The sequence below is a fragment of the Neoarius graeffei genome, chromosome 9, assembly GCF_027579695.1.
Source record: "Neoarius graeffei isolate fNeoGra1 chromosome 9, fNeoGra1.pri, whole genome shotgun sequence".
Lineage (NCBI taxonomy): Eukaryota > Metazoa > Chordata > Actinopteri > Siluriformes > Ariidae > Neoarius > Neoarius graeffei.
This window is the reverse complement of record NC_083577.1, coordinates 54,237,970-54,460,991: the sequence shown is the minus strand read 5'-3', so window position 1 is coordinate 54,460,991 and position 223,022 is coordinate 54,237,970. Positions and strand designations below refer to the sequence as shown.

The 223,022-nt window shown below is 41.7% G+C and overlaps 3 protein-coding genes across 10 annotated transcripts; 2 read left to right on the top strand and 1 right to left on the bottom strand.

The window, feature by feature from the left end:
- The first annotated feature begins 29,883 nt into the window (after positions 1 to 29,883).
- Positions 29,884 to 66,941, top strand: med14 (mediator complex subunit 14). Of its 2 annotated transcripts, XM_060929803.1 has the most exons (30): positions 29,884 to 30,273; positions 33,307 to 33,333; positions 33,513 to 33,618; positions 34,243 to 34,416; positions 36,226 to 36,355; positions 36,485 to 36,613; positions 36,701 to 36,808; positions 37,506 to 37,638; positions 37,714 to 37,864; positions 38,001 to 38,112; positions 38,761 to 38,886; positions 44,083 to 44,161; positions 44,258 to 44,417; positions 44,504 to 44,698; positions 46,951 to 47,085; positions 49,334 to 49,410; positions 49,614 to 49,774; positions 49,939 to 50,085; positions 50,311 to 50,402; positions 50,510 to 50,662; positions 51,056 to 51,325; positions 52,783 to 53,017; positions 53,407 to 53,532; positions 57,410 to 57,586; positions 57,808 to 58,046; positions 58,401 to 58,580; positions 61,677 to 61,784; positions 61,880 to 62,005; positions 62,199 to 62,388; positions 66,188 to 66,941. In XM_060929803.1, the coding sequence occupies exons 1-30, from the start codon at positions 30,104 to 30,106 to the stop codon at positions 66,259 to 66,261; spliced, it is 4,290 nt and encodes a 1,429-aa protein (XP_060785786.1). In that variant the 5' UTR covers positions 29,884 to 30,103; the 3' UTR covers positions 66,262 to 66,941. The 2 variants fall into 2 exon arrangements, with proteins under 2 accessions (XP_060785786.1, XP_060785787.1); XM_060929804.1 differs by lacking the exon at positions 53,407 to 53,532.
- Positions 66,942 to 71,606: 4,665 nt separating this feature from the next.
- On the top strand, positions 71,607 to 126,112 carry si:ch211-269e2.1 (cohesin subunit SA-2). Of its 3 annotated transcripts, none has more exons than XM_060929802.1 (32): positions 71,607 to 71,688; positions 77,819 to 77,914; positions 81,599 to 81,683; positions 84,726 to 84,890; positions 85,073 to 85,169; positions 87,635 to 87,711; positions 87,814 to 87,885; positions 88,009 to 88,213; positions 88,373 to 88,524; positions 88,707 to 88,780; positions 88,875 to 88,998; positions 90,856 to 90,954; positions 94,305 to 94,384; positions 94,497 to 94,604; positions 95,173 to 95,290; positions 99,337 to 99,454; positions 99,568 to 99,671; positions 101,968 to 102,060; positions 102,150 to 102,236; positions 104,610 to 104,810; positions 104,998 to 105,074; positions 110,243 to 110,330; positions 110,416 to 110,496; positions 111,825 to 111,917; positions 112,788 to 112,965; positions 115,231 to 115,370; positions 116,858 to 116,959; positions 119,597 to 119,751; positions 122,219 to 122,347; positions 124,522 to 124,724; positions 124,830 to 124,887; positions 125,046 to 126,112. In XM_060929802.1, the coding sequence occupies exons 2-32, from the start codon at positions 77,874 to 77,876 to the stop codon at positions 125,173 to 125,175; spliced, it is 3,534 nt and encodes a 1,177-aa protein (XP_060785785.1). In that variant the 5' UTR covers positions 71,607 to 71,688; positions 77,819 to 77,873; the 3' UTR covers positions 125,176 to 126,112. The 3 variants fall into 3 exon arrangements, with proteins under 3 accessions (XP_060785785.1, XP_060785783.1, XP_060785784.1); XM_060929800.1 differs by having other exon boundaries at positions 116,858 to 116,986; XM_060929801.1 differs by having other exon boundaries at positions 71,612 to 71,688; positions 77,800 to 77,914; positions 116,858 to 116,986.
- A 1,134-nt stretch (positions 126,113 to 127,246) lies between these two features.
- ppp2r3b (protein phosphatase 2, regulatory subunit B'', beta) lies at positions 127,247 to 173,129 on the bottom strand. Of its 5 annotated transcripts, none has more exons than XM_060929795.1 (15): positions 173,054 to 173,102; positions 159,370 to 159,567; positions 158,141 to 158,514; positions 136,218 to 136,403; positions 135,593 to 135,696; positions 135,109 to 135,211; positions 133,709 to 133,783; positions 133,503 to 133,589; positions 133,261 to 133,417; positions 132,873 to 132,921; positions 131,752 to 131,841; positions 131,363 to 131,538; positions 130,674 to 130,792; positions 130,484 to 130,587; positions 127,247 to 128,217 (listed from the first exon to the last, which is right to left on the bottom strand). In XM_060929795.1, exons 3-15 carry the CDS (start codon positions 158,468 to 158,470, stop codon positions 128,076 to 128,078), a joined length of 1,722 nt encoding a protein of 573 aa, XP_060785778.1. In that variant the 5' UTR covers positions 158,471 to 158,514; positions 159,370 to 159,567; positions 173,054 to 173,102; the 3' UTR covers positions 127,247 to 128,075. The 5 variants fall into 5 exon arrangements, with proteins under 5 accessions (XP_060785778.1, XP_060785777.1, XP_060785782.1 ...); XM_060929798.1 differs by lacking the exon at positions 159,370 to 159,567 and adding an exon at positions 130,018 to 130,063 and having other exon boundaries at positions 128,160 to 128,217; positions 173,054 to 173,129; XM_060929794.1 differs by lacking the exon at positions 159,370 to 159,567 and having other exon boundaries at positions 173,054 to 173,129.
- Positions 173,130 to 223,022: the final 49,893 nt, after the last annotated feature.

Genomic DNA, 223,022 nt, shown 5'->3' with positions numbered 1-223,022 from the left:
TTGCATATCCATCAAAACGTGTTATATGAAAAAAAGGAAAAAAAAAAACCGACTTTACATAACCCATAAACCATCAGCACCACAAACCATCCATCTATTATCCATAACCACTTATCCTGTCCTACAGGCTCGCGGGCAAGCTGGAGCCTATCCCAGCTGACTACTGGCGAGAGGCGGGGTACACCCTGGACAAGTCGCCAGGTCATCACAGGGCTGACACATCTGCCCCTTTTCCACCAAAGCAGTTCCAGGGCTGGTTCGGGGCCAGTGCTTAGTTTGGAACCGGGTTTTCTGTTTCCACTGACAAAGAACTGGCTCTGGGGCCAGAAAAACCGGTTCCAGGCTAGCACCAACTCTCTGCTGGGCCAGAGGAAAGAACCGCTTACGTCGGGGGGGGGGGGGGCGCGGAGTTGTTAAGACCAACAACAATAACAAGACCGCGAAAGATCGCCATTTTTAAGCGACGAGAAGCAGCAGCTGTACAAACGCGAAGTCATCCATTATTATTATTATTGTTGTTGTTGTTGCTGCTGCTTCTTCCGTGTTGTTTTTGCTTCGATATTCGCACCAAGGTTTATGCAAACGTAGCGACGTAACTGACGTATACAGCGACGTAATGACGTGGCTTCCCTTAGCACCGCGAGCTATGGAAAAGCAAACTGGTTCTCAGCTGGCTCGCAAGTTGAACGAGTTGTGAACCAGCACCAGCCCTGGAACTGATTTGGTGGAAAAGGGGTATAGAGACAAACAATTCACACTCACTTTAGAAGAAGAAGAAACCTTTATTTGTCACATGCACACTTCAAGCACAGTGAGATTCATCCTCTGCATTTAACCCATCTGAAGCAGTGGGCAGCCATACTACAGCGCCCGGGGAGCAGTCAGGGGTTAGGTACCTTGCTCAAGGGCACTTCAGCCCAATGCCGCCCCACGTGAACCTAACCGCATGTCTTTGGACTGTGGGAGAAACTGTCAGAGCACCCGGAGGAAACTCATGCAGACATGGGGAGAACATGCAAACTCCACACAGAAAGGCCCTCGCCGGCTGCTAGGCTTGAACCCAGAACCTTCTTGCTGTGAGGCGACAGTTCTAACCACTACACCACCGTGCCGCCCGTTAGAGCCACCATTTAGAACCACCAATTAGCCTAACCTGCATGTCTTTGGGTGAAACCGAAGCACCTGGAGGAAACCCACGCAGAGAACATGCAAACTCCACACAGAAAGGCCCTCGTCGGCCCTCGAACCCAGACCCTTCTTGCTGTGAGGCGAAAGTGCTAACCACTACACTACCGTGACACCCACCACAAACCATCCATCCATCCATCCATTATCCGTAGCCGCTTATCCTGTTCTACAGGGTCGCAGGCAAGCCGGAGCCTATCCCAGCTGACTACGAGCAAAAGGCAGGGTACACACTGGACAAGTCGCCAGGTCATCACAGGGCTGACACATAGACACAGACAACCATTCACACTCACATTCACACCAACGGTCAATTTAGAGCCACCAATTAGCCTAACCTGCATGTCTTTGGACTGTGGGGGAAACCGGAGCACCCGGAGGAAACCCACGCAGACACGGGGAGAACATGCAAACTCCACACAGAAAAGCCCTCGTCAGCCACTGGACTCGAACCCAGACCCTTCTTGCTGTGAGGCGACAGTGCTAACCACTACACTACCGTGACACCCACCACAAACCATCCATCCATCCATTATCTGTAGCCGCTTATCCTGTTCTACAGGGTCGCAGGCAAGCTGGAGCCTATCCCAGCTGACTACAGGCGAAAGGCAGGATACACACTGGACAAGTCGCCAGGTCATTACAGGGCTGACACATAGACACAGACAACCATTCACACTCACATTCACACCTACGGTCATTTTAGAGTCACCAGTTAACCTAACCTGCATGTCTTTGGACTGTGGGGGAAACCGGAACACCCGGAGGAAACCCACGCGGACACGGGGAGAACATGCAAACTCCACACAGAAAGGCCCTCGCCGGCCACGGGGCTCGAACCCAGACCCTTCTTGCTGTGAGGCGACAGTGCTAACCACTACACTACCGTGACACCCACCACAAACCAACTCTTTGCATATTAAAATTTCTATCAAGAATCAGACTAAAAGAAGCAGTGGTATTGAGTAATTAAGAGACAGAAATGAGAGTTAAAAATGAAAAACAAAGAAGTGCATGGTTGGGACCGGAGCCCTACAGAGAGAGTCGCATCAAAGGGGGCCTAAAATGTGATCGTAAGCCTAAGCTGAACACCTGTAATCTCTGATCCCTCAGACTGCACTGCATCAAGAACCCTCATTCATCTATAGTTGTTATAACTACATGGGCTCAGGATTACTTTGGCAAACCTTTGTCAATACGGAGTTACATCCACAAATGCCAGTTCACACTTTACTGTGCAAAAAGGAAGCTTTATGTTAACTGTGTCCAGAAGCACCATCAACTTCTCTGGGCTCAGAGGCATCTGGGATGGAACATCACACAGTTGAAACATGTATTGTGGTCAGATGAATCAGTATTCCAGGCCTTTTTTTGGTAAGAAATGGATACCATGTGCTCTGGACCAAATAGGAAAAGAACCATCCATGCTGTTACCAGCAACAAGTCCAAGAGCCAGGGTCTGTCCAGCGTTCCCCCTGGGTTCTGAAAAATATTCTCCACTTTTTTCCTTGAAAAATCAAGTCAAAGAAGTATTCTTCACTTTTTTCTTCACTTAGTCTGTATTTTTTTCTTAGTTACTGACATATCAAAGTGAACTTAATACAGGTTTATACCAACCAAACTGCCAAAGTTCATATATTTGTACAGATATAGGCCTCTCCATTATATATTTACCCCTTTCACATATCCCACAATCCACTGCGTGGTTGGGAACATCCGGTGGCTAGACCCAGGCTGCTGATAATGGTACAAAAACATTGGGCTATATAATCAGTTCCGATGTTCAAATATCAGATGTCCACATATTATTATGTTAAAATATCAGATGTTCAAATATTATTACAGGTTTACATGGTCTCTCAGATTTTTTCAAGATTAATACTGCTCGAAATGACTGCACATTTACAATTTGTCATCAGTGTAAATGTACACTGTTAATGTTGTTGGCCAGAGTTATAGTGCTGAGTAGTTGAAACGTGTATTTAGTGTAAACAATGCAGAGAGTGAAAGTGAAAGGGCTGTAAGGGCAATAATATAAGAATGACCGATTAAAAGCTTCTGCACTGACGAAAAATACCATGGAACCAGTAACTAGACATATAAAAGCAATCTAATAACATCACATTTCAGATTGCATCCGATATTTGAACATCGAAACTGATTATATAGCCCAATATTGGTTTTTGTACTGTTATCAGCAGCCTGAGCCTGGCCACCAGAAGTTCTCAACTGCGCAGTGGATTATGGGATATGTGAAAGGGACGACTCCAGCCTCATCTCATCTCATTATCTCTAGCTGCTTTATCCTGTTCTAGAGGGTCGCAGGCAAGCTGGAGCCTATCCCAGCTGACTACGGGCAAAAGGCAGGGTACACCCTGGACAAGTCGCCAGGTCATCACAGGGCTGACACAGACAATCATTCACACCTACGGTCAATTTAGAGTCACCAGTTAACCTAACCTGCATGTCTTTGGGGGAAACCAGAGCACCCGGAGGAAACCCATGCGGACAACATGCAAACTCCACACAGAAAGGCCCTCGCCAGCCACGGGGCTCAAACCTGGACATTCTTGCTGTGAGGCAACAGCGCTAACCACTACACCACCGTGCCGCCCCGACTCCAGCCTCTAATAAGAAAAACTTGATTTTGGGCAGCCTATGCACCATCAAGCTAAAATAAACCTCTTTAGTTTGAGCTTACTTCAGGTTATCAGGGGCGGATCCAGGAAAATGGGAAGGGGGGGTGTCAACTCAGTAAGGCCGGGGGTCCAGGGACCACCAGAGGCCCCTGGAAACTCTGCAATTTTTAAATGCCCGGAGATGCATTTTGAGCTGTCAGAGACATGTTGTTCAGTTCATTTAATCTCTTAAAGAAAATTACCATATCAAAAATGTTTTAAAACTAGGAACTTTCCAAACCATTTTATTAGTCACTGAAAATGATATTGTCAGATTTGCAGGTATATGCGTAGAACATAATTACAACTGATATATGATAATATTTATATAAGTTGCATTGTCGTATAATGCATTACCACATGACACGCTACAGTGTAGTACACTGACCATAAAACACCTTATATCAATAAATTATTACTATTTTAGCAACTGCAATCTGAGCTCCTGCTCAGGACATTCAATGTACATATAAGACAGTGAATATACCCAGGTAAACCGAGGGAATGTCAGAGGTGGACAAAGTACCCAACTTCATTACTTAAGTCATAGTACAGATCCCACTGGTCAAATGTTACTCCGATACAAGTGAAAGTTCTCCAGTCAAATTTTTACTTAAGTTAAAGTACTAAAGTATTTGCTTTTAAAAATACTTAAGTATTTAAAGTACATTTTCTGTCAACGCATTGTTGTATTATTGCCACAATGCTTACAAAACCTAATGCCTCTGAAACAACTGACTGGATTTACAAAATGAATGCGTGCTGTGCCATCATAGTGGTTTAATGTTAAGCTAGCTAGTCAGTGACGAGCCACCTGACATGCTAGCAAACTCTTTTCAGACTCAAAATCATATTGAGTAGCTAATGCTACTAGAAAAGAAAGATTTCTACATTGTTTATTTGGCAAGATTATGCTAAAACATTTCTGAAAGGACTTCAGATAAGTTAATGTCATTCATGCTAGCGTAACTCCGTTTTTACATGCTAACTAACGGTGTCCAATGCCGCTTTTCCACTACAAACGCGGCTGAGTCGAGCTGAGCCGTGCCGTGCTGAGTCGGGCTGAGTGGGGCTGTTGGAGTTGCATTTCGACTACAACCGCGCTGAACCGTGCTGGCTGGAAGTGGGTGGACACATTGGGTGGAGTTAGCGAAAGTGGGTGGACGTCACGTGATGTCGTTAAACAGCGCAAACAGTGACATCAGTGATCTTTTAAGCGGTAGTCTCACGACCCGGATAGTAAACAATAAACATGGAGGACATGGAGTCGTTAGTGTTGCTGGTCTTGGTGCTGTGGCTTGTTGTCACCGACAACGCCAACAGATACTGGCAAGAGCGTATAGATGAGGCGAGGCGCATAAGGCTTCATAATTCTCGTAATTCGTAATTCTTCTTCTTCTTCCGGGTTTACGGTGTTTACAGATCCCAGCGTGCTCGCGGGGCGTGTGTGGGCATGTGAGGACACTCCTCCTCACCAATCAGTGCACAGGGGAGTGTCTGCTCACGCCCCCAGCCTCACTCGGCTCGCTTTGGCTCGCTTCAGCCCCACTCCAAAACGGTGCGAGTTTTAGGGGCTAAGCAGGGCTGAAGCGAGCTGAGTTGTGCTGTTCTTTGGTAGTCGAAACGCGAGCCGTGTCGGGCTGAAGTGAGCTGAAGCGAGCTGAAGTGAGCTGAAAAAGGGTAGTGGAAAAGGGCCACAAGTTAACTAGCTATGTGTAAACGTTAGCTGTCGACAAGGCTACGGCAACTTGGCGGAAAATTCCATAGAAAGTCATTTGACTAACCAGACTGCATAGCTATTGCAATATTATCGCTAGCTCTAAAAGCACAGACAACTTCATTGCAAGCTTTCTCTTTGGAATAAAACATTTATATCCCTCAATATACTTCTGCAGGTTGGACGGCGAGTTTTTGTAGGCTGTGATGTGGTTCTTTTTAGGCAAACAAAGCAAACGTTTAAAATAAAATGAATCTTTAATCCATACAGAAAACTGAAACATGGGTTCATGGGCCACGAGTGCATGCATTCCCCAGAAGAACCTTCCATTCTGCCATCAACTGATTGTGTTAAATAATACTGCTGAGAAATCACTGAACTTGATTTTATACAGTCTATGGACGTGACGTAACCCTAGTGATTACTGATCGGCTGTCTCAGTGTCACCTGTGAAAAAAAAAATCACGTTTTAGAAAAGAAAAACATCCACTTTCAAAGCCGCTTCATAGTAACGAGTAACGAGGACCTTGATAGAAATGTAGTGGAGTGAAAAGTACGATATTTGTCTTTCAAATGTAGTGAAGTTAAAGTCATAAGTTTCCAAAAAAATAATAAAGTACAGATACTCAAAAAGTGTACTTTGTTACTGTCCACCTCTGGGTAATGTAAGGGGCCGCATAAGACAGAGCTTACAGTTTTTTTCAATTGCTTACACACAAAACCTTTATATATTGCACTATTTCTAAACTCTGTCACTCAAACTTCACAACTCCACCTCAAATCAGCAAAACCATAAACTAATTCTCAGCCTTGACACAGTTTTCAATTTAGCTATTCACTTTCTGCAAATCAATACACACAATTCTCTACCTAACGCACGAAAATCTAACAGGAAGTAACTTGATTTCCTATTTCAAACACAACCAATCAGGGACGTTGTGGCTCAGGTGGATAAGGCGCCATACCATAAATCCAGAGACCCGGGTCCTATTCCGGCCTGAGGTCATTTCCCAATCCCTCCCCGTCTCCCGCTCATTTCCTGTCTCTACACTGTCCTATCCGATAAAGGTGAAAAAAGCCCCCCAAAAAAATCTTTAAAACACAACCAATCAAAATGCCACACTTATTCATCAGTGCCTCAGACTATGTCCTCATATGTGCAAACAATAATTGCTTTAATGAACACCAACCAATCACTGCCTGTCATAGGCCTATACAGTTATTTTCAACTGCTTACACACATTTTCAAAGCTCTGTGTCTTTTTCTCAAAACTTTACACACAAATCCAACTATTGCTCACACGAAATGCAAAAAGCGCCCTATCTCCTGCGAAATGAAACACAGTATTCAGAATATTCTAAACACACCTCAGAAGCAAGCATTTGTCTCACATCATAAACACATTTCCCATAGTATCACATACGTGTGTATATCATTTACACACTGTTGCTCTAAATCTAAAGCTCTTTTGTTTTTATGGGTTTTTTTATATATTGCCATACAAGAATGAAAATACAGTATTATGCAAATAGAAGTCAACACAAGCAATATTGGAACCAAAAATATAAAATTTTCTGAATAAATCGGTTGCTGTTGTGAATGCAGTATTGTACAGCATATAAGAAAAAAAGAAAGCAAAGTACACCAACCACCACATATACATATACAGCAACCAAAAAATAGACATGTATGAAAAAGTGTGTGTGTTTGTGTGTTTGCTGATGGGGAGAGCAAGTTGGGTATGTATTTAGGATCAATCTCTCCTCTGGGCTGGGTCTGGCCACAATATTTCATCAACATCGCATGCTATATTTTCTCTTGCCAAACATCGAGGAAAGAATCGTCTTGTGTGGCGTATCCAACCTTGGATTGAAGCAGCATCAGTGTCACCACATGCTTCCTCCATTGCCTGGAGAAGTGTAAGATGGGCATAGGGACGATGATCATACACTTTCTAACGCCATGTTGAGAAGAATTCTTCGATTGGGTTAAGAAATGGTGAATATGGAGGCAGGTTGACAACAGAAAAATGGGGATGGCTGACAAACCAATTTTGGACCAGCTGGGAGCGATGAAAACTGACATTATCCCATATAACCACAAATCTTGCCTGTTCTGGATTCTCTTCCTTTGGAGCAAGAATACCATGAATTTTGTCCAGAAATGTTAGGATATGACCAGTGTTATAGGGGCCAAGTGTTGCATGGTGGTGCAGGACACCATTCTGCGTTATGGCGGCACACATGGTGACATTTCCTCCACGTTGGCCTGGGACATTGACAATTGCCCTCTGTCCAATGATGTTTCTCCCCCTCCATCTTGACTTTGTGAGGTTGAATCCCACCTCATCCACATAAATGTATTCATGGAGGATGGGGTGGGCATCCATCTCCAAAATTCTCTGTATTGGACAAAATAATAGATTAGGATACGCAGAATACAATAGTCTGTCTCAGCAGGTGAAAGTCTGATGTACTGGCAGTGCTATGTACATACCTCCACATAGTCACGCCGCAGGTTCTTGACTCTGTCACAGTTCCTTTCAAATGGGACCCTGTACAGCTGCTTCATCCGTAACTGATTCCTCTGGAGGACCCGATGTATCGTAGATAGACTAACAGCATCAATATTGTTGAATATGGTGATGTCTTCCAAAATATGATTTTGAATCTCACAGATTCTAATGGCATTATTTGCCAAAACCATATTCACAATTGCGGTCTCCTGCTCTTGTGAAAATATACAACCTCGTCCTCCATGATGCTGTTGTCATTCCACTCTAGAAAATTCAGAAATACAGTAGTACTGTAAGAGTGCTGTATAAAGTCAAGGTTGTACTGCCCTGTGACCATTCATACAGTGTAGTGCAGTAAAATGGATGCTTGGAGCTACAATAGTATACAGTACATGTATTTTACAGCTATGCAGGAATGGCTATTACATGTACATTACAGTACTGGTGATTGTTGCATACCTGTTCTCATTTCGAAAAGTTCGAATTATGGCTGCCACTGTAAATCGACTCAAGTTGGGCTGGACTCTGAGTCCAGCCTCTCTCATGGTCAACCCATGATTGATCAAGTGATCAATCAGAGTAGCCCTAATCTCATCAGAGACTATTCTTCTTGGTTCTTCGTCCCTTCCTCCTTCAACTCGTCCTCGTCCTCTTCCTCTTCCTGCTCCCCTTCCAAAGTGTCCTCCACGAACCCGAACTCCTCGTCGTCCTCTGTGCCTTCCTCTGACTCCCCTGGCTCTCTCTGCATTGTTGTTATCCATTGTTCAAGACTGATAACTTGACCTTTACCCTGTTTATAGGCCTATGACAGGCAGTGATTGGTTGGTGTTCATTAAAGCAATTATTGTTTGCACATATGAGGACATAGTCTGAGGCACTGATGAATAAGTGTGGCATTTTGACTGGTTGTGTTTGAAATAGGAAATCAAGTTACTTCCTGTTAGACTTTCATGCGTTAGGTAGAGAATTGTGTGTATTGATTTGCAGAAAGTGAATAGCTAATTGAAAACTGTGTCAAGGCTGAGAATTAGTTTATGGTTTTGCTGATTTGAGGTGGAGTTGTGAAGTTTGAGTGACAGAGTTTAGAAATAGTGTAATATATAAAGGTTTTGTGTGTAAGCAATTGAAAAAAACTGTAACCCGATCGAATAATTCTTCTCAACATGGCGTTGGAAAGTGTATGATCATCGTCCCTATGCCCGCCTTACACTTCTCCAGGCAATGGAGGAAGCATGTAGTGACATTGATGCTGCTTCAATCCAAGGTTGGATACGCCACACAAGACGATTCTTTCCTCGATGTTTGGCAAGAGAAAATATAGCATGCGATGTTGATGAAATATTGTGGCCAGACCCAGCCCGGAGGAGATATTGATCCTAAATACATACCCAACTTGCTCTCCCCATCAGCAAACACACAAATACACACACTTTTTCATACATGTCTATTTTTTGGTTGCCGTATATGTATATGTGGTGGTTGGTGTACTTTGCTTTCTTATTTTCTTATATGCTGTACAATACTGCATTCACAACAGCAACCGATTTATTCAGAAAATTTAATATTTTTGGTTTCAATATTGCTTGTGTTGACTTCTATTTGCATAATACTGTATTTTCATTCTTGTATGGCAATATATTAAAAAAAAACCATAAAAACAAAAGAGCTTTAGATTTAGAGCAACAGTGTGTAAATGATATACACACGTATGTGATACTATGGGAAATGTGTTTATGACGTGAGACAAATGCTTGCTTCTGAGGTGTGTTTAGAATATTCTGAATACTGTGTTTCATTTCGCAGGAGATAGGGCGCTTTTTGCATTTCGTGTGAGCAATAGTTGGATTTGTGTGTAAAGTTTTGAGAAAAAGACACAGAGCTTTGAAAATGTGTGTAAGCAGTTGAAAATAACTGAGATAACTATAAACAAAGACAACAAGAATTGCATGTCTATAATACAAAGTCAGTAACTGCAATCTGAGCTCCTGATCTCTATCTAATAGACTGAGATAATGATACAATGGTTGTGTGAGTTGCATATGAACAAGTCCTATAATAAGTCTTAGTTCCCAAGACTCAGGGGATTTCAAGCAGATTTTCTTCAGAGCCATTGCAAAAACCAACATCTGTCACAGACCTATCCAGCTGCAGTTGTGAGGTTCAGCCCCCAAACGCAGTAAGCCTGCTGCAGCGTCTTATCATTTTGATTTGTGAACATGCACAGCAAATTCCCCAGTGTTGAATTAACACTTTCAGCAGTGGCGACTGGTGAAAAAAATTCTTGGTGGGGCCGGTGTGCCAATAGATTTCCCTGCCTAGTCCAGTATGAGCATTCAAATGAACAGTCAGAAAATGACAACAATTCCACAATAATAATTTAATTTCCTTCTCAAAATCAGCAGTTTTACAGATAAAGTAAATTAACAATTTACAGCTTTATTAGGCTCCATTTATGCTTTGGAAAGGAACGGTATCAAATACAATACTCAAGTTCTTGAGAGAAGTTTACAGCAAGGGTATGAGTTCAGCTGAATCTATACAAATCAACAGTGTGTGTGTGTGTGTGTGTGTGTGTGTGTGTGTGTGTGTGTGTGTGTGTGTGTATGAGTGAGTGAGAGAGAGGGAGGGGGAAAGGTTTCTAAGGTGAGTGTGGGACTGAGTGATTGTATGAAAAGAGAGAGAGAGAGAGAGAGAGAGAGAGAGAGAGGTGGTGGTGTGTGTGTGTGTGTGTGTGTGTGTGTGTGTTTCTAAGGTGAGCGTAAGATTTCTGTGTGAGAGAGTGACTATGAAATGAGGTGTGTGTGAGAGAGAGAGAGTGAGTGAGTGTGTGATTGTATGAAAAGTGATTGTATGAAAAGAGAGAGAGAGAGAGAGAGAGAGAGAGGTGGTGGTGGTGTGTGTGTGTGTGTGTGTGTGTGTGTGTGTGTGTGTGTGTGTGTGTGATTCTAAGGTGAGCGTAAGATTTCTGTGTGAGAGAGTGACTATGAAATGAGGTGTGTGTGTGTGTGTGTGTGTGTGTGTGTGTGTGTGTGTGTGTGTGTGTGTGTGTATGAGTGAGTGAGTGAGTGAGTGAGAGAGAGGGAGAGGGGGAAGGTTTCTAAGGTGAGTGTGGGACTGAGTGATTGTATGAAAAGAGAGAGAGAGAGAGAGAGAGAGAGGTGGTGTGTGTGTGTGTGCGTGTATGTGTGTGATTCTAAGGTGAGCGTAAGATTTCTGTGAGAGAGTGACTATGAAATGAGGTGTGTGTGTGTGTGTGTGTGTGTGTGTGTGTGTGTGTGTGTGAGTGTGTGTGTGTGTGAATGAGTGAGTGAGAGAGAGAGAGATAGTGAGTGTGTGTGTGAATGGGTGAATGAGAGAGAGGGGGGGAAGGTTTCTAAGGTGAATGTGGGACTGAGTGATTGTATGAAGAGAGAGAGAGAGAGAGAGAGAGAGAGGTGGTGTGTGTGTGTGTGATTCTAAGGTGAGCGTAAGATTTCTGTGTGAGAGAGTGACTATGAAATGAGGTGTGTGCGCGTGTGTTTTGAGCTAGGTGTATTTCTGTGAAACGAGAGAGAGAGGGGGAGTGAAACAGTGTTGATACTCTTGTTGTGAATACAAACTATGACAAGAAAGATGTCTGATTATTGCCCAATATGAACCAAAAGTCTAGTTCTGAACATCACCTCTAACCAGAGAGACAGAGAGAGACAGAGAGAGAGAGAGAGAGAGAGAGAGAGGTAGTGTGTGTGTGTGTGTGTGAGAGATGAGGGTAAGATTTCTGTGTGAGAGAGTGAAGGATTTGAAGTTACTGTCCAGTTCAGAACTGAGAGACAACACTAACCAAAACTAACAATAATAATAAAGAAAAGTTCTGATTCTGACCTGAGACCTCAAGTTTATCACCATAGCAACCAAACATTTCCCACATTTTCTGTAGCAGGGGCGACATTTCCAGCGCCTCAAAACCATTACATTCGGCGATGCTGATTGGCCAAATATTTATTATTTTTCCCTAGCAACCATACACGATTGGCTATTTCGCTGCACTTCTGGGGCGCTTTGTTGAGCACCCAAGAAGAGAAATGATCCGAGTCTGTCGGTGGAAATTCACTGCTGAATGAGAGTCAGTTGGTGGAAATGTTGTTTAAATAATTTAGATTGCATGTAGACACACACTATTAAGTAAAACTGACATTGATAATAAAATTTGTATATATATATATATATATATATATATATATATATATATATATATAATTTATTTTTCCCCTCCACATCTGGGAGGGCGGCGCCCGAGCGCCCCCTATGGGCCAGCCGCCACTGAGAGTTCATTTGTGTCCAATTGGACACATATAAACACAGTAGGGTGTTAAATCAACACTCTGGGTGTTAATTCAACACTGGGGATTTTGCTGTGTAGATGTAAAGTGTGTGCGCCATCCTTTTATGTTTATGGTATCGTTAACACACGTGTGTTAACGATACCATAAACATAAAAGGATGGCGAACACACTTTACATCTATAGTCTACAGTGCAGTCCGGGAATACAGCATGTTATTATGTCGATGCAGGAAGTTCCTGCGCCCTGTGAAAATCCATCAGCTCAATCCCACATAACGATTTGTTTGTCTATCTATCTACAGAGGACGGGAAGGAGCAGGAGCCTAGCCTGACAAAAAGGCAATACTGGACAATGTGCAATACCTCTCCTGCTGGACTTTTTTTCATATCTCATCTCATCTCATTATCTCTAGCCGCTTTATCCTTCTACAGGGTCGCAGGCAAGCTGGAGCCTATCCCAGCTGACTACGGGCGAAAGGCGGGGTACACCCTGGACAAGTCGCCAGGTCATCACAGGGCTGACACACGGACACAGACAACCATTCACACTCACATTCACACCTACAGTCAATTTAGAGTCACCAGTTAACCTAACCTGCATGTCTTTGGACTGTGGGGGAAACCGGAGCACCCGGAGGAAACCCACGCAGACACGGGGAGAACATGCAAACTCCACAGGGAAAGGCCCTCGCCGGCCACGGGGCTCAAACCCGGACCTTCTTGCTGTGAGGCGACAGCGCTAACCACTACACTACACTACACCACTACACCACCATGGGCTGGAAAATTATTGTTTTGAAATTGTATGACATCACAAATTTGTAAACTGTGCTAACCACTACACCACTGTGCCGCCATATTTGTACAGTGGTGCTTGAAAGTTTGTGAACCCTTTAGAATTTTCTATGTTTCTGCATAAATATGACCTAAAACATCATCAGATTTTCATATAAGTCCTAAAAGTAGATAAAGAGAACCCAGTTAAACAAATGAGACAAAAATATTATACTTGGTCATTTATTTATTGAGGAAAATGATCCAATATTACATATCAGTGAGTGGCAAAAGTATGTGAACCTCTAGGATTAGCAGTTAATTTGAAGGTGAAATTTAGAGTCAGGTGTTTTCAGTCAGTGAGATGACAATCAGGTGTGAGTGGGCACCCTGTTTTATTTAAAGAACAGGGATCTATCAAAGTCTGATCTTCACAACACATGTTTGTGGAAGTGTATCATGGCACGAGCAAAGGAGATTTCTGAGAACCTCAGAAAAAGCGTTGTTGATGCTCCTCAGGCTGGAAAAGGTTAAGGTTACAAAACCATCTCTAAAGAGTTTGGACTCCACCAATCCACAGTCAGACAGATTGTGTACAAATGGAGGAAATTCAAGACCATTGTTACCCTCCCCAGGAGTGGTCGACCAACAAAGATCACTCAAAGAGCAAGGCGTGTAATAGTTGGCAAGGTCACAAAGGACCCCAGGGTAACTTCTAAGCAACTGAAGGCCTCTCTTACATTGGCTAATGTTAATGTTCATGAGTCCACCATCAGGAGAACACTGAACAACAATGGTGTGCATGGCAGAGTTGCAAGGAGAAAGCCGCTGCTCTCCAAAAAGAACATTGCTGCTCATCTGCAGTTTGCAAAAGATCACGTGGACAAGCCAGAAGCCTGTTGGAAAAATGTTTTGTGGACGGATGAGACGAAAATAGAACTTTTTGGTTTAAATGATAAGCATTATGTTTGGAGAAAGGAAAACACTGCATTCCAGCAGAACCACCTTATCCCATCTGTGAAACATGGTGGTGGTAGTATTATGGTTTGGGCCTGTTTTACTGCATCTGGGCCAGGACAGCTTGCCATCATTGATGGAACAATGAATTCCGAATTATACCAGCGAATTCTAAAGGAAAATGTCAGGACATCTGTCCATGAACTGAATCTCAAGAGAAGGTGGGTCATGCAGCAAGACAACGACCCGAAGCACACAAGTCGTTCTACCAAAGAATGGTTAAAGAAGAATAAAGTTAATGTTTTAGAATGGCCAAGTCAAAGTCCTGACCTTAATCCAATCGAAATGTTGTGGAAGGACCTGAAGCGAGCAGTTCATGTGAGGAAACCCACCAACATCCCAGAGTTGAAGCTGTTCTGTACGGAGGAACGGGCTAAAATTCCTCCAAGCCGGTGTGCAGGACTGATCAACAGTTACCGCAAACGTTTAGCTGCAGTTATTGCTGCACAAGGGGGTCACACCAGATACTGAAAGCAAAGGTTCACATACTTTTGCCACTCACAGATATGTAATATTGGATCATTTTCCTCAATAAATAAATGACCAAGTATACCATTTTTGTCTCATTTGTTTAACTGGGTTCTCTTTATTTACTTTTAGGACTTGTGTGAAAATCTGATGATGTTTTAGGTCATATTTATGCAGAAATATAGATAATTCTAAAGGGTTCACAAACTTTCAAGCACCACTGTATATGTAAATACTTTATTTATCTAGAAGTTTTCTAAAGACTTTATCTAGAAGTTCTCTCTTTTTTCTATTCTATTCTCTGTTTATCCTGTAATCATGCTACTGAAATTTTAATTTCCCTGAGGGAACCCTCCCAAAGGGATCAATAAAGTTCTATCTAATCTAATCTAATCTAATCTAATCTAATCTAATCTAATCTAATCTAATCTAATCTAATCTAATCTAATCTAATTAAACCTTATTTATTAAATAAAAACGGCGGACATATCTCGGTATCTTCAATACTAAAACTTTTTTTTATTATTATTTATTTAGCTATTTATTTATTTATTGGACGGGGGATGGGCCCCGGGTTAGTCCCCCTTAAATAGGCGCCAGGGTTATTTTGGCATGGAATTATTCAAAAGAGGTATTAGGACTCCCCTTACCTTTTACTTCAAGACAAAACTTGATTTACAGTTGGACAGAGAGGAGAAGAGTTTCGGACCAACCAACAGTGAAGGAATCCGATTTTGCCGTCGATTTACGAACCGAACACGGAAGTAGACGCGTTAGCCGCGGGGACTCGACACGCCCCCCCCCCCCCCCCCCCCCCCCCCCCAAACATCAGTCGGTTGCCGGCTGACAGCGCTTTCACTTTGGTGGGTATCGATCTATCTACAGTGGTGCTTGAAAGTTTGTGAACCCTTTATAATTGTCTATATTTCTGCATAAATATGACCTAAAACGTCAGATTTTCACACAAGTCCTAAAAGTAGATAAAGAGAACCCAGTTAAACAAATGAGACAAAAATATTATACTTGGTCATTTATTTATTGAAGAAAATGATCCAATATTACATATCTGTGAGTGGCAAAAGTATGTGAACCTCTAGGATTAGCAGTTAATTTGAAGGTGAAATTAGAGTCAGGTGTTTTCAATCAATGGGATGACAATCAGGTGTGAGTGGGCACCCTGTTTTATTTAAAGAACAGGGATCTATCACAGTCTGATCTTCACAACACATGTTTGTGGAAGTGTATCATGGCACGAACAAAGGAGATTTCTGAGGACCTCAGAAAAAAACATTGTTGATGCTCATCAGGCTGGAAAAGGTCACAAAACCATCTCTAAAGAGTTTGGACTCCACCAATCCACAGTCAGACAGATTGTGTACAAATGGAGGAAATTCGAGACCATTGTTACCCTCCCCAGGAGTGGTCGACCAACAAAGATCACTCCAAGAGCAAGGCGTGTAATAGTCGACGAGGCCACAAAGGACCCCAGGGTAACTTCTAAGCAACTGAAGGTCTCTCTCACATTGGCTAATGTTAATGTTCATGAGTCCACCATCAGGAGAACACTGAACAACAATGGTGTGCATGGCAGGGTTGCAAGGAGAAAGCCACTGCTCTCCAAAAAGAACATTGAGGTTTATCTGCAGTTTGCTAAAGATCATGTGGACAAGCCAGAAGGCTATTGGAAAAATTTTTGGGGATGGATGAGACCAAAATAGAACTTTTTGGTTTAAATGAGAAGCGTTATGTTTGGAGAAAGGAAAGCACTGCATTCCAGCATAAGAACCTTATCCCATCTGTGAAACATGGTGGTGGTAGTATCACGGTTTGGGCCTGTTTTGCTGCATCTGGGCCAGGACGGCTTGCCATCATTGATGAAACAATGAATTCTGAATTATACCAGCAAATTCTAAAGGAAAATGTCAGGACATCTGTCCATGAACTGAATCTCAAGAGAAGGTGGGTTATGCAGCAAGACAACAACCCTAAGCACACAAGTCGTTCTACCAAAGAATGGTTAAAGAAGAATAAAGTTAATGTTTTGGAATGGCCATGTCAAAGTCCTGACCTTTATCCAATCGAAATGTTGTGAAAGGACCTGAAGCGAGCAGTTCATGTGAGGAAACCCACCAACATCCCAGAGTTGAAGCTGTTCTGTACGGAGGAATGGGCTAAAATTCCTCCAAGCCGGTGTGCAGGACTGATCAACAGTTACCGCAAACGTTTAGTTGCAGTTATTGCTGCACAAGGGGGTCACACCAGATACTGAAAGCAAAGGTTCACATACTTTTGCCACTCACAGATATGTAATATTGGATCATTTCCCTCAATAAATAAATGACCAAGTATAATATTTTTGTGTCATTTGTTTCACTGGGTTCTCTTTATCTACTTTTAGGACTTGTGTGAAAATCTGATGATGTTTTAGGTCATATTTATGCAGAAATATAGAAAAATTCTAAAGGGTCCACAAACTTTCAAGCACCACTCTATCTATCTATCTATCTATCTATCTATCTATCTATCTATCTATCTATCTATCTATCTATCTATCTATCTATCTATCTATCTACCTATCTATCTATCTATCTATCTATTTAAAACCGACCCCTGTATTACTGACACTGTCCCATGTGCTTCCCACCGTGGCTGTTTCGGCCCTTAAATCATCTTCAGTGCTTGAAGAAGCCCACCCAAAAAACTTAATCAGCTTAGACCGCACCATTGTTTGGGTCACGCAGAGATAATTACACCCCCACACCAGGCCGATGAAGATGCACTGCGATTGGTCTAAAGCTCGGTGCTCATTTGGTCATGATGTGTAGTCAATTTTTATTGGTCATAAGCACATGTTCATTGTTTACACTCTGGCTTTTGCTGGAAAGGGATTTCTAGAAAAGATGACTTATGATAATGATAAAGATGACATACATTCGTCACTGTGACGACTGCTAGTAATTTTCTCTTCATCACTGATGGATTCTCATTCTCATCTCATTATCTCTAGCTGCTTTATCCTTCTACAGGGTCGCAGGCAAGCTGGAGCCTATCCCAGCTGACTATGGGCGAAAGGCGGGGTACACCCTGGACAAGTCGCCAGGTCATCACAGGGCTGACACATAGACACAGACAACCATTCACACTCACATTCACACCTACGGTCAATTTAGAGTCACCAGTTAACCTAACCTGCATGTCTTTGGACTGTGGGGCAAACCGGAGCACCCGGAGGAAACCCACGCGGACACGGGGAGAACATGCAAACTCCGCACAGAAAGGCCCTCGCCGGCCACGGGGCTCGAACCCGGACCTTCTTGCTGTGAGGCGACAGCGCTAACCACTACACCACCGTGCCGCCACTGATGGATTATGTTCATCAATGACGAGCATGACCAGCGCTAGTGAGAACCCTGTCTGTCATGGTATGGGGTTGTATCAGAACCCTTGTCAAAGGTAACTTACACTTCTGTGATGGCAGCATTAATGCAAAAAAGTACATTGAGATTTTGGAACAACATTTGCTGCCTTCAAGACGACGTCTTTTCCAGGTATATTTCAGCAAAGCAATGTAAACCCACATGCTGCACACATTACAAAGACATAGCTGTGGAAGAAGAGGGTGCCTGTCCCTTCTGTCCCCAAGAGAGGATGTGTGATGACTTTTGAAATAAAAAATATGACAACGACGACCCCATATTGTTGCACACCTTAAGACCTCTTTGCAGGAAGAATGGCACGAAATAACATCTGAAAGAAGAAGAACAATTTTATTCATCACACGCTTGTGAAACTCCTCTCTGCATTTAACCCATCTGAAGCAGTGAACACACACATGCGAGCAATGAGCACACACACATACATACATACCCAGAGCAGTGGGCAACCATGCTAACAGTGCCCGGGGAGCAGTTGGGAGTTAGGTGCCTTGCTTAAGGGCACCTCAGCCCAAGGCCATCCCATATTAACCTAACCGCATATCTTTGAACTGTGGGGGAATGCAGACATGGGGAGAACATGCAAACTCCACACAGAAAGGTCCCTGCTGACCGCTGGGCTTGAACCAAGAACATCCTTGCTGTGAGGCAACCGTGCCAACCACTTACACCATCGTGCCGCCCTAAAGTGATGAAGAAAGGCTTCATCACTTGGTGTCTTCAGTCCCTAAACATTTTTAAGTGTTGTGAAAAGGAATGGCAATATTATAAAGTGGTAAATGCTTTACTGTTCCAACTTTTTGTGAAATGTGTTAAAACATCAAATAATGTGCTGCTGTGTTGTTTTGAGTGCAAAACAGATATTTACCAATTATTGCTTTCAGTTTTAATTTCAATTCAACATACCATCCCAACTTTTTCTGATTTGGGGTTGTATTTTGCATATGGAAAATGTAAAGTTTGCAAGTGGATAGGATTGTACCTCGCTTTCATCTCATCTCATTATCTCTAGCCGCTTTATCCTTCTACAGGGTCGCAGGCAAGCTGGAGCCTATCCCAGCTGACTACGGGCGAAAGGCGGGGTACACCCTGGACAAGTCGCCAGGTCATCACAGGGCTGACACATAGACACAGACAACCATTCACACTCACATTCACACCTACGCTCAATTTAGAGTCACCAGTTAACCTAACCTGCATGTCTTTGGACTGTGGGGGAAACCGGAGCACCCGGAGGAAACCCACGCGGACACGGGGAGAACATGTAAACTCCACACAGAAAGGCCCTCGCTGGCCCCGGGGCTCGAGTACCTCGCTTTGGATAAAATATAAATGTAAGTTATACACTACTGGCTGTAGAAATGGGCAGTAGATATGATGGTTCTTGGTCTGAGGGATTGGAGCTCATGGATGTTTGTGCCCTTGCCCTTTACACACATAAATTCTTCCAGATGTTTTAAATCGTTCAATGATATTATGCACTGTAGAGGGTGAAATAGCCAAATCTCTTCCTATCTTTCTTTGAGGAACATTTGTTTTTAAACAGTTCAATAATTTTCTTTCCCATGTGTTGACAAACTGGAAATCATCGGCCCATCTCTGCTCCTCAAAGACTAGGCCTTTCCTGGATACTGAATTTGTACCAAATCATGATTACAATCACCTGTTGACATCACCTGTTTCAAATCACATCGTTGTTTAATAGTTTTACCTCATTACGAGCCAAAAATTGCCCCGTCCAACTTTTTCTGGAATGTGTTGCAGGCCTGAAATGCAGTAATGGATGTATATTAAGAAATGAAATGAAGTTGACCAGACAAAACATGAAATATCTTGGGTTCATACTGTCTGCAAGGAAATACATCCATCCATTATCTGTAGCCGCTTTATCCTGTTCTACACGGTCGCAGGCAAGCTGGATCCTATCCCAGCTGACTATGGGCGAGAGGCGGGGTACACCCTGGACAAGTCGCCAGGTCATCGCAGGGCTGACACTTAGAGATAAACAACCACTCACATGCACATTCACACCTACGGTCAATTTCAAGCAACCAGTTAACCTAACTGCATATCTTTGGACTGTGGGGGAAACCGGAGCACCTGGAGGAAACCCACACAGACATGGGGAGAACATGCAAACTCCACACAGAAAGGCCCTCGTCGGCCATGGGGCTCGAACCTGGACCTTCTTGCTGTGAGGCTACAGTGCTAACCACGACACCACCATGCCGCTGCAAGGAAATACAAATCAAAGTAAATTTAGATATCACTGCTTTCTTTTTGTTTGCATTTTCCATACCGTCCCAACTTTTTCTGATTTGGGGTTGTATGTTAAAAGATTTAATTCATGTCTGTTGCATATAATTACCAACATAATTGTCATATTTAGCCTACACTGTAAAATATAATAAGTTGACTTTACTTAAAAAAAATATGCAAAGTCGTTGCCTCAAAAAAAGTCATTTATGTTGATTTAGATAAATTAGATTGGGTTAACTTATTTTTTGTGAGTTTGCAGTACTCAAATTAACTTAGATTAGTTTGATTACATTAACTTATTTATTTTGAGTTTGCAGTACTCACATAAACTTATATTAATTTGATTACATTAACTTATTTATTGTGAGTTTGCAGTACTCATCTTATATAATTTTGATTACATTAACTTGTACTGTAAACTTAAAATAAATAAGTTAATGTAATCAAAATTATATAAGATGAGTACTGCAAACTCACAATAAATAAGTTAATGTAATCAAATTAATATAAGTTTATGTGAGTACTGCAAACTCAAAATAAATAAGTTAATGTAATCAAACTAATCTAAGTTAATTTGAGTACTGCAAACTCACAAAAAATAAGCTAACCCAATCTAATTTATCTAAATCAACATAAATGACTTTTTTTGAGGCAACGACTTTGCATATTTTTTTTAAGTAAAGTCAACTTATTATATTTTACAGTGTACAGGACCCTGGATGACAATCAAACCGTCCTTCTTTGTTTGAAAGTTATTTCGGCCCATCATATTACCACAGCTTTTTAAATATTTTATTGGGTCTAGTTTTAAGTAGCTGGCAAACTGGAAATATCTGAACATAGTGTCATCCAGAATTATAGGCACTCGATATATAGAAAGAATAACACTTACTATAAGTGATGTTTTAAACTCAGTCATATAGGGCCATTGTATGGTTTAATTTATGAACATTTAAACCATGTTTTGTTTTGTTTTTTTATAACACTGGTTTCAAAATTATGAGCACTCTTACAAATAATATATTGTAACCCCTGCCCTGGAGAGAATAACAGCACAGAGTCCGTTTGTGTAATGTCCTGTAAGGTTGGTGTTGCTCAGAGATCTTTGTTTGCTCCTCCATGCAGAATCTTTGAAACTCTTTATATTTTTAGTTTTGTACATGTGAACTTCTTTCTTTGAACTCAGGCTCCAGGTTTTCAGTAGGGATTCAAACCTGGAGACTGAGATGATTATAGGCAAACACTGGTTTCGTGTTCTTTAACTATCTCCTTTAATAAGTCACTACAACACATCCTGGACTAGTGCATCTACTGATATTGCGGACAGACTACAAGTGCAATATTTAACATGTGCAAGACACTTAATCAGTGCAATAACTGTGTAATAATGTGCGCATGTGTGTGTTTTTTCTCTCTTATATTTTCTTTATTGTTTACAATATTTTACAGTACTTATTCTATTGTATTTACAGCTCTGGAAAAATTAAGAGACCACTACAAAATTATCAATTTCTTTGTTTTTTTTCTATTTATAGGTATCAAGTCAAGTCAAGTTTATTTGTATAGCACTTTTACCAATAAACATTGTCGCAAAGCAGCTTTACAGAATTTGAACGACTTAAAATATGAGCTAAATTTATCCCTAATCTATCCCCAATGAGCGAGCCTGTGGCAACGGTGGCAAGGAAACACTCCCTCAGATGACATGAGGAAGAAACCTCGAGAGGAACCAGACTCAAAAGGGAACCCATCCCCATCCGGGCAACAACAGACAATAAACCCCCAACCGGCGGAAACCCGAGCGCAAAACCATTCACAACAACCATAGTCCCAAAGTCAGCAAGTCAACTGCAGTCCTAAAGTCAGCAAGTCAACTGCAGTCCCCAGCCACAAAAGCACCACTGCAAGAGTCCAGAGCGTCCTCCAGGCGCGACCCCCAACTGTCCATATGGGGCCGCCCTCCACAGGAGCGATGCGATGAGACTCCAACCAGACACAGGGCACCAGGATGGATCAGGCAGGTCTGAGGAGCAGAAGAGGTCAGCATCTCGATCCCAGGACCGACATGTAACTCAGAGGGACAGATTTTTTTTTGGGGGGGGGGGGAGAAAACACAGGTTGTTAGGTATGCCCAATATCACCTGAATAAGTAGGAACAGTATAAATATTGCACTGAGTACAAGCAGGGACTCCGGCAACTAACTATGACAGCATAACTAAAAGGGGAGAGCCAGAAGGTAACACAGGCATGAGGGAGCCCCAGGACATAAAGCAGCCAGCCACTACACCGTCAACAAACTCGAGTGAGCAAGCGAGTGGGGACTGACAGCATCCATACATCCCAGTTTACCAAAACACTCTATGTCTGAGGACCCTCCAGATCTACACCTTTCCCTCATAAACACCATTAACAAAAGGCTTGACTAAACAGATATGTTTTCAGCCTAGACTTAAACACTGAGACTGTGTCTGATTCCCGAACACTACTTGGAAGGCTGTTCCATAACTGTGGGGCTTTGTAAGAAAAGGCTCTGCCCCCTGACGTAGCCTTCACTATACGAGGTACCAGCAGATAGCCTGCACCTTTTGATCTAAGTAGGCGTGGCGGGTCATAGAGGAGCAGAAGTTCACTCAGGTACTGTGGTGCGAGACCATTCAGTGCTTTAAAGGTCAATAGTAGTACTTTATAATCAATACAAAATTTTAGGTATGTGTTTGAGGAACATGAACATTTTTGTTTTATTCCATAAACTACTGAAAACATGTCCCCCAAATTCCACATAAAAATATTGTCAGAGCCTTTAATTGCAGAAAAATAAAACTGGCCAAAATAACAAAAAAGATGAAGTGTTTTCAGACCTTGAATGATGCATAGAAATCAAGATCATATTCAAGTTTAAACAACACAATACCAATATTTGAACTTAGGATGAGTTCAAAAGTCAATATTTGGTTGAATAACCCTGACATTTAATCACAGCTTTCATGTGTCTTGGCATGCTCTCCACCAGTCTTTCACATAGCTCTTGGGTGACTTTATGCCACTCCTGGCACAAAAATTCAATCAGCTCAGCTTTGTCTGATGGCTTGTGACCATCCAGCTTTCTCTTGATCACATCCTAGAAGTTTTCAGTGGGATTCAGGTCTGGAGATTGGGCTGGCCATGACAGGGTCTTGATCTTGTGGTCCTCCTTGCACACCTTGATTGTCCCAGCTGTGTGGCATGGAGCATTGTCCTGCTGGAAAACCCAATTTTCAGAGTTAGGGAACATTGTCAGAGCAGAAGGAAGCAACTTTTCTTCCAGGATAACCTTGTACATGGCTTGATTCATGTGTCCTTCACAAACATCCATCCATCCATCCATCCATCCATCCATCCATCCATCCATCCATCCATCCATCCATCCATCATCTGTAGCTGCTTATCCTGTCCTACAGGGTCACAGGCAAGCTGGAGCCTATCCCATGGGCGAGAGGTGGGGTACACCCAGGACAAGTCGCCAGATCATCGCAGGACTAACACATAGACACAGACAACCATTCACACTCACATTCACACCTATGGTCAATTTAGAGCCACCAGTTAATCTAACCTGCATGTCTTTGGACTGTGGGGGAAACCAGAGCACCCAGAGAAAACCCATGCAGACACGGGGAGAGCATGCAAACTCCACACAGGAAGGCCCTCGTCGGCCGCTGGGCTCGAACCCAGGAGAGCTTGCTGTGAGGCGACGGTGCTAACCACTACACCACCGTGCCACCCCCCCTTCACAAACATAATCTGCCCAATTCCAACCTTGCTGAAGCACTCCCAGATCATCACCGATCCTCCACCAATTTTCACAGTGGTGTGAGATATTGTGACTTGTAGGCCTCTCCAGTTCTCTGTCTAACCATTAGAGGACCAGGTGATGGGAAAAGCTGAAAATTGGAAAGTGAAGCTGACTGTACTCCAGTCCTCTACAGCCCAATCCTTTTGCACACTTCAACCTGGCTCTTCTTTGCTTCTCATTGATGAAGGGCTTTTTCTAGCTTTGCATGACTTCAACCCTGCCCAGAGGAGCCTCTTTCAAACCATCCTTGCCAAGCACATAACACCAGCTATCATTTGCCATTCTTTCTGTACGTCACTTGATGTTATCCTACGATTGTTGAGTGACATTCGAAGACGTTGACGATCATCCCGGGTCAGTGGAGAGTCGTTTTCACCCTCTGCCAGTCTGTTCCTTTATTATCCCCAATGTCTGCTGTTTGAACTTGTTCTTGTCTTGTCTTTGAAATTTTGAGGATGGAAGCAACCTGACGGTCACTACATCCCTCTGCCAGTAAAGCCAGAATTGAACCCTTATTTTTCTCACACAAAACTTTTCTTTTTAACTCTTTTGGCATGATGAATAGATATTTTTGTATTCCTATTAAATTTAAGGTACTGCTAGCACTGTTTTTGCCATCCACACTGGTCCTATTGCAAGAGGATAGTGATGACCACAGCAGTGGTTTTTATACTTTTCCTCATTAAATAAGATTTGGTTCAGGTGATTACCTAATCAGTACCTCATTAAGTAACATGAAGTATGTTTGTGTTGGAATTCAAGCACAGTCATTGGAATGAAACAGCTGCCATACCTAGAGATGCTGATTGAAGAAAAAATTGAAGTGGTCTCTTAAATTTTTTTTCCAGAACTGTATCTTCTGTGTCGATTCTTTGCCTTCTGACCCCAACTTCCTAACAAACTGGAATATGCAAAGAAAAGAATTTCGCTTTGCTGTAATGTACAGTACCACTCAAATGTTTGGACACACCTTCTAATTCAATGTTTTTTCTTTCTTTTTATGAATTAAAAGACACTTCATGTCTTACAGTAATGATGGATGTTGTTTCTCTTTACTTAGTTCGGCTGTTCTTGACATAATATGGATTACTACAGTTGTGGAATAGGGCTATTTACTGTATTTTTATTATTTACTATTTGACAATCTCAAATAAGAAGGCAAGAAAGTGCACTAAGCCCTGTGATGACCTGGCAACTTGTCCAGGTACAGTTGGTGTACTCCGCCTCTCGCCCACACTCAAAAAAAATAACTTGCAAATAACTTGCTCAGTGAACATAATAAAATTATGGAAAGTATTTCCACCCAAGTAAAATGCATTACCTTAGCCAGAAACAATTTTGTTGAGTGACCTAAATGTCAACCGTGACATGTTAGACTTAGGTTCATGTAACAAACACTGATGTTGGTTTTTTTGAGTGCATAGTTAGCTGGGATAGGCTCCAGCTTGCCTGTGACCCTGTACAGGATAAGTGGCTACAGATAATGGATGGATGGATGGAAATTGCACTAATTAACTTTTAACGAGACATACCTGTTAATTGAAAAGCATTCCACGCGACTACCTCATGAAGTTGGTTAAGATAATGCCCATAGTGTGCAAAGCATCATCAAGGTAAACGGTGGCTACTTTGAAGAATCTAAAATATGAAACTTTTTTCTTTACCACATAATTCCATATATGTTCCATATGTATTGTTCTACAATGGAGAAAATAATCAAAATACAGGAAAAACTATGAATGAGTAGGTGTGTCCAGCCTTTTGACTGGTACTGTACATGTGACAAATAGAGACTTTTCTTCTTCTTCTTCTTCTTCTTCTTCTTCTTCTTCTTCTGATTAAGAAGTATGTTTGGCTCATCTTCTTGTTGAAGGCTCTGTCAAATCTGAACCTCCTGGTAGAGGCAACCAGATTTTACGCTGAAATATCCTGATACAGTACTTCATAGAATTCATGATGTCATCGGTCTTCACAAGAGACCTGGACCACAAGCCACAGATTCATCACTGATTCACCACCTTACTTTACACTGGGGTCTTTCTTGCAATGCTTCCCAACAGTTCACTTACATGAAAAAGGCATCTAAGATTAGATTTGAACTTTGCCAACCACAAGAATCAACTGAACTGTGTAATTCTAAAACTATGTTTTTATTTCCCTTCCTTCACAGTCCTTCTCACTGTGTGGACAGAGTGCTCAGGGGTCTAATGCCTGACAAATCTGAAACAGTTTCAGACATGCAAATATTCTGTTTTTCTTAATAGAATATATTATTTTAAAATGTAAATAATTTCTCCTGTTGCTTGAATGGGAAATTTAAATTATTGTGTGTAATGTTAATTTCGTACCGCGAGTTGGCCTAGTGGTTAGCGTGTCCGCCTCTCGATCGGGACATCGCGAGTTCTACTTACTGTCGAGCCATACCAAAGACCATCGTAAAAATGGTACCGTCTGGCAAGGCATACTGCAATGATGCGAGTGGGGAGTCAAACAAATTCGCGTTTATCAGAGGACTAGCCCCCCACTGTAACCCTAGCTATGTAATAGGCGAGAGGCCGAGGGCTACGGAAATGGAGATTGGCGCCGCCCTATGCGGCACATGGCATGGGAAGGACTTTGAATGTTAATTTTATACAATTACTTTGCTCATTTTTAATTAAGCTTACCAACAGCGTGGTCAAGCGTGGGTTACTGTGGGTCAAGGATTTTAAACTCAGTACAGTAGAATTGTTCTTTCCAGGTAATCTTGAATTCTTTTAAATCATGTGCTCTGAAGAAGTTCAGTGAACAGCAACTGATCAGATACTAAGAAAATCAGTATTAAATACTATAAACGTGCAATATTCTGACAAATAAAATACATTACAGTGCAAGAAATAACATATTGCAAATGTATTACACAATATTACATTATAATTACAACTATATTACAAAGTGGTGTTTGCATGACAATATATCGAGGATATTACACGCTGACGCAAAGATATGAAGTTTATCTTCGAGTGGTGAATGTATATAGCATGAGTGAGTGAAGCGAACGAGTGAAATATTTTTCAGCATGAGAAGATAAATTTCATATTTTTGTGCCACTGTGCAATGTTCTTTATATTATATGGACACACACAAAACGCAAGTTAATCAAAAGAACTTTAATTTTGAACCAGTTTGCCATTTTGACAAGGCGCTTCTAGTCAGCGGGAAAACACTGGGAGTGACGTCATCTGAGTGAAATATCGGGAAATATGTCACTCAGATCCACCATGTATTATGTTTGAAAAGTACGAGTTTTTTTCAACACGAGAAGATAAACTTCATATCTTCAAGCCAACTTGTGATTTTCTTTTTATTATAGACACATTCACAAACAAAAAATACCCCAATTTATCAAAACAATTTATTGATTTCCTCACGAATGAAGATATTGGAAAATATGTCACTCAGTGTCCTGGATGTCGTTCATATGAAAAATATGAGTGGCGTATTTCCCAATAAAACACTCGTGTCTATATAATATATAAACTTTTTAAAATAATTAAAATATTTGTGAATCCAGGGCAGCACGGTGGTGTAATAGTTAGCACTGTCGCCTCACAGCAAGAAAGTTCTGGGTTCGAGCCCCGTGGCCGGCGAGGGCCTTTCTGTGTGGAGTTTGCATGTTCTCCCCGTGTCCGCATGGGTTTCCGGTCCGTGTATCATCCAATCATTCAAGTATTCCATTCCCCCACAGTCCAAAGACATGCAGGTTAGGTTAACTGGTGACTCTAAATTGACCGTAGGTGTGAATGTGAGTGTGAATGGTTGTCTGTCTCTACAGTATGTGTCAGCCCTGTGACTTGTCCAGGGTGTACCCCGCCTTTTGCCCGTAGTCAGCTGGGATAGGCTCCAGCTTGCCTGCGACCCTGTAGGACAGGTTAAAGCAGCTAGAGATAATGTATGTATGTATGTTTTATTGTCAAAACACGGGACTTCTTTGTGACGTCACGCCGAGGTATATTCCGTAATTGGAGTTCCGGGCTTTTAGATCAATTTCGATTGAAAACATCGTAAATATAACATTAATACAATGTGACGGGATATAATACCGGATAATCAAAGAATACATGACAGTGATACATGTGAGTACAAGATGTTAAGTATGAAACCCCTGAATATTTAGAAAATGTAATGTTATTGTAATGTACCGTCCTGTTCCGGTTCATGCATTCCATACCGGGTTATGGGAGACACCTGAATCCTGCTCTTTTGCATGACAATTCTATTTGTTTAAATTCTATTTGTCTATTTGTGCAATTTAGTGAAATGATATAACACATTAACAACTAAGTAAACCATCAGTTATTCCAGATTCATTGGTTAGTGAGGGGCTACTGTTTAATGGCACGGTGGTGTAGTGGTTAGCACTGTCGCTTCACAGCAAGAAGGTTCTGGGTTTGAGCCCAGTGGCCGATGAGGGCCTTTCTGTGTGGAGTTTGCATGTTCTCTCCATGTCTGCGTGGGTTTCCTCCGGGTGCTCCGGTTTCCCCCACAGTTCAAAGACATGCTGTCAGGTTAACGTGGGGCGGCCTTGGGCTGAAGTGCCCTTGAGCAAGGTACCTAACCCCCGACTGCTCCCCGGGCGCTGTAGTGTGGCTGCCCACTGCTCTGGGTGTGTTCGTGTGTTCACTGCTTCAGATGGGTTAAATGCAGAAGATGAATCTCACTGTGCTTGAAGTGTGCATGTGACAAATAAAGGTTTCTTCTTCTAACATCTGTCGAAACCTCAGCAGACTAAAAACAGGATCAACGCGAAAACAGTGTGATGGGAAATATAGCCGTTCAGTCAAATTTAGGTTAAATCTGATATGACTCCATAACTTTTCCATCCTTTCTTGTGCACCATACTGGTGTATTTATTTCGGATTAACCCTGAGTGTCAGGTCTGTACAGTGTGATGGTGATTTGTGAGATATCGGTGGAGGATTTAGTGGACTCTGTGACCCGGAACAAGACGTTTTAGTGATAATCAGAAAGAAACTGCTTGTAGATGATGGACTCCATCCATCCATTATCTGTAGCCGCTTATCCTGGCAAGCTGGAGCCTATCCCAGCTGACTACGGGTGAGAGGCGGGGTACACCCTGGACAAGTCGCCAGGTCATCACAGGGCTGACACAGAGACAAACAACCATTCACACTCACATTCACACCTACGGTCAATTTAGAGTCACCAGTTAACCTAACCTGCATGTCTTTGGACTGTGGAGGAAACCGGAGCACCCGGAGGAAACCCGCACAGACAACATACAAACTCCACACAGAAAGGCCCTCGCTGGTTGCCGGGCTCAAACCCAGAACCTTCTTGCTGGGAGGCGACAGTGCTGACCACTACACCACAAATGATGGACTCGTTTACTAGAAGTGAAGAGGTTAAAGAAGGTAGGGAAGAGCGGGATTTTTTTTTTTTGTAAAATAAAAGTCCCACAGCGACGTTATTAGGTGGATGTTTTATGATTTATCTGTTTTAATGTTAAAAAAATACATACATATATATATATGTGCAACATTTTAGACTTTACATTGTGGAATATTCTAAACTGGCTGAATCATGGGACATACAAATGCAATAAAACGATTATTTTCTTTTCTTCTAAATGTCTTTCTAGTGAACTCGTTATGGTGCGTGCAGTACAATGTCTGGCTTCACACAGCGGCTGCGCAGCGGTGATGGCGCTCGGGAGCCCTGGGGCTTTTTCACGGCGAATTCAGCAGCAGGTTTCCACTGATTTTTCCATGGGGTGAAGGGTGAAGGCGTGTTTTTCCACCCAGGAGCGTTAGAAAGAGTAAATCTGATCTTTTGCCATTGCGTGGTGCGCGTTTCGAGGCTGAGCAGCGCGGATCTCCTTCCAAACCCCGGCCGTGTAAAATGGCTCCGGTGCAGATCGGGACAGAGGGCCAGCTGGTGCCCGTCGGGGGGCCGAGCACAGCGCCGCAGCCTGCCCCCGGAGCTCCGGCCACTCAGGGAGTCCGTCTCAGCGTCCTCATCGAGTTCCTGCTTCAGCGGACATACCACGAAATAACGCTGCTGGCTGAACTGTGAGTCTGCCATCATTTTAGCGGCTGAAGAGCTACAATGTGTTGGACTTCCTCCGGTCTAGAGACACTGGGCTAGCTTCCGTTAGCTTAGCTTAGCTTAGCTTAGCTACCGAGCCTGGGAGCTTGAACACTAACAATTAAACTCTCCACATTGACCGTTTACTAAGCAAATTAAACCTGTTATGTAATCTGAATAACAATAAAATCTATACACGGTTGCTATATTGAGCTAAAAGTTACCTAATTTCCAGTGAATTATTTAGCTTCATAGGAGCTGTTAGCTTAGCTGCATCAGTGACGTCAGCAGAGACTGACACAGTCATAATGTCACATTAACGCCAAACAGCACTGATGCCTGGTTGGCATTTTTATCATTGTACAACTTATAACTTTGCTGATTGGAATAAAAAAAAAAAACTGCTCATAATCCCTCCCTAAATTCATACAGATACAGTGTATACACACACACACACACACACACACACGTGGATTCTCTGAGGTGACTGGCATAACACTATTTTGTGAGTACAAATCTAGGATATACTATAACTGACTGACTCATGCACTTTTTTTTATTTTTGATGTCGCAAGACATAATCAATGGTGGAACTATTTTTTTATTTCAGTTTCATTCAAAGGGTGGCATGGTGGTGTAGTGGTTAGCGCTGTCGCCTCACAGCAAGAAGGTCCTGGGTTCGAGCCCCGTGGCCGGCGAGGGCCTTTCTGTGCGGAGTTTGCATGTTCTCCCCGTGTCCGCGTGGGTTTCCTCCGGGTGCTCCGGTTTCCCCCACAGTCCAAAGACATGCAGGTTAGGTTAACTGGTGACTCTAATGGCCCTTTTCCACTACCCTTTTTCAGCTTGCTTCAGCTCACTTCAGCCCGACACGGCTCGCGTTTCGACTACCAAAAACCAGCACGACTCAGCTCGCTTCAGCCCTGCTTAGCCCCTAAAACTCGCACCGTTTTGGAGTAGGGCTGAAGCGAGCCAAACCGTGCCGAGTGAGGCTGGGGGCGTGAGCAGACACTCCCCTGTGCACTGATTGGTGAGGAGGAGTGTCCTCACATGCCCACACACGCCCCGCGAGCACGCTGGGATCTGTAAACACCGCAAACCCAGAAGAAGAATAATTACGAATTACGAGAATTTCTGAAGCCTTATGCGCCTCGCCTCATCTATACGCTCTTGCCAGTATCTGTCCGTGTTGTCGGTGACAACAAGCCACAGCACCAAGACCAGCAACACTAACGACTCCATGTCCTCCATGTTTATTGTTTACTATTCGGGTCGTGAGACTACCGCTTAAAAGCTCACTGATGTCACTGTTTGCGCTGCTTAACGACATCATGTGACGTCCACCCACTTTCGCTAACTCCACCCAATGTGTCCACCCACTTCCAGCCAGCACGGTTCAGCGCGGTTGTAGTCGAAATGCAACTCCAACAGCCCCGCTCAGCCCGACTCAGCACGGCACGGCTCAGCCCGACTCAGCCGCGTTTGTAGTGGAAAAGCGGCATTAATTGACCGTAGGTGTGAGTGTGAATGGTTGTCTGTGTCTATGTGTCAGCCCTGTGATGACCTGGCGACTTGTCCAGGGTGTACCCCGCCTTTCGCCCGTAGTCAGCTGGGATAGGCTCCAGCTTGCCTGCGACCCTGTAGAACAGGATAAAGCGGCTACAGATAATGAGAATGAGTTTCATTCAAAATCATATATGAGTGATTCCACGCTTATGGGTACTGAAATGGGGACATGAACTTATTTTTAAAAATTCACCTAAAACCATTTCTTTTTTTTTACCATCAGGTCACAAAACATGTAATCTTTAATGAATGATATGTTAAAAGATAACTTTAATTTTCTGAGATGTAATAAAAACATATTTATATGCCAAAGTTAGAACGTAACAAGTGTTGTGGACATATATATTCTCAATTTTAACAGTGTAGAATTACTTTTTGAAACATAGGAAGGTGATGTTTTAGCAAATATAATTAATAAACCTGTGTAGTAGAATAAACATACACATTCTTTCAATAAGATTAACATGGTATATAGCTAGATTGTAATTAATTTGTAACAGACGCGAGATGGACAATCGTAACAGAAGTAATGTAACAGACATCATTTTGGAACTCATAGGCTTGACTTTGGCATATAAATATGTTTTTATTACATCTCAGAAAATTAAAGTTATCTTTTAACATATCATTCATTAAAGATTACATGTTTTGTGACCTGATGGTAAAAAAAGAAATGGTTTTAGGTGAATAAGTTCATGTCCCCATTTCAGTACCCATAAGCATGGAATCACTCATATACAGAATCGTATTCATCATAACTGCTGTTTTTCAATACGCATGGTAACAGCTATGATACAACAAGGGAGACGGTGACTATAATGACAAAGAAAAATCTCATCTCATTATCTCTCGCCGCTTTATCCTGTTCTACAGGGTCGCAGGCAAGCTGGAGCCTATCCCAGCTGACTACGGGCGAAAGGCGGGGTACACCCTGGACAAGTCGCCAGGTCATCACAGGGCTGACACATAGACACAGACAACCATTCACACCTACGGTCAATTTAGAGTCACCAGTTAACCTAACCTGCATGTCTTTGGACTGTGGGGGAAACCGGAGGAAACCCACGCGGACACGGGGAGAACATGCAAACTCCACACAGAAAGGCCCTCGCCGGCCACGGGGCTCGAACCTGGACCTTCTTGCTGTGAGGCAACAGCGCTAACCACTACACCACCGTGCCGCCCCACAAAGAAAAATATAAAACAAAATAAGGTATAAAAGAAATAGAATAAAAAAAAAATCAGATTAATAATACAGATCGGATTCATATTGTATGGGTTCCACACTATAACAGAATACCCATGGCAGGGCTATGGTGGGACTATTTTATGTCACGTGAGCTATCCTTGGACAGGAATTTTTTGATGAAGGATATGGATTTAGATGTCTGATCTATGATTTATTTGTGTCATGCATTTGAAAGTCTTCATTATTTATTTGTTTCTTTTTCCAGACTCCCACGTAAAACTGACATGGAAAGGTGAGTCATTGCAGTTGAAAAGAAAAATAAAGTAACGTTTTTTTTTTTTTTGCAATCATGGCCATGCGTTCTTGTAACACAGATTTGTTGTTTTTATTGTGCTTTAAACCCGTCAAGCAAATGATTAAGTATATTTCATCCTAGTTATGTTGATGTCTTCCATGTCTCCTTTTGTTCAGGAAAATTGAAATTGTCCATTTTGCAAGCCGGACGCGGCAGCTCTTTGTACGGCTCCTTGCGCTTGTAAAGTGGGCCAGTAATGCTGGGAAAGTGGAAAGGTGTGCGGTACGTGTTTCAGACAATCCATTTCCCGTCTGTCTTCACAAGAAATAGTTTCTAGCCAGTTAGTGTTACTAAAGTAATACAAGTCAGACATCCAGAACATGTGGACTGACAGTTTAGTAGGTGAAGACTTTATGGTATTATCCTGACAGTACTAGTAGTTTTCACACTGTTAGTGATGGTAAGAATGGTATCACGACGCATGATACGAAAATGATCCTACAGACGGGTTAGTTATCTTTTTTTTTTTCTCTCTTTCAGTGTGCTGATTGCTTTTAAGAGCATAGTTTATGTGCATTACTGACGAAAGTCCTTCACCTTTATGATTGGTATTTTGTTTATTGCCCTGGACTCTGTGCAGTGAAAATCTTCCCACTTATAATTTTCTGTTAGAATCAGATCTACACTTACAGTTTCTCATATCAAGGAAAACACAGTCAGCATAATGTTTGTAAATAAAGGCTTGAAAGTTAAGAGTATTTAAGTATACTGGAACTTTTAATAGCTTGTGCAATAGCACTCCTTATTAACCCTCAGCATTTCTGCTGCAAAATTATTTCTGACCCTCTACTGCCGAGAGACTTGGGCCTTGCAGATTTGAATCCTCACTGATCTTTCTGTTTACAGATGATCTCTGCATTTTTGGACCAGCAAGCTTTCCTGTTTGTTGACACAGCGGACAGACTGGCCTCGTTAGCGCGGGATGCCTTGGTACATGCCCGCCTGCCCAGCTTTGCTATTCCTTTTGCCATAGATGTTCTGACTACGGGGTCATACCCACGTCTTCCCACGTGCATCCGAGTAAGTGTTCAACCACAGATCAGATCGACAGTCTGGTTTTTTTTATTTTTTATTTTTTTTAAATTTAAAGAAAGCTTCAGTGCTATGCTGCTTGCAAGAAAGATGATTTATTGTTGTAGTTTACATGTCGTGGTACTTGCTGTTAGGTACAGTGGGGCAAAAAAGTATTTAGTCAGCCACCAATTGTGCAAGTTCTCCCACTTAAAAAGATGAGAGAGGCCTGTAATTTTCATCATAGGTACACTTCAACTATGAGAGACAGAATGGGGGGAAAGAATCCAGGAAATCACATTGTAGGATTTTTAATGAATTAATCGGTAAATTCCTCGGTAAAATAAGTATTTGGTCACCTACAAACAAGCAAGATTTCTGGCTCTCACAGACCTGTAACTTCTTCTTTAAGAGGCTCCTCTGTCCTCCACTCGTTACCTGTATTAATGGCACCTGTTTGAACTCATTATCAGTATAAAAGACACCTGTCCACAACCTCAAACAGTCACACTCCAAACTCCACTATGGCCAAGACCAAAGAGCTGTCAAAGGACACCAGAAACAAAATTGTAGACCTGCACCAGGCTGGGAAGACTGAATCTGCAATAGGTAAGCAGCTTGGTGTGAAGAAATCAACTGTGGGAGCAATTATTAGAAAATGGAAGACATACAAGACCACTGATAATCTCCCTCGATCTGGGGCTCCACGCAAGATCTCACCCCGTGGGGTCAAAATGATCACAAGAACGGTGAGCAAAAACCCCAGAACCACACGGGGGGACCTAGTGAATGACCTGCAGAGAGCTGGGACCAAAGTAACAAAGGCTACCATCAGTAACACACTACGCCGCCAGGGACTCAAATTCTGCAGTGCCAGACGTGTCCCCCTGCTTAAGCCAGTACATGTCCAGGCCCGTCTGAAGTTTGCTAGAGAGCATTTGGATGATCCAGAAGAGGATTGGGAGAATGTCATATGGTCAGATGAAACCAAAATAGAACTTTTTGGTAAAAACTCAACTTGTCGTGTTTGGAGGAGAAAGAATGCTGAGTTGCATCCAAAGAACACCATACCTACTGTGAAGCATGGGGGTGGAAACATTATGCTTTAGGGCTGTTTTTCTGCAAAGGGACCAGGATGGCTGATCCGTGTAAAGGAAAGAATGAATGGGGCCATGTATCGTGAGATTTTGAGTGAAAACCTCCTTCCATCAGCAAGGGCATTGAAGATGAAACATGGCTGGGTCTTTCAGCATGACAGTGATCCCAAACACACCGCCCGGGCAACGAAGGCGTGGCTTCGTAAGAAGCATTTCAAGGTCCTGGAGTGACCTAGCCAGTCTCCAGATCTCAACCCCATAGAAAATCTTTGGAGGGAGTTGAAAGTCTGTGTTGCCCAGCGACAGCCCCAAAACATCACTGCTCTAGAGGAGATCTGCATGGAGGAATGGGCCAAAATACCAGCAACAGTGTGTGAAAACCTTGTGAAGACTTACAGAAAACATTTGACCTCTGTCATTGCCAACAAAGGGTATATAACAAAGTATTGAGATGAACTTTTGTTATTGACCAAATACTTATTTTCCACCATAATTTGCAAATAAATTCTTTAAAAATCAGACAATGTGATTTTCTGGATTTTTTTTTCTCATTTTGTCTCTCATAGTTGAAGTGTACCTATGATGAAAATTACAGGCCTCTCTCATCTTTTTAAGTGGGAGAACTTGCACAACTGGTGGCTGACTAAATACTTTTTTGCCCCACTGTATGTGTTTTTATTGTCAAGTATGATTGAGATGTTTGAAATTGTGTGCATTTCAGGACAAAATAATCCCTCCAGACCCTATCACCAAAGCAGAGAAGCAGTCGACACTGAATCAACTGAACCAAATCCTGCGCCATCGGCTCGTCACCACTGACTTGCCCCCTCAGCTGGCCAACCTGACTGTGGGTAAGTACCCAGCATCACACATCCTTTACGTCAACGTCGGCTCTTCTATTAAATTATTGAAAAAAAAATGTCTCATGATGTAAAATCTTCAAAGACCTTGTGCTCTTGTTTGCTGCTGTCTGTAATAAGCTAACGGCCGGGTGAAGTTCCGGGTGGAGGGGGAGTTTGAAGCCACGTTAACGGTGATGGGGGATGACCCAGAGATTCCGTGGAGGTTGCTGAAACTGGAGATCCTGGTTGAGGACAAGGAGACAGGCGGTGTGTGTATATACACATTTCTATAGAAGATAGAGCTCTTCTGTGTTCTCGAGCTGCTATTACTAAAGTATCCCATCTTTATCTCAGATGGTCGGGCTCTGGTGCACAGCATGCAGGTGAATTTCATCCACGAACTGGTACAGTCACGCCTATGCGCAGATGAAAAGCCGCTCCAGGACATGTACAACTGCCTCCGTATCCTTTCAGCATCTTTTTCTTTTTGGTGTCTCACTTGTACATTAGCTTAAGCACCCAGTCTCTTAAATCTCTTAAAAACTGCCATCATTGGCAAATTGCTGTGGTATAAATCAAGGGAATAAAACGCTTTGGGATGTGCTGGAAAATGTATGAAAACGATCAGCTTTATTATTATCACAATATAATCACTGTTATTAATTTGTCTATAACAGCAGGCCTCCTTGGGTGTTATTTATTACATTCCCAATTTGAAATCTAGAAATACATGTGAAAGTGTGTAGTCTAATCACTGATACTGCACAAACACATTCTCATCATGGGCACAAAGCCAGGTGAGGCTGAAGTTACTGTGAAAGGCTTTATATTGATAATCTGTAGCTACGCACAAAGCGCAGGCATTAACTGCATTCCAGGACGCACGTTTGCTGGCTGCTTTTTCTCCGTGCCCTTTTGACTTACTGCAGCTGTGCAGATGTTTAGTGATGGTTTTCAGAGCTAACGTCAATCTCTGAAACTTGTTTTTGTTAATGTGAATCTTCTAGAAAATCCTTTGTGGGTAATCTAGTTTCAAGCTGTGTTGCAGGGAAGCCACGTCGCACAGTCGTTATTCGAAGCATTAGATTTACGTGTTCAATTTTCCGCCGTATTATTCACCCATGGCAGTCATTGTTCAGTCCTTGACTGGGGCCATCAGATTCATTTTGCCTTTCCCTTCAGCTGGAGGTGCTGCACTCTCAGACTCTGATGCTGATCAGAGAGCGCTGGGGAGATTTAGTGCAGGTCGAGCGCTACCTTCCTGCCAAGTGCCTCACCCTGGCTGTCTGGAAGTAAGAAGTCTCACTCAATCAGTTCTGAAGGTTCACTGATCTGTAACAGTGGCTCATCATGCTCTGTTCTTCCAGCCAACAGGTGCTGGGTCGCAAAACGGGTACAGCATCAGTGCACAAAGTCAGCATCAAGATCGACGAAACAGATGGATCGAAGCCATTGCAGATTTCCCATGAGCCTCCACTGCCAGCCTGTAATTCCAAACTAATGGAAAGAGCCATGAAGGTGTGGGGGTTGTCTGGATTTAATTCTCTTAAGTGTGTGTGCGTGTGTTCCAGATTGTGAAGTGCACCAGTAGCCTGTAATACCTTTCCATTTTGGTCAATTATTGGTCTTTTTTTTTTTTCTTTCTTTCCTTCAGATTGAGCACCTCTCAGTGGAAAAGCTTTTGATTGACAGTGTTCATGCCCGCTCCCATCAGAAGCTGCAGGAACTCAAAGCCATACTGAAGAGCAGCAATCCCAGTGACAATTGTAAGAGTCTGTACTTTTTTCTTTCTCTGGAAACATCTTACTAAAGGTGATGATACACGGGGCAACTTTTTGGGCAATGTTGCCGAGCAGTGTTGCTGGCAACGGGCAACTAGGTGAGACACAGGGCAACTTTTCAGGGCAACTAACAATGGGCAACAACAGTTAGCAACGGCAGTTTACAGTTAGCTAAAAAAATCGATGTCTTAATTTTTGCTGTGACCATTTAATCAAGCTGTCTGTTGTTTTTTAGAGCTTTGGTGAGGTAAATTCCTCCATATAGAATATTAAAATAACAACTTACCGGCGTAAAAACAGATGAGGAGTCTCTCCATCTCTTCACTCCACTGACACTGAGCGGCCGCCATATTTGTTTGAAATTTCTGATCCGAACCTCACCGGAGGTCACATGACTCGATACTCGCGTTCTGATTGGCTTATCTCAAAAAGTTGCCAGAGATTATCAAAACCATTCAGAAAGAAACAATGTTGCCCAATCTCAATAGAAAAGAGTCAAAACGCAATTGCCCAGCAACATTGCTCAGCAACATTGCCCAAAAAGTTGCCCCGTGTATCATCACCATTAGTGTGTTCAATAAATTTACAGCAATGTATGAATGTGTAACCTGTGTGTGCGTGTTTTCACTGCAGCATTTATAGAGACCGCTCTTCCTACTCTCGTCATTCCTATTCTGGAGCCGTGTGGACGATCCGAGTGTCTTCACATATTTGTTGACTTGCACTCGGGCATGTTTCAGCCAATGCTGTATGGAATTGGTAAGCAAATGTTTTTAAACTCCTATCTCTGTATGGGTGGCACGGTGGTGTAGTGGTTAGCACTGTCACCTCACAGCAAGAAGGTTCTGCGTTCGAGCCCAGTGGCCGGCGGGGGCCTTTATTTCCTCCAGTTTCCTCTGGGTGCTCCGGTTTCCCCCACAGTCCAAAGACAGGGCTCGAAATTCGCGGTGGTCCGGTCGCCCGAGGCGACTTAATTTGTCATTTGGCGGGTAATTCCTGTCACTAGCCAGCCCGGCTGGCTAGTTGAAAATAAAAAATGTATATGAAGCGAAGATTCGGACTAGGGCTGTGCGATATATCGAATTGTTACAATGTCCAACCTTAACACAAATAAATCTAGGACATCATAACAAAAGAGTCAAACACTGTTGTAGGGGAAAAAGCTTTCTCATTTACTCAAGATGTTTAGAAGCAGAACATCAAGCACAAAAAACCCCTAAAACAAACCCAGGTGACTAAGGATAGAAAAATAGGAAAAAGATCAAAGAAAACCTACAACTGACTTGCTAGATGTTTACACTGCCCTTGCTCCCGTGCTCCCACTGCACAGGCGCAGTGACGCAAATCAAAATGTGAGTCTTCCGCTTTGTTCCTTACCTACACTTACTAGCTGACACTAGTAACGTGCAGAAATTAGTCACCAGGGACAACAGGTTTGACGAGATAACAAAACGAAAAGAAACACTAACAAATTCAACTATATGAATAATACTAAAGAAAAACATGCGGCGCGAGTGTGCTAGCACGTCTGCCCCTGGGAAGTCCAGGTGAGAGAGAGATAGACCGCCATCTTGGATGAGGGGCGGTATTTATACCAAACGACCAATCCCCGCAAATGCAGTCCACCTGTCAGCCATGCCCAAACTCCACCTACAGGCACGCAGACTAAAAGGGGGAAAAAAAACCAAACAAACCAACAACCCCGTAACACGAATATACTCGATATATCTCCGAAAATTCTGTGTGAGATACATATAATTATTATATCGTAACTATCGAGTATTTTATGGTCATCTGCCGACTTGCGTTTGTTTTGTGTTTGTTGCGTTTGTTTAAAACCTTTTTCGGTGGTTTGAGAGGCTGCCTAAGGGTAAAAAAACCCCAAAAACAATAACGTCACGCACTCGCCAACCCATCCCGGGCGACATCTCGGTGCTGAAAGGAACTTGCGGGAAGATTTCCTAGTTTCGGTTTACAGCCAGTGTTGCCAGATTGGGCGGTTTTGAATTCTACTTTGCGGGCAAAAAAATGGCTTGGGCTGGTTGACAAAAATCGGGCGGGTTTGACGTCAGTTCGGCGGGATTTTATCAGATGTTTATAAATATTTTGCACCAACGTTCTGTGTGAGAATGCAGCCAGATACACTTGTATAGCCTTCGAAGGACTTTGATGCAGCACTAATGTGTAACTGTAAGACTAATATGAATGTGTATAATGTAGTGCAGAAACTGAACTCATAAACTAGTAAATAAGAATGATGCAATCCATTCTCCATTTTCTCTTCTCATGTTACATTCAGCCATGCATCGTAGCCTAACTTTTTTTTTTTAAATTGAAGTATATAAAACGGGTACAATCTAACAAATCCACAAAAATCAGGACAACAGATGAAGAAAATACATGGATGTAGACAAAAATAAATTAAGCAGAATAACTAGGCCTATAAAATTAATAAAACAAACAGGATAAACAAAAAGATAAATAAATAAAAGACAAATAAAAAATAAATAACCTCAGCAATGCAGATGTTAGATATGCATCGTAGCCTAACATAGCCTACATAATATTCTGCGTGTGCGTCACCTACTGGTTCATGTAGGATTCAGAACACAGCAGATGATTGCAGAGTTATAATCTGATTGAGCCACACGGAGCCGAGCACCAGACACCAGATTCTTCACCTCCAGCACTGACGGGCTCATGTTGCCATTTAGAAGTTGTTTGCATTGTTGTTCGATTTACAAATAGTATCCTGGTCTTTAGCTGCATATTTTTACTTTACAAGATAGGCATCAAGTACATTTTACATTTTGGGTGGTTTTAAGTGCATTTTGGTGGGTTTTGAACATATTTTGGGCTGGAAAACGTCAGCAGTATCTGGCAACACTGTTTCCAGCGCTTAGTTCGTGCAATCGCTGGTGCTGCATAGGCTACCGTGTAAGCTCTGGCAATTTCAGCGACAAATTAAAAATGGAAGCGAACGAATTGGTTCCTAAAAGAACTAGTAAGGGGTCAGTCATCTGGTATTTTTTTTTTTTTGGATATTGCGAGGAGGACGTGGAACAGCAAATGCCAATTTGTAAAGTGTGCAAAAAAAACAGTATCAAAATACTCGGGTCTTGAAATAAATGCACATTAGTCATGAACAATGGTAACTACTCTGTTTTGTGTTATTTTTGACAGAAGTAAAATTCATACATGAACAAATTTTGGCGAGTTGATTTTCTGTTTGGCGAGTTACTTTGGAAGGGAACTAGTCCGGCTGGCTGGTGAAAAAATATATGAATTTCGAGCCCTGCAAAGACATGCAGGTTAGGCTAATTGGTGGCTCTAAATTGACCGTTGGTGTGAATGAGAGTGTGAATGGTTGTTTGTCTCTATGTATCGGCCCTGCGATGATCTGGCGACTTGTCCAGGGTGTACCCCGCCTCTTGCCCATAGTCAGCTGGGATAGGCTCCAGCTTGCCCATGACCCTGCACGGATAAGCGGCTACAGATAACGGATGGATGGATATCTCTGTATGTTTTAAATCTTAGTTCTCCATTTCTCATTTGATTTGCAAGCTATATTTATTATTTTCAAAGTTCTTCTTATCACCTATTATGAACTATCACTGTAATTTTTGACTGTGTCCTTTACATATCTGATAAAAAGGTTCGTAGCACTTTTTATCCCCTGCTGGCTGAAAGGCCCGAATAGGGCTGCGTACCAGTACTGTGTACCGGTACTGTACCGTGAAAATCGATTCGGTACAGGTCCAAAATACCGGATCATGAAGTACCGGTACTGTACCAATATAAATTTACATCAAGTATATGCTTATTTTGTGACTGAAGATGCGTAAATCCTACCACAAAGACGAAAATTTAGCACTGGAAAAGACATGAAATGCCGCGCTGAAACTTGAAATCGGAGCCGTCTTTGATTTGAGATCGTCTCGCCACAGTCTCACGAGACATTGCGAGAGCTTGGCTGATCCAGCGTTCTGATTGGTCAAAAAGACTCAAAAGCAGGTCAGCCATTTTTCCTTTGCTGGCATTGGCAGCCTTTGTTGCTTTGTGTAATTTTGCCGCGCAAGTTAAAGGCCGCGGACTGCGCGTAGTCTATAGTACTCTAGTGTAGTCACTTCTCGCTGTGAGACAACTTATGACTTTTTGTCCCAAGTTAACTAAGTGTGAGACTGAGAGGGTGACTGAGAAGTGAGGTAGGAAACCTAGTTATGTTCGGTTTTCTTTGAATAAAGATACTGACAAGTTGTCAACAGTTTATTAATGTTTGTCATTATTGAAGAAGTTCAGAAGAATTTGTCAAATTGTTCAGGTACAGGTACCTGTACCTAAACCTCTGTACCGGTACCTGTACCTGATATTATGTTTAGGTACGCAGCCCTAGGCCCGAAGGGGGATTATGTCGTGGCAATTTCCATCCGTCCATCCCGGGAAGGGTACTCACCTTCTGAAATCAACTCCTCTGACAATTTTTGGAGGAATTTCACGAAACTTGGCAGGATTCTTTATATGTTGTTAGTACGCATATATTGTAATTTCGTTAAATTCAGTCACATTTTTACCAGAGTTACAGCTCTTGATTAACAAAATTATACTTTGACAATTTCATGAGTGTGTTTTTCTTATGAAAACAACTCTCTCAATTTGTGGAGGAATTTCACCAAACTTGGCAAAAGGCATTGTTATATGACAATTATACACATATTGAAATTTCGTTTAATTTGGGCAAAATTGACCAGAGTTATGCCATTGATTATTAGCAAACTTGTACTTTGGCAATTTCGTCAAGGTGTACTTGCTTTCTGAAATCAGCTTCCCTCGAGTTTTATTATCCCCCATTGGCTGAAAGTCCCGAAGGGGGATTATGTCGTTGCGATGTCCGTCCATCCATCTGTCCCAGAAAGGGTACTCGCCTTCTGAAATAAAGTCCTCACAATTTTTGGAGGAATTTCACAAAACTTGACAGGATTCTTTGTTATATATTGGTAATACGCATATTGCAATTTCGTTAAATTCAGTTGCATTTTACCAGAGTTATGGCATAGTTGCCAGCGGTGGATATTGTACTCTCAGAGCACTCTTGTTTAAAGCAGATTTTGACATATTTCTAAACTACACCTAAGTAATGTGAACTGAAACCTATATCCTTTCAGGCTTATATGCTAATTATTGCTCCATATACAGTCTCATCTCATCTCATTATCTCTAGCCGCTTTATCCTTCTACAGGGTTGCAGGCAAGCTGGAGCCTATCCCAGCTGACTATGGGCGAAAGGCGGGGTACACCCTGGACAAGTCGCCAGGTCATCACAGGGCATAGACACAGACAACCATTCATACTCACATTCACACCTACGGTCAATTTAGAGTCACCAGTTAACCTAACCTGCATGTCTTTGGACTGTGGGGGAAACCGGAGCACCCGGAGGAAACCCACGCGGACACGGGGAGAACATGCAAACTCCGCACAGAAAGGCCCTCGCCGGCCCCAGGGCTCGAGCCCAGGACCTTCTTGCTGTGAGGCGACAGCGCTAACCACTACACCACTGTGCCACCCCCATATACAGTATGCATTACAAATAATTAGCAAAATTATTGGTGCCACTGTCATTTCGGGTATGTTGGATGTGTGGTACAGATGTAAATTTTCACCGAGTTTAATTAAAGACTCTCCACTAAACAGAAGTGATTGCACAGTTCTCTCTAAAGAAACCTCTGCATAGTGAACAGCAGGGGATGATCCTGGTAGACCGTCAGGCTTTTTGTCAATTCAGCAAAACGTCTACCTGCCTTAAAAAGGGCGGAGCAACAGAATTGAAATATTTGTTGAGACCCCTCACCCTGACCATGAGTGTAATATCCCTGTTGTTAAATATAAAATAAAAGTTTTGGCTATATGAACAGTATTCCATGAACTGCCAGTCACTAATGCGTTTTTGTTTTGCAGATCAGTCAATGTTGGATGACATTGAGAAAACTATCAATGATGACATGAAGCGCATTGTCACATGGTTACAGCAGCTGAAGTAATACATTTCTTTCTCTTAAAGGCAAATTGTTATTCTCTCATACGGAAGCTGATTGCAGATTGACGTTTAATCATTTATTTTTCTGTTGACTAGGTTCTGGCTGGGTGAGCAGCGGTGCAGACAGTCTGTGAAGCATCTACCCACAGTGAGCACAGATTCTCTCCACTTATCTAACGCCGCCTCTCATCCTGTGGGCAACCTTACAAAACACCGCCTGTTCATCAGACTCACCCGCCTCCCACAGTACTACATTGTAAGCCTCCTCTGTGGATTGTTTGTGAGGACAAATTCTTCTATTTTGTCTCATGGTCTAAAGCTCTGCTGCGCTTCTCTTCTCAGGTGGTGGAAATGTTTGACATCCCCAGCAACCCCACAGAGCTCCAGTATAAGTATTACTTCCTGTCAGTGAGTCAGCCAGAGGGGGAGGATGGGCTGCCGTGTGCTCTGCTGCTGCAGCAGTTTAAGCCCGACCTTGAGAAGCTGGTGCAGGACTTTTCATCTGGCCGCATGACCCGGTCTGGTACTAAGAGGAAGGTGGGAAACACTACTGAGTGTTGGTTACAGAATAAAGTTTTCTACCATTTATACAAGTTATAACTTGACGGTTAACAAAAACGAATATGGAGCAGTTCCAGCGTTATGGATGTGACACTTCAACTCAAAATGGCAACAAATGACCCAGTGCATGTTTTATTGTCTCCCAGTATTTAAACAGGTGTTGCATATTTTAAGGCTGTACCATACTGGAGAAGTGATAGAACAGGAACAATTCCCATAGTACATCTAGGGCATGCCAGAAAATGCCAATAAAAGATGCGTTATGGATGTGACAGAAAAAGTATCACTTTTCTTGGGTGACTGTACATTTTTATCAAACTCTGTGAAATTGTAAACCTAATGTCGAAATGGAGATATCCATTTGATAGAGGGGGCGGCACGGTGGTGTAGTGGTTAGCGTTGTTGCCTCACAGCAAGAAGGTCCGGTTTCGAGCCCCGTGGCCGGCGAGGGCCTTTCTGTGCGGAGTTTGCATGTTCTCCCCGTGTCCGCGTGGGTTTCCTCCGGGTGCTCCGGTTTCCCCCACAGTCCAAAGACATGCAGGTTAGGTTAACTGGTGACTCTAAATTGACCGTAGGTGTGAATGTGAGTGTGAATGGTTGTCTGTGTCTATGTGTCAGCCCTGTGATGACCTGGCGACTTGTCCAGGGTGTACCCCGCCTTTCGCCCGTAGTCAGCTGGGATAGGCTCCAGCTTGCCTGCGACCCTGTAGAACAGGATAAAGCGGCTAGAGATGATGAGATGAGATTTGATAGAGGGGTCCAAGGTGAATATTAAAAAATCTTTGTTTAAAATATTTTGTATTTCATGCAGAGTTTCGGAAGGAAAAGTCAGCGTTATGGATGTGACGCGTCTGAAATAGACATGGCATATGTTTAGAAAATCAGCAATTTAACCACCATAACCCTTTGAAAAACTCTAAATATCAGCTAAAACTATCAAAGTTCTTAAATAATATTTAGGATGGCTATTGTTTTGTGGATTTTAGCATACATTTCTGTGGCTTGTGGCAATAATATAGAATTGTACATGATCAAAGTTGATTTTAGCTTGGGGTTTACATTATAAGAAAGAAAGACTGACAGTGACGTATTAGGTTGGTTACAAATTGGTTCAACTTATTCACATCTGTAAAATACAGGCCTAGGTGATATCTCTGGGAGTGGTTTTGATGTATTACATGTTGCTTTATTTTTGCATGGTGAGGTTGACATTTACATGGAATTGCCCTAATGTGGCCAATGAGTCGCTTTTTAGGAAGTCCGAGAGACAGTGATCTTTCTCATTCTGATACCGCTCGAGCATCTCATCTCATCTCATCTCATTATCTCTAGCCGCTTTATCCTGTTCTACAGGGTCGCAGGCAAGCTGGAGCCTATCCCAGCTGACTACGGGCGAAAGGCGGGGTACACCCTGGACAAGTCGCCAGGTCATCACAGGGCTGACACATAGACACAGACAACCATTCACACTCACATTCACACCTACGGTCAATTTAGAGTCACCAGTTAACCTAACCTGCATGTCTTTGGACTGTGGGGGAAACCGGAGCACCCGGAGGAAACCCACGCGGAGAACATGCAAACTCCGCACAGAAAGGCCCTCGCCGGCCCCGGGGCTCGAACCCGGACCTTCTTGCTGTGAGGCGACAGCGCTAACCACTACACCACCGTGCCGCCCCCGCTCGAGCATAACCTGCTATAAATGGCTCATTATTCAGTTGCGCAGTGTATTTGTTTAGAATCATGGTGTTTTAGTATGTTTGTACAGAACATGAAAATAAATAAATATTCAGGTCTTAAATATTATTTAAGACGGAGTGTGACTCGTGAAATCTTAAAAATTTAATTGAACATTGAATTTACAGCCATATTGGACAACCAGAGTCACTTTTCTCCTGTGCACAATTTATCATTCCACGTTAAACAACAAAATGGACGATTTTTTTAAAAACTAAAAATCTGGAAGATGCACATAGTACATATTTCACCTTAAAATTTGTAAACGTTTATTTGTATGAGAGGCTTTTATTTCATATTAGTTACATTACTCTTGTAGCTGCAGTGCAGAATTAAGATCTTGGCTGACTGGCTTGCGGATTTGGGGTATGAGTGAAAAAATTGGGTAAATGTAGTTTTCTTTTCCCTCTCTTGTAATTTTTGGGAGGCATAAATAAATAAAAGTATTAAATTTCAAATCTGAAACATGTGAAATGGATGTTGTTCTGCAGTTGTCAGCGGAGCAGGGTGCTACTGAACCTAAAAAGCCCAAGCGCTCAGGGGAGATGTGCGCATTCAATAAAGAGCTGGCTCACCTGGTAGCCATGTGTGATACCAACATGCCTCTCATTGGCCTGCGCGCTGAGGTACAGTACAGATTTACATACGAGTTTAAGGCTCTTGTTGTTTTGTTTTTACATTACATGTATATGCAATCTAATATGTAGATGTGTTTTTTGGATTCTTAAAGTGCATATTCTGGACCAATTTCATGGTTTTTTTTTATATGAAAGTATGTTCCTTTACACACTCATCCAGAAGGGTGATTATGCACAAGGCCATCTGTCTACAGCAGAAAAAAATAAAATAACAAAACGCGTCTGGAAAAATCCCAAGGGAGTCTGGAGCCAGATTCGTGACGTCACCTGCGGAAGCGCCAGCAGGCTGCGCGAGCTTTGCACGGTTTCAGTGCACAGCCTGTGTAGACCAAGCGCTCCCATTTCTCTCTTTGTCCGGTCTTTTGGGAAACGATGAGTACTAATCCCATCAAGATTGGTGTTGCTACACCCTCCTACGATACATCTGTTAACCATTTTAATAATTACGCAATAACGTTGAAGAAATTTGCAGAAAACCACCAGGTTGTTTTCTCATAAACAAACCAGCGCTGACGTAGGATTCAGAGGGAGGCGTCCCGCACGCGACGTCACGAAAATCAGTGTTTGCCGGGAAATCCAAACGCCAAGTTTTTTTCAGAGGTGGACCAATTCGCCTCAAATGGCTTGATTTCAACTGAATTTTTCTGGTATTGCGCAAGGTAAAAAAAATAGCAGAGAATGCAGAATGTGACCGATATTTGACCAAAGTTTAATATAAAATAGGAGAATTACATTGATCTTGCTCCTGAATTTACCCGTGATATGCACTTTAAAGGTAGACTGCCTTTAAGATTTTTCAAGTGTAGGTCATAAAAAGAATTTTTCCTGACACCCTGTTATTTTTGTTTAGTGGACCGAAGGCTATTGAATTCAAATCGCAGACTTCCAATTTTATTAGTTTTTTTTTTTTTTTAAATAGAACAATTAATGAATTTAGGGCCACGTGGCCCTGAATTGTCCGCCATTTTTTTTCCTGCTTCACCATGACACGATTCAAGATACTACATCATGCATCACATGGTGGGCTTTCCCGTTCGCGCAAGGCATTGTGGGATACAAATTTGAAACAGGAGAGGAAAATGGAGGATGCAAATGAAACGTGAAAGACATACTACCCTTACTGTAGTCACTCACTGGGCTGCGACAGCCCGTGACTAGTTGGAGACACAACAATTGCGATAAAATATGCGAATTAGCGACAATTTTCACTTGGAATCACACGGAATTGATATTTGCATATTTTACCGTAATTGTTGTGTCTCCAACTAGTCGCAGGCTGTCGCAGCCCGGCTTTCCCTCGGCAGGCAGGGAAGTAGAGGAAGCCTCACGGAAACTGACTTGAGAAGAGTTTCGCAACGACTTTGCGACACGTTTGTGGCTATTTTGAGAGAAATTTTGTCGCACGATTTTTTTTTTTAAAGATTTTTTGGGGGGCTTTTTCACCTTCATTGGATAGGACAGTGTAGAGACAGGAAATGAGCGGGAGAGAGAGACAGGGAGGGATCGGGAAATGACCTCGGGTCGGAATCGGACCCGGGTCCCTGGATTTATGGTATGGCGCCTTATCCACCTGAGCCATGACGCCCCTGTTGCACAAATTTTTTTGAACATGTTCAAAATTTCAGCGACAAAGGAGTGACATTTTGCGACTCATGCGAGGAAATTGAGAAGCCCCGCGAATGTTTCAAGACGCTTTTGAAACTCTCTCGCGAATGACGTTCGCAATTTGTCGCAAGCTGTCGCAGCCCAGTGAGATACTGGCTTAACGGAACACGAGAAGAAAAGACATTATGTTGTGAAGGAAAGGAAACGCAAGACCAAACTAATAAATATCGGCGGTCAGCGAGCACCTTGGTGTGATCAGCTGTTCGTTTAGCGACAGAATGATGCAACTGTCAGTGCACGGTCAAGGTAAACCTGTAGATGGCAGTAATGCAACACTATGGATGCCGGCTGCCGTGAAATCCAGAAGAAGAAGGTGGTAAACTTGCGCATGTGCACACTGGACTTCCTCTGTCTGCTTGACTGCGCAAAGCGAGCAATTTCATGCGCATTATTTGCTCAGGAATGCCCTCAAATTAAATAACTTCCCAGCCACAGAATGGATTTTTTTTTTAAGATATTGCAGAAATAAATCTCACAATGACCAAATTTCAGAAGAAACTAAATTTCACCCAATTTTATGAAATCGAAAGTCCGTGTAGCTTTAATTAATCTTATTTGTCCTCATCCTCAGCTGTCTAATATGGAGATTCCTCATCAAGGGGTCCAGGTTGAAGGAGATGGATGTAGTCACGCTATTCGTCTTCTCAGGTGAGCCGCTCGTAAAAGGTTATATGCCACTATATGGTGTGCAGTTTCATGTAAATCATGTACAGGTTTCAGTTTCAGGCTACAGTGTGCTTGAAGCTACAAGTAATTTCAAGCTGCATGCGCTTAAAGACATTGTTATATGCCAGTCTTTTGTTTATATTTAGTTGGCTTAGTTATGTAGTCCTCTGTTCCTCACCTCTCAGGGTACCGCCTGCGAAAGGTGTGAGTGAGGAGACGAGGAAGGCTCTGGATCGCTCTCTGCTGGACTGCACCTTCAGATTGCAGGGCCGAAATAACCGCACATGGGTGGCAGAGCTGGTCTTTGCCAACTGCCCCCTCAGCAGCACCTCAAGTAAAGAACAGGGTGAGATTAAATTATTCCTTGCTGGCTTTTAGTAGAGCAGCACTGGACTTGGTGTAATGGGGACTAACGCATATTAGAAATAAACTTTTTATTGATCGCGTCACTCGAGATTGGACTGGTGTGTGCTTCGGCATTTATGAGTTTGGCTGTGTGTGTTCATGCAGCCTCGACACGACATGTTTACCTGACATATGAGAACCCGCTGTCGGAGCCGGTAGGAGGACGGAAGGTGGTGGAAATGTTCTTAAATGACTGGAACAGCATCAGCCAGCTGTATGAGTGTGTGCTGGATTTCTCACGTGCTTTACCTGGTGAGTAAAGTTCATCACAGTGCAACATGCACAAGCATTAATTTAACAACTAGGAGCAATTTACTATCTAAGGGCATAGTTTTGGAAGGTAGGAGGAAACCGGAGGACCCAGTGAAAACCATAGGGAGAACATGCAGAACTCTACACAGACTGAACTGGGGACCCTGCTGTGCCACCATGCAGTTCTCAGTAGAACTAAATTTGTCGAATTTTTCCCCCTCGCAGAAATTCCCTCCTACTTGAGCCTCTTCTCTGAAATACGGCTGTATAACTATCGGAAATTAGTGCTGTGTTATGGCAACACAAAAGGCAGCTCTGTAAGTATATTCGTAAACTGGATACTCACTTTTTTTTTATTAGTACGTGGCTAATGGATTTGGTATCGTCATTGCCTGTAATGCTCAATATGATGTAACTTCTGAAGGTAACAATCCAGTGGAACTCTGTAACCCAACGCTTCCACCTTGCTCTGGGCACGGTCGGGCCAAACTCAGGCTGCAGCAACTGCCACAACATCATCCTTCACCAGCTCCAGGAAATGTTCAACAAGACCCCCAGTGTGGTGCAGCTACTACAGGTCCATTTAGATTATTTTCTATGGACTTAAATGTTCTAAAACGGATGTTTTATTGCCGAATACCCTGCTGAGTTTAATTTCAGCAAACTTCATTCTGATATTTGAAATGCAACTACAGACCTGTTCAGTGATGGTTGAAATTAAAATAGAAATCTCCAGGAGTAGGGTCGGACTGGACAGCTGTGCGTTATACTTTTCACAGCACTCAGAAAAATAGATGGAACAAATCAGCTTAGAATATGTACTCTACAATACTTCCTGGCAGTGTGTAGCTAAATTGATTACAGCCATCCAGCTCTATCACTGGCGATATTCCAGCCAGTTTCCTGCACCTTAATAGAAATATCAAATGATGTATTAACTTTTTTTTTTCCTTTCTTTTTGCGCTCTCAGGTACTGTCAGACACGCAGGCCCCTTTGAATGCTATCAACAAACTGCCAACTGTGCCCATGCTGGGTCTGACCCAGAGGACCAACACAGCCTACCAGTGCTTCTCCATCCTACCGCAGTCCCCCACCCATATCCGTCTAGCCTTCCGTAACATGTACTGCATCGACATCTACTGCCGCAGTCGAGGCGTGGTGGCCATCCGTGATGGTGCCTACAGCCTCTTTGATAACACCAAGATCGTAGAAGGCTTCTATCCAGCTCCTGGACTAAAGGTATAAAGGCCTTGATTTTTAGCCATAATTATTTCTTTCTTTCCACCATCATAATACATAGGGCCAAATTACTCAATTCTGATTGGTCAATCGAGGAGGGCTTTTTTTTTTCCTTAACACGGGGCCGTGTTTCTGAAATGCCATTGGCTAGTTCGTTGCCTGGTTACGGTTACAAAAATTAGCAAATTTTGTCAACAAAATGGCTTTTGTAAAGAAGTTCCAATAAAATTTTGTAAACCACTTTCAAAATCCTCGTGTCGTGTCGCCGTGTCATGATGAAAGACGCTTTACACTACGTTCACACTGCAGGCTGAAGTGACTCAAATCCGATTTTTTCCGCCCATATGTGACCTGTATCCGATCTTTTATTGACAATATGAACGACACAGATCCGATTTTTTCAAATCCGACCCAGGCCGTTTGAATAATGTGGTCCTAATTCCGATTCCTATCCGATCTTTTCATATGCGACTTCAGTCTGAACCGCCAGGTCGCATTCATCCGACTTACACGTCATCAACAAGCCACAAACGTCACTATTCTGCGCTGAAGTAGGCGGCGGGTCTCTCAAAAAAAGTTACAACAACATGGCTTTGATGTTCCTTTGAACGGAGGTTGCAGTCACTACCCCGCAGAACGCCTGAGCCAAAACCCTTGCCCTCTTCCTTCTCAACCTCCTCCTTAACATCAGGCTATTGTGCATGTTCTGGCTCCGTCGCAACAACAACTGCATCATCGCCAGGTACTCCATGCTGGCTACTGTCATACACAGGAAACTTTAGGTTACTTCCGTAAACACTGGCCATGCTCACTGCGTGTGACGTCGTCGTATCCTGCAATGCGCATGCGGAACACTTTTAGGTCGCTTTTCGTTCATACTGAGGATCACATACAAGTCGCATATATTTGTTAATGTGAACGACCTCACAAAAAAATCGGATTTCACAAAAAAATCGGAATTGAGCATTAAGCCTTGCAGTGTGAACGTAGTGATAGAAACTGATTCAAACATGCAAGATAGTCTTGCGCCCTGATTGGTTCAGAAAACGTGAATGACAAATGTTGTGAACTTGAATGGCTTCCGAAGTATGAATTTGGCCCTGTATATTATAAACAAGTAATCGTATGGTTCCTCATAAAATTAAGGATCAATTTCACTCGTGATTTCAAAGTTTTGAATCCTTAATTTTACTTGGTCCCGTACGATTACCTATACTAAGTACTGTTTACATCGTCAGCAAAAGTCCTCTACTATGTAGTCAAATTTAGGGTGGTCTTGGACAAACAGCCTTAGAGCTCATGTCTGTGGACTGATGAGCGATGGCTAGACAATGAAATTCTCACATTTTTGCTTACTTAGAGATGTTGTAGGATAACCACAGTGATGATGAACAAACTAAACCTTACCACTTAAAGTTGCCTTGTAAATAATTCTTAAGTTTCATTTTCCACTGCAGACGTTCTTGAACATGTTTGTGGACAGCAACCAGGATGCACGGCGTCGTTCGGTCAACGAGGATGACAATCCTCCTTCTCCAGTGGGTGTGGATGTCATGGACACACTCATGCCACACATGCAACCCCAACAGCCAATCAGAGGCCAAGGGGTCTATCCACCCCTCACTTCTCCAAACAACCCCTACCATGGCAGCGTGGCCCCATCACCCTCAATGATGCCAACACATTCACCAGGTAAGCTGAGTGCCTGGAGCAGTATGTAGTTCTGCCACTTAATCCATGCCATACTCGCTTGGCATTTCATTGTGGTGATTAGGGCATAAAAAGAAACTAGTCCTTTGATTGTTTTGCCACTCACTGCAAGTGCCATACACCCAGCCAGCCTGTCACCTATGCAGATATGCGTTGTGGGTTTTTGGGTTCTGTATATTCACATCTTCACTGACCATGCACATGAAATTCTGGGTCAGAGCATGCCAACTGCCCCGTGCCTGTCCACTCATCTCAGTCATAGAGCTGTAGCTGCTGTCCTGCTTCAGCTTTAGCGTGTGTGTGTGTGTGGATTTGTGTGTGAGAGAGCGACAGTTGGAGAGACGGACTTCTCATCAGTTGACTGTGTGCAGGGAACATCCACGCAGCCAATTCCCCTAGTGGAGCTCTGCGGGCGCCCTCGCCCTTCGGGCCCACTCCGTCTCCCTCCTCTTTGGGCATTTCTATGGGCCAGACTTCCAACTTTGCCAGCCCACATGGTAAGTGTCAGAGGGACAGCACCCAAGAGCTTAATAATGGCTTCAGCTGGCCTTAGCTGTTCCCTCTACTAAGAAGCAGCCTTCAGCAGGCTCTATGAGATTAAGCTGTGTAGGCTCTGGCAGGGATTCTGGCAGGGATTACTGTGTGAACAATATTGGTGCAGGGACTAATTTTTTACTAACATTAACAGGTGTGGTTGAATGGTCACTGATTTGGGTGGTGGTTTGGCTGTTGATACTAATTTCTTATTTTTTCCAGTAAAATGCAGAAGTCCTGTATGCATGCATGTTATGGGATCAGGGCATAATAAGTGCTTACTACTAATAATAAATCTTACGAATGGTTAATTCACTTCCCTTTATTTTAATGAGTTTAAGTTTTTTTTTTTTTTGGTACGTATTTATAAGGGTGACTCAAATGAAAATCTCAAAAGTGTGACATTAATTAGCGTCCGGAAGAGAGAGAGAGATTCCCCAGAGGAAACCGGACGTTCGTTGGGGGCTGGAACGGTTTTATTGAATGAAAAGGAGGTTATGTAGAAAAATGGCACATTTTTGTGACACCTATTTGCAATAAATAATGCAAAATAGAAAAAAAAAACTGTGGGTGGTAGAAATGGGCAACTGGACTTGCTTGAAGATTCTTGAAAACGTTTCACCTCTCGTCCGAAAGGCTTCCTCAGTTCTGTCTGACTAATAGGGGCATTCGTTATAGGAATAACGTTGTAGGAATGTCTAAGGCTATATCCACACAACGGCAACGAGATGTTATTTAAAAATATATCGCGTTATTTAAAAATATAAAAATATACATTATAATGACCAAATACAATGAAAAGTATTTTTCTAGTCTCACCTGTGAAAGGTAATCCCATGTGATCTCGTTTGGACGGCAAACCTGTTGGTACAGTTAAACGCAGCTAATCTTTATTCTCCGCTTTGACCTATCCAATATGGCGGCGAGGATGACGTATGATTCTACGCGGAAGGCGGCGTCTTTAATGGTCCGGAATAAATTGAATGCTACACGTTGATGGATTAACTTGTTGTTTCTCACCTGTGAAAGGTAATCCCATGTGATCTCGTTTGGACGGTAAACCTGTTGGTACAGTTAAACGCAGCACATGAATCTTTATTCTCCGCTTTGACCTATCCAATATGGCAGCGAGGATGACGTATGATTCTACGCGGAAGGCGGCGTCTTTAATGGTCCGGAATAAATTGAATGCTACATGTTGATGGATTAATTTGCTCTTCTACGCCCTTTTTGAGGAATGTATTGTAGGATTTAAACCAACATCTGAAGAGGTGAGATCGCTCCTTTTTTTTCCCTATTTTTGCTGGCGGGATTGACTCTGCCCTAAGGGCAGAGTCTCTCTCTCTCTCTCTCTCACTTTGCACCATTACACAATAAATATTCACAGTGAAAATATTTTGTAAGCGCGTTTCATGAACCAAGTTATAGGATTTGTTGACAACTTGCATCGAGTTCGTTACACTTCTACCCGGCGTGAAGCACTCACAGTCATGTGGTTGTGACGTCATCGTAAACAAATCCATTCTACTCATCCAGACGACTTCGCAACGGCAACGTTGCCAGATCTTTCCACTCTGGAACCTGTTCTCAAAAAGATTGCGTTTTGGGCACCCAAAACGCCGGTGCCGTGTGGACGCCAGGCCGAAACGATAAGCAATTGTATCGGAGTCACCTGAATCCGTTGCCGTGTGGACAGGGCCTAACATTCCTACAACGTTAGAGGGAAAAGAGAAGGAGCAGAATCATATCAAGAAAGCACTTCAGAATTGCGGTTATCCCAACTGGGCTTTCCTAAAGAGCATAAAAAGGAACATAACTGACAAGGATGATAACGGGAACAAACGCAAGAACATTGTCATTCCCTACATTTCTGGTCTATCTGAGAAACTCAGGAGAATCTTCTACAAACACAACATTCCGGTACATTTCAGACCCAGTAACACCCTGAAGCAGAAACTGGTCCACCCTAAGGACAGAATACCCAGACACAAACAGGACAACGTAGTGTATGCAATTCAGTGCAGTGAGGATTGCACGGACTCGTATATTGGGGAAACAAAACAACCGCTATGCAGGCGCTTGGCTCAACACAGGAGAGCCAGCTCCTCAGGCCAGGACTCGGCTGTCTACGTTCATCTTAACAACAAAGGACACTCATTTCAGGATTGTAACGTACCCATTTTAGCCAGAGAGGATCGTTGGTATGAGCGAGGAGTTAAAGAAGCCATTTTTGTCAACCTGGAACGGCCATCACTGAACAGAGGTGGGGGTCTAAGACATCATTTATCAACCATCTACAAGGCAGTATTGGACGCTCTTCCCAGACGGCTGGGTGTACGCCAGGACCCAGCTGTTTTCGGTGACCCACAGGAGGACAGAGAGAGTCAGCTTGCCATTGATCACCCTAACGGGCAATCCTTTGATTACCCTAATGACTCGCCGTTCACACCCAGCCACCAGTGACCCACACCAACATGATGCCTCAATGACACCTTAGGCCAAGTTTACATTAGACCGTATCTGTCTCGTTTTCTTCGCGGATGCACTGTCCGTTTACATTAAACCGCCTGGAAACGCCGGGAAACAGGAATCCGCCAGGGTCCACGTGTTCAATCCAGATCGTGTCAGCTCCGGTGCTGTGTAAACATTGAGAATACGCGGATACGCTGTGCTGAGCTCTAGCTGGCGTCGTCATTGGACAACGTCACTGTGACATCCACCTTCCTGATTCGCTGGCGTTGGTCATGTGACGCGACTGCTGAAAAACGGCGCGGACTTCCGCCTTGTATCACCTTTCATTAAAGAGTATAAAAGTATGAAAATACTGCAAATACTGATGCAAATACTGCCCATTGTGTAGTTATGATTGTCTTTAGGCTTGCCATCCTTCCACTTGCAAGTGGTAAGTGATATGCGCTGGGATCACACACACAGCGGCTCAGTCCCGAATCACACCTTGTGCGCTTCACTCGCGTGCTCTGTGAGCTGCGCAGGGCCGGAGTGCGCACCCTCCAGAGGGCACTCGCTGTTCAGGGCGGAGTGATTTGGAGCGCAGGATGCCTGCGGAGTCGAGCGTATCCGTGTATTGGTGTTGCTGTGTGCACGCGAATCGTGTATTGGTGTTGCTGTGTGCACACTAATCGTTTTAAAAACGTTAATCTGATGATCCACTGATACGGTCTAATGTAAACATGGGCTTAGATGAGCTGGTCATCAGAATTCTGATTCTGATCCAGGAGAGGATAAATATCTGATACTCCCTATTAGTCAGACAGAACTGAGGAAGCCTTTCGGACGAGAGGTGAAACGTTTTCAAGAATCTTCAAGCAAGTCCAGTTGCCCATTTCTACCACCCACAGTTTACTATGACCTGGATGATTGAGAATCTTCACAGACAAAAAAAAAAAAAAAACCACGAATTAATTTTTCAATTGATTCACCCTCATAAAATGCTCTTTCTTTGAAAATCAATGTGTTAAAAAATTTTTTGTAAGAGACAGTTGTAAGACAATTTCATTAGATTCAAGGCTCAATGTAAATTTTATACTGAATCTAAAAGTTGTAACGTTTGAGTAAACGTTTATCTAAATCACTCGGGATTTTACAGTAATGTAAACATCAAATCGGACACTGTGTCATTATATATGATTTTAATACAAGTTTGATGGTAAATAACGTGATCACAGTTCTTATGTTGCATTACCTGCTTAACAGCTCCGAGTAGCTGGCTTTTTAACAAATTTGATGTTCTTTTATTTAATTAGTGATTTTGTTAAGTGACACTGAGAATAAAATAAATACTGGGAAGTGTGTTCAGGCTGTACTCTGATTGCACTGCAGGAGCTTTGGACCCCAGTTCCCCGTACCCCATGGTATCTCCCAGTCAGAGGACCGGCACATGGCCTGGCTCTCCCCAAGTGCCAGGCCCCTCCCCACGCATACATGGCATGTCGCCTGGTAACCCCTCTCTCCACTCACCCATTCCAGATGCCTCACACTCTCCTCGTGCTGGAACCAGTGAGTAAAAGCCCAAAATTCAGCTATGGCAAACCTGATACGTTCACTTCAAATGGCTGCTTTTTTTTTTTTTTTTTTTTTTTTTAAGCATAATGGAGAAAGTGCTACTTATTGAGTATTTTGTTAAAACTTTTGTGCTGGATATCACTTCTTCACAATGGCACTGGTACAAACTTTATCAGACCGGAGAATTGAATAGCATTGATTTCATGCATGGGCAGGTTCCCAAGTGATGCCGACCAGTATGCCTCCACCTCGTAAGCTACCTCAGCGCTCGTGGGCGGCCTCGATTCCCACCATCCTCACCCACAATGCCTTGCATGTGCTACTGCTGCCCTCTCCCACTATGTGCCTGGTGCCAGGGCTGGCTGGTAGTTACCTGTGTTCGCCACTTGAGCGCTTCCTGGGCTCGGTCATCATGAGGAGGCATCTGCAGAGAATCATCCAACTGGAACCCAATGTGAGTCCCTCTGCTTTACACTCTTGGCCTTCTGAGGATGGAAGAGAGGTGTAACCCTGAGATTAAATACCCTGTCTGATGATGGAGCAATTATCTGTATTCATACGTATATTCAATCCTCACTCCATATACTGGGCTGGGATTTATTAATTTTTTTAAATGTATGTAAAACAGGGAGTGCAATTATGTGATACAATAGTCTTTTCACGCAATAATAAGCTGATAATTATGATGATCATTCTTTTGAATATGTTACCAGGTTTAATCTGTGTCTGAGAAAAGTGTCTGTCTGTGCATGTTCCTATATTTGTACGCAGACAAACTCTAACCAGCATCTCTCCCTCCTTTCTATAGCTTACTATTGTGAACTCCAATGAGCCAGGAGTCATCATGTTTAAGACCGAAGTGCTGAAATGTCGGGTGGCTCTGAACCCAAAGAGCTACCAGACACTACAACTGAAAGTCACACCGGAGAACACTGGTCCCTGGTCACAAGAAGAACTGCAAGTTTTGGAGAAGTTCTTTGAGACCAGGGTAAGAGAAGAATCCTCCTCAGCCTTATTCCAGTGGATGTCCTCTGTAGATTAAACAATTAGCTTGACTATTTTAGTGCAAGTGACTGAAGAAATGTAATTAATCTAATGTGTCTGGAACTATTTCCTGTTCAGTCCGTTTCAGAGGACTAAATTAAAACTGTCTGTTCTGTGATTAACTTCATAAATTAAAAAAAAAAAATTCTTGGCTACGGGCTTCGGTCTTAGACTACGTTCAGACTGCACCCTGAAACGACCCATATCCGATTTTTTTTGCCCATATGCGACCTGTATCCGATTTGTTATTGACAATCTGAACGACACAGATCCGATTTTTTCACATGCGACCCAGGCCGCTTGGATATGTGGTCCTAATTCCGATGCATATCCGATATTTTCACATGCGACTGCAGTCTGACCGGACAGGTCGCATTCATGCGACCTACACATCATCAACAAGAGACAAACGTCACTATTCTGCGTTGGCTAATCCCGCCTCTTTGGTGGAAAACAACATTTGTACAGTTTTCAGAATTTAAATAGACTTTTATAGAATTGATCAAGCTAATGGTGGATTTGGTAGGGACCTGGATGTTGATCTGTTAGCCTGATTAAATAAAACAGTTTCTATAACTGATTTATAACTTAAACCATCCTGTATTACAAGATTATAAGATTGTTCTGGAAATTTCCAGTAATTTGACACCTTCGGTCTCATTAGTCTGCTGCCCACATTAGTCAGATTATTGTGAGAGTTCCGCCGCCGCCACAAAAACCACATCGCCAGGTCTCGCCTCATCTCCATCGCAAACTGCACTGGTGTTTATGCACCTTGAGCCAGCGCTGAGAGAAGTTGCAGAATTCAGCTGGCTATAAACAGTCTAAATAAATATTTATAAAAATGTAGAAAAAGTTTATTAATATGACAGAATAAATATGTGCAAATTATTAAGCCTGAATTAAGAGTTTGGTAATACAGCGGCCGTATCCCAAATGACTGCCTATTGAAGCTCGAGTGCACTATATAGAGTTTAAAAATCCATTACTTCCTAGTAACATGTAGTGCACTTACATAGAAATTAGAGAGACATTTAGGAGTCAACCCTCGTTACCAGGCTATACGTTTTCATTTCAGTTCAGAAACAAAAACACACACGAGACCTCACACTTTAACACTAACCAGATAATTAAACAAACAAACAAACAAAGAAATCATTAAACTTGGAGTGCGCTTTTTTTTTGTTTACGTATTACGTAGATGTGCTTATTACGTGTCAATTTGCGCATGCGGGACACTTTTGGGTTGTTTTCCGTTCATATTGGAGATCGCATACAAGTCTCATATAATTGGTAATGTGAACCAGTGGTTGCGTTAGACTTTTTCATTGTCCGTCATTTTGACGGACAGGGTCGTAAAAATTCCGTCATTGTCCATTATTATCTGTCATTTTATTTTAGCTTTTAAATGACAATGTATATAGGCTATAAATGCTATATATTTAATAACTTGTGTTTTCATGGACTCATTTTCATTTAAAAATTAATTCACAGAACAAGCTTGTATTATTTAATCATTTATTTATGTATTTATGATGCAAAAAGATGAACAGAGATTCTGACGTTCGGTCACTTGGGAACCCATTTTCCCTCCGCTAAAAACATTGCGGCTGTTGTGCCTTAATGGGCGTATGAACAATGTTATTTTACAACGTAGCAAGACAATTGCAGTTAAAATATGAACAGTCCACTACAACGATTTAAGTGACAATCTAATTTGACCTGTTTGCGTGAGCTCAAACCTTCCTTCTGGCCCGCATGGATTTAAATTGGGAGCTCGCTTGTGCATAATCAAAGTCGTCAATGGAGACTGCTGCCGAGGCAACTGTCATTAAATTTTGCGTCTTCGCCTCGGACAGACGACTTCTCATTGACGTTTTAATTTTATTCTGAAGGCTGAACCCGCACTCTGCTGCGACACTGGAGACTGGAATAACCAGCGCCACTTCAGCCAAAGTTCTGAAGTCGGGAAACATTTCTCCCAGGGAAGTGATCAGAAGCCGGCAAGAGCCTCGGCTCGGCGGAGCCTGGAACCTGACACGGAAGGTCTTAAATAAAACGAAGTTATGTTTAAATGTTAGTTTGTCTACCCGTGCTCTCATTAAAATGATAGTTTAGCAGATATTTGAGCAGTGATGTTCCTAAGCTTCCTAAGCTTGCTGGGGAAGAATACAATAAATCGACATTTGTTTCATTTTAAAAACAAGAAAACAACTAGCCTAAATGAGCGCTATTGCATTAAGACGTACAGGCAGGGAAACGACACAAACAACCCAATGCATCTTTTTTTAATAGCAAAAATGACGTGTCTTCTGCAGAGAAGGGAAACATTAATCCATCTCACTGTGCTAGTGGTTAGAAAAGTCAGAGCGTGGTCAGGAGCGCGATGGGGGGAACAGCCTTGTGCAGTGGCTACAGTGTATACATGAGTAGCCTATGCACTGAACATCAAGACTGCCGCAACGTCGGCTCAGATTGAAAGTGACGGCAGTGAAGACTATGTATACTGTATGTAAGAAAACTCTGCCACAACTTGCCAATCATTTCAATTGTGTTTTTCATTATGTTTTATTATTAGGCTATTATTGTTATTGGTAATGGTAACGGTAAACATCCGTCAAAATGACCGACGGCCTTCAGATTTTTCCGTCATAGCTAAAAAAAAAAATCCGTCAATGACGGACAGTTGTCGGTTAACGCGACCTACGATGTGAACGGCCTAACAAAAAAATCGGATTTCACAACAAATCGGATATGGGTCGTTTCAGGTTGCAGTCTGAGCGTAGTGTTAGAGTTCATGGACGGAGACAAAAAAAGCATGTGAGAAATCCAGCAATAGAGTTCAGCACAGTTTACGAATTTCTCTGCTCAGCATCTAACCAACATCTTAATCATGGAGTTTTATAAGGCGTTTTCTCCAAGGAAGTTCGCACTATGCTAAACTCTCTCTCTCTCTGTCTCTCTCTCTCTCTCTCTCTCAGCCAAAGCCATGTGGAAATAATTTTTTGTCCCATATAATATATACGTATATTTTTTTTAGGTTGCAGGTCCACCCTTTAAGTACAACACTCTAAATGCCTTTACAAAACTGCTAGGGGCTCCAACCAACATCCTCAGAGACTGTGTTCGAATTATGAAGCTTGAGCTGGTAAGCGTGTCTGTGTGTGAGAACCTGAGTGCACATGTCTGTGTGTATTTTGTGATTCTCATTAACCTTTTTAAATATTTTATTTACTTCTGCAGTTCCCTGACCAAGCAGCCCAACTAAAGTGGAACGTGCAGTTCTGTCTGACGATCCCACCCAGCGCTCCGCCCATCGCTCCTCCAGGAACCATCGCTGTAGTGCTCAAGACCAAAATGCTTTTCTTTGTAAGTATCGTCATGACTTGCTACTGAAGCTGTGAATATAGTTCATCTGTATGTTTTCCTAAAACCAAGAAATACTTAATCAGAATAAAATAATTGGGATGGGGTGGGGGACTTGAACTGCAAGTTAAAAAAGGAGGAACAGACATCCTACCAGTCACTGAATCTTCTGAATAACCAAGCTCTTGGTTCTCAGCTCCAGCTGACCCAGAGAGTGTCAGTGCCTCAGGAGCCCATCAGCATTATTGTGCCCATCGTGTACGACATGGCCACAGGGCTGACGCAGCAGGCGGACATCCCCCGACAGCCCAGCTCCTCTGGAGCCGCTGCCCTCATGGTTAGCACCATCCTCAGGAGGTTCAATGAGCACCACACAGCTCGACCAGGTATGCATTCAAGCTTTGGCAGTCATGTGACACATTTTGCTGTATATATTTCATTTAACCCTTAGGTTTGTGTCAAAGAGCGAACAAGTTGAACGATGATGCAAATTATGATAGTGATTATAAAGGTGTTCAGGTATATTCACGGCTTAAAGCGGATATGCAGAACCTTTATTTTTAAATAAATTTCTGAGTGGATAGTGTCTCCACCCTTGACTCTTGTGCACTGCATAAATGGGAATTAAATATATTTTTGAGAGTTAAAATCAACCGCAAAGTTGGCGTTCGAGCTGCCCCGCTGAGCCAGCCATGCCTGAGTGTGTGACGTCACAGCGGTAACTGGTTTTAAGGCCGAGGCCTTTTACAGCTATAGACCAAAGTCATATAAATAAAAATTTATGGTGTAAGTAAGAAATATCGTTACCGACTTGCTCAACTAAGACTGATTTGACTTCACTGATTGTGGGTTGACTCTCATTAAAACAGGATAGGCGTTATAACTTATGCAACATACATGTACATGCATGCATTTTCACTGATAAAACGTAAAAGGCGAATTAAATAATCAGATGAACTGAGACAATCACATTCTGAAGCAAAATAAATAATCTTATACCGGTAACTTAAACACAATACAAGTTACATGTATTAATCTAAGTGCAGGTAAACAGTGTGTGTGGTTTTTTTTTTTTTTTAATCCAAATGAGAGTTGGAGCTTACCCGTCTATGTTCTCGCTTCTTGAACAGGGATCCCAGACGTCCGCTATTTAGCGGAATTCCGCTATTTTTCTAGCCAAAGTGGTGTTTTTTTTTTTTTTTAAATCTCTTATATATCCGTTAAAAATGTTTGTTTAAGTAAAATGACCAGCAGAATATGTTCTGATTTGGTTTGCTTGTTTAGTGATGTTTTTGTCAGCTTCATTTGTTCTCGTTGACATTCGGGAACACTCGGAAGTTAAATTGATGTAAATACCACGAGACTGTACGTGATAGAACGAGAAAACAATATGGCTGCGCCCATTTGCTAGAAAATGTGTTTTAACTCCGTTCATGCTTTTGTTTCTAATGCGTTGAACTTAATTCAATATGCAGGGCTGTGAAATTTCCACGCCGCGGATTCTGTTGCGAAAAATATCATCTTCACAAAACGTCTATTTTTGCATTAAAAATCATTGGGGGGGGTCTAGTCGGTTTTAATCGCCTTGCACGAGACCGGCGGCTCAATACAGCCGGACTCGCGGAGTTTTATGCCAGCTGAGCGTGGAACACGTCTTGACTGCGAATGACAGAGCTAAAAATAGCTATTGCGTGACCTGGCACCGCGTACGTGAATTTTGTACTTACAGGGTGCAAGATCAGACATAGTTAAGATGCCATCAAAAAGGAAAGCTAAGGAGGTGTTTGAGAGAGATGCAAAGAGGGCTAGAAAAGAACACACAGACTGAAGGAAAAGATGAAAAAGAACAAGTTTGCAAAACTGAAAGAGATGGTGTTAAAGAAAAGAAAATTAAAAGACTTTCATTAGATGCTGTTTGACAGACTATGAACATTTTGTAAATAGCTTTAACAGAGGAATGCAAATACTATAGAGCTAATAACTAATAGCCTTACTGAAAGATGAATTGAAAGAAATAGCTGGGAGTGATGCAAAGAGGAATAGAAGGAGCCAGAAGTAAAAGAAAAGATGTAAATAATATATTAGATAAGAAACATTAGTTATTTTAAACTTTTGCTGTGTAGACAAGGGACATTGTGACAGATTCTTGGAAAAAGCCAGGACATAATACAAGAATTAAGTGTAATTTGGAAGACAACAGGTATCTCTCACTTAAATATTGAGCATGATTTTTCACAAAGTCATTTTGAAAGGCCTATCAAAGTTTTCTTTTATTAACATTTCTTTAAATTGTTATTTACACTTTTTTTTACTTTTATTTTGATTAAGAGATAAAATACATAGGCACTTATTAGATATTTCAAGGTATTTTACATGGATCTTTCATTTTAAAAGAGAAAACTGTTGATAGGTATTTTATATGGCAAAATGAAGACCAAGACTAGTCAAATATTTACTTGTTGAGATCAATTTTTTACTTGCAGGAAATGCTCAGAATACACCATATAACACCTAAAATGGCTTGGTGTCTGGGGCCCTGCGGGCCCCAGACCCCCGGCTTATGCTGGGGGGCTGTGCCCCCCAGACCCCCCCCCCCTTTTCCTCGGATTTCTTATTTACAATTTCACAGCCCTGAATATGTCGTGGAAAAAAGATATCGTCCATAAAAGAGATAGCGGAACAGTGTCTGGGTTAGAAGAAGTATATTCTTCAAAGCTACATTTTCATCTAATTTTTATAAATAACAAATTTTTTTTGCCACTTATGTCATTGATTACAAAATATGGCATCAAATAGATACAAATTATTGTTAAATTCTGTTGCTTTTCTATGTTAAATCTATGTAAAAAATGTGTTCTATAGCATCTTTAAATGTTAAAATCTCAACAGCTTCAGGGGGCTTGCAGCCCCCTTGACCCCTGCTGATAGTTTCTTACATTCCTCTATTTTTTTTCAATTACTGCTGGGATCCCTGCTTGAAGGCTGATCTTGTGGCCGATTGTTTTGAAACAACCTGACTTTCAGTTGTTCGTTCAGTTCTCCGTTCATTCACTTCTTCCACGTAAGGGTGAGATGGCAGCGATATCCAGCAGGGAAATCAGACGGCTGCTCCACTCATTCTCCATTTTCTCCATACTGAGTACTCCGCCGTTACTGCTCAGCTCAGGCAATTACTAAAACCCGGGACGGGATGGAACGTCACCGGTTTTAGCAACAACCGTGGGGAGGTCACTGCCTGAGCGATATGTCCTGTCCTGTTCCGTCCCGGGTTTTACCAACAACCCTTGGCTCACACTCTGGGAGAACTGGTGCAACTGAACTTACTTTCCTTTCAAAAAATAAAATACTTTTTCTTGTAGTTTTATTTAATTGTTGATACTGCACCCTCTTTCAATACGGGCTTATAGCCAACACTCCTCAACAGGTCAGAGGTCTCGTACGAGGCTTCAGTAAAATGAGCAGAGGAGAGACCGCTTCATAGCCGCCCAATGTGGCCATGAACTTCTCACAAAATGCGTCCAAATCGTTGCAGTTTGAGCATTCTTGGGCCATGAATGCAACATGAATCCACCTTCTGTCGTGTTGCTTGCACATCTACATGGCATGGTGATAAATTAACTCAAAATGGAGGATCGGAGTTGCTGTCCGCTCTGTGTTTTAGTATAGCGGAAATGGCGATAAGACTGATAGACTTCCTGCGGGGACGTCAAGGTCATTCACTCAGGCCGCTACCTATATGAATCACTTTAATCATAAAAATTACTATATTAGATTTACTGTTGAGGTCTCAAGGCATTTATAAACGAAAGTGAGGCCATGGTTCTGCGTATATGCTTTAAGTTCTCGAATAAACTGCTTACTTTTAAAATGTAAAAAAATTATATTTATGGAACTGGCACTATGTTCATGGTATTCATGAATAAAAATGGCAATGAATTTTGTGTTAAATGACTGGTTCTCTCAATATCTTTGGGAAATGGCTTTGTGTCTGTCAGCATCAGTGTTGGTTTTTATTACTTATAATTGGGATAAAGATATGCAGTATATATTGTTGTATAATATATAATACTGCTCAAGTATTGCTGAAGGATAACCTATTTTAATTACATAGCCTCCACAGTCCAGGATGTGTGCAGTTAATGCTTTATAAATATTTTAATAAAATGTGTACATGTTTCCTTTTAGGAGAATGTACAATATTTGCCTCTGTTCATGAACTCATGGCTAATCTGACGCTGAACCCTGGCTCCCGGCCCTAAGAGACATCAGTCCAGCTTCTCCAGACCAAACTGAGAACACACTGAGTATTGGCATGTTGGATGGAGATCCAGGCTTTCGCATACAACCACAGAAATTTTCTTCAGGTGTACAAAATTCTGTCAAAGGAAAAAATAATGATGCAAGGGAATATTCTTTGATTTTCCTTCATAGCAAGAGTATATGTAAATGAATGAAGGACAGTGCATCTGTGAATGTGCCATGCATACTTCTACAAATTCAGGACATGATCAAGGAAAGAGGACAATTTTTATTTTTGTTTGATGCACTTCTTAAATAAAGGTTTGAAATTAGAAAAAATAGGTTTGTTTACCCTCAACTGTAAATGCTTTTTATATTATTTTAACGTCTGCCTTTAAGAAAAATAAGCATTTTTGCAAAAAAATAAAAAGCTTAAATCATTTTTATGATGCAAGCTATCAATACTGTGTTAATAATGGGGCTGTATTCTTTATGATGACACTATTTAATGTTTGTTTGTTTTTTTTCTTGTTTTTTTACTGGCAAATCTTTGACTGCTCTCATGATAGCAGTTACTCTGAACACTGTATAGACTGTAACAAGCTTTCAGAAGGAGCCCTATTTTTTGATGACTGCATTTGAATCCGGATGGTAGCCTATACCTCTGTCTTTATTACTGTTTAATAAATATTTGAAAGTCTTATTTGTCATTATTCACCATCTTGCAGGCTGAACAAAATGGCTAAACATTTTAGGCTATTACACGATTGTGATAAATGCTTAGCATTGTGTATTAATACTAGTCTATACCAGGGCTTTGAACCAGAATTTTTTTCCTATTGGTTTGTTCCGAACAGAAACGGAATTTTAACGTTTCCGGTTTTGGGTTCCACCATTAAATAGACGTTCCCGAACCGGTTAGAACAAAAAAATTTCGTTCCTGGAATGGTTAATTACGTTCCCTGTCAGCTGTTTAACAAATGGCTATAAAATTATGTCTCTGTCTCATCCAGCTTAAGCCAAATGTAGGCTAATTCTATTACAACCTTCATTAAATAAGACAAGAAATAATTCAAAACAATTATTATTTCAAATGTTGGCGATTTGGATTCTCAGTATGTCTTCCCATCTACACAAACAGAAAAAGTGCCAAAAATGAAAGAGAATTCGTTTAGTGTGCTACCAAAGGCTAGTCAGGCCCTATGCATTGATAGGCTAACAGAGGTTAACGTCATTTAATGTTCGCGAGCCTCTCATTAACGTGGACAAATATATTGATATCGTGTTTGAAATTGACGTTTTTGAATAACGATAGACTGCAATATTGACCTCTTATTTAAGATGTGGAGACGTGATAGTAGTCCACCCTCCCGCTCTCTACATTCAGTCAGCGAACGTCACACAGGAAGTGAACCCCAGCGGGTCATAGAAACTTGCGCAGGAGAAGAATGACTTTTTTATTTGTAGGCTACGGAAACTTTGAGGAACGAAATAAAAACTGGTATTAACCGGTTACCATTATTTTTAATAAGCGTTTCTGTTCCGGAACATAAAAAATAAAGTTTCTGGTTTCGTTTCTGTTCCATGTGAAATAGAAAAAGTTCCCGGTTTTCGTTTTCGTTCCTTGAACCGGTTCAAAGCCCTGGTCTACACTAACCAAAGTGAATTTGAAAACAGCATTTTTATTTGGACTACAGTAGCCTTTCTGATTCCGAGAGGTTTCCTGTCCACCGTGTAACACAAAAATAATAGAAATAAGTTAATGCAACTAACAGAAAATGCTAGTTATGTACACCTGTTACTGTGAGAGAGATCATGAAATTGGTGACAAAAAGGGGCATCAACCTGCATTGTGCTGAGTTTATTTCACAAGTGGAAATGCAGGATGGTATTGAATGCATGGGAGAAACAACAGGACAAGCCAGAGAGTAGCTTTGATTGTGTGCAAGCTTGTGTAAGCTCTGTAGTGTGTAAATAGCCTCTACACAGGCTTGTACCCAATCAAAGCTACTCTGGATTGTCCTTTTGTTACTTCCGCCAAGAAGGTTATGTTTTCGGTAGTGTTGGTTTATCTGTTAGCAACATTACGGAAAAAGTTATGAACGGATTGCTCTGAAATTTTTTCCAGAGGTGTGACTGGGCACAAGTAGCAATCCATTAAATTTTGGTGGTGATCCGGATCACCTTCTGGATCCCGGATTTTTTTAAAGGATTCTTGGCGGAGGTCTGCGCTCTCCGAGTGCTTTTCTAGTTTCTCCAATGCTTTCAATACCATCCTGTATCCTTATACACAAGGAGAGAAAGAACTGCACTGTTGCTGAGTGGTCCAAAATCCTCTTTTCAGATGAAAGTAAATTTTGCATTTAATTTGGAAATCAAGGTCATAGAGTCCAGAGGGAGAATGGAGAGGCACAGAATCCAAGGTATTTGAAGTCCAGTGTGAAGTTTCCACAGTCTGTGAAGATTTGGGGTGCCATGTCATCTGCTCGTGTTGGTTCACTGTGTTTTATTAAGTCCACTCAGCAACAGTCCAATTCTTTCTCTCCTTAGCCCAGGTAAGACACTTCTGATGTTGTCTCTGGTTCAGGAGTGGCTTGATATTAGGAATGTGACAGTTGTAGCCCCTTTCCTGAAGACGTCTGTGTGTGATGGCTCCTGATGCATTGACACCAGCCTCAATCCACTCCTTGTGAAGTTCTCCCAAGTTCTTGAATCGATTTTTCTTGACGATCCTCTCAAGGCTGTGGTCATCCCTGTTGCTTGTGCACCTTCTCCAGCCAACCTTTTCAGCAATGACCTTCTGTGGCTTACCCTCCTTGTGAAGGGTGTGGATGACCATCTTCTGGACAACTGTCAAGTCAGCAGTCTTCCCCGTGATTGTGGTTGCGTGTACTGAACTAGACCGAGAGATACACGGTATTCATACTGTTTTACTCAAAATGAAATATTCTAATATTTTGAGATACAGAATTTATTTTCATGAGCTATAATCAAAAATAAAACAAAAAAGCCTTGAAATATTTCACTTTCCATGTAATGAATTATAAACTGTGAAAGTTTACCTTGTTGAATTAAATTGCGAAAAATGAACTTTTTCATGAAATTCCAATATTTTGAGATGCAAGACTAGTATATAGATAGATGTAATTAATTTAAAGAGCCCATATCATGTAAAACTCAAGTTCTAAATGTGCTCACTTATGCGGGATTCACGCATCTGGCAACCCTGCAGTGCTGCTAAATACAGTGATGCCACCACAGTCTCTGCTGTTTGTTTAATGTGATTTTCGTAAAGCCAGAATAAAAATGTCTTTTCAGAGCGATACGTTTGAGGTTGAAGGCCAATAGTACGTAGAAAATGTGTGGAAGGGATGAAGCTCAAGGAGGATGTGTGTGTCTGAGAAGAAGAAACCTTTATTTGTCACATGCACACTTCAAGCACAGTGAGATTCATCCTCTGCATTTAACCCATCTGAAGCAGTGAATACACACACGCACTCAGAGCAGTGGGCAGCCACACCAGAGCGCCCGGAGAGCAGTCAGGGGTTAGGTACCTTGCTCAAGGGCACTTCAGCCCAAGGCCACCCCACGTTAACCTAACTGCATGTCTTTGGACTGTGGGGGAAACCAGAGCACCCGGAGGAAACCCATGCAGACACGGGGAGAACATGCAAACTCCACACAGAAAGGCCTTCGCCGGCAGCTGGGCTTGAACCCAGAACCTTCTTGCTGTGAGGCAACAGTGCTAACCACTACACCACCTTGCCGCCCAGGGATCATAAAGAGGTTTTAAACCGAAAAATCCTGACAGAGCTGTGAAGATGACAGCTGTCAGTTTATCAGCGCTACCGGTACTTTGTCAACCATGTGGTTATGATAGCAGATTCAAAAGTGTGAGTGTGTGTGTTTGTGTGTGTGTGCTGATTTATCAGGAGAGCTCAGGTCAGCTGAGTAAATAAAAGCTGCAATAATTAATCATGGGTTTTTCCCTTTACTCACCTAATGATGTTAAAATGTAAGTATCCTTGTTACTTCTCTCTTCACTATGCCTGTGTGTTCAGTGGAAGTTTATAAGAAGAAGCCACTGAGGCCCATCCACCTGAGCCCAGAGGTTAAGGTTAAGGTTTTTTTTTTTTTTTGTCATTTCAACCATATACTGGGCGGCACGGTGGTGTAGTGGTTAGTGCTGTTGCCTCACAGCAAGAAGGTCCTGGGTTCGAGCCCCGTGGCCGGCGAGGGCCTTTCTGTGCGGAGTTTGCATGTTCTCCCCGTGTCCGCGTGGGTTTCCTCCGGGTGCTCCGGTTTCCCCCACAGTCCAAAGACATGCAGGTTAGGTTAACTGGTGACTCTAAATTGAGCGTAGGTGTGAATGTGAGTGTGAATGGTTGTCTGTGTCTATGTGTCAGCCCTGTGATGACCTGGCGACTTGTCCAGGGTGTACCCCGCCTTTCGCCCGTAGTCAGCTGCGATAGGCTCCAGCTTGCCTGCGACCCTGTAGAACAGGATAAAGCGGCTACAGATAATGAGATGAGATGATGAATAATCATTTTATGTTTTAAAAAAATACGCACGCTGAAATTCCTATGCTGTGAGAAGCCTAACACTGCATACTTATGGATAACTGCGGCCTTAGGACAAATAACCATACAATTTATTTCCAATTTTTAGTGAAAATATTTTTACATGTGATAGGGCCGTAGGGGAAGCTAAAGTTAAATAAACAGCTTAGTCACTTCTGAAACTTCAGAAATACTTCATCCACCTCAAAAACCTAATGCACTCACATCATAGCATAATAACAAATGCAAACTCACATCATAGCATAATAACAAATGCACTGCCCGAGTAAGTAATGGTATAAAACAGTGACAGCGACTCATGGTAGTTTGTGACAAAAAAAGCATGTAATTAATCACATGTGGTTATACTTCCAAGGATAAAAAGATATCTTTACATTTACAAAAAGAACATTCAAAGCTGATTATCCTGTCAAAGTCAATATATGTTAGCACAGAAGATTGAAATTTCATTAGACTAGGCTCCAATGTGCAGTTAAAATAAAACTAAACATACTCATATAAACATCTACAATTAAAGCACACACAACTTGTCATCAAAGTCAGTCCTTTGATTTCCTGTAAATCATAATGTGAGTGCTGTGCTGTGCTTGTGTAAGTCTTCATACCCCTTGTCTGTGGTAAGATGGCCGCCCTGTGCGGACGTTCTGGAATACGCGGTGAGGAATCTAGTCTTCTATGTAAATCTATGTCTATCAAAATCATAACAGATAATCATGGGAAGGTGGAGTGACTACGTAATGACGTACTTCCGCATAGCACGCAATGGCTTTGTTCGGGTAAAAGGCCACTAGGGGGCGCGCTGCAGCTGCGGTTCATTTTCTCTTGTCTTTATCAGGGATTGTCTGAGTCCAGTATCACCCAGCACTGGTAAGAGCGTTTCTCTGTACCACTTTATGTGTATGCAAGCAGTATAGACGTGATTTAAATCCTTAAGGGCTGTAAAGTGAAAGATTGACCCGTCTATCAGTCACATGTAGCAGCAGCAGCAGCAGGATGTGCCACAGTCAGTCACTGTGATATTTTACTGTTTGGTTCAATTAATGAACTAAAGGCGTCCAAGAAACGGTGCAGTCCATAAACTCTTCAGTTCCTGATTTCTGTGTGTGTAGTGAAGATCAGCGAGCTGCTTTATGGTCTTGGGGTTTATAGTGAACGCTAAAGGAAAGGGAAGGATAAGGTAGAAGCTTGGATTGAGTGACACTTACAGTGACCAATCAGGTGTTTGCTTTCTGTTTACTGACGTCTGACCATTGAGATGCGTTAGTTTGTTTGTTTTGTATTTTTTCTATTATCTGTTTTGTGTTTGCTAATGACAGGGATTACAAGTGTGCCAATATTCTCACATATTATTTACTTATCACACTACAGCCCCAGCAAACATTGGCCTACTATTTGGTTTCCTTATTATTATTATTATTATTATTATTATTATTATTATTATTATTATGGAATAAATTCATAATGTTTCCCCCTTTCGTTTATTTATGGGTTGTTTTACAATCAGGGTACGCAAGCTAAAAATCACACTGAACACTTATTATCTTCAATATCAAAAGGCTTGACTAAATAAACTTGGTTGTTTAGCTCTATTTACCATGCAAAAAAAAATTGGTGATAATGTTATTTTTGGTGAATGTATGGCAATGTGTGTCATATTTAGCAAAATTACTCGTGTCATTTAGAAAAAGTGCTTTTTTGACCACAGGTAGCTCCAAAAGGGATGCACTTAAATCATTCTTTATACCATAAAACACATATTTGGTTCCATATCATTGGAAACATAGTTAACGTTGAATGCCAGTAAGTTTTCAGACTATTTTGATCAAATTAGTATGTAATTGTGTCAAAAAAATGTCCTCTCCGAAACAGCTAATTTTTCAATATAAAATAACATATCATAAATGATTATTTTCATCCTAAAATGTGGTCAAGATATTGGGACATAAATATTAGAGACAACTAACACAAAGCTTACAGCCTTAGATTTAAAAGCACTATGGAAGTTGTGGATTCTGAATTGTCAAAAAAAAAAAGTCCTCTCCGAGAATCACTTCATTTGTTTCTCTCATCTTATAGCAGATTACACAAAACTACCATACACACATGTCAAAAAATTACCTGAAATCTGTTCTTTAACTCGTCCTTCACTTAAAAACTGGTACAAGAACCAGTTTGAATCTATCTGAATTTTGGACCCCTGTGACACAAACTTTGTACCCTGATTGTGAAACAACCCTTATTTAAAAGGACATTGCACATTAATCAACAGAACTGTAAATGTGCCAGTGTTAGCCAACAGGCTAATTTTCAACTGCAGCATGATGTTTATAAACCCATGTGACCAACTTTTGTCAAAGTCAGGTTGTTAAAAACAAACAGAACAGAAAAGTGTTTACACATCTGACAAACCATCAAGACACTCACTTACAAATTGAATCAGTCTTACAAATACAGCCACTAAGACAGTAGACAACAAAATAGACAGAGCAGAAGACAACATCATACATCATAACACAAACAATGCCCGATTTAACACCACCTTATAGACAGGACAAAAGACGTCGCTCACTATCATATCACTATCTGGCAACAGACAATATTTGATTGAAATCAGGGGAATGTTCTGGGAACGTTGTTGTATGTAGTTTCCAACATCAGTGCTGTTCCCATAGCCACTACTTTGTATTTGGCATCTTTTTATATATGTATATATAAATAAAACCGGCTTGTTTTATTCATTCATTCATTCATTCATTCATTCATTCATTACTGGCTTTACAGAATACACTATAATCCCATATAATGGAGAATATTTAGTGAGCCTCATTCTCTTTTGTTTGGTAAAACATTTAAAACTGGTGTATCTACTGTATTTCTATGTAAATGTTCATCTAAATGGTCTGTTTGTACATGGTTAATGATCTGCATGTTGGCTATTCAAAAAATAAAATGAGCAGATACGCAGAGCCTTTATTTTTAAATACATTTCTGAGTGGACAGTATCTCCATCCTTGACTCTTGTATGCTGCATAAATGGGAATTAAAAAAATTATATTTTTTGAGAGTTAAAATCAACCGCAAAGTTGGTATTCCAGCTGCCCCGCTGAGCCAGCCAGCCCTGAGTGCGTGACGTCACAGCGGTAACCGGTTTTAAGGCCGAGGCCTTTTACAGCTATAGACCAAAGTCATATAAATAAAAATTTATGGTGAAAGTAAGAAATACCGTTACAGACTTGCTCGACTAAGACTGATTTGACTTCACTGATTGTGGGTTGACTCTCATTAAAACAGGATAGGTGTTATAACTTATGCATCATACATGTACATGCATGCATTTTCACTGATAAAACGTAAAAGGCTCATTAAGTAATCAGATGAACTGAGACAATCACATTCTGAAGCAAATTAAATAATCTTATACCGGTAACTTAAACACACAGTACAAGTTACATGTATTAATCTAAATGCAGGTAAACAACGTGGTGTTTTTTTATCCAAATGGAGAGTCGGCGCTTACCCGTCTGTGTTCTCGCTTCTTGAAGGCTGATCTTGTGGCTGATTGTTTTGAAACAATCTGACTTTCAGTTGTTTGTTCAGTTCTCTGTTCATTCACTTCTTCCACGTAAGGGTGAGACAGCAGCAATATCCAGCAGAGAAATCAGATGGCTGCTCCACTCATTCTCCATTTTCTCCATACTGAGTACTCCGCCATTACTGCCCGGCTCAGGCAATTACTAAAACCTGGGACGGGATGGAACGTCACTGGTTTTAGCAACAACCGCGGGGAGGTCACTGCCTGATCGATATGTCACGTCCCGTTCTGTCCCGGGTTTTACCAACAACCCTCGGCTCACGCTCTGGGAAAACTGGTGCAACTAAACTCTTTTTAAAATAAATAAATACTTTCCTTTTCTTGTAGTTTTATTTAATTGTTGATACTGCACCCTCTTTCAATACGGGCTGATAGCCAACGCTCCTCAAGAGGTCAGAGGTCTTGTACGAGTCTTCAGTAAAATATGCAGAGCAGAGGAGAGACCGCTTCATAGCCACCCAATGTGCCCGTGAACTTCTCGCAAAACGCGTCCAAATTTTTGCAGTTTAAACATTCTTGGGCCATTAACGCAACATAAATCCAGCTTCTGTCGTGTTGCTGCACCTACGTGGCATGGCGATAAATTAGCTCAAAATGGAGGATCGAAGTTGCAGTCAGTTCTGTGTTTTAGTATAGTGGAAATGGCGATGAGACCGATAGACTTCCTGCGGGGACGTTACGGATGTCAAGGTTATCACTCAGACCGCTACCTATATACATCACTTTAATCGTAAAAATTACTAGATTAGATTTATTGTTAATGCTTAAAACTATTCCTGTGCCATTCTTGAGGTCTCAAGGCATTTATAAACAAAAGTGAGGCCATGGCTCTGCGTATCTACTTTAACCTTTGGCAAACTTTGAAAATTTCCCATAAGGGAATATTATGGTAATGTTCCTGGAATGTTAGTTTGTGGTTACAGAAAACCAGTACTGAAAAACATCCTATAGCGGACATTTCTTTTCAGTTGTCACATAACCATAAGTGAGAATATTGTGTTTTAAAGTTCCCAGAACGTTATATAATAGTTCACAAAATAACCAAAATTATATGAATGCTAGGAGAAACCTTTCCTGGAAAACCAAATGAGAAATGTTTCTGGAACCAAAAAAGTGTTTGTTACTGGGTTATTGTAGTGTAGTACAGTCCATTTACACAATTTACATTGTAATAATCTAATATTACACAGTTACATAATAGCCTATTATAATTAACAATTATTCGCCAAAGGCGAGGTGAATATCGGTGAATAATAACCCAGATGTTGGTGAATGGTGTTATTCACCAATATTCACTGAGCTTGAGGTGGATAACTGTTTTAGTATAAATACACAGGTGATTATTTAAAAAAATCATATTAAGAATAATTTATTTCAATCTTCAAAAACAACATGCAAACATAACGGCACAGAGTTGTGTCACTTATTTTGCCAACTCACATAAAATACTTTGTTTTGAAACAGATAAACTAAATCACAATTCCACTTTTACTTTTGAATAGTTTTAGACCAAACTTCATACAGTGGTGCTTGAAAGTTTGTGAACCCTTTAGAATTTTCTATATTTCTGCATTATATGACCTAAAACATCATCAGATTTTCACACAAGTCCTAAAAGTAGATAAAGAGAACCCAGTTAAACACATGAGACAAAAATATTATACTTGGTCATTTATTTATTGAGGAAAATGATCCAATATTACATATCTGTGAGTGGCAAAAGTATGTGAACCTCTAGGATTAGCAGTTAATTTGAAGGTGAAATTAGAGTCGGGTGTTTTCAATCAGTGGGATGACAATCAGGTGTGAGTGGGCACCCTGTTTTATTTAAAGAACAGGGATCTATCAAAGTCTGATCTTCACAACACGTGTTTGTGGAAGTGTATCATGGCACGAACAAAGGAGATTTCTGAGGAGCTCAGAAAAAGCGTTGTTGATGCTCATCAGGCTGGAAAAGGTTACAAAACCATCTGTAAAGAGTTTGGACTCCACCAATCCACAGACAGACAGATTGTGTACAAATGGAGGAAATTCAAGACCATTGTTACCCTCCCCAGGAGTGGTCGACCAACAAAGATGACTCCAAGAGCGAGGCGTGTAATAGTCGGCGAGGTCACAAAGGACCCCAGGTTAACTTCTAAGCAACTGAAGGTCTCTCTCACATTGGCTAATGTTCATGAGTCCACCATCAGGAGAACATTGAACAACAATGGTGTGCATGGCAGGGTTGCAAGGAGAAAGCCACTGCTCTCCAAAAAGAATATTGCTGCTCGTCTGCAGTTTGCTAAAGATCACGTAGAGAAACCAGAAGGCTATTGGAAAAATGTTTTGTGGACGGATGAGACCAAAATAGAACTTTTTGGTTTAAAATTACACGCGTTATGTTTGGAGAAAGGAAAACACTGCATTCCAGCATAAGAACCTTATCCCATCTGTGAAACATGGTGGTGGTGGTATCATGGTTTGGGCCTGTTTTGCTGCATCTGGGCCAGGACGGCTTGCCATCATTGATGGAACAATGAATTCTGAATCATACCAGCGAATTCTAAAGGAAAATGTCAGGACATCTGTCCATGAACTGAATCTCAAGAGAAGGTGGGTCATACAGCAAGACAACGACCCTAAGCACACAAGTCATTCTACCAAAGAATGGTTAAAGAAGAATAAAGTTAATGTTTTGGAATGGCCAAGTCAAAGTCCTGACCTTAATCCAATCGAAATGTTATGGAAGGAGCTGAAGTGAGCAGTTCATGTGAGGAAACCCACCAACATCCCAGAGTTGAAGCTGTTCTGTATGGAGGAATGGGCTAAAATTCCTCCAAGCCGGTGTGCAGGACTGATCAACAGTTACCAGAAACGTTTAGTTGCAGTTATTGCTGCACAAGGGGGTCACACCAGATACTGAAAGCTAAGGTTCACATACTTTTGCCACTCACAGATATGTAATATTGGATCATTTTCCTCAATAAATAAATGATCAAGTATAATATTTTGGTCTCATTTGTTTAACTGGGTTCTCTTTATCTACTTGTAGGACTTGTGTGAAAATCTGATGATGTTTTAGGTCATATTTATGCAGAAATATAGAAAATTCTAAAGGGTTCACAAACTTTCAAGCTCCACTGTAGCATCTTTAGTGCTTTAAGGAACAGCATTTTCTTTCATAATTTGTAATTCTTCCTCATTTATGGCGATGAAGCGATTGGCTGCCATTTTGCCAAGTCGCTCAAGGTGATTTGGTTGAGAAATTTGGACTATTTCTCAGTAATTAGCTCACAATTTTCTATAATCACCTGCATATTTATACAAATTTTTATTAGCATGTAGACACCACACGTATTAACACTGAAACGGAAATCATGTTATTTGATATAAATACTTTGTAGCTCTTGTATTGTTCTACAGTAGATCAAAAGATGTGTAAACAGGAAGCCAGTGCCACAAAATGATCTGAGAAGAGATGATAGCAGAACCGACATTACTCTCAAGAACAGTGCAAAAGTAAGACATAAACACTTGTATTAGAATTTATTTATTTTTTAACAATTAATTTTTATTTTATAGTTGAGTGCAAAAATTTGCATCCTTTTTGGGCTGTTGGGGGGGGGAAGTGAAAACATACATTAATGTACTTAATAGCACTTTACAATTATATTTTACAATGTATATGGGTCCATCTTAGAAACTGGTCTCTCATTTGGGACATTATGGTCAAAAAATAAATTTTCTAATTTTACTATTTTTTTTGCATGTACCCAACACTCAATGTTTCTTTTGTCATGTTTAATAAGAATAAAGATAGTATCTTGCTTTATCTGGCCTCCATTGTGGAAATTTTTTTGATTACAATTCAAATGCTTTTGTAAAATTGATTTACATACAACCCCGATTCCAAAAAAGTTGGGACAAAGTACAAATTGTAAATAAAAACGGAATGCAATGATGTGGAAGTTTCAAAATTCCATATTTTATTCAGAATAGAACATAGATGACATATCAAATGTTTAAACTGAGAAAATGTTTCATTTAAAGAGAAAAATTAGGTGATTTTTAAATTTCATGACAACAACACATCTCAAAGTTGGGACAAGGCCATGTTTACCACTGTGAGACATCCCCTTTTCTCTTTACAACAGTCTGTAAACGTCTGGGGACTGAGGAGACAAGTTGCTCAAGTTTAGGGATAGGAATGTTAACCCATTCTTGTCTAATGTAGGATTCTAGTTGCTCAACTGTCTTAGGTCTTTTTTTGTCGTATCTTCCGTTTTATGATGCGCCAAATGTTTTCTATGGGTGAAAGATCTGGACTGCAGGCTGGCCAGTTCAGTACCCGGACCCTTCTTCTACGCAGCCATGATGCTGTAATTGATGCAGTATGTGGTTTGGCATTGTCATGTTGGAAAATGCAAGGTCTTCCCTGAAAGAGACGTCGTCTGGATGGGAGCATATGCTGCTCTAGAACCTGGATATACCTTTCAGCATTGATGGTGTCTTTCCAGATGTGTAAGCTGCCCATGCCACACGCACTAATGCAACCCCATACCATCAGAGATGCAGGTTTCTGAACTGAGCGCTGATAACAACTCGGGTCATCCTTCTCCTCTTTAGTCCAAATGACACGGCATCCCTGATTTCCATAAAGACCTTCAAATTTTGATTCGTCTGACCACAGAACAGTTTTCCACTTTGCCACAGTCCATTTTAAATGAGCCTTGGCCCAGAGAAGACGTCTGCGCTTCTGGATCGTGTTTAGATACGGCTTCTTCTTTGAACTATAGAGTTTTAGCTGGCAACGGTGGATGGCACGGTGAATTGTGTTCACAGATAATGTTCTCTGGAAATATTCCTGAGCCCTTTTTGTGATTTCCAATACAGAAGCATGCCTGTATGTGATGCAGTGCCGTCTAAGGGCCCGAAGATCACGGGCACCCAGTATGGTTTTCCGGCCTTGACCCTTACGCAGAGATTCTTCCAGATTCTCTGAATCTTTTGATGATATTATGCACTGTAGATGATGATATGTTCAAACTCTTTGCAATTTTACACTGTCGAACTCCTTTCTGATATTGCTCCACTATTTGTCGGCGCAGAATTAGGGGGATTGGTGATCCTCTTCCCATCTTTACTTCTGAGAGCCGCTGCCACTCCAAGATGCTCTTTTTATACCCAGTCATGTTAATGACCTATTGCCAATTGACCTAATGAGTTGGAATTTGGTTCTCCAGCTGTTCCTTTTTTGTACCTTTAACTTTTCCAGCCTCTTATTGCCCCTGTCCCAATTTTTTTGAGATGTGTTGCTGTCATGAAATTTCAAATGAGCCAATATTTGGCATGAAATTTCAAAATGTCTCACTTTCGACATTTGATATGTTGTCTATGTTCTATTGTGAATACAATATCAGTTTTTGAGATTTGTAAATTATTGCATTCCGTTTTTATTTACAATTTGTACTTTGTCCCAACTTTTTTTGGAATCGGGGTTGCATAAAATAACTACATCATGAAGAATTAAAGCCCCTCCTTCACAGATGAGTGAAAAATTTTAATAAATTTCCTCTTTTGGATTGCTTGGGTTAAAAATGCCAAGTTATGATGACTGAATTGATTATTCACTTAAGTATGAATAATATGATACATTTTGGGTATTTGATATGGTGAAATAGGACACAATGGAAAAATCAAGAACACACCGGAAAGATGAGAATAACGGCCGTGGTAAAAGAACGGCGACTGTACCGGCTGATGGTCGTGCGGGTCTCTGCTGCGGCACGTGAGAAACGGGACATCACTACCGCCCCGGACGGGGTGGGGGCAAAATGACTGGCCGTAGATTCTATCAAAAGTTCGATCTAAATTGACCATGGTTGCAAAATATTGCCCAAAAATACGTAAACACTACGAAATATGAAAGTAAGATGAAAAAGAAAACTCACCTTTTCAGTGATAATGTCCGAACAGATCACTCGCGTAACAGAAAGAACTCAAATGGAAGCACGATCAACTTCTAACTGTTGCAGTGGAAAATTCCATTCTGTAGATGCAAATTGTTAATGTGTGTCCTTTCCTGCACACAAATGACAAGCTATGGTAAAAAATAGACCACGACTCATTTTATAGCTCAGAAATTCATACAGGACCAGCTACCATCGTAACATATTCTGTAAGAAACATATTCTATACCTAACTTTCAGCTTTCGTTTTAAAAAAACAAAATCGCAGATTTATAACTAAATTTTTATATGGCGTAGTGATTTGAAGTTACTACTTTTGGTGAGGTAGTGACCTTGACCCTGAGGCTTTCCATTTAGATCAAAACACACTATCGTATTGGTTTTGGGTCTGCGGAAAATGGAGTTACAACGGTGATCAAATATTTTGCATGATGTTTTATTACGGTTATGATTATTCTGTGAGCGCACCAATCCTTAGGTGTATAAAGGTACAACTTAAAATACAATTAGTGATAACTGTAGACTTTTCAGTGGACTACAACCTTTTTAAGGGAATGCGATGTAGTCAACCGTTTATCATGTCCCAGATTAAGCCGCCATTTTTCCACAAATTTGCAGAATTTTTGCCAAATTCTGAATAGAGTATTCACATCAAAGATTTAGTTTTATCTGTATTATTTCTTTCATCATTTTATTTCAAATTAATACCAACATCACCATTCAAAACCGTATAGTTTATTGATTGTGAGTATATTTAGTGGGATACCCCCACAGTACCCAGTTTCTGAGACAGACCCATAATTATAATTTATCATTAATTTATAATAAAATTAAAACAAGAAATGTGGTTATAGGAAGACAGCAATCTAAAACATAAACCAAAATCTACAGAAAAGTATTTTTTGGGAAAAAAAAAAGTTTTCTTTTTTGCCCTCATCTGTCTCTAACCCTTAATTCACATCTGGCATGTTATGACAGATGTAACAGCAATAATTTACATTACATTCAAAAAGGGAGATGCAAACTTTTGAACTGATTTTTCTTCACAGTAATGCATGTTTGAAGGCCAGCACACTAAATGCCTTGTTGGTTAAAAAAATCTTTGCCTTCTCCATTTTATCATAAGGGTACGCAAACATTTCACTCAACTGTACATAATAAATACATTGTAGTTAACTACTAGCTATGGTGTATTTTGTGAGTGATTAACCGTATGATGAATATATTTTTAAAGAGAGAACACTAGTGTTGAAGTCTCTTCCTGCACATCTGTGAATCATGCCTCTGGTGTAAGAAATGAAAACAGAAAGAAGAATGTGGTAAGACTTGATACTGTATTTCTAATCCGTCACCCAATTCTGCACGCACCCAGTTCATAGGAACACTATATATACAGTCCAGTAAAAGGTACTATATGTAAGAATTGGCCACCTGACGAATTCATACTCCCCCTCCGAGCAAATGGAGGTCACTAGAAAGTTGGAGTGTCCACCCCCATCTTAAGAAACAAAGAAATGCACTGTCCCTCTGCCTTTCCATCCTCCTTCCCCCAAATGCATCACTCCATCACCATTCTTATAGAATTATCACTCAGTGAATATAGCGTAAAGCTTTTTTTAGTCGATCCACTACTGAGTTCATACAGTGTTATAACTTTCCAGTCCTCAATTATAAAAAAGGTAACTACCAGGTTAACTAACAGCAGGGCAAGAATAAGCACAATTCGACTAAACTGCTGAAACTCTGAGAGCACCAAGATAACACTGCTATCTTATAATCTTCATACATAGTGTCAGCTTATAGTTTACCTTATAGCTTGCATAGCTGAGGTTTTAGCAAGAAAACAGCCACAGCAACTCGCACATCCATCAGTAGTACACAAGACCGCTACGGTTCACAACATGGCAGATATGTCATCTTTTTAAATCAATAATGCGACTGATCAACCCCACTGACTATAACTCAATAAAATAATCATATTGCTGAATGTCTTTGAAAGTTTTGTAGTCAAGTCAACTTTATTGTCAAATATGCTATACATGCTCGACATACAGCACAGATGAAGTATCAGTCCTCTCTGACCCACAGTGCAAACAGGCAATGCAATAAATAAAAATAAAATAATTGAAAAAAAAAAACCCCAAACATGGGCGGCACGGTGGTGTAGTGGTTAGCGCTGTCGCCTCACAGCAAGAAGGTCCTGGGTTCGAGCCCCATGGCCGGCGAGGGCCTTTCTGTGTGGAGTTTGCATGTTCTCCCCGTGTCCGCGTGGGTTTCCTCCGGGTGCTCCGGTTTCCCCCACAGTCCAAAGGCATGCAGGTTAGGCTAACTGGTGACTCTAAATTGACCGTAGGTGTGAATGTGAGTGTGAATGGTTGTCTGTGTCTATGTGTCAGCCCTGTGATGACCTGGCGACTTGTCCAGGGTGTACCCCGCCTTTCGCCCGTAGTCAGCTGGGATAGGCTCCAGCTTGCCTGCGACCCTGTAGAAGGATAAAGCGGCTAGAGATAATGAATGAATGAATGAATGAATGAACACTAGATAAGAACTACACACAGACTAAACACTCAGACAATATAAACAGTATAAACACTCTAGATATGAACTAGACGTAGACTAAACACTCATATCACACACACAATTTGTTTGGTTTAATAATTGAGCCAAAAATAGAAGTGCCACTTAACCTTTGTGAGTATGACTGTGCTCTCGCAGTTGCGGATTTGTGAATTAGCAGATCTTGCACCCTGCCATTGCAAAACTGTTCATGAGCTTCAAAGCATTTGTAACATTTAAAGTAATGCAGTGTTGCACTCAGTCCAAAATGTGATGGTTTACAATGTCGAGATAAGTGAGTGGAGGTAGTTGTTGAGGTCTCTAATCCAGTCTTTGGCTTCCATGACATATAAATCTGTTTTGTTCATGATGCTTAGTTTGGCCAAGTTTACTGTTGCTTGGCATTGTTATTCAATTTCTCCCAGTAGGGGTCCCGTTCCTGTCGCTTTTCCCTTCTCCATCAGATTTGAACTATTTAACCAAACAAAAGGTAAATGGGTAACAACTGTAGCAGGCACAGGCAAAAGAGCATCTATCCATCATCTGTAGCCGCTTATCCTATGCAGGGTTGCAGGCAAGCTGGAGCCTATCCCAGCTGACTACGGGCGAAAGGCGGGGTACACCCTGGACAAGCCACCAGGTCATCACAGGGCTGACACATAGACACAAACAACCATTCACACTCACATCTACGGTCAATTTAGAGCCACAAATTAGCCTAACCTGCATGTCTTTTGACTGTGGGGGAAACCGGAGCAAACCCATGCTGACATGGGGAGAATATGGAAACTTCACACAGAAAGGCCCTTATTGGCCACTGGGCTCGAACCCAGGACTTTTTTGCTGTGAGGCGACAGCGCTAACCACTACACCACCGTGCTGCTGTAACAGAGCATGCTCTTCCCAAAGTATCACAAGATGGTGCCCCATCCCAACATGCAACATTGGTTGACGTATAACTGGGGGGGGGGGCAATACTTTCAACATGATTGATGAGATTAGAATACGCCCTCGGGGCAGTGCTATTTCTTCTCCTCTAATTTTGAACTGAACGTAGACTGGATGCTACAGTGACTCACTCTCACCTCTTGGGGTACAAAGTGGGACTGTGAGACAGGATGGCCTGTCCTGTCTCGGAGTTAGCTGGTTAGCATGCTAACTTCAGTAGATATCCCTGCAACACAATACATAGACATCTTTGATCTCATCTCATCTCATTATCTCTAGCCGCTTTATCCTGTTCTACAGGGTCGCAGGCAAGCTGGAGCCTATCCCAGCTGACTACGGGCGAAAGGCGGGGTACACCCTGGACAAGTCGCCAGGTCAGCACAGGGCTGACACATAGACACAGACAACCATTCACACTCACATTCACACCTACGGTCAATTTAGAGTCACCAGTTAACCTAACCTGCATGTCTTTGGACTGCGGGGGAAACCGGAGCACCCGGAGGAAACCCATGTGGACACAGGGAGAACATGCAAACTCCACACAGAAAGGCCCTCGCCGGCCACGGGGCTCGAACCTGGACCTTCTTGCTGTGAGGCGACAGTGCTAACCACTACACCACCGTGCCGCCCTGACATCTTTGATATAACATCAAAACTGTTTAGTTCTTCAGATCCAGCTGATAATTTTAGTTCATTTTTTAATGTTTTAAACTAAAATTCTTATATATAGCACCTTTAAATAAACTGTACAGTATTTCACAGTTGTTTTCTACCCAAACACATTAATATTTTAAAGGTCTCGGCAAAAAGATGTGTGACTGTGTAGCATTTGTAATATGGGCTTTTTTGTGTAGAGAGGGAAGAGGAAAGCCCGAGATGGCTCAGAGAATGCTAAGCAGAAGCTCTCGAAGACCAACCATGGTACCTTGGGCAGAGCAGAGAATGAGCAACTCAAACATGGAGACATGGAAGCCTTCACCTTGTTTGAGGTGGTCACTATGGGCAGGAGCGCCATGCAGGTACATACTGATGACCTTTATTCAGGCATAAATGCTTGACAATTGGCTATACCAGTTCAAATTTAGGTTGCCCATTTATTTATTTATTTATTTATTTATTTATTTGTTATTGACTATTTTTGGTTGACGTTGTCTGGAGGCATATTTTGATTGTAGTACTTATGTTTGAATCTCATGCAAAGGCCGTGGTTGATGACTGGATTGAGGCTTATGTTATGGACAGAGAACCAGCCCTGCTGGACCTTATCAGCTTCTTCATTCAGTGTTCAGGGTGCAAAGGTAAGACATTCCTAGAGAGTTTACATGAACATTCCTGACATTTCCAGTCTTCAGTCATCGGGTTCCTAACTGTTCTCCACATTGTCTGATGGTCAGAGGTGTCGGCTCTGATAAGCTTAAACATACTGTGTACACAAAACACTTGGGTAAGGATGACGTAAATAATTATTTTGGTGATTTCAATTGCCGTAGTATCTCTGCAAGATTTTGGCCTTTTGTGCTCCGATGGCATTCGTTTTTGACGCAAGCTTGGCTGTGTCCCAAATCCCATATTAGCATACTAAATAGTATGGTAAACTAGTATGCCCTATATATTATAGGATATAGGTGTAATTTTGCCATATGTTATTTGGCACGCAAACAGACACAGAAGATGAATTTGAGTGACCAGATAGCGACACAGTCAGCTACACAGTCATTTCCCACCAGCAGTGGTGTGCACAGACATTTTGGGGGGCAAGTGCTCTGGGGGGGAAAAAAGAGCACTTTTTTGCGCATGTGGAACACCTTATTATAAAAGTCTGAGATTTAACCCTCCTCTTGTGTTCGGGTCGCCACTGACCCGTTTTAGTTTTTAAAGGTGTAAAACAACCACTTAATGTTAATTTATTACATCAAGGCTTTTTGACTTTGCGAGGAATCTCTAGTTGAACAAAATAGAAAAATAAATTTTTGTTTTCCTAAATCTGAAAATGGTCTAGCAAAAAATACAATACTTATGTGCAGTTGTTTCTGTATGCGACGGGCTACTTCACGACAAAATAATTACAGCTTGGGCTTAGAGGGCAAACAATACATTTTCACTCGATTCATGTGTTACCTGGCTGGTGGGGCAGGGGAAGAGCTGACTGACTGCCCGATGTGTTGTCTGCGCTACGACAAGGCCGTGGCTTCCAGGACGCTATGCTGCTGCAACCTCACATTGAATGCACTGCACGCTTGTTCACGTGACAGAGCAAGAGAGACAGAGGTCCGGTGTGTGTGCGGAGGGGGCACATATCGGGACATTGTTTTCACACACGCTTTTAATGCCGCGGCTTTTCTAAAAGATCATGTCGACATTGGCCTCAGTAAACTGTAAAAAAAAAAAAAAATTCAAAAGGGCACTTTTTTGGGCAGAGGGGCAGGTGCTTGAGCACCACCTCGTGTTTATCTGTGCACGCCACTGCCCACCAGAATCATCTTTTTAAACCAGAAGACAAGTGAGATTTTTTTTTTTTGTAACGTGTATTTTTGCATCCGTTCTGTAGCTAAATACAGTACTGTACAAAAGTCTTAGGCACCCTGTATTTTTTCATACAAACTTTGTTTTAGATTTCTGTTTTATGACTTCTACATTGAGTCAGTACAAAAACATTTTAGAGTTCCAAGCATTAGATTTGCAGGACAAAATTAAATGTTGCAGGGGAAAAAATTGTATCTTAACAGCATATTACATAAGACTACTACATAAGACCACTTTTCAGATTTAAACAAAAAAAACATAATGAAGGCTCTTGGGTTTTGGTGCAAAATTAAGAAGCAAGTGTGACACTCAAAGTGTTCAGAAGAACTGTGGCTGCTTCTGCAAGACGCTCAGTAAAACCTACAGCTCATTTCCTTATAAAACTGCACGAATTGTACTAATTAATTAATTAATTAATTAATTTTTTAGAGCAAAGGGTCGTCTCATCCCAAATACTGACTTTGTTTTATTTATTATGGCTTACTGCTGTGTATAGTAATTTTTTAAATGTTGTAATATTTCATTTCATTATTTTTAAAGACATTTTTGGTTTACAGCATTTTATTTATTTATTTATTTATTTTTACACGTGCCGAAGACTTTTGCACAGTATTGTCAGTAGCCACACATACAATATCGCACTAGCCAGACTCTGCTAGGGAAACCCTCTGATGAGTAGTGCCGTGAGGAGAGATACATTTGCTCTGTCAAAGTAGAGGGGAAAGCCTCTACCAGTATTATAATACCTGGGTTGGAAAATGCCATCTATCCATCCATTATCTCTAGCCGCTTATCCTGTTCTACAGGGTCGCAGGCGAGCTGGAGCCTATCCCAGCTGACTACGGGCAAGAGGCGAGGTACACCCTGGACAAGTCGCCAGGTCATCACAGGGCTGACACATAGACACAGGCAACCATTTACACTCACATTCACACCTACGGTCAATTTAGAGCCACCAATTAGCCTAACCTGCATGTCTTTGGACTGTGGGGGAAACCGGAGCACCCGGAGGAAACCCACGCGGACACGGGGAGAACATGCAAACTTCACACAGAAAGGCCCTCGTCAGCCGCTGGGCTCGAACCCAGGACCTTCTTGCTGTGAGGCAACAGTGCTAACCACTACACTACCGTGGGCTGGAAAATGATTGTTTTGAAATTGTATGACATCACAAATTTGTAAACTGTGCGTACCCTCAAGTTGGTGCCTATGCTGATGTTTTGAATGCTAATTTCTCTAGGGGTAGTAACTGCAGAGATGTTTCAGAGCAAGGAAGATTCTGATGTCATGAGCAAAATGGTGGAGGACCTGGATGAGGTGCGATGCGATTTCCAAAGCCTTGTATTATATGGGTTATATATGTATTATATACAGTATGTATGCACTTAGTGTTACAGCTCTTTGGATTCCCAATTACAGAGTTCAGGTTTGCAGTATAAAAGGTTTCTGGCATTTCCATGGATACTGACTGTCACATGGCCCATGGACATTGTGAGTGTAAACCTTACTTCGGAGACTATAGCATTTATTCACTTTTGTTTAGCACTATGTTATCAGCAAAATAGTTAATCGCTCTGACTTGTCCTCTCTTATCTTTTCCTTTCTCCTTTTCAGGACAATGGCGAATATCCTCTGATTATGTCTGGTCTGTACTGGAAAAAGTTCCGCTCTCACTTTTGTGAGTTTGTCTCAGTGCTAATATCACAGTGTCAATATAGCGTGATCTTTGACAACTACCTCCTGAATACACTCACCTCTCTGCTGACTGAGCTCTCAGCATCGCATATGCGTGCCTTCAGACACACGTGCACACTGGCAGGTAACCCTCGAAACACTGACTGAGCCTGTTTGAGTCTCTCTGACTCTTGTCGCATGTCCACCATCTATCTGCAAGGAGAAGCCAGAGGTGGAGCGGGATGTTCATGAGTTAAATTTTTGCTGTCTGATTTTGTCTCCCCATCCTCATGTGGTCCTGTAGCAGTAAAGTTGCTGAGTGCTCTAGTGAATGTGGCACTCAACCTCAGTGTTAGTTTGGAGAACAACCAGAAACTCTGTGAGGTTGAGCTGGCCAAGATGTCCAGCAAACGCGCTTCACCACGGCTGGACAAGATCCAGAAGAAGATTACTGAGGTGAGGCCATGACCCTCTGATCGCTCTATTATTTTCCCTTGTTTTCATGACTGGTTAATTCTTTTTGTTGGGTGGGTGGGTAAATGGCACACTATTCAATAGTATTTTTTAAAAGCTGTGAAATGAGGGAGACTGAACTTGAACTGAATGTTTCTGAAATTTGAACCTTTGTACTGTTTCAGCTAAAGGATAGAAAGCTTGAAATAGACGACATCATGGATGCTATTTTTAAAGGAGTTTTTCTTAAAAGATACAGGTAGTCTAATTATTTATTATTGCCTTCAGATCTTCTCTTTCCTTGCATACACCTGATGTTTAATGAAGGTGTTTTGCTTGTCCTATTTTGGCAGAGATGTGATACCTGAGATCAGGGCGATCTGTATAGAGGAACTGACTGTATGGATGAAGCTTTACAGTGCAGTGTTTCTTAATGACACCTGTCTGAAATATGTAGGATGGATGCTGCATGACAAGGTAAGTCTGTTAAAACTGAAATTGTTTCTATGTATAGAATGCTGACTGTCCATAGAGAGGCAGAGTTGGAGGACTTGGGGGAGGACTCACCCATAACTAGAGCTGAAGTCGTTGAGGTAGTTAAACTCCTTGGTGGCAGGGATCCAGGAGTGGATGAGATTCGTCCTGAGTTCCTGAAGGCTTTAGATGTTGTGGGGCTGTCTTGGTCATCATGCCTCTTCAACATCGCGTGGAGGTTAGGAACATTGCTTCTGGACTGGCAGAATGGGATGGTGGTTCCCATCTTTAAGAAGGGGGACTGGAGGGTGTGCTCCAAATTTAGGGAGATCACACTCCTCAGTCTCCCTGGGAAGGGTTGTGCCAGGGTGCTGGAAAGGAGGATTTGTCCGTTAGTCGAACCTTGGATTCAGGAGGAACAATGTGGTTTTCATCCTGGCCGTGGAACACTGGACCAACTCTTTACCCTTTCAAGCATACTGGAGGGTTCATGGGAGTTTTGCCCAACCAGTCCATATATGCCTTTTCCCAAGTCCACAAAGCACATGACTGTGTCTGTTGGGGAGTCTTGTGGGACGTACTCCAGAAGTGTGGGGTACCGAGCCCATTGATACAGGCCATTAGGTCCCTGTATGAATGAAGTGAGAGCTTGGTTTACATTGCCGGCAGTAAGTCAGACTTGTTCTCGGTGGGCATTGTACTCTGCCAGGGCTGCCCTTTTTCACCGATTCTGTTCATAATTTTTATGGACAGGATTTCTAGGCGCAGTCAGGGAGTGGAAGGTGTCCAGTTTGGGGGCATCAGGATTGCATCATTTGCTTTTTGCAGATGATGTGGACCTTTTGGCTTCATCAACCTGTGACCTCCAGCATGCCCTGGGACAGTTTGCAGACGAGTGTGAAGCGGTTGGGATGAGAATCAGCACCTCCAAACTAGAGGACATGGTTCTCAGCCAGAAAAGAGTGGAATGCCCTCTCCAGGTTGGGGGTAGGTCGTTGCCTCAAGTGGAAGAGTTTAAGTATCTTGGGGTCTTGTTCACAAGCAAGGGGAAAAAAGAAATGGGAGATTGACAGGTGGATTGGGGCAGCATCAACAGTCATGCGGACGCTCTATCGATCTGTTGTGGTGAAGAGAGAGCTGAGCCAAAAGGTGAAACTATCAGTTTACTGGTCAGTCTATCTTCCTACCCTCACCTATGGTCACGAGCTCTGGGTAATGACTGAAAAAACAAGATTGCGTACAAGTGGCAGACATGAGCTTCCTCCGCAGGATGTCTGGGCTCAGCCTTAGAGATAGGGTGAGGAGCTTGGACATTCAAGAGGGGCTCAAAGTACAGCTACTACTCTTTCACATCGAAAGGAGCCAGCTGTCTCTCAGAGGCCTCCTAGGGGAGGTATTTCGGGCATGTCCAACTGGGAAGAGAGTCTGGGGCAGACCCAGGACATGCTGTAGGGATTATATTTCTCAGCTGTCCTGAGAACTCCTTGACATCCCCCTGGAGGAGGTGGCTGGGGAGAAGGAGGTTTGGGCATCACTTCTAAGACTGCTGCCCCCATGACCCAGATTGGATAAGCAATAGAAAATGGATGGATAGATGAATGCTGACTGTGCTTTCCTTTGTGAACGGAGTGTAATTTTACATCTTTTAGACTGATTTAGCAAATTTACAGTGTTGTTATTCAGTGGATAAATACACAGTTGTACTGAATTAAATTCGGATTAAATAAAGACAGAGGCCTTAACGGCCACGTTAAAAAAACAACAACAACAACAACTCCTCATTACTGGCTTACATGCATTTGGACAGTCTTTTGGGGGACTGAGAGGTTTGTAAATTTACTAAATTTGTTATTTTCACAGCAACCTGATGTACGCTTGAAGTGTGTGTTGGGGCTGCAAGGACTTTATCAGGATGTTAATCTTAGTTCCAAAATGGACCTTTTCACCAGTCGATTTAAGGTACCATCTGTCATAGTTGGTTCTTTACTGTTTAGAGTTGTAAATAATAAAATATGTGGGAGGCATGTTGTAGGAAAACATTAATTGGGTTATTGTGTGTTGTAGCCTGACACTAAGCAGCAATGCAAAAAAAAAAAAGACATCTTGGCAAGTAAAAATATCTCTCATATAGTCGGATTTATCTACGATTTTCTACAACCCCGATTCCAAAAAAGTTGGGACAAAGTACAAATTGTAAATAAAAACGGAATGCAATAATGTACAAATCTCAAAAACTGATATTGCATTCACAATAGAACACAGACAACATATCAAATGTCGAAAGTGAGACATTTTGAAATTTCATGCCAAACATTGGCTCATTTGAAATTTCATGACAGCAACACATCTCAAAAAAGTTGGGACAGGGGCAATAAGAGGCTGGAAAAGTTAAAGGTACAAAAAAGGAACAGCTGGAGGACCAAATTGCAACTCATTAGGTCAATTGGCAATAGGTCATTAACATGACTGGGTATAAAAAGAGCATCTTGGAGTGGCAGCGGCTCTCAGAAGTAAAGATGGGAAGAGGATCACCAATCCCCCTAATTCTGCGCCGACAAATAGTGGAGCAATATCAGAAAGGAGTTCGACAGTGTAAAATTGCAAAGAGTTTGAACATATCATCATCTACAGTACATAATATCATCAAAAGATTCAGAGAATCTGGAAGAATCTCTGTACGTAAGGGTCAAGGCCGGAAAACCATACTGGGTGCCCGTGATCTTCGGGCCCTTAGACGGCACTGCATCACATACAGGCATGCTTCTGTATTGGAAATCACAAAATGGGCTCAGGAATATTTCCAGAGAACATTATCTGTGAACATAATTCACCGTGCCATCCGCCGTTGCCAGCTAAAACTCTATAGTTCAAAGAAGAAGCCGTATCTAAACATGATCCAGAAGTGCAGACGTCTTCTCTGGGCCAAGGCTCATTTAAAATGGACTGTGGCAAAGTGGAAAACTGTTCTGTGGTCAGACGAATCAAAATTTGAAGTTCTTTATGGAAATCAGGGATGCCATGTCATTCGGACTAAAGAGGAGAAGGACGACCCAAGTTGTTATCAGCGCTCAGTTCAGAAGCCTGCATCTCTGATGGTATGGGGTTGCATTAGTGCGTGTGGCATGGGCAGCTTACACATCTGGAAAGACACCATCAATGCTGAAAGGTATATCCAGGTTCTAGAGCAACATATGCTCCCATCCAGACGACGTCTCTTTCAGGGAAGACCTTGCATTTTCCAACATGACAATGCCAAACCACATACTGCATCAATTACAGCATCATGGCTGCGTAGAAGAAGGGTCTGGGTACTGAACTGGCCAGCCTGCAGTCCAGATCTTTCACTCATAGAAAACATTTGTTGCATCATAAAACGGAAGATACGACAGAAAAGACCTAAGACAGTTGAGCAACTAGAATCCTACATTAGACAAGAATAGGTTAACATTCCTATCCCTAAACTTGAGCAACTTGTCTCCTCAGTCCCCAGACGTTTACAGACTGTTGTAAAGAGAAAAGGGGATGTCTCACAGTGGTAAACATGGCCTTGTCCCAACTTTTTTGAGATGTGTTGTTGTCATGAAATTTAAAATCACCTAATTTTTCTCTTTAAATGATACATTTTCTCAGTTTAAACATTTGATATGTCATCTATGTTCTATTCTGAATGAAATATGGAATTTTGAAACTTCCACATCATTGCATTTCGTTTTTATTTACAATTTGTACTTTGTCCCAACTTTTTTGGAATTGGGGTTGTACTACATATATCTTCTAAGCTTTATTGCAGACACAGGTCCATATAACACATCATACAATATAAATAGTATAAAAAGAAAGTACAAAAAATGTGCAAATTACAAGATATACAGGCTATTGCACCAATACCACCTTAGCCTAGAAGTAAATCTATAGCAGCTTTTCATCGGGCTGACTAGGGCTTCAATTATGTGGTTCTCTGACTTGTCTAGGCGACACATAAAACTAAACATCAGCTGTCTTAAGAGTGCCTCACAAGTAGGCACTCTATTGGACAAACAACTGACTAGCACTATGCCACCTAGGGACACAAAGCAGCAACCTCACTGCATCATTGTACGGTATGCTACCTTGAGCCTCTGCATAGTCTTTTTCTTATAATTAGACCACAATTGGGCAGTATATAACGGTGTGATGTAAGTTCTGAACAGGGAACACTTCACAGAATCGGAACACATAGAAAACTTCCTAATAAGCATGTTAGCTTGAGAATAAATTTTACAACGCTGTCGATATAGGTCTTTGTCATCTGTCCAGTCATCAAATATGACATGACCTAGGTATTTAATTTCCTCACACACAGCAAGGGGACTATCTGCCAAATAAAAGGTGGGAAAAGTTAATTTCCTATCCCCAGCGCTTCTAACTATCATTATGTGGCTTTTCTTAGCGTTATACTTTGTCACATCTGCTGCAGCCCAGCACTATATGGACAAAGCAGGACCAAGTCATCTGCATATATAAGATGACTAACAATAATGTTGCCCACAAGGCAACCAGTTTTTAACCTATTTAACTGATTTGATAATTCATCCATATAGACATTAAATAAAATAGGAGACAAAATTCCTCCTTGCCACACACCATTACTGACACAAAATGGAGCAGATACCACGTTGTCCCATTTAACCTGAAATGTTTGATGGACATACCAAAACACTAAAATTCTCACTAAGAATTTAGGGACGCCTCTATCTAGCAATTTTATAAATAATTTTTCATAATTAATTCTATCAAATGCTTTTGATGCATCAATGAAACATTAAAATATAGATGAGTTCAGGCTTGTGTACTTAAATGCAATCTCTTTAAGAGCATAGATACACAGGTCAGTTCCATGGTTTCTTTTAAAACCAGACTAGTCAGAAGTAAGAACATGCATTTCTAGCTTTGTTAACAGTATTCTCTCCAGTACTTTAGACAAGATGCTGGCTAATGCAATATGTCGATAATTGTCAATGCTGTTAAGCTTACCCACCTTGTCTTTAAGCACAGGCACTAGTATTACAGACATAATGGAGTTGGGCAGGACCCCATGAACCAGACACCCAGTAAAGCACAAAGGGCAGAGCTTATAGCTTATATATGATTGCAATAAGCCAAATATAAGTGGCACAGTTCAGATTTCCTGAACTACTGTATATTTACCGTATGTGGATTTCATCATATCACGTGAGGTTGTTCTCAGAAAGAATAGATAGTGAAGGATAATGGTTAGAGAGGGCTGGCTGCTGGTTGTGAGGTTAACAGAGCTTTGTGTTTTTCCACAGGAGAGAATGATCTCCATGACTTTGGATAAGGACCACGAGGTAGCAGTGCAGGCAATGAGGCTGCTGATGGCCATTGCCCAGTGAGTTTTTCTTTCTCTATCATTTTACCCTCCTCCAGAACCCTTTTCGCTCAATCACATACTGGATGTCATAAAGCAGGCTAATGGTATAAAAGTGTTTTCACTGTGGCAGGTCCTGTGATGACGTGCTGAGCCAGGCTGACTACAAGCACATATTTCAGTTTGTATACTCTACTTATCGACCAATTGCAGCCATGGCAGGCGAATTTCTCTTTACTAAGTGAGTACCACTCAGTAATGTTTGTATACTGGAACACTTGGCTATAGAGAGGTCTGCAAGTAGAATACTGGAACTATGTAGAGCGCATTATATTAGGGTCATGCATCAATCATATATCTAACCATAACTAACCTTATTTACAGGATTATTTACAACATTAATTCTAAAGTACATAGTTTGTTAATGTCATAAGTAATTAAAGCTCATATTATGTATTGATGTTACAGCATTAATCAGTGTTTATTCCAAGCTTGAATAAAAATGTCAGCCAGATTAACGGTATTAAATATCTTAATGTTTGCAGTAATTAATTGGTAAAATTTACAGATGTGGCTGCATGATGGCTGCCAACATGTATACCTGGTGACTAATGCTGTTTTAATGTAGACAAATTAACCATTAGTTAATGAAAGTATATTTAGTTAATACTTAAGCAAGCGTTAATTAATACAAGCATTAACTTCGGTATTTCTTTGATGGTACTGTGTTTTTCTAAAATTGTTATATTAAAACACATTAGCGCTACATGTGACGACAGGTTATTGAGTATTTTAAGATATTCCCTCAGGTTACTCAGTAAACCTGCAGTGCCAGTGATGAGAGCAGGAACATCGGAGGAGGACAGACACAGAGAGCTCACCCTGGCCCAAGTCCGAGCCCTTATTCAGTTCTACACTGAGAACCAGGTAGTTGTGGTCATTAATTCCTTTTGGTATTTTTGTATATTGTTGCAAGTCTGAATCTCACCAAAGCACTGCTGTCTATGGATGAAATCCATCCATCCGTTATCTGTAGCCGCTTATCCTGTGCAGGGTCGCGGGCAAGCTGGAGCCTATCCCAGCTGACTATGGGTGAAAGGCGAGGTACACCTTGGACAAGTTGCCAGATCATCGCAGGGCTGACATATAGAGACCAACAACCATTCACACTTGCATTCACACCTACGGTGGTGCTTGAAATTTTGTGAACCCTTTAGAATTTTCTACAACCCCGATTCCAAAAAAGTTGGGACAAAGTACAAATTGTAAATAAAAACGGAATGCAATAATTTACAAATCTCAAAAACTGATATTGTATTCACAATAGAACATAGACAACATATCAAATGTCGAAAGTGAGACATTTTGAAATTTCATGCCAAATATTGGCTCATTTGAAATTTCATGACAGCAACACATCTCAAAAAAGTTGGGACAGGGGCAATAAGAGGCTGGAAAAGTTAAAGGTACAAAAAAGGAACAGCTGGAGGACCAAATTGCAACTCATTAGGTCAATTGGCAATAGGTCATTAACATGACTGGGTATAAAAAGAGCATCTTGGAGTGGCAGCGGCTCTCAGAAGTAAAGATGGGAAGAGGATCACCAATCCCCCTAATTCTGCGCCGACAAATAGTGGAGCAATATCAGAAAGGAGTTCGACAGTGTAAAATTGCAAAGAGTTTGAACATATCATCATCTACAGTGCATAATATCATCAAAAGATTCAGAGAATCTGGAAGAATCTCTGTGCGTAAGGGTCAAGGCCGGAAAACCATACTGGGTGCCTGTGATTTTCGGGCCCTTAGACGGCACTGCATCACATACAGGCATGCTTCTGTATTGGAAATCACAAAATGGGCTCAGGAATATTTCCAGAGAACATTATCTGTGAACACAATTCACCGTGCCAGCCGCTGTTGCCAGCTAAAACTATAGTTCAAAGAAGAAGCCGTATCTAAACATGATCCAGAAGCGCAGACGTCTTCTCTGGGCCAAGGCTCATTTAAAATGGACTGTGGCAAAGTGCAAAACTGTTCTGTGGTCAGACGAATCAAAATTTGAAGTTCTTTATGGAAATCAGGGACGCCGTGTCATTCGGACTAAAGAGAAGAAGGACGACCCAAGTTGTTATCAGCGCTCAGTTCAGAAGCCTGCATCTCTGATGGTATGGGGTTGCATTAGTGCGTGTGGCATGGGCAGCTTACACATCTGAAAAGACACCATCAATGCTGAAAGGTATATCCAGGTTCTAGAGCAACATATGCTCCCATCCAGATGACGTCTCTTTCAGGGAAGACCTTGCATTTTCCAACATGACAATGCCAAACCACATACTGCATCAATTACAGCATCATGGCTGCGTAGAAGAAGGGTCCGGGTACTGAACTGGCCAGCCTGCAGTCCAGATCTTTCACCCATAGAAAACATTTGTCGCATCATAAAACGGAAGATACGACAGAAAAGACCTAAGACAGTTGAGCAACTAGAATCCTACATTAGACAAGAATGGGTTAACATTCCTATCCCTAAACTTGAGCAACTTGTCTCCTCAGTCCCCAGACGTTTACAGAGTGTTGTAAAAAGAAAAGGGGATGTCTCACAGTGGTAAACATGGCCTTGTCCCAACTTTTTTGAGATGTGGTGTTGTCATGAAATTTAAAATCACCTAATTTTTCTTTTTAAATGATACATTTTCTCAGTTTAAACATTTGATATGTCATCTATGGTCTATTCTGAATAAAATATGGAATTTTGAAACTTCCACATCATTGCATTCCGTTTTTATTTACAATTTGTACTTTGTCTCAACTTTTTTGGAATCGGGGTTGTATATTTCTGCATAAATATGACCTGAAACAACATCAGATTTTCACACAAGTCCTAAAAGTAGATAAAGAGAGCCCAGTTAAACAAATGAGACAAAAATATTATACTTGGTCATTTATTTATTGAGGAAAATGATCCAATATTACATATCTGTGAGTGGCAAAAGTATGTGAACTGTTGCTTTCAGTATCTGGTGTGACCCCCTTGTGCAGCAATAACTGCTACTAAACGTTTCCGGTAACTGTTGATCAGTCCTGCACACCGGCTTGGAGGAATTTTAGCCCATTCCTCCATACAGAACAGCTTCAACTCTGGGATGCTGGTGGGTTTCCTCACATGAACTGCTCGCTTCAGAACTTTCCACAACATTTTGATTGGATTAAGGTCAGGACTTTGACTTGGCCATTCCAAAACATTAACTTTATTCTTCTTTAACCATTCTTTGGTAGAACGACTTGTGTGCTTAGGGTCATTGTCTTGCTGCATGACCCACCTTCTCTTGAGATTCAGTTCATGGACAGATGTCCTGACATTTTCCTTTAGAATTCACTGGTATAATTCAGAATTCGTTGTTCCATCAATGATGGCAAGCCGTCCTGGCCCAGATGCAGCAAAACAGGCCCAAACCGTGATACTACCACCACCATGTTTCACAGATGGGATAAGGTTCTTATGCTGGAATGCAGTGTTTTCCTTTCTCCAAACATAACGTGTCCAATTTTAAACCAAAAAGTTCTATTTTGGTCTCCTCCATCCACAAGACATTTTTCAAATAGCCTTCTGGCTTGTCCACATGATCTTTAGCAAACTGCAGACGAGCAGCAATGTTCTTTTTGGAGAGCAGTGGTTTTCTCCTTGCAACCCTGCCATGCACACCATTGTTGTTCAGTGTTCTCCTGATGGTGAACTCATTAACATTAGCCAATGTGAGAGAGACCTAAAGCTGCTTAGAAGTTACCCTGGGGTCCTTTGTGACCTTACTGACTATTACACGCCTTGCTCTTGGAGTGATCTTTGTTGGTCGACCACTCCTGGGGAGGGTAACAATGGTCTTGAATTTCCTCCATTTGTACACAATCTGTCTGACTGTGGATTGGTGGAGTCCAAACTCTTTAGAGATGGTTTTGTAGCCTTTTCCAGCCTGATGAGCATCAACAACGCTTTTTCTGAGCTCCTCAGAAATCTCCTTTGTTCGTGCCATGATTCACTCCCACAAACGTGTTGTGAAGGTCAGACTTTGATCGATCCCTGTTCTTTAAATAAAACAGGGTGCCCACTCACACCTGATTGTCATCCCATTGATTGAAAACACCTGACTCTAATTTCACCTTTTGCCACTCACAGATATGTAATATTGGATAATTTTCCTCAATAAATAAATGACCAAGTATAATATTTTTGCCTCATTTGTTTAACTTGGTTCTCTTTATCTACTTTTAGGACTTGTGTGAAAATCTGATGATGTTTTAGGTCATATTTATGCAGAAATATAGAAAATTATAAAGGGTTCACCAAGTTTCAAGCACCACTGTACGGTCAATTTAGAGCCATCAATTAGCCTAACCTGCATGTCTTTGGACTGTGGGGGAAACCGGAGCACCTGGAGGAAACCCATGCAGACATGGGGAGAACATACAAACTCCACACAGAAAGGCCCTTGTCGGCCACTGGGCTCGAACCCAGAACCTTCTTGCTGTTAGGCGACAGTGCTAACCACTACACCACCATGGATGAAATCCATAAGAGCTTAATTGAGTCTGCTCTCTAAGTGGAAAGGATGGCATTGACTTCCCTGCTCCCTTAGATTAGAGTGACATTGGAGGAACACTAGCCAATCATGGACATCTGTTGGCTCTTGTATACAGAACAGGGCGATTAGAGTCTCCTCTGAGTACATTTAGGTGGCATGTGATGCTACATAAGCAGCACCTCAAAACGGATAAGGTGACTTAAGGAAGCTTGGGTTAGCCCACACCTTCCTTAACATTCCCAGTCTGGTAGATGTCATGTGATAAGGAAGACTATAATAGGCAGGAATTGGCTATGATTTTTGGAAGAAATTTGGAGTGGAACCATTAACATGCTGCAAGTAAATCTGTCCCCCCCAATGTTTTAATATTATTCTGCCTCCTGTTGTGTGATGCAGCTACACCAGCATGTGCTGTATCTGGTGGACAGTCTGTGGGATAGTGGTAGTGCTCTGCTGAAGGACTGGGCTTTTTTCACCTCTCTACTCACGACTCCTCCATCCTCCTCGGAGCAAGGCTAGTACTTACCCTTGCAGTGTGTCCAACCAAAGTCACACTATTTTCCCTCTTTTTTTTTTTTTATCTTTATGTGTTTACTATTGTGTGAAATGTAAATGTCTGTTCCACAGCTTTGAGCAGTGCTGAGGAGGCTCTGGTGATTGAGATTCTTTTGGCATCAGTGAGGCAGGCTGCTGAGGGACCTCCACTAGCAGGGAGAAGCACGGGGAAGAAAGTTAGCTTCTGCTTTCCTTCATCTTCACTTAGCTCACTTTACTCATGTAGCTGTGAGGACATTTAACTTGGATAGGGGAAGCCATCTGAGATTCCTTTTTAAAGTCTTGTCATTACTGTGAGCTTATGAATATTACATTTTTGCATGCTTAGTGACAATGATGCTTTTATGGCCTTAAGAAAAGCTCCAGTTAAACATTAAATGTATACTTTTAATTTTACTTGCACTTTTTCATTTTACTACAAACTGTTTTTTCCTCATAGATGTCTGCTTTAGATGTTCACATTATCATTTTGGTAAATATGTTCCTGAAATGTGCTTCATGTGTACAGTGGATATAAAAAGTGTACAGACCCTGTTAAAATGATCGGTTTTTCTGATGTAAAAAAACGAGACCATGATAAGTAATTTCAAAACTTTTCCCACCTTTGTCACCTTTAACCTGTAGAATTCAATTGAAAAACAAATCTGTTAGGGGGAAAAACATCTCATCTCATTATCTCTAGCCGCTTTATCCTGTTCTACAGGGCCGCAGGCAAGCTGGAGCCTATCCCAACTGACTACGGGCGAAAGGCGGGGTACACCCTGGACAAGTCGCCAGGTCATCACAGGGCTGACACATAGACACAGACAACCATTCACACTCACATTCACACCTACGGTCAATTTAGAGTCACCAGTTAACCTAACCTGCATGTCTTTGGACTGTGGGGGAAACCGGAGCACCCGGAGGAAACCCACGCGGACACGGGGAGAACATGCAAACTCCACACAGAAAGGCCCTCGCCGGCCACGGGGCTCGAACCCAGGACCTTCTTGCTGTGAGGCGACAGCGCTAACCACTACACCACCGTGCCGCCGGGGAAAAACACAAAAAAAAATAAAAAAATGTACAATAAGCTGGTTGCATAAGTGTGCATACCCTTAAACTAATACTTTGTTGAAGCACCTTTTGGTTTAATCACATCATTCAGTCTTTTTGGGTCAGAGTCGATCAGCCTGCCACATCCAGACTTGGCAATATTTGCCCACTCTTCCTTGAAAAAGCGCTCTAAATCTGTCAGATTGCGAGGGCATCTCTTGTGCACAGCCCTCTTCAGGTCACCCCACAGATTTTCAATTGGATTTAGGTCTGGGCTCTGGCTGGGCCGTTCCAGAACTTTTTTGGGGTCATTGTCATGCTGAAAGATGAACTTCCTCTTCAGCTTTCTAGCAGAAACCTGAAGGTTTTGGGCCAAAATCAACTGGTATTTAGAACTGTTCATAATTCCCTCCACCTTGACTAAAGCCCCTGTTCCAGCTGAAGAAAAACAACCCCAAAACATGATGCTGCCACCACCATGCTTCACCGTGGGTATGGTGGTGTTCTGGTGATGTGCAGTGTTGTTTTTGCGCCAAACATACCTTTTGGAATCGTGTCCAAAAAGTTCAACCTTAGTTTCATCAGACCATAACACATTTTCCCACATGCTTTTGGGAGAGCTGATGTATTTTTTTGCAAAGTTTCGCCAGGCCTGGATGTTTTTCTTTGACCCTACCTCATAGTCCAGACATGTGGAGAATACAGGAGATTGTTGTCACATGTAGTACACAGCCAGTACTTGTCAGAAATTCCTGCAGCTCCTTCAGTGTCTCTGTAGGCCTCTTGGCAGCCTCCCTGACCAGTTTTCGTCTTGTCTTTTCATCAATTTTGGAGGGACGTCCAGTTCTCGGTAATGCCACTGTTGTCCCATATTTTCTCCACTTCTTGATGACAGTCTTCACTGTGCTCCATGGTATATCTCTAATGCCGTGGAAATGTTTTTGTCCCCTTCTCCTGACTGATACCTTTCAACAATGAGATCCCTTTGATGCTTTGTAAGCTCTCTGTGAGCCCTGGCTTTTGCTGGAGGAGGCAACTGAGTAAATGTCTGAACTTTATTTGGGGTTAATCAGAGTCATTTTAACCGATGGTAGGTGTGAACCCAAAAAGACTGAATGCTGTCATTAAATCAAAAGGTGCTTCAACAAAGTATTAGTTTAAGGGTGTGCACACTTATGCAACCAGCTTATTGTATGTTTTTGATTTTTTATGTTTCCCTCCCTAACAGATTTGTTTGTTTTTCAATTGAGTTGTACGGGTTATAGGTCACATTAAAGGTGGGAAAAGTTTTGAAATTATTTATCGTGGTCTCATTTTTTTTACAATAGAAAAACCTATCATTTTAACGGGGTGTGTATACTTTTTATATCCACTGTAAGTCTGCGAGTATGAAGCAGAGTGATTGTGACCAACAGCATTGTTGTTGTGCTTTAGGTGATCAGTACAAAAGAGAAGAGGTTACAGACAGAGGACTGTGCAAAACTTACAGAACACTTCTTAAAGGTGCTACCTGATCTGTTATCCAAGGTGAGAAAGGGGCTCAAGCATTTATTATACTTTCTTTCTGTATGCAGTAAATTGTGTTCTGATCATTTCATCTGCCTGTGTATTTTTAGTACTCAGAAGATGCTGAAAAACTTACCTCCTTCCTCAGAATACCTCAGTACTTTCAAATGGACACCTGTGGTGATGCATACACGGAGGTTAGTCATTTTTGTTATCCCCCGCTGGCCGAAAGGCCCAAAGGGGGATTATGTTGTAGCGATGTCTGTCTGTCCATCCATCCATCCATCCCGGAAAAGGTACTCACCTTCTGAAATCAACTCCTCTCACAATTTTTGGAAGAATTTCACAAAACTTGGCAGGATTCTTTGTTATATGCCGGTAATATGCATATTGCAATTTCGTTCAGTTCGGTTGCATTTTACCAAAGTTATGGCATAGTTACCAGCGGGGGATATTGAGCTCTCTTGTTAATATATACTCACCATCCACTTTATTAGGAACCCCTGTACACCTGCACATTCATATGCAGCTACCCAATCAGCCAATCATATGGCAGCAGCGCAGTGCATAAAATCATGCAGATACTGGCCAAGAGCTTCAGGCTTTGTTCATCTCGGACATCAGAGTGGGGAAACAAGGTGTAACAACATCAAATGATAAATTATACAGCCCCTTTCGATTTAATTTATGATTTTGATTTGATAGCTTTGCCATAGCAAGATCTATATATGTACATACATGTAGTGGCTGGGAAACCACTACAGCTTGCGCCAATTACAGTGGCCCCATTGTACCAAATCTGCATGTCTTGAACTGTGGGGGAAACCGGAGCACCTGGAAGAAACCAGACGCAGACATGGGGAGAACATGCAAACTCCACACAGAAAGGCCCCTGTAGGCCGCAAGGTTCGAACCTGGAACCTTCTTGCTGTGAGGCGACAGTGCTAACCACTACACCACCGTGCCGCCCAAACCAAGGACACTTTACAGAGTAATGAAGAAAAAAAAGCCTGCAGACTTTTCGTACACAGGATGTTTCTGAAATGATAGCAGCTCATCTGGTATCAACATCCACGTCATAGTCAAAGTCACAGAGATTAAATTTTTTCTACATTCTGATGATTGATGTGAACATTACCTGAAGCTTACCTGTATCTGCATGATTTTATGCATTATGCTGCTGCCACATGATTGGCTGATTTAGATAACTGCATGAATGTGCAGGTATACACTACAGGTGTCATCTCATCCCATTTCATTATCTCTAGCCGCTTTATCCTGTTCTACAGGGTCGCAGGCAAGCTGGAGCCTATCCCAGCTGACTACGGGCGAAAGGCGGGGTACACCCTGGACAAGTCGCCAGGTCATCACAGGGCTGACACATAGACACAGACAACCATTCACACTCACATTCACACCTACGGTCAATTTAGAGTCACCAGTTAACCTAACCTGCATGTCTTTGGACTGTGGGGGAAACCGGAGCACCCGGAGGAAACCCACGCGAACACGGGGAGAACATACAAACTCCACACAGAAAGGCCCTCGCCGGCCATGGGGCTCGAACCCAGGACCTTCTTGCTGTGAGGCGACAGAGCTAACCACTACACCACCGTGCCACCCCACTACAGGTGTTCCAATGCTTATTGTGATTTTATTTTGCCCCTTTTCTGTCTCTTGTCTGTAATGACTTCATTTGGTTGTGGTACTGTTTTGTTTTTCTGATAGTGCCGTTACTCTTTGAAACATCCTTGGGTTGGTGAAAGGTGATATATAAATTAAACTTGTTGTTGTTCCTTATAAAGTGGATGGGGAGTGTATTTTTGTAGGTACTACTTACATGTAAAAGGATTCATGAAGGATAATATTATTGGTCCAGTCTTAGCAGCAGCATATACGAAGGTCCTGTGTTGTACTGATCAAACATTTCACCAAGTACAAGTCTGTATGTTGTAGACTGTATGTATGTAATATGTAATATCATTCAGCGTGCATTTTGGCTATCAAGAAGACAGATCTATCTCATCTCATTATCTGTAGCCGCTTTATCCTGTTCTACAGGGTCGCAGGCAAGCTGGAGCCTATCCCAGCTGACTACGGGCGAAAGGCAGGGTACACCCTGGACAAGTCGCCAGGTCATCACAGGGCTGACACATAGACACAGACAACCATTCCCACTCACATTCACACCTACGCTCAATTTAGAGTCACCAGTTAACCTAACCTGCATGTCTTTGGACTGTGGGGGAAACCGGAGCACCCGGAGGAAACCCATGCGGACACGGGGAGAACATGCAAACTCCACACAGAAAGGCCCTCGCCGGCCACGGGGCTCGAACCCAGACCTTCTTGCTGTGAGGCGACAGCGCTAACCACTACACCACTGTACCGCCCAGACAGATCTATTAAAAACTAAAATTACTTATAACCGAAACTGTCTTTATACCTCGCTGTAAGGATGTAAATGTCAAACGCTAATCCCTGTTTCAGCACTCTCATAGAAAGTGTTTCATAAATATGATAGTGTGCCCCTGCTGGTCAGCATGTGTCACTGTTTTGTGTGGTTGTAGTCTGTGCAGGCACTGCTCACTGGGCTGGAGGCTGCAGTGGAATCGTACACAGAGGCAGCACTACTAGAAGCAGCTGTTCGGTCCTACCATAACCTCTGTGCAAATGATTCAAACTGGCAGCAGCTGGTAGCTTCTGCAATAGGCCAACTCATCCAGCGCTGGACACACACACTGGGCTCATGCTTAGGAGAGGCAGTCAGTGTGAGTATTGCACAGCACATGCGTAGTGTATAGCATATGACTGATTTTACGAAAGTCAGAATACTGTGCACTCAAATCTGCCCTGGTTTCTACATGACCTTGATGAATAAAGGCCATAGAGTGGTTCAGTATGACCCGTTAAGTGATGCAACAAGTCTAACTAAAGTGTCGCTCTTTTGATTTTTAGGATGGAACATTCACTGGAGATGGAGACAAAAAAGAAAAAATACTGTCCACTTTGAAAAAATTAACTGCTTTCAACAGGTAAGACTGAATGAATACAGGGTTAGTCAAAATTATGTTAACACTTAAATGGTAGAAGCCATTTATTCACAAAACATGCATCATATGTCCAAGATGATTTACAGGACGAGCTCAACCTGTTCGCCATCGTGTTCAACACACAAAAACCAGCAAGCAACAGTACCATTTAATCTGTCACCCATGGCATACGTCTATCTGCAGGAGAAAAATATCCATCCATCCATCCATCCATTATCTGTAGCCACTTTATCCTGTTCTACAGGGTCGCAGGCAAGCTGGAGCCTATCCCAGCTGACTACGGGAGAAAGGCGGGGTACACCCTGGACAAGTCGCCAGGTCATCACAGGGCTGACACATAGACACAGACAACCATTCACACTCACATTCACACCTACGGTCAATTTAGAGTCACCAGTTAACCTAACCTGCATGTCTTTGGACTGTGGGGGAAACCGGAGCACCCAGAGGAAACCACGTAGACAACATGCAAACTCCACACAGAAAGGCCCTCGCCAGCCGCTGGGCTCGAACCCAGGACCTTCTTGCTGTGAGGCGACAGTGCTAACTAACTAACCATTACGCCACCATGCCACCCAGGAGAAAAATAAACCGTTAGTATTAACATAATTTTGACTAACCCTGTATTTTTCAGCCTAATCTCTTTCCTGAGAAAATGACAGAAAGCCTGTTTACTCCAAACTCAATTGAAAATGAAGTGAACGAATAAAAACTTAACAGAACTCAACAAGTGCGCTTAACTTTCAGAAATTTGTGATGTATAATACAAATACAGAACCGTAGAAGGTGCTTTCCATTCCTCACTTTTCTATGCTGCTTATCCATTGCGGGTCATGGTTGAGCTGGAGCCAATCTCAGCTGACATTGAGCAAGAGGTGGGGTACACCCTGGATAGGACGCCAGTCTATCCTGGGGCTAACACACAGAGACAGACATACATTCACACTCACATTCACACTTCTAGGCAAGTTAGACTAGCCATTTGACCTAATCTGTATGTCTTTGTGCTGGTGGAGGTAACCAGTGTACCCAGAGGAAACCCACAATGGGATGAGGAGAACTTGCAAACTCCACACAGAGGTCCCAGTCGACTGGCAGGTTCTAACGCAGAAATTGCTTGCACAGCAGGTACTTATTAATAATAATGTCTTAGGATGAGGCAGACATGAGAGAATATCTTTATTTCTGGCTGGAGTTCTCATCATTTTGCTCCTATGGAGGATGGCCCCATATGAACAGCCTAAAGATACAGTTAGGTCCATAAATATTTGGACAGAGGCAACATTTTTCTAATTTTGGTTCTGTACATTACCACAATGAATTTTGAACAAAACAATTCAGATGCAGTTGAAGTTCAGACTTTCAGCTTTAATTCAGTGGGTTGAACAAAATGATTGCATAAAAATGTGAGGAACTAAAGCATTTTTTAAACACAATCCCTTCATTTCAGGGGCTCAAAAGTAATTGGACAAATTAAATAATTGTAAATAAAATGTTCATTTCTAATACTTGGTTGAAAACCCTTTGTTGGCAATGACTGCCTGAAGTCTTGAACTCATGGACATCACCAGACGCTGTGTTTCCTCCTTTTAAATGCTCTGCCAGGCCTTTACTGCAGCGGTTTTCAGGTGCTGTCTGTTTGTGGGCCTTTCTGTCTGAAGTTTAGTCTTTAACAAGTGAAATGCATGCTCAATTGGGTTGAGATCAGGTGACTGACTTGGCCATTCAAGAATATTCCACTTCTTTGCTTTTATAAACTCCTGGGTTGCTTTGGCTTTATGTTTTGGGTCATTGTCCATCTGTATTATGAAACGCTGACCAATCAGTTTGGCTGCATTTGAGCACACAGTATGTCTCTGAATACCTCAGAATTCATCCGGCTGCTTCTGTCCTGTGTCACATCATCAATAAACACTAGTGACCCAGTGCCACTGGCAGCCATGCATGCCCAAGCCATCACACTGCCTCTGCCATGTTTTACAGATGATGTAGTATGCTTTGGATCATGAGCTGTACCACGTCTTCACCGTACTTTTTTCTTTCCATCATTCTGGTAGAGGTTGATCTTGGTTTCATCTGTCCAAAGAATGTTCTTCCAGAACTGTGCTGGCTTTTTAGATGTTTTTTTTTTTTAGCAAAGTCCAATCTAGCCTTTTTATTCTTGAGGCTTATGAGTGGCTTGCACCGTGCAGTGAACCCTCTGTATTTACTTTCATGCAGTCTTCTCTTTATGGTAGATTTGGATATTGATACGCCTACTTCCTGGAGAGTGTTGTTCACTTGGTTGGCTGTTGTGAAGGGGTTTCTCTTCACCATGGAAATTATTCTGCGATCATCCACCACCTGTTGTCTTCTGTGGGCATCCAGGTCTTTTTGCATTGATGAGTTCACCAGTGCTTTCTTTCTTTCTTTCTCAGGATGTACCAAACTGTAGATTTTGCCACTCCTAATATTGTAGCAATTTCTCGGATGGGTTTTTTCTGTTTTCGCAGCTTAAGGATGGCTTGTTTCACCTGCATGGAGAGCTCCTTTGACCGCATGTTTTCTTCACAGCAAAATCTTCCAAATGCAAGCACCACACCTCAAATCAACTCCAGGCCTTTTATCTGCTCAATTGAGAATGACATAACGAAGGAATTTCCCACACCTGCCCATGAAATAGCCTTTGAGTCAATTGTCCAATTACTTTTGGTCCCTTTAAAAACAGGATGGCACATGTTAAGGAGCTGAAACTCCTAAACCCTTCATCCAATTTTAATGTGGATACCCTCAAATGAAAGCTGAAAGTCTGGACTTTTCCATGTCCATTATATAACTATAACTTCAATATGTTTCAGTAAACAGATAAAAAAAGAAAATTTGTGTCAGTGTCCAAATGTATATGGACCTAACTGTACACTTAGAAGATGGTTTTGGACAATTAATACAAACAGTTTGCTACAGTGGCTGAGGACTACAATTGCCATGATAACTTTAGGAGTGCAGTTGTCATGAACACTTTTGCACTTAAGTCTCCATCAATGAACAGTTGATAACTTAAACAAAACAGACTTCATTTGATTTTTGATTTGATTGATTGATCTTTATTGTCTCTATGCAGAGAAATTTGTCTTGGGCTTACAGGGCATTGGCATCACACATAGCACATATAACACAACAACATATAACATCATCACAGATAACAAATACCACCCCCCACCACACACACACTATCCACTCCCTACACACACCATAAAAGACCTCAGTCCAACAGTTATTGCACAATTCTCCTCCAAATGTTTAGTCAAATACCTTCACATAGGCAACAAGCAGCACTCATAAATACACGGCATATTGCACACTTTCCCTGCATCGCACAATCCCCTTCTAAAGATAATAAACTTATTGCACGTTTCTCTAAATATTGCACACCCCTCTAAATAATAAATAAATACCCCCACCATCCCCTTGCACAGTTGCCCAATTGACATGTGCACCTTTCTACCAATATTGCACATCCTGTTAAAATAAATAAATAAGTATGTTCATGTTAAAACTATAATGATTTTCCTGGTTACACAGTTGTTCTTTGTGACCTATATAGGACACCTATTATAGAAGTTAGTTATTTATAGTCACGCTATCTGTTATCACCCAAATGAGCATGGGTTCCCTTTTGAGTCTGGGTCCTCTCAAGGTTTCTTCCTCATGTCGTCTCAGGGAGTTTTTCCTTGCCACCGTCACCTCAGGCTTGCGCATTAGAGATACATTTTTAAAATTCATAGCTTTAAAATTTGTCAAGAATGTATATATTTCTGTAAAGTTGCTTTGTGACTGTCTTTTATTAAAAGTACTATACAAATAAATTTGAATTGAATATCTCTAAAGCTGCTTGTTTTCAACATTGGAGCATCCATCCATCCGTTATCTGTAGCCGCTTTATCCTGTTCTACAGGGTCACAGGCAAGCTGGAGCCAGCTGACTATGGGCGAAACGGGGTACACCCTGGACAAGTCGCCAGGTCATCACAGGGCTGACACAGAGACACAGACAACCATTCACACTCACATTCACACCTACGGTCAATTTAGAGTCACCAGTTAACCTAACCTGCATGTCTTTGGACTGTGGGGGAAACCGGAGCACCTGGAGGAAACCCACGCGGACACGGGGAGAACATGCAAACTCCGCACAGAAAGGCCCTCGTCAGCCGCTGGGCTTGAACCCAGGACCTTCTTGCTGTGAGGCAACACTGGAGCAATGCAGTAAAAAAAAAAAAAAGCAATTCTTCATCTCATCATCTCTAGCCGCTTTATCCTGTTCTACAGGGTCGCAGGCAAGCTGGAGCCTATCCCAGCTGACTACAGGCGAAAGGCGGGGTACACCCTGGACAAGTCGCCAGGTCATCACAGGGCTGACACATAGACACAGACAACCATTCACACTCACATTCACACCTACGGTCAATTTAGAGTCATCAGTTAACCTAACCTGCATGTCTTTGGGGGAAACCGGAGCACCCGGAGGAAACCCACGCGGACACAGGGAGAACATGCAAACTCCGCACAGAAAGGCCCTCGCCGGCCACGGGGCTTGAACCCGGACCTTCTTGCTGTGAGGCGACAGCGCTAACCACTACACCACCGTGCCGCCCAAAAGCAATTCTTATTTCTTCTAATTTTATTTTGAGCTATGTTGACTATGTTGGTAACATTCATTCATTTTCAGTAACTGCTTTATCCTGGTCAATGTTGTTGCATATTATATGTAGATTATGCTAGTATATGTTTTAGGTTATGTGTAACATATAACTAGAAATGTTTCCTTTTTTTAATCTCTGGAAGAATGAGTGATACTGATTTGGAGCTTAATTTGTAAGTACACCGAACTGAAGAATTCATGAAAGCTTTCAAGGAAAAAAAAATTGTATAAAAGTCTATTTGACTTCCTCAGTCAACTCATTACGAGTGAGTTTTGAGTAAACAGGTTTTCCAATTCTGTTCTTGTGCAATAATTAGCCACGCTGATGCAGTAGATAGAAATTAGGTCGAAAAAACAATGACGTGTTCTAATAAGGTTAGAGATTGTTTACTACATGTTGAACCTTAAACCTTTACACCATTTTTCTCTCATGTGGAGTCTGCCTCATACTTGGGATAATTGTGTTTCAGTGCTCAGGACCTGGGTAAATGGGACACATACGAGCTGGTCTCTAAGCTCCTTATAGTTGAGTTACAGAATGGAGGTGTGCCAGTAGAGGTAAGATCACTTATTACAACAGTATCTTACTGTGAGCAGGATGTTTCCAGTGAAAGCTCAACTTTCTTCTGTGTGCTGCTTTCAGATGATTACTGAGGCTCTGCGCTGTGTCTGCTGCTGCATCCTGTGGAACTTGAACAACTTTGGAGAAGGCGTGACCTCCAGGGTTGGTCCTCAGCTGCTCTGACATTCTTCTTTAAGCTCAATCATGCCATGCTGTGACTCTAGCACTCTGTGACTGATCTAGAGATGCGAATGCTAATATTTACACTCCGACAGAATTTGGAGTGATAAATTAACCAAGCCTTTCAGGTGTGTGTGACTTGGTGTCTATACAATTCCCATATGATCCATCACAAGCAAGATGTCCTTTAATTCTGCTACATTCCATTTGAAATATCAGCCGTGATGCCCTCAAAGGCCCTGGGTTGCGTCCACTGGTTTTTAATAACTGAGAGAAGCCTGCAATTGATCATGAAGCATTAGGAAAAAGAGTCGGTTCAGGTGATGGATTATAGGGGGCGTAATGGCTACCTTCTTGTGTGAAGGCTCCTCTGCTAATCTCTAATGTGACGGTGTTATTAAGCCCATGTTTCCATGCGGTGCACAAGGTAATCATATTTCCTGACCCCTAACCTTTCCACACAGAGATATTGATGGCCATTAAGAATGCTGTAGGTAAGAGAGCGACATTAAAATCCTTCACTTGGGGGGGTTGCACCCGAACGAGTGCTTTCAGTCTCCGACCTCCTCATCAATATCTGCCAGTGTGGGCTGTAATTTGAGACCCAGGCGGTGACTTTGGCCCAATCTGCAATTCTAATGTCAGTGGCATTTGACTTGGGAACGAGGGCAAATTTGAGTGAGAGAAGCTGGTGGGGGGGGGGGGAAACAAGATGAGTTCAGCAGAAAATTGGGATATTGTCCGATTAAAATGAGTCATTTGGCTGAAATGAGATTCAAACGGCAGTTCCTCCCTGGAGCCGGGCACACGTGTATAATTATGAAAGAATGGTTTACATGTGGGACCAGAAGCGCTGCTACGAACAATGCTTTCATCCATCCACATTCAGTGAGGGCTCTTCCATCAGCTTTTATTATTTAGCTTAATGGTGTTCTCATCATCTCTGTCCCCACCTCACACCAATGATGCATACTGTTCTCTTATGCCACAAAAAAGCAAAAATCTATACACATACAAAGCAAATTTTAGAGAATTCTCTCATAAATGCACGCTGCACAGTCTTGTTCTCTAACACACAAAATGCCTTTTCTTTTCCAGTCAATGGCATTTCTGTACCTCAAAAGATAAAAACAAAAAACATTAAACATAAAATATTGACCTGTTTCCACACATGCTGTTAAAATTTGAGGTCGACTGAACGAGAATTGGCAAAAGTTATTAGATTGTGAAATGATATCAAATTTTTTGAAACACCCTGTATAATGAATAACCTGGATTATGATTCCAAATATCTGTGTGTGTGTGTGTAGGAGTCAGCGCTGTATCAGAGGAGTCAGCTTCGCGCTTTTTGTGAAAAATGCCACCGATGTCTTTCACACACAGAGCAGGTGGTGAGAGAACAGGTACAGTCACCGTTCATCAGCTTATTCTTTTACCTGTCTGCTTACCTTTACTCCTGTGGGTCATACTTTTTAGATATGATATGTTAAATGTCTCATGCTACAGAGAGACGTATATGACATGTGGATACATTATTTATCTCATCTCATTATCTGTAGCCGCTTTATCCTGTTCTACAGGGTCGCAGGCGAGCTGGAGCCTATCCCAGCTGACTACGGGCGAAAGGCGGGGTACACCCTGGACAAGTCGCCAGGTCATCACAGGGCTGACACATAGACACAGACAACCATTCACACTCACATTCACACCTACGGTCAATTTAGAGTCACCAGTTAACCCAACCTGCATGTCTTTGGACTGTGGGGGAAACCGGAGCACCCGGAGGAAACCCACGCGGACACGGGGAGAACATGCAAACTCCACACAGAAAGGCCCTCGCCGGCCACGGGGCTCGAACCCGGACCTTCTTGCTGTGAGGCGACAGCGCTAACCACTACAACACTGTGCCGCCCTACATTATTTATAATAACATTAAAAACAATTCCTGTTGGATGAGCTTTTGCTCTTATTTTTAATGGATTATTCTTTATGCATGTCTCTGATATGCCAAGGATCTGTCAAAAGTGCCACAAAAGGGACGAACGCAAATAATACATGAAGCTGTGCTATAAATGAAGTTGTGTATAAAGATTGGGGATCTTAATAGTGTCTAGATTTGTAAAATAAAACTAACATCTTGTATTTGAAACTAATCCTAACCCTCTATTTTTAAATGAATCTTTTGCTGTTCTATTTGACAGCTGAATAGTTGATGTTCAGTACTTCTTGCTGTAAGTCCAACGTACGTTTCTGTGTCACTATTCCTCGTGTAGGCGTTCATGTGTTTGAGTGATGTCCTCGTAGCCCACAGTTACCAGCTGCAGATGTGGGATTCATCAGCAGGTGCTCCTTTGCTCTACACCCCTGAACCCAGACTGCAGAAAGCACTGCTTAGTTTCATCCTAGAGCATGTCTTCACCGGCCCCGAGCGACACAGCCACAGCAGCACTGGTAGCCCTGTCCTCCTTCTCTCCTTTCTATTTAACAACGCACATTCGTGAGACACAGTTAGGATTTACACTCTGAAAATAAATACAAGAAACTCTTACTGCTGTGTTTCCAGTAGATGGCAGTCTGCCTCCAAGCTACATTACACAGAGTACAGACTAGTGCTCACACCAGACCTGAGCATTGTACGGCCCCAGAGCCACATCTGGCCCTTTGTTTGTCCCTGAACAGCCTGCCTGAGGTCAACATGAAATTACAAATTAAACATAAATAAGTCTACTGAATGTCATGCACACCATACTATGCTGCAATGCTTTTATTTTGAAGGCTACTGTTTTTTTTCTTTCTTTTTTTAAAACTGTATGTACGTTCATGTGCGTGCGTATGCATCATCCTTGTTACTGTTTACGAGAGATGCGAGTTAGCCGCTAGCCCTCAAAAGTGTGGTAACTGGACAACAACCAAATAGAAATAACACACAGAACTTGTATAAAGTTGATTAAATGCTGCTCTTTGAAATACTGCAAAAAACATGCACATTTTCAATGTCTCATCTCATTATCTGTAGCCGCGTTATCCTGTTCTACAGGGTCGCAGGCAAGCTGGAGCCTATCCCAGCTGACTACGGGCGAAAGGCGGGGTACACCCTGGACAAGTCACCAGATCATCACAGGGCTGACACATAGACACCCATTCACACTCACATTCACACCTACGGTCAATTTAGAGTCACCAGTTAACCTAACCTGCATGTCTTTGGACTGTGGGGGAAACCGGAGCACCCGGAGGAAACCCACGCGGACACGGAGAGAACATGCAAACTCCGCACAGAAAGGCCCTCGCCGGCCACGGGGCTCAAACCCGGACCTTCTTGCTGTGAGGCGACAGCGCCAACCACTACACCACCATGCCGCCCATTTTCAATGTTAAAAATAAAATAAAATTATGATATATAACATTTGGCCTGCTCTACATTTTCATAGTCTAATCAAAAGCAGACAATTTACTGTTGTTTTAACAAAGTCAAGTTGAGCAGAATTAAGTTCAGCCTATTGATTCGGCCCTCCACGACGGTCCAAGTTTCTCATGTGGTCCTTTGAGAAAATTAATTGCCCAGCTCTGGCTTACACACATTCAGTCATTCTCACCTGGTTAAAGACAACCGATTGTTTAATTGGAACTGGCTCATGTACACTCAATACTAACCAAATCATTCAGTGCAAATTCATGGACCTGAATTAAGGATGATGCATTTTATATCTTATTAGAGGGGAAAAAAAGCTTGGAAGAAATTTTACATCCAGTAATTTATTTACTGATTTACACCTGATTTTTCACATGCATTTGAACATCCCATAACCTGCGTCAGGGCGTTAAATAAAGAGTGTGTAAATCATTAATGAATAGCTCAATGTGAGGGACTGTTATCAGTAAAGATGGTAAAGACCCATCTCTTATAATACAATAGAGTCCGAGGACATTACTGCAAACCAGTAGAGCATTGAAAAATGTATTCAGATATATTCACAAAACGACGAGATGTTTTGCGAAGGACATTCGAACGCTTCAAAATAATTCGTAGAAATGTCTTACAAGCTGTGCTTGACTTGACAGAGTAAGCCTTACTACTTTAATATGCGTATTAAGATTTCCTGAAGCAGATTAACCGCACTCCGACGCACTGCTGACTAGGAGAAGACCACATCTTCATGATGTGGTCTACAGGAGTGATAAATGACGAACGTAAATGGTCCGTCGATACATATGCATTATCCTGTAAATGTTATTCAGCGCTTATACTTAAGAACAGACCTATGCAGAAATACTGGCTGCAATACAGCATAGTGTTAAAAAGGCAGGTGATATTTTTTCTTTTTCGGAAATAACATTAATTGGTTATTTGATTACCAACCACACGAGACTTGAGCAAACTCGGTTGCTTCTATGAATATTTCAGAAAGATGTATCCTGACCTGACTGGAATTTTTAACCGCTTGAAAATACGATATGGGCTTTTGGATTGTAATGTAATCAAAAGCACTTTAGCAATTTGATCTTCATACATATCTTCTAAACTACAGTGATGATTCAGGACTGACCATGTTTAAGCCCGACACATGTTTTTCTTTGAAAAGATGCGTTTAATGCGCTCACCTCAGGAAATTGTTTCACTTGTAAGGTTTTGGGTGAGTAGCACGGTTACACTCACCGTTATCCCACCATCGTTTTTGACCTGTGTGTGTGTGTGTGTGTGTGTGTGTGTTTCAGGCAGTGAGAGTAAGGGTGGAGTGAACTGGCTGGAGGACTTGCACAGGCGGAGGAATCTGTTGGCTGCCTACTGTAAACTGATAGTGCACAGTGTGCTTGAGATGAGTATGGCTGCTGAGATCTTCAAGCACTACATGAGGGTACGGTCCATTGGCTGTGGCATAGCAGCCATCCTAATCTCCTTCAAAGTCATCGAGTGTGATTATTGAATGGTTACAAATAAAATGTGAATTAAATATGATCAAACGTTAAGATTAAGGAAATCTGTTTTTATCGTTTTGGAAAAGCTATTAAAAGTAGTTCAACGACAAGATTAAAAATAGTGTTTCACATTTTTCTGCGCTGGTTCCAGCAGCTGTTCCTGATTTATTTAGGGTCTATGTTTGGAAGGATATATAGAAAGTTTATACATTACTGTCAAATGGCAGCAAGCACATTTAGTATATTAGTTATAAAATGACACTTTTTCTCATAAATACACCAGTTTACTTTAGAATTTATTAGTTGACCGGGATGAGTGTGCAGCACTCTGTGTGTGTGCGCACGTGTGCATAAAAGTGTAAGAGTGTTTGACATGCCGACATGTTTGGAATGCCCATCCGCCTTGGCTGTGGCAGAGCCAGCAGTCTATCATCAACATTCTTCTTGATGATCTTGATTTACATACATGAGTATACACACACACACACACACACACACACACACACACGCACAGCTGCCATAATGAACGATGCCTTTCAAAGTCAAGGAAATGACAGAAAGTTGGAAGCCAACTGTAACCATGTATTTGCTCTACTTCCTGTTTTTGGAAAGCTCTCCAACAACTGTTCACTTCTTTGAGCTATAAAATATTTGCCAATTTCATGATCCACTTCCTTCCATTCAGTGTTTTTTTATTTTTTTATTTTATAAAGGTAAATGCTGCAGTGCTAAAAGGTGGCTGTTGTGTGGGATGGAATCACAGTGGGTTATATATCTGGGTGGGTTAAGGATAAGCAGCTAGGCTCGACCCTCTCAAACTCCACACTGGTACAGTGTTAATACAGTGCAATAGTCTGCAGCAGCCACTGAGGCCATGTTATAGAGGATTTGCCAGGTCAAGAGCATCTTTTTGTAACGGAGACTCAGGCTCGTAATCTCTCTGGACGAGAGGGCAGGAGGGCCTGATTTCTCGATCTGATGCTGAGAGGGCCGAGTCCGTGTTAGACAGCAGGGCAACACGTATCTAATCCTGCACTACAGGTATTATTTATCTCACTGAAGGTCTGTGATGTAGCTTGTAGAAGAGACATGGACAGGCTTCCATCTTTCTGATGGCTTCTTGACAGGCATATGGCAGGTGAGAATAAGAGTGATTTTGTGCTACTAAATGACTAGTGAAAACTTTTTTTGCTATTAGAAACCACTCCCAGTGCAATTCCAATTATTTTATCTCTGTAATTTTTACGTCCTTTTGTTATAGAATTCCCATCTCTATACTCACACATTCATTATAATACTGGTGATACAGTATGTACCCGTTGCAGATCTATTATCTGGGGATAATATTCTGTTGATTCACTGTATCGGCTTGAGCTTTAGGATCCTTGATGCAGTAACGCTCACTGCTCCTCTCTTTTCTTCACAGTACTACAATGACTTTGGCGATATTATCAAAGAAACTCTGAACCGCACCCGACAAATGGACAAGATCGAAAGCGCACACACCCTGGTTCTGTGCCTTCAGCAGGTTATCATACGCAACTCTCGTTCCACTGTATGTTTCAGTAATCTCGGGTCCTCAGTGTCCCCATGCTCCTTGATGAGCCTCTGCACCTGTCACCATCTCACAGACACAAAGCCCCTCCACCAGTATGCCCTCTGTGGAATGTTCTAGCAGCTCCTTCATTCTGTGAATTGCTTCATGGTAGACATTTGTACACAGTGAGATTGATAGGGGAAGTAGTGGTCAGTCACATTGTTTACACCACCACTTGCTCTTGAAGGTCAGTTCATCGCAAAACTGCTTCTGACACGTCTCACGCGTCACACTAAGGCAGAAATTATTCCGTTTTACTCATTCCAATTCATACCTACCTCTGTGTCAAGAGACTCCATGAAATTTTATATTTATGTAACGTGTAGCAAAGAGTACAGCAATAAGTTATTCCACGAAATCGAGTCGTACATGAGCTGATGGCCGATGAGCTGCGTAGTGCCAAGTCAGCCATGTATGACGAGATTGAGTGGAATAATTGTTTTATTCTATCCACATTCACTGGATTTTGAGAAACGGAGCATTTTTATTATCCCCGGCGGGGGATATAGAAACGGGTTCCGTCTGTCCGGTCACTTTTTCGTTTCCAGGTCATATCTTTTTAAAACTATTCAAGATATCTTCATGAAACTTTGTATACATATCAAGCAACATGTGAACTGGTGCCTTTTGCTATTTTGGGGTCTCATCTCATCTCATTATCTGTAGCCGCTTTATCCTGTTCTACAGGGTCGCAGGCAAGCTGGAGCCTATCCCAGCTGACTACGGGCGAAAGGCGGGGTACACCCTGGACAAGTCGCCAGGTCATCACAGGGCTGACACATAGACACAGACAACCATTCACACTCACATTCACACCTACGGTCAATTTAGAGTCACCAGTTAACCTAACCTGCATGTCTTTGGACTGTGGGGGAAACCGGAGCACCCGGAGGAAACCCACGTGGACATGGGGAGAACATGCAAACTCCGTACAGAAAGGCCCTCGCCGGCCACGGGGCTCGAACCCAAACCTTCTTGCTGTGAGGCGACAGCGCTAACCACTACACCACCGTGCCGCCCCTATTTTGGGGTTTTGAAAAAATTTTTTTTTTCCAAATTTTTACATTGAAAATAGATTTTGACTTAGTTTTTTCTAAGAGCAGTGTTTGTTTCCAGAGCATATATCCAAAACTATTCATGATACAGATTTGAAACTTGGTATACACGTTAACAAGGTGATGTATACGTGCATTTTCATACGAAGAAATGTGAGAAATTTTCATTTTTCATGTTTCCATGGAAACAATTTCAGACTTGGTCTCTCAGGTTAGTCTGAGGGGTAGGTTTGGTTTCCGGAGCAGAACTTGAAAACTATGAGTGGTACGGGCTTGAAAGTTGGTATATGTGTTGATTAAGTAATGTATATGTGCCTTTTGATACTAAAAAATGTGAGAAATTTTAATTTTTAGCTCACCTGGACCAAAGATCCGGTGGGCTTACTGTATACCATGGGCTGTTGAGGTCAGTGTAAAGAGGTAGGGTCGGTTTCCTGCAACAGAACTTGAAAAATGTGACAAATAATATCTTGAAACTTGGTATATAGAGAAGGGGATATGGATGACTCTGTGTTCTTGTTTTTATTTTTTGCAAATTCGATAAATAAAAACTTCATACAAAACATCTGACAAACTCATTTCCGCTTAGTCAGACTTCTTAAAAACCTATCAACGGCTGCACAAATTGACTTTAGTGTTGTTGTTGTTTTGTAGAAAGTGCTGTCTTGCCGAGGTATAGAATAGCTTTAGATGTTTATTTAATTCTTCCTTGGACATTTCAGTTATGTAATTTTCAAACTTCTTTGAGCTTTTGAACCAGTCTAAACAATTCAACAAATTTTAATGCTTAAAGATGAATGTAAACAAACCAGCAAAATGACAGGAGCAATTTGTGAAAAATGCTATGATGATGATAATTCTTGAAAAATAAAAGATACATTCTTACCATCAAATACTTTCAATACATTTTGTTGCGCTTTTTTTTGGGAATATTTTGGGGTTTTGGCTTCAAGTAGAGTTTTTATTTCGTCCTTGGTTGGTTCAGCAACACGCGCTACCATTTTGTTTTTCTCTACTCATGGTATACGAACTGATACCCTAGTAGTAGAATAGCCAATCAGAGCGCACGATTGCTTATATCCAGTGAATGTGGAGAGAATCATTTTTATTATACCAACACAAGCTCAAAGACGAATACAAATATGCTGTTTGTTCACTGTTCCACTGCCTCATACGATGTTCGCACACTCACTGTTCCATCGTATGTATGGTTGTTGTGTTTCTTGCTAAAAACAAAGCACTGTTGCTCTTTTCCTGCTGGTAGCACTTAAAAAGATGCTAAGTTACATTTACGGCATGCACGCAATACATTGTCATTTTAGTATGTTGTATCTGATGCGAATTCCAGGTGAGACGCAGGACAGTATACATTTTCTACAATACAATCAGTTCACAACTGTGTTAGGAATTCAGCATAGACACAACTTTAGGAGCAGGTATCACATCTATATTAATGTAAAAGGTGAACAGGGAGGGGTTATACTGACTTCTACACTCCTCACTGTGTGTGCAGCTGTACCTGCGGTTGAAGCAGGAGCAGGACACTGGGAGCGTGTGCAGTTCAGGAGTGCAGACCTACAGCAGCATCAAAGAGCTGGCCAGACGCTTCTCACTCACCTTTGGCTGGGATCAGATCAAATCCCGCGAGTCTCTGGCCATGATCCACAGGTAGCACTGTTCAGTCTCTACAGCAGCACAGGCTGGCTTGCTGACGCTGATACTTAATTGGTCGTTATCTTGCGTACTTTTATTTTGCCAATAATTTTAATTCGGCATGTAAGTGTTAACAAACAGCCGGGGTGTCCTGCTGCGGTGGAAAACCGTTTCCTCCACCAAGTCTGTTATATTTTTAATAATGGTACACTTCAGCTGGCATTAACTTGCTTACATGACCAGAACACAGATGTTTTATGAACTCACAACTGAATGACTGTAATTTTATTGAGCTTATAGCTTAATTTTTATTTCATCTTTTATTTTATTATTTCTTGCAGGGAGCTCAAGAATGCTAATAAAAATTAACTTCTTTGCTTTCTACCGAGATTGAAACTCAATAGTTGTTTTAAATTGAAACTGATGTTCAAATCCATATCATTCAGTTATTCAGTACTGTTTAGCAGTGTGACAGAAAAGAGATAATGTGCTCAATTCAAATCTTTTCAATCTTATTTGTACACCACTTTAACAGTAGATTTAGAGCCAGACGTAATAGCAATTAAACATTCCCTGAAACGCTACGAGATAGAAAAGAACCAGATTCAAAATGGAACCCATCCTCTTCTGGCTGACACATAGTGGGATTAAAAATTCATTATAGTATATAAGTGTAGAAGAGTAAAGTCAAACAGTACTAAGTAATTACAGTTGTGTTCAAAATAATAGCAGTGTGTTTAAAAATGTGAGTAAAGCTCAAAATCCTTATAATAGTTTTTATTTCCATGCATTGGGAACACTGCACATTATATTCTACATCAAAACATGAAGAAAAATGTATGAATATTTTAATTACTTTACAGAAAATGAAGAAAAATGAACATTGGGCTGTTCAAAAAAATAGCAGTGTCTGCATTTTTCATTACAAACTCCAAATATTTACTGTATAAACTGAAAAAATCTTAAGGATTTAGTATTCCTGTGAATCACTAAACTAATATTTAGTTGTATAACCACGGTTTCGGAGAACTTCTGGCACCTGTGAACAGGTATTCCAGCCCAGGATGATTTGACAACATTCCACAATTCCTCTGCATTTCTTGGTTTTGCCTCAGAAACAGCATTTTTGATGTCACCCCACAAGTTTTCTATCGGATTAAGGTCCGGGGATTGGGCTGGCCACTCCATAACTTTCATTTTGTTGGTCTTGAACCCTGATGCTGCTCGCTTACTGGTGTGTTTGGGGTCGTTGTCTTGTTGAAACACCCATTTCAAGGGCATTTCCTCTTCAGCATGAGGCAACATGACCACCTCAAGTATTCTGATATATGCAAACTGATCCATGATCCCTGGTATGCGATAAATGGGCCCAACACCACAGTAAGAGAAACATTCCCATATCATGATGCTTGCACCACCATGCTTCACTGTCCTCAGAGTGTACTGTGGCTTGAATTCAGTGTTTGGGGGTCGTCTGAAAAACTGTCTGCGGCCCTTGAACCCAAAAAGAACAATTTTACTTTCATCAGTCCACAAAATGTTTTTCCATTTCTCTTTAGGCCAGTCGATGTGTTCTTTGGCAAATTGTATCCTCTTCAGCACGTCTTTTTTTTAACAGTGGAACTTTGCGGGACCTTCTTGCTGATAGATTAGCTGCACACAGGCATCTTCTAATTGTCACAGTACTTGCAGGTAACTTCAGACCGTCTTTGATCACCCTGGAGCTGATCATTGGCTGAGTCTTTGCCATTCTGGCTATTCTTCGATCCATTCGAATGGTAGTCTTCTGTTTTCTTCCACGTCTCTCTGGCTTTGCTGTCCATTTTAAAGCACTGGAGATCATTTTAGCCGAGCAGCCCATCATTTTCTGCACTTCTTTACAGTATACGTTTTACCTCTCCAATCAACGTTTTAATCAAAGCACGCTGTTCTTCTGAACAATGTCTGGAACGACCCATGTTTCTCAGGTTTTCAGAGAGAAAGGGATGTATAACATGTGCTGGCTTCATCCTTAAATTAGGGCCACCTGACTGACATCTGTTTTTTCACAGAATGACCTCACTAATTAAACTCCACACTGCTATTATTTTGAACACGTCCCTTTCACTTAATTATTCGATTACACAGACTCAGGAGCATGCATATCATGAATGTTGGGTCTGTTGGTTTTCTATGACTCTACTACACCTACTGGTAAATTATTTGCCATGTAGTAATATAATTTCCACCAAAAACAGTGACTGATCTGGTTAGTCGTGTTGGACTGCTATTATTTTGAACACAAGTGTATATAGCAAAGGTAACCAGAGGTTAGCTTTAACAAATAAAGGTTAGTTTGGTTAACCTTTTAATGCTGTTATTTACAGTCTGCCAGGAAAGAAGGAGAATGAACAGGACAGGTTGGACACTAACATGGCTATGGCATTATATATAATTGAACCATCTCCCCCAACCATGGTGCTGTATTTTTGTTTCTTTGCAGGGATGGCATTGACTTTGTTTTCCAGGGCTTTGTTCAGCAGTCAGAGAAGCACTCGCCGCCATACCTCTCTTACCTCACCATCCTCAGCGAGTTCTCCAGCAAGCTACTGAAACCTGACAAGAAGACCATGTGAGTAAATCAACACTGCAGAGAAAGAGCAAGCAGCACTATGTACACTGTGGGATTTGACCAGAGGTGGACAGTAACGAAGTACATTTACTTGAGTACTGTACTTAAGTACACTTTTTGAGTATCTGTACTGTACTTGAGTATTTATTTTTTTGGAAACTTGTGACTTTAACTTCACTACATTTGAAAGACAAATATTGTACTTTTCACTCCACTACATTTCTATCAAGGTCCTCGTTACTCGTTACTATGAAGCGGCTTTGAAAGTGGATGTTTTTTCTTTTCTTTTCTAAAACGCGATTGGTTTTTTGCAGGTGACACCGAGACAGCCGATCAGTAATCACTAGGGTCACGTCACGTCCATAGAGTGGATAAAATCAAGATCAATGATTTCTCATCTCATCTCATTATCTGTAGCCGCTTTTATCCTTCTACAGGGTCGCAGGCAAGCTGGAGCCTATCCCAGCTGACTACGGGCGAAAGGCGGGGTACACCCTGGACAAGTCGCCAGGTCATCACAGGGCTCAATGATTTCTCCGCAGCGTTATTTAACACAATCATTTGATGGCAGAACGGAAGGAGGCGGTTCTTCTGGGGAATGCACGCACTCATGGTTCTATAGCAGGAACCCATGTTTCAGTTTTCTGAAAGAATTAAAGATTCATTTCATTTTAAATGTTTGCTTTGTTTGCCTAAAACGAACCACATCACGGCCTACAAAAACTTACCATCTAACCTGCAGAAGCATATTGAGGGATATAAATGTTTTATTCCAAGAGAAAGCTTGCAGTGAAGTTGTCTGTGCTTTTAGAGCTAGCGAAAATGTTGCAATAGCTATGCAGTCTGGTTCGTCAGATGACTTTCTATGGTTTTGCCCGCCAAGTTGCCGTAGCCTCGTCCACGGCTAACATCAACACATAGCTAGTTAACTTGGACACTTTTAGTTAGCATATAAAAACGGAGTTATGCTAACATGAATAATGTTAACTTATCTGAAGTCCTTTCAGAAATATGTTTGCTAAATAAACAAAATGTAGAAATCTTTCTTTTCTAGTAAAGTTAGCTACCCAATATGATTTTGAGTTTGAAAAGAGTTTGCTAGCATGTCAGGTGGCGTTTCACTGATTAGCTAGCTTAAAGTGCATATCACAGGTAAATTCAGGAGCAAGATCAATGTAATTCTCCTATTTTATATTAAACTTTGGTCAAATATCTTTTGCATTTTGTGCAATTTTTTTACCTTGCGCAATACCAGAAAAATTCAGTTGAAATCAAGCCATTTGAGGCGAATTGGTCCGCCACTGAAAAAACTTGGCGTTTGGATTTTCCTGGAAACATTGCTTTTCGTGACGTCGCGTGCGGGACGCCTCCCTCTGAATCCTATGTCAGTGCTGGTTTGTTTATGAGAAAACGACCTGGTGGTTTTCTGCAAATTTCTTCAACGTTATCGCGTAATTATTAAAATGGTTAATAGATGTATCGTAGGAGGGTGTAGCAACACCAATCTTGATGGGATTAGTACTCATCGTTTCCCAAAAGACCGGACAATGAGAGAGAAATGGGAGCGCTTGGTCTACACAGGCTGTGCACTGAAACCGTGCAAAGCTCGCGCAGCCTGCTGGCGCTTCCGCAGGTGACGTCACGAATCTGGCTCCAGACTCCCTTGGGATTTTTCCAGACGCGTTTTATTTTATTTTTTTTCTGCTGTAGACAGATGGCCTTGTGCAAAATTACCCTTCTGGCCGAGTGTGTAAAGGGACATACTTTCATATAAAAAAAAATGAAATTGGTCCAGAATATGCACTTTAACGTTAAACCACCATGATGGCACAGCATGCGTTCATTTTGTGAATTCACAAAATAATCCAGTCGGTTGCTTCAGAGGCATTAGGTTTTGTAAGCATTGTGACAATAATAACAATGTGTTGACAGAAAATGTACTTTTAATACTTCAGTACTTAAGTAAAAATTTGACTGGAGAACTTTCACTTGTATCGGAGTAACATTTGACCAGCGGGATCTGTACTTTGACTTAAGTAATGAAGTTGGGTACTTTGTCCACTTCTGGATTTGACTCAGGGAGCTGTGTTCAGTTTTTGGTAAAGAAGCCTATATTTTGCAAATCTTTTATATTCCAGCAAAACCAAGCCCTTTTCTCTGTTTCCCCACATCAGATATAGTTATCTGCAACGATACACTGGTGAGCAGAGCATCAGTAACAGGGAGGAGTGCTGGATGCCTCTCATTTATTACAGAGCGTCTCTACAGGGCACAGCCGAGGGAGAAGACGCAGTGTCCTTCATCAGCTCTGACACTAATAAACAGTTCTCACTCAATCGCTCTAGATCGCCCTCCATCAAACCTGCTGCATCTGAAGGTACGACAAGTCACAAAGTCAGTACCGAGTCAGCAGCTTTACGACCGGCACTGACGATAGGACATACGACTACATTATGTCCTCAAACTCATTCTGTATTTACAGGAGATCTGCGACTCTCACAACCATGTACAGAAACTAAAGGGGTCAAACAGCTGAAAAGGTGAGCTGTGATGCGTACTAACTGCAAAACAGCCAGGCCTCACAAGTGTATGATGTGTACGATGCATTAATGTGCTTAATTAATTAAAATATTAGCACTTTTAAAACACACGATCAGTAAGAGTCATTTTTGACACCAGTTCCTTTTCCTCTGTGCAGCCACGAGCTGAGAGTTGCAGAACCGAGTGCCGTGCTCAGAGAGCAGCCTGACAGCAGGGAAACGGCTGATATACAGCCAGGGGTCACTGCTGAGGGAGTGGACGTGGACACGGTAGAAATAGACATTTGATGTCCTCATGAAAGTCCATTTGAAGATGTTCATTGACGGTAATAAGAACGACGCAGTGTTCAATGTGCCTAAGATGTTTCCTCTTCATATTCCATATGACCTCATGCAAATTTTTTTTTACATTTTTTACTGTATTTTCAATTTTGTTTGATATACATTTACTGTAAGCAGTGATGGAATGCATTGGTGCTAAAGACTTTAGCATTTTAATTATTGGTTTTGCATTGCATAATGATTTTGGTTCTCATTTAAATCCGATCTAAACTAAAGATGATAGAATGTACATTTTGTCTTCTTTGCTGTTATATTAGGCATGTGTTTCTGCTGAGATATGTAAAGCTAGTCACTATCCTTCCAAACTGTGCTCATGCTAATTTTATTTAAAAAAAAAAAACGTATCAGGTGGCGCTGTCGCCTCACAGCAAGAAGGTCCTGGGTTCGAGCCTAGCGGCCGGCGAGGGCCTTTCAGTTTGGAGTTTGCATGTTACTCGCGTGGGTTTCCTCCGGGTGCTCCGGTTTCCCCCACAGTCCAAAGACATGCAGGTTAGGTTAACTGGTGACTCTAAATTGACCGTAGGTGTGAGTGTGAATGGTTGTCTGTGTCTATGTGTCAGCCCTGTGATGACCTGGCGACTTGTCCAGGGTGTACCCCGCCTTTCGCCCGTAGTCAGCTGGGATAGGCTCCAGCTTGCCTGTGACCCTGCACAGGATAAGCGGCTACAGATAATGGATGGATGGATATCTATCTCTCAGAACAGCATAACACACTCTGGGGGTGGGGTCTATTAATCACTATCTGCCCTCTTCTCTCAAACTGACAGTTTTATTTCTTTTCATTTTCAGATTAATGTTCACCTATTTGAATGTATTGTATATAATATTGTTCACCTTTTCACTGTCATTTCATTTATATAAAAAGATTCTTTAAGAGTCTCCAGCCATCTTTTCTGTCCAAATCTCTACAATAAGAACTAGAGAGAATCATCATGTATGATCACTGTTCATCTCAATCTCAACAAATATGTAATATCATCAGAATCTAAATGCACACAACCGAGCAGGCACCACACTCTCTGATACGATTTTAAAAATCTAATGGCACTCCCTTCTACACTGAAGAATTGTGATGCAGTACACTGAAGTACATTTCTATACTGCAAATAAATACGTAATTTTTGGATAACTGCTGCTCTTCTCTCTCAGGTGCAAATAATCTGCTCAACGTCAAGACTAAAACGGTCATCGCAAATAATACCAATATGTAACAGAAACGGTGGCACGGTGGTGTAGTGGTTAGCGCCGTCACCTCACAGCAAGAAGGTCCGGGTTCGAGCCCCGTGGCCGGCGAGGGCCTTTCTGTGTGGAGTTTGCATGTTCTCCCCGTGTCCGCGTGGGTTTCCTCCGGGTGCTCCGGTTTCCCCCACAGTCCAAAGACATGCAGGTTAGGTTAACTGGTGACTCTAAATTGACCGTAGGTGTGAATGTGAGTGTGAATGGTTGTCTGTGTCTATGTGTCAGCCCTGTGATGACCTGGCGACTTGTCCAGGGTGTACCCCGCCTTTCGCCCGTAGTCAGCTGGGATAGGCTCCAGCTTGCCTGCGACCCTGTAGAACAGGATAAAGTGGCTAGAGATAATGAGATGGGATGTAACAGAAATGGCAGAACATCTTTCCAATATATTAAAAAAACGTAGACGGTCTACTGTGCATCCAGGATGAACTGGTTAAATAAATACATTTCACATTCGGTTAAACAGCTGGTTTTAAACAGAAATCAAATTATACATATTTTTAAAACTACTGTATTTTTGATAACTGGTACTAACCATCAACAACAAATATTTTTAACCAGTTGGGGAAAAAATATAAAATGTTGCTAACAGCTATGACCCGACATGTCTGTAGTTAAGGAGGCTTCCATTTCTTTTTAACAGGTATGTAAAATAAGTTTGAAATGTTTTCATGAGTAAATTGTTTGCTGTATTTCATTATTATTGAAACCTAATGTAACTATTATTCACTCACACACAAGCAGGATTCAGATGCACGTCACTCATTGTATACAGGATGAATGAAGTTATAATACTTTATTAAACTCAAAAATGGCTCACTTTTTCCATTCTTAAAGTACATTGTTCGAGGTACTTTTTATAGAAAAAAACAAATTTTATTTAGAACTCGGATGAATCTAACACTTTGAACAAAACACAGCAAATAAATATGTAGAAATCTTTATAAATAAATGTATAATTTAAAACAAATGTTCATGTCTGTGAAACAGCAAAGTAGATGCTGACCGGAGGCACAGTATTTGTAAAGACAGTTTTTCCCCTGCAAGGGGCTCTGAGTGTGAGGCATTTCAGAGACACCTACACACAGCGTTATTAGAAATACACCATCCATGAAATCAAGCTCAAGTCTGCAGTGACTTTAGTTAATTTGTGGAATGTAAGATTTGCCAATTTAAGTGTGTTGAATATTCTACACTTGGAGCACACGGAGCATTTCAAGTGTTCTTCAGTAACCTGCCGTTTGGTTCCTGTACAGACAGACAAGCCTGACAGGCCTAGTGCTGATCAGGCACCGAGCTCAGTAGGAGCTGCCAGGCTCTGTACAGCTGATCCTACACTACTGGTGTGCTGGGCGAGCACAAGCCTTCCCCTTCATGTGTTTCACCAGGATATTGGTGTATTGCTTCTAAACTAGAACCTGGGACACACTCTTTGGCCAGTCAGAGTACAGACATGAACTTGTAAGCTCATGCATGTAGCTGCATCGATGTGTTTTATAGGGAATGGCTACAGGCATGGTGTTAGTTGCACATGGCCTGTTTCGCTGTGCTCTGCTGGGTGTTGTGTGTCTGTGAATAGTTTTTAATGTTTATATTGCTGCAACTGGCTGTCATTCAAAATCGTCTGCGTATTCGTACTCCTCCAGGTCCAGGTTACAGTGAGGGTTAGCAAACTCAAACAAGTGCCTCTTCTCACTGCATAGATCAAACTCACTGGAGATGCAGTCAATTGGCACCAGGGGGTTCTCGTAGCTGGAAAAGACAGCAGCAACTGATTACTCACTCCCTCACTAATCCTGAACATGACTAGTGCTGACTGACAAGTGCAGCTTTCACACCACTGGATAATACCAGTACAGAAAATACATTTCACACTGAATTGGTCACTTTTATCTGTTGCCGAGTAAAGAAACTCAGATAAAACACGGCTCCATTTAACAAAAGTTAAAGGAACAGTCCACCGTATTTCCATAATGAAATATGTTCTTCTCTGAATTGAGACGAGCTGCTCCATACCTCTCCGAGCTTTGTGCGACCTCCCAGTCAGTCAGACGCGCTGTTACTCCTGTTAGCAATGTAGCTAGGCTCAGCATGGCCAATGGTATTTTTTGGGGCTGTAGTTAGATGCGACCAAACTCTTCCGCATTTTTCCTGTTTACATAGGTTTATATAACCAGTGATATGAAACAAGTTCAGTTACACAAATTGAAACGTAGCGATTTTCTATGCTATGGAAAGTCCGCACTATAATGACAGGCGTACTAACACCTTCTGCGCGCTTCGGCAGCGCATTGATACCTTCACTCAAGAGTTGTACCATTTTTTTTTTTTTTTTTTTTTTAGACAGGGCGAACGGACCAGGGCATTCGCCCGCCTGGCCGTGCCCGACGAGGAGCGCTCTCGGCCAGCTTGGGAGGCAGACGGCAGCCCCTCCTGGAAGTGTGGTTTTACCATGGGCCTCATGCGGAAAAATGACAAAGTCCCAATTTTACCATGGGGCTCGAGTTGTACCATTTTTTTAGACAGGGCGGACGGACCAGGGCATTCGCCCGCCTGGCCGTGCCCGAAGAGGAGTGAAGGTATCAATGCGCTGCCGAAGCGCGCAGAAGGTGTTAGTACGCCTGTCATTATAGTGCGGACTTTCCATAGCATAGAAAAATCGCCACGTTTCAATTTGTGTAACTGAACTTTGTTTCATGTCACTGGTCATATAAACCTATGTAAACAGGAAAAACGCGGAAGAGTTTGGTCGCATCTAACTACAGCCCCAAAAAATACCATTGGCCATGCTGAGCCTAGCTACATTGCTAACAGGAGTGACAGCGTGTCTGACTGACTGGGAGGTCGCGCAAAGCTCGGAGAGGTACGGATCAGCTCGTCTCAATTCAGAGAACAACATATTTCATTATGGAAGTACGGTGGACTGTTCCTTTAAGCTGAAACTATTCAGGCCAAAAAAGTATGTGGGGGGAAAAAAAAAAGATCACTGGAGGACTGGAAATGCACGGAGCACCAGGGTGAAGAGAGTGGACTGATGAACTGTTAAAGTCCCAGGGAACATGTGGCATGTTAAAATGTTTCCATGATGTGATATTGCACATGAAGTCTTAATATTCTGGTCAGCATATTTGACTGACGCCCATCTGTCCGAGTCTCACAGCCTGCTACTTCACTCGGATGGCAGGGAAAACCGGGATGCATCAAGAGTAGGATTTGATTGCTGGATTAGCTTTCATGGGCGACTTGGCTTTTACATACTTGGTTTCTTACACTAAATGCAAATGCAGTTTTCAAAAAAAATATACATGCGGGCAGGGCAAGCGTCATCTGCCTTGTCATATGGTTTGAGAGGCTAATCTTTATTCAACATTATGCCTGCCCACTTTATAATCAGAAAGTGTGACATTCTGGGGGGAAAAAAGTGAATGGGAATATTCAAAGTCAGCATGATTAAATCAATAAGAAAACGATAGAGGACTCGGGTTCCCTGGGACTTGAGCGAGTGGGCCCCATGTGAACAAGGACCAACACCCTGCACTTAAACTATCTTACCTATAGACCTCAAAACAGAAGCTGCCTTCAGAAATCAGTGGTGCTCCTAAAACCAGCACACAACACACAGCACATCAAAATAGACCTAGATCCACAAACCATTTGCTCCAGTCTCATGAAAAAGTCTATTTAAAAAGCGATGCCATTAGTTTACTGATGGAAAAAATATGTTATAATCATTGGTCCTCATTTTAACCAAAAGATGAATTCCAAATTCGTTGTAGAATGTCTGACACTACAGTGAATACTGGTCATTTAATGCCATAAACAATGCCGAATGTCTTCTAAATAAATCCAATTGTCCTGCATACAGCTGTTTTTAAAGTTTGTCTTTAGTGAAAGCTTACCCAGGCTGGAATATGGACGTGTTCTAAGGTGAGAGGCAGCACTCTGATATTAATGATGCATGAGCTGAGATGTGACAAGCCAACAATATGAAATAGATGATGAAATCCTGATGCTTTACCCATCATTGTACTCATTGGCAGCTTCCTCAGCCACCAAAATATCATACTCCTCTGCAGCATATCTTTCCCAGTCTGAAATCTCCTGTCCCAAACTCTCAGCATCCTGGAAGGAACGTTTCGAATAGTTAGTGCACAAATAATTAGAACAGTTTGTCCAAACACAAGAAAAGTGTGAACGCTGCTCATTACCTTTGCCACCATGAATGGATCCCTCTGCTCATGATCCAGATATTTCTCAATATTGAAGAAAGTGTCAAAGAACACATGAGCAAGCTTGCATCTCTTCAAGTCCCGGAGCGTGATCTTTCCTAAACGGAATATACATCAAATACGAGTATTAACTCAAATTTTCTACAATGGTTTTCAGCGGTTAGTATTCACCACCATTTTAGGAAGCAACACCAAGTATCCTCCCCTCAAATTTTTTCATGGCTAATTCGCACCCACCAGACAAGTCTCCCTTATCACATGACAGCTACCAGCAAGGGAGGATGAAGGCCATCACGCGCTCCCTCTGAGGCAGAGGATGTAAGCTGACGGTATCTTTTCAAACTGCTGCTTATGCAACGTTAGAGGGTGGTGGAAAACACCCAGAGGAAAGCGCTATCTGTATACATGATCTCACAGATGCCCGTGATTGGCTAGTGTCGTAACTGACAAGGCATGTTCCATGTTATTTCAGAGTTTTTATTTCTTCAGTATTGTTCTACAACGTAGAAATTAGTCAAAATACAGAAAAAACCTACGAATGAGTAGGCCTGTCTGAACTTTTGACTGGTACTGTATATATATATCTAAAAATATACTTTAGAATACACAAATACTTGCATAACACCACAAACTTGCTCTCTTTATTCAAACAAACAAACAAAGGCTACCTGGCATCTCAGGCCTGACCAGATCCAGCATTTGGCAGAGACAGTCCTCGAATGGCAGCGGTTCAATGGCCATGGTCTCCAGCTTCTGACACTGCTCCTGATAGAAGTACTGCAGCTCGTACATGGACAGAACTCCATCGCCATCCAGGTCCATACACCGGAACCAGTACTCTATGCTACAGAGCCAAGAGTTGCAACGATTATTTAAGCCATTTACAGTGAAGTTCTTATTTCGGTCCACAATAAGATTTACAAAGCACAAATGAACTAATCTATTTATTCGTTGTCTTGTTTAGTTCCGATGCAATATAAAAGACATGTATTAGTCAGCAGTCAACTCATAATGCAGTACATTAGGAGCATAAAGATAAGAGATAACTGGCTGTTACCTGGTTTCAGTCTTCTTGTCTTCCTCTGAGATGAGAAACCACACAAAGTCAGCATAACTCAACCGGCCTTCTTTATGAACCTTCCGGTCCCTGTTCATCACAAATAAAACGGAAATTAACAACCATAAGGGTTGTTTTACAATCAGCGTACGCAAGCTAAAAATCACATTTAACACTTATTATCTTCAATATCAAAAGGCTTGACTAAATAAACTTGGTTGATTATTGTAGCCCTGTGATAGCTCTATTTACCATGCAAAAAAAAAAAAAAAAATTGGTGATAAGGTTATTTTTGGTGAATGTATGGTAATATGTCATATTTAGCAAAATTACTCGTGTCATTTAGAAAAAGTGCTTTTTTGACCACAGGTAGCTCCAAAAGGGATGCACTTAAATCATTCTTTATACCATAAAACAAATTTGGTTCCATATCATTGGAAACATAGTTAAGTTTTAATGTTGAATGCCAGTAAGTTTTCAGACTATTTTGATCAAATTAGTATGTAATTGTGTCACAAAAATGTCCTCTCCGAGACAGCTAATTTTTCAATATAAAATAACATATCTAAAATGATTATTTTCATCCTAAAATGTGGTCAAGATATTGGGACATAAATATTAGAGACAACTAACACAAAGCTTACAGCCTTATATTTAAAAGCACTATGGAAGTAGTGGATTCTGAATTGTCAAAAAAAAAAAAAGTCCTCTCCGAGAATCACTTCATTTGTTTCTCCCAGCCCTGCTTAAAGCTACACTTAATCTTCTTTATCTTATAGCAGATTACACAAAACTACCATACACACATGTCAAAAAATTACCTGAAATCTGTTCTTTAACTCGTCCTTCACTTAAAAACTGGTACAAGAACCAGTTTGAATCTATTTGAATTTTGGACCCCTGTGACACAAACTTTGTACCCTGATTGTAAAACAACCCATATATATATATATATATATATATATATATATATATATATATATATATATAAAGACACTACTAGGGTCCTCTGGATTCAATTTTACTTCGTATTGAAAGACTAAAAGGAGGAGATTAGATTATGCACATTACATTGCTTTTACTGTAAGGAAATAGTAATCATCAAAGGCAACTGGCTGTACCTGGTTACAGTTCCTGAGAATATTCTTTCAATCATTCTGTGGGAGATGGCTAGGATAGAAAAGAAAAAGAACATTACAAATACATATGAAACCGTTACATTTACCTCATAACCATGCCCTGTAGTTATGTTCTCACTCGTTAACTATTTTAACACTAAAGGATACATGGTTTAAAAGAGACGGATCAATTTAAATGCCAGACATGACATCATGTTGCATGAAATTCAGTGTGAGAGAATGATTGTCCTATTGATCTTATCCCTCTTCACTAAACGCAGAACTATCTGATGTGGTGAGAGATGGAAAAGACATTTGACTTCATATAGAAAACATGAAAGCAGTTATGAAACACCTTTTTTTTTTTTTTTAAAGCAGACTGGACTGCTACCTTGGTCATTGTGCCGTGCCATATCCCTCTGGTCTATGTACAGATCGTGGTCAGTGTCCAGCTCCCAGAATTTACAGTAGATGACATAGAAATGCTCATAGGAAAAGTACTCAGTCAGCTGGTTCACATCCTCCTCCTCTTCCAGTAAAGCCACATTCTATGAAAACACAGTGTGACCTGTAAAAGGTCTTGCACACCACTTAATAACAACACATCACACAATGATGTAAAAGCCTCCCAACCTGAAGAAAACTGCTTCTCCGTAGCTCTGAACATGTTATTTTTCCCGTCCATGATCGGTTGACGTTATAAAATATCCTTTGAATTACCTGTTGGTAGGAAAATTTGTTTGGCTCAAGGAAAAAAAAAAATGGTCACATAAAATTAATCTACAATCCAAAACTACATCAAAAGTATTTCAAATTAAACACAGCTTTGTTGCCCTTACTGTGGTAATGTAGCGTGAGTGAAAATCTGAGGCCTCTTTCAGAAAAGCGAGGCCTGCATGTGAATCCACCACATCCTTAAAGAAAAGAGATGAGTTTCACAATGCTTCTCAGATACCAATATCACATCAAAGTCACCAGTACAAATGGCAGTCATATGAGGAAAAAAGACTTGTTGAAGCAATTTGTGCTCTGCTAATGGTCTCTGATTTAGATTAGTGATGAAGAGGGAGGGGGGGGGGGAGGAGGGGAGAAACAACCCTTTGGTATGCCCATTTGCAAAGAACATCATAGTGACCAAGGATGTGCAGACATTTAAAGGGTTTTGATCTAGTGCAGTTTTTCTGCAAGGGCAAAACCAAATTCAAATGGCCGTAACTTATTGGGGTGGGTGGGGGTCTGGACTCCTTCCCCGTATGAAATTAAATAATAGGAAAACACATAAATCACCTCGTTTTGGGTGCAGGCACGTACAGTCAAATGTACTCCACCACAATACTTTTTTCATTCATCAAAACAGTCAAAGCAATTGCTGAAGCCACACAACACAAATTAAAGCGTGAATGCCAAAGTGTATTTCCTCGGCAGGAGAAGGGCTGTTGACCCCCAGTGGCTGCTCCTGCCATCCTGAATATGAGTGAGGCGTCCATCACGAGCTAACAGTATAACGGCTAGAGAAATAGCCAGCATGGCATATAATGCTCGTTACCACTCTGCCCTCGAGAGAGAGGACGCAGAGACCTTCTGCATTTCAATGTGACTGCAATTCTGGCTGCAATAATCACCTGATGCACAGCCTTAATATTGGACATAAACAAAACAACATTCGCTAAACGTATTATTTGGTTGAATGTCAAGAGTTATTAATGACCCTCTGTACATGAGGAAACATCTCGGTCTACTACTCGGCTCTTTATAGCTAAACCGTCTCAGAACCTGCTGCATAATTGGCCTCTTTCACATAATCAACAGGCAATGTGTCACAACTATCTGCTTTTTTTTTGCTTCAGTAAGTTTATTTTATTTGTATCGCGCTTTTAACAATAAACATTGTCGCAAAGCAGCTTTACAGAATTTGAACGACTTAAAACATGAGCTACTGTTATCCCTAATCTATCCCCAATGAGCGAGCCTGTGGCGACGGTGGCAAGGAAAAACTCCCTCGGACGACATGAGGAAGAAACCTCGAGAGGAACCAGACTCAAAAGGGAACCCATCCCCATCCGGGCAACAACAGACAGCATGACTATAACATTAACAGTTTTAACATGAAGTCAGTTTCGTTGAGGTTATAAAAACTCTTCATTGATGGAAACTTGAGTGCAAAACTGTTCATAAGTGAGCTAGTCATCACATGTACTGGACGTTCAGCAGAGTTCTCTCAAAGCTAATACCCCCATACCTGCAGGAATGGAATAAAGTCCTCTTGCTCCAAATAAGGGCAGCCAGGCTTGGCCAGAAGGTGGAGAAATTTGGATGCATCATCATGACAGGTCTGCAGCACTCTGAACAGGAAACAGATGCTTTCAGACACTTTTGCTTCAACATGGATTATACAAAGAACATGAAGCGTTCACTTCAAAAGCACAAACCCAGACTTGTGGGTTCTGAAAATAAGCCTCCAGTATCCATGCTTGGTCATTTCTGACCTACAGCAAGGCAGGAATACGGATTTAATGAAGAGCATACACGCTTCCATCAGTGCTCAGCTATGATTGGAATCCGAAATTAACACACAGCCTACATGGCACATTTAAAATAATTCTGTACAAGTCTCTGGTACTTCACATTAACATGCGAGTCATTGTTAACTACAAGTGCTGCTCACATTAGTGTCAAGAACGCCAGTGTAAAAAAAAAAAAAAAAGAAGGCCTCATTGTCTTACTTTCTCCACATTGCCACAAATTTGTGAACAGACACATATCCCCTCCTGTCTCCCCCAGAAGCAAAGAACAATGGAGCCTTCCAATAGAGTGGGCATTCACAGGCCTGAGGAAACATGAATTTATACAAAAGAGCCCAACTGTTAAAGAAAGACATGAAAATCAGCATTTAAGTATTCTTTCTACAGAAAATAAAATTCCACATTAAGCATAACTAACACTTAATTAACCACTTTCTTTAAAATACTCCTCTGAAAGCGTCTTTTGATGCCCTGCCAAAATTAGTCTGCCAACAGCAGCAATTCCTCATTGGGACTTTAAACGTAAGCTTTGATATAAATAAACAAGGCAAAATGGGTAATAAATTATGCTTATAAATTATTTTCTTTAAAAGGAATTAAAGTTTTCCATAAACTGTTGGCCATTTTAAGTAAATGACAAGCGATATTAAGTGAATCCTTCATCAGGTTTTCCTCAGGATGTGCCTTACCTACTTCTGAAACTGTGAGAATATTGATTGTGGAATAGAAAAATATCTAAACCCGCAAATATTTAAATGACTTCTGTTAATTACACAAAAACAATTTGCTGGGTGTATGGAGGTGGCACATTACAAATCACACTTACCTTGGCAACCTTTCCCATATCCTCAATAGTCACCCTTTCACTGGGAAACTGAGAAAATATTTTCTCTATCTTGGATACGAGATTGTCAATGTTGATATTGGCTTTGGGCCGCCCTCGAGGGAAATAGAACTTCGGAATGCTTTCGCTTAACGCTGGTGAAACGGCCTCCTCTTTCTTAAGCTGAGCCTGCCAAAACAGACAGAAATAAACAGTGAGCCACGAGGCTTGCTGAGTTCACACCCAGCCCCACTGGAGCGAAAGCCTCGCTGCTCGACACATTACAGCCTAATGAACTTTTCTGGCTTTAAATTAGGACGTGTCAAGTGACGATGGCATAAAACATAGGATTCCAATTTGGGATATGTTTAGAAGCTCTGTTGGTGTTTTAACCTAGACGGTATATGCAGCGAGGAGAACACTAAAACAGTTAGCTAACAAAATCAGTGTTTTAAATTTAATAATCATAATCCCTAACTGGACCAAACTAATTACTGGAAAACAGAGCCAAGTACACACAGGGGACTATGAATTCCACATGTAACCTATTCAGACTCCAAAGAATACCGGAGTAACATCAAAACTATACAAGTCTGCAACACAGCAGTAATTATCATCATTCATTTAAAAGTACCTTCTATCAGAGATGCAACAGTGCCAACATCAGGTTTGCACTAGACCATCAATGCTTACTGTGGCATTGTCATCGTCACTGAAGACATCAAAACTATGATACAACATATGGAAATAAAAAAAATGCCTTTGTCGTCACTGCACAAATGTACAACGAAACTTAGCTAATCACAAGAGAGCAAAGCCGCTGCATACGTGTGTTGGGCACCTCAGCCCAAGGCCGTCCCATATTAACCTAACTGAAACCGGAGCACCCAGAGGAAATCCACACATGCCCCTTTTCCACCAAATCAGTTCCAGGGCTGGTTCGGGGCCAGTGCTAGTGCTGGTTCACAACTTGTTCAACTTGCGAGCCAGCTGAGAACCAGTTTGCTTTTCCATAGCTCGCGGTGCTAAGGGAAGCCACGTCATTACGTCGTTGTATACATCAGTTACGTCGCTACGTTTGCATAAACCTTGGCGTGAATATTGAAGCAAAAACAACACGGAAGAAGCAGCAGCAGCAACAACAACAACAACAATAATAATGATAATGGATGACTTCGCGTTTGTACAGCTGCTGCTTCTCGTCGCTTAAAAATGGCGATCTTTCACGGTCTTGTTATTGTTGTTGGTCTTAACAACTCCGCCCGCCCCCCCCGCTGACGTAAGCGGTTCTTTCCTCTGGCCCAGCAGAGAGTTGGTGCTAGCCTAGAACCGTTTTTTCTGGCCCCAGAGCCAGTCCTTTGTCAGTGGAAACAGAAAACCCGGTTCCAAACTAAGCACTGGCCCCGAACCAGCCCTGGAACTGCTTTGGTGGAAAAGGGGCAACCAACACGGGGAGAACATGCAAACTCCACACAGAAAGGCCCCTGTTGGCCACTAGGCTCGAACCCAGAACCTTCTTGCTCTGAGGCGACCGTGCTAACCACTTACGCCACCGTTTTATGTGAGGAAACAGTGTTAAAAACAAAACATTTCACATTTTAGATTCTTCAAAGTAGCCAGCGTTTACCTTGACACTTTGCACACTACTGGCATTATCTTAACCAGCTTCATGAGGGCGTCACCTGGAATGCTTTTCAATTAACAGGTGTACCTCGTCAAAAGTTAACAAGATCAACCGTGAGCTACTACGTATCCCCCCGCTCTCGCTTATATCAGAATGCAAGCAATCGAAGGAATCGGACACTTATTATGAATGTTGACTTCAACAAATAATTAACCCTGAAACAAGTAAGGAGCAGTGTTCTCCCCAGGGATTTCAAATAGCATCCTGGTAACCTGTCATTTTGAAATGGCGTCAAACTCCACCCTATACGTTTCGTAAATACATCCAGTCGGTGAACAGGAAGTCAATGTGTGACAGACCTGAAAACGGTATACGCGGTATAGAACCCCAAGCTGAAGTTTGGTACCAAATATCAAGCAGTTGTGATTCGTAGTTGCTAAGAAAAGTGTTACGAAAATTTTGTAAATCCACCTTACATGTTTTGTAAATACATGCAGTTGGTAAACAGGAAGTCAATGTGCGACAGACCTGAAAACAGTATACATGGTATAGAACCCCAAGCTGAAGTTTGGTACCAAGTGGCTATGAATTGTGGTTGCTGAGAAAAAGGCCGTTTCAGACAGACGGACAGACTGAGGTAAACCAGTATACCCTGCCTCTTTCAGAGGGGGGTATAAATAATTAGTGCAATTTCTTGCCTTCTTAATGAGTTTGAGATTATTAAACAGCAAATAATAACAATACAGTAAATAGCCCTATTCCACAACTGTAGTAATCCATATTATATCAAGAACTGCTCAACTACCTAAAGAGGAACGACATCCATCATTACTTTAAGGTGTATCCAAACTTTTGACTGGTACTGTACCTCACTAAAATCTCAGAAGCCCAAATTATTTTTTATTAGCCCAAACTGCTAATAAAAAAAATCCAATCCACAAGCTATAAAGTACAAGGGATGCTGGTATATATGCAATAGAGGCCTCCTAAAAGAAGCTGAAAGTTTCCAAATCCAGCTCTGCATATTTAAAATGCTATTTCTTATCAAAACTAAACATGCCCAGGAGAGCAGCCTATAACGGAGCTAAAGCAAGTTTTTTGGGAGCACATTGGACCTTATCATTTCATTCCTTACAGCAGATGAAGTGTTATCACACCGAAATGTATGTGCAATGAAGAAGTGGAATGAGACCAACAGACCCGCTAGAGCTCAAAGACCACAAACAAGCGACCATGCTGACCACGAGCCACACATAGCCCAGTGCAATCGGTACAGGCCTGCTGTGAAAAGGCACAGACTAGCAGCTAGAGTTCCCACTATGTTTTTAATAGCTTGGTATCAGCAGGTAAACAAACCTTTGTGAATCTTCCCTTCTAAAAATCAACATGACTTTAAATCACAATCAACCCTAGAAACCAGAGCGTTAATAAACTTGTATCTGCTGGGGAGAGGAGATCATGTTTGTTACTGAATAGGTTATGGATAACAAAATGTTATTATAAGTATGTATGTGCCCCCCCCCCCAAAAAAAAAAAAAAAAAAAAAAACACAACCAAAACCCAGAACTTGTGTTTATCAGGGCTTGAAATGCACTTTAAAATTCAGTTTAAATTTTCTTTCTGTGACAAATATGACCAAAATTATGCCACTCTGAATGTTGAAAAGTCTGGCTAATTTTGGTCAACCATATATTTTATTTATATATATATATATATATATATATATATATATATATATATATATATATATATATATAAAAAGGGCTGTAACAATATGCGTATCGAAATCGTGATACGCAGAGCCACGATCCGTGTCGCGATACAAGAAGGCAGAGTCGCGATACAAGAAGGCAGAATCGCGGTACACCCTTTCAAACTTCTCCTCAGCCCAAAAACAGAGGCGCTTCCAAACTTCAATTTATGAATACTTTACTTTTTATTTAAAGTACATTTTAAACTTACTTAAATTACTTTTATTTTTTATATCTATTAGTAAGTCGTTTTTTTCGCCGACCTGCGACAATATTCTGCGAGTCACGCAGCGTCCACACTCGCCACTGGCAGAGCATTCATTTCTTTTAAGCGGTCGCCATTCTGGTTGCAACGCGGGGAGCGAATCTGTAAACAAGCAGCTCATTGGCTGGCTAGGTGTGCCACAAGCCAATCACAATCACTTGACCGGAAAGGCATGCAGTGTTGCCAGATTGGGCGGGTTTAGGTGCTTTTTGGCTGGTTTTGAACATATTTTGGGGTGGAAAACGTTAGCAATATCTGGCAACACTGAAGGCATGTCTGCTTGGGCGGAAGCCTTCTGCGGCAGTTACATTTTGACACGCGAGCAATGTTTCACCATAAAAATTCCGTAATTTCCATCTGTTTTCCGCGATCACAGAAAATCATTGGCCCTATGAGAGTGAGACAGTGAGAGAGCCACCCCCCCAAAAAAAATCTTAACGGATTTACACGATTTGGAAAAATGACTTTCAGAACCGAAAAAAACAGAGCTTCCGGCTCAACAGTATTATTTTGAGAAATAAAACAATTTTTGCATACATATTACTCATTCTCTGCAGTGGTCTGAATTATTTATTAAATAGTTAATGTAAGTAAGTAAATGTTAATAAGTCAAATTTACTACTTTAAAAATACATTTAAAAAAAAATCGTGGGTGTATCGAATCGTGGGTCAAAAATCGCGATACGAATCAAAAGTTGGGTGTATCGTTACAGCCCTTTATATATATATATATATATATATATATATATATATATATATATATATATATATATATATATACACAGTTGAACTCAAAATTATTAGCCCCCCTTAAATTTTGGAACATTTTCCCAAATATCCTCCAAATGTTAAAAGCATTGATAAAAACTGATATACACAAACAATCACCAGTACTATTCAGATGTTTGTGGTGCATTTTGGAATATGAAATTAGTTTTAGGCTTTCTTTATATGAAATATGGTAAAAATGAGTTGGTCAAAAATATTAGCCCCCATGTGGATTCTTGCTTTTAAAACACAGTTAATTAACCAATCAGCTTTTAAACAACACCTGTGCAATCAATTGGCTTCCTAGCAACACCTGTAGTCAGTTGGCTCCATTCAACAGTTTAAAAGGACTCCAAGGAACAGGGCATTTGAATGAATGAGGAGGATTACTATTTGTCACAATGCCGAAGACTAAAGAAATAAGTCTTGAACTCCGACAAAAGACTGTGGAGGCTCATGACAAAGGCCAAGGCTACACTGCCATTTCGAAGAGGTTTACAGTCTCCAGAACTGCAGTTCGGTGCATCATTGCCAAGTACAAGGAGACAAATTCGGTCAAGAACAAACCTGGTCGTGGACGCAAGTGTAAGATCTCAAGAACTCTGGAAAGAAAAATTGTCAGAGATGTCCGTAAAGAGCCCCGTACATCTGCAAAGGAAATTGTTGCTGACCTGGCCTCTTCTGGAGTTTGTGTGTCAAGGCACACTGTTGTGAGGGCTCTTCATCGGAATGGGCTTCGGGGCTATCATCCCAGAAGAACCCCCTTACTAAAACATCGTCACATCAAAGCCCGACTAAAGTTTGCCCGTGAGTACTTGAAGAAGAAAGATGAGTTTTGGAAGTCTGTGCTTTGGTCAGATGAGACGAAATTGGAGCTGTTTGGGCATATGGACATTGCCTATGTATGGCGAAGAAAGGGAGAGGCCTTCAACCCTGTGAACACAGTTCCCACAGTTAAACATGGTGGTGGCAGCATCATGCTGTGGGGCTGTTTTGCAGCCTCAGGTACAGGCAGTCTGGTTCGGGTGCATGGCACCATGAAAAAGGAAGATTACCTAAAAATACTGAAGGAAAACATGCAGAAGTCTGCTCTCACTTTGCGCTTAGGTCGTCGTTGGGTCTTCCAGCAAGATAACGACCCAAAGCATACATCTAAAATAGTCCAGCAATACTTCAAGGATACCAAGACCAACGTCATACAGTGGCCTGCACAGAGCCCAGATCTCAATCCAATAGAAAACCTGTGGCAAGTGCTGAAAAAGAACGTCCATGCACGAAAACCATCCAATTTGGGCCAGTTGGAACAGTTTGCAATGGAGGAATGGGCCAAAATTCCTCAGGAGACCTGTGCCAACCTAGTGAAAAACTATTGCAAGAGGTTGTCAGTTGTGGGTCAAAAAGGGTACACAATTGACTACTAATGGTCAGGGGGCTAATAATTTTGAACATCTCACTTTTGCTGTTTTTGGTTGAAACTCAGTGTGATAATAAGATATCGTAATGAAACTTGTTGGACAATGTCTTCATAGTGCATTTATTTCAAGAATAAAAACATTTGTTGTCAATGGTCATTTTCATGGAGAAATCAAGAATTATGTTCAATTCCACAAGGGGGGCTAATAATTTTGAGTTCAACTGTATACATACATACACACACACACACACACACACACACACACACACACACACACACACACACACAGAGAGAGAGAGAGAGAGAGAGAGAGAGAGAGAGAGAGATCAGAGAAAGTGTGACCACTTTCCTAGAAAGATGCCCTTCTCAAAGTTATAACTTTTAAATCTTTTGACATAGCTCAATAAAAGTACCAGGTAATTTAAAGTCCATGAAAGTAATGCCAACTAATTAATTAATTACTAATTGGTTAATTAAAATTAAGAATCAAAAAACAGAACACGAACCAAACAATGCCCATAACTTCCATACTACTTGGAATTTTTTAATGAAAAGTTTCACCATGCAGTCTTCATTCTTGCCAAAATCACGATCATTTTTATAAATCTGACTGTCAATCAAAAGTAAACAAACTACCACAAAAACATAATAAATGCATGATATAAGTAACATGAATAATGATTAACTGAGCTGTTTGAACGGCAAACTCCAGCCAGATTTCTGCAAACTTCCACCCAGACACCCAATTTGTGCGAACCTCAAAGACTATGTAATGATGCACCAAAATAATTGAAAATAACAGTTAATACACTTGTCTCCATCACTGAATTAAAATGAGATTTGACATTATTGAAACTTCTCTTCATGTAATGCATCGATGACTCTGATGAACCAAAGTTGGCAACTTTGTTCATTCACTCTCACACACTTTTCTTCATCCGTTTACAAAAAAAGGAAAGAGGAAGTGATTGAGGATTTTGTGGACCAAGTCATCAATACAGGTGCATTCTGGGTAGTCCTAAAATACATCTTCAAAACTAGACTTAAGTGAAATCATGGTAGCACATGTGATCCAAGCTGATCAGCAGTAATGAACTGGGTGATCAGTGATTGGATGACCTGATTTTCACATACCTATTTATATTATTATAACATTAGAACATTACACAAATTTCAGCCTAATAATAACAAATCACCTACCACTCAAACACATTGTTGTCTGTGCAAACACAATATTAAACTCACACCCTCTGTATCCATTTAGGACTTAAAGTGCATATCCTGGACCAAATTCGGTTTTATATGAAAGAATGTCCCTTTACACACTCATCCAGAAGGGTAATTTTGCACAAGGCCATCTGTCTACAGCAGAAAAAAATAAAATAAAACGCGTCTGGAAAAATCCCAAGGGTGACGTCGCCTGCGGAAGTGCCAGCAGGCTGCGAGAGCTTGTACGGTTTCAGTGCACAGCCTGTGTAGACCAAGTTTAGCAGCTAGCGATTTTGCATTGAAATATGGAAGTGTCACCTGAGCGCAATGTTACTTCACCTTTGGATGAAGAATGTAATGTTGCTACACCCTCCTACGATACATCTGTTAAGCGTTTTAATAATTACATGATAACGTTGAAGAAATTTGCAGAAAACCACCAGGTCGATTTCTCGTAAACAAACCAGCGCTGACGTAGGATTCAGAGGGAGGCGTCCTGCACGTGACTTCACGAAAATCAATGTTTCCTGGAAAATCCAAATACCGAGTTTTTTCAGAGGCGGACCAATTCGCCTCAAATGGTTTGAGTTCAATTGAATTTTTCTGGTATTGCGCAAAGTAAAAAAAAAAAAATAGCAGAGAATGCAGAATATGACAGATATTTGACCAAAGTTTAATATAAAATAGGAGAATTACATTGATCTTGCTCCTGAATTTACCCGTGATATGCACTTTAAGAGTCTAAAGTACTGTGTTTGTGTGCCATGTAACTGGTTGTGTCCATGGTGTTTACTCCTGCTCACTTCCTCCTTCATGGTAAAACTGAAGACCAGCTCATACTTTTGGTTATTATTTTGGCTTTTAGTAACCTCTCCTGTACCACTAGTAAACAATCTGTTGCATGCACTTCCTTCAGCAACAATGCTGCACACTCAAACTTCATGAGCCCTTGGATGACATTCCACCATTGGGATCAGTTTGCTCCGACATCCCAAGCAAGGGTTCGGTGTAACAGCAGGAGAGATGAATGCATTTAATCTTCCCCTGCTACACCAGTGTCAGCCATGTCTATAAAAGGGAATGGCCATCTCCTACACCAAACAGAGCACAGTCTCCTGCTCAGCATTAGCATCACAAACTTCAACTGCATTAACTGCTTACACATTCAGCAACATGCAAAAGAATCACACTGACATTCTTGCATCCGTCAAGACCTTAACAGGCTGCTAAGGTCCGTTTCCCAAAAATACAAGACTACCATGAAATGCACCCAGAAAGAAGGCTCAGCCTTTTGGGGAACGTTAACAGTGAGTTAAGATGACCTGCCTGCCCTTGCTGGAAAGCTCTCAGCCTCTTCTTGAAGCGTGAAGGCAGGACAAAGTCACAGCCACGGGCCAGCAGTGCCAGCTCCTTCCTCAGGTCAGGGTCCTGGCGCAAGGACAGCTCCTTCATCCTCATACTGCCACCAGCCAACACAGCACAGCTCCCGATGGTCTTCCTCACTGACTGTCTCACCACAGGACACCTCTCGGTCCTCCTTCAGCACAGCACAAACCCACTTAATGACCAGCAGCAGCTGCTTCTCTCAGCCCTGCTCCCCACACTGCCTGCTGTCCCATACATCCAGCACAGTGCTCTGAGGTTACACAGCCTTGTCCTGTAAAGCCACTGCTCAGACAACAGGGTGATGGTGCGTGTCCATGCATGAGTCAGAGAGAGAGAGAGAGAGAGAGAGAGAGAGAGAGAGAGAGAGAGAGTGTGTGAGTGTGTGTGTGTAGGGAGATAGTAGGCAAGGGGTGGTTCTGCCCTTTCCAGTGTGCATTCCACAGCTATCATAGAAGGTTATGCAAGGAGACAAACCTGTATCAGAGTACTGTGATAACCGGACATACTTCTGGCAGACGGCAACATGATAATTCACGGCTACTAGCTTGCTTGCTACACTGCTTCTTCCATTACACAAACCCGCTCCTTTGGTCTCAGTGTTGGTACTTCAAGTTTAAAAATCACCCGATACAAATTTCCACATCATTTATGATGTATAAGGCTTTAGCATCATTCACAGTAACACCGTACAGCTATGTACTGGCACCAAGACCAATAAAATATCATTTCAAAGCATGGCCGGAGGATTTAATGTTTCACAGAGATAAAATAAAATGCATGCCTATACTAGCGCCTATAGAGCTTGTTTATTTTATGCTCCAAGGTTACAGCTTCCACTAATTCCATACCTTGTTATAGAGAACATGTTCTTGTCAGTGTTATGGGGGAGTGCTGAGTGATGATGGCTAAAGATGTCTAGGACTAATAAAAGACCCAGCAATTTGACAGCTCGAAGAAATAAAGATTAATGAAGCAGGAGGGTTTAAAAAAAAAAGAAGAGATCTTAAAACATACTAACAGCAGTTACGTGAATGCTCTAAAACCATTCATTACTGTGTTAAAAACATCCAAATCAATAGATATTGGGGGTGGTGGTTCCCCAGTAAGAAAACAGCCTTGAAAGTGTCTTACTGTGAACACAAGGCTTGATGTTGTGGCTCTCACTAAACTGGGACTAAAATAAAAAGTCCTGGCTGGCTTAAATGATAAGTATTTTTAGATGCCAGATTGCAGAGTGCACATTCTTCCACTCGATTCAGCAGGATTCCAGTTCCTGTTGCCTCCAATGGAAGGGCACTGCACACATTTGATAAAACACAACATGGTATTTATTATCGGACTTTGTTATCCAAACCCATCTGTCTGTGACATCAGAATGGAAAACAATAAGACAAACTAAAGCAGCCAGTGAAACTGCTTTCCTACTTGTTATGGACTTTCTGTTGCAACACTTTTCCATCTGCTAGCTCTGCATGGTATGTAAAAACAACTCTCCTCTGTTTAAGTAAGCTGGCACTAACAGAACAAGTCGAGGATCTGCCTGTTTAAGACGAGGCAGCTGTCCATGCCAATAGTGCCATTTTCCAAACACGAGCCTAAGTGTCCAATCAGAAGGACAACTGCACAACAATCAGCAGGGGTTAACAAAATCAGCAGCAGTTGCCACAGCTCCAGTTTTATGCCTAAATCTTTATGTCCACACGTCATTTAGAGACACAAAGCAGCTGTATTTGACCAGCTCGAGATGACCAATCTGTTTAAAAAGCAAACAAACAAAAAAACCAGATACATTGTTCAATTCCACTCTTGGAGCTGCTGACCAAACAGCCTGGGGCAAGAGAGAGTCCGTCAGCCTCTCAAGAATATGGAATCAATTTTGTGCCAAAATGTTCATACAATACTTTTGAAATATCAAACAAAAACGACAAATCAAAATACAAAAAAAGAAAAAAGTCAATTTTTTTAGACTGGCAAACAAATTAATCGTGTAATCGTGCAAAATATCAGTCTATTACTCTTCAGAAACCTTTTATTTTTGTTCCGCGTCTTTCTCAGTTTTGTTTGACGCAATTTATTTTGGTTGCGATTCCAGCTTTCTCGTTTGCGCTCCCTGACTTTTTGCTTGCAGTTTTGGCACAAACTTCACGTGTGGGTGGGCTGTCCAGGAATGCATTCCCATTGGCTAACTTGTGTTTGACTGACAGCTACGCTCAGCGATTCCCCCGGAGGCTGTTGCGGCCATTCCCTACTCGGATTCTGGCGGACTGTTTGACGAGTAACCGATCCATTGACGGGAAACAAGGATCGAGTGGACTTCAGTGGTGACTATGATATTGAATTTACACTTTGGTGAATTAATTAATTCAATATCAGAGTCGCCACTGAAATCCACTCAATCCTTGTTTACCGTCAATGGGTCGGTCACTCGTCAAACAGTCCGCCAAAATCCGAGTAGGGAATGGCTGAGCGTAGCTGTCAGTCAAACAAGTTAGCCAATGGGAATGCATTCCTGGACAGCCCACCCACACGTCAAGTTTGTGCCAAAACTGCAAGCAAAAAGTCAGGGAGCGCAAACGAGAAAGCTGGAATCGCAACCAAAATAAATTACGTCAAACAAAACTGAGAAAGACACGGAACAAAAATAAAAGGTTTCTGAAGAGTAATAGACTGATATTTTGCACGATTACACAAATAATTTGTTTGCCAGTCTAAAAAAAATTGACTTTTTTTTTTTCTTTTTTTGTATTTTGATTTGTCATTTTTGTTTGATATTTCAAAAGTATTGTATGAACATTTCGGCACAAAACTGATTCCATACAAGAACACTAAATTAAACACCTCACTCAAGGACAACAGGCGAGGGAAGAACTCGAGAAATTTTGGCTCCATATCATTTATGGATCTGACACTATTTGTGTAGCTGCATGTTGGGCTTCTTTTCTCACGGACAAATTCTAAATCTTTTAGTTATCACTTGGCATTCAGAGCGCAGAGCGAGACACACATGGGAAAAGTTTACTGTACCATAGGTACAGCCTGATGATGAGGAGAAAAACAAAAAACAACCCAAAACACTTCGACAAAATGGTTGCCAAATTATGTCTTAAATAACGAGTAGTCACATTTCAGATGAGGGATATGCATCCATTCTTTATTCCAAATTGGAGAAAAAAAAAAAAACACGGATCTAAAAGTACAATAAACCAACTGTCCGATGTCAATTCTGAGACTTTTGTTTACTGCACAAATCATGACCCTATGCTAAATTTTTCAAGTGCTAGGCTGAATATGATAAATACAACAACTGGTGATCTTAGGCTTAAAAGTTCAGGAGTTCACAGTAATCTCTACATATAGCAGCAGCAGATGCAAAACATTTTGGGTGTGTGAAAACTAAATATAACTCAATATAGTTTAAGATGAATACTGGAGTGCAAGACGACAGAATACATCTTCATACATGATCAACTATCCAGTGCATAAAAGATTCATTCACAGCAGTGAAAAATTTTAAACCATTTCACCAGAGATGAGATTCAGTGCAGTATACAGTATAATGACTATGATTCAGTGTTGCACAAACAGTTTTATTTTAATTGGAATAAGAGGTGTGTCGAGAGAGGAACGCTGATGATCTGACGAGTGGGAGGACATGCCTCTGCCACTTGAACGGACAAACAGAAAATCATGTAATTGTTTTGTAATAACAGTGTAATATGATAATTAAAAAAAAAAGTGAGATGTATGGCATTGGATTTTACGAAACAGATACCTGTAATGATCCAGTTGTGTGTCTTCCAGTTTTTGCCCAATGCATGCCGCTTTAAATCTATAAACACTGACACCACTATAACTGTTTCAATTTATGAATACTTGCTTACGGATTGAACAAAGCTTTAAAGAAAACCTCTATTATCACACAGTTTACACATCAACTCCAGTCTCAGAGAGTCTCAAGCCTGCAGCTCAGCACTGTTTTAATGCACCTTATTCCATTACTGAAGCTAATGAGTTGAACCAATGTTGAGAAAAAAAAAAAAAGAAAAGAAAAAACACGAGCTGCTTTGTGCTGTGGCCCTCCAGGACTTGAAGTGTAGAGTCGTGGCCTGATAACAATGCAATTTTACTTTATTTAACAGTGGCTTAATGACTAACAGGCTAAAGGCATTCAGCAGTTGGCTCACATGTTTAATTGGAGCTTTAATTAAACTGTCTGCCTACTTGATAACTAGGAACTATTTGCACATTTGTTACCGACTGCATGGGAAAAAGCTTAAGCACCATTTGGTAAAACATTAAATCCAATGTTCTATAGCACACGCACCCAAGGGCTGTACTCCTACTTTATGGAGTTTTAGTAGCCAGTGATATATCTACATTTACTTACTTAAATACAGGACCAGTTACAGGTTTGGACACGCCTTCTAATTCAATGGGTTTTCATTATTTTTATTAATTAAAAGACACTTCATGTCTTAAAGTAACGATGGATGTCGTTTCTCTTTACTTAGTTGAGCGGTTACTACAAAAGTAATCTACCTTGCATAGATGCCCAGTATGGCTAATTTTGCATGATAGATTGTTTATACAGGGGGCTGCAAAAGTAGGTATAAAGTAATGAAAAGCAAAACGTTCGCACAAACCGTTATTTTATTGATTATACAAACATATCAATAATAACGGGCGACACGGTGGCGTAGTGGTTAGCGCTGTCGCTTCACAGCAAGAAGGTCCCGGATTCGAGCCCCGGGGCCGGCGAGGGCCTTTCTGTGTGGAGTTTGCATGTTCTCCCCGTGTCCGCGTGGGTTTCCTCCGGGTGCTCCGGTTTCCCCCACAGTCCAAAGACATGCAGGTTAGGTTAACTGGTGACTCTAAATTGACCGTAGGTGTGAATGTGAGTGTGAATGGTTGTCTGTGTCTATGTGTCAGCCCTGTGATGACCTGGCGACTTGTCCAGGGTGTACCCCGCCTTTCGCCCGTAGTCAGCTGGGATAGGCTCCAGCTTGCCTGCGACCCTGTAGAACAGGATAAAGTGGCTACAGATAATGAGATGAGATCAATAATAACATCACACTAATAAATATATCAATCCCTCAAATGTTCAAACTGTCTGCCCCCAGCATTCTCACACTCCACTACTCAAGTGTGGACACCCATGCACACTCTGGCACAAAGGTCTTTATCAGCATCAATTTCCCGGCAAGCTTCCAGTATGAACTGAAATCATGGCATCAACAGAACGTGGCTTGCGTGCGAAAACCCTCTCTTTTACACATCCCCAGAAAAAGAAGTCCATGGGGTGAGATCCGGCAAACGTGGTGGCCAGTCAACGGCTCCCCAACATCCAATCCACCTGTCGGGAAATTCGTCATCAAGTAGTGCACGCACATTGAGTGTGAAGTGCGGTGGCGCCCCGTCCTGCTGAAAGTAGAAGTCGTCCTGCTGCTGTTGTTCGCGTGTAATCCTTACTGTATATAGTGATGTGTGAAAAATCGCCCGCAATAAATCATTGGCACCCTGCCCTCTTGGAAAACTAGCTGGAACACTTCCATTCTTCCATGCAAATTCAGTTTCTAGTGACACATTTCTGCCCATAGCTGAATGGCAAGGCTTACCTGGAAGGACTTTGATTGTAGGCACAACAACTGAGGCTGCAGGTAATTGCGAGTGTGATATTGCTTTTATACAACAGTTCTATAAACAAAAAATATTAAAAACAATATTGAGGGACTGACTTTTCAGACCCAAGATGCTTACGTTTTCTTTTGTGGACAGTCGTTTCTCCTTACTTAGTTGAGTGATTCTTGACATCATATGGATTACTACAGTTGTTAAAATACTGCGTTTTTAATTTACTGTTTGATCCCAATGCATTAATGTGGGAAGAAATTCCACGAATTAACTTTTGACAGGGCACACTTATAGTATTTTCTTTATTCTAACTATTTTCTACATTGTAGAACAATACTGAAGATGTCAAAACTATGAAATAACATAAGGAACATATGTGGTAAACAAGGAAGTGTTTAAAATATGAAACTTAAAAAAAAAAAAAAAAAAATTCTTGAAAGTAGCCACTGTTTACCTTGATGACGGTTTACACACTATTGGCATTATCTTAACCAGCTTCATGAGGTAGTCATCTGGAATGCTTTTCAATTAACAGGTATGCCTCGTCAAAAGTTTATTAGTGCAATTTCTTGCCTTCTTTAAAGCATCCAAGATCAAACAGTAAATAATACACACAGTAAATTGTTAATAATAATAATAATAATAATAATAATACATAAAAAATAGAAAACCTTTATTTCAAAAAACCATAAAAAAAACTATACAAAATAAAAATTCTAAATTCAAGATTTAAACAAAACTATACACATTTAAAAAAAAAGAAAAAAAAAGAATAAAAAAAAATCTGAACTACCAAGGACATGGGTTTACCATATACACTATAAAAGACAATTAACTAGCCATTTCTCCAATCGCATTTACTATAATAATAATAATAATAATAATAATAATAATAATAATAAAGCAAACAGCCCTGTTCCACAACTGTAGTAATCCATATTATGTCAAGAATGGCTAAACTAAGTAAAGAGAAATGACATCCATCATTACTGTAAGACATGAAGTGTCTTAATTAATAAATAAAAGAAAAACTATTGAATTAGAAGGTGTGCCTAAACTTTTGACTGGTACTGTACAGTGGTGCTTGAAAGTTTGTGAACCCTTTAGAATTTTCTATATTTCTGCATAAATATGACCTAAAACATCATCAGATTTTCACACAAGTCCTAAAAGTAGATAAAGAGAACTCAGTTAAACAAATGAGCCAAAAATATTATACTTGGTCATTTATTTATTGAGGAAAATGATCCAATATTACATATCTGTGAGTGGTAAAAGTATGTGAACCTCTAGGATTAGCAGTTAATTTGAAGGTGAAATTAGAGTCAGGTGTTCTCAATCAATGGGATGACAATCAGGTGTGAGTGGGCACCCTGTTTTATTTAAAGAACAGGGATCTATCAAAGTCTGATCTTCACAACACATGTCTGTGGAAAAGTATCATGGCACGAACAAAGGAGATTTCTGAGGACCTCAGAAAAAGCGTTGTTGATGCTCATCAGGCTGGAAAAGGTTACAAAACCATCTCTAAAGAGTTTGGACTCCACCAATCCACAGTCAGACAGATTGTGTACAAATGGAGGAAATTCAAGACCATTGTTACCCTCCCCAGGAGTGGTCAACCAACAAAGATCACTCCAAGAGCAAGGCTTGTAATAGTCGGCAAGGTCACAAAGGACCCCAGGGTAACTTCTAAGCAGCTGAAGGCCTCTCTCACATTGGCTAATGTTAAATGTTCATGAGTCCACCATCAGGAGAACACTGAACAACAACAGTGTGGATGGCAGGGTTGTAAGGAGAAAGCCACTGCTCTCCAAAAAGAACATTGCTGCTCATCTGCAGTTTGCTAAAGATCATGTGGACAAGCCAGAAGGCTACTGGAAAAATGTTTTGTGGATGGATGAGACCAAACATTTGAACCAAAAAGTTCTATTTATGTTTGGAGAAAGGAAAACACTGCATTCCAACATAAGAACCTTATCCCATCTGTGAAACATGGTGGTGGTAGCATCACGGTTTGGGCCTGTTTTGCTGCATCTGGGCCAGGACGGCTTGCCATCATTGATGGAACAATGAATCCTGAATTATACCAGCGAATTCTAAAGGAAAATGTCAGGACATCTGTCCATGAACTGAATCTCAAGAGAAGGTGGGTCATGCAGCAAGACAAGGACCCTAAACACCCAAGTCGTTCTACCAAAGAATGGTTAAAGAAGAATAAAGTTAATGTTTTGGAATGGCCAAGTCAAAGTCCTGACCTTAATCCAATCAAAATAATGCAGAAGAACCTGAAGCCAGTGGTTCATGTGAGGAAACCCACCAACATCCCAGAGTTGAAGCTGTTCTGTACGGAGGAATGGGCTAAAATTCCTCCAAGCCGGTGTGCAGGACTGATCAACAGTTACTGGAAACGTTTAGTTGCAGTTATTGCTGCACAAGGGGGTCACACCAGATACTGAAAGCTAAGGTTCACATACTTTTGCCACTCACAGATATGTAATATTGGATCATTTTCCTCAATAAATAAATGACCAAGTATAATATTTTTGTCTTATTTGTTTAACTGGGTTCTCTTTATCTACTTTTAGGACTTGTGTGAAAATCTGATGATGTTTAGGTCATTTATGCAGAAATATAGAAAATTCTAAAGGGTTCACAAACTTTCAAGCACCACTGTATGTTATTTGCTCATGTGATGAGGCTTAATTGAGAAAAATGTAATTACTTCCCTTTGAATTGCAGACAAATAACTAAAGGACCTGAAAGAAAAGGCTTTGAGGTCACCAACTTCATTTCTGATTTTGCATAGACTGTATAGGTTTAATATAGAGCATAGAATAAACAATAACTCCATGTCTTATTAAAAGGGTACTGCGCTAACCTGGGCAGCAGTTTTGACTCAAAAAAATAACCCATGTGTCTACACAGTCTACAGACTGATGCTTTGGAATTGGATCGAATCAACAGGATGACTGACTGCTTTGGTGTGTTAATGGCCTTAGGCTTCGTGGTGGGCTCTATCACACCACCCTGTCATTGATTTTTTTTTTCCCTATAACATCATACCCTGCGGTGTTTTAGTCCTTACATAAAAATGTGTTTAGACAGTGTTGAGTTGAGAACAAATGTGCAAACTCTACACTAAACAGTCACTCGTGGAATAATTCCTTCTTGCACAAGGGAGACGAGTCTATCTTTGTCGGAACCTTGTGTCAAGTTGGACCAGCTGTCCCAAGCAGCCTCACCATGACGTTAACTGAATTTCCAACTAATCCTTTGAAGAATGCATTTGTATTCTGGAATTCCTTTGTCCCCTCCTGAAATAGAGCATTACTCGATGTGGGATCAGACTAACTTTAATACAACGTGACAAGTTTTGAGCACATGTTGCCTATGTCACAGCAGAAAATGGGGAATGCGCAACAGTTGTTGCATAGTTAGAAAAGCACCTGGGATCACTAAAGTAGCAGAGAATAACTGGTCATGGACATCAAAGCTGTCAAAATCTGTATTGCCTACCAAACGAAGTAGGGCACTAAGAACTGGACAGAAAACAGCACTGACACAAGTCTTATTGCAAGCAGATGCCGTCTTTTTAAGTCCATTTTCTGAAACCTTCATAGGCAATGACAAAAGCTGTTACACCACATTCCCTTTCATTTTCATGATTCTGTTCCTTCAATTTTTTCTTATTGCACTGGAGGGGCATAAAAATACTAGATTGTCTGGAAGAAAAGTACAGAGCTCTGATGTTGGGAATGATGCAAGAGGTTGGAGATTTCCTCCATCTGTCCCTGCCCAATTGTAATATGCCCAAACCTTTGTTCTCAGGTGTCTGCATAGCAAGTGACACAGGCCCGACCTGCCACTGCCTAAAATTACTCTGCATATTATTGAGAGTGGCAAGGCTGTGGTGTTCCTGTCATATCAGGAGTCTGCCATTCAGGGGAGCAGATCTTGACTGACCATGACCAACCACTAAAAGAGCCTCGACTTAAAGGGGAACAGAGAGCAATATATAGAGTAAATATAACAATAAAACACACATTAACGAACCTTATTCAAGACTTACAAAAGTTTTTTGTTCTAAGGTTGGAAAGTTATAGTGTTTTGAAAGTAGCTCGAGCAAACTATTTCCGCAGTTTGAAAAACCCGCCATGATATTAATTTTATCCAATCAGAATGCACGTTCATTTTCTCTGCGTAACACTCATGACGTATGTATGTGCCCAGTTGTGTTGGCTCATTGAGGTTGGGAATAGCACGTGTGAAATACCTGTTTCTGCCTCTTGCGATGATTTCGCAAGTCCACGGGTGGCGCCTATCTCATTGCAGCAAATAAATTCTGCTGGACTCGTGAGCAACTCCACGTTACATTTTCCGCACGAGCACCACGCCGTGTCACCTGCACACAGACGCTCTGCCCCACGCTCGCCATGCCCAGCATCAGTCTCATCCTCGCTGTCATCCGAGCTTTCTTCTCTTATTTCATCACTGGAGTCGAGAGTACCTCTCCTAGGTTCAAACTGGTACCCTTCTAAGCCATAGCCTGCTTGCAGCGTGTCTTGCGGGATCTCTTCGTATGATTCGACAGAGCTGTCGCTTTCACTTGATGCGCCCGACGCCATGATTACACGCTTATCTCCTACATTTCGGAGAGTTCCACTAGTGCAGTGGGTAGCGCTGACGTCACGGTCTTTTAAAAATGGCGACTCTTGTGCGGTTTAGCGTATAAAGTATTATATTTACAATTACCAAGATATTTTGTTGTTTTCCAGTATATAAATTTGATAGAATACTTAAGAATAAGTTACTTTGTCACATCAGCAACTGTATATATTATATTTGGTACCCCTTTAAGAGCTGCTAATCTCTTGTGTGTGAAAGGAATCTACACTTCTGTCACACCCCTAACACAGATTTATAGACTTAAACCTAATATACGTGTCTTCACAATTAGAAATCATGCATTATTTTAAAAACAAAACGAAAATCACAATTATTCAAATGAATGATTTTTGCTCAAAACCCACCAACATAGCAGTGTGTAATGAGCACATAGGCTCGCTACATGACCTCTAACACGTAAGCATGCTACAGCGCTACTCATAGCTGCAGCTGTCTGTTGGACTCACTGACCCCACATTGCAGGCATTTCACGTTCAGGAATGTCTCTCTTTTCCTGCTAGGGTTATCAGTACAAATAAGGAAGTAGACTTTTTTCCAAATATACAACCATACCTACAGGCTAATGTACGACTTTGCAATTACATCAATTCTGCACACCAATCTAATTCTGCCAACTATCATCACACATTAAGAGAGCCATCAATCTAGTAGTCTGTGGATTGACAATATTTTTACAACTCATTCCATGGGCTAGACTTAGTCCAAGGTAACACACGGAAAGTATTTCTTTCACAATGCAAAAGATTCCCGTCCTACCACGCACCCTAAAAACAGAAGTCAGAGGCAGCCGGTTCTTCAGCAGCCTCTTGTGGCAAAACAGAGGAACACAAAGTTCACCGTCAAGTAAAAGAAATAGGTACCCTATGGGTACATGTGGCTACTGCTTATAAATAAAATTGTTTTCTGATACCACGTCCATACAGTAAATATAGCATATACACATGTTCTCAATTACACTCGCCTCATCTCTTGCAAGCATCACCAAGCTGTGAGCAGCATCAGGGCTTGGAGTATTTTGGTCACCAATTTTGTTTACTCTCTTTTGCTCAAAATACAGTGCTGTGAACTATATCCGTCTTCAAAATAGTAAGAAAGCACTTGCTCATGAATTGCCTTAGAAGCGTTATTTAGTACTAATGAGCACATTTTGTTTCACAAGTGTAGTGTAAAGACTCTCAAATAAAAAAAATTTAAAAATTAACGCGAATAGCAGAAGTTTGATATCGGCTTCTCAATATATCTGTCAAAAAGATATTTAAAAAAAACCCAAAACACCCAACTTACAAAACCTTTCATTTGACCTTTCAGAAGGACCAAACAAAAGCTGTGATATCTCATCTCATTATCTGTAGCCGCTTTATCCTTCTACAGGGTCGCAGGCAAGCTGGAGCCTATCCCAGCTGACTACGGGCGAAAGGCGGGGTACACCCTGGACAAGTCGCCAGGTCATCACAGGGCTGACACATAGACGCAGACAACCATTCACACTCACATTCACACCTACGGTCAATTTAGAGTCACCAGTTAACCTAACCTGCATGTCTTTGGACTGTGGGGGAAACCGGAGCACCCGGAGGAAACCCACGCGGACACGGGGAGAACATGCAAACTCCACACAGAAAGGCCCTCGCCGGCCCCGGGGCTCGAACCCAGGACCTTCTTGCTGTGAGGCGACAGCGCTAACCACTACACCACCGTGCCGCCCCAGCTGTGATATCCAAAAGGTAAATTTTCTTAAAATAACCACCACTTACTTGATATCGAATCAGTAGCCTTCGCAAACCACGAGGTGAATTTCGTTTATCTTTTTATCTGTCGATCATCTTCGATACTACGAAGTTATAACGAGGTTTCTCTTATTTTGTTTCAGGTTCTGACCGGTTCCGAAGTTTATCAAGAAGTAGAACGGGTAATCAAACTTGATCAGGATAAGTGCTGATTGGTTACGAAGTTTCGCTATTGTTACACTCATTCTTACAACATGATGACAGTGGTTTCGCTACTTGTTCTTGTGCACCTTTGATAACACGAGATAAACTGTTGGTATAGCAAGATCATGATTCGCCGTTCTGGTGATTCTAATGCTTATGCGCCATTGTTACACTCATTCTTACAACACAAAGACATAGTGGCTACTGCCTGGTTTCGTCTCTATGAGGCAGTAGCCACAAAAACTGACTACTATGTGCTAGCACTCAAATTACATTCTTAGTGTTTATAGAGATCTTGCACGTGACGTCATATCCGCTCCAGATTGTAAGCAGTCGCCATTTTGTCGGTCAAACGCCATATTTCCGCCGTCTTTCCAGCACTGACTTTTTTTTTTTTTTTTTTTTCGCCCAAATCTTCAAATATTACCGTGCCACAATGCAGGAGAGTTGTATGGCATATAAATGCCACAACAAGAGAGGTCAGAAATCGGGAAGAAAGTTTCATAGGCTGCCACGGGACCCTGACAGGCGTGCAAAGTGGATTGCTGCTATCGGCCGGGCCGATGCAAACAACAAGAACAAGGCATGGGAACCGACTGGAAAGAATGATCACTGGCGCCTGTGCAGTGACCATTTCATCTCAGGTTCGCCATGTATTTATTTCAGTATATCCATGTGATTATTCGCAACATAAGTTTATGACTTGCTCTAATAAAAAATTCCGGGAAGTGGGAACCTGAGAAAAGGCTTGGGGCGGGGGGGTGGATTGGGTCTTTAGTGGTGTGACAATGTAGTCTCTAGATATAAAATTATTTTACACTTTTAGGGGTCACATGAATTTCTGTAAAGATAACTGTCCAGAGATTTATAAGCACGCAGTGCTTCACCACTGAACAGCGAGGGAAAGTTAATGAGGTAATTATACACGTCTGGGTATTCCACCTCTGGCAGTTCCATATCCAATGACACGGTAGTGAAAACTACGTCCGGTAAGCCACAAGGGTCACTAATCCGTAGGTCGTTTATTTTAGACATATATCTATCTGTTCATTAGAAAAATGAGCCGTGTAGTCCGTCGGTTGAAATTGATCCATTTTGTACACGAGTGCAGCAGTATTCAGCAGTGTTTTTTACCGACAAAATGGCGGCTGTGTACTTTCCGGTCATGTGACTGCAAGATCTCTATTGGTGAACAAAAACTCTGTACATTTATTTCCCCAATAATTATACAAGTCAGGGAGAAGCACATGGGTTTTACCTTTTTAATGCTGACGGAGCGTCTCAGCGCCCTGCTGTTTGGTCCTGCTCGGTTATTGCTGCCACTTCTGGATGGCAGTGTAGCAGAGGGGGGGCTACAGGAAGTGCTGAGAGATGCAGAATTCCTCTCAGTCACATTACAGTTTGAGGTAATGTTGTTGTTTTCAGTACAATTACCGCTGCCCTTTCCAAACTCAAGCGCATCTCCATTCTTGATCTTCCTGAGGTAGTCTTTTAGCATCACCTGGATGTTTGGTTCACTCAACCAATTCAGGAAGAGCTCGTCCACCTTCATCTTCAGGACCGGCTGTAATCCTTGAGGTGATGGCATTTTTTCATTGATTTTTTTCTCTCTTTACAAGTCACCTAAAATATCTAGAAACAGAAAGGGAAATTTCACTAGTACTTCACATCAGTCTAGTTTACATACCTGTATGATTGTTCTGCCAAAGTCACATTCATGCATGCATAGATATTTTTAAATGTATTTATGAAATACTATTTTTAGTCATAATTAAAAGCAATAAACCTATAACAAGTGTTGCCAGGCAAAACAAACCTCAACCGGTGGCACTTATGATGAATATGAAGGAAGATATCGCGAAAAAACGATTTTGATCTTTTTAGTAACCTTAACCTTGATTTTGACCTTGTGTGAACATACTTGGCCAATAAACATGGTTCTGATTCTGATTCTCTCAGCCAATCAGAACACACCGTACTGCGATTGTTACTCTCTTACAGCACAATGACATAGTGGCTACCGTCTCTATAGAGGGCTGCCACGTGACGTCACCGTGCCGCGTGATGTTGTTAGGGCGCCATATTGGAAGACCAAGTACATACATACATACATAACAAAAACTACGAGAGAGAGTGAAGTGATATTACAGCTGTTGTGAAGCAACACGATGGCTGATAATTCTGGTTATGTGAGTACTGTACATTACCAGCTGCAGAAAGGGCACGGTATGTGGAGAAACTGGCTGTGATAGATGGGTTTGACCCATATGATAAGACTCGGGGCAAGAGAGAATGGAAACATAAGGATCTTTGAATTATTTGGACATGGGGAAAAACTATATTTAAAATCCAAAGAGGGATGGAGGGAGGAAAATTAAAACAAAAGAAAGAAATGAAATATATAAAAAATGTGATAAAATTAAGGATGTTTTTATTCAGTAAACATTTTTAAAAAATGTTCTACAACACTCTAGCCTAGTGACTTACCAGTAACAAAATGGTCTGAACATATTCTGTACTGCTGTAGACTTGAAGTATTCAGATCCGCTCTGCATAAAGCAGCTAGATACTCTCTCTGTCTCCTGGCAGAAAGCTCCTTGGTTTGCTCCCCTTGTGTCTCAATCACAGCTGGTATTCTGAAGAAAGACTTCTTTTCACCTTTCCCATCAGCTTTGTTAGAACACCCTAACACAGCACAAAAGTTTACCATTGTAGGTTTTTGATGAATCAAGTGCCTCGTGGGTTCACATACTGCGCGCTGCCGTTATTTCCCTCTAATCACGAGTTTGTTGGTCTTCCAATATGGCGCAGGGTTTGTTTACTTCCGGTTTCGGGTGACGTCAGTGCAAGGGGTCTATATGAAGCAGTCGCTACAAAAACCTTGAACTTGACCGGATGACCCCAAAACGTTGGAGGTTCTATTTGAGACCAGTGCCCATCTATCCCGAAAGTTTCATGAAGATTGGTCCAATCATTTTCCTGCAAGATCATTTAAAACACCCCTCCACCAAAAACAATACCTCGCCCCGCTTACTCCGTAGCGGGCGAGGTAACAATATTAAAGTCCCCATGAAATGGTGCGAGAGCCATCATTAGACCCTGTATGCTGACGTGCTTCCTTTTGAAACAGGAAGTTAGCGTTATGGCGTGTTGCAAAGCTTGCCTGACTTGCACAACACCCGAGAGCTTTGGAGATACGCTGCCCCCATGTCCTAGCTGAATCTAAACAAATCTGATGATAGCTTAGTGTGCGCTCACAATACTGGACACCAACACTGTTGCAAAATAAAATGTTCCATATTAATATGAAATGATGCATTCTTTGAAAGTATACGCCTAAAGGAAATGAAAAATAAAAGATGCAGTATATATCAGTAGCCTTTGAGTAAAATGGCTTCAAAATCTAAAAATATATGCCAGAATAATGATCTGTGCAACTGGAAACATTTACATTGGACTTGAGCACATAATTTAGCTTCTTTAGGATCCAGGAAAATCATTTGGTCAGTGTTTAGTTGACAGCTTGTTTAAAGCTAGATGGCCTTTTGATTTCATAAAAAAATAATAATAATAATAATAATCGGTGAAATTTAGTTCCCTCTGAAATTTGGTAACTGTGATATATGTTTATTTCTATAATAACTCACAAAATATTAGGCCATTCTGTGGCTGGAAAGTTATTTAATTTGAGGGGATTCCTGAGCAAATAATGTGCATGAAATCGCTCGCTTCACGCAGTCAAGCAGACAGAGGAAGTCCGTGTGCACAGGCTTCTTCTTTCGGGTTTTATGGTGGCTCGTATCCATGGTGTTGTATTACTGCTGTCTATGGGTTTACTTTGACTGTGCACGGACAGCTACATCATTCTGTTGCTAAACGAACAGCTGATCACACCGCGGTGCTCGCTGACCGCCAATATTTATTAGTTTGGTCCTGCGTTTCCTTTCCTTTGCAACAATGTCTCACTTTCCGTTACTGTAGTCGGTATTTCACGTTTCATTTGCACACTCACGTCCTCCATTTTTCTCTCCTGTTTCAAATTTGTATCCCACAATGCCTTTGCACAAACGGTAAAAGCCCACCATGTAGCTTGGTCATGGTAAAGCAAGAAAAAAAAAAATAGCGGAAAATAGAAACACCCCATTAATTGTTCTATTAAAAAACCTAATAAAATTGGAAGTCTGTTATTCAAATTCAGTAGCTTCCAATCCACAAAACAAAAACAACTGGGTGCCGGGGAAAATTCTTTTTATGACTTACACTTGAAAAATCTGAGAGGCGGTCGAGCTTTAACACTATGACACATTGTGTTGAACATACAAAACTCCTTTTTTAGAAGCAGGTTTATAAGTACACCAAGTATAGAATTTACCCACCTAAAAAGGATTGAATGCTTGTGACGGACAGATATTTTGTGGCGGAAACAGTAAACGCTTTGCGACAACCATATCAATCAGATTTTGCTAATGATACTGCTTATACAAGTCGATTCTCATTAGCTCTTTCTCCCATCAAGTCCACGTTACATCTGCATACGCTAGCAGGGTCCCCATTAGCGCTCGTCACACTTGTTGACAAACGTAATCCATCAGTGACGAAGAGAAAATTACTAGCAGTTGTCACAGTGACGAATGTATTTGTCATCTTTATTACCATAAGTCATCTTTTCTAGAAATCCCTCCACAAATCCCTGCGTTTGCTTAAATCCAACCCCGGGGGAAGAGACAACGAGAAGCTGGAGTGTAAATAATGAGTATGTGCTTATGACCAAATGAGTACCGAGCTTTTAACCAATTGCAGTGCATCTTAGGCTACATCCACACGACAACGGCAACGAGATTTATAAAAAAAAAAAAAAATAAAAATAAAAATAAAAAAAAAAAATCGCGTCCACATGGGCAATGGATCAGTAAAATATCAGGTACATATGGCAACGCAACGCTTGCTGAAAACGATGCAATACACATGCCACACCTCTAGGTGCGCTGTAAGACGGTCCCATCGGAGACACCACAACAATAGAAGTAGTAAGGACGCATGCGCATAAACTATTATTATGCGCGAGACTTCATATTAGCCACAAAGTCAGAAAAATCTGTTCGTAAAATTACGTTATAATGACCAAATACAATGAAAAGTATTTTTCCAGTCTCACCTGTGAAAGGTAATCCCATGTGATCTCGTTTGGACGGCAAACCTGTTGGTACAGTTAAACGCAGCACATGAATGAGGCATCTTTATTCTCCGCTTTGCCCCATCCAATATGGCGGCGAGGATGACGTATGATCCTACGCGGAAGGCGGCGTCTTTAATGGTCTGGAATAAATTGAATGCTACACGTTGATGGATTAATTTGTTCTTCGACGCCCTTTTTGAGGAATGTATTGTAGGACTTAAACCAACATCTGAAGAGGTGAGATCGCTCCTTTTTTTTCCCCCCCATTTTTGCTGGCGGGATTGACTCTGCCCTAAGGGCTATTCTCTCTCTCTCTCTCTCTCTCTCTCACTTTGCACCATTACACAATAAATATCACATCACATCACACATCACATTATCTCTAGCCGCTTTATCCTTCTACAGGGTCGCAGGCAAGCTGGAGCCTATCCCAGCTGACTACGGGCGAAAGGCGGGGTACACCCTGGACAAGTCGCCAGGTCATCACAGGGCTGACACATAGACACAGACAACCATTCACACTCACATCTACGGTCAATTTAGAGTCACCAGTTAACCTAACCTGCATGTCTTTGGACTGTGGGGGAAACCGGAGCACCCGGAGGAAACCCACGCGGACACGGGGAGAACATGCAAACTCCGCACAGAAAGGCCCTCGCCGGCCCCGGGGCTCGAACCCAGGACCTTCTTGCTGTGAGGCGACAGTGCTAACCACTACACCACCGTGCCGCCCCACAATAAATATTCACAGTGAAAATATTTTGTAAGCGCGTTTCATGAACCAAGTTATAGGATTTGTTGACAACTCGCATCGAGTTCGTTACACTTCTACCCGGCGTGAAGCACATGTGGTTGTGACGTCATCGTAAACAAATCCGTTCTACTCATCCAGACGACTTCGCAACGGCGCCGTTGCCAGATCTTTCCATTCTGGAACCCGTTCTCAAAAGATTTCATTTTGGGGCACCCAAAACGCCGGTGCCGTGTGGACGCCAGGCCGAAACGATAAACAATTTTATCAGATTCACCTGAATCCGTTGCCGTGTGGACAGGGCCTTAATTGGCCTGGTGCGGCGACGTAATTATCTCTGCATGAACCAAACAATGGTGCAGTCTAAGCTGATGAAGTTTTTTGGATGGGCTTCTTCAAGCACTGAAGATGATTTAAGGGGTGAAACGGCCACGGGGGAGGCACAGTCAGAACTACTGCCCCATCGGACAATGTCAGTAATACGGGGGTTGGTCAAACAAACAAACAAACAAACAAACAAACAAACAAACAAACAAACAAAAACACCAAAGTGTGGGCAGCCAGTAAGCGACTGAAGTGCTCCACGTTTGGGGCGGTGTGGTGTGTCGAGTTCCCGTGGCTAACGCTTCGTTAGGCCTCATCACTCGGGCTACTGAGGTTTTTCACCCACGTGACCAAGTCATGTGAGGCTGCCATTTTGGACGTCACGGCTCAAATCAGTTTGAATGCGAGGAAGGCGACAAACGAAAAACATAAAAAGAAAGAGGAGCGAGATGCAGAAAACACCTTCACTATCCAGCGACGTAGGGCATTTACAGGGCGAGCAGAGGGAGAGGTATTTGCAAAAATTGAGGTTAGCAGACTTAGAGAACGACGTTTACCTGCTTCCACCAGGATTGTTCACTGATGTACGGAAGTACACGAAGCCCTCGTCTTTACCTGACTTCGGCCCACATGATCTGTGTACCTATGTCATTAAAAACCCATCGCCATACACAGGTATTGATCTGAAAGCGTATAAGAGTTTGGATGCCTACAAATATTTTGTGTCAGGCTGGGTAACATGCCTACATCAGCGGGTCGTCCCTGGAGCCGGTGGTCGCCATCTTATTACAGCTAAGGTTTGTTCACATTTTCATTTACTTTCGGTCCTCAGGATAAACGAAATGTTATTAAATGTCATTGAAATAACTTCTTAGTCTGTTGAGACATGGCCCGTTATAAATTTGCTGTTACCAGGCAATGACCAAGAACTGTATTATTAGGGTTGGTGTCTGTGTTGTAGCAGTGTACTAGCAGCTAGCTGTTAGCACTAGCTAATGTCAACAACATCATAGCTGGTATGTTACTGTAGCAATGTTTACGTTCAGTCATTTGGATGACTGTTAAAACCTTTCAGTCTCAAGTTTTTCCTTTACTGTATTTACTAGTTTACTGTAATTATGATCCGGCAGCTATTTACACCGGATCCAGTGTAAATAGCTGGCGGAGCGCGCTCCGGCTTGCTCCCCCTCAAATTAAGCAGTTGACATTAGCTAGCTTGACCTTCAAAATAGCGGACACCGGGGCGTCACGTGACCCTGTGACATCAGGTGAAATACCTCAGTAGCCCCCAGGTATTTTCACCCTCAAAAACACATGCGATTAATAGAAAACAACTGACTTGGAGGTCATCTGGGATTTTCAGTGCTGTAATATAATAACGTAGCTTAGAATGTGTGTCTTTGTGGTCCGAAAGAAGAGAGATGCGAGTGAGAAATGATATTTTTATTAAACCGATGATTAATTTTATCAGTGATATTTAAGTCAATTGACACATGCCTCAGTTTCCTGAGACTTTATGGGTGTTGTTGATAATAATAATGAGACAGAAACTGAAGTACATACATTTAAAAAGAGCAGTGCAAAAATCACTAATAAAGAATGGGTGATGATATCTTGTGAAGTGAGATATAACCTCCCGAACCTATTGATGCTAATCTCCCTTCAAGCCCCAGGAACACATGACTTACCCCGGTCTTCTCGATCGCTAGAACAGAAACACCCCGGTCTTTTCGCTGCTAACTAATGGTATGACGAAAAACGTAGTGTCATTCTGCATTCAGTTCATAAATCGACAGGAAAATTGGTTTCCTTCACTGCTGGGTGGTCCGAGATTCTTCTTGACTCTGTTCAATTGTAAATCAAGTTTTGTGTTGAAGTAAAGGGAATCCTAATACCTCTTTTGAATCATTCCATGCTAAAATAACCTTAAGCTCAAACTAAAAAAAAAAAAGTTTATTTTCGCTTGATGGTGCACAGGGCGACCAAAATCAAGTCTCTCTTATTAGAGGCTGGAGTGGAGCCCAAATTTTATATGTAGTGGAGAGGCCTAGCTATATCTCTACAAATATTTGAATTGTGCCAGTTTGGTTGGTATAAACCTGTATTAAGTCCACTTTGATAAGTCGGTAACTAAGAACAAAACAATAGACTAAGAAAAAGTGAAGAATATTTATTTGATTATTTTTCAAGGGAAAAAGTGGAGAATATTTTTCAGAACCCAGAGGAGAACCCTGCGCTAGTGAGGAGCTGTGCGTCATGTTACAAACACACACTGTGGGACAGAAAAAAACATAACCTATATTGAAATGTTTGTTAAGAAGAAATCTCGTTAATATGAGCTACTATCACTATCAGGATTACCCAATTCATTTTATTTATTTCAATGTTAGAATATATAATTTTTTGACGGCACCCCTAACGAAGCCAGATGGGACCCTGGTTGAGAAAGGCTGGTATAGTCCATAGCTTATATACACATTTGTCGTGTCGATGTACCTGTTGGTCAAACTACTTCTAGTTCTTAAATTTTACACAATTATGTAACACAAGTATGAACTATCAGACATCATTACAACATCGAGGTATTTCTGAATCACCCAGGACATGAAAGCCTGATTTTTTTTTTTTGGGGGGGGGGGAGTTTTCCAAAAATTGGTACATGTTCGTTAAAACAAAAGCAATTTTAATGACAAAAAAATTTACAACTGGTAGCTCCAACATACCCTAGTGCTGATTTGTTTTCTCAGACTGCTGGTGTCATACGTCAATAAATTAGATGCATACCTAATTAAATATATATTTTTTATTATTATTTGAAGCTTAAAACAGGGTAATTAGGTTTTGATGCCCAGCATTGTGAACACGCCCCTTAGCGATCTAGCTAAATATGAAAGACAGCAAAGAGTTCACCAAGAGCCTTCATCAAAACTTCCTCTGTGGAGGATGTCACTGCCACCTTCACCCATGTCTGTCAACATTAATGAGGATGAAATCCTAAACAATAAGATGTCATGAGTTTGTAAAGTCATGTCATAGCCTACAGGTTTGAGAAAAAAGCCACCAGAAGCAGCGCTGATGGTGACACAGAACCACAGGGTCTTCACCAGGAAGCATCCGACGTTTCTGAACTGTAGATAAAATATCGTTGCTTACTCTTACTGATAGCAAAGCCCCAACGTTGCATAAAGATGGAACTGCATCTTTGATCAGTATGAGGTATCAAGACACTGAGCAGCCCCAAGTTGGTAAAAACACTCCTGTGAAAGGTGGCTGTCACATAACTGCCACTTCTCACAAATTCCATTCTCTTCACAATGAACTAAGGGCACTCAGTACAGTGCATACCTCTGACAGATAATCAACATCAAAATCACTTGAACCTAGAGTGGCTGCTACAATTATCGACACCTTAACGATCTGTTGGCCATTGCAAAAGTAGAAAAGACTTTCAATACGTAAATTGTGCATGAATAATTACTGAAACTTCCACTGGGAACAAAATTATTTGATTCCCGATTACTTAGCGTATCAGATCACGTGACATCAGTCCACAATTATTGACACCTTTGTCCACAGTTATCGACACCATTCCACAATTATCAACATCCAGATGATCGATTTTTTTTTTTTTTAAATAAATAACCGGTATGTGGTATTAAGTTAACAAAACAGTTTTTTATTTAAAATTTGTTTTACATAGACTTATATTTAGTACGAAATATCTTTTTATAAATATATTGATGTCGGTGCTTACGTAAATGAGGAAGTAATTTTAATGTTTGTAAACAAATGAACTGATAATATTTAACCTGTGTCAGAAAATCTTTTTGTTCCACTTTCTAATGACTTTTGTAGATCACATTTTGTTAATCAATCATTGTTGTTTGCATTAATTTCTAGTTTCGTCGTTTACCCATAAACGTCAACAAGCAATCGACATTGTAACTACATGAAAATCCAGGTCAAAGGTCGCATGTCATTCTTCGAACCAAAACTTTATATTTTTACATCTAAAAATATAAAACGTCTACCGATATTGGAATAAGTGGTAGAGATTTACAACAAACTACAAAAAAAAAACTGAATGGAGTAGAAAAATCTGAATATTTCAAGCATGTAATTTTTTTTTTTTAATATGCGAGGAATTTAATTCTGGTCTAATTCTATTTACTGCAATTGGATTCCAAATACTCTATAAACATTCCATTCTGTTATGAATCAGAAAAAATATTATGATAAATCACAGCACTTATTTTTTTTTTTTAAAAGTACATCATCTACTTCAACAATGTTACACAAAGATTGATACATAACACTTGTAAATGCCACTTAATTCCACAGGGTGTCGATAATGGTGGACATTGGTGAAAGTGATCACTATTATCGACACCTCACGTGACTTCTCAAACGCACATTTAGATACAAAACGGCAACTGTCAAATGAAAGAGTAAGAAACAAAAGTAGGTTTCAACAAGGAGATCATGAAATACAAGTGAATTTGACGAGTATAAACATGTCCATGATCTTTCCACCATGCTTACCTGCGATGATAACATCCAGGTTTTTCTCAAATTGCTGATAGTGCTTTAAAGAAAAAAAATCCATCTCAGGTAACGAGCTGTGTCATCAGACGACAAGATCAAAGGGTGAGGAGGGTCTTCCGGTTGATTAATCAATCAATAATAACTGCTGTAACTGAAACTAACCTTTTAAAAATTTTTTATTGATGAATCTGAAAAGGTGTCGATAATTATGGACTGTCGATAATTGTAGCCACCGCTCTAGTACAATACTAAAGCGGCCATCAAAACCTGTTCACTACTTTGAGTTACATTGGGAACAAACAAACAAAAAAACAAAAAATCCTGGATCCACATACATATCTGGATTTGCATCAAAACCTAGTCAATTGTTCCTTGGCTCATGGCCGACCTTTCATCAAAATCCGTTTACTACTTTTTGAATTACGTTGGAAATGACAAACAAACAGAGGCAAAAACAACATCCTCCAACAAAGTTAGTGGGGGTAATAAACAGCGACTATTTTTTAATCAATGGATAGTTGGGAAAGGGAATAACATGCAAGAAGACGCACAGCCAAACACGAATTAATAATGCTAACAAGCTACTACTGTAGAGTAATATTAGTTATGCTACAATGACCTGCATAGCGCTTGCATTGTTTCTGCCTCCCGCTAGCGGCCTGCAGTGGCTACTCATGCGTCGTGTTTTGGTCTTTGCTTTCTACGTTATTGATTCCCATGCGGATTTTCCCAGTACACAAATACTGATGACGTAGGATAGTCAGTATTCTCAGTAACCTCATGGTTGTTGAATTTTTGCGATGTGACAACGGGAAGTGGAAAAAAATTGTTTATGAGGTAGACCCTCATCTTCCGACTTCTGCTACCATCAATGGTGAGTAGGTTGTATTTTCTAAACATATAGAAGTGATAGCTTAAGTATTTTTCTTGATTACTGCCAAGTTTCATCGTAATCAAAAGACTAGCACGTTGGTTTTGCTAACGTTAGAAAACTGCCTCCGAGTGCTGCCGGCAGACGGACAAAAAGTAGGACAAAAATTAAGCAAGTTATGGTCATTTACAGGTGGAAGTTGTTGATATCGGTCACAGTTCTATTGTTTTAGTGTGTAATTAAGGGCTAAAAATCAAAATTAAAAAATTAATACCTTTCTTAATATTTGTCATAGATAGTTGTTTCATGCATCATTTTAAAGGTCTTTTCTAGTGCTTTCTAGTGTAGTAGAAATATTCTTACTCTATTGTCACATGCCTAGTAATATCCAGTCCTGGGGCAGGACATATACATTCTAGAGGGCATGCAATTGGATGAACTCAAGACTAGTACAGGAGGAGTCATCAAAAGAGTAATAATTCTCCTCGAAGCGATAGAATTAAAACAGGAATATCTCAAACATTTTTTGGATATGGGTCCATCTCAGAAACTGGTCTTTCATTTGGGACATTATGGTCAAAAAATAAATTTTCTAATTTTACTTTTTTTTTTTTTGCATTTACCCACTCAATGTCTCTTTTGTCATGTTTAATAAGAATAAAGATAGTATCTTGCTTTATCTGGCCTCCACTGTGGAACATTTTTTTTGATTACAATTCAAATGATTTTGTAAAATTGATTTACATATAAAATAACTACATCATGAAGAATTAAAGCCCCTCCTTCACAGATGAGTGAAAAAATTGAATAAATTTCCTCTTTTTGATTGCTTGGGTTAAAAATGCCAAGTTATGATGACTGAATTGATTATTCACTTAAATATGAATGATATGATACATTTTGGGTATTTGATATGGCGAAATAGGACACAGTGGAAAAATCAAGAACACACCGGAAAGATGAGAATAATGGCGGTGGTAAAAGAACGACTGTACTGGCTGAAGGTCGCGCGGGTCTCTGCTGCGGCGCGCGAGCAACGGGACATCACTACCGCACCGGACGGAGCGCGAGGCGGGGGCGGGGCAAAATGACTGGCCGTAGATTCTATCAAAAGTTCGCTCTAAATCGACCATGGTTGCAAAATATTGGCCAAAAATACGCAAAATACTACGAAATATTAAAGTAAGATGAAAAAGAAATAAACATTCTATTGCCTTATACTGCAAGACAAACAAAACTGTCAAAACTCACCTTTTCAGTGATAACATCCGAACAGATCACTCGCGTAACAGAAAGACCACAAATGGAAGCACGATCAACTTCTAACTGTTGCAGTGGAAAATTCCATTCTACACATGCAAATTGTTAATGTGTGTCCTTCCCCGCACACAAATAACACGCTATGGTAAAAAAAAAAAAAATAGACCACAACTCATTTTATAGCTCAGAAATTCATACAGGACCAGCTACCAGTGTAACATATTCTGTAAGAAGCATATTCTAGACCTAACTTTCAGCGTTCGTTTTAAAAAACAAAATCGCAGATTTATAACTAAATGTTTATATGGCGTAGTGATTTGAAGTTACTACTTTTGGTGAGGTAGTGACCTTGACCCTGAGGCTTTCCATTTAGATCAAAACACACTATCGTATTGGTTTTGCAGAAAATGGAGTTACGACGGTGATCAAATATTTTGCATGATGTTTTATTACGGTTATGATTATTCTGTGAGCGCACCAATCCATAGGTGTATAAAGGTACAACTTAAAGGGATAATTCGGGATTTTTGACATGAATCTGTATGGCATCCCCATCAATAGTGTCGTGCAAACACACTGACTTACCCCTGACAGCATCCTGTGAGTCCAGTTCTTGTCCAGTTTTGGTCCAGACGAAAGTAGTCCGGCAAGTTTGTTGGGGTCACGAAAGTAAAACGTTTTTCGTCTCAAAACAGTATGTGTTCAAAAGAGTGATATATTTGCATCACAAAACCGTTGCCAAATAAAAAGTCAGACCTCGAAATCGCTTGGCACTATTTTCTCTCCCTTCTTATCACTGCGCGCTGCCGCCAGGTGACAGCGAAACGCAGACCCACTAAGCTGGTGGGAGACCAAGGCTGCACTCTATCCACGGCTTACACACGTGATGGCACGGAGGATGTGTATAGTGGCAGCATCTGTCCCCCCAGAGAGGATCTTTTCAAAAGCAGGACAGATTATAACTGAGAGGAGAAATAGAATCAGAATTAACTAGTTAATTGCAGCAATTAAAGGAATAGGTAGGAAAAGGAAGGCGCAAAGACACCGCGCAGCGCCTGAAAACGGGTTTTCAGGCGCTGCGCACCCGTTTTCAGGCGCTGCGCGGTGTCTTTGCGCCTGCAGCGGTGCTTTGCCTGTGCTGTGGCTGAAAATAGTTCCAGATATAAATTGGTCTAGTAAATCCCTTCGTGTTAATTTGCATTGATGTGTACTCGATGTGAATGTACAAGTCATGAGAAATAATTATAAAAAATCTTCCGAAAGAGCCGGCTCCTTATAGTAAGAAGAGCCAAAAGAGCCGAAATTCCCATCACTAGTAAACAATGAATGAAACAGCCGTGGCTGTCACCTGGCGGCAGCGCGCAGTGATAAGAAGGGAGAGAAAATAGTGCCAAGCGATTTCGAGGTCTGACTTTTTATTTGACAACGGTTTTGTGATGCAAATATATCACTCTTTTGAACACATACTGTTTTGAGACGAAAAACGTTTTACTTTCGTGACCCCAACAAACTTGCCGGACTACTTTCGTCTGGACCAAAACTGGACAAGAACTGGACTCACAGGATGCTGTCAGGGGTAAGTCAGTGTGTTTGCACGACACTATTGATGGGGATGCCATACAGATTCATGTCAAAAATCCCGAACTATCCCTTTAAAATACAATTAGTGATAACTGTAGACTTTTCAGTGGACTACAACCTTTTTAAGGGAATGCGATGTAGTCAACCGTTTATCATGTCCCAGATCAAGCTGCCATTTTTCCACAAATTTGCAGAATTTTTGCCAAATTCTGAATAGAGTATTCACATCAACGATTTTGTTTTATCTGTATTATTTCTTTCATCATTTTATTTCAAATTAAAACCATCACCATTCAAAACCGTATAGGGGTTGTTTTACAATCAGGGTACAAAGTTTGTGTCACAGGGGTCCAAAATTCAAATTGATTCAAACTGGTTCTTGTACCAGTTTTTAAGTGAAGGACAAGTTAAAGAACAGATAGGCATGTGTAATAGTTTGTATTATAACAAGATTAAGTGTAGCTTTAAGCAGGGCTGGGAGAAACAAATGAAGTGATTCTCGGAGAGGACTTTTTTTTTTTGACAATTCAGAATCCACTACTTCCACAGTGCTTTTAAATATAAGGCTGTAAGCTTTGTGTTAGTTGTCTCTAATATTTATGTCCCAATATCTTGAGCACATTTTAGGATGAAAATAATCATTTTAGATATGTTATTTTATATTGAAAAATTAGCTGTTTCGGAGAGGACATTTTTTTTGACACAATTACTAATTTGATCAAAATAGTCTGAAAACTTACTGGCATTCAACATTAAAACTTAACTATGTTTCCAATGATATGGAACCAAATATGTGTTTTATGGTATAAAGAATGATTTAAGTGCATCCCTTTTGGAGCTACCTGTGGTCAAAAAAAGCACTTTTTCTAAATGACACGAGTAAGACACATATTGCCATACATTCACCAAAAATAACGTTATCACCAAATTTTTTTTTGCATGGTAAATAGAGCGATCACAGGGCTACAATAAACAACCAAGTTTATTTAGTCAAGCCTTTTGATATTGAAGATAATAAGTGTTAAATGTGATTTTTAGCTTGCGTACCCTGATTGTAAAACAACCCATAGTTTATTGACTGAGCATGTTTAGTGGGGTTCCCCCACAGTACCCAGTTTCTGAGACAGACCCATATTCTACGGTGCATGATGTCCATAACACCAACGGAAATATACAAGACACTCCGAAAGACCTGTTTTGATTCCAGAGACATTTTAATGCTTCATTCCACGTGTAATCATTGCACTGAAAATGCTTGTGCGTGACCCGCTGATACCCCACTACAGATTTAAAAACACACGGGTTTGAGTCGTCAGTGCAAACCACAAACTAGCTACAGATAACACTAGCATAAATACAATGCTGCCCCAGAGTACCATCTACTTTAGCTTCTTGATGCACAAACGGAGCATTAATAAAAGCTAACTCATAAACCCAGCTGTAGTGAGGCACTAACACAGTTAACTAGCGCTGGTTTAACGGTACTGCAGACAGCTAATTAGCTAGCTAGCTAGCTCGGGCCTTGCCTTGTGACAAAGTTTAACATCTCCCACCAAGCTTATCTGCTAAACCAAACAACGATTCCGAGTTATACTTCACATAAGCTTTGGTAAAGTCGTCCACTCGTGTAAACACATACAGAAGAATGTTTACGTGAACTCACCGCATTGGAAATCCTTACAGAAGACGCCCTGCTCACTTCACCGGGGCTTACTTTGAATCAAACTCTCGTTTCCCAGGGTAACCGGGAAAACCTTTTCTCGCGAGAATTTTCGTGAACGGATGGCAAAGAGGAAGCAGTACATGAAAATTAATCAACTGCGTGTTTGGTGTGCTGCATCACACGAGAACACTGAAGTAATTCCTCCTCCACGATTTCTGAATTGTCTGGAATGTATATTAAAATTATTCCATCAATAGAAGAAAAATAAGCAATTCAGTAGCCTTAAGTAATAATACTTATAATAATAATAATAATAATAATAATGTGCCATAATCACAATCCCTGCCATGGATTATGCAGTCCATAAAGATTGTCCTGGCATGTAAAAACTCTAAGCAGTTTTTAGTCCTATAATTTAAGGCAAAATACATCTTGATTAAATGTAGTGTGTCCAGATGAACACGTTCTAAACCCAGGTTAAACCAGTCTAAGATTTTTAATCCTTGTATATTGTCCTTCCTGTGAAAAAAAAATAGCAGTAGAGACCGAAGAGAACTGTGTTTACTCCTTTATTTCTCCACAAAGTCACCAGCAAGGCCCAAAACTTGCTGACAGTTTGCTTGTATTGTTAAACTTGTATTGTTAATGCTGATAACTTTATTAATTTGTACACAGCATCAGTTAAAAATACTCCAATGCAATTAAAATGAAGGTATTTGAGGACACACATTATTTAAAATGTGATGTAGCCTAAAATACAAATGCAGAAAACGTAGCCCAACTGAGCCTACTACTACCATCATCATCATCAACAACAACAATGTGCATTTTACAGAGCATTTCAAATAAATTACAATATGATATTTGGCATCACATTGTAGGCCTAGTATAAATGTAAAAAGTGCAATGATGGACTGAAAGGAAAAAATGTAAAAGTGAAATATATAACTTGGTCTGAATAGCCATTCATTTGTACACAGGGTCATTAAATGTCAGGATTTAGTTACAGCCTGTCTACTTCAAATATAGTTCCGTTTTCCTTTCAGAAATATAAAATCATCCTAATCATCATCATCATCATCATAATATACTGTATATATTGTATGTCTGTCATGATTTACATTCCTGAATTCCAGACATACCTGGCTATTCATGTGTTGATCTTTATCATAGTAGTGATTTGAAATGTTCCCACTGATGGCATGTTTGCTAAAACACTTTAACAGTGGTGAAATATTTGCAACCTGTTAAATCTGTTATACATTGCAAAAACCACCCACACCACCTCTGATTGTTAATAAAAGTACAAAGACAGAATCAAACCCAGTTCAGAAAACATTTAGATTCATGTTTCGCAGAACTAAAGTGAGCCGCAGTGGGGAGAGAGTCTTTCACAAGACTTCAATTGCTCTCAGATGTTTGCACTCTCCATTTGAAATTACATTTGGGAGGGCATACAACTCTTTTGCATTTGGGATTTTTGTATGATATCAATGTTAAACGTGGAGTATAGAACTAACATGAAAATTGCATTACCCAAACGCAGTGGATTCAAACAGCAAGTATGATTCTGTTCAGTTTCATTGTACTGTGTGCTATATAACAATGGCAATGATGGCTACTGATAGTCTTTTCATAAGCAAAACAGCAGGGGAGAAGCATTGACCTGCAGGGGTCATACTTTACCAGGGTTACATAAAACACACACACACACACACACACACACACACACACACACACACACACACAATGGGCAACTCTTGTTCATAACTATGCAGGCAAATTTATGAAATATAAATGTGGTCTTTTTTTAATTCAGAAGTAGACAGGGCCCATCTCTGCACTGGATGAAGCAGAGAAAGCACAGAGGAAGGGCTGTTAGTTCCACATTCAGAAGATTTGCACTATTCTAATATACTGCATGCAGTGTCAAATCAATTCTAATATGTAAATCCTTCTTCACTCACTAATACCTTTCAGATAACTGTGTTTGAAATGATCTAGACTTCTGCTGCCATAGTACTGCTATAACAAAATATTTCCCTGTTTAGCTCACAGAGGCAATTGATTTTGTCTTGCAACAAGACAGAAAACATATGAACATCATTATGTGCATATTCCTTTTATTGTTTTATTTAGTCACTTTGAATTATTGAGGTCAGGCAGCATGTCTTCAATATTAGCTAAAGAACGTTCAGGCTTTTTTAAATGATGTTATTAGCTGCATTTAAGAGCAGATAAACTTGTTTGCTCTTAAGATTAAAAGCAATGGGCATTACATCACAGCACAAATTATTTCATGCATCAACTAAATTGCCCCTTAAATTGTTTCCCTACAAAAATGAGTAACCAAAAATGTGTTTCATCTATTAACTGACTTGAGATTTCGATCTTGTCTAGAATAGCTTGTACATGGGAACAAAAATTCTCTTTCAGTGTTCCTCTAAATTGGCAAATGTCTGACTGGACAGAGCCACTCTTCTCTCCTCTCCCATATGCACATGTTTGCGCACCATGTGGATATGAAATTTTTTTTGTTTTCAAGAGCTCTCACTGATTTCATTCTCTGTCTTTGGTTAAAAGAGGTTTAAAAAAAAAGGTTATTTGTTATCACCCCAGACCTCACCTTTGAAAACACATTGCGGCATTGTTTCATTTTCACTAACTGAATTTCATCATTCATTTTACATTACATTATCTACAGCTCTCGCCCAAGGAGCTTTGCTTGCTGTCAAGACGCCGCTGTTGCTTCAAGAACTGTTTGAATAATTCAGAAAAAAAGCAGGAGAAGATTAGAAGGCATTAGATTTGACTGGATGAGGAACCAGTCCTACAAGTCACATCTTGGTTATGTATGAATGCCTGCACAGATGGAGGATAATGCTTCTGTATGTAACGCCATTGTTGTGTTCAGTGATATTAGGATGATGATAGAGCTTAAACACACCTCCATAAAATGAGACCCCTATCAAACTTTATAAAAATCTAGTTTTATCAAATGAGATTCTTGAAACAAAATGACTTAATACTTCATTAACGTAAGTTCAATATACTTAATAAACAAATTATGTCGATACACAAACCACACTATCACAGTAATTGAGTCAATATCAAGTGTTAGTCTTTAAGAAATCACAATATTTTAGTCTTTCAGAATGTCACAGCTATTCAAGAGGATTTGGTTTGCAGACATAAATATATTAACATTATAACATTCAAATTAACTTTATATTTTAACTTAAGTTAGGATATTAGGACTAGGATTTGTGAAATATTTAAAATTCAGGGCGGCACGGTGGTGTAGTGGTTAGCGCTGTCGCCTCACAGCAAGAAGGTCCGGGTTTGAGCCCGGTGGCCGGCGAGGGCCTTTCTGTGTGGAGTTTGCATGTTCTCCCCGTGTCCACGTGGGTTTCCTCCGGGTGCCCCGGTTTCCCCCACAGTCCAAAGACATGCAGGTTAGGTTAACTGGTGACTCTAAATTGACCGTAGGTGTGAATGTGAGTGTGAATGGTTGTCTGTGTCTATGTGTCAGCCCTGTGATGACCTGGCGACTTGTCCAGGGTGTACCCCGCCTTTCGCCCGTAGTCAGCTGGGATAGGCTCCAGCTTGCCTGCGACCCTGTAGAACAGGATAAAGCGGCTAGAGATAATGAGATGAGATAAATAATGGTGCATTGGTAGTTTCAAATAGAACTTTAGTCAATAGGTTTACACTCAGACAGCATTTGTGGAGTGCCAGTCAGATGAGTTAAATAGAAATACAGGTTAAAACAAGGCAGTAGGAGATGTAAGGATGTTGATGTAATGTATTGCAGTCCTAATTCAGCAATACTCCTGAGAGGTGAACTGGAAAGGGTTCATAATGCTCTGTTAAGAGTCACTCTTCATGTTTGATTGATATGCTTGGTCTAAAATAGACTTGCATAATTTTACTGTTGTATTAAAATAAACAGTTTCCCCCTTTTTATACGAGACTTCATATTGCTGTCATTAATTCAGGCATGTGGCCAGTAAACTGATGTAAAAACCTGATGTAAAAATTGACCATCGGAATTCAGATACAGAGAAAGAACAGGAAATGAGTACAGTTAAAGTCGCCATTAAAAACACTAATTGTCAAACCAAATTGTAGTTCAAAGAAAGCATGAAACAAATTACCATCAGCAATATTTACACATTAGCTGTATGGCCAATTCCTGATAAAAATCCTTTCATTTTAGCCAGTTATGTAACTATTTTCAACATAATGCTCTAATGGACCTGGAAATAAATTACACATTAAAAAAGTATTTTTCTTTTATCTTTGTTTATACATACATACATACAAAAATACACACTCACTCACTCACTCACTCACTCACCGGCCATAACTTGTTCTTGATTCCAAGATTCCTGTTCTTGGCTGGTAGGAGTGGAACCCAATGTGGTCTTCTGCTGTTGCATGCTGAGATGCTTTTCTGCTCACCATGGTTGTAAAGAGTTGCTATGAGTTGCTATATCCTTCCTGGTGGCTGGAACCAATCTGGCTCGAACCAATCAAACCTCTCTTATTAACAAGGCGTTTCCACCCACAGAACTGTCGCTCACTGTGTTTTTTGTTTTTCGCACCATTCTGTGTAAACTCTACAGACTGTTGTGTGTGCAAACCCCAGGAGATCAGCAGTTTCTGAAATACTCAAACCAGTCCATCTGGCACCAACACCCGTGCCACAGTGAAAGTCACAGAGATCACAATTTTTCCCATTCTGATGTTTGAAGTGAACATTAACTGAAGCTCTTGATTTGTATCGGCATGATTTTATGCATTATGCTGCTGTCAAGGGATTGGCTGATTAGAGAACTGTAGAAAACAGCAGGTGTATGGGTGTTCCTAATAAAGTGGCTGGTGAGTGTATGTGGATATATATATATCTCATCTCATCATCTCTAGCCGCTTTATCCTGTTCTACAGGGTCGCAGGCAAGCTGGAGCCTATCCCAGCTGACTACGGGCGAAAGGCGGGGTACACCCTGGACAAGTCGCCAGGTCATCACAGGGCTGACACATAGACACAGACAACCATTCACACTCACATTCACACCTACGCTCAATTTAGAGTCACCAGTTAACCTAACCTGCATGTCTTTGGACTGTGGGGGAAACCGGAGCACCCGGAGGAAACCCACGCGGACACGGGGAGAACATGCAAACTCCGCACAGAAAGGCCCTCGTCAGCCACGGGGCTCGAACCCAGGACCTTCTTGCTGTGAGGCGACAGCGCTAACCACTATACCACTGTTTTATATGCGTGACAAGACATTAGAGTCTTATCAAACACAGCTGTGTTTTTCCAAACAAGAGAAACAATTATCTTTTTCTGTTCCAAAGAGTGTCCCTTTAGACCCATAGTACACTCTGATCTAATCTGAGAGTCTCCACTCATCTAATAACAAACATAAATTCATCTGAACATGGTTCTGCGTACAGCATAGCATTCATGCTTTCAGCTCAGCTATTCCACACATATGGCTAAAGTTCTGTAGAGGGATCTACACTGTGGTAATGATGACCAATAATTATTAGAAGTCTACACTTGCCAACATATTCAACCAGATGAAAAGCGAGCTTACCGGCTGCATGTTTGGCATGGACATCACATGGTCTAAGAGCGTTGACCTCTGTGTCTAGCCTGTGCGCTTTACCTTGGATAAGAAACATGAAGATCTGCTGCTTTCAGTAATGAGGCAGTGTGCTGATTCTTTCAAACTCGTAAAGTGTTTTCATGTATAAACGTAACAAACATGGCAATGAGCATGGTTAACCATGTGGTCAAGCTAAACATAGCAATTACTGAACACACACACAAGCCATCTTTTCATCAAAGCCTAAGAGATTCTCCGACCACTACATCAAAACATCTCAGGCAAAGTTTTGTTTGAGGTTTTTAGGCGTCTGGTGAAATATCGTCTGTGCCCATGCCATCTCGTCATGTGAGGAAGCTTCTGCTTTATATGCGCTGAAAAGGACATACACTTTTCACATCAAGGGGAGGCCCGTGCCTTGGCAGAGGCTCCTGGAAAACAGATGAAAACGAGCCACCTAGTCAGACAGAATCAATGAAAAGCAATTACATTAGCAGGCTGGGGAGCACTGTGGACTATCTGTGCAGCACGGACACGTGCAGCACTGATCCCCCTCCTCTCCACTATCTCTGCTGCCAACAGCCTCCACAGCAGACCTGCTACTGAAGGAGTCTCTCTCTCTCTCACACACACACACGGAAATATGTAAAGCACTGCATACCTTCATGATCGAGAGGCCTACAGACACGGGTATCCAGAAATCCTCCAACTTTTGTTATTATTAATTACTTCCAAAGCATGATGTTTCCACTACACTAAGCAGCTGCAGTTCTTATTGCATCTGAGTGTAAACTGAGACAGAGGGCTGTGTGAATAAATATTTTGAGTTGCAATATATTTTCTCATATTTGCCTGCTTTTTTTCCACTGAAGCAAATAAAATCTTGCTTACGCTAAGATGAAAATGTGCACCGTGTGATATGACTGGTGTGAGGCTAAGCTGTAATAATACCGTGAGACGTAAAACAAGCCAACAGCGACTGGTAACCTTTGCTCCTAACGTCTAAGACAAATGGCCTCTTCTATGCTTATTATTTACCGAGGCAGCTTGCTGTAAGCACTAATGCAAGAAATATCAAAAATCACAGCACAGCTTCAGTTCAGTGAGAAACTGCAAATGCGTGCTTTGTCTGATAGATGGCAGCACATCATGGTGGGAATGATGCACGCTCCATTATAAGAAGGCCTGTTCAATGGGAGTCAGACCAAAATATTTTAGTCAATAATGCTTTGAGACACCAAGGTTATGAAAGCAAAGCAACAAAGAAATTGCACCTGACAAAATGTTTTGAAGTTTGAACTAGCTGGCTAGCCTATAAATATTTCTGTGAGCGTGGAATTAAAATGGCTATTGTCAAAGGAGTCACGTACACTCACACAAATGTGAAAATGCATCAACATAATTTCCAAAAATGTACATATATGAAAGGATAATTCCAACTAACAGCATACAAATGATTTACTCTTTGTCCCTTTATTTTGGGTCCACTAACAGGGCAACAGAGTAGTTTCAGATGAATGTAGTTACCGCAAATCCATCTCAAACAATAAGGGGACGTACGTCTCGTTGCTCGTTATACAAGACGAGCTTACTAGCTGTCTGCATGTGCTGAAATAAAAACATGGAGATTGCAGTACTGTCTCGCTCAACCACAATGCTGAAACCTTTCTCCAGTGTAGATCAGATAATATTTGTTGTGCCTTCAGAAAAAGTTGTTATGCTAGTTCCCAAATATTTTGATCATTGCATTCATTTGTTTAGATCATACGTCACAAGATCACACAAACTGTGACATCACAAAGACATTTCAATCAACCGGACATGTTTTGTGTTAAAATAGGTTTTAATCTGATTCACTGTATTTCATTATTATTTCTCTTCTGTTTGTTATTTCTGTATGAACATGTGGGTGTGAGATCATCTGTGTGTGAGTGTGTGTGAGTCTTACGTCCAGGAGTCCACTGACCATGTAGGCTTTTATTATGATGTCAGCACACCACTTAAACAGCATTCAATATCTCAAGGGCAACAGTTAGTGGGACATCAATAAAATAATATGCTACAGCACTAAACGCCCATTGCTCATACTCACGCAGTTCATTTGCTCATTGATTTATTGATACTCTGCTGCTTAATGCAATTAAAGAGCAGTGATTAAGGGTGCTGAAAAACAGGTTGTTTGTGTGTTGCTGCTGCTGCTGCGGCGTTGCCCTGAGGAGCATTTGTTTGCCTGATCGGCCAAGCCTTCAGCACGGACCCGCTCCCCTCCTGCGCTTCTCCTCAGTCATTCTTCAGCATGATTACGATATGATGGACCAAACCATGTTGTTATAACAGCCTGTCACACACAGCAGGCTGGCTCTTCATACAGTCAGTTTCACACTGTGGACAAGTTCAGAGAATCATGTATTATAGCTATACTCACTCACTCACTCACTCACTCACTCACTCACTCACTCACTCACTCACTCACTCACTCACTCACACTGTGTAATAGTAATTTGTACTTGTAATTTTTTTCCCCTGTCATTAATAAACAGTGATGTAATCTGAGACACCTGAACAGCACAGAGCAGGAGGTTTTTGCGCAGAACAGTGTAGGAGAAAGACAGCTTCACAAATAAGAATAATACATCTCGAAGGTTCAGTAAGCCCATTCCCTGTATGACTTTTTAGAAGATGGAGTCAGCCACACATATCTTTTATTATTTACATTAAAATAGTATTGTGAGAGCAAACCTGGAATCTTACAAAAGCATCAAATGTGAATTAAAATCAAAAACACAATGTCCTGCATGTTTAAGTGGTGAAAAGTCGAGGTTTCAATGGGATCCACTCGAAAGAGTTTTGAGCTGGGTAATCAGATGTACTTCCTCAGCACCACAACACAACCCCTCCTGCTTTTTAATTCATGCAAAATGGAAGGAAGAGCTTCTTAGCAATATGCAGATTCTTATGCAAAGCACTGTTACCTATGGTGCACGGACGGCAGCGTTCAGCTTTGATCTGTGTTTCTGACACTCCAACTATAAAGAAGAAAAGAACTTACCAACCGTAAAGGCCCTTAATTGAAGTTAACATAAAAGAAGATACATGGTGTTAATTGGTCTATGCTAAGAATAATTCAGGCCTTAGAGACTACTGTCCCTTTCTGCCCCCCTGCCAAAGTGTCAAGATTTACATCTTTAATTCAAGATTTCCCTGTATTATTTACCCCTCAGAATGAAAAGAATCACTTCATTTTAAAGTCTAATAAATACCCTGTCTTTTTTTCTAGCCAGTGAATATCAATTTCCTTCAGTGAGTACAGGCACATCATGCTTGTTCTTTTGTCTCTAAACAAAAGCTTAATTTCAGATTCAGTCCTGAGAAGCCTTTAATACAAAATACTGATAAACAGTAACTTGTATTTTAAAAAAAAACCAAACCAAACAAACAAACAAACTTAAACTGAAGATGAAAATGAATACGCATGTCCTTGAAAAATAAATTGTCATCCTTTTAAACATGAATCAGTTTTAAAAACATTTCATTAGATCTGGAGCAATTCTAGACATAGCCGAACAATGCTTAAGGCTAAGTATAAAATCAATGCAAATCTTGTAATAAATACACTTTGCAAAACACAAAAAGTGGCCGCATGATGTGCAGAGCTGAATGATTAACTATATAATAGGCTTTTAGTGTGTTTTCCATTTTAGTGCTGCACTGAAAAAAATTCTCTGGTCAGTATGTAAGACATTTAAATTCTACTTCAGGAGACCAGAGAGGCAGCTAAGGAAAGGTAAGGCACCAGTTGGGCTGAAATGTGTCTCAGTCAGAAGTAAAGCAATTTCAAGCCCGCACCTCTTGTGTGACCTTTCATTATCCCGTGCTGCTTGCTGGCTCCTCGAGCACAGAACACGTGGCCCCACACTGAACATGATAGATGGGACAGTGGGGACCGCTGGACAACACAAGCATTTAAGGAGGCAGTGAAACACATATTACCACTAATACCCTACAACACAAGTGCTTATCTCACATGGGTAACCAAACGCAAAGCACATCGACCACCCCCTTCACCCTTCCCCTTCACAAACCCCAAACAGAATCCGGTGAAAGTAAGCGCGCCTCACCCTCAGCCTCAGCCTGAGCCGAGCTCCTCTCTGCCTCTGAGGATTTCTCTGTGGAGATTGAAACATCAGCTCTGATTTGGTGGTGCTTGGTTGAGACAGCATTACAACATGGATTCAGTAGATTAAGCAACCATAAGCTGTTTATGTAAACACAGATCAAATGTCCTCTTCTGCTTTATTCCTCTGTTTTCGCTGTTTTATGTTTAAGTGATTTTTATGCTATTTTATTTTGAGGCTGCAATCATTTTTTGGCTTAAAGTACACAATTCAGTGTTAAAAATGACTGGATATTAAAACCTGCAGGGACAAATTAATTAAAAAAGAGAGAATCTAATTAACATTCTGCCATGGCTTAAAAGTTGAATGTTATTAGAGCTGCAATCATCAGCCTGATGAAAAGAGCAACATGACAGCGAAATCAGAATTCAAAGAGCTGTGGATAATGTACACACAGATCAAAAGAATAAACATCAGGGAAAAAAATAAAGGCAAAGAAGTTTAATTTCCTAGCAAGAATGAAAACAAAAGCTTTAGGAGAACGTGCTCTCACAGACAACAAAGTCATTGACAACAAGCTCTAATACTGCCAATTAAGAGATGTCACAGTCTGCCACAAGAGAACTTGCTCTCACATGGCCTACATTCACCACATCACCTGCTTGTCTGCCTGCAACACAAATACAAACTGCACATAAATATGCTCACTATTTACTTAAAGGGAAACGTGAACTTAAAGAACTGATGAAGTCCCCCCCCCCAGTTTCATTTTAAGTTTGCAGTGCCCCACAGCTAATCTGCTACATGTTGTGTGTGATCGTCAACCCTAGCAGTGCATATTTAAAGCAGATTAGCATTTGTCCTCACTGTACATCTGGATGCCAAAGATGTTGTAATTATTCATTAGTATTCATTAGTTCCAGGTCCTGGCTGGTGTGTAGCTCATGTTAAATCAACATCTGTGCCGGTGCTGATCTGTGATGAGGCCGGAATGTTCAGGTCATACAGAAAGCCTCTAACCACCAAGGTCCGAGAACTTCTTGAGCAGGGATGGAAAGTAACTAAAATGTACTCTTATTACAATAATTAAAATCATAGTACCATAAATCACAGTGGAAAAATTCAACCTCCTTCGATTTAATTTTGGTCACGTTTACAGAGTAAAAAAATAATAATGCCTTTGACCCAGGACAACTGAAAGTCAGTACGTGCAAATTTTCAAGACCCAATCAATATTAAACAGTTTCTTTATGAAAGTCTGCACTTCAGATGCCAAATTTGTCAGCAGTGGCAATGTCTGAGACAGCGGTGACAGATGAAGCATCCCTGGCAAACTTTATCAGGTATCTTTGATTTTAAATACGTTGCTAATTGAGAGAGCTAGACCAGCTAACCAGATCTTTTGATCTTGAGCGCTTGATAAAGATTACCTCATCTCATCTCATCTCATCTCATTATCTCTAGTCGCTTTATCCTGTTCTACAGGGTTGCAGGCGAGCTGGAGCCTATCCCAGCTGACTACGGGCGAAAGGTGGGGTACACCCTGGACAAGTCGCCTGGTCATCACAGGGCTGACACATACACACAGACAACCATTCACACTCACATTCACACCTACGGTCAATTTAGAACCACCAGTTAACCTAACCTGCATGTCTTTGGACTGTGGGGGAAACCGGAGCACCCGGAGGAAACCCACGCGGACACGGGGAGAACACGCAAACTCCACACAGAAAGGCCCTCGCCGGCCACGGGGCTCGAACCCGGACCTTCTTGCTGTGAGGCGACAGCGCTAACCACTACACCACCGTGCCGCCATAAAGATTACCTGTTATGTTAAATAAATGTAGGTGCTGCAACAGCCTTGGGGTGGCACGGTGGTCCAGTGGTTTGCACTGTTGCCTCACGGTAAGAAGGTTCTGGGTTTGAACCATGCAGTCGAATGGGGCCTTTCTATATGGAGTTGCATGTTCTCCTCATCCCTGTGTAATTTGTCCAGGGTGTACCCCGCCTCTTGCCCAATGTTAGTTGGGATTGGCTCCAGCTTCCCCCACAGCCCTGATGGATAAGCGGTATAGATGATGGATGGATGCTGCAGCCTTTAGGTAACACTCAGGACATTGTATATGTAGCCAAGGACGTGTTATCCTAATGGGCTTCATGGGCAGCTGCCCAGGGCCTCGGCCACTAGGGGGCCTCGGAGGTAGCGAGATCGGAAAATATGAAACGATATTTTCAGAAGTTTTGATCATATTGATAACATTTTTGATGCATTTCGCCACCCGTAAGGAAGCCCACCTTGTCCCGTCGCATAAATCACCCGTCATTGTCAATATGATCACTGTCCACCATGTCTTCACACGCTACACCAGCTTGAGTTCAATGATTTAATTAATGACTTCGCTTTCCAGAAAAGTAGGAAAGTGCCCTTGTAAGTTGACCCATGGCTGTCAAACTGAATGCACAAAGCTGTGTGCCACTGCTGTTTGGGACATTACGTGTGTGAAAGGATGAAATGTTTCACATAGCCTAACATTTTGAGATTTATTTCTGAGAAGCAAGATATTTTTCTTTCTTTGTTATCGCTCTTTGTTTTCACAAGTTAAAAGTCGCCTGGATTCCAAAATGAAAACGAACGGTTATATACCAAATGAATGTTCTTGTTCTGAATACTAAAGAAACTGTTGTAGGCCTAGGTTATGTTCTTGACATGTTGTTCATTGACTCACTCATTCAGAGGCTTCTTGAGGCTAAACTTTAGTGAACCAGACTTGTTAACCGTGATGTCTGATGGATTTTTTCACCATGCAATTGCCTATTTCACCATTGCTTTTTCTCGATTAAATAGGTGTTGATGGATATAAAGTTTTATCGTTCAATAGTATTTCTAATTGTGCCACTGTCATTATTTAAGTTTCTGTGTCTAGTTAGACAGGAACGTCTGAGGGGGTGAATTTGCTGAGCGCAGTTGACAACAGGTGGGGGTGGGGCCTCGGGGGGGGTGTCTGCCCAGGGCCTCGGCAAGGGTTAACGCGGCCCTGTATGTAGCTAGACATGTATGAACAATGAACAGCTAACAAACCCAGCAAGCTACTGAAACTTCAACAGGATTTCATTTTTACCTTTCTGTTGACAATCAAGGTGGTGTTCACTTCAATATAACTCACTTGGGTACTCACATAATTATTCAAAAATGCATTTTTTCAGATATGAAACTTTTTTGGCTTATGTATTTTTTATTGTAGACATATAAGAATGCAATTACTCAAGTAGGTTTTCAGCTGATGGCTTATTTACTCTTACATGTGTCAGTTTCTTGATAACTACTTTTACTTTTACTCAAGTGAATTATTACTACAGTAGCAATACTTTGAAGTCAGTTTTGTACTCTTTCCACCACTGCTCTTGAAGACCTAATGAGATCCATAACTATCCTAAATAATAACTACACAGTTCCAAGACGGATTCTGGCTTTATCTTACCAAGCACTGCACGAATAGTGATCATTATGAAAAATAACAAAAGTCACACAAGATGTGCAACTATTGTTCCATTTCATCAAACATGGTTTCTTCATGATTTGTACATACTAGATTTATAGCTAATTCACTAATTATTTCATATGCACTTTAATGTGCAATAATAATAATAATAATAATAATAATAGCCCCGGGTGGCACGGTGGTGTAGTGGTTAGCGCTGTCGCCTCACAGCAAGAAGGTCCGGGTTCAAGCCCCGTGGCCGGCGAGGGCCTTTCTGTGTGGAGTTTGCATGTTCTCCCTGTGTCTGCGTGGGTTTCCTCCGGGTGCTCCGGTTTCCCCCACAGTCCAAAGACATGCAGGTTAGGTTAACTGGTGACTCTAAATTGACCGTGAGTGTGAATGTGAGTGTGAATGGTTGTCTGTGTCTATGTGTCAGCCCTGTGATGACCTGGCGACTTGTCCAGGGTGTACCCCGCCTTTCGCCCGTAGTCAGCTGGGATAGGCTCCAGCTTGCCTGCGACCCTGTAGAACAGGATAAAGCGGCTACAGATAATGAGATGAGATGAGATAATAGCCCCAAAATTGCAAGACCAAACAAACAAAAATGATGCACCACCATTTCTATAACACAAACTTATGGTTTTTGTTGTTAACTAAAACAAACAAACAAACAAACAAAAACCCCTCAAAAAACACCCAAAGTCAGCAAGAGAATTGGTCAACCTGTGAAACCTGCATTTGAACTGAAAGCATCACTGAATTCTGATGAAAATATTTCTCGGGCAGACATGCACATAATTAGGCCTAGTAATCAAAAGTTAATTTCCAGTGTATGTATAGAAGGTTAAAAGTCATCCCAGTCCTCCAAGAAGGCCAGGGAAATGCAAGGGAGATTTAAAAATGCCCTCAGTCACTTTCCCAGCCTGTCTCTGGCTATTCGAAATAAAGAAACTTTGGACTGAAGGATGAATCTGAGCTACATGTCCCAAAAGAATCACAGCACAAAGATCTTCATCACAATGAACATTCTTTCCCCAAGTAAAGATGATCTTAACTTTATCCCCTTCAGACACAAGGAAAAATGCTATGGAACTTCATGTGTACAGTTGTGCACATTATGTCTGAAGGGGTTATAATACTTTTGGCAAACTGGGGCCCTGATTTGTAGAGGAGCATGTTAGCTTTGTGGGCTAAATGTATTACGTTTATTTCTGATTTATATGACAGGGCAGTTTAAGGCAGTCTGGTAAAACAAACTGAAACTGTGACTGGGTGCCACTTAGAGTTTTGGCTTGACTATGTCGAAGAGCTACTCATGTCAGTGATCTGTTTAAGTCAGAACACTTGCGTGGAGCAATTTCATTGGCTTTGGAGGTTATCTGAAAATATTGCTGCATTATTTATGATTTGGATAGATGAAGTAGCACTTCACCAGCATGTCTTTGGCTGAATAGTCTGAACAGGAACAGTCAGCAAAATTTCACTTGAATAAAAATAAGCAGGTTTACAGTTACCATTAAAAAGCAGTTTACATTTTCTTTTGCTTGCTTTCTTTTCTTTTGAAAGGCATTTAAAGGACTAACCATGAAAGGAAAAATATTTTTTCTCAGTACAGGAAATCAGCTATCATTTGGGATTAATCATTAGATTGTTCGAGAAAATGTTTTAAGATGCAACTACTTCAGGTTTTGTCAGTTAAAATCTGTTTTCAGTACTACAGGCTTATCAGACCCATTACATAGCTCTCAATATGTCTTTACATTAAGTCAGTGTAATAAAACAGTGTAATGAGCACTAGTGGAAAACATCTTGCTGCAGCTGGACAGTATGTTCCTGTAGACGGGCAACGAGCAAAAACTACAAAGATATTTAAAACAGGTTTTCTGAATTAAAGTACTATGCCTCTAATGGAAATGATTGTTGCTTAGTTTCGGTTCTTTATTGTTGTGGTTATTGTGATGTTTGTGGCAATCACAATGAAGCAGAAATAAGGAAGGAGGAGTCGGGTGTGTTAAATATCAGGGAGCATTTTTCCAACCCCCAGAATGCAACCAGAAAATTCTACAAATGATTATTATGGTGTGTGTGTGTGTGGGAGGGGGATATTGTTAACAAAAGCAGAATCTCCCAGCTTGCTTTGTGCTGCTCAACTAATTGTGTAATCGTTAGCATGACTGAGCGAGCTTCTCTGAGGCACGCCAGTGGCCCTGGAGAAGACCAAAGTATAACTGAATTAATCTAATCAGAAAATAATTATGCTCACCCAACAAGAGCTGGCTTCAATTTATCAAGGTTTCCCAGCCAAGCAGGCAGCACAGAAGGCTTCTTGAGCTGGTGCAGATCCCAGGCAATCCTGAATGACACACCAAGCCTGCATGTTGCTGTCTGAGAAATTCTGTTATGTAAAAGTGGGAAAAAATGGTTTTGTCATCAATCGAGTGTGAACACAGAGCCATGCTCTTTTGCTCATAATCCCACACATGTAATGCACCTTCAGATTTCTCTCAGACAAAAGGCTGCACAGACATTGCATGGCTCTCAGGTTGTCACTTTACCTAATTAGAGTCAGGTATATGGACAACAGTATGGAACTTAGGGAGCACAGTGTCTCCGTCATCTGAACGGAGATTCTTCTGCCCGCGAGCCTGCTGAATTGTGACACAAGTCCCCTGTTAGAATCTTCCCAAAGTGCATGTGAATGGATGACATCCCCCCTGTGTCTTGGGTGCACACATTGCGCTTTGGATCTGTGACACCATCATATAGGTACACTTGACAGCTTTCAGATTGAAGCAAAGCAAAAAGAACTTTTTAAGTGAGATGGGTTAGCTGGGTAAATCTATCAAGCGGTCCATCGTGAGAGAGAGAGGAGGGAGCGGGGGCTTTTGAGGAGCCCTGCTGAGCAGCAAGCTTCCATGCTGTGCACATCCTCAACTCCCTGACAGTTGTGCTCTGCCTTCACTGTAATAATGAATAAAAAGAAACTCCCTGTAGATTACATATCTTCCATGTTTTGACATTGACCTTAATACATAATTTAACCACAAAGCTTGAATAGTGGGTAACAAGATGAGAAAAGACCAGAGGAAAAGTGGCAAACAGGGGTGATGCTACGTCACAAATCAGATCCCTGCGATCCACAGTGATCCATACGGACGCCACTAGTCAAGAAAAAAGGCGGGAGGAAGCAAGAGGTTAAAAAAAAGTGTGTGAGTGAGAGAGCAGCATGATGCTCCAGAGGGCGAGTAGAAAATATGTCTTGAGCCCCTTAAAGAGCTCTGGGAGCTGTTGAACAGCAGGAGCAGTGCTCTTGTTGCCACCTAGTTAATAATAGCTGAGATTTTACGCTCTGAGCACTGATCTGCTGCCGGCTCCACCGTTCCCACTGAACGACAGAAAGAGACTCCATCCTCTCACTGGTTAGAGAGTTCCCTGTGGTCCCTCAGTGGTTAGTCTTAATGGTTACATGTTTGTACTGTATATAAGCACAATCAAGTTGTGTGTATGTTGTTTTGTTTTTTACTGTAGCGTATATGTGTGTGTGTCTGTCTGTCTGTCTGTCTGTCTGTCTTTGTGTCTGTGTGACAAGTGATAGATTTGTCTGAGTCCTAGCTGATGGCAATGCAATGCATGTAGACATTTGCTTCCATGTATTAAAAAACAACAACAAAAAAAAACCCCACACACTAAACTTGCACTGTTTACTGACGTGGCATTTATGGACATACAATTTCTGAACAAAACATATGCTCTAGCAATTATTAATATTTTGCATTCCTTAGTGTGGTAAATAAATAAAACATAGATATATTCCAGGGTTGGTATTAATTACAAAATTATGCTACAAAATTTTTTTAATCAAATGAATTGTTATTAAAAAAAAAAACCTACTGGTCTCATGAGCAACATTACAGTTCCAGTTACTAAATGCATCTGTTAAGATTGTATTATTGTTCTTTGCTAATTTATATGTAATGCACAAACAAATACTGTAGATACACTGCTACACCATCCTGAGCACCCCATAGAAAGGTATCTTGACTATTGTATTGTGGCACAATGATCCATATTTTACATTTGGTTCTTAAGCTTTGAGTAACACAGATATACCATAAACATTCCTGCCAGTACAATTTGTTTGATAATATGCAAGTGATGAATTCATGGAACCACAATTAACCATCTCCAGACAGGTTTGCTATCACAACAGGTTCAATACACAGTGTTTTCTCAGACTAATGATATGGAAGGTAAGAGAGAAGCCAGCAATCATGTGAATAGAGTTGCAGGACAACCTGAAAGCAGCAGGAGCAACAGTTACCAACTACACCACAATCATCTTCATTCCTATATCCTGTGCAAAATAGAGAGCTAAAAGCATTTAGACAACAATTATCTTGGAACAATATACTCTAGTTAGATGAAATAAAAATAGAACTCTTTGGCATTAATTCAGTTTATTATGTTTAGAGTTATACACATAATCCCAACAACACCATACCCACAATGAAGTACAGAGGTGGGAGCATCATGATATAGGGCTGCTTCTTTGCAAATGGTACTGGGGCATTGCAGGTCATTGAAGGAAACATGAATGGAGCGACAAATGAATGGAGGGACATATTAGAGAAGAATTTAATTTCAGCGAGCAAGAAACTGAATCTGAGGAGATGATGGATGACCCCAAACATACAGCCAAAATAACTTAAGAAGGCACTGCAAGTTCTAGCCATCTCCTGACTTGAATCCCACTGAAAAAGGATTTGGGGGGATTTTGAAATAGTAGTGTCATCAGAGCCACTTCTTTTGAGATTCAGTTCATGGACAGATGTCCTGACATTTTCCTTTAGAATTCGCTGGTATAATTTAGAATTCATTGTTCCATCAATATTGGCAAGCCGTCCTGGCCCAGATGCAGCAAAACAGGCCCAAACCATGATACTACCACCACCATGTTTCACAGATGGGATAAGGTTCTTATGCTGGAATGCAGTATTTTCCTTTCTCCAATCATAACGTTTCTCATTTAACCCTTTGGTGACTGACCCCTTGAAAATGGTTCCTCCAGGAACGATGACGTTTCAGTTGTCAAGACAACGGAAAAACTAAATGTGGCAGCGGGGGCGTGGTCAAGCGCCGGTCTGTGACAAGAGGGTGGAGCCAGGGAAGGTGAGTGGCAGAATCGCTACACCTGACGGTAATTAACCTGTGTTTTGTGTGTGTTTTCCCAGTAAACTGCTCCCTATTTAAGGAGGCTGAGAGAGAGCAGAGGGAGCGCGACCCGGGATTGGAGGCTGAGTGTGTGTCTGTATGCGTGTGTGCTTACGATCGTATAACTGAAAAGTTGATTAATAAATACGCTGTCTCTACCTCCAAACGTTGTCCTGCCGTCCTCTGTGCTCCACCCACACATTATCCGCGCTACAGTGGTGCTGAAACCCGGGAAAGGTGGAGCACCAGTTCTGCAGCTCCATGGAATCCTCCCCGTTAGCGGACTTGGTCCACGCCCTCGCCACGGCTCAGCAGAGCCAGCACCAGGCACTCGTCACGCTCCGAAAGGAGCAGGAGCGCCACTTCGAAGCCCTGGTGCTGGCCCAGCAGGAAGACCGAGAGGCGTTCCGGCGGCTCCTCACGTCGGCGGGATCCACCAGCGCCCCGGCCGCGGGCCCGTCTCCCCTCACTTTGACCAAGATGGGCCCGCAGGGTGACCCCGAGGCTTTCATCACCTTGTTCGAGCAGGTTGCCGAAGCCTTGGGGTGGCCGATGGAGCAGCGCGTGGCGCGCCTCCTCCCCCTCCTGACGGGAGAGGCGCAGCTGGCCGCATTACAGCTCCCCGCCGACCGCCAGCTGGCCTACGCTGACCTTCGCCGGGCCGTCCTCCAGCGCGTGGGGCGCATGCCGGAGCAGCAGCGCCAGCGCTTCTGCGCGCTGCGGATGGAGGAAGTCGGCAGCCCGTTCGCGTTCGGCCAGCAGCTCCGGGACGCCTGCTGGCGGTGGCTGAGGGCCGAAGATCGCGACGCCAAGGGAATCATCGACCAGGTGGCGCTGGAACAGTTCATCGCCCGCTTACCAGCCGGAACCGCGGAGTGGGTCCAGTGCCACCGCCCGGCGTCGCTGGATCAGGCCGTAGGACTGGCGGAGGATCATCTGGCGGCTGTTCCGGCGGCAGGACAATGGATGACATCGTCTTCTCTCTCCTCTTCTCTCTCTCTGTCTCCCCCCCTCCTCCCGTGTCCCGTCCTCACCCCATTCCCCCACCACAGAGGCGGGGGCTGGCTCCACCCCAGCCGGCCCGCCACACCCGTGGTGCCCTCCCGTTTCTCCCTTCTGTGTCTGTCTCTCCCCCCCCTCAGGTGAGTGAGCCCCAGAACACAGCTGCAGAGAGAAGGCCCAGGCCTGTTTGCTGGCGCTGCGGGGAACCGGGCCACCTGCAGCAACAATGTGCGGCGATGGAGGTGGGGGCGGTGGTGCAGATCCCCGACGCGCCAGAGGTTGCCCTCGATCGGGCGTATCGCATACCGGTAAGTGTACAAGGGGCTACATATCAGGCGTTGGTGGATTCAGGCTGCAATCAGACCTCGATCCGCCAAAGCCTGGTGCAAGACGAGGCATTGGGGGGAGCACAAGGGGTGAAGGTGTTGTGTGTGCACGGGGATATTCACAGCTACCCATTGGTGTCGGTCCACATATATTTTAGAGGGGAAAAATCGATAGTGAAGGCAGCGGTTAATCCTCGCCTTACCCACTCTTTGATCTTGGGGACTGATTGGCCGGGATTTCGGGGCTTAATGGCATGCCTAGTAAAGAGTGGGTCCTGCCGGTTGACGGGGGAAGGTCCCGGTGTCGCTTTGGCTGGAGCTGCGGTCGCAGAGCCGTCTACGTCATCTCCGCTACAGAGTGAGGAGCCGCCGGCCCCTCCCCTTTCTATTGGGGAATCCCTCGCGGATTTCCCACTGGAATAATCGCGAGACGAGACTCTGCGACACGTGTTTGACCAAGTGAGAGTAATCGATGGTCAAACGCTCCAGCCGAACGCCACCCCGTCCTTCCCCTATTTTTCCATTTTGAAGGATAGGTTATACCGAGTGACGCAGGACACTCAGACGAAAGAGTGAGTCACCCAGTTGTTAATTCCAAAGAGCCGCCGGGAATTGGTATTCCAGGCGGCTCACTTTAATCCCATGGCTGGACACCTCGGGCAGGATAAGACACTCGCCCGGATAATGGCCCGATTCTATTGGCCGGGGATTCGCGGCGACGTCCGTAAGTGGTGTACGGCATGCCGCGAATGCCAGTTAGTAAATCCAGCGGCCATTCCAAAAGCGCCCTTGCGCCCCCTACCATTAATCGAGACCCCGTTCGAAAGAATTGGGATGGATCTCGTCGGGCCATTAGATCGGTCAACACGAGGGTACTGCTTTATATTGGTTCTGGTGGACTATGCAACGCGATACCCGGAAGCGGTGCCTCTTCGCAATATCTCAGCACGCAGTATTGCAGAGGCCCTCTTCCACATCATCTCCCGGGTTGGAATCCTGAAAGAGATTCTGACTGACCAAGGCACCTCGTTTATGTCACGAACACTGAGCGAACTGTATGGGCTACTGGGTATTAAGCCGATCCGCACCAGCGTTTATCACCCACAGACGGACGGTTTAGTTGAACGGTTCAATCGCACCCTCAAGAATATTATTAAAAAATTCGTAAGTGAGGACACACGTAACTGGGATAAGTGGCTCGAACCCTTGTTGTTTGCAGTGCGAGAGGTCCCCCAAGCCTCCACGGGGTTCTCCCCGTTTGAATTATTATATGGGCATAAGCTGCGCGGCATCTTAGATGTACTGCGGGAAAATTGGGAGGAGGGACCTTCACAGAGCAAAAACGAAATTCAGTACGTTATGGATCTGTGCGCAAAACTCCACACGCTCACCCACCTAACTCAGGAGAATTTGCGGCAGGCCCAGGAACGGCAAGCCCGCCTGTACAACAAGGGTACGCGCCTTAGAGAGTTCACTCCAGGAGATAAGGTACTCGTCCTGTTGCCCACGTCGAGCTCCAAATTAATCGCCAAGTGGCAAGGACCCTTTGAGGTCACATGGCGAGTCGGGGACGTCGACTATGAGGTTAGGCTAACGGACAGGGAGGGGGCACTACAGATCTACCACCTCAATCTGCTGAAACTCTGGAACGAGGAGGTCCCCATGGAGTTGGTGTCGGTAGTTCCGGAGAAGGCGGAGCTGGGGCCGGAGGTCCATAAAGGGTCATTGGCATCACGTACCTCTCCGGTCCCCTGTGGAGACCACCTCTCCCCGACCCAACTCATGGAGGTCATCCAGTTGCAGGCCGAGTTTTCGGATGTGTTCTCGCCCCTGCCTGGTCGCACTAACCTCATAGAACACCACATAGAGACGCCCCCGGGGGTGGTAGTGCGTAGCTGTCCTTATAGATTACCCGAACACAAAAAAAAGGTGGTTCGGGAAGAACTTCAGGCCATGCTCGAAATGGGCATCGTCGAGGAGTCCCACAGTGACTGGAGCAGCCCGGTGGTCTTGGTTCCCAAGGCCGACAGGTCGGTCCGGTTCTGTGTGGACTATAGAAAAGTCAACGCGGTGTCTAAATTCGACGCGTACCCAATGCCTCGTATTGATGAGCTGCTCGATCGACTAGGCACGGCTCGCTTTTACTCGACACTGGATTTGACGAAGGGATATTGGCAGATCCCCTTGACTCCATTATCCCGAGAGAAAACGGCCTTTTCCACACCGTTCGGCTTACACCAGTTCATCACACTTCCGTTTGGGCTGTTTGGGGCGCCCGCTACGTTTCAGCGGCTGATGGACCGGGTCCTCCGGCCGCATGCCACCTATGCGGCTGCGTACTTAGACGACATCATCATTTATAGTAATGACTGGCAGCGGCACCTGCAACACCTGAGGGCCGTCCTTAGGTCGCTGAGGCGGGCGGGACTCACTGCCAACCCAAAGAAGTGTGCGATTGGGCGGGTGGAAGTACGGTATCTGGGCTTCCACTTGGGCAACGGGCAGGTGCGTCCCCAAATTAATAAGACAGCAGCGATTGCGGCCTGCCCGAGGCCCAAGACCAAAAAGGGGGTGAGACAGTTCCTGGGGCTGGCTGGCTACTATCGTAGGTTTATACCTAATTATTCGGACATCACCAGCCCGCTGACTGACCTCACTAAAAAGGGGGCGCCAGATCCGGTCCAGTGGACGGAGCAGTGCCAGCGGGCTTTCTCTGAGGTAAAGGCTGCACTGTGTGGGGGGTCACTCTTACACTCCCCTGACTTCTCTCTCCCTTTTTTGTTACAGACGGATGCGTCGGACAGAGGGCTGGGGGCCGTTTTGTCCCAGCAGGTGGAGGGGGAGGACCGCCTGGTCCTATACATCAGCCGCAAGCTGTCAGTGCGTGAGGGGCGCTACAGCACCATTGAGAAAGAGTGCCTGGTGATCAAGTGGGCGGTCCTCGCCCTCCGTTACTACCTGCTGGGGCGCTCTTTCACCCTCTGTTCGGACCACGCGCCCCTCCAGTGGCTCCACCGCATGAATGATGCCAACACGCGGATCACCCGTTGGTATCTGGCACTCCAACCCTTCAACTTCAAGGTGGTCCACAGGCCGGGGGCGCAGATGGTCGTGGCGGACTTCCTCTCCCGTCAAGGTGGGGGGGAGTCGGCTGCGGGCCGGACGGCCGCCCGGCCTGAGTTGGGTGGTGGGGGTATGTGGCAGCGGGGGCGTGGTCAAGCGCCGGTCTGTGACAGGAGGGTGGAGCCAGGGAAGGTGAGTGGCAGAATCGCTACACCTGACGGTAATTAACCTGTGTTTTGTGTGCGTTTTCCCAGTAAACCGCTCCCTATTTAAGGAGGCTGAGAGAGAGCAGAGGGAGCGCGACCCGGGATTGGAGGCTGAGTGTGTGTCTGTGTGCGTGTGTGCTTATGATCGTATAACTGAAAAGTTGATTAATAAATACGCTGTCTCTACCTCCAAACGTTGTCCTGCCGTCCTCTGTGCTCCACCCACACATTATCCGTGCTACACTAAAATACAAGAGCATTTTGTTTTGTGCACAAGAGCATTGTGACGTATCTTTCTGTTTTTGTATTTTAGTTTTTCCGTTGTCTTGACAACTGAAAAGTCATCGTTCCTGGAGGAACCATTTTCAAGGGGTCAGTCACCAAAGGGTTAAACCAAAATTTCTATTTTGGTCTCCTCCGTCCACAAAACATTTTTCCAATAGCCTTCTGGCTTGTCCACATGATCTTTAGCAAACTGCAGACGAGCAGCAATGTTCTTTTTGGAGAGCGGTGGCTTTCTCCCTGCAACCCTGCCATGGACACCATTGTTGTTCAGTGTTCTCCTGATGGTGGACTCATGAACATTAACATTAGCCAATGTGAGAGAGGCCTTCAGTTTCTTAGAAGTTACCCTGGCGTCCTTTGTGACCTCGTCAACTATTACACGCCTTGCTCTTGGCGTGATCTTTGTTGGTTGACCACTCCTGGGGAGGGTAACAATGATCTTGAATTTCTTCCATTTGTACACAATCTGTCTGATTGCGAATTGGTGGAGTCCAAACTTTTTAGAGATGGTTTTCTAACCTTTTTCAGCCTGATGAGCATCAACAACGCTTTTTCTGAGGTCCTCAGAAATCTCCTTTGTTCGTGCCATGATACACGTCCACAAACGTGAAGATCAGACTTTGATAGATCCCTGTTCTTTAAATAATACATGGTGCCCTCTCACACCTGATTGTCATCCCACTGATTGAAAACACCTGACTCTAATTTCACCTTCAAATTAACTGCTAATCCTAGAGGTTCACATACTTTTGCCACTCACAGATATGTAATATTGGATAATTTTCCTCAATATAATATTTTTGTCTCATTCGTTTAACTGGGTTCTCTTTATCTACTTTTAGGACTTGTGTGAAAATCTGATGACTTTTTAGGTCATATTTATGCAGAAATATCGAAAATTCTAAAGGGTTCACAAACTTTCAAGCACCACTGTAAATGGGAGACAGGTCTGGACTGTAGGCAGACCAGTTTAGCACCTGGACTCTTTTAATACAGAGCCATACAATTGTAATATGTGCAGAAAGCAGTTTGACATTATCTTGCTCTAAAGAAGGAAGGTCTGGATGTCAACATATTGCTCTGAAATGTGTATATCATTGAGCATTAATGATGCCTTCCCAGATGTACAAGCTACCCATGTCATGTGCACTAATGCACCCTCATACCATCACAGATGCTAGCTTTTGAACTGTGCACTGATAACAAGCTGGATGATCCCCCTCCTCTTTAGCCTGGAGGACGTGGTGTCCATGATTTCTAAAAAGAATTTCTACTTTTGATTTGTCAAACCTCGGGACAATTTTCCACTTTGACTCAGTCCATCGTAAAAGTGCTCAGGCCCAGAGAAGGTGGTGGTGTTTCTAGATATTTTTTAACATATGGTTTTAACTTGCATTTGTGGATGCAGTAATGAACTGTGTTCACAGACGATGGTTTTCTGAAGTGTTCCTGAGCCCATACAGTGATTTCCACTACAGACATGTGTCTCATTTTAATGCAGTGTCACCTGAGAACCTGAAGATCACAGGCATCCAGTGTCAGTTTTCAGCCTTATCTCTTGCACACAGAGATTTCTCCAGATTCTTTGAAACTTTTCATGATTTTATGTACCATAGATGATGTGATCCCCAAATTCTTTGGAATTTTACATTGAGGAACATTATTCTTAAATCATTGCACTGTTTGCCCACGCAGTCTTTCACAGAGCAGTGAACCCCTCCCCATCTTTACTTCTGAGAGACACAGCCTCTCTGGGATGCTCTTTTTATACCCAATCATGTTAATGACCTGTTGCCAATTAACGAAATTAGTTTTTTTTTAGCATTACACAATGTTTTCAGTCTTTTGTTGCCCCGTCCCAACTTTTCTGAAATACGTTGCTGACATCAAATTCAAAATGAGCAGATATTTTTCAAAAAACAATAACATTTCTCAGTTTCAACATTTGATATGTTGTCTTTGTACTATTTCAATGAAGTATAGGGTTTCCATGATTTGAAAATCATTGCATTCTTTTTTTATTTCCAGTTTAAACAGTGTCCCAACTTTTTTTGGAATTGGGGTTGTACTAATGATGTTAATTTTTAATGTCTGAATACTTCTTTTCCTGTCAAATTTTATTTGTAAAACATTTAAACATTTTCAAACTGTTTGCTTATGCTTATGGATGCATACTTTTCTGTTCATATGTATTTATAAGTACAAAGCCAAAAGACATTATATGTGTAAGGTTAAGTGCCTATATGCACTGCTTTTTTAAATAACAAAAACAAAAGCATCTTTTGGTTATTTCCCCTCGCTGTAGGAAAACATCGGCACCTATACAGTTCAGTTTCACACACACTTTATGTGATATTCAACAGTAATGTTCTTACCAAGAGCGGCACAGTGGTGTAGTGGTTAGCGCTGTCGCCTCACAGCAAGAAGGTCCGGGTTCAAGCCCCGTGGCCAGCAAGGGCCGTTTTGTGCGGAGTTTGCATGTTCTCCCCGTGTGGGTTTCCTCCAGGTGCTCCTGTTTCCCCCACAGTCCAAAGACATGCAGATTAGGTTAACTGGTGACTCTAAATTGACCGTAGGTGTGAGTGTGAATGGTTGTCTGTGTCTATGTGTCAGCCCTGTGATGACCTGGCGACTTGTCCAGGGTGTACCCTGCCTTTCACCCGTAGTCAGCTGGGATAGGCTCCAGCTTGCCTGCGACCCTGTAGAACAGGATAAAGCAGCTAGAGATAATGAGATGAGATGTGCATACCATATAGAAAATGTTTTAAAAACAGATCAAATCTATGAAATCTTGGGCTGACCTTTATCAGACTTGGCATCTGTCTTCCACATGATATTCACACGCCATAAATTATCACATGCAGCTCAATCTCATGCATCTAGATCTGACTTTTCCCAAACTTGGAGAGCATGTAGCCACAAATCTGCTGGGATGGCCCCTGGATTTATTTTGAATAATAAACCAAGTGTCATTTGAAATGGGGTCTTATACAATACAACCCCGATTCCAAAAAAGTTGGGACAAAGTACAAATTGTAAATAAAAATGGAATGCAATGATGTGGAAGTTTCAAAATTCCATATTTTATTCAGAATAGAACATAGATGACATATCAAATGTTTAAACTGAGAAAATGTATCATTTAAAGAGAAAAATTAGGTGATTTTAAATTTCATGACAACAACACATCTCAAAAAAGTTGGGACAAGGCCATGTTTACCACTGTGAGACATCCCCTTTTCTCTTTACAACAGTCTGTAAACGTCTGGGGACTGAGGAGACAAGTTGCTCAAGTTTAGGGATAGGAATGTTAACCCATTCTTGTCTAATGTAGGATTCTAGTTGCTCAACTGTCTTAGGTCTTTTTTGTCGTATCTTCCGTTTTATAATGCGCCAAATGTTTTCTATGGGTGAAAGATCTGGACTGCAGGCTGGCCAGTTCAGTACCCGGACCCTTCTTCTACGCAGCCATGATGCTGTAATTGATGCAGTATGTGGTTTGGCATTGTCATGTTGGAAAATGCAAGGTCTTCCCTGAAAGAGACGTCGTCTGGATGGGAGCATATGTTGCTCTAGAACCTGGATATACCTTTCAGCATTGATGGTGTCTTTCCAGATGTGTAAGCTGCCCATGCCACACGCACTAATGCAACCCCATACCATCAGAGATGCAGGCTTCTGAGCTGAGCGCTGATAACAACTTGGGTCGTCCTTCTTCTCTTTAGTCCGAATGACACGGCGTCCCTGATTTCCATAAAGAACTTCAAATTTTGATTCGTCTGACCACAGAACAGTTTTCCACTTTGCCACAGTCCATTTTAAATGAGCCTTGGCCCAGAGAAGATGTCTGCGCTTCTGGATCATGTTTAGATACGGCTTCTTCTTTGAATTATAGAGTTTTAGCTGGGAAGGGCAGATGGCACGGTGAATTGTGTTCACAGATAATGTTCTCTGGAAATATTCCTGAGCCCATTTTGTGATTTCCAATACAGAAGCATGCCTGTATGTGATGCAGTGCCGTCTAAGGGCCCGAAGATCACGGGCACCCAGTATGGTTTTCCGGCCTTGACCCTTACGCACAGAGATTCTTCCAGATTCTCTGAATCTTTTGATGATATTATGCACTGTAGATGATGATATGTTCAAACTCTTTGCAATTTTACACTGTCGAACTCCTTTCTGATATTGCTCCACTATTTGTCGGTGTAGAATTAGGTGGATTGGTGATCCTCTTCCCATCTTTACTTCTGAGAGCTGCTGCCACTCCAAGATGTTCTTTTTATACCCAGTCATGTTAATGACCTATTGCTAATTGACCTAATGAGTTGCAATTTGGTCCTCCAGCTGTTCCTTTTTTGTACCTTTAACTTTTCCAGCCTCTTACTGCCCCTGTCCCAACTTTTTTGAGATGTATTGCTGTCATGAAATTTCAAATGAGCCAATATTTGGCATGAAATTTCAAAATGTCTCACTTTCGACATTTGATATGTTGTCTATGTTCTATTGTGAATACAATATCAGTTTTTGAGATTTGTAAATTATTGCATTCTGTTTTTATTTACAATTTGTACTTTGTCCCAACTATTTTGGAATCGGGGTTGTACAATACACATTTATGCTAGCGATATAAATAGTAGCTATAGCAAAAATAATCAGGTAAGCTTCATTAATGTTTTCATAATTATCTCATATTCAGTAACTACAGAATAAAGCCTTTTTGTAGTACCATCTTCAGTACAGAAAAGGCACTGCATTTAATTGGACTTATTAATAACAATTGGTCCTGGGCAAGACGTTAAACTGCAGCCCCCTGCTGCCTTGTAGGGTTTGCTATTAGAGGCAAAGGCTAGGAGAGGGCGACTCCGAAACCAAACCCACCTGCCGCCTTGTAGGTTTTGTGTTCCACGCAAAGGCTAGGGGAGCGAATCCCAAATGAAAAATCACCGGAGTGGGACTCCGTTAGGCAGCCTGATGATGAAAACATCCTCATCTTGGCAGCTCCTGTGCCGAAGTTGGAACCAATCGTATCAGCTCTCGCCTTTCCATTGGACCACCCCAACAACGTGGGGGGGGGGGGACTGGGTGCTTGGGTGACACCTTCCTCCATATACTACACACAGGCTTTGCACTTTGGAGAGGACACTCCAACGCCGCTTGCTTCAAGTGGCGGTAACAACACGGGAAGCAACAGTTACCAGTCATAAGCCTCATGCTTGTTTGGCGAAGAGCTAGGTGCCAGGGGTTGCTTCTGTCAGTGGGAGAGGCCATCATAGTCTCACTGGTCAGCTATCGCCCGCCCCAAGCTGGGCAGCCCCCAGCCAATAAGCTGCTGCCCCGCCACGGTCCACTAACTGCACTGGGTGTGTGCAGTTTGGGTCAAACTGAAAAGCAGATCGATAAACCCTACACCATGAGCTAATTGTATCTCCCTCCTCAGCATTGTGGGAAAGCTGTTTGCCAGAGTCACCTTACAAAGGCTCATGGTCCTTGCTGAGCGAGTCTACGCTGAGTCACAATGCAGGTTCAGAACAAAGCGATCCACCATTGACATGATCTTCTCTATATGCCAGCTGTAGGAGAAGTGCCGTGAACAACAGCATCCACTGTACCTGGCCTTCATCGACCTGACAAAAACATTTGACCTTGTCAGCAGGGAAGGACTGTTCAAGAGCCTCACAAAGATTGGATGCCCCCCAAACTCCTCAGCATCATTGAATCCTTCCATTCGAATATGAAAGGCACAGTGGTCTTCGACAGCTCTGTCTCAGAAGCATTCGAGATTCGCAGTGGTGTCAAGCAGGGATGCATGCTCACTCCCACGCTATTTGGCATCTTCTTCTCTGTACTCCTGGAGTACACTTTTGGCTCTGCCACAGAAGGCATCTATCTCAGAACAAGAAGTGATGGAAACTTGTTCAGCCTCTCAAGACTTCGTGCCAAGACTAAGGTCCGGACTAAATGCCTACGGGACTTCGTGTTTGCTGATGACGCTGCCATCAGTGCTCATTCTGTCATGAATGGTGAGCTGAGGTGAAATGAGGACCCAAGAGCAGACTCAGAAAACAGGCAGTGTAAAGAGAAAACTTCTTTAATGAAGTAGATGGCAGAAAGGCAAAGGTACAGTAGGGCTCAGACAAAAATCGGTAGTCTTAAAACAGGCCAGGAGGTCAAAAACACAGAGGAGCAGGTAGACACGATCAGGGACAAAAAACAGGACAGAAAAACCTTCACAAAAACTGATGAACACAGGGCCAAGGGAAATCCAGGCAGAGGTAGCAAAAGACACAATCCAAAAGAACAGGCAGGCAAAAACAGGGACAAAAAACTGGACAGAAAAACATGACAAAAAACAAGGAAAAATTCAGGCAAGGGGAATCAAGAAGACACAATACCAATGAGCTGTAGCAAGGCGAGGAAAGTCTACAAGAGACAGTCTGGCAAATGGAGTAGCTCCAAACAGTTCTTAAAAAGCCCTGGCTGATGGAAGAGGAGTGATAGCAGGTGTGGGAGTGCAGCTTCAGGAAATGCCCTTTAGCAAGGCAGGACTGAATTCCTGTCCTGGATCTGGCCTGGAGCCAGCATGGAAGTCCCACAATCTAAGGCAAGGATGGACTGGACCGGACTGTGACACATTCAGCTGAAGAGTTACAGTGCCTGATGACTCACTTCAGTGATGTCTGCAACCACTTTGGTCTCACCATAAGCTTGAAAAAGACACAAATCATGGCTCAGGGTGTCAAGGGAATCCCTGAAATCAAGATCGCCGAGCATACTCTGGATGTAGTCAACACCTTCACATACCTTGGCTCAACAATAGCAGACACCCTCTCTCTGGACTCTGAACTGGGAAAGTGCATTGGGAAAGCTGCCACAACAATGTCCAAGCTGTCCTCCAGGGTATGGACCAACAACAAGCTAAACCTGAAAACCAAGATCCATGTCTACCGAGCATGCATCATCAGCACTCTCCTATATGGCAGTGAGTCTTGGACACTGAAAGCCCACCAGGAAAGGAAACTGCACACCTTCCACATGCGCTGCCTCCGTCGCATCCTGGGCATCACCTGGAGAGACCGCGTCACAAACACTGCTGTGCTACAATGCACCAGCATGTCCAGTATGTACAGGCTGCTAAAACAGTGAAGGATGAGGTGGCTAGGGCACATGGAATGCATGGAGGATGGCAGAACACCGAAGGACCTGCTGTATGGCGAACTAGCAACAGGCAAGCATCCCACTGGAAGACCGCACCTGAGATATAAGTATGTGTGCAAGCGGGATTTGAAAGCCCTAAACATCGATGCAAGTGCCTGGAAGCAACTAGTGCAAGATAGAGACAGGTGGAGGAAAGAGGTGGGGAAGAGCCTTGTGGTGCTTGAAGAAACCATTGCCAACAAACACAAAGAGAAACGGCAGTGCAGGAAAGCACCACCACCAATACAGAGACTGCTAAAACTTTTATCTGCATGAGCTGTCAGCGGGACTGTCACTCAAGGATAGGACTACATAGTCACAACCACCGCTGCTCAAGGACGTCATCTCTGAGCACAATTCCATAGTCTCCCGAGACTGACGGATGCCTACTACTAATAACAATAATGAAGCTTTAGCAGTTGTGTTTGGGTGTGACACTGTTAATTGGAGCTTATCACTTCAAATTTACCTAACATACTTTAAAACAGAACTATTTCTACCATCATAAGGGCCAGTTTCTTGCATTATGAAATACCAAAGCAGAAATGTAGCATGCATTGTGACATTACACTAGGCACAGGGTATGTCGTCATTGTTGACACACTCAAGAACACTGTTCATAAATGTTTTCAGTGGAATTTATACTTTTCTTTCTTCATCATCAGACATTCTTGTTCTGCTTCCTAAAGACAAAAACAAATTGCTCAAAACTTTCCCCTGAGGGCTGTGCAAGCATCATGAAAATCAATCATGATGCAAGAAATGGTTTTGAAGATTATTGCTCTTTGCTCAACCCAAGTGTGTGAACTAGGTTCCTTATTATGATCAACAAGCTGCTGAATATGAAGATGGCAGAGGGTAAAAGGCACAGATCTCCCCTCAGTTACATGGCCACTTCCTCCATCTTCCAGCTCTTAGCAGGGAGGCTTGCTAAGTACACTCCTCCTGTGCATGACAGCCAGCATTTCACCACACTTCCATCTGAAGTACCCAAAGCCTGCTTTGAATATTAACTAACTAGAGCAAATGTGAGATGAGCTGACCAATAAATAAAAGATTTGTGGAGCCTGGTAAAGTGGGCAGGTTTGCTCTCTCTCTCTCTCTCTCTCTCTCTCTCTCTCTCTCAGGCAAGAACCTGAACCTGGCCTGCCACACCAGATGGGAGACCCAAGAGACTCCCAAAGCTTGGCTGCCATGCAACTGGCTCTGATGTGGCTTGAAACTGTCCCAGCTGTGTGCTGCTCCATGTGTGTATGTTTGTATGTGTGTGTGTGTGTGTGTGTGTGTGTGTGTGTGTGTGTGTGTGTATCTATACGTGTGTGCATGTGCGGGGGGCCTGAGGGGCTTTAGGTGGGTGTATTGATGCCTATGACTCTGTGCAGCAGGACACAGTGGGACCCTCAACAGAGGGGAGGGGCACTGCTGCTGCAGTAGTCATCTAATCAGCCTGTAAACACACTCATTTGACACCCGTAATTGGAGGGAGATCAGAAGGCTTCAGCCAAGAGAGGGGGTGATCCCGTCAGAAAATGTTCTCCTAGATCAAAGATTTACACTCTAAAATCTTTCATTATGCGACAGGGAGACACATTAGACACATTTTTGCATAGCGCTGCCAAGGAAAGTCGAGCTGCATGGTCAGAGCCAGCAAAATCCAGCTGATCAGCCACATTCACCAGCATAATGTTGTGCATAACTGAGGAGGAGAATAAGAAATTGCACAAACAGCACTACAGAGAGCAAATACCTAATATTTTGTCAGCAGTCACATTGAGACATCAGCTCAGAAGAAAAAAGATTCTTTCCCCTATTCTGATTATTTAAAATAGTTTAGAGCATGCAGGCATGCAACTTCAGAAGTGGGGTTTATCATTTCCATCCTGACTTCAGATTTGTCAGGTAGTTCCTAAGTTAAAGTGTTGATCTTAGCACTGAGCTTAGCTCCATGCATCTGTTTCTGTACTGACTGAAATTCTAGCCTGCTCCTAATGATGAACCACCTGTACAATGGAACACAGCGCTCCTATTAGCTTTCATGTTTCAACCTCCAGACTCAACTTCTCAGGCTCCTTTGTTCTTCATGGAGACACTCATCTTCATGTTTTTGGAGTTGAATGGGAGCTAGTTTGGGGAACTTTTTTTATAGTGGAGAGACACAGACGTTATGAAGATTTAACTTTTTCCCTTTGATTCTCTTTTGACACTCATCCTTCAGCCACTCTTTAAAGTCCCACTTTCAAACACTAATGGCTGTCATGTCATTTTGTTCCCCGGACTCTTACTCAAAGTGTCATTGGCATAATGGTTGGCTGCCGTTCACCTCTTTTGATCATCCATGCCGTGTGCAAGGCGTTCTGGTGTGGAGATAGGGGCTGAAAGGGGGAGGGCTTGAGTAGGGCACTAGACAATCACTGCTCCCCTCTGCTCCTCGTGCCCATTCTTAGGCGAAAGCGCTTTGACCGGGAATCTAAAATTCACTTTCAAATATGTTCGCTTTTTCCCCTAGATTCAGTTAATCGGCTCACAGTGGAAACGGTACACTCATTAAAGTGTGGGGAGTGTCAAATTCCTCCTGTATCAGCATCTCACACTCATCAGCAATGCAAGCTAGAGCAGGGAGCAGGCCATGAGCCCAGGCTGTTCTGCCATATTCCAACACAGTCCTCCTGTCTCCACGGCCTCACCCAGATCTGCTGCTCTCATGTGCTGCCCGACACACCTGGACACCCAGGTCCTGTAAAGGACCCTCCAGATGTTGCTGGAGTTGACTGATGCTCAGTCCCCCTGAGCGAGCTGCATCAGGAGCCCACCAAGACTGCAAATGAGCTTGGCTTTAGTACAACAAAACACACCTGGTTTTCCTTTTCCTCAGAAGCAGCTATGCTGCAGGGTTTGGCGTGTCTTTTGCAGGCCCAAGTAATGGGAACAAGTGGACTTTGTATTTTCATGTGGATTTGTGATGTCATGTGGTAATAATCAGGGTTCCAGTTATAAGGCAATATAATTCTGTCTGGTTAGTTCAGTGAACTCTCAAGAGGCTATTGCTAGCTGAACAATATAAAACAATGACAAAGTAGCATTAGACTCAATAGGTCATCTTCAAAGATAAAAGCGAAACACACGTTTGGCTCGCAAAAACTGACAAAGATGGAAAAAGGCATGGAGTTGCATTCACACCACACTTATAAATCATGCATGATAAAACACACTGTATGATTCATAACAGAGGTTGGATATCATTGTTAGCCTGGAACAAAAGAACTGAACTTTTCAGCCAAAAAGTAAACTTCAGGGCACATTCTTCAATCAATTGATTTGTCTGTTTGTTTATTTATTTAACAGCTTGATGCCCTCTCGCTAGTGAGAGTGGAGATCAGAGAATGTGGCCAAGTGAATGTGATGTAAAAGCTAAAGAATAAAAGATGTCTCTTCCAATAGCATACATTCTGTATGCATTGATAGACATGTCAATTTAATTTAGCCTGAGAGCTACAGATTTTCCTTTGTAGTTGAAGTGCTGCATGCAAGTCATGTCCATTGTGCATTGTCTAACCTATATGGCTGCTGCATAATAGAAGGGAAAACAGTGGGACACGAAGAAGGATAAGCCTTTAAAATCGGCAATCCCATCAACACCTACTGGAAACAAATTCAAAGATCCACCTGTATAGGAAAATGATGCTAAATTGCCTTGTCCTATGTTCTTCTCATTCTGTGCATTTCAGAACCCCCACCCCATCAATTATATAGTTAAACGCTGAAACAAACTTGAAATTTTTGTGGTCATAATTTTTTTCCATATCTGCAATTGGTAAAGAAGACAAAAATGTTGTAAAAGAAGATAGTCAAGACCTTTTGTCAAGCTTTTCAAGTGCTCATATGTTACCCTGCAGAATCGAAAAGTACAACTTCCATGAATACCCGTCAGAGCTGCCATAGTCTTGCACTGTTGCACAAAATTAACTCAGGCATGTGATAGGATAACTTAGTCAGACCTGAAACCATGTGAGGGCAAACTCCTTCGAGAGCGACTTGCCTTTGTTCACTGTTGGACACATTCTTCCTCCCATTTGGGAATCTGACATGGGGCTTGTTTTAAGCTCTGTCTGCTCCCAGGAACTCATCATCAACCTATTTCTTAGTTCCACCCTGGTGAGCTGCTTTTTCACAAGGCCACTGTGAATTTCCTGTATCTACAGCTAGCACTCGAGTGAGACACACTCAATGAAGCACCAGAGCACCAAAGCAACAGCTTGCCTTTCATTTTGCACGAAGAGTTTAACAGTACATTTTCTTTGGTCATCTTTCCTGTTCTGGACACCATTGATATTACTTGGTGGTGTCTTTTAAATCAGCAATCAGAAGACCGCTGTGAATTGGAGGTTTTAGTCTGATAAAAGGCAAGGTTAACCCGTACTGATCATAGAATACAGTGCTGTGCTCAGACAGGAAGTCAGTTTCTCAGGCTAGCAGCTTGTGTAAGCTGTGCAAATGTAAAAGCACCTGTGTTCTCATAATTGATTATTTCTGTGATAAACCTGAATGTACGTCACTCATTGAAAACAATTGAACACATTCTAGTGACTCTGACTCATACTTCAGCAATTAGCCTAATAATAATAATAATAATAATAATAATAATAATAATAATAATAATAATAATAATTTGATGGATGGGTCAAATCTCTTTTCATGAAAATTGGAAAAACATGTAGTCCAGCTGTGTCTTAAACATTAGTTTGTGATGCAATCTTATTCCGTTTGTTTTAGCTTTTGGCTACATGTCCAGAAAAAGGAAAGAATAAAAAAACATAGCATGAAATAATGATTATTTGGGAACATCAATTACAATTCCACTCATACTTAGTAAGGGGAATTACAACTCAAAATACAGCACCGAATATTTATCAGCTCTTAATTAAATCACACATACTTATTTATAAACGACCCTTAGCTATTTTCATATTAATAAGAATTCAATTACACATGCTGAGAGGAATAATATACTTATATAATAAAACATCAAGGGTCATTTCTACATATGATGATGACATTTTAAGGTAAGGTTGATTATAAACATGATAAATGATGAATCATGAGTTGTAACTTGTTTGTTTTGGAGTATTGTGATGCCGGTTGTGGCATGGAGCTGTCCATGCAGTTGGACTTGTTGGCTAGTCAACCTTAATGCCAGAGCATGTCAAGAGAGAAGCCGTCAGCCATCAGGCCGACAGCTGGGTAAACACTGCCAGACTGACCCTCTGTTTGGAGCTATGCTCTGGACACTTTGTGCTGAGAAGTGTCCAAACAAACATAAAAATACAAGTGCATAACCTGAAAATAAACTTTCCGGCCAGCCGTGGCTTGAATACCATTAGACATAATAAACCGGTGGGAGACAGTATCAAAATGGCGTCATGTCAGCGACACCGACATGTATCTTCGTGCTCATTATTATCCTTGAACAGCACCAATTTACATCTAATGCAATGACTAATTCTGATCCAGTGTTGTCAAGAGGCATAGGAAATGCCCTGGCAGAGATGACAGTATTCCTGTCAAGAGGTGCAGGATGGAGGATTCCTTGGGGCAATGATTTAATGCCCATGTCAAGTATTGCTGTCAGGCTTTCTTAGCCGACCATTAGAATTCAGTATACGCTGCAATGGACTTGGACCTCGGCTAGTTGAGATTCATACTTGCATGGAATGCACACCCTATTCTGAAGTGATTACCCCTTGGCTGTAAACTAGAATTAAGGTGTGTGTGTGTGTGTGTGTGTGTGTGTGTGTGTGTGTGTGTGTGTGTGTGTGTGTGTGTGTGAAAGAGAGAGAGAGAGAGAGGTATATTGCCTGGCATAAGAACAAACAAACCTAAGTTTTTCATCATTCTCTACACAAACATTTTTACATTTAATGCACAATATGCCAGCTTCAACTTAAAGCAAACGTTCTACCATTCTACATCATGGAAATGGTCAGCCAAATAAATTAATTCAGAATATCTGAGTAAGGTTAGTGGAAGGTGTTTCTCAGTGTTTTCCTAACAAAAGAACCTGAGCTAAAATAACACATGGTTTAAAACACTGACAACCATGAACAATAGTGACCTCTATCCCAAATATATGCTTGAGTTCTTCTTTTTTTGTCAATCTACACAAGACCCTCCATATGAACATGGCTGCAGTCCACTTGTTCATGTTCTGAACAGACCAAAACCTGTACCTGCTTTTCCCTGTGGATGAATTTGAGCTAACATGTGGTAGAACATAATTCATTGCAGCAGTATGTCTGTGTAATCCTCGGCCTCTTCTTGAAGCTCCAGGCACGCCAGCAGCCTCTGGAATGGTCATCAGCGAGTGGCGCCTGTGGCTTGTTGGAGTGCCTTTATTCCTTCATTAACCTCTGAGGCTCCATCTGCTTCCCTCTGCAGCTTTGGCCAACAGTGTGAAGGCCCTTCCTATAGGCCTGTGATGAATGACCACTGCTAGTGTTGCTTAATGAGTTTGTAGTACGTGTGCATTGCTGTGTTTTCATGTGGTTTTCACTAACACCAGCGTGTTCCAGGGCATCTGCAGCACCAGCACCAGGTCCAGTTTAACCCCAAGAGTTTGTCCCAGCACCATGGCTATTTCACTTCAGCAATTATTGTTCATATTTTGGCATCACCATGTGTACAACACTTCACAATAACTCCAAAACCATGTGTTCTTAAGAGTATCACCCTTTAAATCCTGTCAGTGTTTAAACACAGACCTCATTATAGCACTGCAGCATAAACACTCACACTTTACTGTGTGTCTCGTACTCTGTCTCTTTCCTCACCAGTGCCTCTGTGGGAAAATATAAAATCCCTTTGTGAAGTTCGATGAAAGAAAACTCAACAATAGCATCAAAATGATCATGTTCAATGATAAGTTACGTATGGAATGAAAAACCCTGTCAGTAATTAATCTATAAAGAGTTGTTGCTAATGCTGGGTCATACGTTACTTGACTAACACCAAACTATTTGCACTCAGAACCAGAAATACTGCATAATGCCAGCTGAACAGCTTTCCTCCTTAAGGTCTTAATGAACTGCAATTAGCAGTGGAATGTGTTCTGCATGTTTTGGCTCTGCTCGTATCCTTTCTGCCCATATTAACTCGAGCCGAGTGAAGCTGATTACAGCATTTGAAATGCTTGAGCTGCAGAAGAAAGGACACATTCAATTTATTGCACTGCATGTATACAGGAACTGGAAACCAATTAGGACCCGAGAATGATAAATGAGCGTTTTTATAAGCAGTTTGCTTGATATCCCTATTAAACAGGCCTCAGTGAATTTTCCACTTCATCCCTGGTGACAAGGGATTCACTTAAACAGCTAACTAGAGGCTGAGCCTCATGCAGATCTACACCAAGGAAAATGACTTTCAGCACTTTAAACCGCATGCCTTACCAAAACACACCAGTACAGACTAGCTCATCTTTAGAGCCTTTAGAGGTTTTATGATCAGCATTCATTTTAGCTAGGTGTAGCTTTAACGAGTAGTCACACAGTGAGTTTTCTAAAGATTTTGCTTATTTTAACTTGAGCAGGAAAAGGGAGATGCACTTGGGATCCATGACAGGAATGATGTTTGGTCTCATACTATGAAACTAATACTATTAAAATACAAATTACATGCACAGAAATGAAACAAGCTCTGTAGTAGAAATACCATATGTAAAAGCTATATATGCCAGCAAGTGAATATTTAATCCTTGACAATATTAACATTTTAACAGAATTATTAGCTTTGTGTTCTCTGTGCTTGTTATGCTAGAAACTTAGGTATATATATATATATATATATATATATATATATATATATATATATACATACACACACACACACACACACACACACACACACACACACACACACACTACTGTTCAAAAGTTTGGGGTCACCCAGACAATTTTGTGTTTTCCATGAAAAGTCACACTTTTATTTACCACCATAAGTTGTAAAATGAATAGAAAATATAGTCAAGACATTTTTCTGGCCATTTTGAGCATTTAATCGACCCCACAAATGTGATGCTCCAGAAACTCAATCTGCTCAAAGGAAGGTCAGTTTTATAGCTTCTCTAAAGAGCTAAACTGTTTTCAGCTGTGCTAACATGATTGTACAAGGGTTTTCTAATCATCCATTAGCCTTCTGAGGCAATGAGCAAACACATTGTACCATTAGAACACTGGAGTGATAGTTGCTGGAAATGGGCCTCTATACACCTATGGAGATATTGCACCAAAAACCAGACATTTGCAGCTAGAATAGTCATTTACCACATTAGCAATGTTTAGAGTGGATTTCTGATTAGTTTAAAGTGATCTTCATTGAAAAGAACAGTGCTTTTCTTTCAAAAATAAGGACATTTCAAAGTGACCCCAAACTTTTGAAAGGTAGTATATATATATATATATATATATATATATATATATATATATATATATATATATATGTCTGAATCTCTAATTTATCTAATGTTGTCTAATGCAGTGTTTCTCAACCACTGGGCTGCTGCCCATTAGTGGGCCGCAAAGCACCCTCTATATATATTAAAATCATGTTTTTGTACTGTGTGGTTTTCAAACTAAATTCAGGAATAAATATTCTGTTAAGGTTTGCTTAACAGCTAGAACAGTTAGCGTGGAGGTTGAAAGTCAGCTTCACTTCACTATGCCAATATACTGTAATATGTCTCACATCACACTGCTCTATCAGCTATCAACAGTCTCCAACTATGGCAGGTAGGAACATGCTTCAGTACTCACTTCATTGCTGAGGCATGGCAATGAGGAGGAGAGAGTGGAACGTAGGAACTGACAGCTATAACCAAACTACATTTCTGACAATGTGAAAAAAATATAACTTAATAGAAACTCTTTAAGAAAGTTCTTGGCACCAAAATTATTTCCAAAAATTGACACAGTGTTAAAAAATGTTTATATTACTTTAGAGAGCAGAAGCATTTATTGTAACAATTCAGATTTTTTTTTTCTGTCATATTGTACTTTTGGTATCGGGTAATTTATTATACTTTTTTACTGTACAAAATAAAAGTGATTTAAATGTTATGGAAACTTCAGTGTAATGTGGGAGACTCAGAGGGAGAATGAGGATCCATGTTCAAGAGGATTAATACAAGTTGTGGCAGAAACACAATCCAAATTCAAAAAAAAAAAATAATGGCAAAGGTCACAGCATGATCAGTCATAAACAATATTTAAGAGGAATCCAAAAATAAGGCAAGGGGTCAAACAGAATAAAGCACTCTGAACAAAGGCAAGACTTCGCCATGAGTAAATTTCATGTTAAAATGAGTGTTAAAGGTTGTACTTATATTCAGGTAAGCATAACCTCTGCTGTTAGGGAAGATGTGTCCCGAGCCATTTGTCCATTCAGAAGCATCCACTTGGCTTGTGTCTGAATCTCTAATTTATCTAATGTTGTCTAATGCAGTGTTTCTCAACCACTGGGCTGCTGCCCATTAGTGGGCCGCAAAGCACCCTCTAGTGGGCCATGAAATTTTTTCAAGTTGAAGCTAATTTTTACTCATAGTAGGGTACAATTGCTGGGTTGCATCCGATGCCACATCCGCCTCATTAAGCTACGGTCATACTACAGCTTACGATGCTTTGCGATGGGTTATCAATGAAAATGAGGCATTTTGATGGCGATATACATGTGAGCTAAAAGTTGTGGTCACACAGCAGGTGAACACTTGACTGTGACGCCTTTGTGGGCTTGAGTCTGGCGCAGCTCATGCAGTCGTGCTCGCTCACAATGCGTGTTGTGTGCGCGCTTGGGACCCAGTCGTTATGGGAAACACCTGATACTGATTTGAGCGCAATCAGCGTACACAGGTATGGACGCTGTTTTCACAGAGGCTTTGCGAAGTATCATTATCACGTTTGTTTCTAGCCATGTTTATAATGCTGTTTAAATACTCTGCTTTATGATTCTGCTTTGCTTTCATTTTTGTAAATGTCACGCCTGCTAATAAACACTGTTCCTGCACTTACAGCCGTATACTGCTGTCTATCTTGCAGTGTCCTGATCCCCAGATCATTAACTCAGCCACGTATAAAAAGTTGTTTGCCTCCATGCTCTTCCAGGTTTTCATCTGTGTGTCCATGTAGAACGATGTCTGCAGCACCAGGTAGTTTGAGATGTCGTGGAACTCATCTCATCTCATCTCATTATCTCTAGCCGCTTTATCCTTCTACAGGGTTGCAGGCAAGCTGGAGCCTATCCCAGCTGACTACGGGCGAAAGGCGGGGTACACCCTGGACAAGTCGCCAGGTCATCACAGGGCTGACACATAGACACAGACAACCATTCACACTCACATTCACACCTACGGTCAATTTAGAGTCACCAGTTAACCTAACCTGCATGTCTTTGGACTGTGGGGGAAACCGGAGCACCCGGAGGAAACCCACGCGGACACGGGGAGAACATGCAAACTCCACACAGAAAGGCCCTTGCCGGCCCCAGGGCTCGAACCCAGGACCTTCTTGCTGTGAGGCGACAGCGCTAACCACTACACCACCGTGCCGCCTCGTGGAACTCAATGGATGGATAATTTTCCAACTCATAGGAAAAATGTGGCGGCACATGGTGTAGTGGTTAGCATGGTCACCTCACAGCAAGAAGGTTCTGGGTTCGAACCCAGCGGCTGGCGAGGGCCTTTCTGTGTGGAGTTTGCATGTTCTCCCCATGTCTGTGTGGGTTTCCTCTGGGTGCTCTGGTTTCCCCCACAATCCAAAGACATGCGATTAGGTTGATGTGGGGTGGCCTTGGGCTGAGGTGCCCTTGAGCAAGGTACTGAACGCCTGACTGCTCCCTGGGTGCTCTGGTGTGGCTGCCCACTGCTGTGTGTGCGTGTGTTCACTGCTTCAGATGGGTTAAATGCAGAGGATGAATTTCACTGTGCTTGAAGTGTGCATGTGACAAATAAAGGTTTAGAAAAACCCTTCTTTGTTAGCGTGTAAGGATCTAATCCCACTGAGTGGTTTCTATATCCACTTCTTTTGAGTGTACTTCTTGGTTTTAATAACTTGCTTGTTTGCTGTACACAAACATGGGAATAAGTTATTGTGTTAATCACCCAGACTTCACTTTTGGATCTTTAATCCATTTTGACTGAGAATGCTCTGCATGCATGGTTTTATGCTGGCTTCTGGCACATCCATACAGTTTTAAATACCCATCTCATCTCTCTCTAGCCGCTTTATCCTGTTCTACAGGGTCGCAGGCAAGCTGGAGCCTATCCCAGCTGACTACGGGCGAAAGGCAGGGTACACCCTGAACAAGTCGCCAGGTCATCACAGGGCTGACACATAGACACAGACAACCATTCACACTCATGGTCAATTTAGAGTCACCAGTTAACCTAACCTGCATGTCTTTGGACTGTAGGGGAAACTGGAGCACCTGGAGGAAACCCACGCGGACACGGGGAGAACATGCAAACTCCGCACAGAAAGGCCCTTGTTGGCCACGGGGCTCGAACCCGGACCTTCTTGCTGTGAGGCGACTGCGCTAACCACTACACCACCGTGCCGCCCAGTTTTAAATACAATACCTACAATTAAAAACAGTTTGTTTTTATTGCATTTATTTAATTCCTGGGCTCCCATCTGTAACAGGGAGTGATGTTGCATTCCATTAATACACTTTACAATAGATTATTAGATTCTAATAGAATAGATAAGCCAAAATAATCGGGGATCAAGTATGAATAGGTGGGTCTTAAAGTAGCAAAGGTTGAGAACCCCTGGTTTAATGACAACATCACATTCGACAACATTAGATGTTATAACAGAACAATGGAACAAAACAAATAATAAATAAAACACCCTATCTTATTATATCATTGTTTGCAAACACACTACTGTTCTTTAGCTCAAGGACATTAAAGAAGCATGCCATGATTCAGACTGCTCGAAACCCAGACGCAGGTTCAGCTCACTTCTGTGTTCCACTAAGCTCAGGTTTTCCTCCACATTCTCTCTGGCCCAATAGCTGACTGGGCTCTCAGTCAAATCCGACGTGCTGCTCATAACAGCCCTGATCAGCAAATGGGGGCTGAATACAGAGCCAACAACAATCAATACATTGCTTTGTGAAGGACTAGTGCATTCTACAGAGCCATCAATCTGCAGTGAGGCATTGACTAATCCACAATCATCTAGTGCCCTTGGAGAACAGGCTGTATCACAGTATCACAATGAAATACTGTATGCACTAATCTCTGGTTAATTCACTTTGAGCCTGTTTGTTGACTGCTGTTTCGTATTGTCGGCTAGTGAAGATTCACATGCTGAATACACACACACACACACACACACACACACACACACACACACACACACACACACACACACACAGACACACAGACATATTTTCACACACCAGAGGCGACGTGGTCTGTGTGCTATGTGCTTGGTGTTCTGGAAAAGCTGCCTGCTGCAGCCTCATGGGAGGTAATTATAAAAATAAATACAGAGGAGGCTGTAGCTGTTAATAAATGCGTGATTGTTGACAGTCAGTGTATTGTTTAACATGCATGGTGAGGGGCTGTGGACACTAACGCTAGAGCACTCAGGCTGACAGCAATCATAACCACTCATCCAAGATCCTATATAATAGATGGCATTGCTGATCATACAATTCACTCACTGGGTTTTCTGCACAAGGCATAGATTTACCTTTTCACCCATAGTGCTTTTACTTTCCTTGTTCATTTGTAAAACCTAGGATTGAAACAGTCGATTCTGAATATCAAAGATTTGTACAGAGTTTGGTTGCAATTCTGTGAGAATGACTTTTCCTATCTTGATATCTTGATGAGGGACATTTTGCTTTTTGAAGAGCCTAATAACAAATATCCTTGAACTGAGTGGAAAAGCTTTGATCTCGTGATGCACAAACTTCTGAGAATCCAATTGACAAGAGGCACGTTGGGGCAATAAAATTTGTTTATCATTTTCCAGGGAGGTGTACAGTCTATATATCCAGTCTAGATCGAACAGCTCTGTGGCCAGTGTAAAAGCAATTATCGTCAAGCTACTTCTCCATTATTGACTTTGTTAGCTACTTATTAACCACAAGACTGTTATCAGATCATGGCACGTCTCGCTGTGGTCCATGACACAAACCTCAAGAACCAAAATACTTTAGGATGTCAAATTGTGGGATTTTAGTTCATATAAAGACCCATAAATGAGAAAGTGCTTTGAAAGTGCATTATATCAGATTCAGATTGAGGTCTACAGTCAAACAAATAGCCACAGAGCAGCATCATGTAATTAGTTTAAAGATTACACTTACTCAAGGCACAAGGAGTGACTAAAACGAGTTTTGAAAAAGTATATAACCCAGTTCCTTATATTTGAGGAGAATACAACTACAGTGCTAAAAATGTTTTATATGGCTAGCAAAATACTGCTGCTCACTCCGTGGATATTAAGGGCAACACTTGGATATGTTACAGCCAGTCACACATAAAGACTCAGATGGCAATACAGAGCTTTGACGAAATAAAGTTATTCATGGGCCTCAAACTTCCAGTGGACTTCTGGGTCCAATTATGACATTAATAATATATTTATCAGAAGTAATAAGAGGCACCCTTATCACCCTAGGAAAAGGACCACACGAGTTCTCAGAAAATATCTTTGAGGTTGTGCTTCAGTAGCATACATCAGATTGCTTTGTATTAGATCAAATTAAAACTGCTTGCTTCCATTGTGCCTTCTTTATAAGGGTTGACCTGTACAGTAGGGGTCGCTTGATCAATTTATTTAATTGAATGTAAATAAGGAATTCCCAGGGATAAAATTTAGCCCCGCTGATAATTGCCTGAGATCACAGCCCCCAGTTCCCAACTTCAAATGCAAACATGAGGTGTGAGGGCGAGTAATGGCAATTTTAAAGCAACAGAAAAGGACAAGGAGGACTGAGAGAAAGATGGCGAGGGAGGGAGAAAACTGAACTAATGAGGTACAAAGACCTAACGAGTTTGGTGAAGAAAAAAAAATCAAGTGTTTCCAAAGTCATCTTTAAACTTAGTGAGATGAAACAGAGGCACGGCAGTTGTTTTTGACAGCTCAGGATGAGTGGGGCCACAGCTCTGAGAGAGTGGTAATTCCCTATTCCTTTTTTATTATCCCCCGCTCCCTCTCTGCTGGGAGCCCCCTCGTCTCACTCCCCAATCTCAACATTGATTCTTGAATTAGACTGTTTTATTGAATAATTAATACACTGCTCCTTGTGATTGATGATTTGCATGGCTTGAATATTAGCTTTTCAATCAAACGCTGCTTGTTCTAATGTAATCATATTGAAAACATGTCAAGAAGTGTTTACCCACTTTGCGTGTGATGTCATCCTAAGTAGCACCACTGCTGCTGTTCAATGCTCTTCAGTGGGGAATAGCCTCGTTGAACATGCATGCACTGCTGATTACACGGCTCTTGAGCTCCGGCAGGTTTGAAAAAAGGCCTGATAGATTTTTTTCCCACTCCACTGAGAGCCATCATTTCCTCTCTGAATACCTCTTGCTGACTTCGAGAGGGTGGGCTCCTATTGACTGACAGGCCTGCAAGACAGGGAATAGAGTGGTTGTCAGAGATGTAGCTAGTATCTTCCTGAGCCTGTGCAATGGAAGCATAAACTTAAAACATATGTATAAATCAGCACAGAGACCAATATTAAGATTCGGTTCTAATTTGAGAACGATTGAAGTGAATTTCCAAATTCCTCCGTCAGTAGGAGTCAGTGTTTATTTGCTTGCTTGGAGTTCATTTTGGGAAGCATGTTAGCGGGTGACTGACGTTTGAAAACTCTTTGCCTCGTTGAATGTCTGCTGTGTTTAGACTTCTCCAAACACGCCTAGTTAAATAATTTATGCCAATCACACTAATGACAGGGAGGGATCATATTGAGCTAGGGAAAACTGCACGAGTGATGATCAGGAACCAGGGATGTCTGTTTGACTAACACTCACAGCCCAGCCTCCCACCACTCACTGACCTATCACACACATCGCCTCCTGTCAGTAGACAATTTTTATTTGTAACCTACCCTGAAATGGCATAGTCACACGCTATATTCAGCTTGCCAATTAAGCACAATACAATCTGACTGATTTTAAGCACATCCTAATGTTATTATGTCATTTATGCTAAGATTATACACACATAATTGACAGACTGCTTCTTGTCTGTCTATATTTAGTATCTGGAATTGGTACTACACCATAAAATGGTTTACTCAGTAAAAGCATGGCATAAGATTGCACAGGAGCGTTCTAGTATGGAATTCAGGCTTAAAATGCATTCAGTGCTAGAGGAGAACGGTGAGTGAAGCATTTTGACTGTGAAAGCAAGACAGGATCATTGCATTCACTCAAATTAATAAGCACCCTCATCTGCGTATTGGCTATATGCACTGAAATGTCATATAAGTGAATCATTGTTTTTTCCCTTTCAGAAGTGTTGAAGTGCTTTGCAAAGCCATATGGCCATCTTCAACTTCATCACTGGAAAGAGAGGCCTGTTTGCTGTAACTGTCAAAAAGAATACGTCACACTTGGATGACTTTGGACTTGGATGACCCAAAGAGCATGATCCATAAGGTATTATGCTGGTGTGATGAAATCTCAATTCGGACTAAGACAAAAACAAAAAGAGGCACACACACACACACACACACACACACACACACACACACACACACACACACACACACACACACAAAACTGAAAGCTTATTCACATTAAAGGCACCTTGAAGAAAGTGGCCTTTCCCCTGGGCTTACTACGTATCTGATATATTATTCAAAAAATCATTAGGCTAAATTAAAAAGCTGTTTGAGGGTAACCATATCCTTTAATGAGACCAAAAAGGGAAGAGCAACATTAAAACAGAACTCTAGAACAGAAACACAATACAAGCAGAGCCAGCAGCCATCGATTATCAATCAGCCAGGTCACTATCTTTCTTTCGCTGGACACTGCTGTCGAGCTTCTACAGGGAGGAAAGAAATTTACGCAAAAGCTTTTCATTACTGGCTAACATTTAACTATTGTCAAGTTAAAGAAGAATTAGACTATTTGTCACTTAATGTTTCCAGAAAACAAACTTCTGTAACAGTCGTGTATAACAAATAATAAATGGCCAAAACAGACTCAACTGAGTAGATGAATTATGCTCTTCTAATCGCCAACCTTTTGTACACATGTCTTGCGTTCTTTTCTGCAAGAACTAATCGTAAAATCTTTTACAACGTGCATTTGGTAGCATTATGATTTACTTATGAAATGGCAATATGATATTTGAGGCTCCCTGTGCACTACTGTGATCTGTTCCATTTCCAAGCCAAGTAAACTAGAGCTGTAAATCAATTATTGCTTTGGAGCTGGAATAAAAAAAAAAACTAGGCTGGCTTGAGGTAGATCTGGCAAAGACTTTAACTGAAAGCAAAGAAGACTGTGGTGTGTGCAGCTATTTACACTAGAACACCTGATTGTTTTTAAGTGAGTCCCTTATTTATTAATGTGGGGGAATGGGCACTGAAATGGGAATGAATGTCTGCCAGAACAATATGGTGCATTGTATGGTGGTCAATTCTAGCAGAATAGCTTTAGGCTAAATGTATACATTATATATGTGTGACTAGTGTAAGCTGCAGTTCAGTAACAGATGCAGCCAGCAGAGATGTGTCTGTGAAGCGTGGGACATGCTATTCTCCTGGCAGTCCTGCCTACACCTGCAGCTGACAGAGTAATGGGGAGAGAGAGAGAGAGAGAGAGAGAGAGAGAGAGAGAGAGAGAGAGAAGAGAGAGAGAGAGAGTTGTGGGGCTGGAGATCTTACATGGGCATGGTGTGACACTCAGGTTAAGTTAACCTTGGTTGGAGGTGAATAAGGGTTTATCATTTGAGAAAGTGGTGTGGTTGTCTCGTCTCCGGCTATCCTGTTCTGTCAGACATCTCTTATCTCATTTCTCTCTCTCTCTCTCTCTCTCTCTCTCTCTCTGGGGTGTCTATATCAGAGTATATGATAGACATCCCTTAGAAACTTAACCTTGTGTCTGTCAAATAGACATGAAGAAGAGAGCAAAATCAACCAGCAAATTAAATACATGTAAGGGAGATACCTTACCAAAACTACTGGCTCTGCTCAATGAGACATATTCTTGACAGTTTACATGCAAATTGTCACTGTTTTTGCTGAAGAGCCTCATCATTTTAAGCTGTCCCCACTGTTTAATTATAGCACTGCATTTCAGGCAGCCAGCAGATATAGAAATATGATGAGCCGGATACATTTAATAACTAATCTTATGTCAGCATGCATGTAGTGTTTGTAAGAGTCATAATGTGCTTAAATTAAATAAAGCAAATGGTAACAACACATGAGTTTACAGTCTCAATGGGAATGATCAAAGTTGCAAATTGTAAAAAAAACCAAATGCAAATATGCTCCTAGCTGCATGACACAATTTAATAAAAAAATCCATTAAACTTTCCTGTGAAAGAGATTTTAACTGTCTGTTATGCTTGTCACATAGAAAAGGTATTTCAGTTGTGAGACAAGAGCCTTCAGCAGAAGTTAATTTAAGCCCAGTGTCATCCCTCATTATGGCCCTGTTAGTCTTGTTTAAAGTCTCCCTCACAGGGCCACCATGGGTAGCGGGTGGAGGAACTAGCACTGAAAATAACCCCACAGTCTGTCTCTCAGCTGCCCACCTTTCGACTTTTTAGACTGGTTGTGCTCCGGTCACCTGGTCCTGCTTAGGAAGGAAAAGACATATGCTTCTGAAGCTGAACTCTGACCTCCAGCTTGAGTGAGAGCTCTCGGTCTGGGGCGCTATCAAATAGGACAGTCGGCGCTGTTCAGTCAGATGTAATTACAGGCCTCCGTTGTACTTCTGTCATCTGAAGATGGAAGCAGGGAAAAGCACTGAATTATGGAGAAGCTGCTTTTCACCAGAGACATGACTCAAAGTTATCTTTCAGGCCCGTACCTTTCTGCTTTGTATGCGTAACAGGGCCAGGCATATTTTCATGAGATTTTTTTTTCGTGCTGATGGGCTGATATTGAACAAGTGCATTTAGGAGCTTAATCAACATCTTCATCATGGCAAAGTAATGTGTGTTGAAAGCAACCATTGGCAAATTATCTAATGGCAGTGATTTCAGCATCTGGAGAAGCAGAGTTAAAGGCCTCGTACAACACACGCACATATCTACCATCTGTATCTCTTCTGCGTCTTAACCACCATGGGGGGATCTTTTTGGCTTCTTCGAGATGATCTGTTTGGTCTTTTTCAGGTGGAGAGAATAGGCGACTCGGGCCAATTAAACTTAGTTCTTGACACAGTTACCAAGGCGACAGGGAAAACACATCTCACCGGTCGTATTTCTATTCTCAAAATAGCAATATCAAGGAGCAATTCGACGGGTGTATGATGGTGCGGTGTGACATGAAGAATTTAGGAGGAGCTGATGGATAGACCACACAGGCTGGTTGACTGGCTGCTGTGGGCGCATATACCGGGTTGAGTGAGATGGGGAGCAGGACTTCTGTTTAATCCCCTGGCCTGTTAAATGAACAAGGCTGCCTATTTTTACCTTGCTCACCCTTCAGGAGTTAAATTAGAGAGGTAGAAGATATTTGATTTGTGTGAATGGCAAGCAGAGCTGAGCTCCTGTACTTTAAATTTTAACAAATTGGTGATGCTAATAATGATGTATTACAGTTTGTGTATTGGTTTACTTCAAAACTGTAAAATGTAAAAAAAAAAAATTCAGTCAAGGTGTAGGTGCATTTGGGTAATTGAGTGATCAATCTCATTAAATCTGAAGGTTAATAATTAAAGTTGAATCAGTCTCATTTGAATCGTTTTCAGTGAATCATTTTCATTGAATCAGTCTCATATCATTAAATCACTCATGGAATCAGTCTCATTAATCAGTCTCATTAATTAATACCATTAATTTTGGTGCTTAATAATAAATTACCAAACAGCTAAATTATGGTATATTCCAAATTATTATGATCACTTACCATATTACATAAATCATATGCACCTTTTAGAATTCTTTGGAGATTGGGGACTTCAGAGATATTGGAACACAAATAAACACAGTTTCAATAATAAATGAATTTATTATAACAAAGATAAAAATGGATAATGGCAGTTGAAATATATACAAACAGTGAGATGTGTGTGTGTGTGTGTGTGTGTGTGTGTGTGAGATGTGTGTGTGTGTGAGTGAAAGGCCCTATGGCCTGAGCAGAAGGCTAGCATGGGATGCTAGCTAGGTATGTTCGTGTGTGTCCACGTGGTGTAGGGATCACCACGTGGGATTTGAGAAGAACAACGGAATTAGCCTTGTGTGGCTAAACTAAGACAAAGGGA

What these genes read in the sequence shown, in the direction of transcription:
- med14 (XM_060929803.1), top strand. Translation starts at nt 30,104, where the DNA reads ATGGCTCCGGTGCAGATCGGGACAGAGGGCCAGCTGGTGCCCGTCGGG. An exon ending in CGTAAAACTGACATGGAAAG is followed by an intron (nt 33,334 to 33,512) that starts GTGAGTCATTGC and finishes CCTTTTGTTCAG; the next exon opens with GAAAATTGAAATTGTCCATT. An exon ending in TGAGGACAAGGAGACAGGCG is followed by an intron (nt 36,614 to 36,700) that starts GTGTGTGTATAT and finishes TCTTTATCTCAG; the next exon opens with ATGGTCGGGCTCTGGTGCAC.
- si:ch211-269e2.1 (XM_060929800.1), top strand. Translation starts at nt 77,874, where the DNA reads ATGATAGCAGAACCGACATTACTCTCAAGAACAGTGCAAAA. An exon ending in AAATTAACTGCTTTCAACAG is followed by an intron (nt 105,075 to 110,242) that starts GTAAGACTGAAT and finishes ATTGTGTTTCAG; the next exon opens with TGCTCAGGACCTGGGTAAAT. An exon ending in ACACAGCCACAGCAGCACTG is followed by an intron (nt 112,966 to 115,230) that starts GTAGCCCTGTCC and finishes TGTGTGTTTCAG; the next exon opens with GCAGTGAGAGTAAGGGTGGA.
- ppp2r3b (XM_060929794.1), bottom strand. Translation starts at nt 158,470, where the DNA reads ATGCCATCACCTCAAGGATTACAGCCGGTCCTGAAGATGAAGGTGGAC. An exon ending in TTTGTGGCAATGTGGAGAAA is followed by an intron (nt 135,212 to 135,592) that starts GTAAGACAATGA and finishes TTTCCTGTTCAG; the next exon opens with AGTGCTGCAGACCTGTCATG. An exon ending in ACTCACGCTACATTACCACA is followed by an intron (nt 133,590 to 133,708) that starts GTAAGGGCAACA and finishes TCCTACCAACAG; the next exon opens with GTAATTCAAAGGATATTTTA.